A 221,952-nucleotide genomic window follows, 5' to 3' on the forward strand; every position below is an offset into this window, starting at 1 on the left:
CATGACATTGACCCCAAGTATACAGCTGGGGAGGAACCTTGTCCGTTATAAAAAAAGCTGATGAAAAGATTCAAAAAGATCTTGTGGCCTTCACAAAATCCTCGTATGAACATCATCAAGGCCAAAAAGAAATACAAAGGGGTGTTGAGAAAGTTAAATGACAACCTAACTAGAAATAATTGGGAAAAGTGTTGTTTGAAATTACATTCCAAAGCCTTTTATTGTTTAACAGAATGGGACTGTAAAAACAGAATTTAAAGATAATCAGAACAGTAAAAGTTGTGAAAATCTTCCTAAAGAACCATCAGATTTCCAGTTCAGGTATAATTTCAGCAGAGCTCTACATCACCATTGCTGATTTATGATTTAATTGATCTGTTTGTTTTCAATTTTATTTAACTTCTTTCTTTGGTCACTCCCAACTATCACAAATACCCTACTTCAAGGGTACAGTTTCTAATAACTTGAGTACATGCAGAATAGTCACAGCTTCTCCTCCACTTGCTTGGTGTCATTTGTGAGTAAACAGATCTTACTAGTTGATCAATTCAGGATGAACAGACAGAGATGGGAATGACACTCGGACATACACTAATTCAACACATGCCCTGAATGAGGGCCGTTCTGAAACTCAGAAACTGGCACAGGGCTGATACCATTTAGAAATTCTGTTTAAGAATTGAAAACAAAAATACCTCAAACAGAAAACTTAAAATCAATTAGCCCATGATTAAGGGCTTAGCTGCTGCAAGAAACAGAAAACACTGTTGTCCCAGGATTGAGAATCACTGGTATAGATGAATCTAAGAAAACGAAAGAGGTTATTTATATTCATTTTGTATATAGCTGAACTTAGCATCTCTATTTCCAGCAAAATTAGTGAAACACAAGTTGAAAATTCAGCTCATATTCTTCAGTACATTTTCACAGTTAATGAAAAATGTAAAACCCATGCAATGACATTGAAGTGTTAGATACAAATGTGTCAAAGGTACAGCCATTGTTAAGAATTACTGGCAGTGTAGCAGTAATTCAGGACTGATCGGAATAATTATTAAACATAAAGAGCACCTCTTACATCACAGTCTCAGATTCTATAGAGTCTCAGAACTTCATTCCTATAGATCAGCCATATTAAATAGTTCAACGTTGCTGTTTCACAATAAAAACAGAATTTAAAGATAATGATAATAATTGCTTACACTTATATAGAGCTTTTCTGGATACTCCACTCAAAGCACTTTAAAGGTAATGGGGACTCCACTCCACCACCACCAATGTGCAGCTTCCAGATGGATAATGCGACAGCAGCCATAGTGCGCCAGAACGTTCACCTCACATCAGCTATCAGTGGGGAGGAGAGCAGAGTAATGAAGCCAATTCATAGATGGGGATTATTAGGAGGCCAGTTGATAAATTTGGCCAGGACACTGGGGTAACACCCCTTCTCTTTTCAAGAAATGCCCTGAGATTTTTAATGACCACAGAGAGTCAAGACCTCAGTTTTACATGTCATTCAAAGGATGATGCCTTTTTACAGTATAGTGCCCCCATCACTATACTGGGACATTAGGACCCACACAGACTGCAGGGTGAGCGCCTCCTACTGGCCCCACTAACACCTCTTCCAGCACCAACCATAGTTTTTCCCAAGATGATCACAAAAATTGAGGACTTCATAAACTCACTTTACAGGTAACCGAATTATGTCATTCTCTAAAAAGGGCGTGGAGTGAGTAAATAAAACAGCTGTAATACAAAGTAGCTATTATTGAGTTCTTCACCGTCATTAATTTGACCGATAAATAAGCCTCTCTGAAGAACACAGAAAGGAGGAATTCACCTGATTTACTAACTTTATTACATTTACTAAATTCTTTAGATTGGTATAGAGTTAACCGGCTACAATTGTGGCTGAATTTATCCGGGTTCTACAACCTTTGGTAATTTGTTCTCACAATAATAACAATCTGTGAACCTTCTCGGTAACGCAGCTAAATCTCCTCCCGGAGCGGGGGCGCGCCCGGGAGTGAGGGCGCTTTGCCTTCATAGCGCAACACGTGGTCTAGGGCGCGCACGTATTCCACGTTTTTTTGGTGATGGCTTGTGTGAATTTCGCTCAAAGAGAGCGAAAGCGAGCATTTTAAACTTGAGGTAAGAATATTTTTTAAACGACGAGCTATCAGGGTAGGATGAATGGAAATATAAATATCCCAATTAACAATATTTTAGCTTAGGTTGAGCTGATGACGTGGTTGTCTGGAAAGGCTGATAGTTTTGCGGCATTCCGCTGTGATGTGGAAATCTAACAAGAAGTTGAAATTGGGTTAAATGGAGAGAAGGAAACTGCTCTTGAATAATACAATCTGTTCAGTTTCCCTTTGTGTTGTTGGCAGTTTTGTTTAGTGGCAAAGTGGGCTCCTAGTCAGCGGTGTTAAACTTGGTTACAGAATGAAGAAGCTGGAGAGAGAGATGCCGGTGTAGAAAGACAGCTTGAAAAACTGGTGCTGGGCTTGACCTCGCTTTCAGTTACTTACGCGTGACTGCGCTTGGTTTTTATATACAGTATGTATATCATATGAATTCACTGGGTGATTTTGATAGTTGACTTTCATTTTTAGGGTTAGCTATTTACAAGCCATGTCAAACGTAAGGCCCATTATAATATCTAGAAATTCGGTTGCGTCTGCGAAATGTAACTACTTTTGTATTCAAGTCGGGGCATTAAGAACTTTTTGTATATTTATTTTAGTAGTGAAAGTAGTTATACACTAGCAGACTAAAGCCCAAGGTTTGTTTCCGTTGCTTGGGTTTTTCTGGAGTGCCTCTTGAGACAGGAAAAAGGAAATTATTATTGGCATTTTTGCGATTAAAATCTCTGCAACACTTAATTTTTCCACTGTCTAGTCAGACTTTCCGAATGAATGGCGAGTAGACAAAGCTCTGTAGATCTGTAGCCTTACAGATTTCTCTTTCTCTTGGCTGCGCCTGCAGGTGGGGGTCAAATTCGCTTCTTCTGTTTCTTCTACGTGTCTGAGTGTTATAATGAAATTATTCGCCATGGTAATGCTCGAAGCTCATAAACTTGTTGCTGGCACACAGTACTCACAAGCATACACCGCTATCTCCAGGCCTCACCTGTGGTGGCTAGAGCTACCAGGTTGTTTTGGCTGGCGTCCTCATCCAAGACCACATACAAAGGCTGCGATTACACGCTCTCCATCTACAATATAGAAGTAATATGTAGCTACATTATATGTTTAAATTAGCAATTGGGTACTACGGTAGGTCACGGCACATTCAGCCACGTCAGTTTAAATTTCGGGGTGCTTTTTAAATTCATTTGAAATTGCGCTGACCGATATTTTGGACCGCCTTTATTTTCTTGTGGTTGCAAGATGATCACCAGTTTATTCTCGGAAGTGTCGTAAGGCGCATGATTTGGTGTGGTGACAGCAGCATACCGGGATTTTAGCTTTCTGTGAAACAGTAAGTGACGTCAGCCGGGGACAGCGGATTAATGATTTTTCGGTTAAATATGCGGTTTTGTTTTCAGGACACCTGTTCGCGATGAAGATCTGCGGACGAGCGTTTTCCTGAATTTGCATTTAGACACCATGGCTCCCACATTCGTGTTTTCGGATTTGGCCATCTGCCTCTCTCTGTTGAAAGGCTTTTGTCGTGCAGCCTTCGGTCACATCGCAGGCGAGATTCGGGCGGTGTTCGAGCAGCAGCCCGTGTTTGTGTCTTAAGCATGGCTGACATTGTGGAATTCCTGCAGAGCTGTGGGCACCCGAAGTGTGGCAGGGGGCGGACTGTGATCAAAATTAATACTTTCTGACTCCAGATCACAGCGTTATGGTTTCTTTCATTTGACGTAATTCAGTAGGGAATTGTCACCTAGAAATTTAGGTTTGCTCCTGCCTCTTTTTTGTACAGTTGGTTAGAAAAGATATTTATTGTGCATTAGTTCACCTTGCACAATTAACATTTCCTCAAGTTTGATCAGTTCCAGCCAATCAGACACTGACGATGTGTTGATGCGACACTTTCGGAGCACACACTAGGGGGCTGTGTTAACAGCTGGTTTAGCTCATAGCGAAACGAAAGGATGATCTGCTCCTGATCAACGAAGTGGCTATATAGATCACTAATTTTCAGCCCTGGTCCTACTAGACCTCTGTCTGCTGGGTTTTGTTCCGTCTGGGCCCTGAGCACCACTGATAATTGGTGCCTGTAACTGATCTGCTTACTGGTGTAGATTTTTTTCTCAGTCCTTGGCTTCAGCAATGCTCTAGCTACGGTATTATTTCTAACAACTTCAGCACATAGAACTTTATGCAATCTCTTATCGGCTTGATAATTAAGAATTTGCCCTCTCATTTCTGACTAAGCAACTCATAATAGCTGATCAGTTGATGAACATACAGTTGGGAAAGAGACTGTACCGGACTCTCCCACAGTGAGTCAGTGTTTTTCCTTTGGATGAAGTCCAGTTGGTTATATTTCAGTAGGCAGACCTGAGTGAGAGTAGTCCTGAAATATTCAAATTACCTCTGGGTTCATACCAGGTACTAACTTCATTCAGCTTTATGAGAGCTGAAAGCAAGTTTTAAACAAGGCCTCAAAAAGAAAATTGCTTAACATATCAGGAGCAAAACTCAGGAAGAAAAGGTGTCGCCCATAACCAGGAATGAGAGCCAATGTTATTTATTTTGTTTAGATTTTTTTTTTCTTGACTGTAAGAAAAAAATCCTAAACAGGCAGGCAGATGAGTTACAGACACCAGATATCACTGATGATTGAGGGCTCTATTGGAACAAACACAAGCTGGGGTCTCCTAGGACCAGGACTGAACTGGTGTGCCTGCACCTGAGTGGAGCAGGGATCCCCAGTCCCAGTAGTGAACTGGTGTGCCTGCAGGTTTATAGTCCATTTGGGCTAATGACAGAGTCCTGTTACTGGCCCAACTGGACCGGTTCAGCAGCTTTTCTCCAGTTCCCCAATGCTGTTGCATTTAGGAAGAGACCCAGGAAAGAGGCAGTCATGCTAGACCAGGAGCACAGAGGTAAACCACTGTGGGCTTATTGTTGTCTTCTCCAGTGGTGCACACAGATGCCTACACAGACTCTGTGTGCTGGCCAGTGTGTTATGAGGCGCTGGTGGCCTGAGAAGTGATCCCAGGTGAAAGGTCTTATGCAGATGCTGTTGCAGTTGCTTCTCTATTGCTTATCACTGGACTTGATATGGCCTTTATCTGCTCCAGTAGTGCCAGTGTAGTGAGATTGCAGCTGGGGTTTATGGATCCTTGTTAGGAAATTAACTAGGCCAGGCCATGAATCTCTTATCTTTACTGTGAAAGATAAGAACTTACGATTTCTTATCATAACCGTGAACAGCTTGAGGCTGGCGAGCTACTGTCTGTCTGATTGTTTGCAGTAAAATGGCTGTTCTACAGATCCTTCTGAGGAGATGTCTCAGTTGGTCCCTAGGCTTTCCAGAGGAGCAGCCTGAGCTGTAGCAAGCAGAGACTAATAGAAAATGATAAAAATTCATAACATAGCATGTGTAAAAAAGTAATATAACAGAACATTGCCTTTCCTACTTCTGGCCAGTGTTCTTGCTGGCACTGTGTCCTTTAGTCTTCTGGTCTTCAGTGCTAATGTGACGAGGATGAAAGTTGTAGGGCATCCCTACTGAGAGGGTATAGCAATTTAAATGTCACCCAAACACTGGCTTTTTAGTTATTGACATATACAGTCAGTTTTCTGGTTTCTAATGGTTTTTAGGTATGTGGTCTAAATCCTCCCACAATTCTCAGGACAAGCAGAGAAACCAAAGAGGAACGGGAGGTATAGCCAGTGTTCTGTTTTTTCAACCTAATTGCACACAAAATGAATTCCTTTGAAATATTGAGTGGTGTATGCTTACTTGGAGAAAGATAAGTGCTGTAACTGTTTGTGAAATGTTGTGAAATTGAAGAATATGATTCTTTTCACTATGGAGGTCCAGTGTATCTCCTTGGCAGTTCTTTTCAGGGCAACTCAGTGCTTGAAGAGAGGAGTAATAATAATAAAATAATAATAATTCCTTAAACTTAGTGTTTTTCTAGACACTCCACTCAAAGCGCTTTACAGGTAATGGGGACTCCCCTCCACCACCATCAATTTGTAGCCTCACATAGATTTGTAGCCATAGTGCACCAGTACACTCACTACACACCAGCTATCAGTGGGGAGGAGAAGATGAAGCCAGTTCATATGGGGATTATTAGGAGGACTCCTTTCAAGAAACGCCCAAGGTTTTTAATGACTACAGAGAGTTAGGACATAGGTTTTACATCTATTCTGAAGGATGAGTGAAGCTGTGTTGCGTTTCTGCTCAGCAGCAGGTTTGATGTGATGAATTTAGTGGGGGACCGGGAGCCAATCTGGGACAGCCTTTGTTGAGCAGTGTTATTAGGAGGGAGAGCTGTCAACTGTGGCCAAAGGCTATTAGTATCTGTCAGTCAGGATGGGGATCTTCATTGTGTATTGCTTGTGACTTTGAGAAGTGCTGCATTTGGATTCTTCATGAAATTAAATTTTACGACAGTGCTGAAACTTATTGAATTTAGAAAATTCAGCTCGCTTCACCCAAAACCATTCTTAGTTTTTACTTTTGTACACCTCAGCCTGGGCTGGTGCTGCTGCTGTGTATGATCATAAAGAACATTCAGCTGTAGGCTGTTTTCATGTTTTAATTAAATGTCACTTAATTACAGTCGGTGAACTCAGTGAAGATCAGTAACTACATTCAGTGCTGGACATTATGATGGTGTCAGTGAACGTGATTATAAATATTCATACAAATATGTGCATAAAATGCCAAGGGGAATTCCAATTCAGATGCTACTTGATATCACAGATTAGTTCTTAAAAGTGTATGCATTGCAAATAATAAATAAGGAACGTTTTTCTTAAAGTAAAAATCCAGTCTTGATGAGGGCGCTGATGTCTGGGAGGAATGAGACCAAGGCTGACATCATCCTGGAGGCTCATACAGAGCAGGCAACACTTGTCTGCACCATCAGGAATGTGTTTGAGTCTTGCTACTTGCCTCAACAAGACATTTCTTGTTTAACATATTTTCTAAATTTAGAAAATTTATTTTTTTATCATTAGTGCCAGCATTTAGATTGTCCAATTCTCCTGTGATCATCTTTTTCTGCGTTCATTTCATTTCTGTTTAACAGACCTACAGATTGTTTTTTATTGCCAAAGTTGGATTGGGTTTTCTCGCCTGTGCAAGCTGCTATTCCAGCAGCACGTCAACAGCTGGTTCTGTAGAGCTGGTAGGAATATTTATTCAATGGTAAATACTGTAGGTGGGGGGGTGGCTATAATGGTTACTGATCCAGCGGTGGAAGCAGTGTGTAAGTGTGCGTGTTTACAGTCGTGTAACTGATCTGCGCTGTGACTCAGTGTAAAGTCTTGCCGGTCGCCTGCATCTGCGGTTGACTGTAGAACCAAGTCCTGGTTTTCCCTTCTGATGGCTGTGTGACAGGTCTTGAAAGCTCCTGCCCTCCTCTGTCCTGGAGGGAGCAGTCCCCAGGCCCACAGATCAGCAAGGGCTCCCTGCGCAACATGTCCTGCTGGAAGCTTATGCGTAGTTTGTAGGGCTGCAGCCACCAGAAGATGAGATGGAAGAGACTTGTAGCTCATGCATCTGCATTCCTACACCTGTGCCCAGACCTGCAGCTTTTTGAACTGGTGCTGCCAGGTGACCCTGATGCCTGCTAAGACTGTCAGATAATTCCCCCTTCACTGCGGCAAGGGGACTCCAGTGGGCAGGCGCACGGCAGAATGAAATGTAACATTGAGAAGTGCAAAATGATCTGCTTTGGTAATAGGAACATGCACTACATTGTACATATCGCTGGGGTGGTTTGGTTTTCAGTTTCACTTCGCTCTTAAACTACCAAACAAAGGCCTCCTTTCAGCTCATGTCTCATCCTTTCTCATTTTCTTACATTATTACAGGTGTGAATGCTTTGTGTCCAGAAACTACCTACTGTATCCACTTAATTTTGTTCATTCGTGCATCGGTATGTAGAGTAAATTGTACTTGTCTACAATATTTGTTCCTTCAGAGAATTTCCCATATTTATACACATCTGTCAGTACATGACAAGGCAGGATGTTGTCAAGTGTGCTGGTTGACCAGAGCAGCTCTACTGTAGGAGATGAGTCACAGCCTGTTGCTGATGTGGACTGATGGAGGTGAATGGAGCTTCTAGATGATTTCACCACTGTGTGATTAATCCTGTACTAATGAAACCTTTATTTGGAGTTCCCAAGCCTTTTCTGTCACTAGTTCACTGTTCTGACCCCTGCACCTGGCGCTCTCTCGGACAGCACTGCAAAGTCACAGGCAATTGGCAGGACACAGGACATGAGGCTGAGTTACACAGTGGTGCTCAATTTGTGGAAATTAAGAGTGTGAAAGTGGTAAATGAGATTAGGTCATTTGGCTCATCTGCCTAATTATGATTTTATGATCAATTTCTCTGAGCTTTTCATCCAGTTGTTTCTGGAATGATGTGTTGGCATTGACTCATCAGTGTAACGTTGTAGCTTGTTCCATGCTCCCACAACTCTTTCTTCCTCCTTGTTTTCCCCTTTATTCTCTTGTAGGTGTTGCTCTGGTTCTGCAGAATTCTTGTAGTTTGATTTTGTTATCACCTTTCAGGAATTTGATTTCTCGACTAAAATTCCCTTAGTAGTCTTCTCTTTCAAGGGTAATTTTTATTGTAGTTTATCAAAGTTGGATACTCCTTTGAGCCACAACTGCAATGTCTGGACTGTAGAGCAGAAGATGTGCTCTGTATGAGGGTCTGTTTGGGCAACAGAGGTGCTTCATTGACAAAGTTTTTAAAATCATAAGGTCAGGAGTTCTCTAGAATCAGAGCTGGTAATCGTTTCAGCTCCTGTTGGAGGAGTTCTTATTTTTGGAATATGTGTTTTTCACAGAAATGCTTGAAGATGAGTTACCTGTTTCGTGGATCTTTCTGATTTGGTTGTTATGAGTTTATTGGTCTTAGAATCTTGTGCAACTGCTTCTTGAAATTTGCTACAGGATCTGCTTTGCTGACATGGCTGGGTAGCTCTTTTCAGACAAACAGACAGTTCTTCATACAAAGAATTTTCAATCCTGAAAATTGGTGCTTTTTTCACTGATGCATTCCACTGCATTGATTTTGTTAGTAAAACATGTTTGTTTATGAAATAAAGGCGGAGCGGTGGCTCTGTGGCTAAGGATCTGTGCCTGTGACTGGAAGGTATTCGGTTCAAATCCCACCGCGGCAGAGGAATCCTACTCCGTTGGGCCTACTCCAGGAGGGCTGTACAATGGCTGACCCTGCACTCTGACCCCAAGCTTCTCTCCCCGTCTGTGTCTCATGAAGAGCAAGCTAGGGTATGCAAAAAGATGAATTCCTAATGCAAGAAATTGTATAGGGTTAATAAAGTGATGTTATATCATAGGAGTCTTTAATGGAAAAATACCTTCATAGCTTAGATGAGTTTGGAATTTTGCCATATTGGTAGCATTTCAGGGAAGAAAAATCAAATGAACCAGTTTTTATGTGTTTCTCATCTCTTATCGCATTTTCTTCTGTCCAGTTTAATGGGGTGGGACCATGATATCTGTACGAGCAACACCCCTCCACAGGGTTGTTATGTTCACTGAAACAGCATAACAGCAGGCAGTTCATTTGTTGTAAACTCTCAAAAGTAGGCTGTTTGCAGACATCAGTGGTCATCATCGCTCCCTCACACTGCTGGTGTCCTGGGTTCAATTCTGGACCTGGCATGCTATTTCTGTGTGTAATTGGTCCTGTTCTCTCCGTATTCCTCCGGGTGCTCTGGTTTCTTCCTCACACCCACAGTCCAGTAACATACTGCTAGAATAGTGAGCTTCTGGGAGAATTGGCCCAGGTGTGTGTGTGTGCGCCTCATGTCTCTGTTAGTGTCTGCCCTGTAAAGTACAGCCATCCCATCCAGGTGTATCCTACCTTGCACACATCGCTTGCTGGGATAGGCTCCGGCTCCTCTGTGACCCTGAGTTGAATAAGAGGTTAGAAAATGGATGATTATGGATCGTCCTATATTTCACAAATAGGAAATTGGTCAATTTTTACGACCTTGATGTGGCTGCTTGTATAAAATGCTCAGGGTTCACAACCCTGGATCTTCCCTTTGCTTGAACGGTGAGTTAAGAGTTGTCTGTTGTACCAGCCTGGAGACCTTGAGAACAGGGATGTGTATCCTGGGAATCATTTTAAATTGGTATTTAATGAGGCCAATTTAGATGTTTTCAACAATAAGCCTACATTTACTTCTCTTACTACTGGTCAGTGTGAAGGAGATTAATGTCTTCTCTCTGCTCAGGCCGTCTCTCAACCAGGGAGTCTTACTGCTTTGTACTTTACTGGAAGATCAGCCCCCCTGCCCCCAGCCACAGAAAACCGTTAGATGCCAGTGGCAGGAAGGGTGGAGGGAGGATATCGCTCTAACCCTGGAATTGGCGCCAGGAATATGCTGAGCTCTGGGCACAGAAACGGGGCCGATGTCGTGGCTTTGACAGAGATCGCAGCACAGTCAGCCTCCAGCAGCTGGGTAATCCTCTGCCAAGGATCCTGTTTGTGCTGCTTTTAGGATTCCCTTGAAAGCAAGTGGCTTCCTCTGAGGGCCTGCAGTGAGCGCTCTTGTCACAGAAGCAGTGGATCTCCTTTACCACACAGGAGAGAAATAAATCTGTGACAATCCTGAGGCTCTGGCAGTGTTCTAGTACTCTTCGTTCTGATGTTGTCTTTCCCCTCTCACGGCTGGAGTGTTAGTTACATCCTTAGGCTGCCTGATGAACTGATCTGTCAAAACCGTTTGGAAGTATGTGCAGTACTGCTCAATGAATTGTGTAATGCAAACAAAATTAAATTGGATTTTAAGCAATATGCACAAAATGCTTTTGCGTTTTCACTTTTTGCTTGAGCATGACTTGGACCCAACTTTGTGCCCCTTGGAATACAGTTCTTGGGGTTCTGGAGTTCGTCCAAGTGAAGGGGGCAGCAATGGGAGGCTCCAGGTTGCTGGCGGTGACAAGTGGGAACGGGACCGATTGGGGAAACGTGCTTCCACGTGGAGAAACTCCACCGCACTTCCCAGGGCGGCAATTAGCTCCCCACAGGAAAATAACAAACCCTTTAAAAACAAACAGACGCCAGCCAGCACAAAAAAACCTGTGTACTTACTACAAAAAAAACGGTTTTAGTCTGTTATTATAGTTTTATATACATTCTAGAAAGCGGCCCTGTAATTCTGCCAACCAGAGACAATTATTTTGGAGCAGAATGAAAACTGTACTGGTAGAGATGGGCCAACAGTCAACCACACCCTGCACGGGGGGGGGTAGGAGAAGGGCTGCTTATCAACTGCATGATCCCTGGCATCTTTACCACTTAGAGCAGTGACACTTGGTCTCTTGGCCTCTGCCCTGGCTAGAGGATATGCTGCTATAATGCCACTTTGCCTTTCCAGCTTCATTCCATCTTCTGGTCCTTGCTCGAGTAGATGTGTGTTGGGGTTACAGAGAATTAACACTTAAATGTTCTTTCTCAGTTTGTTTAATTGATGCTTGGTGATGCTGTTGTTAGACTGTAATTAGCATTTTTTAATAGTTTCCCCAAAAAGGTGAAGAAAAACCTAATTGATTCTGAATGCAATGAAATGCATTACCGTGGTGTGGGCTTCAGAGCATTTTGCGGCACTTATTAATTTCCCTTGCAATACTGCTTCTCCACTAGCTTCCCAAAAGCGGTTGTGTGGAATTCTTCAGTTCGGTTTGCATGCCAACAGCCCTGAAACAAACTGGGGGATTGGGCAGTGCCTACACATAACAGGATGTGCAGTAAGTCAGAATCCAAAAACAACAAGAAAATACAAAGCATACAAACTGCTCCTTTTTAGATGTCCTTATGGAATGAGAAAGTGGCCTGTTTCACAAAGGCCTGGCTTGGGTTTCTGGGGACAGCCCTGAAAGGCACACTGGGCTCTGGAGTAGCTGGTGCAGGCGGCAGCAGGTTCCTTTTGCTCCAGTAGAGGGGGTGTGTGCTCTCCGTTCTGTGTGGTTTCCAAAATGACATGTTTGTTTTCTTGCTCCATCATTTGTCAGCCCTTGTCACTGGACTGTAATTGCCAGTTTTGCTAATTGCTAGGAAGGGAAAAGAAAGCTTCTGAAATTTGCTGCTGCAGATTCTGGTGCTCTTGTTAAGGGGTTGCACGTCCCTTGTGACACCCATGGGTGCTGTGCAGGAGAGGAGAAGAGGCTTGCGCACATGCACTGGTACCTGTACTTGTTCAGTGCTCAAAAGAAGCTTAAATTAGAAGGGCTTATTGTGATCTGTTTGTTGTAGAGTAATGTAAAATGTGTAAAAAGAAAAAGCTGTTTAATGCGCTGCAGTTTTGTGCATGGACACAACATTTGACTCTTAAGACCGAATTATCCTTTAAAGCTAGATCTAAAGACCTTCTGACTTTACTGTTCACCAAAAATGATTTTCTAACTGCAAGGAATTTTCAAATGGCTTATTTGCAGTCCAGTAGTGTCCTAAGGAAAGGAACCTATACAGATGCAGATCGTTTTCAGTGCTGTCAACATGGGGTTAGTGGTTCCTGGGCACAACAAGGAATGCTAGTGTTCAGCTGTAAATCCCAAGGCACTGGTGTCCTGCTCCAGTCTTTCATAATTGCAGACTGGTGTTTTTTTTTTACCATTTTAAAATCCATTGCTGCCTAGCCAAGGACTGGGCCGAACGGGATGTGTTTTAAAAATGTATTTGTTTTCTTAAACCTCAGTATCCTGTAATCCACCTACTAACGTCTGGCCCTCATTTGCTTTAACATTGCCCAGGCCAATGAAGAAAACTTTTTTTTATTATTATCAGCTTTGTATTTGTGGTTGAGATCCTATGGTTTCAGTGTGTAGATATTTTTGTGTAAAAATACTGTCAGACTTTCTAGAGCTCTTGTGTTCCTGTTAAAGTGGCCTGCTGTGTAAAAATCATCTTCTTATGTAATTTATTTAGTGATTTTTCTATGCCACTCCTGTTCTAAATCCCAGATGTTGCACATGTAATATATTCTGGACGTACAGTAATTGCCATAAAATGCTGTTTGTTCTCAACTTTCACAAATTTAAACACTTTCTATTGGAGAATTTTTATTATGAAAAACCCTTCCCTCCTTTTACTGTACACATTCATGTTACTAAAATTACCAATATTTAATACATTTTTACCACTCCAGTTGTGTGTTAATTGGGGCCGAACAGATATTTGTATTTTAATTGTATTTGTTAAAGGATCAAAGCCATAGAGATTTGCCTGTGGAGAGTGTAGCGTGACTCTTGAGTGCTGCTGTGTGAATCGTGTTATGTTCAGGCTGCATGCTGCTGGTTTATCTTGCGTGACAAACTGCTGACCAGGCCAAAGAGACCCAATCTGCCCCCCCTTCCCTTCACTTGAGAATCAAGTGAACATGGTTCGAAATTGACCTTTCATTCCATTCTGTGGTATGCACTTTGGGGAAATAGGGTTTGTTTTGTTAAACTTTTCTTCATCTAGTACATAAAGTACTTCATCTTAGGGCCCATTTTGAGATGAGTACTTCATCTTAAGGCGCATTTTAAGCTGGGCTTGTGAAAGGATGTTGAGAAGTGTAACAGCACAGGCGTGCTGTGCTCTGGGCCCAACCTGGCCTTGAGCTCCTTCTGCCTGTTTCCTCTGGTAACTCCGCAAGTCCAAACCTTCAGGTAAAGAAACAGCAGAAAGCTCAGTGCGTCAATGTGCACTCGGTTTCCTTCTCCTCGGATTCCAAACCGTTTTACTGAATTCTTCTTTCTTTTGTTATTTCAGATGGAATTCTGATTATCATGCTTTGGAAAATCCACATTTCGGAAATATACAGAGCCTGTAATGAGGCTGGTAAGCCCTCTGCATAAAACACTTTAGGCGGCCATGCTTTTGCTTATTGAATTCCTTCTCTTTAAATGCTGGCTTTGGTTCTCTTTTCTCCTGCCTCAGTCGGGTAGCTTTTCTGTCTGGGCAAGGTGCACATATTCCCTTTTTATTTATCACATACTTGGCTCTACTAAAATAGTGTTTTAATTACCTGAGTTACTGTTCAATCTGATGGAAAAATGCAATGTGTAAGGCAGTCCTGCCAATTCATTAGATTTCCTCAAACCCCTGCAGGTAGGTTGCATACCAAAGAGGATCAGACAGGAGCCAGACTTTATTTACTTTATTTTTATTTATTAGGTTGAGCCATCAGTAGTCATGTTGTGCTTTGCCTTGTTGGGAGCAGTATAGCTGCAACTGCATTCTCTTTCCTTTCTGTTTGAAAGCATCATTCCACTGTGCCCTCTGGTGGGGGACCTGCTGTCTACACGCTGCGCAGTGGTGCCAATCCACAGGGTTTAAATGGGGCTCTTAGACATGGGCAGCAGCACATTGGCACGCTTGATACATAAAAAGGATTAGACTGTTCCTTCCTTCTTGCTGTTTTTAGCTCCTTATGGAAATGGGAGAGAGATCCGCATGATGCTTTAGGAACATTCAGCCCACCTTTTTGGTGGTAACTTATTAACAGCTTAATGGTCCTGGAATCCCATTAAGCCATTTTTTGAAGGAGCAGGCTTTAACAGTGTGGCTGGGGAGGCTGGTCCTCACTCCCACAACTGTGTAAAGAAAGGTGTCCCGGCTTCCCTCCTCAGTGCCCCCAGATATGGTTTTCAGCTCGTGTCCTCAGGCCATAGCATCATTGTTGATCTTGAAGCTGTTCCCAGGTACGAAAGGTATAAGCACTTTAATAGCTTAAAATGATTTGAATCATATCCTAATGCATTCTTCTGCCACCAATTAAAATATAGCTGGCAGTGGCCTGTTGGTTCTGTCTGTCACATTATTTTGGATAACGTTTTTTTTTTAATTCCTAAAATGGGAGAAAAGGCTTTTTGTGTGATCTTGTATCTGTAAAACATTCTCTGCATTCAGTTGAGCTGCTCTCCAGTTTCAAGTGTTAAAGCAGATGTTAAGCCGTGAAGCAGTGATTTCAGGACTGGAAGCAGACTGGGAGATAATGGTGGTATTCTGGGAGAATGTGGAGCAAACATTTCAAGTCTTTGTTCTCTTACTGAGAATTGTTGGATGTAAAAATGGTCCTTTGAGACCTGCTAATCTAAACTGCGTCATGACTTTTTAGCTTCTGTTGTGTCCGGAAGAAGTCGTTATCTTTATCTTGGCTACTTTGCTGGTTACTTTAATTAGGGAGGATTAGACTGCCAGTGATTAAGAGGTGCTTCATTGTGAACTGTACCTCACAGTGCTGCACCAGTGGGAGAAGGATTAGAAATAATATCTGCAAGCTAGTGCTGAGCGCAAGGCAGCAGCAGGGACCAGGCTCATACACAGTGCCAGGCAGGGCTACTCTGCTCCTGCTGCCGGGGAGTTCTTCAAGCGCTGAGTGCAGGAAAGCACCTCCACAGTTGACAGTCAGACGCACAGGAATTCCTTAAACTTATTTAGCGCTTTTCTGGACAGCCCACTCAAAGCACGTTACAGGTAATGGGGACTCCCCTCCACCACCACCAATGTGCAGCCCCACCTGGATGCTGCGCCAGCACAGCCACACTGTGCCAGTACACTCACCACACATTCAGTGGGGAGAAGAACAGAGTGATGAAGCCAATTCATAGATGGGGATTTTTAGGAGGCCATGACTGGTATAGGCCAATGGGAAATTTGGACAGGACACCAGGGTTACACCCCAACTCTTTTTGAGAAACCCCCTGGGATCTTTAATGACCACGGAGTGTCAGGACCTCGGTTTTACATCTCATCCAAAGGACGGTGCCTTTTTATAGTATAGTGTCCCCGTCACTATACTGGGACATTAGGACCCACACAGACTGCAGGGTGATCGCCCCCTGCTGGCCCCATTGACACCTCTTCCAGCAGCAATCATAGCTTTCCCAGTATGTCTCCCATCCAGGTACTGGCCAGGCTCACACCTGCTGAGCTTCATTGGGTTGTCAGTTGTGAATTGTAGGGTGATATGGCTGCTGGCGAATGTCTGTATGTGTTACACAAATGTAATTCTTTGCAACCATGTCTCAGAATGCTCCAGATACTACTTCCTCTACTACTGCTGGAAGTTGCTTATCCTGGTTTTGCAGAAGTTCTGTGAAATTAAATGAGAAGCCCTGATAATTGTATTTTAATAAAATGTCGAGCAGTCTGAAACGTCTATGCCTATTTAATTGGATTTGTATATACTGCAGAGCTTGTGCACACAACTGGAACTCAGGCTGAGTGTTGAGAAGCATCAAGGAGAGATCTGATAGTCCCAGTATTCTTGGATTATGGTATCCCTTATTGCAGAGGTACGGTGTTGGAGGCTAGTTCTGAGCTTTTTCATCAGAGAAGCCTTCTTATCTTGACAGAAATCATCCTTTGTTGTGGGGGTAAAAAGGCCTAGTTCATTCACTAGATTATTTAGATTTGACCAGCCAGTTTATTTTTCCTGAGTTTTTTTAGCCTCTCATTAACATCAATTTACAAAACATGGCACAAGTAATATGTGGGAGTAGAAAGCTTTATAAAGAAACCTTATGTTTTTATTTATTTTTCTTTAAGGATTCAACAGCTGTTCTGCTTTGTCAAAGCTCTTTTTTCTATTTATGGCTTATATTGAAATGTCAAGATGAAATTCAAGCCTCAAGGGCTTTTTGTTTCTCCTGATTTGCTGCTGTTGTTTATTTGCTTAGCTCTTACAATTGCAGAACTCACAATTATTTCCTAGCTGATGGCTTACAGAGAGACATGCTGAGGTTGGTGGATCTAGTCCTGTGGTGCAGCTTACAGGTGGATTAGCACCTGACTGGTAGAGTTAATAAGTTGCTCTGCATGGTGAGGCCTGCTAAATCTGTAGAGTTCTGAAAAAATACATATGGAAATTATTTACTCTGTCCTATTACAAATTTTGAAAGTCTGCTTTAGAAAAAGTTGAATTTGGAGCTAATTCCCCAATTCAAGGTGGGCAGCAGAAAGATTTTTCTTTTATTCATTCTTCAGGTTTTCTCCCATTAACGACCGAAAGAAAGCCTTGATTAAAGCCCAGATAGTTTCAGATATCCCCTTACTTGTATAAAGACATAGCAGTGACATTGGTACAGTCTTTCCAGATTTCTAAGCCTGTTCATTTAATTACGAGCTTCTTAACTTTTTAAAAAGGGTACAGACCTCTATTGAACATGTGAAACTTGATGAAATATTAGTAGTCTGCTGGCAGACAGGCTTTAAATTAGGTGTATCTGAGCCACCGAATTGAAACAAACAGGCTGAGATGTCGCACCAGTGGGGCTGGGTCACCCAGCTGCTGCGGCTGCCCCTGCTTGCAGGCCAATGCTTCACCAGGGAGCCACATCAGCTGTAATCTGGGCTGGCAGGACCGCTGCTGTCGGAGAGCTCCTCCTCTTCTGCTTCCCAGACAGAGGAGCGTGGTGGTTCTCCTAGAGCTCGGAGGCAGGAGGAGGATTTCGCTGGAGTGTTTCTATATTATATTCTGCACATCGCATAGCGTGACTCTTGCAGTTGAGCTGCGGCACTCCACGGCACATGAAGGTTGCAGCTGTACTGTGTCTGATCACAAGCCTCTCCAGGTGCCTTTCGATTGAAACAATCTTTAGATCGTGCTTTAAGGAATCGCAGCAGATAACATTGAAATGGATGCAAGTAACTTTCCTGTCTTACACCATATGTCAGATTCTCTCTCCATTATTTGTGGACTGGTATGGATTTAAAGATTGAATGCGTTGTTCGGTTGATTCCAGGCTATCTGTGGTACTAGTTGATGTGCTGTAGTCTGTGGAAAAGCTACACAGACTTTTGTCTCGGTGCTCAGTCAGTTTCCAGTGTGAGTCTTAGTCACTGTCTTGCGGCAGCAAGACAGAACCGTTTCCAGATTCAGGCATTCAGCAAGGCACAGTTTCCACAGCTTTAACCCCTTTAAAGCCAGTCATTTGTATTCTGTCCTGTCCAATTGCTCATATCTTTAGTAGGTCGTCTTGTCCTTTTCTTCCACAGTTGGCTGATCGCTGAGGTTCACATTGTTTGCGTGGTTCACGGTGTTGCGTTTTCCTTGTCCCCAGTCCAGATCATGCAGGAATTGTAAAGTGGAGGTTGTAAGTTGCTGAAGGTACAAGTTGGCATGTTAAACGAATTCCTAATGCAAGAAATTGTATAGGGCTAATAAAGCAACATTATTGTTATTATTAAGTGGGGTCTGTGAGCTTGGGCTTGCTTAGGTGAGTGTGTCAAATTGATAATTGAGTTTAATAGCCAAACTCCTGTGGTTTACGATTCTAAGAAAGCAAGATGTGTGTAATAAGCCTTCAAATTAGAGAGGGGTGCAAACTGCAAGTACAAAAGTGAAACCATGCACACATGCTTTCACTAAAGGAACTGTGCCAATTTTGTTTGAGGAGATGCTGGGAAAGGTACTACTGTATACATCCAGAACTTAAGAACATACAGAAACCTTGTATGCTTTTACCAAATGGAAAGTAGAATCCTGTGAAGATCCTGTAGATTCTTATTTATTACACCTACGCTTGTTCCAAACATCTTGCAATGAGTGGTTGTCTGTACAAATTTTGGTGCGTGTATAAACAGGGTTAAGTACAGCAGCTGCCATGGCCCTCTGTAATCACTGCTCCACACCTTTGTGCCTGTCAGTTCCTTGCAAGGCCCTGTAGATTACTCTTGTGCTGCAGGGATGCTGCACCAGCAGACCCTGCAATCTGCTCCAGTTCAGTGCTTTGATTTAATTGACAGGGAACAGGTTAATGAAACACAGTGAAGAAGCTGGCTTGAGGTGAAGTATCCCTGATGTATTAGATTCTTTAACACCTCAGAAATCCTATATAACACCTGGAAGAATATGTACTGTAGGAAGCGTTTCCTATACACTAGGGAAAATAAATGTCAGAGTCCTACATAATCCTAGTATCCTGCACTATCCAATTCCTGATCAGGGTTTTATTAAATAATCAGTTCAGGATCCTGTAGGACAGGGGGCACAACTACAGTCCTGGAGGGTCAGAAGCCTTAATTAATTAACTCATTTAGACTAGTTGAAGCCTTTCTTTGCTCTTCCGTACCTGGACAGTGGGAGGTGGTGACTGGAGTACAATCTTCTTCAGAGTCTTGAGAGACTGTGTTGGAAATACTTTTGTGAAAACATTAAGAAAAACAATATTAGAACAGCAGTTGCTTTTTTAAGAGCTGTTAGATTGCTCGAAGTAGCAGTGTTTGAAGAACATCTTAACAAATACAGTTACTTACATGCAGCAACTTTTATTACATTTTCATACTGTACCTTTTCTCAGTATTATGCAACACTCTTGCCACTAGTAATATATATTTAAATATTAAAGCACTGCTATACCAATGCTTAAAAATCAAACAGCGTTTGCAGTGGGATTCATCACTGGCACTTCTGTCCAGCAACAAGGTTGCTGTGCAACATCTGTACAGGTGCAGTCCACTAGGTGAAGTACAGCATGTAGTTCCACATTAGTAGAACAAAAACTGTAAGGCTTATAAGACCGAAAAGCAATCCTTCAAGAGGACACATCTTCCTACTTCTCAAAGACTGTCTTTGCACAAGTCATAGAATTATCAATATGTTCTATAGGATATCAATCATAGCATTGTAAAAGGATCACTGGACAGGTTACTGACTGGGTGTGCCCAGTAAGAAGCCTTCAACAGCTATCAGAAGAGCTGTTTATGGGTTAAAGCAGGGCAGGCAGTTCTTACCAATTTAACAGCTTCTCCCAGTTCTTTAGGTGTTGCTGCACTAAGGAGACCTAGAAAACCTGCAGACGCACCAACCCAACAGAACCAGGACTGGAAACACCTGAACTAAAGCAACTTCAACTCCAGCGTCAGTTCAGACATAGAATTCAAAAGACATCTGTGGTTAGGCTGAAGTTAGGATTAGGGAGGTAGGTGTGCCCTTAGAAAAACATTTCAGTGTTTGACTAGGATTCTTCACCAGCAGTACTTTGTCAAGCCCAGAACTGTGATGTGCCTGCTTTCACGTGTTTGGGGCTGACCACTCAATCTGCTGAGCGGTGTTCCTGTACAGTGTTCACAGCTGGTAGCCGTGAGAAAAATGCACTCTGTGGCTTCTCACCTGGAGTGGCCTCCCTGCACAGCAGAGACAATGGGAGCTGATTTTTGATACAAACAGCTATCCTAATAACAGTTGAGGGAACACTTAGTGTGGAGTTTAATTACCCCAATTACAGTGTACATAGAAGTTCAGGAGCTGCTTTTTAAATTCTGGGAGGTCTTTGGTTGCGTAAATACATATTCTTTCCCATTTTACAGAGATTTCAGCTCAATTAATATAAAGAGTTAAAAACGATTTTTCCTTAAACTGCTGGGGCAGGGCTTATAAAATTTTGTACCATCCAGTCCCTGCAGGTGCAGTGCAGGAGTGGTGTTACAACTGACTCTTGAAACATTATTCTTTTCCAATTAATTTCCTTAGGTAGCTTTAGTTCAAACTTTTGAGCTTTTGTTATTCAAATGCTTTACTTTTCACTTCGCCTGTTGGACAGGAGGCTTTTCTCCGGAGAAGTTCTCTTTAGTCTTTGAGAAAATTGTACATGTACAGTGCGTGATAATGCGGAATCTGTACTTGATATGCATCTATCCCCTATAATCAGCAAGGATCCTGGTTCTCTTGTGATAAAAAATAATGATAATGTGGTAATAAAAAAATCAAAATTATTTGGTTAAAAATTTAATTGTACATGTAATTTTATGTTTTTTTTCCTACCTGCACAAGTTATACTTCATATACTTCATACAGATTCAAACATTACATTTCCACCATCATTGTTTTAGCCATATAGGTGGAAATTATACTGCTTCTTTGCTGCATAATTGGATTTGATAAATGCTGCATTAAAAACGTCTGCTCTCATAGTCATAGTTTTTGTCTACATTTGGTGTATACTCTAATAATTCCTTACACTTATTTAGCGCTTTTCTGGACACTCCACTTAATGCACTTTACAGGTAATGGGGACTCCCCTCCACCACCACCAATGTGCAGCCCCACCGACAGCAGCCACAGTCCACCAGTTCGCTCACTACACATCAGTTATTAGTGGGGAGGAGTGATGAGGCCAATTCGTAGGGGATTATAAGGAGGGCGTGATTGGTAAAGGCCAGGGGAAATTTGGCCGGGACTCCGGGTTAACACCCCTACTATTTTTGAGAAATGCCCTGGGATTTTTAATGATTAGGGAGAGTCAAGACCTCGGTTTTATGTCTCGTATGAAGGACAGTGCCTTTATTACGGTATTATACCCCCATAACTATACTGGGGCATTAGGACCCACACAGACTGCAGGGTGAGTGCCCCCTACTGGTCCCAGTAACATCTTCCAGCAGCAACTTTAGCTTTCCCAGGGGGTCTCCAATCCAGGTACTGACCAGGCTCACACCTGCTTAGTTTCAGTGGGCTGCCAGTTGTGAGTTGCAGAGTGATGTATAGGAGCTGCTGGCAGACTGTAGGGTCTAAGAATAATGCAATATGAACAAAACACTAGAAATACAAACTTGGAAGCTGAAATGCATTCCTGCCTCTACAGTACAGCTGATCTCCAGAGCAGCAAAAACAGCCCTAACCTGCCAAGTCCTTGTAGGTTTGTTTTTACAACAACGTCAGTGTTTGAAATCACAGTGTGTGATAGCACTTGGCATGTGTCTCTTGTGTTGGCAAAATGACTTTGTATTTGCTCAATTTTACTATAACACTTTAAGTGGTAAGTTTCACAAACACCCTTTTTATTTAACAAAACAGCATTTTTCACTCTCTGTAAATCCGTTGCCTGCAGGTAGAAGAGAGGGATCAGATTTTGAAGTGCCATGTACAGCACTGGCTTTGTAGAGCAAGAGGCAGTCTGTTCTGCGGATAAGCCAGCCTGACTGCGTGCTTACCTGACTGTCCTTCAACTACTGGGGTGTTAGCAGTGGTAGGTATAGGAGTCTGTCTAGAGACGAGCAGCCAAGTTTTCCAGGGATTAAGGAAATGCCTCACACTGACAGACTGAAGGAGTGAACCTTCGTGGTCTTGAACAGAAGACTACAAGTTGACCCAATACAGGTATTCAGAATCCAGAAGGACTAATTAGGCACTTTACCTATAACTAGCTTGTCTGCTGGGCACAGCTGCTTGGTAATGCCTCTACACCAAGTCCAACTGCACATTTCTGGTTTCTGTAGCTGATAAGGCTGCTGATATTCACAGGAGATGGGGACTAACTCTCCTGGTTAATTATTTAGACCTCTCAAAACTTTATTTGAAGTGACTTCTAAAATTTCACAGGCACCTTGAGACCTCTAAATATTTTAAGTCCCAAAAGACAATTATGCTGGTATCCCTGGGTCTTTGGCAATTAAAGAATAAGAGTATGAGTAGCAAAAAACAGTTAGCTGAAGGTTTTTCTTTACTTCAGTAACTGCCTTGTTTGTTTTGACTTAGTAGTCGAACCATTCCTCTAGTATTAACGGAGGTCAGATTACTTTACCGTGGGATTCATAGGGTTATGGGGAAAAGGAACAACCAAAGCTGATAGTGGCTTTGTTTTGTGTTTTTTAGGTAATTTTAAATATATCCTTTTGGTCTCTCAAACACATTCGCTAATTCAGGTAGCGAGGTCCCAGGAACCCGGTGATGTGACTTTCCCACTGTCGTCTAGAAAATAGCAGGTGCTGCGGCCCCCTTCACCGCCCCCCAGTGGCTCCGTGTGTGTGGGCTTGTTTTGGAGTAGCATTTGTTTGTTTGTCTGGTGGGTTGTTTTCATCTGCCCAGCTGTTCCCAGGCTGTTCTAATAGCTGTTTACCCGCTGTGAGCTCTCACATGATGAGGGACTCAGGGCTGGGTTTGTGGTCCTCGGGGTGACATGGTTTTCCCAGTCCTGCCCTGGGCCATTGGTTGTCCCTGGGGAGAGCCTTCTCATGAAAGCATGGCTGTGTGTGTGGAGGATCTACTGCTCTTCTCATCAGAGTTTAAAAGTACTGTACATAATTAAGCTAGTGGAGAAAATTAATTTTAACCATTGAAGACGCCCACAAACCCTGAAGGATCTAGGTTTCCCTTACCATTGCTGCTCTCCAGTGATTTTAGGAATTTATTGAAAGGCTCTTTTAAAATTTGAATTCAAGAGAGACTATTGCCAGCAGCCATATCACTCTGAAACTCACAACTGGCAACCCACTGAAGCTAAGCGGGTGTGAGCCTGGTCAGTACCTGGACAGAAGACCTCCTGGGAAAAACTAAGGTTGCTTCTGGAAGAGGTGTTAGTGGAGCCAGCTGGGGGCGCTCACCCTGTGGTCCACGTGGGTCCTAATGCCAAAGTATAGTGATGGGGACACTATACTGTAAACAGGCGCCGTCCTTTAGGATGAGACGTAAAACCGAGGTCCTGACTCTCTGTGGTTAAAAATCCCAGGGCCCTTCTCGAAAAGAGTAGGGGTTTAACCCTGGCGTCCTGGCCAAATTTCCCATTGCCCCTTACCAATCATGGCCTTTTAATAATCCCCATCTATGAATTGGCTTCATTACTCTGCTCTACTCCCCACTGATAGCTGATATGTGGTGAGCGTTCTGGTGCACTATGGCTGCCGTCGCATCATCCAGGTGGATGCTGCACATTAGTGGTGGTGGAGGGGAGTCCCCATTACCTTTAAAGCGCTTTGAGTGGAGTGTCCAGAAAAGCGCTATATAAGTGTAAACAATAATAATAATTAGTAGTAGTAGTAGTATTGAGTTTGAGAATTTTAGCATCCATAAACCTGTAGATTGTTTAATGTTTTATAGTTCAGGGGAGCTCCATTGGTCTCTGCCTGACTCTGTTTAAGACCTTGTACTGTGTGACAAAAATGGGTTTTTAAGAATTTCTTGCACTTTATTTACATTCCATGTCTTTTGTGTTTAAGGAGCGAAAGGGGAGTAAAACACACTGATGTTCCATATATTTGTACCATCAACAGTGCAGATCAAATTAAAAGGATACAGGGTCTTCCACATGGCTTACCTGAGCAAAGGTGGAGCTCTGTCTCGACCGAGACTCAAACCCGTGTCGCCAGCTGAGCTGATGGGGGGGGGGGGTAGGTCAGGGCTGTCTTAGCTCTGAGCTGCACAGTGACCCCTGCTGTGCAACGTGATGAGAAGTGCACTTCTTTCGGTCATTGCTTGTTTAAACACTGAATGAAGATGCGTGGGTTGGAGGAGTCTGCTGTACTTTCTTGTCCTCCCCTGTAGGATTTGTAGCTGCGGGTAGAGACGTGACAACCAGTTCGTCATTACAGAATCTGTTGGGCGAAATGAAAATAAATCAGAGGATCTAAACCTGGAAAAATACCTATAAGCAAATGATTACTTTTTGAGTATGAATTAACTCTTGATTTTGCACAATTTTTTGTTTTTAGGTTGTGTGAGGTGATGACTGATTAATGTTCCGTTATGGACGGCCCAAACAACATCCTGTCCCGTGCCTCTGTGTGCTGTGAGAGTACTGGCAGGCTGCCTGGTGTAAAGAAGGGACTGCCCTGACAGAAGTGACCTTTGTGTGACCTGCAGAGATGCTGAACAGCATATTTATTGGCATTGAAAAAACACTTTCCTGAGGTCTTTGCAGGTCATGCAGCCTGTGGGGGTATAAGAGGGACCAAGGATCACTTGCAGTGGTGGAAAGCTGAAGATCCAGCCATACTGCTGGAGTCTCCTGAGTGGGTCAGATGGTAAAGGAGCTCACCCGAGGGTGGGTCAGCTCTGTGATCAAGGGGGTGAAACCGCAGCATGGTCATGGGTTGTGGGCCTGTGAAGAAGGCTGTGTGCTTATGTTATGTGGCCTAAACACTGGATAAGATTATCTGATCAATTAAGAACTAACTACCAAATTGTCTGGATGGGCCAAAATTGGCAATGCTAATATTTCTTGTCCTTGTGGTGGAATGACTCCTAAAAAGGCTCAGGCAACATAATTAGTGTGATCCGTTTCAGTTTTGTTTGCCATTTAACACACCATTTGCTTTACTGATTGTACATTTACAAATTACTACAGTGCATATTACAAAGAAAAGGTGACATAAGAGTTTTTTTATTGATATAACTTTAAAAGTATAGTAAATATAATAATGATCACCAGTGAATTGACTTAATTGAAATCATTTGATGACAAATTCCCGTTCACACTGCTGATCTGGTTATGGCATTTGTTCCATTCCCGTACGTTACTGTATATGTTTAGTTAGGTTTTGTCTGAAGTTTGAAATGGCTGCTTTGCCAGCTCAGTTTTTGGATCTGCTCCAAATGCAGTTTGGACTGTATCAGTCCTTCTGTGCTGCATGTTGGTGATTATGCAGTAACAGCCAGCGGGGCTGTGTTGAGCCGGCACATCTTCCTGTGAGGGTGTTCATGAGGAACAGTCTCCAGATGACTGCCCTCGCGTCACACTTCCTGACAATTCTCATGCTGTTCGTCTTCCTGTTTCCTAGATTGTCCCTGGTGGAATAAACGGTGGCATGTAACTGTATGGAAAAAGAAAAACCCCATAAAAAATAGACGCGAGCATCATGCTGGGTGCAGCAGATCCTGGATAAACACTGACCAGCTCAGTGAGCAGAGCGCAGTAGGGATTGCCTTGACGCAGCGTGTGAAGAATACAGTACATCCAACAGCCAGCAGGCTGTAAAAGGTGGACATGCTGGGATATTTGTGTATATGAAAAGCTTCCCATTAGTAGAGCACAGGCTGTGCCCGATGTGCCTTTCTTGAGTGCAGGACTCCAGTCTATAGTATTGCATGAAGCAGAACATGGAAGTATTAATCAAGGCTCAGGAACCCTATGAATATGAGGGGCTGACGTTCATTGATTAAGGCCTTGGCTGACTGCGTGAGCGTGCTCTGATGGTGGTGGTTCTGTGCTTGTCCACTCCAGGAGGGAAGATGTACCGGAGCACGGAGGAGCTGTGTCTGGATAAGGCATGTAGCTTTTTCCTGGCACGCTAAACTGGAACAGGAAGTGCAAAGGGGGAATATTTCTGTTGCTGATGCCCTCAGATGACCATGCATTCCTCCTGAAACGGGAAGTGTGGTTGTTGTATTTGTGCAGAGGGTGCTCCCTGTGTTTTCCTAATCATCATGTCTTAGTGCAAACAGGACCTCTCTCTGTCATGGACTTGCTGCCTCTGATGTGGATGCTCCGGGTCCTTGGTTGGTTGTCACTGTTTGCCACTGCAGAGACAAAGCACAGAGTAGGAAAACAGATGCAGTACCGTAGCATGTAGCATTACTTAACATATTCAAACCTTTCTCAAAAACTGAACAGCATGAGCAGAACTAGTGAAATGGGAGATACAAGTGGACTGTGCATTCTTAAACATAAGTAGTGTAATGATGTTCAGTAATACCCAAATGTAATTTTGAGGATTAGGTATGTAAGAAAAGGCAATTGTTTAAAAAATGATTCTAAAATACAAATTCTCTTAATTGTCTGGGTCAGCTGAATTTATGAAGGATACCTGGATGCAAAATTCTTTCTGTAAGTTCTACAGAAAGGTGCAGGATTCATGTAGTATGCTGTATAGTATGCTCTAATAAAGGGGCATTTCAAGGGAATAACTCAAACCCATTATTTTACCTATGTAACACACCTGTTTGGGACATTGGAGAGACGCAGTGAGGACCACAGGCAATGACATGGAGAATAGTACAAGTAACTAATGCATTTCAAACAGTAATGTAATGAGTAAGTAAATATGATATTAATCTTTTCCAGTTTCCCACCGTTGTGATTGTATTTCATTTCACTCATAGACCCTGCTTAATGCTTGTCTTGTTGAATGCTCTTTCAGGCAAATATGTCAGGGAGAATAGTGAAATTCACCTTTTAATATAGACCTAAGGGGACAGAGGAAGGTTAAGAGAGATTGAGAGTCAGGGGACCTGCATTCAAACAGGTCTCTCTAAATCTCCAACTTCTTAAGAACAAGGAAAGGCTTCAAGTTATCCAGTTAAGCAAATAATGACTTCAGTTAATAAATTAAGGTCTTGGGTAGAAGGAAAAAGTGACGTTTTCTGACCCCCCAGGACACAGTTATGCTGTTGGAAATGGTCAGTCTCTGTGTTTGTAGGAGATACATGGTAGATAAGCAGATCAGAGGAAAAGGTCTTTATTACTGTGTGTTAGAAGGGCATGGCAAGCTAAATAACACTTTCAGTACATTTGCAAAGTATTTTTTATCTTTTCAAGAGGGGACGCTGCAAATTGTCTTAGCCACAGGGGATGTAGAATCTGGCTTCTAGCTGGTAGAGTGGAGAAGCCAAAGAGTCACACTGGAGTTTGGTCAAAGACATTGAAGTGTTATGCCAAATAGAGTTAATCAGGGCAAATATACTGTATATTCCATATTTTGGGATAATTTCAGAGGGTCATGCCAAATCCAATTTGATTTCACAAAGAATGTCCCTTGTACTTTTTGCTTGTATACAGTAAGTGAAGTGCATAATGTCCTCAGGATTGTTGTTGATTAGTGTTATGGGTGTCTGAGACTAATGAATCATCCATGTTGAAACCGATTCCTCACAAAATGACCGGGTGATCTTCTTGGATCAGTAAGCTACTGGTATGCTATTATGTTCCCTTTTGTTATTTGGCGACTGACTCTTCCAGTAAAACCAACTTGCAAAAAGGCATTTCTGGTCTGATTTGCCAGGAAGTGTGCGAGGGAAGCTAGTTATTGTCAATCAAAGCTGAGGGCTCCATTACAGGGATCGCGATATTTATCCGGTATAACACTCATCCATTTTTGCACTTCCCTTTGTGTCTTGTGGTCGCAGTTTGGTTTGCTTTTGTTTCCGTTTTATCTGACGCATTTTGTTTTTTTATTACGCATGAGTACTTCCAGGCAAATAAACTTTGAAGACTTTTTTTGGAAGCTGTTGTTTGTGGGTTAGTATTCATGACCAGTAATTTAAGAAGAAATAAAAACAAGAGAATTCCTAAGAAGGAGTAGCTGGATATGCATCATTTAAACCATTAAATAACAGGAAAGTGCAACTGATGTGAACTACACTGACACGATGCTAAACTAACTTTAACTACAGTACTGTACAGTATATACTAAAATGATTAAGTTTTGCTTTGTGAAAATTGCTACCAGCAAATGTTGGCTATCAACATTGTAAATTGCACATTAGAATGGGAAGGCCTAGTAATTTATACTTTAATAAATGTTATTGTCACTGTTTAATTCTAGAGCATTTTAAAACTGTACGCATCTACCAAGTGTGGATATTCTCTTTTCACGCCTCTTCCTGTTACTCAGTGGAAGAGAATCCTGTTCTTCCCTCAGAATGATCAAAGCTGTGGGCATTCCTGAAATACAGTGAGCTATGTTTTAAACGGATTACTGTATGTTTTACTGAGAATTAAGTGTTTGCTATCCATTTATAAATCGTAATTTAAGATCTCATGTCTTGAGTGTTACTGTTGTTTCTTATTCCTTAAAGGCTGATGCTAGCAGTGCAGTATTAGACTCATTGCTTCTTTTTTGTATTTCAAGGCTCGGTGTATTTCTAGTTAAAGGGGAATTGCAGTGGCAATTTCTCAGACTGATTATTCAAATTCAGTAACTAAATCAATTGTCGGTGTAGCAAAATATTAACAAATTTCAAATTAAGTGTAAGATCGCAAACTTCTTGAAAGTATTGTATGGTTGCCATGTTGTCATAGGCATATGATAAACCACTGGTCTCTCGTGAGAATTGATGACATAAAAGCGGCCCTTCCTTTTCACTAGTCGCTGTAAGCAAGTGAGAAATGTTCCTAACAACGTTAATTATGAGTATAATTTAGTTGGTTGGCAGTAGAGCTGGGCGATATGGCCAAAAACATTATCACGATAAAAATTGTCATATCAGTCGATATCGATAATTATCATGATAAATGTCAAATCATTATTTCTTTCAAGTTTGTGAAAGTTGAAGAAACCAGACAGTTAATTGGTAAATTAAACAACTCTTTATTTTAAGAACACAACAAACACTTGCCAAACAGCAGAAACATTCAACAAATCTGAGGTAGAGATTATTCAAGTCTTTATGTCAAAATATGTATGAGTAAAATTTACAAAATAAATATCTTAATAGAAAAATTAAATACTGCAGTGTGATAAAACACACATAGAAGATGGCTCAGACAGACTGCAAAGTTTAAAGTGCTCTGTTTTATGTCTGGTTGTAAAAAGCCAAAATATGTCCAAATTACCGAAGTTGAATGACCTTTTCTGTCAACGATGTCATCGTCCTTTGAGCTGGTCGTTGGCAGCACTACATTTGCTTCAGTGCTGCTCATTTCTCCACTCTTAACTACAATCCTGTCATCCACCACCGTGTGGGTAAACAACACCATGTTAGCTGCCCGGTCTGCAACACACACGCACACTCGCGCAGTATTTTGTGCGCATGCGCATATCATGCGCAAAGCATAAACATATATATCGAACATTTATCGAACTTTTGTTAAAATTATATCAAGGAAAATTATATCGCGATAATTATCGTTATCGAATTATCGCCCAGCACAACGTCTACTCCTCTTTCTGCACATTTCGGAGTGAAAGTGCCTAGGGCCTACAAACACCAAAATCCGGCCCTGGTTCTCAATACTGGATTTCAGGTGTGTGCTGAAATATAACAAATTGGACTTAAGCAGAAGGAAAAAAATTAACTTACTGTGGGAGTGTCTGTGAGATAGTCGCACTGATAACTCACTGTGGGATAGTCATTCCTAACTGTTCATCAATTGATTACCTATGAACTGTTAAGTCAGAAGTAAGAGAATTCTTTTTTACTAGCTTGTTGATGAGATTTCATTAAATTCTGTTGTCAATAGACAAAGCTGATATTGGCAATAATGCTCTTTTAGGGTATTTCGAAAACCAAGGCCTGGGTGCAGAACAGAATTCTGCAGCAGGAGACAGATCAGCTACAGACATCAGTTAGTAAAGCAGAAGGAGAAGGACTGAAAAGCTCTAGCCTGAGGAATGTGTCCTTTGGTCTGTGTCTTTTCACCAGCATATTCTATCCTGTTGGTCAGCAGCACGTTGAAGTGTTGGAAGATATCTCCAGGTATCTTGTGGAAGTGTGGAGGTAGTGTGGAAACCCTGTGTGTGCGAGCATTGCACGAGTAAAGGACATAATAGTTCTTCTTCCTAGAGTTAATGCATAATTTATTGGAAATTAGTAAACAGTTGATTTGGATAAGTTTTTGTTTAGTGGTTGTGAATGTTTTATAACAAAAACATTTTCTGTGTTTAGTTTGTTTTGATACATTGCAGTATTGTTGAATTCCAGTAGCGATTTTCTTTGGACAACTGGATTTTATCCCTGTAGCTAATTTTTAATTCCATACATTTTCAAATCAAATGTTTAAAAATGTTTTTACTTAGTTCATCCTATTTAATTTCATTTCCAGCTCCTTATTTTAATTTTAAATGGCTACTTTATAAAATAGTTCCTGGTAAGCAGGACAACTGCAAACCTTGTTTGGTTTGGATGTGGTTAAAATTGGCCAATTATTATAATAATAATAATAATAATAATAATAATAATAATAATAATAATTGCTCACACTTATATAGTGCTTTTCTGGACACTCCATTTAAAGCGCTTTATAGGTAATGGGGACTCCCCTCCACCACCACCAATGTGCAGCATCCACCTGGATAATTATTGAATTATGTTCAATAATTAGACCTGTCACAACCTTTGAACCTGCTTGTCATTTAAGGAAGTTTACAAATGAGAGTTAAGTCATTTATTGGTCTTGCTTGATTGGTTACTGGTAGATAATTAATGAAGGAAAATCAAGGTGCTTTTTAAGTGTTGTCATGAGTCTGGATTCTGAAACTTTTGATGCTGAGTGGCTCAGTGAGGAATACACCTTGTTTTAAGGGAAAGCTGTTGTAGCGCTTCCTTGATGTCAATTAAATGCTACATTATTGATCTAGAGCAGTGAAAAGTTCAGGATCGTGAACATTGCAGTTGCCCTGAAAATTGCTCAAGATTTGGGCTTTTTATTGTTTTTGTCTACACTTTAATAAATATTAAGACAATATCTTAGGCTCTAATCAAAGTTCAAAGTTGATGGTTAAGCTATGGTCTTATCTCAGTGGTAATACCTTTGACAATCCCAGTTTCATTTTCTATACATTCGTATGTTCAAACCAAGATATATGTCAGGTTTCTCTTCTCTAGTTATTAGTAATATTTTAGTAATATTTTCTGTAATGAAATTGACATACCCTGTGCATTGTACAATTTAAACTCAATATCTCTGGATTTAAATTCTAAACTTTAAACTATATATCCTAATGTTGCCTTTTCTTTTTTCATCTTTTTTCATCTTGTACAGTATAGTTTAACTTTCTGCTACCTAAACACTCTGCCTGTCTACAATGAATTTAATCTGTCAGATGTTTGTCCAGTCTTGTCGTGTCCAAGATATTGAGAGGGTGATGTTGCTTCCAGATTTTCCACTTGTTTAGTTTCTTATGTCTAATCTTCTCAGCCAGGCATTTCAAAGTACTGTACTTAATGGGGAGCTGCAACACTCTTTATATTTCTGGGTCAGAAAGAATCAGCATTGAGTGCATTTCAAATCACAAAAGTAAACTGTGCACAGTAACTTGTAAAACATCCAATTTACATCACAAAATAGATTAACTTTCCAGATAAGTTCAGCACCATATTCTGTGATTCAGAACGAGACAATAAAACTTCTGGTTAGGTGAAGTAGCCCCATTACATTGTGGATGCATCCCTTTTAATCCAACAGAAATGTTGCTCTTGATTCTGAGCAGAAAGGGCTGCTTCACGCCACAATTCATGGGAACTCTCGCTCCTGCCCATGGTGAGACCAGGAGTTTGAGTCAATGTGGCGACTTACAGTACTGTTCACAAAGTGAAAATCTATTTTGTTACTGAGATTTATAAACCGGTCTTAAGAATTGGGACTGCAGTTCCCTTTTAAAAGGGTGTGTGTTTTTGTCTTGGGGCAGACAGTGTTGAGGGTTTTTTCTCTAGATTTACATCTTGTATTGATCAACTTTCTCTCTGGGTCTGGGGTTGCGGGGGATGTCCGTTCTGTGTGCCTCCTTCTGAAGTGCACTGGCAGCCCAGTCCCTCTGAGGGTGTGGGAGTGAGATTTGGTGTGGTTTGCAGAACATGTGATTGTGTTGGAGTGACTTGGTGTCAATGTCAGGTTTACTGTGCATCCTCAGATGAGTCACTGTTTGCCCCAGTGATTTTGGGTGGCTTGAAGAGTGCAGGCTTTGCAGGGCAGCAAACTTGGACACGCACTCATGACAGCAGGACTCCCCAGGGCTCTTATCATTCTTACTGTGGCATTGACTCAACACTCAAAAGCGATATGTAACATAAGGTGCAGTACAAGAGGCAGCTAGTCAGCCATGATCAGTTTGGTTCAGTTGGATATCATTAGTGAGCTCTATAGGAGCTGTTTTGGCCGTATAGTCTGCTTGTAGGTGCGAGTAGAATATATAACCCTGTGACCCCTGGATCACTTTAACAAAGCGCTGTTTTCAGAGCTGATAAGCAGAAGTAAGACATGGTTGCAGGAGGAAATGCTCTCCAAGTTGCTTTTGTTAAAAGTATGGCCTGCTTGGTTAGTGAGCTTTCCTGGAATGGACTTGTAGTTTAAGGTGTTGCTGGTCAACAGCCTGCGAAATATGGTTTGAAAAAGTTTCACAATGTTTTTTCACACTTGCTTATAGTATTGCATGTTTGTTGTAAAAATGACATTTTAGGTATTTTCCAAATATAGCCCAACAGAAAACAGCTAATGGGCCAACTTGAATATTGGACATTCTTGGCAGTTTTTGTTGGGTGTTTGTCCATGAAAAAGCTTACATATTCAACTCATTACTGTGATGTAATCTCAAAGGTATGGTCATATTCTTTTCTTTCCGTGGGCCTGATTGATCACACTCTGCTGTCCCAATACTACAGTAGAGAACTCCACAGCATGGGCAGTGCAAATAATGAACAAAGCAGAGTATCTTGGCAAGAGGAGAGTTCAGGTGAACTCAGGGACATGGGATAAGGTGACCTAAGCTCTTTAGTTTTCTTCTTAAATTATTTGTTTTTTTAACAGGTGGGGTGTTTTTCCATCCTAAAGAAACATGTTGTGTACTTTCCTTATTCTAATACAAATGATACAATTCTAACTAGAAAAATAAAATCAAAGCCAGAAAATCATTACATTGACTGCACAGCAGTGTGACTCTTCATATACAGCTCATGGCTTGATGTACATAAGAAGGTGAGAGGTTATGCTTAAGAGGAGGCATTTTAGTCCATTTGTCATGCTTGTAGTTAATTGATACAAGAATCTCATCCAGCTGTTTCTTGAAAGAAGCCAGGGTATTAGCTTCAACAGCATGGCTGGGTAGTTTGTTCCATATTCCCACAACCCTTTGGGTAAAAAAGTGCCTACTGCTCTTGATTTAAAATGGATTTGACCGTAGTTTCCTCTGGTGTCCTCTGGTTCACATTTCACTCTTCATTCTTTAACTTTGCTTAAATGCTTTAAACCACTGCTTAAACTTTGATTTTGGATACTTGGATCTTGTCCCTTTGTATCAGTATGCTCAGTGCTGTAATTAAATTGTCATGTTGTGAGCTGTGGTTCAATTATGAATGTTCTGCTTGTTTTATAATTTCATCTTAAATTAGAGAAACTGAGGTACTTCAGTTTTCTGGAATTTATTCTTCATGAGCTCTATAGTCTCCCAATCGGAATACCTACCTTGTCTTTTCACTGATGTGGACATGCTGTTCATTTTGATGATGCTGTAGTAAGAAATGTGTGGCTCAATTGAAGGCATTTTCTTGTTCTTCAGCATGTTTACAAACATTGTGAGCAGAGGGTTAGCTCTTTGCTAGGATGTGGCCGAGTAGTGTGTTTGTGTACTTGTACACAAGTGTGCTTGTCCTGTATGTCACTCCAGTGAAGCTCCTACTACAGTATGTTTCAGGGTAACCTGTGCTATTGAACAGTATTTATTACAGTAAACGACAATAAACATGATGCTGCCGGGATTCAGTTGTCCCGTGTTGATTGCTGCAGTGGAAGAGACCCTTTTCTTCTGCAGAAACAGGTCCCTGTTCCTTCTGTCGTTCTTTCATCACACGCTCCTCATCATTTGACGTGTTTAACCAAAACACCAGTGCTAAACGTCCATGTGCTCATCTGCTGTGCAAAGACAGTTTTACTTTGACACAGGGTCTGAAAACATTTCCATTGCTTGTCATTTTTAAGGAAATGTTTTGTCTGATTAACAGTTCCACCAAGTGGGTCATGTAGCTCCAAACTTTACACTGTAAAGTCCCGTCAATTTGCGCATGGAGTCCTCCACAACCTGCTTTTATGCAAAAGGAATGGTTAAGATCAGTCTTACCCTTTCATTACACTCCAATTAAAGATGGAACAATTATTAAAGCGTGAAACTGAAAAACAATGGTAGGACATGCAGAGGCTCAGGTCATGGTGTTGTTCCCAGCTGTCCCTGCCAGTGGTGCAGAACCCCAGCCCAGCGGTCCCACTGGGCACACTGGGGATTTGAGGGTCCCTCAGGCGCTGGAACACGTTTGGCAAGGTTCCCCATCTCAAGTACCACCACTCTAGAACTTAAGATGTACTCATGTGTAATATTTGAGTCTGAGGAATCTTGGTGTAAGTCTAACTAAGGCTTGCAGATGCCTCAGGTTTGTGGACATGTACCACTCTCATTGAGAAAGGCTTTAGGAATAGGCTTGTCCTTTAACACTTCTCCTGGATCAAAGGTGTACAGCCCTGAAGCTGGATAGCAACAGGGTCTTAATTTAGTTTATTTTTTACCAAGCTGTCAATGATACTACTTGGACAATCACTGGCTTTATTAGTCATGATCTTTAGCATTTGTTGGAGCATGGCTGAAGGGTTAGTATTCTTCAGGACCTGGGTTGGAGGTGACTGATTTAGAATAACGAATGATAAAAGGGCTAGCCTGCTAACAGCAGAGCTCCACTATTTTACTGAACGGTGTGTGTGAAGACAGTCAGCTTTTACAGAATGGTAGGATGTGATGAGCGGGTCTTGATGTTAAGGCTTCACAATTTATTCAACTTAAATGTGTCTGCGGTTTGTGCAAAATAGTGAGCCATTACAGAGGGTGGTGCTGTTGAGAGAAAAGCACATAGATTATGAGAGCCTGAAAGAAAAGGTAGGTTTATAGTTGATAGAAATTGTGACTGAGCGACTCCATTGTGCTAGTGAAATGACAAAGTAAAACAGAAGAGTAAACATCCAGAAGAAGAACATGGCCTGGCGGGACGAGACGGAGGTACAGCGAAATGTAACTGACATGGTTGTGATCTCTGTAACTCTCTGGTACCAACTATGCAGAGACAGAGACCAGCAAGTTTTCACAGGGCTTTGGGATTTTATCGAATTTACGGATAGAAGTTAATGGTTATCTTTCCTTTGCAGCAGGGCTATAATTTCACCTGGATTTAATGAGGACAGTGACTGAATAGGTGTTGTGATGAGGGTTTGAGCTGGGATTTGAACTTGTCTCACTGTCCCAGACACTTACTCGCTGCTCTGGGGGAGAATCGTGGAGGTAATTCTCACGTGTCATGTAGTAACTACACACAGTCACAGCTTTACACATCCCCCTGTTAGGGAGAAATATCCTTGTCCTGGTTTCCCCTGGAATGGAGTAGCTCTCAGTGGAAAATACTGTAAACTTACCACACATTGTATTAACCATAATAATGAGGATATTGAGAAAAGGAGATACATACAATGCATTACTTGAAAGCTCACAAAAACTTCACAAAAAACCTTAAATACAATTTGATTCAACCCCGTTGGGCTGCTGCTTCTGCTGGTGTACTGTTTGGTAAAAGAGGTCAGCTCTGGAGGACCATTTTTATGCCCTTTGACACAAGTACAACCAAAGCCAAGAAAGAACCAAGCAGAAGCAGTGTCCCATGATTGAGGGTGTCAGGGGAGAAAGGATTAAACAAGAAGACCAACAAAGTGCGGAGGAGCACACTGTTATTAACCTGGATGATGTGCACATATGTGTTATTGGGATATAAGGGGGTTTAATGGAGCGTGTGAGTGGAAAGGCGCTGATGGTTCCCAGCACTGCTGCTGCACATAAACACGCAACCACCCCCCCCCTCCCCGCTTGAACCCTGATCACACCATGCGTGAGGGGTTAACCCATTGGGCTGAGAGGCAATCAGCCAGGTTGCGTTGTGAGAAAGTGAGTGCAGGCAGGTCAGCTGCCTCCCTGGAATGCTACTTCAGTGCCGTTCCGCCCCCCTGCATCCCAGCTCGCGTTATCCCGAGGTTGCGGATTAAGAGCCGATCTGACTAATTCTGCCCGCCTCCTTCCCTTCTCTATATAGGTACTCCCCTGGCACACTCCTGGCTCATGCACTTGCCCTCAGTAGCTCCTCGCTCACTCTAGGATTTCCTGAAACGCGTGCTTGTCAGATCTCGCTGCTGGGATATCGGATCGCTGCCAGACAGTGGGGCGCGGCGAAGTCGGTGTCCTGTTGGGGATTCTTTCCTGAAGCCAAGCAGCAGCACATCAGTACCAGAAACTCAAGACCCATCCTTATCGCAGCCGCCCAGTGCTGGTTTGGCTGGGAAAGTTGTTTGTTTTTTAAACTTTTTTTTCTTGAATTCAGCTGCCAGGGTGGACTGGGACACCCAGTTTGATTTTTAATAATTTTCCCTCTCCCACACAGAAAAACGTGAAAATGATTGCAAAAAGGTGAGTCCTCAAGATAACCAAACGTGTATTCTCGAACTGCAGAGAAGTGCGGTGCTTATTTTTATGTTCATGGTTTAGAAAAAGGAAATCTTGCCAGTCTTGTGTGGATCATGCTTCTTTGGGAACATGTAATGTATGATGATTCTGTTGAATATCACCCTGCCATTCCCAACGTTTCTAAAGTTTCTTTACCCTATGGAAGCAGTACTCAAGGTGAAACATGTTGGAGACTTCAGTAATGACTGAAAATGAAGCTCATTTTGTAGGTTTCAGACACTTGACTATTGATTAATTTACATGTTTTATAATTTACATAATGTGCTAGCCTGTTAGTTTTAATTTCATGCCAAAAACTTAGTTTGTGAAAAGCCAAAGCTAACCTAGAAATGTATTGGAAATTGAGCTTTTGCAGCAAAATGACCTTTTGAAAGTCTGATGCTTTTAAGTATGAAAAGCATTTAGAAGATGATTCAAAGAAGTTTCTGATCGCTTACAAGTTTCTCTCTCTCCTGTGTCCTCCACTGTGGAAGAGATGCTTCCCTGGCAGTGGAAGAGTGAGGTGAGGAATAAACCCTGCTTTCTGCCTCACCTCGGCAGGACTCCAGCAGCTCATGAGGGCTCTCGCTCTGCTGCTGCACGGTTCTGCTCCAGCAAGGGCTTGGTTCTCCTAGCTGGACCCGAGTCACCTCTATTGCAGATGGACATTACTTCACTTAACATGTGACAAGTATTAGAAACTAGTTCAGTAAGGAGTGGAACTTGAAGGGATGAGTGTTTAGAAGAGGGAAATTTGTGGTCATAGTTTTAAATAAAGGTTAAGAGAGGCAAAAAAGAAGGCTTGAAAACACCCCAGTTTGTAACAGCGAAGTCCTCTGTGGGTCAAATTCTCTCAGGAATTATTTTTTTCAATTCACATGGGAAGAGCTGGAACATCAGTATTTAGCGCACCTTCTGGCTTTCTTTTATCTGTACAATTTTTTGTACCTGTACAAGAACCGCTACCTGTTTCTTATTTTAAAAGAGTACATTCTTTCTTATTTTAAAAGAGCTCTGGAGAATTTGTGTCCTCGACCACAACTGGTATTGTGCTGTCTGTGGGTTTTGAAGATGTCTTAGAGTGATGTGTGAGAAAGTCTAGTGCAGTCTTGGGAGAAGCACCTTCACAGTGTTCTTGACTCCCACTCCCCTATGGGAGACAGATGCACCCTCTGGATCAAGATTCGGAATTTAGTAACTCACTTTGTCCGCAGTCACACCAGTGATATCCCAGAGCTGCACTGCACAACAGGAACACTTTGCAGTGGGCTTGGGCAGACTGGAGAGCAGGCATATCCAGTCCTGGTCCTGGAGGGCCAGTGTGTATGCATGTTTTCAAGGTAAAGCAGCAGCAGCTGTCAAGTTGGTCCAGGTAAACCAGTAAGCAGCTGGTTTGGCTTGTTGAGAGCGGAGCTGAATGAAAACCCACAGACACGCTGGCTTTCGAGGCCTGGATACCCCTGCTGGAGAGTGATTTACCAGGTGCCGACTCTTCCACCTCGGTGAATCTCGTCATGCACACTCACTGCAGTGTGTGTGTGTGGACTGAAAATAGACTTTCGCAGCAGAGTAAAGCACTTGACTGTTGTACCTGAGGTGTAGGAGCACTTGTTTCCTCTGTGTATTTCTGTGATTTCTAGTGGCCCTGTGGTAGTCGAGGCAGGCTGTACGAGAGTATTTCATAATTTACAGTACAAGCAGTTTAAAATTCTGTGTCACACGAGTAGGAGAATATTTAAAATAGCCTGTAGTAGTGAAACCTTCACGTTTTTTATGCATAAGAGGGGGCACTCCCAGTATGAATTCTGGACTCCAAAACAAGACTTGTGTCCTGTTGCGTTTTAGCCTATTTCTGAGTTCACACATCACAGGTTCTTGGTTGTATCTGAACACCCAGGTGCTTCATAATTAACATTTTTTACTTCAAACTGAGTATATTTATAATGAAACTGTTATTTTTTCAGCTCCATTAGGGTGATTCCTGCAGGTAACTGTAGGTTCTAAAGCGAGAAATGGATTGAAATGCTGTGCATTGGGCTTCCGTTTCAATATGTGCTGCTGCATTCTGTACATACATGAGGAAGCGTTTAATCACTAGAATAAAACCTCACACAAAACGTCTTACTGGTCTTTTTTCTCAGAGGTACGCTGCAAGGGGGATTGTTTAATCCTCTTTATTAAAAATGGTGCATAAGTTATTTAGGAGCAATATTAGCTGAATCTGCGGTATTTGCTGTTCTGCATAGCAGTGATCCATGAGCTTGGGACCTGATCTCTCAGGAGCTCAGTGAAGTCTTACCTGTCCTGGACTGGAGACCACCAGGGAGCATGTCAGTGCATTAGGAAAGGGTGTAATGTCTAATGGGCTTAGAACGTCAGTGCATGATTTTTATTAAGGTACATAAGGTACAGTTATTTAAAGCGAAGAGGATTTTTAAAAGCTCATGAAAAAGGTCTGGAAAACTGTGCTGCTGGATTAATACAACATATGACTCCCCCCCAACCCCCCTCCTGGAAGTCTGAGCCCTGCCAGCTAAAGAATCACTGATTCCATTTTGATAAACAAAATCCCTCCAGCATAGGATTTTGGGAAAATGTGGCTGTTATGCTTGTGTGCCATTGACTTTAGCTGCATATTTTTAAACCAGGGATTTTTAACTGCTTTTACTGAGGCACGTAAACATGCAATTAAAATAAAACAATTAAAAGGGAAAAATACAAAACAGCTGCCTGTTCACAGACGGGGATTGTTCATTTACAGGCAGACAGTTGGATAGTTCTGTTTTTTTGTTTGTCTGCTTGACTGTCTTCAGACATACAGTAACAGGTCATTAGAATTACTTCTTTAATTGCCGATTACAAAGCACTTTGCCACAACTCGCAGAGCATTGTGGAATTCAAGTGTGTATAAATGTCTGTAGACAGTCAAGAAAAAGAATCACGTTACAGAGAAATTAAAATTATGTAGCTTTAAATAAAAAATGAAACCATTTTTATGAAGAGTGAAAAGGACTGAAGTCCAGATGTTTTTACTACACTACTGTGCTCAATTCTATTTGTTGTGTTGGAGACTGGGCATTTTAATCCACAGATAAAATGTGTTTAATTCTGCGGATCTGAACTGTCATGCCTAGCGTGATTCTTAGTTGCTAGTCTACAAGCTTTCTGCTGTCTGTGCATGGCGGAGGTTGAGGGACAGCTTTCTAGTATGTTGTATAGAGTCCTATACCACTTCTGTTTTCCTAACACTGCTGCTGGACTAAGTTTAAGGTAGAATTGCAGTACATGGTAGTGTTGATCTATGCCTTTTCTTCGGTATTCCTTGTCCAACAGTGTCAATGTGGAGTGCTTTTGTAATATGGCAACATGTGTGGTTGAAAAGTCCAGTTTTTTTGTTTTTATACTGTAACTATCTTCTATAGGGCTCTAAAGATAATTTTGCTCTTTATGAAGTACAGAACAGTTTGCTTACTATTAGCACCTTAGAACTCGGATGGATAAAAAAACAGAAGACCCAGTAATAGAGACTCCTGGCCTGCTACTCTTTTGCATTAGTGTCATGCTGCATGTGGAGCATGCAGTGTTCTGAGGTCAGGATAATGAAATAGTCCGAGTATATTAAAGGCTGGCTGTGTTGGGATGGTAGGATTTTATTTCTGCTTGTGCACTGTATTTTCCTTTGTCAAATGCTTTATTAATGTTTTTCAGCAAGATTGTTTTGGCGTGGTTTTAGCCAAATGTGGAACTATGGACCCTTGAGGACCACATTGTGGGGAAAACTGAAAAATTGGGAATGTGAATCAGTTGGAACAATCTGAAATCTTTTTGAAAAGGTATTTATACACTTCCAGATGGGAAGGTGAAGACAGAGGTGGTGTGGAAAAAAGACCTTGTGACAGTGTTTCTTTCCTGCGGTTCAGTTTTGTGACTTGGCTGTCAGCTCTTCTGAGCATAGTACGGAGGTGAACGATGAAAAGACATGGTGGAAACAAATGGTTCTATAGGACAAAAGCAGGTTGCAGAAGCTCTGTGAATGTTTCCTGCTGGAGAGTATCCTCTTCTCCCCATATTTTTTTCAGGACTGGGGTAGGAAAACCATGTTTCTGCTAAACCGTGAAGGAAAATCAGGTTACTGCTGTAAGTAATGTTGATGGACCAGTAGGTGGCACTCTTCCTGACCCAATGTTTCCAAATGTATGTACCAGTATAGTGATGGGAGAGACATCTGTAAGGGGCCATCCTTGAGATGGGACATTAAACTACTGATGCAGTTCTGAGGTCATTACTACTTGGTCATGAAGTCCCATGATCCTGTTGATAGGCGAAGGGGTGTTAAAAAAAAATGTCTTGACCCTTAAAATATCTCCCTGTCGAAGTTGCTGTGGCAGAGGAGTGAGTCAGTGTGGAGCTCCCAGCACACTCACCCTCACTCCTCTCCCACAGCTTCACACTCACTCTGCGTGGGTCTGTCATGTGAGCCTGGCCAGTTTCTCGGTGTCCTGGTGCTGCAAGCCTGCTGGAACTTCGCTTGTTAGTCCCTTCAGGTGTATCAGCCGTGGTCACAGCTTTCAGCACTGAAGCTTTACGTGATAGTCGACAAAATGAAAGAAGAAAAAACCTGCTTATAACTCTGATTTCCCATCTACCTTAAAAACAATTAAAAAAAAGTAAAAAGTAATTTTAAATATGTAGCAAATAAAACAAGTAAACCTACAGCATGCAATCTCGCCTTTCTTGATTAATGCAAAGTTAGTATTTAAAAATAAAAAGGGACTTGAGTGTCATAATTTATATAATTGAGTATATAATTTATAATTTATACTTTGATGCTCTGTTTTGAGCGCAGGTTGCATATCAACATGTACACTTGCAACCTCTAACTCGTGTACAGTGGAAGGATACTGGGGAAAAAAGTATTATACTGTATACAGATCTGAACATAAAGTTTCTCAGATGAAAATTGTGTAATACACTTACTGTACTTTCTAGCTAAAATGTAGAATTTATCACCAGTCACCCATACTTAGTCTATCAACCTATCCTACAAAGCACTGACATCAAAGGATGCCAGATTGGCAGCTTCTAGCTGTGACCCCATTATCAGTCTTCTGGCACAGGGGTCAATCCACCACATCACATTTTCCTGGGGAAAAATGAGCATGAAGGCATGAACATGTACAATAAACAGGCAGATGTGCACAATGATATTTGATAGCTTCTTCTTCTCAAAAGACCACATTTACATACATACAAAATTCTAAGGAAAATTGTCAGAGCGTGATGGCTCAGAGGTTAGTGGTTCTGGACTTGGATGTCACTCTGTGTGGAGTTTGTATGTTTTCCCTGTGTTTGCTTGGGCTTACACCTGGTGCTCTGGTTTCATCCTACAGGCCAAAGACAAACGGGTCGGTTAATTGGCCTCTAGGACAATTAGCCTTAGGTGTGTATGTGTGTGTCTGTTTATCTGTCTGTCCTGGAGTGGCATCCTGTCCATGGTGTATCCTGCCTTGCGCCTCTCCGGCTCCCCTGTGACCCTGAATTGGAAGAATCGGCTAGAAAAAGGATGGTTGAACTGGCAGAAATGTGTTACCCAGGCTTGATTAACTGGCTTAAAAAACTACTTTTTTATGTGCGCCTTCTGCTGACTCTCCTGTGTGTAAATGTCTGTCCCAATGGTGTCCGTAACTTATTAGGAGAGGAGAAATGTCCATGGCGGGCAGCTGGGGGAGCACGTTGTTGTACGGTGGAGAGACCAGCAGCAACGAGCCCCTCGAGAAGCACTTACTCCCCTTTCAGCTTGTTTCTTTGAGTTACTGCACGACTCCAGCTGTAGAGCCGCTGAAACTGTGTAACGAGCAGAACGTGACTAGGGAAAGTAGACACACCAGGGAATGTCACAATGAAGTAAGTACCCCCTGTACTTACTGTATGATCATGGGAAGACTGCAGAAAGCCCGCAGATTTACTGTAGTAAACTTCCCTGAGGGGAGGGTGATTCGGCTGTAGGATTCCATGGCCTGTGCGCGGAGGGACTGTTGACAGTTTCTCCCAGAAAGATATTTTTGAGGAGGGATGTGCAGAACAAAGCCAAAAACCTTCTGAACTCTTTGAGATATCATGTTGTCTGACTTGCGGTTTCAACCAAATAAATGACACGGCCGTCTTTCACAGGCCATGACGTCAAGGCGCGCCTCCTGCGCTTTGTCGTCTGGCTGGAAACCGGGTTAAGTTCCACTTTGTGCCTTTCTCTTGAGTGTTTGCCTCTGCGCAGTACGGTAATTTTGCGGATTCCACTTTGCTGTCTGTCCGCAGCAAAAAACCGCATGGTGCAACGTAATGTAAGAATTTGTTACAAAATTATAAACAACTTTTCCATGCCGTTACTTCTGCTGCCTGTTAGTCAGATTCCTCGAAGAGCAAGGAAAAATTGCTGTGGGTTGTATTTATCATGTCTGGAGTTCCTTGGCGTGTGTCTTTTGTATAGCTGTTGACTGCTGTGCAGGCTCTGACACTCTTTATAATCAGCAGTCTCTTCCTAATTATTGGGAATGCAGGCGCCTTTATAACTCCATTACGTTATAACTCCTGTAATCTTCCAGCACGTTCTTGACCAGCCCAGCTCAAAGACCAGTGAGAAAACAAACAGAGACTGGAATTGACCCAGCACCTGCTCAATGGTTTCACCCATGTTCCAGCTGCCATCATTGGGGTTAGGTGTCCAGATGAATTCTTAAGGATTTGTCTCCAGCAGTTTGCTTTTGTTATTTTTTTACCTCTGACACTATTAAAGACAGGGCTTGGTTGCTAGTGGCCTTAGCCCTTCACTACATCGCCCAGCGGCCAGGCCTGGCTGTGCAGATGGTGGTACTCTAGCACCGCATCGTATCAGAGCATTGGTGGCTGATGAGTTGCTGTGTTCTGTTTTCTGACTGATAGGCAGCTATGATATTTGTTGTTTCTAAGTCTGTCTTTTCGTCTGGAGAAGCTGTACATTTGTTGTATTTACAGCATACAGTATTTACTGTTTCTTACATTGGAATAGCCACAGTGGCCAGACTCCTGATACTGTAAGCTGTTTCATTGATACATGGTGAATTACTGAAGCAGGGCTACTTCTAGACATAGTGCAGCTCTTCTAATGTGGGGGGTCTGTGCTGTAATAGGGCTGGAAGCTGCTTTGATGGTGGTGGCTGTGTGCAGTGCTGGCTGTGATGAGGGCACAAAAGAGATCACAGAGTGACAGCAGAGCCCTTGATGTTAGGTCCTGGGCATGTGACCAGACCCACAATTACCCTTTTTGTTCTTCATGCAGCAGGAGCCAGAGTGAAGGTGCATCCTGGTAGTGCGGTTTGAAATGCAGTAGAGTTATGGCTCAGGATGAAGTGATCTTGTGATACTGCCTTAGGCAGGAGATGTTGTTGCAATTCTGTATAGGACATGGTGGAGCTGCCTGCAAAATCACCTCTTTTTTTTTTAAAGTGATTGGATAGGACTTCAGTGTGAAGTTCCCAGTGTGTCTGGTGTTACGTAGCAGGTTGTCTTGTGTCCTGGAAGTGCTTCCTGAGGGGGAGAGAGCAGTCAAATCACTAGAGCAGGAACAGGGCCGGAGAATGAATGAAACTCGATGTATATCCAGATATTGTGTTAGCAAGGCAAATGTGTCCCACCTCACCACAGGTGTGGGTGAGTGCTGTTTCTTTGCTACATGTCTATATCGTCATTGAGCATGGTATTTTGAGAGCCTCCCTACATGAGTCACTGAGGTGATTTTTTTTCTTTTTGTGGGGTTATTTGAGTGCTGTATGCCCGGATCACTTGCTGAAGTGTTAGTTCTTCTGGCATTACCTGATTTGTGTTGGTTAAATGTTACGGTGTTCCAGGAATCCAGAGAACTTAATAGGTGACTTTTTTACTTTCCCCGACTATTCCAGTGTCTTTCCAGAAATTCAGGACTTGCTGAGGTTGCTTTAAATACGAGTTGCATGTGTTTCGAGGGGTAAAAGATTTCTGTAACTGCATCTTCTCGAGTCTGTATTTGCTACTGGGTCGCCCGCCACCCTTGTTCCTTTCTGTAGGAATGTGTGTGTCTTCGACAAGCTGCCTGTGTGTGTGTCAGCCTGAATTCTGCACCTCAGTCCTTTAATGTTGAGTCATCTCTTTGGTCACATGGCTGCTTGTTAGAGGAAGAAATATAATCCAGAAGAGGAAGGCTTGAATTATCAGTTCTTCAAGGCTGCGAGTGCAAGTGTGTGCGTGTGCAGAGCCAGTACAGCACTCTTGTCTAACCAGTCCTTTCTCTCTTTCTCTCTCTCTCTCAATCTTTCTGTTTCTCCTTGTCTTTCTCCCTCACAGTGGTTTTTGGCTTTGCACTACGATGTCAGCTGTAGCTCTTCTGCAGTAAACAGTCAAAGGTAAGCTGTTTTCCCTCTCTCTTTCTCTCTGTTCGTCTTTTGTTGTGAAGTTGTGATATTTGTCTACTGCCTTCTGCTTGGGTCACCTTCCTGAATCAGCTGCTGTTCTGTTGAGACAGCAGCAGGCTGTGAAGAAAGCCTCATTTTAAGTGTTAATTTGGGTTTAATTTAAAGTTTGTGTTTTCTTTCATGTTTGCTGGCTTTGCTTGTTGCATTTGGCAGCATTGTGAAGAAAAGATGTAGTGTATTCATCATACCCTAGAATGTAGTACCTTTCCGGGTAACTAAACTGTTCTGTATTGCAGGTGATTGGCTGTCACTGTTAAACAGTTTATTGTATGTATGGGTTGGTGGGAGGCAGAGCTTTTCAGTAAAAATTCCCATTATCTTTCTTCACTTAATTACCCTTTCCATGGACTTTTATTCTTTGCTATCCTGTTTTACTAAAATGCTGTCTTCCAGACTGAAGCATACTCCCAAGTTTGCTGCTCACACATGCACACAGACTGACACACACCCACCAGCTACTTTCAAAGCTTTGACCTTTGGGGGATTTGCTGTGCACACAAGGCGACATACAGCTCTGATGTCTGAAAAATGAGATAGTCGTTTCTCGGCCCAGATAGTGCTCCCTTTGTGTGCGGCTGAGAGAGACAAGGGCTGCTCTTTCAGTCTTTCCATGACAAGGTACATATTACAAATCAGTGTAGGAGCTGACAAAACAACTCCATGGGGTAGTAATTCCTAGAAGTAAAATGACAGGGTTGGGAAAGTTTCATCTGTCAAAATATTTGACTTTTCTAGCATTTTTAGTTTAATAGTAATAGAAATTAAGATTTGTTTGTGTGTGTTCCTCTGTTTGAGAAGTGAAAACCATGACTCTGCGTAGTTTTAAGGCTTCTGTACACATTTTATGTGACCACCTGGTTGTATGTTCCTATGTGGTAGTCTGTTAATATAATTTTCCATCCTGGGAGTCTTGCTAGCCTTGGAAGACCTGCAGTTTTTGTGGGAAGTAAAGTATGATTACTCCTGTGTTAAAGGTATCTAAAACAAAGGATGATTTGGCATTTGGACAGTACAGTCAAGGGTTTAGAGCCCGTTATTTCTACAGCCACCGTACAGATTTCTACAGCCACTGCACAGATGGTTTATTATCATGATTGGTGCTCAGAAAATATTCTAAAGTTTAAAACAAGTTTATTTTGCAGTTCATGGTCAGTTTTTTTGTAGTACTGGTTAGCTTGCAAATACAGTAGTGTCTGTAATTTGCATGACTAATTACCTAAGTTTGCCTTAAGTGATGATTGAGTCACCCGTATGTTTTCTGTGTAATTTTTTTGCACGAAATTCACTTAGTTTATCATATTTTGAGAAGTAAACTTGAATGTGATTGCCTGGACAGTTACTTGTTTAAAAATGCAGCGTCCATGAACTCCCTTGTACACTCAAAAAACATTTGGTCAATTTCTTGCCTTGTGAGCTAGCAGTTTAGCATTTTTAAAATTTCTTCCAGAACAACTGTTAAAAAAAGACCATGAATACACCATGTAAACATTGTCTTGGGATCATATTAATTACAGTTGTTACAGATGAGTTTTACTAGGAGTGCATACTTGATTTATATAAAGAGGTTTTTCATACAGTCTGTGTAAAATCTGTTTTCCTTGTCTGAATGCCTTTTCTATTCAAAAAGGTTTAACAACTTAAAGCTTTTTGTTAGTGCTTTGGACACAGCACTCAACGGTGTAAAGTTCTCTTGGGATTATTTCTCAGTCAGTAATGGATGCATCGACCAGTTATCTTTACATGTCCCGCTCCATGTCAGAACTCTTTGCAAGGAGTCTTGTAAAGGCTGAATGCCCCTCTTGAGTAATAATTGGAGTAGTTCTTAAGAAGCGAGCAAACAATGGATATAGGGCTCAGCCAATATCTGAGAACCCCTGTCCTATGGGTGTGAGATGAGACGCAGGCGTGAAAGAGGTGGACAGAGGTTGGTTTTATCCCAAGAGGCATACCATTGTGAAGGTACAGTAAATGAAAAGGGCAGGTTGCTTGATTGATTTTACATGGGAATTATTTTAGTAATGTTTGATGTTTTAAAGAGTTGTCTACCGTGCAATCGGCACTAACTCAACATTAAAACATTGGGAGCTCTTTATACCTACAGTAGTTTGTTCCAGACAGTATCACAGAGCAACTAAAAAGAGCCAGGGAGATCCTATACCGTCCATGCAGCTTGTGATTGCCACAACTGAGGGGCCTGGAGCTCAGGAGCTATACTTCCCTGTGTTCTTTTACAAAATGTTGACATCAGACCATTCTTAAATGTGTCATCAAAAATGTCCATTCTAAGCCTGTGCATTTTTGCAGCTGTATGTGTTGGGAGTTCTCTGGAGGGTAAAACGATTGCTGCTATTGTTAGTGTTTGATAATGATTGTGTGTTCCATTTTAAGGCTCTAGGGAAGGAGTATTTGCAGGATGGGTGTTTGTTGTACAGCCTGAGCAGGCTGTTCTCTGCAGTGTCTGTATTAAAGCCTGCAGTCGGTAATAGATGCTCTGTGATATGGGAAAGCAGGCTGTGTTCAGTAGTATGAGCTTCAGATGAAGTTAAAGTTCCAGCACAGTCACTGCTGACTCACTGTGCTGTCACCTTGGAGAAGTCGCATCAGGAAGCAGCGAGGTAAAAAAAAGAATCGCCTTTTCTTCACTGCTTTCTCAGAGCCTGTGCTTTCTGTCACCCTGTAGGCTATGTACCATGGAGGTGCAGGGTGATCTGATGAGGACTGTAGTAGTGTTCTATCCAGTCCTACAATGGACTTTTGCATCTCGTGCCCTGTGTCCCTCAGGGGGGCTGGTGTGTGAGACGCCTGAGGCTGGTCACAAAGACACTGTACCCACCTCTGTCTGGGTGCCCTGGATGGCATTCCAGAACCCACTCCCGTGCCCTTGGGATATGGGCTGGGAAAAATCATTGGAGGGAGTCCTTCCATCTTTGGCTTTGTCCCTTAGGTGAAAACTACTGTAGGTGTCACCTTGTATCTAAGAGTGCCGACTGACTGCCTTCATAAGGTGGTAGAGCAGAGACTGGATCATCTACTCCTACAGATAGCTGAGCCAGATAAAAACAGAGAGCATGCTGGAGGGCCTGTGCAATGTTGTAAAATCAAGAAAATTGCCATTGGAGCCTGATAGTGTCTCAATACCTCACAAGGGGATTTTCACCATCCTTCACAGCTAATTGAAGAAGAGAGACAGGTGAGGTATCTGTGCTTTGGCTTATTAGTTTGATCTTAATTTACTGTGCTCCCTCATACTACAGTGAAAACAAGACTGCATGGTTTTGAAATTGAGGTGTATTTTGAATGCTGTCATAGCAACTGGAACTGTTGATTAACCAAACTGAAAGACATCCGTTCAAAATCAAAATATTTATACTAATAAAAGTTATCTGAAGTCCCATTGCAGCAATCCTTCTAGGTCACCTAAGTCACCTGTTATTTAGTATTAGAAACAGTTGTTTAAGCAATTGTTTAGCAAGTAATGTTTCAATGGAGGGAACACTGGTTTTTAATGACCAAAGGTTATTCTGATTTTCTTCCAAATTATCTTTAAATTCAGTTACTTAAGTGAACACACCACCTTTATAGTTTAAATGATCATTGTTAAATGGTTTCAGGCCTTAAAATCATCACTTAAAACTGATAATTTAAAGGCTACATAGCATATACAGCCTGCTGGACAGGGACTAGGAGATTTCTGAAATGTAAGATATGAAAAAGAAAACGGCAAATAATTTGCACTCAGTAATGAACACTTCTATTCGTAATGGTCTCTTACAATGCTTAAAAATGAGGCTCCTGTACACTATTGCATTTTCTTTGAGAGAGTAATACAGTACTGTGATCAACTACTTTTATTTTTTTACCCAGAAGCTAAGGATGGTAGGATGTGCTGTAAAGGCTTGTTTTATATTGGCTGCTTGTTCCCCTTCAATCCTGGTCTGAGTCTGGTTCATGGCGGAGTTCAGCCCACGCTAGCCGCTGGCCAGTCTGTGTTAGATCAACTTTGCTGTGAAGGAAGTTGAAAATTCCCTTGTGAGGTATTACGACACCATCAGGCTCCATTGCTGATTTTCTTGATTTTACACCATGTAAACGTGCTCAGCTATTTCGCAGATAAATGGTAGTCCAGGTTCTCGATCTCCTGAGTTCCTGTTTTAGCAATTAAAAGAAGAATATTGGGCTCAGTGTCCTCTTATTTAAAATAGAGGACTTCAATTGCAAATTTCTGGAGTATATATTGGGTTAGAAATTTAAGAAAAGCTTATTGTTCTAAGAAATAAGTTGATTATAAAAACAGACATGCAGTGAATAGTCTCACTTAAAGAACATTGTGAAATTGTTATAGGAAAGCAACGTAGAATTGAAGCAGAGATTACAAAGTTTCTAATTCGATAGGCTTGCTAGAGCACCTCGGTAAAACAAGACCTGCACACCCCGTTTCGAAAAAAGACACAACACACACAGACAGAATCTGATTATATTTGTGTAAAATAACATTGTAATACTCCGGTACAATTCCTTCCATCCCTGTGATATTCTCACAAGATAATACCATCTTTAGTAGAAACTGTAAATAAGTGGGTGGAGCGGTGGCACTGTGGCTAAGGATCTGAGCCTGTGGCTGGAAGGTTGCTGGTTCAAATTCTGTGGCCTGCAGAGGAATCCTACTCTGTTGGGCCCCTGAGCAAGGCCCTTTACCCCTACTGCTCTAGGGGATCTGTACAATGGCTGACCCTGCGCTCTGACCCCAAGCTCCTTTCCCTGTCTGTGTGTCTGTCTCTCATGGAGAGCAAGCTGGGGTATGCGGAAAGACAAACTCCTAATGCAAGGAATTGTATATGGCCAATTAAGTGAACTCATCTTAATCCCTGATTTTTATGAGCTGCGGCATCATGGTCATCTTGAACCCAGACTTGGTGTCGGATAATAGTAACTCTTGTACAGGATTATGTAATCAGATCTTATCAGTAAACTAAATAAGCAGACCATTTATATAGGATATAAGACATGTAAATTTTAAAGATTATTGCTGCTTATAAGATGAACTCAGTTCCCTTTTCCATATAGGAATTGAAGGATTCTGAAATTTAACATTTAAATTCCTCCACCCTTCCCGTGGGGAAGAGCACAGTTAAGCGGTGATCTGCTCTGTTCTCCACACAGAGGACTGACCTGCCTGAGCTGCTCTGGGCCTGTTGCTTATACATGTACCGATGTGTTCGTTATAGGAAGTGTTGCGACTTGCCTTCAACGCAAAGCTCGGCGTGAGAAGAAACGCAACGCACAATTTCAGTGCTTTTTGGCTCCAGCGCTTAACTGATCTATCTGAAATACCCAACAATTGTTTTTGAAAAAACACCTGCTGTGTCATGTCTGTCTTCATATTCCCAGTCGGCATGTTAGGTGTGTTTCACATGTGTCTGACAGTAGGTTCCAGCAGTAGGGAGTTGGGCTGCCAGGCCATGTGTCAGGCTTGTGCCTTCGAGCTTTGTACTGCAGAGGAGCACTGCCAGCTGGCAGCGGGTGCAGTGTCGGGATGCATGTTTTTCAGAGCCCTGCAGCCACAGCTAGGGAAGAGCAGTGTCAGTTTCCTGTTTTTTTGTGCAAAGACGATTCCTCCCAGGCAGTCGCATGATCTGGAGAGCCACAGATGCACATACGAGTCTTGGTACCTTCTGAGAAGGACACATGAGAGGAGGCCGTTTGGCCCATCTAGCTTGTTTGAAGGTTTGCTCTTTATCTGTTGTCGCTTACTCCATACCCCCACAACCCTTTGGGTAAAGAAATGCCTCCTATCTTCGGTTTAAAATGCACTTCATCATATTTTTCAATTCTGCCTTCTAATGAGAACATAGGAAAGAGTACAGATGTTTCCAGAAGTGGTGTTTAGTAGTTTGTCCAGTGCACATTTGTCATAGCAGCTGGCGGTTAAAATATGAATTTAGGTAATTTAAAACACAGTGTGTTTACATAGAATGCATAGAATTCTCAGTTGCATAAAATTATTCATATTTATCTTCAGATTAATTCACTAGAAAATATCACCTTCTAGCATGAATGGGCAATCAACACCACAGAAGAGCGATACCCATCAAATGTCTATACTGTAGTTTACTATTAGTAGAGGTGGTGGGTTTTGGTGCTTATGACTTGATCATAAGCCCCTTTTACATGAATATAGATGACTAATATTCTGATGCTTGGCTTTTATTCCATTAGCATAACATTCATATTCCTTCTCATGGGCTTTCTTCAGTTTGACATATTACAGTAACATGGTGGGGAAGGTGGGGATACTTTTAGATTTTCAAGAAAAACAGTTTATTTTTTATTTAAAAGTGTTTAATCCAGAGAGAGGTTTTTATGGACAGATTATCCTCACAAGATTTCATGTGGTATGTTGTAAAGTGTGGGAAGCCTTCTGTACTGTAGTCTGAGGAGAGGTTAAAACTTCACAGCCATTGTAGGCTTTCTCTGCTTTGTGTGCAGCTGTTTAATGTGAGGAGAGACCGTTTCCTCCATGTGCCACTACAGGGGGATTGTTTGAGCTGAATTCATCTATGTAGATAATGATCTGCTTCTCCAAACATAACTTTCCACACACTCATTTGCCTGTGCTGGGGAGTCCCAGATCTAACTTTGTATGTAGGCCTTCATATTTAAACTCATCCCACTACTGGTGAATTAGACAAATAAGATTTTAGGCCTCTGAAACCTTCACACTTCTGAGAACAGACAGCACTTCTTTATACAAAGGGATATGGTAGTGTGGAGGACCATACCCTACCTAGCTGCCAAGAAGAAGCTGGATGAGATTCTCTGATAAATTAACTGCTAACTACCAAATAATTCCTTATACTTATAGGTCTTTTCTGGGCCCTCCTCTCAAATTGCTTTACAGGTAATGGGACTCCCCTCCACCACCACCAACGTGCAGCCCCACCTGGATGATGTGATGGCAGCTATAGTGCGCCAGAACGCTCACTGCCCATCAGCTATCAGTGGGGAGGAGAGCAGAGTAACAAAGCCAATTCATAGATGGGGATTATTAGGAGACCATGATTGGTAAAAGTCAATGGAAAATTTGGCCAGGATGCTGGGTGACACCCCTACTCTTTTCAAGAAACGCTCTATGATTTTAAATGACCACAGAGAGTCAGAACCTCGGTTTTACATCTCTTCCAATGGACGGAGCCTTTTTACAGTATTGTGTTCCTGTCAGTATAGTGGGGCATTAGGACCCACACAGACTGCAGGGTGAGCGCCCCCCTATTGGCCCTACCAACGCCACTTCCAGCAGCAACCTTGGTTTTCCCAAGAGGTCTCTCATCCAGGTACTGACCAGGCTCATGCCTACCTAGCTTCTGTGGGTTGCCATTTGTGAGATGCAGGGTGATATGGCTGCTGGCCAAATCGAATAGAGAAGCAGAATAGCTTCTTGTTTTGTTATCTTTCTTCTGTTCATACAGTACCTACTGAGTGCTTCATGGCCCAGCAATCTAACTCATTACCTGAGAACACAGTGCAACCTTGCATTCTTATCCCTGACCTACAGTACTAAACACACTGCAGCCCCACACTCTGCCAAACACAGCAAGGCCTCACACTTCAAAACTGCGCCCCTAACCTTCTGCATTACAGGCCAGCACCTTTTCTGTATCCACTGAGCTCATTCATGTTTCCTCCTGGTATGTAAGTAAATATTAGTGTAACAGTCAGCAGGTCTTTTGTGGTTGAAGTGCTAGTCTTCAGATCAGGTTCATTTGCAGTGGTTCATTATATAATGAGGTCTCAGAATTTGTTTGGCATGTAGTCTCAAAACTGAGAGATCACAATGCTCACAATAAAACAGAACATTAACCTGTGATAATTTTAGTACTTGAGAAGTTTGCTTCGTAGTCGTTCTTGACAGATAACTCTTAATAACTTCTACACTTAGCTCATTCATTTCCCTCCCACTGGGTTCTGTTAGGCTCTCTCTTCTGTTACTCATGGGGCTGCAGGGTTCAGTGCTTTTCATTTCACTCTCAATATCTTTAAAACATTTATCACAATCTCTGCAGAATGCTAAAAGCCCCAGGAGATGCGTAGTCAGGACTGTAATGTGGTTAATGGTTTTGCAAGGGAGGTGGAAATCATATGAACATTGAAATTGGTCTGAACAAACCACCTGACATTTGTATACAGTAGCTGTTGCTGATTTGGTGCTTTGATTTCATATCTGTATATTCCCCGCTTGTCTCCCATTTTCAGAACTGGATAAGGATGTCTAGACTGTTTCAGTGGGTCTGACAGCACCACTTTCTGACCCTTGGCTGGTGATGGGTGTCTATATACAGCCTCCTGAGTGCACTGTCTCTTCTCTTTCAACCTTTATCTCTGTAGCATGAGAACAACAGTGATTTTCGGAGACATCTTCCTCAATGTAGGTATCTGTCACAGTATAGAAGAAAATACAGGTCATTCTCTCCAGCTTTTCTGAGTAGCCAGGTCTACCTGTCACTTAGTTCCTTATGGTCAGACTGTAACCACCTACCCTGTATTTCCTTAGGGTCTGTCTCTGCTTGCTGTCTCTCACCCTGGACAGATGCTTTTCCAGGAAGTAGTGCATTTTAGGGCTGAGTAGCACCCTGGTTTCCTCAAATGGTCCGTTCTAGTTTGAAGCTTACCTGTAATATTTCCTTAGACACGAGCAAACAAAGGAGCAAGATTGTCATCTCATCCAGCCATTGAAAGAATCCAGAGGAATAGGTTCAACAGCATAATTGAGTACCTTGTTCCAGACTCCAATATCCTGTTTTATAAAACATGCCTCCTGTTCTCCATTTTAAATAAAAGTTTGCTTTGTGTCCTTTGGTATTAAATCTGATCAAGATTTTGCATATGAAGAATGTCTTATGTCCTTTTGGCCCCGAGTTGCTACTTGTCATGCTGACTTGTCTGGAACTCATAATCTAAAGGGTTCTTTCCATTGCTACAGTATGTGGAATAAGTACTCTACCCCCTGTGCCAGCCCGTTATCAGCATGTCTTATCACATATGCAGGTTTCTTTATCATGAACCAGCTGTTAATGACCTTCCAGGTTTTGAAAAATCACTGCAGTTCTTGCTGAAGAATCTTTCCCCCCTGCAGTAAAAACTGTAGGTGTTGTTCATACCTGTGAACCCTACAGTACATACAGTAATAGATTACCCATCTAGCACTTCTATCACATTAGGAAAGACAGGGCTGTCAAATTATTTGCTCTTCCATTTAGCTTTTAATGTCCACATTAACATCTACAACGGGACCTTTAAGACCTTGGTTGATGTGAGCACAAAATTAAAAGCTTTTAGGCTGACTGTTTTTTGCTGGGTGGCCATCAGCCACAAAATGAAGGTATTCTGATGTCATCTCTGAAAAGGGCACAACTGAGTGGAGTTTGCATCTTCACCATTTATTTTCCTTTGTAGGAGTTGTGTGGCTATATTATAGATGAGATGTAAGAGTCCTTCACTTGCCTGCAGCATTAGCTCAAGGACTTTGCATTGTGCCACATATTCTGTGCATTAATAGAAAGTTATTACTCCTGTCTGTAACACATTCTCAGTATTACCATTTTTATGATCTTTTTCACAGCCGGAACACCAACTGTTCAGTATGATGTGATTTCACAAGATAGTAGTGTTGTTCTGCACGATACTTGATGTCCATCAGGATGGTCACTTAAGAGGACAGCACTCTCACTTTATTTTCTCGCTCTTTTGACACAGGTTATGCTGCCCAAAAGCTCCCCGCTTAGTCTGAGTGAGAAAGAAAAGGGTTAAAGTTTGACTGGTGAGATTCCATTCGCCGACACAGAGCTGAAGCAGAAGCACAGCCATGAGCGACGCCCAGGTTTCTACCGAGATCCACGACATCGTGGCCTCTGTGATTCACACTGTGAGTACACCTGCTCATGTCCTTCCAGAAGAGCCACGTCTGATGTATCCTCTGCTTCATCACAGATCAGAGCAGTGCTACACCTGTCCTAGCTCTAAAGGGAACTGCTGTGAAACGGACTAACTGCTGCAATAAACACTTAGTACATCACAGAGTTGGCACAACAATGGCTTCAAAGATGGAAAAAATGTGGAATCTAGCAGAGACAGAGAAGTAAATGACTCTGTTCTCTGGTTATCAACTATTTAATTTATCTGAAGGTAGTTCTTTAGGGTTTTATCTCTTTTGCGACCTTTCTGAGCATATGATGATGTGAGGGAGGTACCCATTTGTGCCGTGCAGTGTGGGTCCGTGTCTGCGTCTGCGAGCGTTAAGGTGTTTTAAAGAGGAGAGGAAAGATCAGATAGGCCACCTGCTGATAGATTATGTGCCTGACCACTTGCACCATGCTGATCAGACCATAATTATAGTTCCTATTGCTCTTAGTTAAATTTAGTTACATTTATTTCACCGTTCCGTACAAAAGTGTAGGTAAAACACAGAAGACAAAGATTCTATTTTCACATGAAACATGGAAAAGTTTATTGTATTCCATATAAATGTGTTTTCCTCCAGAGAGGTCTGGTGCTGGGCCTGGCAGCACTGTAAATGAGGGATCTTTTGCTTGATTGGGGTCATATTTTGTGATGACAAATGCCATCTGAAAGACTGCTTTTACTGCAGTAATTCATTTTTTCATGCTTATTGCGGTAGGCAAATATTTTTCTAAACAAAATTTTGTTTTAAAAACTGTTTTTATTGTTAACAGTTAATATATACATAACGCGCATCAAAAGAAAGGAAAGGCAGAAAGCTGCCCTATTAGTGGCTTGCTCTTGGAGCTTAGAGAAGATTAGACCGAGAACTCCATTATATACAGTATGTAAATATAAATATATATTCCTAGATTGGCTAGACTCTTCCACTAAATACAATGTATTTGAGAGACAGACCTACTATTTGATTTAGAATGCAAGGTTCCTTAATACCTTACTAAAGACCAACAACAAAAATCGTGTCCCTTCTGTTTTGACCATAAAGTCTCCTTTATTTTTGCACGTCTCTTGTAAAACAGAAGTGGACTTTGTGTTATTTAGTCATGGTAAGTAGGAAGGATTATGTAACTGAAAAATGATTGTCGTTTTAACTGTATCTGCGTGGCTCTGCATTACATCATTCAAGCTAAGTTTTCCTTCTAGCAGTATGTGGAAAACAATGTGGTTCAAATCCACTTAAACCTCAGCATCTGCAATGGTTGCAGTTAATAGCAAATGTGCATTGTGAGTATAATGCAACATTGTTTGAAAGAAAATGGAAGTTTATGCTCAGTATTTTTCATCAACACTGTTGAGTCCTGACACTACATGTCTGTTTGCGATGTTATGTTGTGGGATTTTAAAATACCCTGATGGCTATTATAACTGCTTCTTTTTTGTTGAAGTCCATGTAATTAATTCATAGAGTAAAAATTGTGAGACATTCCTCTTCAGCAGAGAAATCACGTGTCTGTCTCCTCTAAAATAACAGCGTTGCTTCTCTATAAGATACTGAAACATTCTTGCACGATGGTTTGGATTGGTGTGGATATCCAGTCCTGACTAAGGAGGACTGTGGTGTTTGCAGTTTTACACCCAAAGTTTACTTTTAACTACTTTATTTAAGCCTAGAGTTAGTTAGTGTTAGTTAGTTTAAGCCTAGAGTTGTCAGTGCTGACAATTTCAGGAGGTCTATGAAACCTGCTGGACAGGACCCTCCAGGAACAGCACTGGATAGCCCTCCTCTAGTTATTTGTGCTGCTCACATTCAATAATCGTATTACTGTTGTACAGTATTCTGTTATCTTAGTTTCTTAGAGTTATCTTTACAGTCTCCTTTGTTTCTTAGGGGAATGTGTATGGTTGAGTGAAAGTTAACCCAGAGTGTAGTAAATACAGAGTTACTGTAGTTTCATTTTTTGTTCTTATTGTTCTTGAAGGGATCAACAGTCATCATGCTCGTATATGAATAATAAATCAAGTTTTGCTGAATTATATCCTTCTGTATTTGTGCTTGTGCTTAAGATATTTACACACTTGATCACAGCAGGTAGGGGATTTGCTTTGTCACTCTTTGGTGGCTCTTCACCACTGTGATTAAAGATTTATCAGAGTTTTTTTGTACTAAATTAAGAAATATGATGAAGACTATGACAATAGTAAGTACTTATAAACTGTTTGATTTCAGTTTTTTTCATATCTCAATACCTATCATCCCATCACTAACAGCTGATAGAAAGTACAGGAACCGTTTCATCTCCCCTATGAGGAAAGGAATTCTTTTTAAATACTCTTCTTGTCTGTGTGCTTTTAGATACTGATCAAATAACAAAATTGGGTAAAATTGAAATAGTATGCCTTGGAGCACATGACTGCAGCTGTTGTGCAACAGAGCTGGGAGTGAATGTGCAAAGACTGGGCGCACTTCCTATATTCCTCTTTTACAGACCCCTCTGTGGGGCTGTGCGCTGTGTTTTTTACTTGTTGACAATTAAAGGCGGGAGGTTTGGGTTTCGCTTAGCTATGTATATTTTATAATGTTATCAGCATCCTTTTTGTGGTCTGCTCCTATATTATCTAGATATAAGACAGGCTTTGTTTCTGCTCCCTTCAATAGGCCTTCCTATTGATCTTATTTTCAATTGTTTATTGAATAAAGGTTTCTACTCTATAAAAAGTGACTTTTTAGTCTGCTCAGTGTCTTTTGAATTCAGGAAGATTTTCTGATTCATGTAATTTGTTTTTGTCTTTAATTTTGCAGAATATCAAATGTGCTACTAGCTATGTGCCTCAGTGTACCAATTGACAACCAAAATTAAGAATAATTGTTTAACCTCAAAGGAGTTTCATTCTAAAAAAAACTAATCTAAATTGTACATCAGAATAATTTCTCCTAATATTTAACTAATGATAGTGGCCAGTTTTATTTCCCAATTAAGCCCAGGAAAACGTGCTGAACTGTTGGACTGGACCTGTTGTTTAAACAGTTCTTTTAGTGTAGAGTTACACACAATTATCCAAGGAGTTAGTGTCCCCTTTTCCTCATGACTTATTCATGCACAGCTTATTACCAGTAGGTCTGTATCTGTCTTTCTAATTTTGTGAGCCTCAGTTGTTCCTCGCCCAGCTAGGGCACAGTCTCAGAGGCTAGTCTAGCCGTGTCTTCTCTGCTCAGGTACCCTGAGGCGACGCCAAGCTCTTGCAGTTGGCACGGTCACAGGAAGCTCATTGCTTTGCGCCAGTGGTCTCCCGCCACATTCTGCGCCGCAGGTTACGCGAAGTGGTCTGGACACAGGGTGCTGTTCATTCTGAATTCGGTGTTGGCTGGGGTCTGTAGCTGCTGCGGAGGGTGGATCAGGGCTTCACCTGTGTACTCTCTTTCCTGTCAGTGTCAGACCAAGGCTAAGCCTACATGCCAATGGCTCTCTCCCTGCATCTAGGACTGGTGTTGCTCAGTGTGTTTCTCTTTCTTCGTGGCGTCTGCACCACCATACTGTATCTCCAGTTATTGCAATTCAGAATTTCCTTTAACGCCTTTTTGATTCATCTGTTGATTTACAGTACCAAGACTAGGCTATATTGTCTTCTGTGGCTGAGACTTTAGGAAAAGGTGGCATTTCTTTCTGTAAGCTAGGGGCGATGCAGATCCTGTTGTCTCAGTGTTTTTTGTCCCAGAAACATTGAGATTCTGGACTTGATCACGCTGTGAATCTAGCCTCTGGCCAGCTTTAGGATATCTTTCAGAAGTTTCCATCTTCCCCTTCAGGGCTGTGTTGCAAAGCAGACATTCCTGCTCTAGAAGGCACCTAAAGAAATGATCTCAGAGCTGAAAAGACAGACTAAATTAAATCTCATCAGAGTAAACAAATGGTTTCATTTTAGATTTGATTTAGTTAAAGCTGTGTAAATGCAGAATGGTCAGTTGATGTTTGCGCAGGTTATAAGAGCTCAATTGACCTACTCTTGGTAATCACAGTGCCTAGCCAGGAAATTATTAAAAAACAGCAGAGTTTACCATAGCTTAAAAGGAAATATACTCAAATTAAATATGAGTGTGCTGACTGTGTTGTAATATTTTAACTAAGCATGATAACCATTTAACTGTATTTTACACAGGCATTTGTTCCAGTATAACTAATTATATTTTGAGAGTAGAAATTCATTATTTTTCTAAAGAGGGCAGGTTTGTGCCCACTTAATGTTGCTGTTGCCTCTCACTCTCATTCCTAGTGAATACTTTCAGAAGTGTTGAAAAAACAAATGCCAATGTTTGTTGTTCGCAATGATGGCTGTTCATATTTGTATAGTAGTATGTTCGATTTTGAAGGATTTTTTTAAGACTCTTGTATTAGGAGAGGGACAGATAAAGCAGGGGTTTTACGTGATTAAAGCCAGTTATCTTTTGGAAACACTGTGAAATGTTGCTGCTTGCTTTCCGAGAAGGTCAATTCTTGATAAAGCTGTTGAGTTTGACTTTGCTGGGGTTTTCTGATATCGATGCGATGACAACCAGCGAGTGACTTATTTGGATATGTGGGACTGCAGGACTGTGAAAAAACAAGCTCTTCAAGGTGTTGCTGTACTTGGAAATTCCATATAAAGAGAGAGCTCCAAGAGATGTGCATTTTTAAAAAGAGTACTGTATAAACATTTTGGACATTAAAAGTTTTGAAATTATTTTGAATGATCATTTGAAGTTGAATGATGGGCTGGCCCTAGATTTAGTGGGCCCAAGGCAAGATCTTGAAAAGGGGACCATCCAGATCACAATTTGCACCCAAAACTTATTTTACCAGAAAAATTAAATTAATTATACACTGTAACAAAAAACTTATTAACCAGATTTGAAGAACACATAATAAATAACATACAGACAAGAACAGGAAGCATACATTTAACAAAGATAACATTCTAGTAAAACTGTTAACTTCTAGTTAAACACTTCAAGTGGCCTACAGGTACGTGCTAGTTTGCCAGTTACGGGCTCAAAACCAAATGTGCAAATAGAAATGCTTCGTTTGGCATACCTCTGTTTTGAGATCGCTTATCCTGCTCCTTTCTGCGCATCCTTTTCTCCATGCCCAGTGAGTACGTCCTTTTGGAGGTCATAGTGCATTTACTAGTTGCAACTACATGATTATAATTTTTAACCATTACAATATATACATCGTTTGCAACACAAGTAAAAGGTTACTTGTAACGTTTCATTAAATGTTACATGTACTGGTTTAATCCAACCAGATTAATAAAATTGATCATACTACCTTCTGAAATTAAACCAACAGTATTCGGTGTAGCAGGAGCTGAAACAACACTGATGTTGTCATCTTATGGTCATTGCATTTAATAAACTACTACACTTACTTTCACAACTAATAATATTATAATTTAAACTAACTTTAGCAACTTATATTAGCATAGCAGACATAGAAATTGCCAATCGAGGGAATATTAGGCTCACATTTGAATGTGCTGATTAAATAAAAGTTGAATTGCACGCTGAAGGGACCCCCTGGTGGCCTCACGGCCTGTGACAGTTGCGTAGTTTATCTAAACCCAGGGCTAGCCCTGGCTGAATGTCAAGAGTGGTGAAAGTCTAGAACAAATAGCATACAGAAAGGATCTGGTATACACCCTCATCAGGAGAAAAACACCAGTGTGCCATCGGTATGCTGGAGGCTTGAACTGTTACTGTTCTTTTAAGTGATGAATCAAAATTGTGAATGCTGGTGAGTGTAGGACAATATTCCTATTTTGTAGGAATGTGCATATACAGACCAATTGGCTGTCCGGACAGGAGTTTGTAGTGGATACAGAACTCCACTTGTAGTCATTGATCGAGGTCAGGGACCTCAGCTGCCACTCTTTCTGTAGACACATCCTGTCATTGCATCATTCCAGCAGAATAGCGGAGCCTCATGGTGCTTGTGTAATGACTGCAGAGAATGGGACATTCCCTGGATGCTCTGTGCGCTGAATCTGCCAGACCTGAGCCCCATTGAACATCAGGGGGATGAGTTGGGATTATGTGCGGCTTCAAGGTCTCAGAGACCTGTTGAAAGGTGAATCATTCTCCAGGCTGTGTGAGGGAAATGGGACAGAAGTACAAGGTTCCAGATGCTCTCTTGGGGAAACACTTTGCTTCCCGCCGTGCCCATTAAGCCTACTAGCCTGTGCTAGTGGTCTTACAGTACACCCACTGTTGCACTTATTAGTCAGCTTATTAGAAAAAAACTTTTGTCATTCTCCTGATAACTTTGTGAATTCTATGCAGTTATGAATATTAAAAATGGAAGTACATGGATGTTAAGGGATTTCAATAATTGTTTGATTGTTTTTTTTGTGCCAGGACACCAAGGTTGACACCCCTACTCTTACTAAGAGTGCCATGGGCCCTTAATTACAGTATAGTGCAATGTCCTTTGGCTGCTGTACTGGCACGTAAGTTTGGTCTTGAAGGAAGAGTGTCATCTACTTGTCCAGAAACAGTACTTACAGAACCAACCTGGTCTTCTTCTCTCCCAGTAGAGAGAGGAGTTCAGATCTGCCAAGGTCAGGCAGCTAGGTGGTTAACAAGAAATGGGATAAGTAGTTGGAAGATTATTCAATCACCCGATTATTGGGCATTTCTCCACGTGCTCATATGCTTGCTTTTCATTTCTTCTCTTGAGGCTGAGGGTTTTGAAAGTTTAGATTTATCAATGGATCTAGTTCACCTTATAATTATAAGCAATAGTTAAGTGAAGTACTGAATAAGCTTGGGATCCAAATGCTCTTCATGGAAAGCAGTAAATAGCCCAGCAGATAGTGACTGCTGAATTTCCCCAGTTCGAGATTAGTGAGCAGTGACAGTAGAGGTGTAATATCAAGGGAAATCCTCACCCCGCACACCACCTTTCCCACTACTACAGCTTGCTTTTATTGCCTGCAGCCATCCATATTTCTGCATGTCAGCCATGCAGTGAACCAGTGAAAAATGCTCTGTGGTTAATGATAATGTAAAGGAATTATGATAATGGCTGTGGTTTTGCCTTCCGTGTGCTGCTAGTGGTGAGGGCCTCTGCATTCAGATGGACCTGTGATAAGCAGTGCTGTCTGTGAGCAGGACTGGATGCACAGTCAAGTGAGGTTGGAAAGTTACAGGGACTGCATTTTGATATGATGTATTGAAATACTGCTGGAAGATTCATCTGTGTTTTGTGGTCTTAAAATTAATAGACACAGCACAAGCAACAGGGAGTGTCTGGATACTGAAAACGGGTGCAAGGAGAGCTCCTGTCTATCTTGACGATTGGTTTGTATACAGCACCATATTTACTGATTGAAGTGTTGTCAATGTGACAATGCATCAATCTCAATATAACGCTTATCGTCATACAGTATCCTATTCCTGTTAATACTAAGGAACAAGTAATAGGTTTATTCCATGCTGAAAAAAAGAAGAAAGAGAACACAAGGTTTCGGCCGTGGAGCCTTCTTCAGGTGTGCTACAGGTGTCCCACACCTGAAGAAGGCTCCACGGCCGAAACCTTGTGTTCTTTCTTCTTTTTTTCAGCGTGGAATAAACCTATTACTTGTTCCTTTGCAGCCTACGCGTGCTGACACAGCTACCCACCTGTTAATACTAATGCAAGCTTGATCTTGAAAAAAGTTAAGCTTATAACTCAATTTGGATATTTAACTTCAGGTATTTATTACGACTCAATAGTGTAAATAGATGTGTCTCAGAATTCATTACGCCGTGTTCAAGATGTCTATCTCTTAAGTATTTATTTTTAAACACTGACATAATGCACAGGTGCTTTAAATGCATTTGGCAAGAACAGTCAACGCGCTTGACGGACTGGCACGTTCTGAAAAGGGGAATGCTGTTGGGAGATCAGCAGGAACGGAGGCCTTTTGTGCTGAAACTTTTAATTTTTTTCGAGGATTAGCAAAGACTTCCTGACTGAGAGTTAGAGAACACCCCTGAGGAATTAATGCCCTGCTGACGGGCTGAAAGCTATAGTAAGAACAGTAGCAAGTTGCACATGGTGGTACATTTGTGGGTCCCCACATTCCTCAGCAGATTTATTAAAACCAGCTTTGACTTAACCTGGTTTTGTGGGCTTTTTTTGTTGTTGTGTAGTAGCAGCTTAGGAACCAGACTTACCAATGTGCTGTGAAACAATGGCCATAGATGTCCTGCCAAGCTGGGCAGTCAGCCTGCCTGTACTGTGCCAGATACCCCTGCCTTTAACTCTGGCTCTGCAGAGGCCCTGTTAATCAAACCATTTTGAAAAGAATAGTTCAGACTTGGACTGCGCCTCCTCCCTCTGGACCAAGGGCAGTTTGAAGGTCAGAAGAAGGTCTTTATTGGACAATGCTGTGGGCCTATGTTTCCCTTCTGTTACTAGAAGTGTCCCCACTGGAGGCTGTGTCTTTAGTCACTGTTTCTTCTCTGTTGACAGATATTTAACTTTTTGTCTGTTAAAATGTGTTTAACCTGGAGCCAGAATCTGCAAACTAATTCTTGTAATTTGGTCATTTTCTGGATATGATGGAGTGAGTGAGGCACGAGGATTTTCTGCGTACCACACAGTGCCACGCACTGAACTAAGCAACAGAACTAATACTTTGACCCGAGACACAACTACAGATTCAGACATTTGGTGTCTGTGCTTGGTGGAGGATCCACGCTGCCATCTGAGGGATTATAATCAAATGCCTCAAAATCATAATCCGAAGGTTTGATAACACTGCCTTGTACCACTTCAAATAGCACCATAGTGGTCAGACACTCTCACCATCCACATTTTCATCATGACACTGGGAAAGCAACACATCAGGTGTGAAAGCACAATTTTGTGTTCAGCAGTATGATGTTGTGGTAGGCAGTTTAAGAAGGGGCTGCAGTTATAGCCTATCTGCCTCTAGAGACCGCTATATAACACTCGACTTCATTATTGGAAAACTGGGGTTGAGAATTTCATTTTCTCGTGTACCTTGTGTTTGGTGATTGAAGGTTACGTGGGTTGCAAGTAGTGATTGGGGTTTCCAAGTACTGACTGTCCTGAATAGGCCTGAGATGAACCCTGCTGGACATTGAGGGTTTTAGTGTCCTTGGGATCGTCCTGGTTAAGGGTAGGGTCTGTCACAGACGTGTTTTGATGAACTGAATGGTATGTTCACATCTTCTGTTTGTACGCAGTTATGCTGTATGTGTGTAAGGTCTCCAGAATTGCACCTCATTAAAGAGACATTAAATTGAGATCTACTGTAGAGATACTTTTTTGGGCTCTTTTCTGTGGTTTGCCCATTTTGCATTATGTTTTATTATATAATAGCTAGCATTATGTCATGATACAGGCAGGTAATGCAGGCAAATAAAATCCAGTAAAGATTAAAAAATAATGATAACTTTATTTATGGCTGCCCTGGAGCAGTCATTAGTCTCCCTACCTTATTCACTGGGTGCACCCTGGAGTTAATAATTACCCACTGAGCAAGTGTGCTGGGGCATTAGGGTGTGTGAGGGAGTTTTGCTTGCTGGCAATCAGTAATGAGATTTGTATGGGGGCAGCCGTTGTGAAAGAGGACAATATCCTCTTCCTGTCGCATGGAGTGATATGGTCATGTGACAGAGGACAGGGCAAAGATATGGTGCTTTGTTTCCCAAGTTTGATAGGACTGGAAAAAAAATCCAAGTAATTTCCTTTTAAAGTAAGCAAACTAACTGCAGCAGCAGTGTCCTGCCTCTGTTTACGGCGCTGAGCGGCTGACCGGGGCTCGATGGACTTCCTGTTAGACGTCAAGGTGAGTGACTATAGCCAGGATGTGGATTCAGTGAGAGCAGCCCAGAACTTGTCTGTCTCGCAGCATGAAAAGCTCAACAAACTGTTAACCCACTCCAATATAAAACGTTCAGATTAGCTGGAAGAAAAGTGATAGTTTCAGCAGCAGCTTGGAAGTTATGCAGACACAGTGCAAAAGAGATGAATGCTGGATCTGTACTTGAGATTGAGTTTTGGGGTTACTAGAAGTAGCTTTTATGCTTAATAGAGAGTGGCTATCCTGGCAGTTTCCAGACTGCAGTGACGAGCTGAGCAGATGGCAGGAAAATGGAGGTGTGGAGGATAAGGAGGGCGGTAGATCATAAGATACTAGGATAGACTTATGAAGGTGACAGGTAGTCGGGGAGACGCTGTGTGCAAGTATTATACAGAGGTCTCCTCTTCCTATTATCAAACAAGGCAAAGTGGCACTTTGAAGTTCTGCTGAAGTTCTTGTATGATACTTCTGCATTTTTATCCCTATGCAAGTTTTTTAGGGAGGTAGACACTATGACCCTGACCTAGAGAAACACATGCTTGAAGGTACTGTAGTCACATTTTTGTATTTAAATAGCATTTGACTATTTAAAGTGTCAATTAAACTGAGACCTGAGGAACAGGTTAACTTGTACTTATCATCTGTCCAAGAGCATGACAGTGACTCTGAAAGTGCCGCAACCCTGCAGGCACCTGGGAAGTCACAGGGAGGTCTGTGTCATTGGGAGTCAAAAGAGCTGACTAGCCCCACTGCCTTCAGCAATGATAATGTTATGAAAATAATTAGACAAATGAGAGGAAGTTTGCTATTAGAGGATTGGTTGAGCATTTCGTCCAGCCATTTCTTGAAAGAAGCCAGCATATCAATTGCACCAATGTGTGTAAAAAAGTGGCTCCTGTTCTCTGATTAAATACACTTTCCACAGTTTCCTCCTGTGTCCTCTGGTATGTATTTCACTGTTTCACCGTTGAATTTGAATAAGTTCTTTGAGTTGACTTTTCTTGTTTCTCTAAATATTTAACTTGGGTCCCCTCACATTCTTTTCTGCTCAAGTCGAAAAACTATTTGGTTCTCTTAGCATGGCAGTGGTGTACATCTGTGGATGTGAATCTGGTCATCTATTCTCTGAATTGATTTAGTGAAGCAATGTTTTTTGTAATGCATTGACTGGGAATCTGCACAATATTCTAAATGAATTCTTACCAGTACATTGCATAATTTGAACATCTCTTCAACTTCTGTGCTTTTAACTATACATCCTATCATTTTATTTGCCGGGGGGGACTCCAGCAAGTTATAGCTGACCTCTATTAGGATGTGGGCTTTTAAACACTGTTACGAATTGCAGTAAATGAATTGAGATATTTCTTGTACTTGGCCTTAATAAATTATACACTATCCGTTGTGTGCAGGTAATTCACGAAGGGAACAGCAGATAAGGTTATTGTTGACTTTCATTTCTCAGAGAATTGATTGCACTTCCAGGTCCCATACCCCTCACTCCCCCTTTCATCATGGGATCTGGCTGACAGTGTTCAGGCATGTGCTGTAGTATTATGAGGACTAGCTCCGTCAAGCTCTGTGTATTTACAGTGAAGGGTGAGAAGACAGAATGCTTCTGGCTTTGGACCATCTTGACTGTTTACCTACATCAAGGAAACTGCCCTCTAAATTCTGGACTTACGTTACGTACCTTTTTATGGGTGGGGGGTGTTTTCATAGCAAGAATTAGGAAGCTTCTTAACATATCTGTCCTTGGGCTGTTTACATGAAAAGAGGAAAAGAGCCCTTATTTTCAAGAGACTTTTGTGTGAATGCTGCAGTTGAACTGTGGCCAGAGCTCATATACTGACTACAGGGAATAGGGGATGCAATAAAACTGCTTCATACAGTAATTCACACTGATCTGTAGCTATTGTGAAGAATAGAGATATGTGAATTCATATATCGATGAATATACATCCTGTGAAAGATTTAGCAACCAATAGCAGTGTCCTGATCCAAGCTTTAAGCTAGCTGGACTCTTGAGTCCCTGAATTCCTCATCAGCTGCCACCTCTGTGTGCTAGAGTAATAAGTGCAGCTTGAGGGGCTTGGGGACACAGTCCAGCCCCTGCCGAAGCCACATGTTAACAGTTGAGTTGCCTGTTCAGTGTGATCCGGGCCTGAAGGGAGGAGGATTGCACTGTGGAGGTCGTGCTGTACCTGTAAAATCTGCCCATGCAGCTTGGCTGGATGAATGAGGACTCCGTGCTTTCTGAAATCTCTTTTGCAGAAATTGAAAAATTAGGTAACAAAGATCTGAAAAATACAAACATTGAGCCGGCTGACCGCTTTAGTGCACTGTAGCATCTGATTGCAATTTGAATATCACCCTTTTGAATGAAAACCTGTAATTAATTCTTTCCTGTTTGCTTAGTTGAACAGTACACATACTTGAACAATAAACCTGTCTTCTGATATCATAATTTACTCTATGAACAAGGGCAGTGTGGTGACTACACCCTGCTGACAGTGAAGAAAAAGTAGCTGTTTGGTTTTTATGAATGTATAGATGGGAGCCATCATTTCTGTGATTAAATGGCAAAAGTGGATTAACTATGGAAATGACAGCTTTAAAGGCAGGTAGAGAAGACCCTTAACAGTTTATTGTGGAGCATTTCTGGTATCCATAGTTGTAGTTCATTCTTGTTTGCCCCTAAAGGTTGAAGACTGCGAAACCGCCTTCCTTGATTAATTTATAGTGGGTCACCTCTGGGGTCTTATGCTCTTGTTGTCTTTACTTAACTAAACATTCTGGTGCTTTACAACCCGTCAGCAGACGACTTTCAACCTTCCCCAGCTTGGCACACCTCCCAGATGCTGTGCCAGCCCCAGTGCTGAGGTGGAAGAGAGGGAGCAGGAGGGAAGGAGGGCTGGAGATGAGAAGACATTACATTTCAGTTTCTGTAGTGTAATAAAGCCATAAAGAGAGCTATAAAAAACTTAATGGTAAATATTGACTCAGAGAATGCTGCTGAAATTTAACAAGATTCTCCCGTAGTTCCTGGTTTCATATTCATTTTTTCTGCTGCATGACTCACTGTGAAGAAATGAGAGGCTATGTGTATTAACGCACCACTGTTCCAGCCCTGCAGTCTGCTCACGAACTCTGATGAGATGTCTATGCCTCAAACTACAATTCCAACAACACCTTAGCCACTGTTCTTCGTGAGATATTAGCAAGTTGAGCAGTCTTCGTTACTGGGGCTTCTGCCGAACATGTCCCAATAATGACCTTCTCTCTTCTTTTGGTAGCCAAAATAATGGGCAAGTGGGCTTGCCCAGCATTTTTATCTATGACCCTAAGCATGATGGGATGTTAATTGCTTAATTAACTCAGGAGTCACACCTCTGCAGAAGCACTTTGAATCCTTTATTTACTCAAGTGTTTCCTTTGTTTTGGCAGTTACCTGTATATAAATACAAAAAAACATAATGTTTATTTAGAAATGTTTAAAGTGTTAACTTATGCTACTGTTTGAAATGTCAAGTAGTTTTTTTTATTGCTAAACCTTTCAGGTGAAAGAGCTAAAACACAGTATCACACAGTGGTGAGATGAGCCTCAGCGCAACACTGAACAAGAGGGCGAATTCATGCTCGGTGTTTGAGCTGGATTTTAAAAGCTGATGCAGACCCTGCGATGTAATTTCGAAGGAGGATCTATAAGGATGGAATGTCTTAACTATTCTGCTTCTGTGATTTGTGTTGAGCGTTTGGCAGTGTTCAGAAGTTCAGAGTACTTAGGTGTGTGGTACACATTCTGATATTTGTCAAAATGGGTTTCTTTACACCAAGGCTGAGGAACAAGAACATGCACTGATTTCTGATGGAACAAAACATTTACTGTACCTATACACAGCCATACTGCGTCTGCCAGAGGCAGTAACCTGAATGGAGGAGATTTAGAAAGGAGGAGCCCCCAGAAATATTTCCTTTCCCCGTCTCATTTTTTAACTTGGTCCTTTATTCTCTGTACATGGGAATTCTGTTCCCTGATGTGCACATACCTACAAACACAGTTCCTTGCACAGGCCTGTTCATGTTTTTCCATTGTCAAGCGTTTCCATAATGTCGAGGGTTAATGATGATGACTTCAGTCTGATCACGCACAGCACTTGTCTAGCTGGGAGGAGTGTAACTCTCTACAGTAGTTTTTACTTACTAGTGACAGTAATGTGAGGATGTTAGGAGTTTCAGTTGCATCCTTTCCCATCAATTTTATTCCACGATCCTGAAGGACACACCTCCGTACTGGCTCGATTGGTGTATTTGCTACTTATTCATCTGTTCTGGACACTCAAGTTTTGGCAAGAGGGACCTTGTGGGAAGAATAAGTAATTAGTGAAATTATTTCAATCCTTGTTGCTTTGAGGAATTTTTTTTTCTGTAATCACAGCCTAGAAGGGGCTGTGATCTACATTAGCTGATTTAGCTATTCATAATATTTAGTTTAAAATGTGATATTAAATCTCCTGAACTTACACACAAGAACTTTCAAAAGTCACCGTTCAGAACTCAGGAATAATTTTCTTTTACAACTGATGTTACAAATGATGGGTGAAGTTTTCAGGCTAGTCACCAAATGCCCTAGGAACCTGAAATGTAGCTGAAATATTGTACATTCACAGAAAAAGTAGTAGATGGTGCCAGTTCTTTTTGGTATTTTGATTGAAATAATGGCACTGTTGTACAGTAGGTGAAAAATGTGGGTTTTTCATGAGAGTTTTTAGTTTCTATTGATTAAAACCAAACACATAGCGATCTGTAACGGTGTTTGTCCTTTCTCTGTCTTTGGGTTTAATGGAAAAATAAAGCTTTCCTTTTTTTTGATACAGGTGTATTACTAGCACTGCTCTCATATTATGTTGGCCATGATTAAGGTTGTTATGCGGTCCCTGAATCAGAACAAATGCACAGTACTCTCACTCAGAAGACCACGAATAAGCATCTGAATAGTGCATACTGTGTGTAGTATGTAGTACACTGTATTGCTATACGATCAAAATCTTAGTTATGTAGCTTTCTGCAGTGTTCAGAACTCGGGGACCATCTGTACCCTTGTTTATTTGTTCTTTGGATTCATATTTCTTGCCACTGCTTTTGCCTGATGTACTGTATGACTTTGTTTTGGCAAACCGTAAAAAAACCTTTGGCCACCAATATTTTTGTGGCCAATAGAGATATGGTATGGAGACAGACAGAGAGATTTTTCCTCTAGAAACCCCTGCCTGAATTTTTCACTGGGTAGAGGGTGAAGTACAGTTGAAAAGTGATGAAGGAGACCTGTGGTGAAAAGATAAGAGACACTGCAGACATTGTTAGCGACGTTGCAGTCCTGAAGCGGAGCTTTCAGTGTTTTATTTGTCCCTTTCTGTGTGTTGTATGAGGTGGTACTTTCTCTGTAGGCCTGCACTGTCCTGCTCTGTGTGCCTGTGTGAGTCGGTGGGTTTCTCTTCCGGGTGTAGGTCGAACCGGTCATCTTCTGCGAGTGTGTGTTGGCTTGTCTCCCAGAAGAGCGTGACCCTCTGGGGTGAGGAGAGAAAGCAGGTCACTCTGCCAGCGAAGACGTGCTCTCGCTCCACGTTTCCTTTGGCTTGGGAGACCGAACACTCGCTCCTCACTTTCTGACCTTGGGGGCAGACGGCACACGCAGCACTTTGCATCATCCCCGGAGACTTCCTCCGCTCTCAATACTATTTATAGGCCAGGCGTTTGCCACAGCAAAGACCTGAACAAGGTGGTTTTCAAAAGGTTTTGAACAAGATTGTTTTCAGGCTTTCTTTCTCAAAACCTTGGTTGGGGGAAAAAGTATCCATTGCATTGCTGATTTCTATGCTTGCTTTCATTACAGAGATTGAGATTTCAAGCAGTTCCTGTTTGTACTTTTACTTTGGAATGAACAGCATTTCACTTTTGATTTATAAAACGGGTATGATTTAAGCCTTCTTGTGTTTAAGGGAATGGCCTTCACTTTCACTGACTGTCTGAAAAAAGGAGATTGCTTTACTTAAAATGATTACAAAGGGACTTGATTCAAGACTGAATAATCTTTGTCGACCCCACAGTCCTCTTCAGAATCGATAGTGTAACGTGAACAGGAACATGGGAAAGTGCATTCGACCAGGTGGCACTTCCTTACGCAAAGTGTTGTAGGAGTCTGGCACAAGTGTACCCAGCCAAGATGTAGAGAGTGACATTCTTATTTACTTCCTGAAAGAACTGGTGAGATCTGCGGCTCAATCTGCTGCCACTGAAGTTGTTTTGCTCTTGAAATACATCACTGAGTCCCAGTTGGACTGGGCTACTACTGTGCCCGTAGGTCTGTGGCTGGAGAGTACTGAGCACCATCTTGATCCTGATCCCGGAGGTCCAATTTATCTTCAGGTTTTCATTCCCACTGGACTCTTAGCCTGGATCAGTTTGTCACGGGCTTGAAGGTCTTTGAAGAGGTCAGGATCACCTGCAGATACTCTTTATCTACTGTAGGTCCAGAGTGTGGAGCCAAGGTTCATGCATTGTGTTTCATTTAAAGGGTTTTTACATCCACCTTCCTCACCCCTTAAAGACATGCAGTATAGGTTCAGTTGGTTACTTTACAGTGTCCGGTGTGGGCGTTTTTAGAGGTATTAATAATTGGTGTGGGGGGGGGCATACATCTGTTGCTCCCGAGTACTCAAATTAATCAGACCCCTAATAGACTTAATAACAGGTTTCATTTGAATTGTGTATTTGTTTCCAGTTCCAAAACATGTTGGTGCCTGCCTTTTAAATATTGGATTTCATAAGTAACTTAAGATCTCTAGTCTTTAAGTAGGAAAAAGGGTTTGCAAAGGTGTTCCAGCCAAGGAGCTTGTTGGGTCAGTTATGGATTCACTTAAGTAAAGAGTTCAGTTGCTATGAAAACCATCCGGTGTGTGGGTCCTCAGCACCAGGATTGGGAAGCCCTGTTCTAGAAGACTGCTTGGGTCAAAGCCCTGTAGCACCGCAGGATGTGTTGGAGATGCTTCGCTGAGTTTCTGTGCTTTGTAAATGCTTTAGGAATAGTGTATTAATCCACCCTGTTGTGCCATAATGCTTAAATCTGCTCTTTATCAGAGGTTTGCAGTCCTGACTCTGAAGGCTACAGAGCCTTCTGGTTTTTCTCTCCAGCTGAGCTCTGGATGACTTAATTGGATAAATTGTTTTCTTAATGAGCACACGTTAACATATTCTTCAGATCTCTGCTCATTGACTATTTATGCAAGAGCTAGATGAGTGTGAGGGGGGTATGGGGATGTGTGAGGTAGAAGGGCCAAGTTCAAAATGTTTTTCAAATCGAAAAGACTCAGATTTCCTTTTGCTCCAGACCCGTAATTATTTTGTCTGCAGAGAAGCTACGGTGGTCAGTAAAGGACAAACAAAAGGGCATCACAACCAGGACAGTTTTTGTCTGAATTAATTAAAGTATTGGGCTTCATTGGTCACTACGATGACCATGGATTGCCCTCCTCTGGGACGTATTCCTAACTATAGCAACAGCCAGCTGGATTGGTTAATACCTTAGAAGCGATTGAAATTTCTGGGTGTGAAGACTGCAAAAAAAAGATCACTTTTTTTTCCCCATTATCCAAGCTATCTTGGACCGAGAAGAGCAGCAATTTTTATTTAATTTTTATCTAATTACACTTTGTAAACATTCAGTTACTACTGACTTTTTAAACATTAGACTCACTAGCAAGGTTTAAGACTCTTCCTCCCTTGTTTGGTCCCATAGCCAGGGAGAACATGTTGTGTTTCAGTGGGAGTGCTGGCTGTAGGGCACTGGCAGGGAGAGTGAGGAGAGAAAAATCACTTCAGTCAATATTCACAAGGGGAAGTCAAAGTGCTGTGATGAATGGGATCTATTGTTAGTCAGGTTAAATACGTTTGTCCTTAACGTTTACAAAAAGAGGGACCTGGAGATCGCAAGAAAAAAATGGAGTTTATCTGAGTTTGTAATCAGTGCTGAGGTCCATGAACACGCAGGGCCCGGAGATAGTGAGCTGATTAAAGCATCACGGGACTCACTGCAGGTCTGCTGTCAAGGAGAGCTGTGTGTTTGGTGTTGAAAAGCCCCAGGTAGGGCACTGGGAGACACACAGGCACTGTGCTAACTACAGTGGCAGCACTGTTCAATCCACTTGACTGCTGTCCATTTGCAATGAGCCAGGTAAGTTGCTCTCCATTTAAATCTTGAAATCAGAAGTTGGAAAGGAAGTGCGTTGCTCCAAGGATCTGGTTCAAGAGTCTTGTTATTGCCCTTCAAAAAATCCTCTGTTCAGGAATTAACTGTACTGAATTGTTGCTGTGGGTACTGGCTCACCAGGATCATTCAGGAAAAAGCTGAGGTTACTAGGATCAGCAGCACTAGCTGCCCGAAGAGCAAGATGTTCTGTCTTCACTCCTTTGGGTCCTTTATACTGGATTTCTGGTTGATGAGCCCCTGAGTCGGGGTTTCGGATCCTGGGGAGGAAGCTCTGGACTCTCTCGGGACGCTACTGGTGCCAGGCCATTGTCGTCTTCTTCTCTTCCCATCTGCAGATGTTTCCTTCTGGCGAAGCCCTGGTACTATAGCTGGAGTCTGTTTTGGGTCTTGCCTGCTGACAGAACTTTTTATCGTGAAGAACAGCTCCCTCCACACAATGTTAACTCTCCTGATTTTAGCTGTACTGCCTTTTGGGCTGTCAAGCTTTAACAGTGCACCCCTGACTTTTACAGCATCGAAAGAATTCATCCTTGTGAACTGCTGGCTCTTACACTTAATGTGAAAAAGTACTCAAACAGTTTCTTACCAAAGATTTGTAGTTTTGACTTTGACCTCACTTGGGGCATTTCCATTTTTGGTAAGAGAACTGTGCAAGGGACTTCAAATTGAATCAAGTTGATGGCAGTTGGTTTCCAGCATCGTCTCATGCCCAGTTGCAGCAGGTACAGCATAAGAGATCAGAGGAATTTTTAACGCATTGGTGTGCATCAACTTTAAGATCTGATTCCTGGGGCTCCTGCGTGGCTTGGAAACTGAGATTTTTTTTTTAATCTATAGAAACTGAGTAAAATTGCAAAGAAAACCCGAAACTGACCATGGGTCTTTTTGCAGTAAAACATTATGGAGTGATAATACACCTGAAAAGGAAAGAAATAAAAAAATAGAGGTCTCATTGCCAAAAAAAAGAAAACCATTTATGAATAAATGAAGGTTCTGTCTTTTGTCCTCCCTTTGAAATCAGGTCTTGGATGTTTGTAAGAGGAGCTCTTGAGCTCTTGATTGCATGAGGATTAGGACACTATTAACTGTTTGTCGATATCAGAAGGCTGCGAGATGGGAAGGCAGCAGTTTCATCTGGGGTCAATATTTAATCAACAATTTCATATTGCTGTGTAAATCTCTTAAGCTGCTGATTTGTTTCCATGTAGACCAGGTGTATGCAGGGTAATAGAGAGCTCTCTTTAGATAATGTAAAGTGGTATCTTTTAAGAAAAGATATTGACCAGATTACTTTCAGCTGCAGTGTTTCTTCTGGCGATGCTTGTTCTGGTCACAAGCAGCTTGGGCCTGGGTAACCTTTCTTTTGTGCTGTAGACCACAAGAGCTGACATATTTATACTGTAGGTCACCTTGAAAATCACCAGTTTCTAAAGACCTGCAACAACTTACTGTACCTGTGATCAGGTGCACTGGTTATTTTTTAAGAAAAGATCATTCGGAATCTAAATCTGAAGACGCTTCAGACCTCAAGGACTGGAGTTCTCTTAATTGAGTTAATGAGGGAGTGTCTTAGTTAATAAAAATTTAACAACCTATTCTACAAAGAAAGAATATTATTGTGACCCATGAGCTCTCCAGTGACGGGGCTGGACACTCTTGCTGCAGAATGTCCACAGGTTACTTTAATATTGCATTTTTTTTCGTAGTCTTTCATAGCTATCTGGGTTGGTGATATATTTTCTCCCAGTGGGATTTAGCTTTTAGTGGGTTTACAGTTACTGTGCCGACGGCAGCAAGCAAACACGTTGCTGTCATTACCTGCTGCCCTTCAGATGCAGTGTCTGTGCCAGTATGGACCCACAGTCCTGCCTGGGGGTGGAGGGATCCCCAGCTGATCTCCCCAAGATCTCGGGAGCTGGGATACAGTAGACAGAGTTTAGTGTAGGACTCAAAATGCTTCACTGGAGAGTTTTCAGCTCTTAAGCAAGTTGGAGGGTGCCCTTTAACTCTCGCAATTCATAAGTAACAATATCACAAACTCCTGAGTTGTAAAATATACGTGCACATATTCCAGTCGAGCAGTTTCTTAGTTTAATTAAGGCTTTGAATAAAGATAACCTATAAGCTGCAATGAAAACCAGCAGGTGTGCTCACCTCCAGGACCAGGATGAGAGTCCCTGGTGTAAATGACCTCAAGCCGCATGCCTTGTGCAACGTCAGGGCTTGTACAAAGAATCTAGAAGAGCTGGATTCAACTCATCGGAATTTAGTGGGCAGTGAACAGGTTGTCATTGGGATCTAGGTCATTCAGTTCCTCCCTTTGCTGTAGAGATGGATTTGCTGTAGAAATGTTTCTATTAAAAAATGTACAGCAGTGATATTCTGTAATATGGTTAGCCTTATATCCTTATACTCCTGAAATGAATCATGTCTCCTCTCCTTTTGTGGACCTGTAAGAAAGTGCAAGTAATGCATCAAGAGAAAGCATTACAAATTTAGTTTTATTCCAATTTGTGTAAATGCCAGAATGCAAAGAGTTAAGGAAGTATCCTTACAGACAACAGTGTGCTACTTGTTGGCAGGCTTGCACTTGAGCAGCTGCTACAATAAGGGGGAAAGTGTCAGTGCTGAGGACTCACTGTAGCTTGGCCTATGTAGAATTCATTACTTTCTAGAAGTCCTTTCTGTCTGTGCAAGGGACAGAAGGGCCTGACCATTCTACCCACCACTTATTAGTTTAATTATTTGAAATGGCTTTAGAAAATGAAGTGATATTCTTTTGGTCTTTTAATCTGTCTGGAGCGTTAGGTAGACTGTATGGGTAACTGAGATCACTTGTGCTCATCTTCATTATCTGTAAAGAGAACAAGTACTACTCTTGAGTAGACTATATGACTTTGACAGCATTTCATCCTGGTTCTTTATTTTTTATTTTTTTAACCCCAATTGAATTCCCCTAAGCTTCTATCCAAGACCTGCTGAAATAATCATACAACTAGAATGATTCCTACAGCCCCACCTTCATATAAACAGGAGAGGGTTCTCTTTGCTATCTAACAGGTGCTTCCAGTCTTCATTTCTGATTTTTTTTTTTATTCCCCTGATTTCTCCTTACAAAGTTCCTTTTAAAAGTGGTATTAAAATCCTCTTACACGGGACTTGTGCTCTCTCTGAGAGAAGTGAAACAACAGGTATCTTTTCTGGAATTTCCCTCTGAATTGAAGCATAACAATTGTCCTGAAAATGAAGAATCTAAACATCTTTTCCTTGCTGCTGTTCACCCTTATCACAGCTTCTTAGGAAGAAACATGAATGACTAAATAAGCTCCATTTAAGAAATCTTGACTGGTGTGCACAGCTCACAGCTGCCCTTGTCGGCTTGAAATAGTGGACCTCTTCAATGCAGTGATAAGCGTTACAAACACAGAAGTGACTTTGTTACAGAGCTGCCATTGCAGACACTGCAAAGGTGGTAATACATTTTATCAGTGCGTTTTTTCTCAAAACATCAAGGAGCTATGTAATAGTACTTTCATTCAGCATAGATAAAACAAAAGCACTAAAATGACTAAAACCAAGAGTAAAACAAATTTGTCTATTGGAAGGTGCAGCAAGAAGATCTTTTTGCAAATGCTGTCTCTAATGAAATGGGACAGTTAGTTCTGCAAAGATGAAGCTGTAACACAGGAGGCTCTATTACTCATCATTCTACACATGATGAAAATCTTATTATAGAGTCCACAGATTGATTAGAAACTACATAATCTCACTCTGAAGTAGAGAACAGATTTTCATTGCAGCATCTGGCTCCTATTTCAAAGAGTAACACAGCATTTACAAATGTCAGGGTTGCCCCCTTGTGTTCATGCACAGCATCATCTTTTACTTCGAGCTTCTTTTACATTTGCAGCTCCAGAAGAGCGTTTTCGCTTTCTCACATAATGCCAACCAAGTAGAGAAAAGGCTGGCTTCTGTCATCTTAGTCGCATCATCTAGGCGCCCTTCATTTTCACATGGGGAGCCTGGAGAGAGCAGTCTGTCTTGGGGTTCAGAGAAGCCGTGGTGATGAAGGCCCAGGCTTGGCACAGACGGGACCCGTGTCCCCTCCTCCCTGGCCTGGGGTTGCCGTCCTGCAGGGCTCTGTGCTGCTGTGAGCAGAGCCTTGTGTCCTGCGTGCTGGGGGTTCGGCTCTCTCCTTCTGTGCGCCAGTCAGTGGTCCTGCTCACTGTCCCCCTCCTCTTTCCTGCCCAGCCGGAGCCGGATGCAGCGTCCCCGCGGAGTCCCCGGCCGGAGGAGGAGGAGGCTGACCTGAACAAGGCCCTGGGAGTGGAGCGATTTGAGGAGATCCTGCACCTCGCCCCCCGCGCCCCCGAAGACCTGCACCGCAGCTACAACGAGGAGGACTTTGAGTGTGAGTCTGCTCTCTGACAGGCCTGCAGGGGCACATTGGCCACAGTGTGGATTTTCACTGTTCCCAAAAATAGTCTGCGCTGGCTGAGTGCGCCGGAAGTGCTTTTTCACGTTTGAACTGTAGGTGGCAGCAACGCATCTATTTCAGGTGCCACTCTGACAGGTCGGCTCTTGTTGATATATGACCCCATACAACCATGTGCTCAGACACGGATCACAAGTGTGGCATTTTATAAAGTATATAAATTATATGTAATAGAATATGACATTGAGTTGGCATGACCCTTGTGGGCCAAATTCCTACCAGTTTTTTTCCTACTATTTTTGTAACTGGTAAACTGGTAAAAGGTGAAGTAATACAGCTGAATACAAATGCTTTATTTTATCAGTTACAAAAATAGTTGGTTCATTTGTATAACTAGGATTAGTGGTAAACTCCCATTCCAGAAGGCTTGTTCTGGATTCCATAATTCCTGCAAGGGGTGAGGAGAGGGCTGATCTTGTTAAATCTGAAGTCTCTCTTGTCTGCTGAGACACTCTCCCCCTGTCCCGCACTCCAGACCACCGCCATTCCTCTCACCACATCCACCACCCCCTGTCCACACACCTGTCCTCCGACGGGCGGAAGAAGAAGAGTGGGAAGAGGAGGAAGGGTGGTAGCCGGAAGCGGCCGGCTGCAGGGGGCAGCGCTCCCACCATCGAGGAGGGAGAGGAGGAGGAGGAGGACGACGACGAGGAGGAGCCCAGCAGCCCCGTGGATGGAGAGAAACCCACTCCTGACACAGATACTGAGCCTCAGCCACTGGAGGAGGCAGTTCAGGTGCATACAGACGCTCTGCCCTTAACGCTCAGCCAGCCTGGCTCCTGTAGCTCCTTGTCCGGCAGTCGCAGGTGTTTACCACTGTCCAGACATGTATCCAGCAGCCACACAATACAGCTCTGAACTCAGCTTGCCAGTCAGCCTGCAGGGGAGTCTGGTACGGTAATGCCTTGTGAGTCTGCTAGAGGATCCACAGTGACGGAGTCGAGGAGCTTAGGTATTGTACAGTGCACTGACGCACACCTGCTTAGCCCTGGCCAGTCCAGTCCAGCATCCTGCAGTACAGTGTCTCACAAAAGTGTTCACCCTGTGATTCCAATAATGCCCTGCTTTGTAGAATTACAAAAGAAAAGAATTATTTTAATCAAAATTCAAACAGAATACTTTTAAGGGCTGAAAGGATATTCAGCAGTCTAACAGGTACAGATGTATTTTTCTAAAATCATGAGAGCCACAATTTTTATTAAATACTGGTCAGCTAATTGTGTGACTTGACAAAGTTTGTGTGCACTTAAAGTGATTTAAACTTCCAAAACTGAAGAGGGTGAATACTTATTTAATTAACATATTTAAGGTTTTTTTATCTGCACTTCATACTGACATTCAATATATTTCACTTATAAAGGTGTTTGTTTGGAGAATTCAACATTTGCTTACAGCTAGTCAGATATTCAGTTTTTAAAATAATCCATTCAAGTATCCATCCATCCGTTTTCTAACCTGCTTATCAAGTAGAGGATGACGGGTGGGTAGCTGGAGGCTATTCCAGCAAACACTGGGTGTTAGGCAAGTTACACACTGGATGGGACACCAGTCCATTGCAGGGAACATACAGAAACACACACAGTCACATCAGGGCCAATTTTACAGAAGCCATTTAATCTACTAAAATGTTTTTAGGACTATGGGAGGAAATCCATGTGATCACAGGGAGAAAACAGACTCCATACAGATAGCACCCCAGGAGTTGAGCCCAGGGCTCCAGAGCTACTAGGAATCAAAATATTTGATTCTTAAAATAGCAAGCAGTTTAGAAGTGCTTTTAAGTATGTGCAGTAAAAACAGGTTGCGGGTGCTTATGCAATTTGGTATTTAAAACAAAAGTGTGATAAGGATCATGCATTGGTGTCAATTGCCACCATCCACAGTAAGTGGAGTGCAGTGAGTCTTATTCTTGGTGTCCTTTCTGAACTCAGGCATCTTTAAACGCACCCAGACACTGTCTGCTTCTCGGCCTGCGCACACACGTAATGTGGCTTTGCCGTGTCCTTCACTGATGTGCGGGTTCCTCTTTAGTTCTTTCTTTCAGAGGATGACACCCTCCAATCTGACTCCACGCCCAGGAAGATGGGCCTGGCACCCCCCCGGAAGCTGGAGATTGTACCCATCTCTGCCTTGGACGAGACGGGCACTCACCCTGAGGATGCCACATCAACAGAGTGAGCACTGCTCCCCACACTTTATTCCTCAAAATTCTCTACCCACGCCTTGTCTGTCTCCATACTGATCCCTGTGCTCAAAGTCAACAAGCTTTATTGGCGTGACCGATGAAACGATGAATTACAGGGTTACCAAAGCAATAACTATTATCTGACAGGCTGACTCCCTGTTGCTCTGGCTGTGACAGGAGATCATGTACTGGTTTCCTCTCTCCTCATGCGGTAGGATTGGAAGCTGTTCTGATTCTGGCAGGTGTGACAGTTCTAAGAGTGGATTTATTTTAAGGACGAATGTTTGACTAATCCCTGATAATGTCTTGCAGCAGGAAGTGCATCTGCCTTTGCTTATTCTTGATGGCAGTAGGAGCACAGCCTGTTCTCTCTGGGCAGCAAAGTCTTCTTGTATTGCCCTGTTTCTATGGCCATACTGTGGTCACTGAGCCTGGGCAGATACTTAGTCGATACTTTAGTCTTTTTCTAGTTTGTATTTGGTTTGAGTTTGGTTGGTGCTGTAATTTACTCTTTCTCAGCTCAGTTCCGACACCACGCACTCACTCTCTCTCGGCACAATACTGAAATCACATCTCTGTCCTTGGAAGAGTGGGGAGGGTTAAAGGGTTACAGGATTGCTGGTTAGCTTCTTACGTTTTGCAGAAAGGCAGCAATTAAACGGAGCCAAATCATGAAGTCATCCGTGAGTGGTTGTGTTTGTGCTGTGCTCTGAAAGTTCTGATTTGGGAAAGACTGGAAAAGTTTAAACTTTATACTCTGTTTAGATTTGTGTTTTATTTCCCTTTTCTGAAACTTGGTTTCTGAATCAATTATGCAGCTCGTTGTTTCATTTAGACAATCGCATACCTGGAATTCAAGAACTTGGGATTTGTTCTTTGTTCTTTCTGCTGAGGCATTGTCAGATTTTGCACTGGGCTTCACAGGGGTTAGCAACTATCTTGTTTCGTGACCCTGCCTGTTCCTAGTCCTGACTTTCCATCACAAGATGTCCACATGTTGGCATTTCCCCAAAGGGAGCACGTAACCTTTCTGTATAACATAAGAGTCTTTTTTTATGATGATGTAGGATCATAGATGTGTCCTTGGTAAGATTTAGAAAAAATGTCTGAAAAAGGAGCACATATTCATCCAGAGGTAAAAGTATCAAAAGCACTCTTGACTAAATGGAGGAATGTAAACTGGAGCTGAAGAGTTATAGTAATAGAATCAGCCAAATCAGTTCAGTTATTCAGTTCCACCCATCCATCCATTTTCATCCCGTTCGAGGTCGCAGGGGAGCCGGGGCCTGTCCAGGCAAGCAGTGGCCACAAGGCAAGGTACAGCCTGGACAGGGGGGCCAGTCTGTCTCAAGGCAGACACACACACTCACACCAGGGCCGGTTTTCCCAAGTGCCAGTTACCCTACCAGTATGTCTTTGGACTGAGGGTGTAATGCAAACCGGAGCACATGGAGGGAACCCATGTGAACATACAAACTTCACGCAGAAAGTACTGCAGCTCTGGAAGTAAACCTTGGGCCCCAGCACTGCGAGACAGCAATAATAACCACTGTGCTATTGAGCTCCTCTTATTCAGTTCCTTGGAGTAAAGCAGTAACAGACGATAGAAACATGACAAACAGTTCACGCAAGAGATGTTACAATACTGTAGGTACCACATTGTAGCCTGATATTGTCAGATGTCAGAAGCTAAACAAGGCTGGAGCTGGCCAGTACTGGGATAGCAGCAGGAAAGCCAAGGTGCTACTCTAATTAGGGATTGGTGGACCAGCTGATGATATTCTTCCCTTTGGACTGGAATTTCCAAAACCAGCGAGATGATGTGCTATGTAGTGGTGCTGCACATCAGTGGCGGATGAAGTGGGGACCCATCTTGTACATGCAGAGCTTTGGGATCCTTTGGAAGGTGTAATGTATTAATATACTGGTGTATTATTAAGTGTAGATGCTTGCCCTGCATGCTTGACAGCAGACTTTCTCTTCAGACAGTGGGTGGGCAGTGCTGGTCCTGCAGAAAAAATGTATGTGCAGGCTACTGTAAGAGTCTGGTGTACGTGAAAAGGACTTTTATCAGTGTCAGAACACCCATAATGAAACAATTATGGTATATGCAGTTTTGCATGTTTTTGTGTTGTGCAGATAAGAGGCTGTTAATTAAGCCTGCGAATAAGTGTTGTTTTTTTTAGCATTGCTCGGTTAATCATTGGAATTATCTGCAGCTTGATTGGGCTTGTGACTGATCTGGAGAGTATTGTCAAGTTTAGTGATTTTTCAGTGAATAGTCAACACTGCTTTCTCTGGGAAAGCCTTCCAGAAGCGAGTGCATTCCAGTGGGGGAGTTAAAGATAGCTGGATAAAGACTTTGGGTGATGAGGCACCTGCCGTCGCCACATGATTACAGAGCGGAGCTCTCTTGCTGTGACTGCGGCCAGCTGACCTCACTCCTCGGTTCTGATTGTCAGTCTTTCTGTGACCACACGCCTACCCTCTCCTCTCTGCCTCCCCCTCCTTTTATATGCACAAAGCAAGCTAAGAAAAATAAAGTCAAGAGTGAAGTGAAAGTGAAGTTCTTTCATAAAAAAAGAACTTTTTAAAGACTGGTTTCTGGTTCTAGAATGGACTTCAGCATTTAATCTGTTTGTTTTGGAGAGTGTCTTCCAGTATCCTAGCTTGATGGCACGGCAGTTAGTGCTCACAGCTGCAAGATCCTGTGTTTGATGTTGGGTTGTGTGTGGAGTTTGCATGTTCTCCCAGCGTTTGTATGGGTTTTCTCCTGGTACTCCGTTTTCCTCCCACCTCCGAAAGACATGCTGGTAGGTTGCTCATTCCATTTGGATCACGAGTTGGACCCTTTCCTCATACTACGTAATGAGGGCAGATAATCCATGACCTGTCTATGTAGTAGCTCTGCTACAACACCCACTGCCATGTAGCTGACCTGAGGTTCAGGTTTTGTGCCCTGCTATTACAGAAACCAGTCTTCTATTCAGAACATATATTCTCCGCAATGTTCAAATGAAAGATGTAGTAGTTAAATTGTGTCCTCTAAACCAAGGGGACCTCTTAGATTTGCTTAGGTATATTTGCTTCTCTGGTTTTTGTCTTCAGGTATACACAGTTAAGTCTATTGCTAGGTTTTACTGCCTTTTCAGTTATTTTCCTTGCTGATGTTCAGCACCTGCTATAGATTAAAGTAGCAAGGGGGAATGTCTTTTACCTAGGCATCTTGCAGGTTTAAACACCTTTCTCCCTTTTTACTGAATGAGAGTGGGGCTGTCTCCCTGTGGCATTGTTTTGAAACTGGAAAGAATGAAAGTTCTCATGGAAGAATGAGAAGTTTCTCTTCTGTTAGTATTACATTTTTTTAGAGCTTTACAAATCTAAGAATAGTGGGATTTCAGAAAGTGCAAAGCACAAATAATACTGGTGGTATTCCAAGCTTGAAAAAATCTTGAGTAAAACAATAGATTGTGGTAAGAAAACATTGACCAAGTTTAGTAAAGAAGAAGTTTGACTTCAGTGAGAGACAGGTGGAGATTTGGTCTCTCACAGTGTCTGAGTCAAGGCAGGCAGTTCTATGGCATTTGTGGACCTGCTGAACTGGCTGGCAGGCTGGCAGAGGGCTGCTTAAAGGCTGTCTCGGGCCAGACATTGACAGTGTGGCGGCGGTGGGCAGCGTGGCTGTAATTGCTGGTTAGCGCTGAGGGCTGCGTATTTATTCCCACACAGGGATCCAGCGGACGCCTGCAGAGGAGTGGAGGACAGGAGGGGCAGTGGCACCAGCAGTACGAGTCCACCACAGACGCGTTCCCCCCGCACCTCTACCTCCAAACCCCAGCCCAACGCCCGCAGCTACGACCTGCAGGAGAGGAGGCGCATCGGCAGCATGACCGGCATGGAGGAGGCCAAGTACCAGCGGATCCCCACAGATGAGAGCGAGGCGCAGATGCTCGCCACTGCCGACCTGGATGGCATCAAGAGTGAGTTTTATGCAGCCCTGCTGTCTTGTACAAGAGACACCTGGAGGGAGAGACTCAGATTTTAAATTGGGATAAGGGGGACAGTTTTACAATGTGTTTGACAATTGTACAATTGTACAAAAAACAATTTTATGTGTTTGACTTTAGCTACTACACTGGGGTAAAACCCCTGCACCTGCAAAGTGTGCTGGGATCTGTAACTTCCCGTTTGGACAGGGTTTCAGACTCACAAGATGGTTGCAGAATGAGGAACAAGAAGGTCTCTTTTGTAGTGTGCATCCATTGTTAACATACTGTATCTTTCGTATGTCTCGTGAAGCAGGGGGGTGATTCATAGGTACTGTTGCATACAATGAACATAGATTGGTGCACATTTGATTACATATAGAAGACACAATGTTCAAAATAGCCTCAAGTGGCTTCAAAACGCTCTTCCAGCACCTTGTGTTATTGAAAGTAACATTTACACAGTGACATTCATATGAGATTTATCCTATAGTATTTCACTATCAATATCGCTACGGTGGAGCAGCCTGTGAAATGAAAGAAGCTTCAGGCAGATACATTTACTTTGTTTCATGGCTGTTTGATATTCTGTACAATACCAGATGAGTCTGACTGAAACTAAAAACACAATCCTGTTAAGAATAGGGTAAATTACTTTTAAAATACAATTCTAAACAGTTGATACAGAATATACTGTAGGTAAAGCAATATAATTGTCAACTTCCAGTTCAAGTTATTGTCTCTAAGCTTTTAAATACAAATAAAATCTAAAGACCCTTGAGAAGTGAACCTTAAGAAGTGGAGATTGACGATTCTGGTTTTTGACCTCTGATCTAGTCTGAGCACTTTGACTGTCTTTGAAAAGTGAACATGTTCTTAATGGTAGGAGGAGTGTGTCTTATCCTATGTAGCATTCAGTGTTTCGTGCTGGTGAGTCAGACTGTAAGAAATCAGCGTCTTTGTGCATTCCATGAGTCAAATCTGCTCGCAGATTTTCTTGGCGTGGATTTAGAATCACCTTATAAAGGCCAAACAGGGTAGGGAAGTGTAATTCAATTACGCCTTGCTAGACGAATGTGACCTGAAGGCTCTGGCCACTCTCCCAGTGTGATGGAGGACCTGTGCTTCAGGTGGCGCCATGGCTTGGCAGAGTTGTGGCTGTAGCACAGCCTTATCTTCTGGGACAAACATTGTCCTTTCTGCTCTCCGTCTTGGTACTAAATTTGGGGCTTCCTGGGTATTTGCATAGGTAAGCCGGACACACCTCGGCACTTAATACACACATGATTTCTAACACCTCCACACTCAATGGGACAATACTGCGTCTTATCCTTTTTAGGGCATCTGTTCCTGTAGGGATATGACCTCGAGTGTGCTCATAAGTATAAAAGTTATAGAAAGCATTTAAATACTTTTTTTTAGTCATTTTGAAAACTGTTTAAACCATTTTTAACCATTGCCATGTGAGACTGTTCATGCATTGCAACATAAAGGAATGTTCTCAATTGCTTAGTTTAATGGGGGAATAGTGCCTTCTCCTTCACCGTGTAAAGTAATCAATTTATTTTACCTGCAAAGCCATTCTGATCTACTGAGCCTTGGAGGGATAGGGCTTGACCTCAGCAGTCTCTACACAGAATGGCTTCCTGTCTTCCTAGTAGCAGCAGGTGAAGTGGCAAGAGCCAGAGTGGACTTTCTCAGCCCTCAGCACTGTGCTGCTTCAGCCAGGGTCCGCCACTTGTTGGAGATGGTATTATTAGAGATGGTCTCCCAAGACATCATTCATCAAAACACCACCTGATCACAAGCAAATGTATTGCAGATTACTGCGTTAGTGCTGTGGTATGTTGTAGTCATGGGAAGCAGTTCCTTGATAAATACACTGTTTTTTCGTGACTATTAAGTTAAGTGTTTGGCAGGGGTCGGAGTAGTGTCAGAAGCATTTAATTTTTTTTGTCTTTGTTCCTATTAATTTGCGCAAGAAGAACAGCCTGGGAAAATAGCAGTGCAGCTGGCTCCTGCTCAACAACAGGAATTAATAGGTTTCTCTTGCTTTTAGCTCTTGGTGCGATCACAAACGCCTCCTCTCTGATCTAGCGTGAGCTCGGAAACAAGCGAAGGTGGGCTGGGTCCGCTCTGCGGCTGGAGACCAGCAGCTGCTCTCATTACCCTTCAGAGCTGATCGTGGTGGAATAGAAGACAGACACACCGGCAGCTTCCTGCTTGGCGTTCAGTGAATCGCCTCTCAAGATTTGGGGAGCTTTTTGAGCCTGTCCTTGGTCAGTGCATGGATGGCACCTACTACATCTAAAGGATATGGCTTATGAAATGTTATTCTGCCAGTGCCGGGCCTGGGCTTCCCTAGGATTGGAGGAGACAGATGGGCTGTGGAAGTACTTTCTAGTTCCTTAAGGATTTCTATCTCCTTGGAAGAGCGCTGAGGTTGTGAACAAGGCCACAGACCCCAGAGGCGCTGATTGGGTACGGCTTAGTGGATTGGTCTACACTCTATCTGAAACCTGCTCATTTTTACCATCCTAGTGAATCAGTGACATGATGGCATGGTTCATTTTTTCCTTTCGCCCACGGGTATTTGTACAAAGAGACAATGTCTATTTTAAGTCTTAAGTGTCTTGTTGCTTAATTTCCAGCTACGTCACCTCTGATCTTTGTGTTCAGGAGGAAGGTGTGTCTGGAGTTGCCTGTGTCATCCCTCCCCACTGCTCTGTTTGAAATGTTAAACTCAATACAGGTAGCAGGGAGCTTGCTGCTGACTTCTGGGTCTGTTGCAGCCAAAGCACTGCGTCCTGTATTATAAAGTCACAATTTTTGTGGTGCATCCACATGCTGGAGTCAATAAGAGATGTTTAAGTTGATACTAGAAGGGTACCTCACTATTCCTGCATGTTGGCACTCCACACTGAAAGGATTTGTCAATCCACGTTTGGAGGAAAGTGTTACATTGCTATTAAAGAGCTACAACTAGCCCCCTTGGGTGCTTCCCTATTCTCTCCAGCCAGCCGGTCACCCATCACACATGGACTAATTGTGGCTTCAGTCCTTGGAACATCATGAAAGCCTGTAACCACCACCACAACCTGGCAGGGAAAAGGCAGCATTCAAATGACAGAGGTAGGCAGGTTGAGAGGGGGACCTGGAAGGCAAGGATCACTCTGTGCATAGCTGAAACCTCACATGCAGCAGTACATCATTGCGGATTACTTGTTGGCTATGGATTTAACCCGTGTGCAAGGACTTCTGTTTTTGTCTTTTTTGTGAAATGTTTCATATACTGTTTTTTTCCTGTTTATAAGGAAGAAACCATGCTTGGTTGTTTTTATTTGGGGTATTAGTGGACCAATTCTAGAGTCTCACTGATAACACCAAGGCGGCTTCCAGAGTACAACCTATGCTGCAGCTGACAAGTCACTGTGCCTCCTGCAATTCTTGCCTTCAGCCTGCTTGGGTGTTTTACAATTCTCGGTGGCTGTCTCCCACAGTAGGGCTTTGAATCTCACAGGCGGCAGCTGGCAGAGGTGTGGTATAAATAAGGGAAAATGTGGGCCTACAGGAGGCGAGAGACAAGTTCTTGTGAAAGACAGAAGTGAGTTTTGTTAAGTTAGTCTTAGTTTTGCTGTCCATGACCGGGCTGCATGCTTGATCCTGGGTGAGGAAAACCTGCCTGTGTCTCATCGTCTGGAGGCTGGCAGCAAGAGGGGTGTCTATCCTCAGTGCAGCAACCCCCCTTAGTCTGGTGTCCTGCCAAATTTGCTACTCAGTTCTACAGATGTAGACCAGAAGAGCAATCACTTGCCGAAAGGTTTTTTTTTTACTCCCAAACACTGAGATTTAATCAGTCAGGTGAAGTCCCCAGTTGCAGGTACTTTGCATTCATGGATGTTAAAGCCAAGTGGCCCACTGAAAGACTTTTCCACATCATGAGGTATAAAAGCTTTGTGTTTTTTATATATATATATGTGCAGTATGATTTTTTGTACTTTTTTGTTACAGTAGCCTAGAATGAGGAGAAACTGGAGACATAAAAGTTGCATCTGGTTGTTGTACTGACGGTTGTTCTTTCTTTCTCCCGTCTCTCAGGTCACCGGTTCGAGGATGTTCCAGGGGTGCGGAGACACTTGGTCAGGAAGAGCACCAAAGGTCAGGTGGTCCACATCAGCAAAGACCATAAGGAGCCCAGCACACGCATCCGGAAACTTGACCGCACACCCCATGAGGTGAGCAAACAGCACAGAGGCCAGAGGTTACCATAGTGGGCGGTGTCTGCCTAAAAGGGAGCTTCCTGTCATGAGCAACATGAACTTGACTTAAACCCACACTCTGATTGCACAGTTAATGTTCAAGTGTTTTTAAAACGGTGATTCAAGAGCACAGGAAGCCGGTCGGTGTTTTCCACTATAACACGATTTTCTCACAGGACACCTTTAAAAACTAGCAGGGCACAACAATGATCTTTTGACAATATTAATAGGAAGCATGACGTTATCAGTTTTGGATTTCTGTGTGTATTCAGAAATTAAACATCAGTGAACAGATGCCCATATTGGAAAGACCAGATATTTGTTGTGGAACCACCCCAGGCACGAGGCTGATCCAGTGTGACATGGCCCCTTTGCCTGCATCATGCTGCCCCTGTTGCTGGCCCTGGATTCTCTGTCCTTTAACAAAGGCTCTGCTTCCAGATGCTATCCTGGTGAAAAGTGCTGAGTTGTCTGCCGTGGAAGCGCTAATTTTCAGGTGGTATTCTGTAGGCCACTGCCCCCTGCCAGTATGCTCAATATCCTGGAGTGCATGACGTTAGCGCCAGGGGGAGCTTGGTGCCAGTGGTCTTCTGTCCCCAAGATTTTCTTTATTTTTTGTTTACGCTGTGGTTTGGGGGAATTGTTCTTCATGAAGAAGCCCCTCTTCTGTTAAGGCACCCCCCCCCCCCCCCGACACACACACCCTCTTTGGTGTCTGAGCTCAATGATTTCTTTTTCTGTTGTCTCCTTCTCCAAAATAAAGAAATAAACTGCTTGTTCGCTGCATCTGTTGGCGCCCCTCTGCCTGCCCCTGTGCTGTGCAGAGTGCAATTAATAATGAATGAATGTGTTCTTTCCTTTCACAAGAGGGGGAAAAAAGAAATAAATAGGTAACAGGACACCTAGTCTGCTGAAAGTCTCAATCAGGTGCTGATGTTTTATTAACATGCTCAGCCCATTACAGGCTAGGGCTATCTGGCAGTGAGGGGTACAGTGGGGGGGGTGAGATTGGTCTCATAGCACAACTCACAGCTGCCAGCTGCATAAACTCCCACCTCCCATCTGCCTCTGTCTGTCCTCCTGTGCGTCCGTCTGTCCATCATGGTTTTGCTGGACTTCACCGGGCGCATCGCTAAGCACCAGAAGGTGAGCCCATCATGGTGCATCATCGTCGGGGAGTGCATCATGAGAGCGCGCGGAGTAGGCACTGCTTTGGCAATAGTTCTGTACCTGCGGGTATTGCTAGATCTATTAAATGTATGATGCGTGCCATGAATACAAGAGGCATTAATACAGCAAGGTGTAGACGGTCTGTGCATGCTGGTGTGCATAGTGTGCATGGACATTTGTTATTCTGGTTAATATCTAAAGAAACATGTTGGGTTTCAGAAGAAACTTTGTAGTTTTAAAGCAAGGCCATGTCAACTCAACCGATTAAGGTTGTAATGAAGGTCATTTTAGATATGATGTTGTATGAAGAGTTATTGAGGTGCTAAAGATGAATTAGCTGAAAAAGCAGGATTTATTTTATTCAGATTTCATATACTGCCCTTTCCTTACAAAAATTGACCCTTCATCTCCCTAGATTACCCAACTTTACTTAACTCTCCTCTCCTCATTCCTGCTTATTCCCACTCCCCCAGGCTAAGTAGAGTGGCAATCAATTGAGCTGTTCAGTTGAGCCCCACACCAGCATTAATCTGACATTGTACAACATTGTCATCAGGTCCACACTGCCTGTAGACTAAGCTCATGTGGCTTTGTGCGTCTGTGTGTTCCTGGAACAGGTGTTTGTAGAGCTGAATGAGCTCATCATGGATAAAAACCAGGAGCTGCAGTGGCGGGAGACTGCTCGCTGGATCAAGTTTGAGGAGGACGTGGAAGAGGAGACGGAACGCTGGGGGAAACCACACGTGGCCTCCCTCAGCTTCCGCAGCCTGCTTGAGCTGCGCAAGACCATTGCACAGGGTGAGGGACGAGGACAGAGGTGTGGGGGTGCAGTGTGGGATGAGACAGAGCTGTCTTGTGGATGCCCTGTCGGCAATTTTCATTGTATTTGGGAGAGTGCTCAGTGTGGCTGCAACAGGCCTGCAGAGAGGAACATGATGCTATATACGGTATACAGTATGTGTTTGTATATATTGTACGTCCTGCATATATAGTAAAGTCTTCTTCGGGTGTCAGGCTCCACAGCTGAAACGTTGTGTTTTCTTTCCTCTCTTTTCAGCATGGAATAAACCTATTGTTCCTTTGCATTCTACGCATGCTGGCGCAGCTATCCACCTGTATATATAGTTGTTGATATGTGGGCCCCACTTAAACTATGTAATTCCAAGTGTTCAAAATTTATAGTTGGTGCTTCTAAATTGGGCAGTTAATTTCAGGAGATTTCAGTATTGCATTTATGGAGATGTTACCTGCTGTTCTACTTACTACACTATCATGCCTGAATTTTTGAATCCTTGCAATAGCTGCATTCTCCTGCATTGGAGGCTCCACAGTGTACAGTTGTCTGCTGGGCGTTACTAACCGTGGTGTTCTCTGCAGGGGCTGTGCTGCTGGACCTGGACCAAAAGACCCTGCCTGGAATCGCTCACCAGGTAGTGGAGCAGATGATCATCTCTGACCAGATCAAGGCCGAGGACCGAGCTAACGTGCTTCGAGCCCTGCTGCTCAAACACAGGTGAAGGTCTCCCGAGGTGTCAGAATTTGAAATGCAATGAATTTAAGGAAAGTTGCGTTGAAGTTTTTTAATGGAATGTGGTTGCTCTTGATCAAAAAGTACTTAATGTCATCCCACGCCTCATTTCTCTTTTCTCCTTCTAATGTTCCCCTCTTTAGATCTGCCTCTCTGTGTTCGTGTATCACACTTTGCATCTCTCCAATTGTTTTGCACTGTTAATGTCCCTGGCTGTCTCCGTTATTCACTCCATTCATTCGCTTTCGGCCTCAAGCTCCGTTTCTCTCCCTCTCACTTTCTCTCCCTTTTTTTTCTCTCTCCTTCAGTCATCCGAGTGATGAGAAAGAGCACACCTTTCCTAGGAATATCTCGGCAGCCAGCCTTGGCTCTCTGCTGGTCCACCACCACAGTTCCAACCACATCGCCCAGCCTGCAGAGCCCTCCATCACAGACCCCCTCATGGGAGGCAGCGCAGGCTCCGAGTCGGACACTCGCATCGACATCGAGAAGATGGAGGTCAGGATGGCTAAATTGTTGCTTTTGTGTTTTTCTTTTTCAGGAGCTGTACTTTAATCTTGAGTGAACAGCCTTCTCTAACTAATCGTGGGAGTTACATTCCAGAAAACATTGTGGTTGGATGGTAAAAACCTGTGTACGAGCAAAATAGGGGCTTAGTTTCCCACAGTTTCTGTTACACTAACAAAACATGGCTAACAAAACTTGCAGATTTCTTTTAAAAATTCCAGATACCATAATGTGACTTAGATTAAATTTATCAAAGTAATAAAACATTGTAATTAAATTGTTATGAATAATAAATAATAGCAAAAGAATGGCATTCCACCTGGAGAACCGTGTAAGAGCAAGGTTTTCCCATGGTCGGCATGGAGTATTCTGCTATCGGCGAGGGAAGGCTGTATTTCATATTTCTTATGTTTTGTAATGCAGCCCTGTGGATATCATAGACCTAGCGAAACGTGGTGAAGGCTATGTGCTTTCTTTGCTGTTGCAGAAAGAGGCCCCCCCGTCAGTGGGCATGCACCGGTCAAAGTCGAAACATGAGCTGAAGCTGTTGGAGAAGATCCCTGAGAACGCAGAGGCTACAGTGGTACTTGTGGGTGAGTCCATCTACTACAGGGGAGTCAAAATAATCTCCCGAGACAAGTCTGCAGAAACTTGTACAGTACTTAGGTCATGTGCACAACATAATGGAGTGCTTCTTTCTATATGGGTGTGTACGCTACATGCAGAGATAATTATAACGAGAGTCCTGCTCAGAAATTGTCAGTGCAGACATACTCAGTATAAGCCATTTGATACAACTATATCATTCATTTGATTGTTACCTTTTATGCATACTTGGTGTCCGTTCCAGTCTTAAGGGGGAGAAATGTGAGAAGTGAGATTCAAGTGAAGAGCTGTGTCATCTCTTTGATGGAGTAACAGCAGTAGTGGGCTCACTCAGGGTGTACAATGTGGTGTAATTAGATTTTCAGAATGATATTTGGTAAAGTTCTTCGTGAGAGATTAATTCTGAGATAACTGGCAGTAGGTATTCATGGAAATGTATGTGGATTGAGAGCTTAATGGACAGTACAGATAAAGGGTGAAGGCTCCCTTGGTGTCAATAATTTAGATTGTGGTATAGCTTTTAAACTAGTCAAGTTTGAAGATGCCTCCAAAGTAAGAGGACTGGCAAAGATTGTAGAAGCAGTGTAGAAATTTTAAAAATATTCAGATAAAATTCAAGACAAGGTAAATGCCACGCAGGTGATGTTTAATGTAGACAAGTGTAGGTGTTTGCGTTAACTCATCTTCCAGGTAATGTAGGGAAGGAAAGGGTATAACAGAAATTTAGGATATATTGTTAAAAGTGTAGGATTTAAATCAGTTGATGTGTAAGGCACTAGTTAAGCCTCATTTAAAATATGTAAGTTTTGGGAACTATGTTGTAGAAAATCTTGCTTCTCCAGAATCTGTCCAGAGAAGAGCAACCAGATACAGTTCAGGGTTTAAGGGAATGACCTACACTGACAAGCTAAAGGAACTCAGAATGATAAGACTAAAAGAGGAGATTATCCAGGTATTCAAAAAGAAAAGTTACATTTATGACTTAACAGTTTGCTTTGTTTAGTGAGCTCTCTCTTTTTTTAAGAGAAAGAAGAGTGTCTCTCGCTCTGCTGCCAGAGCGACGTAGCAAACACTGACGTACTGACCATGAATCATCGCCCCCTGTAGGCAGTGTGGACTTCCTGGAGCAGCCCACCATGGCATTTGTACGCCTGCAGGAGGCAGTACAGTTGGAATCGGTCCTGGAGGTACCCGTTCCAGTTCGATTCCTCTTCATTCTGCTGGGACCAGACTGCACCAACATGGACTACCACCAGATTGGCCGCTCCATCTCCACACTGATGTCCGACAAGGTGAGCAGAGAGGTAGCAGAGGCAGTGGGATGAGAGAGGGAGATCTACAGGCTGCAAGATACGGTTCCCACCCTTATGGATGTACAATAAAATGGCAGTGCCAGTGCCACTTAATAAGGCAATCACGTGCGGACAGCATGCTTTATTTATGATATGGCATAGTCTCTAAGCATCAACTCAATCACCTCAAAACTGTGATGTGGGAGGAAAACTGTCTCGGGCACTGTTACAGACAATCCCATAAGAGCTCTGTTGAGTTTTTTGTCATTCTGAAAGACACTCCTGCAGGCAGGAACGAAATGCTACAACATGGGTAAAGTTCATATCTAAATGCCATTATGTGATGATTGGAATTGACCTAGCCTTCGAAAGAAATGTGTCCACTCAACCCATGGGAAATGTACTTGCAACAAGTTCATCCATTGCACCCTTTACTGTTGGAATCAAACATTCAGGGCTATAAAATTCTTAACTTTGGTGCCACTAGCACTTGTTCTTTCTTCAAGAATATGAATTATGAGTCCTCTGAACATACTGCGTGGAGATGTACTGCCACTCACTGCTGCTCTTTGCTGGTGATGTCAGTATACAGCTCGGAGAAAGATGTATCCCCTGAGACATTGTTGCTTCTCAAACATCAGCACATTGAGCTGTCCTGGTCACTGAAGTTCTTGCCAAAAGAGCCCCAGTAATTACCCCTCTTTCAAAGTCACTGAGGTCTCCTCTTGCAGTCATGCCAACCATAATTATAGGCAACCAGGGGTTCAGCATTTTCATACATCACCCTGAATATACTGGACTATTGTTTTCTTAACGCAAACATCCGTGTGGAAAATTTTAATATACTTGAAAACCTTAATTTAACCTGGTTAAATGAATTTTATATCCACTACACATTTTCACATTGGTTACTGATTCCATAACCAATACGTTTGTGTGGAACTGAGGAGAATATTAGGATGGGTTTGCCCTGTGGAGCAGGTGTGTGGGTGGGGGAAAATAGGCTTATGGGTGTTTAAGGAGTAAATTGGCTTGGCCTCTGAGTTTTTGACTGGAATTGTCTGTGTTGCTCCCCTGTTCAGCACTTCCACGAAGCCGCCTATCTGGCAGATGACCGCCAGGACCTGCTGAATGCCATCAACGAGTTCCTGGACTGCAGCATCGTGCTGCCGCCCTCGGAGGTGGGCGGCGATGAGCTGCTGCGCTCCGTGGCTCGCTTCCAGAGGGAGATGCTGCGCAAGAGGGAGGAGCAAGAGGTCAAACTGTTAGCCAAAGAGCCCAAGACCCCTGAGGAGAAAGGTATGGCATGTCATCTTCTCCAGAACCTGTTCTCACTCTTTTCAGTCGATTTGCCAAGTTGGGAGCATCTGTTTTCTAACTATTGTGGAAAAAATGTGAAAAAATATAACCAATATGAAAGTGATTTTAAAGATCTTGAAATAAAAAATTGATAATTTGACTGAGATGCCCATAGGCAAGTAGATTTTTCTGTTTGCTTTATTCCTGCGAGGGAACGATTATGATACTATGTTTTAGTGATATTTGTTTTAGGTTCTCTTGGCTGATGTAGTAGTGCTAATCCCCTTGGTTCCTGATTCCTGTTATTCAGTGACAGTCAGTTAAGAACACTTTCAGTGCTGGCCCTGCTATTTAAAACCTCACCTTGTCCTGGCCAGGAAGGGCTGCCCAGGCTCTTGTTGAAAAACAAGTGCCACGTTTCTTTGTCTAACTTTCCTCTTCTTCTTTATACCTCACTCCCCTCCTCTACTCTCCACCCCTCTTTCAATCTCCTCTTCCCCCTCTTTGTCAATCCTGCTCTCCCTCGGTCTTCCTCCCACTGTCCATCACACAGAGGCGCTTCTTACCCCCTTCAAGCCGGGCGATGACCCCCTGCAGCGGACCGGGCGCCCCTTCGGCGGACTGATCCGGGATGCCTGCCGCCGTTACCCGAAATATGCCAGCGACTTCAAGGACGCGCTAAACGCCCAGTGCATGGCGGCCATCGTCTTCATTTACTTCGCTGCGCTCTCCCCCGCCATCACTTTTGGGGGCCTGCTGGGTGAGGAGGAAGATAAGGTGTTGGAGTGAAAGCATGAAAGAGGACCGGGTTGTTGGGATGGTGAAGGGGAGGGCAGCAGAGGAAGTCTGGTCAGCATAGGGAGCCCTGTGTGTGCACAGATGAGAATGGTTGGACTTGGGGGATGAACAAGATGGGAGAGACTATTTGAGGAGAATGTTGAGTAAGGAAGTGTGAGATATGATAGTGGAAAGCTGGGGATGAGAGGGTGTTGGACGTTTAGTGACCGCCCTTAATTCTGATTTCTTCCAGATTATAATAACTCTGTTTTGCTAGTCCCCGAGAATGTTAGTGGCATGAGGATGGCAGGTTCAGGCAAGATGGCAGCTAGCTTGATGTTGACGTAGACAGCTGTGGGCAATGTCCTGTTGTCCTCACAGTTGTTAGGGTGGAATCCCAGAATGTTAGCTGGGAAACACTAACTATAGAGCTGCCAAAGGGTGTGTATGGGCAGGTGAGTGACTGTCTCTGTGTTCCTCTGTGCAGGAGAGAAGACAGATGGGCTGATTGGTGTGTCGGAGCTCATTGTGGCCACAGCCCTGCAGGGCTTGCTGTTCTGTCTGCTGGGGGCTCAACCGCTGCTGGTGGTGGGCTTCTCTGGCCCCCTGCTGGTCTTTGAGGAGGCCTTCTATTCTGTGAGTCCCTCTTCCACCCCAGCGGCCCTCACTGCTGGACCTGAAAAGCCGCTAGCTTTCATCTGAACAGCACCCAGCATTGACTCAATAATAATCCCAGCAGTTTCCTTGTTCTTCACTTACTGAGATCCAGGACCAGGAGTGAACACACACAGGTGGCAATCTGCTGCTCTGCTAGTTGTCTGAGAATTAAAGAGATTTTCTGTGTACTTTTTCCTCCAGTTTGTCACAAAAGGCCCCTCTTTGGGTATGTAATTTAAGAAATTATGTATGGAATAAAAAGCACCTGCACAAGTGAGATTAGGAGTGTGAAATACACAATACTAACCTGTGTTTACATACAATAGGTAATTAAATGAACTGAACATTTTATTAAAGCAAAGCTCTGCGTGACTAATGTTTTACTGAGACATTTTTGTGTAGTAGCAACAGAAGCACTATTATGTCAGCAGTACTAATTCCCTTGACTGGCATTATCCCAAGGGTTCTACAGGGTTTACAAATGTTAAAATATAAGTGAATTATACTATTTGTTTAATAAGCACTGAATGTTTCATAGTGATACCAGACCTCTGTAAATCCTTCCTTTCTCTGCCTTGAATTGTGCGCACAGCTCTTTCTGACTGTGTGGTTTGGCTGTGTGCCTGTCCCCTCTAGTTCTGCAGCGCAAATGAGATGGAGTACCTCACGGGCCGGGTGTGGATCGGGTTCTGGCTGATCCTGATTGTGCTCATCATTGTGGCCTTTGAGGGCAGCTTCCTGGTGCGTTTTGTGTCGCGCTTCACCCAGGAGATCTTCGCCTTCCTCATCTCCCTCATCTTCATCTACGAAACCTTCTCCAAGTTGGCCAAGGTCAGGGCGGGAGCCGTGGGGAAGGGAAAGAGGGGGGAAAATGGCCCATTTGGACTGTGTTGGGAGGTGTTTTGGTGTGAATGTTTGACTCAGAATAAGTAATGTATAGGAATAAGATGGGGAGACAGTGTCTTGTGGGTTTGGTTTGAGGGAGGAAACTGTGGGGAAGCCCTTTACAGAGATACCGAACCAGTCCAGAACAGCCTACCGGAGCCTATAAGTCTGAACCCTCTTCTACCAGCTGATCCTGTTTGGTTAGGGACAGCAAGCTGTTTTAACACCCCTGACACAACAGCAGCTGTGGTGATTCTTTCTCTCCAGAAGACTTTAACCTTTTCCACTACAGTTGCCTGTCGAGTGTTGGAACTTCATTAAGAAATCATATTGCAGTCAGCTGGAGTTGATTCCTCTCATGACCTGGTGCAAATATTTAGCTCTCTCTCACCATCTCTGGATTGTCCCTCTAGTGGCCTAAATTAGTATAAACACAATCTTTTAAAGGTCCTTTGTTTTATTTGTGGCGTTAATCTCAAACCATTGTCTTCTTGTCTGCAGATATTCCAGGAGCACCCACTGCGGCGCTGCTCCCTGGAGAACAGCACAGCAGACAACAGGACAGAAGGGCTGTGGTCAGAGCTCTCCAGCAGCGGGATGGGGAACAGCTCTGCCGCTTCTACAAAGAGATTCAAGATGACAGGGGAGCCCAACACGGCGTTGCTGTCCCTGGTGCTGATGTCCGGGACCTTCTTCATCGCCTTCTACCTGCGGAAGTTCAAGAACAGCGCCTTCTTCCCTGGCAGGGTAAGACTTATACTACGATATTTATAGTACATTTTCCCCCAATATGTTCAGCTCTAAAAAATCCACATTTTTGAAAAATTAAGTGAAGTAGGATTCTTGACTGTCCTCATGTACACTGCTGGTGTGTTTATATCTTATGAACAGACTGGTTGTAAGTGAGATATACTGTATGTACTAATTCTACTGCTCCATCAATCAGCACATGGCTCCTGGGTTTAATACCAGACCAGGCTGCTTCCTGTACAGGTTCTGCACATTCTTCCTAGATTTCTTTGGGTTGTCTGCATGCTCAGGTTCCCTTCTACCTTGCTAAGACATGTTAACTAGGTTAGATGGTGTCTCACATTGTCCCTGTGAGTGAATTTGAATACCTTGCAGTGCAGGAGCATCACTTCCTTGGTGTGGTCCTGCCTTACCCCTACACTTCCTGGATCATCTCCAGGTTTCCACAGCCTTAACCGGGAATAAGATGCTACCTATTGTATGGAGGAATGTGATTCATAGATTAATTCTATTCCAGGTTTAATGAAACATGTTTTGTAAAAACAATGTCCTCATTGGCTTATTCTGCCCATCCCACAGATCCGAAGGGTGATTGGTGATTTTGGGGTTCCAATTGCCATATTAATCATGGTCCTGGTGGATTACAGCATCCGGGATACTTACACTCAGGTAACACACCTACACACAGGACCCCTGACTAAGCCTGTGCACCCGAACACACACTGTCATTTTTGTAATACTGACTCCAACAACAGTTGGTAGCACTGGTTTTACAGTCTGTGATTTTGTGTTGGTAGACTGCTCCAGTATTGCCTCAGATATCCTGAAACTTGGTGGTGGTGTTTTTGCACAGAAACTGAGTGTGCCCAGTGGCTTCTCGGTGACGAGCCCGGAGAAGCGTGGCTGGTTCATCGACCCCCTGGGCTCCAATGGGCAGTTCCCCATCTGGATGATGGTGGCCAGTATCCTTCCCGCTATCTTGGTCTTCATCCTCATCTTCATGGAGACCCAGATCACCGCGTGAGTTGCTGCCCATCTTTCTGTCTCCCTCTGTTGTTGCTCCCCTTGAACTTGTTGCTTCACTATAAGGGTAATGGTTACACAAGTGTTGCCACTATAAGTGGGTGCAAGTAAATTAGTAGGATAAGGAAGAGCTGCATCAAAATAAAAGGGTATGTAAAGCAAATATGAACAATTTACAGACCTTTACATAACTTCTTCCAAAAAGTATTGGTGGGGTACTCAACATCGCCCTCTGCCCTGTGCTCCCTCTCTCAGGCTGATCATCAGTAAGAAGGAGCGAATGCTGGTGAAGGGCTCGGGTTTCCATCTGGACCTGCTAATCATCGTCGCGGTGGGGGGCTTTTCAGCACTATTCGGCCTACCCTGGCTGGCCGCTACCACGGTGCGCTCTGTCACCCACGCCAACGCCCTTACCGTTATGAGCAAGGCCGTGGCACCCGGTGACAAGCCCCGCATCCAAGAGGTCAAGGAGCAGAGAGTCACAGGGCTGCTGGTGGCCATTCTTGTGGGTAAGTCATAGCACAGTATGTGGATGGGCACAGGCCCCTGGGTTCAGGATGGTTAAATGTGGTTTGAGTATTCAGTAGGCCACTATTTGAGGAGGAGCATATATTGTTCGGAAAGAGGAATAAATACCATGAAAACTAGATTTTGCCACTAGACAAGGAACAATTAGAAATGAGAGGAGGTCACTTGGTCCATTTGGTAGTTAGTAGCTTATTGATTCAAGTGTCTCACCCAGCCACCTCTTGACAGGTATCAGCTTCAACCACATGGCAATGTAGCTTCTATACTCCACTTACTCGCTGAGTAAAGAAGTGCCTTCCATCCTTGGTTTTAAATGCATTTCGTCAAGGGTCCACTTGTGTGTTGTGGTTTGCTTTGTCTAGAAGAAACAGTAATTCAGTCTGGGTAGCAACTATTTACCTTCTGTCAAAATGTTTTGTGGAGGAAGACCAGGAGGATTTTTCACATGAGGACACCTGGTGGCGTTCTCACTTATTACATGATTGTTTCCATGTGATCTTGAACCAAAGTGAAGTGAGTAATAGTAAACCAGATAAGAAATCCTTCTGGATTGCTTATTTCTGGGAGCCAGCTTTAATATTCCAAATTTGTCCTACTGGGTTAATAGCAACAGTTAAGGAGTAGGAGACAATATGTCTTTCATAATGTTTCTTTTATTGCATGCAATGTCCTGCATGAGTGAAAAATTATTTAGAGATACGAAGTCCTCCAATCTGGGAAATCAATGGAAAAGCTCTTTGCTTGCCAAACTTTATGATAAAGTTACTGCACATTGAGTTAGAATTAATCCTTATTCCTTGTTTCTGCTAAGAATCAGGTGGAATTTTTACATATTAGCATTTTTAGTTTAGCCACAGTGTGGCTTGGCAGCTTATTCCATACCTTTAAGATTATTTCTGTTGGAACAGTGTTCCAGTCCTAGCACAGAATCTGTTGTAGTTAAGTGTCTCCTGAGTTGTTCTGCTGCTCCTCTCCTGCCAGGTCTGTCCATTGTGATCGGAGATCTCCTGCGCCAGATCCCCATCGCTGTGCTGTTTGGGATCTTCCTCTACATGGGAGTCATGTCGCTCAATGGCATCCAGCTCTACGACCGCATCCTGCTGCTGCTCATGCCCCCCAAGTACCACCCCGACCAAATCTTTGTCCGAAAGGTCAGAGGGCACCCTAGGGTCAGGGATACAGGGGGCTGGTCTCTTATTACAAGGAGCAGTGTTTCCCAGCTCTGGGCTGTTATAAGTCTGTTTGTGAGCCAAAATTTGTTTAAAATAATGGATCCTATTCCACTTCTTTCCAGACTGCACACGATTTTAAAATATGGGTCAAAAACACAGACTGGCACAGTTGGATAAGTACAACGCTGAAGGGACAGAGCTAGTGGATTGTATTGGCCCTTGAGGAATCCTGCTGGTTCAGACCCCAGTTTAAACCAGTTACAAATATAAATAGTGGAGTTAACTTCCCTGGTGGGAAGAAAAGCAAAGGGCTCTTCAGCTCTGGAGAATCTCAGCCCTGTGTGATGGATGAAGCTGTGTGGTTTTGTGAGTGTGGTCTGTAGATCAACACCTACACAAATGAAGAAGACTTGATTTGAACCCAAGTTCATTTGAGTGTCATTTCCACCCAGTTGGACATTCAAATGTGAAACTAACTGGGACGTTTGTGTAAAAGAGATGAGGCAAATGATCCACTCGGGTGCTGAGTTCCTGCTGTGTTGTTTTCCGGTATGTCTGTTCTGATGTTCTTGTCATGCCATGTGCTGTTCAGCTGACTTGTGTGTCTCCACCTGCCAGGTCCGCACTCTGCGAATGCACCTGTTCACAGGAATCCAGGTGGTGTGCCTGGCTGTGCTGTGGGCAGTGATGTCCACTGTGGCCTCACTGGCCTTCCCGTTCGTCCTCATCCTCACAGTGCCCGTCAAGATGTTCCTGCTGTCCCGGATTTTCACCGAAAGGGAGATGCAATGTGTAAGTGACATGTGGAACAGTGCAGCAGGGTTGTCTTCAGACAGCATCTGCTTATTTGTTTCTCAAGGATATATATACGTCCTACTTCTACTTGTGTTACAGAGGACTTGGTCACAATTCAAAGCTCTTTCTCTGTTTTTGGCTTTACTGCAATAAGCAAGCTGAGACAGAAAATCTGAATGTTTTTTTTCAGGCTTGTTTACCTTCTACATGTGTCTGCAACATATTCCACCTATTCTTGGTGAGGTATTGGCAATGATTTGAAGACAACTAAGGTCTCAGCATGGTGTGCAGTTGGTTTTTGAGGTCAAGTTATTCAGGCTTTGTGAATTCATCCTGGACTGACAGCACTGCATGACCGCTAGTTCCCCTGGAAGCTGCAGGGAGTGCCAAGAGCCAACCAGTTCCACTCTGATCTCCCAGTCGTGTGTCACCGCTTGGGAAGTCCTGATCACAGTCAGCTAGTGAAGTGATGGGCTTGAATCTGCAACCGTGGAACTGAATGTGCACTCGAGTAGCTTTGCCTGTTGAGCTAGTCGGGGGCCCTGATTTGTGTTTTGTATGAGAAATGTGAAGATTCCCATATGATTAAAGCAAATATGAAAATTGATGTAGACAGTTACACAAGTGGCTTTTGAACAGGAATGGTTTAGGTTGTGAACTTCTTTCCTGTTACATAGAACTATCATTACTAAATAAAGCTCATACAGGCAGCAGAGTGAAAACAATTGGATGTGGCAATAAGTAGCAGCCTTTTCTTCATTTTATTAAACAAATTACAGAATCTGAAAATCTGTAGAGTCAGATTGCTGAACAGAACCAGATACCTGAAACAAAGGGCCTTGAACACTGTCAGTCTCATACTCTGAATGTATTTTCAGCTGGATGCAGATGAGGCAGAGCCTACGTTTGATGAAAAGGAGGGACAGGATGAGTACAACGAGATGCCCATGCCAGTGTGAGCAGCCACATCCCACAGCCCTTTCCTGGGTGAGCTAGCCTGCCAATCACCCAGCCTGCCAATCTGGACGCCAGGGATCTGCCTTCCAGGGAACAACCCCACCTGTACATTTGTATATGTGTATTATTGTTGTTACTGTTCTTTGACTTTTTGTTTTGCAGGCAATGTGTTTTACAATCATTTGGTTACACTAATTGACTTATGGTTGCTTATTAGCTGAATGAGAGATAGTCTTTGACTGGTGGTGGGGGATCAAGTGTGGGGCAAGAATGGGGTGACTGTGGGCACAGGGGTTAATGATCCCAGCAGTCCAAGCAATAGGAATGGCCTCTCCAGCACTACATAATTCTACTGGCTCTACAGGACCCGTTCAAGTCTGTCTTTCTTGGTACTGCTCGATTGCAAGTCGCAGTGTCATCAGGAACAACAGCTATAGAGTCCTGCTATATTAATCTGAGGATCTTGGAAGCAGTGTGTGTGACCGTGCTGAGCAAGAAACAAAGGTGGGGCCCTGCTTTGGCATTGTATATTGTACAGGGCCCTGCACAAATGCTCGTGAAGAAGGGCTTAACTGTTTGAGATAATTGGACAGTTCTCCTCTGCTTGAGAGGTGCTCATTTTAAAGTGGAAGGACTCTAAACCTAAGCACTAATGGTCTGTGGTGAGCCTGAAACATAAATCCCAGTCAGACTGGAGGACCTTGAGCGCAGCCCGCTCCTCCTGGCGTTGATTGGTCTCTAATCAGTGATGTGTGTTTTTCGGTGCTGGGTGGAAGCTGTACACTGGTAAATCCAGCTGCTAAGATGTGCTGCTCTCAGATGGACCACCCTGCGGCCTACACCTCACAGCAATAAGAGGAGCAGAAGCACTTTATTCTATAGGGGTGACGAAAGGCTACAGAGCTCAGCCCTCTCTCTGAAATTTAAAAGAAATCTGTAAAAGTAGCTTGATTTATTTTCCCTGGTGTTCCTTCATATAGAGCTGCATTTTGTAAAAATCCGATCAGTGGGCTCAGATTATTAGCTTTGTTGCTGTACTCTCCTATACAAATGGATTTATTGTTGTTATAATCTTAATATTCCCTGTGAGAGAGATGTTATAAGGTGTTAAGTGTAAGTGCATTGCACATGTTGTTCCAATTGTCTGTACTTCTAACATGCGTGTTTCCAGACATGCTAAATCGTGATCTTTAAAGCAGTTGAACTTGCAATTTGATTTTGTTACAAATATTTTAAGAAATTTTTGGACAAATGTGCAAAATCATCCCTCAGAGGTTGATTTTGAATTTTCCATTCAGCTCAGCTACAGTAGCTATCTGGGTCCTCAGTTAGATTTGAAACCTATAAAGTCTGGGAACAAGCATTAGAATATCTGTGTTTATTGGTACCAGATGTCCCAAATATTGCAATAATAATAATAATAATAATTGCTTACACTTATATAGCGCTTTTCTGGACACTCCACTCAAAGCGCTTTACAGGTAATGGGGACTCCCCTCCACCACCACCAATGTGCAGCATCCACCTGGATGATGCGACGGCAGCCATAGTGCGCCAGAACGCTCACCACACATCAGCTATCAGTGGGGAGGAGAGCAGAGTAATGTAGCCAATTCATAGAGGGGGATTATTAGGAGGCCATGATTAGTAAGGGCCAATTGGAAATTTGGCCAGGACACCGGGGTACACCCCTACTCTTTTCGAGAAGAGCCCTGGGATTTTTAATGACCACAGAGAGTCAGGACCTCGGTTTTACGTCTCATCCGAAGGACGGCGCCTGTTTACAGTATAGTGTCCCCATCACTATACTGGGGCATTAGGACCCACATGGACCACAGGGTGAGCGCCCCCTGCTGGCCCCACTAACACCTCTTCCAGCAGCAACCTTAGTTTTTCCCAGGAGGTCTCCCATCCAGGTACTGACCAGGCTCACACCTGCTTAGCTTCAGTGGGTTGCCAGTTGTGAGTTGCAGGGTGATATGGCTGCTGGCCGTATGGCTGCTGGCCAATATATATATAACAGTGGTTGAACTTGTCACAATTTAATGATTGATTGCTTGGAAAACATCAAAGGAGTTACAAAAGAGGGTATAGTGTTTAGGAGAAAGGGTTTCTTCAATATTTTTTAATTTTATCTTAAGACCCATATATCTCTCCAGCATCAATCACCCTTCCCTGTAGCCGTGCAATGTTTTGTTTGTAGTGCACTGCATGCTTGTCTTTGTTGGTGTGCGAGGTGGGAGTGTGGGTAAACACTGTGGTGGGGTCGTATTCAGGCAAACAGCAATAGGAAACTGTAGCTGGCTAGCGCACAATGTAGTTCTTAGTAGTTCTGGTGCCTGCTTTCCATTTTGGGATCTGAAAGGACTACAGGCCAGAGGCCTCCGAATCATGTACCACTGCACAGAGAGTAATGCGCACAAGGAGAATTGTTTTCACATTTGTTTTTAGAATCAGCACATTATGTTGACTTCAGGTTTTAAGTGATTCTCTTGGGGTTTTGTGACTCACCTGGAGTTGTAAGTGACCAATGTTTGTAAACAGTTGTGTGTTGAAGGCTGTCTATGCTGCAGACATGCTGTAATCTTCAGTCTTCTTGCAGGAGCTCTCCTTGAGGGCAGGGCTGCTCCAGGGTACCTCTGGTTCAGGACAGCAGGGCCCTGGTCCTGGAGAGCCCTAGTCCAGCAGGTTTTAAAGGTCACTCGATCACACATTTCTAAAGACTGGGAACACGTGGAAGTTACTGATCGATTAAGCAAGTCCTCTTCAATTAAAAGAACTCTAGTCCTTGAGGGGTTAAGTTTTTTTATCTGTAAGTTCATTTAAAAATAAATTGCAATTGATTATTGCAGGCCTTTAGAAATAGGTGATTTAACTGTGACCTTTAAAACTTACTGGGCAATGAGTTCCCAGGAGCAGGAGTGGGGTTGCCCTATTTACAGTATATAGGAATCTATTGTTGCAAAGAAAGTTGCAAATCTGCATCTGCCTTAAAGAGAGGAGAAAGACTCTGGCAATCGTGCCTGGACGGAGGGCTCTGTTCACGCTGTTTCTGTTGGTCTTGGAAAATTGAGCTCTGAGTTCATCAGCGTGGTGCTCCTTGAGTGACCTGGTGTCATACACTCTTGGCTTTCCTTGGATTTTGATTTCTGAGTTTGAAATGTAGACGCTTGCTTACAAATCTGCTTGGCTTTTTCATGTGGTAAGGGGGCCCTGGCCACAGTCATTTAATCTCATTCATTGTGGTTCTTCAATAGTAATGAATTACAGTGATGGCTTGGTGTCATTTGCTTTTTATTTGTTGTTGTATTTATCATGTGACGGTATAGAATTGTTTTGGCTTATGTTATGTTGCAGCACTTATATATATATTCCAAAGAAAGTTAGCTTTCACATTTATTGCTAGAAAGGGTACAGGGGATGAAATGTGTATTACCTATTGGTAAAACACTACAGGTGTACATTTATCTCTGATACAGATCCTCTTACCTGTGTTGTTGTTTCTTGTCACTCAGGTTTGAGAAGCAAGACAATTAGCAACCTAAGCAGAAACCACATCAGAAAATAATGTGTAACAGAAATGAGACAGAACAAGTAAGAAACTTAAAGCTCTTTGAAGGAGAGTGGTTTATGGCTGCTGTCGTGTCGGTGGTGGATGTTAGTGGCTTGCTGGTCTACCTCCTCCAGAGGTGTGAACAGAGCCCTTTCTTTCCAGGAGTGTTCTGAGGGAATGTGTGAAGTTCTGGAATCCTGTGGCGAAGTGGAACAGCAATTTTTAATTCCATTTGCCAATATATTTCCCTCCTCCAATTCTCCCCTGGGATTTTACATCTTTCTGTAGAGATGGCACAGCAGTGGAGTTTCCCATTCCAGGTTCAACAGAGTTAGGAAGGTACTGAAGTGATCTCTTCACTTCTTCTGCTTCTCACTATCTGAACTGCATTGCTGGCTGGACTCCAGCGCTTACCAGAGCGCAGCTCTTTGAAGTCATGGAGATGTGCTGCAGGGCAGAAGCATGCGTCTGTTCCCCTTTTACACTGCTTTAGAAAGCCTGGCTATCAGCTGATCATCAATTCCCCCTCCCCACCCCGATTTTAGCTTGCAGAAAAACAGACTGTACCACAGGGGTCCCCCGTTGTGTCCCTGCTGGACAGGTCCTAGTCAGGCCTGAAAGACGGGCCCTCTCCTCGTGTGGTTCTGGAACGATGGAGCTGCCAGTTGCGTTTGTCTAGTGGCAGGGGCTTCAGAGAATCTGGACAAACATCAACAGGAATAATTGGTACCAAAAACTTGAAGATAATTTTAAATATAAAAACTATTGTTTTAAGCCATAGTCCATATACAATGTTGAATTTTAAAGCAATACATTATTTTAATGCTAAGCTCTGGACAGGAGAGTCAGAAATATTTTCAGTAGCTCCCTACTACAATAGCCATATTGGTTTGTTTGTTCCATAGGACTGGGTGTTCTGCAGTACAGCAGTCTATTAGCACTACTGTGTGATTACTATTGATGTCAAGATATCATTCTTCTAAAACACTTGTAGAGTTGGATATCATACTGCTGTATTTTATTATATGCACTTAATCAAAGTACCAAAAGAGAACACTAACTCTCGTCTGCCCTTACTACAGATACCAGAGATACAGTAAGAGACCTCACTTTGTAGAAAGTACAGTATAAGACTTTCCACAGGTGAAGTCTGTAGTTCTCTCTTTGAGTCAGTACCATGTACTGCAGACTGGTTCAGTTGGTAATGCTACGGAGTAAAAAAGGCCATGTCATTCTTAACCATTGTGTGGGATATCTTTATTTATTCAACAGTTAGTACATTTTATCATGATCAAAGTGGAGGATTGATTTCATATGGTCTAGTGTACCTGTGAATACCTAGACCCTTTTTAGATTTTTTGGACGTCTTATGCTCTTTGAATGTAATAAATGGGCTGTGTGGTCTTGGGATTAACATATAGTGTTAGAAATACATGTAGTGTTTTTGTTTAAGGGGAGAGAAGACAGTCGTGCATAGGAATTAAGGGGGCATATGCTAATGTCAGTATCTTGTCATCATCCAGAACTTCTAACACTCACTCAGACAGTCTACATTGTATTATCAAGGAAATTGGCTTAGTGAACACACTGAAAGTGTTAAAAGGTTTAATACAAAGCCAATTGTTTTTTTTTGTAGAAAATGCTTGAATGCACTATATTTGCACCAACCATAAAAAGTATATTTCATAGGTATTTTCTTCTGTGCCTTGAGATGTTAAACAAGTTTGCCTATATTTTCTCTTTGTAGTTTTTCACCTGTTACATAACACTTACCCGGTGGTCAAGTAAATGCTTTGTACATTCCTCCTGTGACCTTCTTTTTTAAGAATTGTACTTTTATTTTTAGTATTTGAAGCAAATCAAATGAGTTATTTTTAGATAGAAATTGGCAAAACAAAATGGCCTAAATAAAATAATTATATAAATTTAACTAATTTTTTTAGGAATAAAACTTGATGTGAAACAAATGGTGAGGCTGACCTCACCTTCTTAATGAGAGTCTCACCGATACCGTGGGTGTAGGCAATGGTTCATTTTTTGCTTATTTTTTATAAACACGTAGAACTTCCCTTTTTTAAAATACATAATTTAAAGATCTAGGACAAGCTGCCGCTGGAGACGTGGCCTCTAAGTGTGCGCTGTGCAGGGCAGCTTCAGTGAAGGCCTCTTCTCAGGCATTGAGGGCTGTTGCAGCTGTCTGAGCTGAAGGTCCAGAATCCACAGTCCAGCTGAGCTCAGTCTCAAGGGCTCCTGCTAGGAGGGAACACTGTCTTTTCTCTGGTTTTGACCTGCCTTGCTCCAGTCTCCAGGCAAGTTTGGACCAGTCTTTTACCAGTCTGTTACATTTCATCTTGCATTTTAAGTGTCTGACAAGAGACTTCTTTTTCTAGGCTTCTGTGAGTTTTTGTTTCTAATGCTGAGATTTTTCCATGTGTCATTAACAATGATTACGTTGTGGTGAGAGAGAGCTTCATAGAGCGAAGTAGACAGCTGCTCTGGTGTGACATGCCTGAACTAGCGACAGCAGATGCATCTTCACTGCAGAGGTATAAAAATGTCATCTCTTCACCCCTGGTGGCAGTCTGGTTCTCGTTCCCTTCTGTTACATTGGGAATAAATATGAAATGTGTGCCATATATCTGCTCTTGAGACGTTGCTGACTCGGATAACTGGCCATGTACTGTACAAAGCTTCAACGCCTTCCTCTCTGACCCACTGTAGCACAACAGAAGGCCAGAGCTCTGGCAGGGCCTTCATTGCCATCAGATGTCAGCCACTGCAGAGACAATACACTGCAACAGTGCAAAATCACAATAATCCTGGGCTCGATGTACCTTTTTAAATGTCTAATAGTTGCTCCAGCTGAACTCTCTACTACTTAGTTGTTGATAGCTGAGCATGATGTTTAGCCCCTTTATTTAATAAATATGTATAAGCTGAAGGCTTGGGGTTCTCCAGGACCAGGGTTGGAGACCACTGCCTTGAAACTAGGGTGGTTTTTAACTCTGGTTCTAGAGCAAACCTGTGTCTGCTGATTTTAACTTTGATTTTAATTCTTTGAACAAATTTTCTTAGACCTTTTTTTGTAGTTCTCAGCTCCTTAAAACATTTGATTTAACATTTTCTGTGCATTTCACATTTCAATATGGTTAAAAAATAAAAAAATACTATGTAATTCTGCTTGTGTGGTTAATTTTCCTGACTGCTCAAAAGAAATGAGTGTGGTATTCAGCTTTCACTGATGACCATGACACCTTTGTCCTAACCCTACAGACTTTGTCCTCTGTCAGTGGAATTCTGTGAGTTTCCACACCTAGACTCGATTAATGTATTAATACATTAATATTTATAATATAATAATGTATAAATACATGAATACGCTTCATTCAATTCAGGGTCGCAGAGGGACCGGAGAATATCCTGAAATGAAATGGGTGGAAGGTGTGGATACACCCAGGACAGGACACCAGCCCATTGCTGAGCAGAGAGAGACATATAGACACACACTATGTACAAAATACATTACAGAAGCATTAACAGCACTACGTGTTAAGAGACTGTGTTAAGACATCTGAAGCTCTCAATACCTTAACAAAAAGAACACTTGAAATGGACTGATTGACCTCTCTTATTTGGCAGTTCAGAATATTCACACTCTCGATGCAGTTTGACAGAAATGGATGCAGACACATTCTTTTACAAGATAACCTACTATGCTTGTTTGGTTAATAGCAGCTAATTGGATCCCAAGATCTCATTCAACAGTTTTTTTAAAGCCTGTTTTAACATCATGGCTGGGAGGCTTGTTCCATGCTCTTACAACCCTTTGCATAAAGGAGTGCCTCATGTTAACTGGCTTAAAATGAACCTCACTAGTTTCCACTTGTCCTCTGGTTAATGTTTCACCTTTGATTCTGAAGAGGTCCACTGGCTTGCCGTTGAACATTTGAATTGGCTTCCTTGAATGAATGAGGTGTATTTCAGTCTTTTTCATTGTAGGCCACAACCTTGATGCCTACATGCCAGGCTAAATCTTGAAAGAACAGAAATGTATGCACCTCATTTTCTCAGGACATATTTCAAAGCAACTCATTTTTATAAAGTGATTACCAAAATTGTACACTATTCTAAAGCACAACATCTGATCACAGAGCACATCTTAAAGCATGTTACTCCGACAGCAACATATCAATGTGAAATGTATTGAGGGTGCATGCATCTGCATACTAATATGTCTATTCACTATATGCATCACAGACCATATTCTTTATCAAACTATGTTGGTCATCTTTCATGCTTTTGTTATATTTTAACAGTACTGTATAGAAATGGAGTTGCAAAGAAGGAAATGTCCACTTTCCTTGTATCAATGGACGAATTTATTCACAGTATAAAAATAATCTTGTAATTTACAACATTTCCTCCAGGTGGCAGAATGACACTAATAATTTGAAATCAATTTAAACGTTAGTGTGAACAATTTATATCGGGAAACTGACAACTTTGCAACCTTGTCATATAATTCGTATAAATATCACATTGTACTATCTTATCATTTGCAATTTATAAAACATCTCAGATATTCTAAATTAATTTGTAAGATTGTAATTCATTATTTGAGGTTATATTGTATTACAATGTACAAGATGGAACTGTAAATAAGAAAAAATATGAAAGGCTGCAAACACAATGATGCCTTTCAGCCCATGTAGCCTATTTGGTAATTAGTAGTTATTTGACCCAAGAATCTCATCCAGCCATTTCCTGAAAGAAGCCAGGACATCAGTTTCAACAACATGGCTGTGTAGCTTGTTCCACACTCCCACCTGCCTTTGGATAAAGACGCGTCTCCTCTTCTCAGTTTTAAATGCACTTCCAGGTAGTTCCACTTGTGCCTCCTGGTTCGTGTTTCACTGTTTATTCTGAAAGAACAGTAAATCAGTCAGGGTAAAAAATAACCATTGACCCTCAATCACAATATAATACCTTAGCTATTTTAGAGGAGAGGATAGTAAAATTGATAACCTTATCCTGTGTCAAAATCATCTTAAGCTCAACATTGTAAATAAATTGTATAGGCCTATTACACAACACTTTACTCACCCTACCTTGTAAGAAGGCTTTCCTGTTGTACACAGGCATTGTTTATCATAATAATTATAAGTTATCAAGACCCAACAGTTTTCCTGTAGAAGAGCAATTCAGCTTCCAGGAGAATTCTGAAAAAAAAACTCTGATGGGACTGGAAAAAATGGAAAGACAAGACTTCAAGGAAAACTGTTGAGGTTGTGAACTGTATCATTTTAACCAAAAACACACCTCACTGCAGAAAAGTTTTGTGTGCTGCACTGTTGACTGAAGTTTGGTTCTGTAAAAAATAAAAATGTCCAGATTTAAACATCCAGACTCTCTGTATTATTTTTACAATATCTGAGTGCAGGAAAATCCCAATTTGTGTATTGCATTGTTTATCCATCTATTCATTTTCTAACAGCTTCGTATGATACAGGGTTGTGGGGGAGTCAGAGCCTATCCCAGCAAGCAAACAGGCACAATGCAGGATACACCCTGATTGGAATGCCAGTCCACTCAGAGCACACCAGCGCCAGTTTTACCAGACACCAATTAACCTACTAATGTGTCTTTGGACTGTGGAAACTGGAAGCACATTAGTTATCATTTTTTCGAATTTCTTTGCAATTCCTTTGTTTTCACCCATTCCCTGTTTTCAGTTGTAGTTTTTCCAGGTCTTGTTATGCTGGGGACAACCTATGAAGGGTGTTTGAAACTGTGCTATGGTTTGTACTTTAAGAAGCAAACAGTCAGCAATAGCACTGCATCCTTCTTCAGTACTAAAGAGTCATGCACTTAAAGAGGTTTCAAAGCAATGAGTAGAGAGGTTATGTCCATTGCTGAAAAGTAATGCTCCTATTCATATTCCTGGTCCCTCCCTCAGCCTCTCATACATGAAGAAAGATCCACAGCTGAAATATTTTCTTTCTACTCTCCACTATAGACGTCACCCCTGCTTATTCAGATGCACTTTTAATTTGTGAAATGCTGTGGTCCCTGTGTCATTTCCCTTCAGCTCTGACAAGTCGTCTTGGACAATACGTCTTGTTCTGCTTTAGTGTATCAGATAAACTCAGAGAAAGCAGGAAACACCAGATATGCACACAGTTACAATGCACAGGACTGGCAGAGAAAAGTCCTGTTGCAGAAATGCTTTTGCAGAAACACCGGCCTGGCAAGATAAAACACTCCAGCGGGGGAAGGACAGTGGCAGCTTGGGAATGTGTAGCCCAAGAGGCAAGCATGAAGCATCACTCTCAAGTCAACAGCTTCATTTACATGCAAAGCCAGTGTACATCTAACCACCTCATGCTCCAGGCCAAAGAAAGTCATGACAGAACTCTAAACAGGCCAGTCACTGGAAATGAATCCTATAGCGTACTTTTTGATAAAGCCCTCAGCAGTGTGTCCATGTGCCCAGGTAAAAAAACTACCCATACAGCTAAGAGCTGGAAGGCCAACAAAACAATCTTCCTAGCAATGTGAAAGCTCATTGCTATTAACTCAGATGTTGAGATGTCCCCTAGGGCTCCCAAGACAAAAAATAAGTGTATTTCATACAAGAGTGTCTATTCACTTTTTTCAAATCCTATGCACAGCATAATCATTTCTGGTCTTTCATTTTACTTGAGAACCTTTCCAGCTCGGTCTCCTTCTAAATCACGCACGTTACACTTGCAGCAGGTAGGAGGGGTGAAAACAATCCCGTCTCTTCCCTTCCTCATCCCATTGGTCAATTTTCCCTAAAGAAAACTCCATAGCAACGCGATAAGACCTGCGTATCACTCCGGCGCTCCCGTATCCAGACATGCGTCTCGCCCTGGAAGTTGCACAAACTAGACAGCGCTGCAACGTGTTCAGTAGCGCCAAAAACAAAATATTCGCGTGTGAAACGCGAAGACTGGGGGTGATGATGACTGCGTTTTGGGCTACATTTTTCTCGTCATGGCACTGTGACCTACAGCACTGCAAATATTTATAACTGAAAAAATTAAATCATTTGTACAGACTTGTTCTGGTCTGAAAAACACGTTTAGCTATACGTTTGCGCTCTGCAAAAAACTGTGTACAATGTATTATTACCCAAGAAAATAACGTCTCGTTGGCAGTCCTTCTGCAGACATTGTGCACCCCCGTGTTTTTTTCTACGGCTTAATGGATGTCTGACAGCGGGTCGATCAGCAGTTATGGGACGCGGACGAGTGGCGGAGGCTGACCGGGAAGGCGCTGTAGGTTTTGACTATGAGGGCGCTCGATGCCCGGGTACCGATACAGGCTCCCAGAGCGAGGGACCGCTGACAGGTATCTCATTCGTGCAAATCCAAGAAGGAAAAACAGAAAAAAGCAGGTTTTAAGCAAAATTAAACGCAACAACTGTTATACTTTACAATCTAAATAATAAATCGTGTCTCCTTCAAAATATTTAAACAATTTAGCCCGCGATGATGAGTGAGCACTAAATGCCCATTTCGGTGATTTTATAGCTGTTTGTTATTACCGTCTTTTAAAAAATAAAATTAGTTAAGAGAGAAATCCTCTACATTTTTCGCCTCCAGCCTCCGCCTTTGTCTCAGTTTTTTTCTCGCATGTTTTCCGTCGGAGTTCCTCCCCCTGCGGCGCTGGGCGGAGTTTCATACCGGACCAGACGCTCCTTTTGTCGGATCTGTTTCGTCCTGACTCCCCGGGGTTTACTGTTGAGAAAAAGAACTGAAAAAAGCCGAAAATACACTAACACGACATTATTTTAAATCAGAGGATTCGCCCATTCCAATCTGCCACGAAAGGTAAGCGACCTGTCGTTTTTTGGCGACGTTTTCAAGCATTTTCTGTGGTTTTCTCCCCGAGTCTTTGTAGCATTCATGGCGGCGCTGCAGTGAGAGATTTGGGGCGAAGGCAGGCAGCGGCGCCCGCTCTCGTCTTCCTTTCCTCAAAACCATTCGGATCGTCTTAATTAAAAAATGCCTTCATTTTAAGCAAACGTAATCTAAAATTAGTTTTGAAATTATAGTTTTATGCATGTTATGCTAATCGAGATTTAAATTATTTTAGAAGAAAAATACTTCTGCCATGTAAAGGATATACACATGTAAAAACGCGTTTTATTTTTGCACGGAGCTTGAAAACGACCAGTTAATAGTAAAGAAATGCTTATTTTAGCGTCTAAAAAATGGGAGAAAAACGCCCCTTTTTTCTGCCCTCAACCAGGCTTCCATTCCAGCGGAAGCTGCGTGCTGACTCCTGCCGGAATCTACACGCCATTGCGGGGGCAGCAGGCAGACACCGAGTCGGTGTCCAAGCGCAAACGGGCTGAAAGGCTCCAGCTTTAACGCGGCTTTACAGACAAACCTGCTGTGCTTTGAGGCTGTAACTTTCGGCTGGTACCCGTCACAAGTTCGCTGTCACGTTCGTTTTCCCATTCGATTTTAATCTTCAATATAGGAAAGTGTGTTATACTTCAATATTTGGTGTAATATTTACGTTAGGCCTATACCTTTTATTTATTGTTTTTTGAAAGGATTTCTGATTGTTTCAGCGGGGGATGGGGAGGCTAAGCAGCTGTTTTTCCAAGTTGACCTTGCGAACGGGAGGAGGGTGACGCTGTAACCGGGAAAGCGGCGCCTCGCTCGGGTGCGCAGCTGCGCCACCGCTCGGGGGAGGCTAGCTGAGAGAGGCACAGCTGCTGGCAAGCGAAGACGGGGGTGTGCGCCGTCCGTGCCGCCGTCGCTGCAGAGAGACCGCAGTTAACTCCAGGCACCCTAGGTTCCTGCTCAGTAGCCCGAGTCTGAGTAGCCGATAATACATTACAGGGTTACGTTTCTGGAGGTTCTCATTTAAAATGCGTTAAATAAATAGCATAATGCGACATAAAATAAGGTTGGTAGGAATGTTAAAGCTAAAGTTCGAGCTGAATGCGACTACGTGCTTGAGTTACTATAACTTTATTCATGTATGTCGTCTTAAACAGTCCTGATAACCTAAAATGCTCAAAATATGGATTGCATTCCAAGAAACACAAGAGAGGCACAAATTACTTTTCGTTTTACCTTTGAAAATGTTCCGATAAGTTTATAATCTTTTTGTTATGAATCTGTGCTCCGGACCTCCCCGGAGATAAAACTCGCAGCTCCAGGCGGGACAGCTAGTGAGCTCACGTTTTCAGTACCTTGCACATCCAATGCACACATGCCCTCGGCACACTAAAGTCAGTAGCCTGGGAGCACAACACAAGGAACGCTTCAATATAATTTCCATTTTGATTAGTTTCATATAATTGTAATAACTGCCAAATAAAATCCTGTCGAAATCAAATTTGTTTTTGCCTTTCATGATTTTGGTGTGGTCTCTTTTGTACGCAAAACTGATCCGTAGAAAAAAATCCGTACATGTTTTAAAAGTCACCCTTTCAAGCATTTTATTGTTGCTGTTTAAATTGAACCCGATTTATGTGAACCCAGTGATGGCACTGGCACAGGCACACGCGAGCTTCTCTGCGTCTGAAGGCTCGCTCAGTGGGTGTCGTGCCAGCGAGCGAGTACGCTCGGGAGAGCAGGGAGCTGCGAGCTGACGCGCGGGAGCCAAGAGGCTGGACGCGGCCGTGCCGCGCTGGCGCTGCAGACAGCAGCGAATCCGCGGCCCGTACGAGTGGCGTCTGTGTGACCAGACGGCCCCCCTCAGCAACTCCCAGAGCGGAGAACCGAAGCAGCTACACGCTTCCTGCGGCGACGAAAATAGGTCGTTTGGCGAGTGTAAAAGAAACACCGACACTAGGCAGACCAGTTCTCTTATTTTGTTTTACCTTGTGCAGCTGCCAGGCTACTACTAGCCTACTCCAAGAGTAATCAAGGTGCAGAAATATACTTGCTTATAGATGTTTCACAGGTACATTAACTAGATATCGATTAATTTCTTATTCATTTTCTCCATTTCTAACAATCACATGGCACAATCATTACAGTAAGCAGAAAACATAGTACAAGCATTGTTAAAATGAAACGGGACCAAAATACAGTGCCTTGCAAAGCAGCTTTAGCAACAATTATAGCTGCAAGAATTTCCTGGCTTGTTATTTTCCCCATTTGTCTTGGTAGATTTGCTCAGGCTCTCTCAAGTTGCTTGGAGATCACTTCTAGAGAGCAGTGTTCAGTGTTTCTGGAAATGAATAATCCACTCTTCTTCATAATCCACTCCAGTATATCTCTCGCCTCGTGCTTTGAGTCATTGTCCTTATGAATGGGGAATATTTTTCCCAGTTCTAAGCCTTTAGAGGACTAGAACAGTTTTTTCCTCTAGTATTTGCCTCTACTTTGTCCATTTTACTTCAATCCTTGCAAGATTTCCATGACCACAGCATGATCCTGCCACCACCATGCTCGACTGTACTAATGGCGTTCACCAAGAGATGTGCTGTGTCGGGTCTGACCCAAATTAATCCGAAGTTATCCAATTTGGTCTCATGTGACCATAACTCCTTTTGCCATATTTGTACAGGATAACTCAGGAACTATGTTGCAGACTCCATGTGGGATATGAGATGGGTTTTCCACTCTGCCATACATGCCAGTTTTATAGAGCGACTGGGATAATGCCCGTTAGTCATCAAACCCTGAAGCTCTTTTAGAGATATCGCTGGCCTGGTGGTAACATCCCTCACCAGCTCCCACCCCCTTGCCTCACTGTTCAGTTTGGAAGGTTGGCCTGATCAAGGCAGTGTCTGGGTGGTATGACGCACCCAAGGACTGAGTAGACTGTACTCACTAGATATTCAGAGACGGAGCATATTTTTGTACCCTTCTCCTGATCTGTGCTGTTCAACGTCTTGGTCCCTGACTCTATGAAAGCTCTTTTAGTCCTCATGGTTGAGTCTATGCTTGAAATTCACTGACCAAGGAACCTCACAAAGACAGGTGTTCCTAATCTGAAATCATGATCACCACTTTAATTGCACTGAGGCCATTCATCTTATCATATAACTCATTAAGATAATTTTGTGCACCTAAATTAATTTAGGTTTGCCACAGCAAAACGTCTGGATATTTATGCAGTCTTGACTTTTCCGTTTCTTTCTTTCATATTTATTCATTTAATTCAAATTATAGGTTTTTTTCTTTGAATATGTGGAGTAGGCCACTGGTACTAGGTTTAAAGTAACATAATATGAAAACTATACAAGTGTGATTATCTTTTGCTAGAGGTGTGTAAAGGTTACCTTTAGCTTTAAACCCGCTAGATTTATTTAAACTTGCTGCTATTTAAACGGTACTGCTAAATGGAGTATCTAATCAAAAGGAAGGGAAGTTCATATGTACAAAATACCAGTTTTGCAACCTATTTTGGATAGGTAATAACGATAGAATACGTTTAAGAAATCCCAAAACGATCCTGCAGAGATGAAAAGGGTAATTATAATAATGTAACTATAATTTTTGGTCATAAACGCTTTGAAAAGGTCTCACACAAAGTTGCGGCCCCGTTGTGTATGCCGTGAGGCACGGGTATTTATTTTCCCAGCTTCTGCATCGACTGACTGGTTTGTCAGTGCAAATATAGGTGACCTCCACATATTGATTGAGCTCGCGAGGATAAGGTACTCCGACATAGCTTGACCCCTCCTCGCTCTTCTCTCAGGCCTCTTTCCACAGATTTATAATCCATCTCGTGGGATCCTGTGGGGGCAATCAGTCGCCTCGATAAAAGTCATCTTTCAGGGGGAAAACATTAAAAAACGCGCTTGGACAGAATATTTTAAAGCAAAAATAAACCGATTTGTTCCTAATCTGTTATTTCAACCATCAGCTGAATCTTTACATCGCTGTGACTGAATTTTTCAACAGTGAAGGTAGTTCTTGCTTGTACGATCAATAACTCCCCTAGTTGTGCCTTCAAAACCCCGAACCAAAGAGCGCAGGCCCGGCCGGAGAACGCGAAGAGAGACGGAGGCGTCTGTGTGCCGACAACTTCGGTTTCCAACCTCAAAACAACTGAAAACAGACAACCTTTGTTTCAAGTGCTAACATTAACATTATCTAACCGAGGAAAACAGTAAATGTATTAACAATCATGGAAAAAAGGAGGCTTTGCCCTCTGCCTACCCTCTTCACCGAAGCCCGGCAGAGAGCCACTCCCGCCGGGTTGGCTTGGATTCGCTTCGCTTGGCTGGTCACTTTAGGAAGGCTTCCAGCAGGCTGAATCCTGAATGCATTATCAGCTATCCGGTTTCCAGGCTTTAAGGAGCAAATAAAAACTAGATCCGTTATGAATATCGCTAATCACACTCGATCTGTTCCTTCCTCGCTCTACGGACTGAATGCGGAGCGCTTGAAAAGCAAGGGACAGCGGGGAGTTGTTACCTGTGTGGCCGGAGGCGGGGCCGGTCGTGTGGTATACACGGTGTCGTTTTACATAGCTTAATGAAGCATTTCTTAACTCTTACCGCAGCCTGCACCCCTTATAAAAATAAAAAAAATAACTGTGTCAGTTCTTTAATCCCAAGGTGTATCATAACTATAGCATGAAAGAGACAGAATTACATTTTTTTTCACAGTAAAATTATTATTAATAATAATAATAATAATGGCCATATCACTCTGCAGCACAACTGGCAGCCTGCTGAAGATAAGCAGGTGTGAGCCTGGTCAGTACCTGGATAGGAGACCTCCTGGGAAAAACTAAGGTTGCTGCCGGAAGAGGTGTTAGTGGGGCCAGCAGGGGGCGCTCATCCTGTGGTCCATGTGGATCCTAATGGTCCAGTATAGTGATGGGGACACTATACTGTAAACAGGCGCTATCCTTCGGATGAGACGTAAAACCGAGGTCCTGACTCTCTGTGGTCATTAAAAATCACAGGGCGTTTCTCGAAAAGAGTAGGGGTGTAACCCCCGCGTCCTGGCCAAATTTCCCATTGGCCCTTACCAATCATGGCCTCCTAATAATCCCCCTCTATGAATTGGCTACAGTAGTCTGCTCTCCTCCCCACTGATAGCTGATGTGTGGTGAGCGCTCTGGCGCACTATGGCTTTCATTGCATCATCCAGGTGGATGCTGCACATTTGTGGTGGTGGAGGGGAGTCCCCGTTACCTGTAAAGCGCTTTGAGTGGAGTGTCCAGAAAAGCGCTATATAAGAGTAAGCAATTATTATTATTAAAATAAAGAATACATGAACAATTACACCTTTTTAAAATTTAAGTTAAAATACCTTGGTTTGATGAAACAAAGTAGTTGCACTAACATGCCTGTGCTTAATTTGTGTTTTCAATCTGTGGATTTGGAATTTGTGTTTTTGATGACTTGCCTTCTCAAAAAGTCTGGCATGTCTCACACCCCAGAAAGGGGTGTGTGTACAGAGGGTGTGTGCACCCCAGGTTAAGAACGGCTGGCTTAATGTAAGGCCGTTAATATCTTGCTTTTGGATGTCACAGATGTTCTGTGTGAATGTTGTACTCTTTCCACTGAAAATGGCATTAATTTTTATTTTGTATAAAAAAGTAGAAAGGTGAAGGAAATGTTAAGTCACTGTACTTCATGTGACACGTCCAATGAGAAACAAATATTTTGACTTTAACACCTGCCAAAATAATAAGATCATACGTGTTAAATGAACTCTAGTTATGCTGTGTAAGACAGGCCTTTACATAAGTCTGGTATTCCGTAGTTAGATTCTGTAGATAATATGGATGCTCAGTTGAGTTAGAGAAGTTTTAATTCTGTTCATGCTACATTTTTAATACATCCCATTTTGTATAAAGTTGAGGCCAAATTAGAAATGTGGCACCAAGTGCTAATCTCTATGGTGATCAGAAAATGACTCCAGGAACTGGAATGAAATAATGAAAATGTAAACAAATAAGAAAAAATGCAGCTCTGGCCTAAAGGTTAGTTTTTTCTGCAGTTGTGGTCAGGTGCAAGAGGTGTTCAAAACAGCACTACAGTGTTGTGTGTGTGTGTGTGTCTGATCTGTGGTGGTGACCTACAGCGTTGCTGTGTAGTCTGTGTCTGATCTGTTGTTTTTACCCACAGTGTGGTTGTGTAGTGTGTGTTTGTCTAACCTGTTGTTTTAACCAACTGCGTGTGTGTGTGTCTGACCTGTTGTTTTAACCCACAGTGTGGTTGTGTCATGTGTGTGTCTGACCTTTAGTGCTGACCCACAGTGTGGTTAGTTAGTGTGTGTGTGTCTGACCTGTTGTTTTTACCTACACTGTGGTTGTGTAGTGTGTGTGCGTGTCTGACCTGTTGTTTTTACCCACAGTGTGGTTGTGTAGTGTGTGTGTTTGACCTGTAGTGCTGACCCACTGTGTGGTTGTGTAGTGTGTGTGTCTGACCTGTAGTGCTGACCAACAGTGTGCTCTGTATTTCAGAGCTGTGAGAGTCGCAGTGACACAAGGAGGAGGTGCCCACACATCTCTCCACCATGAACGGGAGCAGCAGCCTCTCCAGTCCATCTCAAGTCGAGTGCCTCAAGTCAGATCAAGGTACCTGCCTGCCTGCATTTTTCCCCACTCTTCTGCCTCACTGGTCTCTCATCTGTCAGGGCTCATGGCCTGCAAACCCCACAGCTATTGTCTCTCTGCCAGGGTTGTGTGGCCAATCCTGCATCGTATCTGAAGTGAACTTGGGACAAATTAATGCAACGATTAAAATAAACAAAGAATTTCTTAAATACATTCAGTTTCATGATTGGTACTTCAAAACTTTTAATTTATTGTTTATTGAAATATTTAGTTGTTATGAAAAGTTAAAGATTTTAATTCTGGAACAAGAGATTTCTCAGGCCTGGTGTAGAGCTGAGTACATTGTCTCTATCAGCTTGCTTTGTGTAGTAGTGCATGGGAATCCCTCGTGTTTTGATTTTGTTTTTTTTGCTGGTGACAGTGGTGTGAACAGAACTGTCAGTGTTTAACTGTGGAGTAGTGGAGGTTCCTCTCTTTGTGCGGGTTCACACCTGGCCATCTGGTCAGTATAAGGATGAAAGAACAGACTCGAAGTGTATGCTGTGTGTCCTACTGCCAGAGTTACAGTGTGATGTGTGCGTGGCAGACGGGGATGAGTGGAGCCAGGAAGACTGCCTGACTCTGCTGGAGCGGATCCGCAGCCTGTTGCCCGAGGGCGACTCCCTGAAGTACAAGACCACAGAGTCACACATTGACTGGGACAAGGTGTGCTTCGGGGCCTACAGCAGCGACATGTGCAAGCAGAAGTGGCTGAAAGTCTCCACGGTGGTGAGTAGCAGGATGGACTGCTCAGGGCTGATGATCTTCACCACTCACAGACACACACAGAAGACTTCATTGAGCAGCACTGCAAACCATTTCTGGAGCAGAGGGCTCGGGTCCCGAGCAGGTGTAGATGCCAAGCTGGCTGCCCAGCTGGAGGGCTGATAGGCAGGAGAAGGGCATGAACATGAACAGTCCCACTCAGCATGGAGAAACGAGCAAGACATTGCAGCTCCATCTGTCTTGGACTCTTTAAATTGCAAGTGCATGCAGAAACAGAGTAGCAGGTACTATGTGTATGAAATGTATTTTGAGAGAAGCCACACAGGCAGCTATGGAGGTGTAAATATAAGACATGGCATACCTGCTTTCTCCGAAAAGTCTGTACAAGAGCCCAAAGCATACAAAACTTGAAAATCCTCGAAGTACAGTACATGTAGTGGTATTCCTAACTGCTTCTGTGTTTGCACAATGTCCAGCAGTCCCTGGTAACCTAAGATCTCAATATTTCTGGATGTGGTGCCTTATGGTAAGGTAAATGTTTGGCAGCACCTTAGAGCCTTAAAACCCATACACTATATTTATGAAATACAAGTACAATAGGGAAAGGTCACTGAAGTCCTTGAAAACTCTGGTAATGTACAATAAGCACCCCTCTCTCAGAGGTAATCAAATAATGTTGTTATTTGCTTTTGAAGCACCCTTATCTAGGTGATGCACAAAATATACAAATATGCATCAACTATAAGTGCAAGGACCAGTCATGTAGGTACTATTAGGTAAAAATAAATTTTAAAAAGATAATGAGGCTTTGTACGCATTGGAAGAGCAACACTAGCGCAGAACGAACAAAATGAAACAGAATAATCTAATAAAGTGTACAGCTGCCTCAGTCAGGTGTCAATGGTCCAATTAATTGAGCATATGTATAATATATATGTAACATAATTATGCATTATATATTATATGATTTACATGTGGTATGTCTGTAGTATTTATATATGGATACAGAGCAGGAATGTACATGCCCTGTTGGTATGTTTTCCAAATTTACAGTGAATAGGTACAACTGGCAAGAAGTGAGGCAGCAGAAACATCAGCAGGTGAGAACTAAGGATATACATGTGGTGGTAGGGAGCTAATGGAGGGACTGGAGCAATAGAGTCACATGAGAAAAGCTATGTCTAGCAGGAGAGTGCCAGGGATTTGACTAGATTGGGAATGATTAGTTTGACCTATCAAAAATCGCAACAGGTCCTGGCTCAAAAGCTTGTGCAGCAAGTTGATATTTACACAGTGGGCCCAAACAAAGTTCCCACTCTTGCAGCATAAAATACACAGAGAATTTAAACTTAGTTCCTTTATACAGTATATTTGTACCCCACATTTGGCTTGATTAAATGTGAGTTTTCCTTTCCCTTCACCATGCACTTTGTGTGTGGTCTAGTCAGGGTGTTTAGTTTTCCACTAATCATTCTGAAAAGATCTCTTTGGAGGGCTGCGGAAAAGGCTTGCAATGGAGACCAATTACTTCAACGCGCCTGTTGCGGTTTCATGTGTCTTCAGGTGAGGAAGTTCCGGACCATGACAGAGCTTATCATCGAGGCCATGGAGAAGGTGAAAAATCCTTACAAAGGCAAGAAGCTCAAGGTACAGAAAGCAGCCAGCACTCTTAAGTACTAAGAAACACTATTTGTTCATCGAGTATTTTAATGACAATTTAAAAATGAATTACAAATGAACAATTTTAATGAATTTAGATCAGGGATGGTGGCAGCTTCAGTCCTCTGGAATTCATTAAAGTTTTTAGATGAATTGAGTCAAGTATTTGGATAAATCACAAATTTGTTAAATTATGGGGTCTGCTGAGTGACTCATCAAGTAAAGGAGCTTGTTTTAGCACAGGATGAACTCTGTGATCTCAGGTTTGAGCAAGTGTAGGTCAAAGGGTCACATCACTAGCTGACTGTGACTGGGACTCCCCAAGCAGTGGGTCATAGGGTAACGTCACTAGCCGACTGAGACTGGGACTCCCCAGGCAGAGGCACACAGGATCAAGGCACTAGCTAATGGTGACTGGGAATCCACCAGGGGAAGGCCCACAGGTTCATAGCACTAACAGTGACTGGGACTCCCCAAGCGGAGGCACAGAGAATCGCGTCAGTAACAGACTGTGACTGGAATTCCTCAGGTGGAGGTGCACAGTTATTTACTGGCTGATTAAATTAGTCAGTCAAGAGTCCCTCGGGCCTTAGCGACTCAGCAACCGCTGTGGCCGTCCAGTGTGGTGCCTGCAGGCCATATTGCTGTTGGTGAATGACTCACCTCTCCCCCCATCCAAGCTGAGCTTCTAATAAGAGGCTATATTGCCTGTGATATTTAATTTATAATTTATATTGCCTGCGATATACAGGTTCAAAGGTGGGTTAGTCAGAGCAGTCCACATCCACTTCCCTGTTTTTCCCTGTGTGTGGTTGCAGGGATGGTAGCTGCAGCCTGAAACATGAAAAATCCACACAGTATCTTTCAGAAGAATTCAGAGCCTTTTCTTGTTTTGTGGCTTTAAAGCTTGAAATCATGACACATGAAGGAACATTAATATTTGTTATATACACCACCTAATCCACACATTCTAAGCAAAAAACAAAAAGAAGTAAACAGACCTTTTACTAGGAAGGAAAAATGTAAAAGTCATCATTGCGTTAGTGTTCAAACACTGTGCTGTGGTAAATCTAATTTAATTTAGGAACACAAAATTCACCTTAGTGAGCCACACATGGTGATGTCTGTGTGCAGTAATAGTATTTTACATGTTTAAGACTAAATAACCCCACCTGTGAAGGTTCCTCAGTCAGGTAGTGTATTTCCAACACAGATTCACCTGTGAAGACAAGGATCTATATTTCATAACAGTGTAGGTATACCTTTATATTAAGGTATATACAAGACAATATTGGACCTTTTTCATCTAAATGCAAAACTTTACATCTGGTGCAAACCCAACATAATTCATCACTTAGATGACACCTCCACTACCTTCGAGCAAGATGGTGGCAGTACTATGTCATAGTTTGCCTTTCATCAGCGGCAACTGGGAACCTGGAGCAAAGTACAATACTGGAAAATCTTAGAGGAAACTCCTGCTTGAAACCAAAAACAGCAACCTTTCAGTAGGACACTAATCCAAAACACAAGCCAAACCTCCACTTGAATGGCTTAAGAATAAGAAAGTCAATGCCTGTGAGAATTTTGATGTAAAGCCTACAGAATCTGTTAGAAAGTTTATGAAAATAATTGAAGACTGTGGTCCATAAACTCTCTCCAAGTAACAGGAGAGAACTTGGGCACCTCTGCGGGGAAGAACAAGCAAAAATGTCCTCATGTCGTTGTACAATGTTGGTAAAGACATACCCAAAAAGAGCTGTGACTGTAATTGCTGCCAAAGATGCTTCTACCAAATATTCAGTTCATGGGTCTGAATACTTATGCAATTGACATAATTCAATTTTCTCCTTATTCTTGTGCTGATTTTTACTGTAACTTATTTTACCCTTAGAACTCTTCAGTTTGAGCATTGAAGTTATGAGTAAAAGATTACATTTAAAAATGTGTATATGTAATTTTTTAATTTCCTTAAATAAGACATCATAGGAAGGGTCTTGATACTTTTGGAAGGCACTGTAATTCCTATTTAATTTGAAAACAGATCAGCTAGGTATAACAAAAATAATAGATAATAGGAGATTCTAAATAAAAAAATTAAATCATATGATTTTGATTCTGATTTAGTATCAATTGATTGCTTATTCTAAATTACATTTGAAACCTGTCAGAATGAATTTCTCAAGGACTGGAGTTGCCCGTGTCTGATATAGGTGAATTCTTCCCAGGCTTGCTGTGGACACTCAGAACTGCATCTGAGTATCTGCACTCCAGCCTTTGATTTTTGTATGCATAATTAAATGGGTGTGATTTACGATGCAATTTACTCCACGACTAAAAACTGTAATAAATAATCACAAACATATAACTTCAGCTTGAAATTATAGGATATTTAATTTTCACTTCTGCAGTTTTATTTTTTAGTCATAGAAGGATTTATTTTTGAGCATCTCCATTCAAAAAGCTGCCTGTGTCTTTGTGTAGACTGTTACGGACAATGCTGAAGATCCATCCCCTTGATTACTGAAACAATGGAATTCGCCTCTACAAGTAATATAAGTTTGCTGTGTTGATACACTAGCCACATAATTAAAACTAGAACTCAAATATAAAGTGGTGGTCTTGGGTTTCTATCAAATATCGAAAATATTTTCTATACTAAATGCAATTTGAAGTAGACCCTTTTTGGCTTGAAATTAGTCAGATTTAGTTATTTTATTAGCTTGGCATTTAGTAGTCTCGCGATACACAAGATGAGAATAATGACCTTGAGCAACATGGTCTCTTAAAAGAAATTGGTTGCAGGGGGTTTTAAAATTAGATAAAAGGTTTTGCATTTGCATTCAGCATAGTAAAATGATCATTTCTTGTCATTTCAATTACTTTGATGAAATTTTTATTGAGCCTTTAGCTGTTCCACAATTTTAAACTCTTAATCAGGCAATCTGCTGTAGTCTTCCTGAAGCTAAGAGCTCCAAACCATTTGAATCGGCTATTGCTGTTTCCTGTATTGTACCTCATGCTACCAGCTAGCACTTTGCTATTTTCTGAATGTTGTTTCCTCCCCCCAGACGCATCCTGACTTCCCCAAGAAGCCCCTGACACCTTACTTCCGCTTCTTCATGGAGAAACGGGCCAAATATGCCAAGATTCACCCCGAGATGAGCAACCTGGACCTCACAAAAATCCTGTCGAAGAAGTACAAGGAGCTGCCCGAGAAGAAGAAGGTGACCCTGAGACCCCCGAGCCTCTCCCAGTAACCTGGCTTGGGGCTGTAGCTGTGTGGAGGGGGCCTGCATGCTGTTGCTCTAGTCCTTTCCACAGTCTGCCATGGTTAGCCTGGTTCAGGGCATTTGATTTATCACTTCATGTCTTAGACCTTGAACATCGTTCCTCGTGGTGATGACGTGTGTTTTATAGTGTGGTGCCTGTGCACTGTGCTACATCTCACCTCTTTGTGTGTAGAAGGCAATGTGTACCCCAATGTACCCCAATGGTCTTCAATGTACCTTAGAGTATTTCACATTGACCATGTCATTTCACATTGACACCCTTCTGTTTAACACCTAAACTCCTAAAATATGTCATTACCTGGACGTCCCGTAGAATACTCTGTGCTTGAGCGTATAATGTTCTGCTGTTCCAGAAATATTCAACCTTGCAGTAGATCTGCAGGCAGTGTTGTGTTGTTGCCCAAACGCAGGGGCCCCACCTGTTTTTACCTGTTTCCTTGTGACAGGGGAAGGTACAACCGAATTAGGTTTGTTTTATCCAGTCTGACATCCCCAGTAATATACTCTTTAATCCCATTAACATCACGCCATATGGCTTTTAAATAACCACTAATTGAATCCAGGGTCATAGTGACCCAGAGCCTTTCCTGGGAGGCATTGAGAGCAAGGCGGAATACACCATGGAGAGGATGCCAGTCCATCACAGACACAAACACACACACCCACAACCATGACCAATTTTCCCAGAATCCAGTTAACCCAGCTGTATATCTCTGGATAATGTAAGGAAACCGTAGCACTGGAGAAAATCCATGCAAACACGGGAATAACGCAAACGCTGCATAGATAGCATCCCAGGTAATGAACCCAGGGCTCCATAGCTGCTAGGGAGCAATGCTAACACCTGCTCTGCCCTGCCTCTCACCCCCATTAAGGTAAGGTCACTTTATTAGCCACATACAATTTCTTGCATTAGGAATTTGTCTTTTAACATACCCCAGCTTGCTCTCCATGAGACACACAGGCACACAGACGGGGAAAAAGAAGCCTGGGGTCAGAGCGCAGGGTCAGCCATTTATATGGTGCCCCTGGAGCGGTTGGGGTTAAGGGCCTTGCTCAGGGGCCCAACGGAGTAGGATTCCTCTGCCGGCTGTGGGATTTGAACCGGCAGCCTTCCAGCCACAGGTGTAGATCCTTAGCCACAGTGCCACTGCTCTGCCCCATTGTTTTAATTTTCCTGTTGGCCTATAAACAGCATCATAAATCGCAATTCCTGCACATGGACTAATTGTTTGTCCTTGCTCACAGCTGAAGTACATGCAGGACTTCCAGGAGGAGAAGGAATCATTTAAGAAGAACATGGCTCGGTTCAAGTAAGTGGCTTTGTTTTGTTAGTGGTCTTTCTGCTCTTGAAATGTCAAACAGACAACAGTTCAGATTAGCAGGCGTCATCTGAGTTTCCCCTTATTGCCTCTGCCTGTAAGTCACAGCTGTTAGATGGGGCCATACTGTTCATTTACCGAAAGTTTATATTTTTGTGTTATCCAAGTTGATATTGTAGAATTTCCAGTTTAATGTCTGAATGTTTTTAGCTTAAATCATGTTTCATAATAATGCAGACACAACCTTGGATTCTTCTCAAAAGTAATGTAATGTGTGTGTTTCTTGGACAGTTTGTAGTGTATAAGCACCTACTGTCCGTACTTTATCACCATACTTCTGTCACCAGTTTCAGATATACACAGGCACAATTCAGTGTAGGCTTTAATCCCCTTTCTCTTACGTGTGAGAGTCATGTTAAGATGTAAAGTTCTTACAAAGTCGAGTAAGTAAAGTAGATTTGTTGAATTATATACATTCTTTGTAATCAAAACCTTCAGGATGACATTGCCACACTCAGTTTTTTGGTGCGTGTTAATTCGAGTCAGTTACCTCTGTGTGGCTTTGTTAAAATTTTGAACACCTGGGCTCTATGTCTGTTTTCCAAGGAAGAACATTAAACAATCACACAGGTCTTTGTTCATGTTTCTGTTTCATGTGACCGCGTCCTTTCCAGGGAGGAGCATCCTGACCTCATCCAGGAGAGGAAGAAGTCGGACATCCCGGAAAAGCCCAAGACCCCCCAGCAGCTCTGGTACAACCATGAGAAGAAGACGTACATGAAGCTACACCCAGATGTGAGTGGCACTGTTTATGGGGAGGAGGTTGCGTTTGGCCACAGGGTGATGCAAGCACTTTGCTAGTAAGATCCTTACAAGGAAAAGTAGACTAAAAATGGGCTACGTGTGGAACCTTAAACGATGCATCACAGTACACAGCAAAATTAAAAGCTATGGAAAGAAATTGGAGTGCTTATTTTCTTGAGAACAGCAGGGATGGAGACATGATCCTTTACACAGCAGTTTGAGTCATGACGCCCAGTCGTTTAGAGCACAGCTCAGGAAGCTGATGTGGAGTTCGGCGTGAATGGAGGGGTAAACTGCTCTGAGTGTGGCCCCTTCTTCACTTCCTCCTCTTGCCTGTCGTCCTCTTCCAGGTGAGTCAGAAGGAGCTGAAGGAGGCCCTGCGCAGACAGTGGTCTCAGCTGTCTGACAAAAAGCGCCTCAAGTGGATCAGCAAGGCCCTGGAGTTACAGAAGGACTATGAGGTGAGGGGTCCAGGTGTTGAGAACGAGGAGACCAGGACATGGAGGAACGTCTGAGTACACTGGTTGTTCAGCAATCTGTGCTCTCTGGGGTTGACTGTTACAAATCATATTTGATTGCTTGTTTGTTGAGGTAAAATTATTCAAATTTAAAACGTCGTTACAGGTTTTAGCACACTCTCTATTTAACACAATTCTGCCCAAGACAGTCTGGTCCAGCTGCATTTGAGAGGCAGAACTGTGCTGTCTGACCTGCCCTGGTCAGTGGTCTGTAAACCCTGGTCCTGGAGGCCTCTCCATTCCAGTTTGTTTTAATCAATTAAGCAAGTAGTGTTTCAGTGAAGGGAAAACTAGTACTGAAGGATATTCTGATTTTTGTTCTACATGTTTATGTGCGTAAGTAAATTAACCAAGATCCACGCCCTAATCTATTAAGTAATCTATCACCCCTATAATCAATTAAGTAATCTAAATAACTTAACTGAACACACTATCTGTTTAACGTATCATAGGCAAATTGTTCTAGGCCTTGAGAAAATGAAGGCTGTTTATTGTAGCTGCTGGACTGCATCTCTCCAGGTCTCTACATTACAGTTCTGCCTCAGCCAGACTGCCCTGCTCAGCTACAGCTGGAAGAGGCCAATGGGAAACATGGTATAATTAGAACCTTGGTTTGGCAACAATAGAATTAACTATTATCAAACACGTATTGCAAACTGTTGCAGACAGGAAAATAATATTTTGCCTTGAGCATCTGTGGGGCCTGGTACAGAGGTGGAATGGGGAAATATCAGATCAGTGGTAGCTGTGTGACTGTGCTGGCTCTCTCCGTGCAGGACAGAATGAAGGCCTACCTTGAGGCACACCCTGAATGTAACGCGGAGGAGCATGTCAAGTCAGTCCTTACAAAGGCAGAGCGCCAACTCAAGGACAAGTTTGATGGTCGGCCCACTAAACCGCCCCCGTACGTACACTGTCTCCTTGACCTCAGTCGTCCCAGCTCGCTGTGATGTTTTACAGAAGCAAAATTGAAGTCTGTAAAAGACTGAAGACTGAAGTTGTTTCTTGTTGTATTTCACTACCAACCAATTTCACTGTATTATTTGAAGTTCTGTTTTTAACAAGCCCGGTCGGTGTATTTATGAATTTTCATCAAGACATATTCCATTTATTTATTTCAAGAACAATAGAAACGGTTACAACCAAGGGGTGACCATTCAGTCAATCTAGTCTGTTTGGCATGATGTTCTCCTGCTGTTTCTTGTAATAATCCAGAAAAGCAGCTTCAAAAACATACTTTCTGTTTTTTGTGCTTTTATTTACATTTCTCAGCTTCTTTTTGATTCTTCTCTGTGTGTCCGAATTTTCAGTTTGACTCCTGCAGGTTCTAGGTTAATAACGCTATTATTTACGGCATTTCATTCCATAAAAGTAAAATGTTTTTCCAATTCTGTTATTATTTTGCTGTTGTGGATGTGTTTCTGTTTTAGTATCACTCCTGCTCCTGCTTTACTCTTTCACCCATTTGCTGTTCTTCACTGTCATCATTGCCTGTCTCACTGTTCACAAACACCAGCAAGCCCTTTAGTGTGGTCGTATAAAAGCTACAAACCCCCCCCCAAAAAACAAAAAGTGAGCACTGATGTTTTTTTATTTTTTTAGTTTGGTGGTGTTGTTTAAAATTATGGATAAATTGAAAAACACTTTGTGATTCCTCCCTTCTAGGTTTGCTGATTCCTTATGTCATGAACTTCTTTAGACCTGAGGTGGAAGTCAATCAGGTGTCTGGTTCAGATTACTTGATAAAACAAGACTCCAAGACGGGAGCTTTGAGGCTCAGGTCTCAGAAGTTGTATTGAAACAGTGTGTTACTTTCTGAATTGCTTGTCTCTTGTGAATTGCTTTTGTAGTTCATGTATATCCCTCTTCCATGGTAAGATGGATAGCAATCCAAAACATGGTTCATGTTTAAAGAGTAAATTGATGGTTTTGTCCATATTGTCTGGCAATGTGCCCTTCACGGTTACTGCACACTCCCAGTGTGTTTCGGCAGAAAGCAGGAAGGACTGATTCTACCTGCTACCTGCAGGAATGGCTACTCCCTGTACTGCGCGGAGCTGATGGTCAATATGAAGGATGTCCCCAGCACAGAGCGCATGGTGTTGTGCAGCAAGCGGTGGAAAACGATGAGCCAGAGGGAGAAGGACATGTTCCAGAAGCGCTGCGAGCAGGTCAGCGGTTGCGGGCAGGGTGCTCTTGAAGTGGGATCTAGAAGATTGTAGAGTCTAGATCAACAGGTCTGGAGGTAGAACTGTTCTGATGGGTCTGTCCTGAACAGATCTTCTGTTATTTCAAGAGGCAGCATCAGGAATACATATATTACAGGTGTCATAGCTGCCCCTGTGAGTGACAGTTAAAATGGTGATTCCAGTTTATCTCAACAAAAATATTGCTTGTCATTTTGTTAATCTTGTGTTGTTCTTTTGTTACATTTCAGAAAAAGAAGCAGTATGAGATCGACCTTCAGAGGTTTTTAGAGGTGTGTGATTTCTGATGGCACACTGCGTTCCCTGCATGTGTATCAGTAGTGTCTGGTTTCTTTACTGCTGGGCTACACAACTCCAGAGCTGGAGGGCTACAGTATCTTCAATTCTACGTCAGCTCTAATTCACTTAATTATTGGCTTAACATGACTAATTCAACACCTATCCCAGGTCTTCAGCTACTAAAGGTCTTAAGGCACTCCAGGACTGCAGTTGTGTAACCCTGGTCTGCAAGGTGGATGCTTTTCTAGTTAATTGCAGTGTGTATGTTGTTAAGCCATTGTTTCACATTCATGGTCTATGTGTGATGTGTGCTGTGTAAGCAGACATGTTTTCCTCATCTGTTTACAAATTGCACTGTGTTTAAGTACCAGGTTATCTTAAAAGAATATGGATAATTTTTGGGAAGGTGTTATAAAGCTTTAAAGGAGTAGATAGTAGAAGAAACAGCATTGGTGTTGTCCCAGCTGCTCACAGTGCTGGATGTAGTGTGGTGTGTGTCTGCGCAGTTGTGTTGTCTCAGCTGCTCACAGTGCTGGGTGTATTGTTTGTCTGCGCAGTCATGTTGTCCCAGAGGATCACAGTGCTGGCTGTAGTGTTGTGTGTTTCTGCACAGTTGTGTTGTCCCAGCTGCTCAAAGTGCTGGGTGTAGTGTGGTGTGTGTCTGCGCAGTCATGTTGTCCCAGCTGCTCAAAGTGCTGGGTGTAGTGTGGTGTGTGTCGGCGCAGTCATGTTGTCCCAGCTGCTCAAAGTGCTGGCTGTAGTGTGATGTGTGTCTGCGCAGTCATGTTGTCCCATTGGATCATAGTGGTGGCTGTAGTATTGTGTGTGTCTGCGCAGTCATGTTGTCCCAGCTGCTCACAGTGCTCGGTGTAGTGTGGTGTCTGTGCAGTCGTATTGTTACAGCTGCTCACAGTGCTGGTTGCAGTGTGGTGTGTATCTGTGCAGTCGTGTTGTCTCAGCTGCTCACAGTGCTGTATTTTCAGAGCCTGCCAGAAGAGGAGCGAGACAGGGTTCTCACAGAGGAGAAGCTGGGAGGGAGCCGACTAGGGGTGGGGAATGCCGGGAGCCCTCACCGGGCCAAATCCCCTTCAGGCAAGGTGAGATACTGCGAATGTCAAACTGAGTGTTTACTGTATTTCAGTGGCTTTGGAAATATTAGATCAGTCTTAATCTGTGTCTAATAGTCATTCTTCTTTTCCACCTTTAACTTAGATGGTCTAAAGGTTAGAAGGAGAGAGCCATTAATGTCTAGTTCTTACTCTTGTTTACTGAAATAATTGTGATTTTTTTAAATAATATTTTATAATAATAATTGCTTACACTTATATAGCGCTTTTCTGGACACTCCACTGAAAGCGCTTTACAGGTAATGGGGATTCCCCTCCACCACCACCACCAATGTGCAGCCCCACCTGGATGATGTGATGGCAGCCATAGTGCGCCAGAACGCTCACCATACATCAGTGGGGAGGAGAGCAGAGTAAGGAAGCCAATTCATAGATGGGGATTATTAGGAGGCCATGATTGGTAAGGGCCAATGGGAAATTTGGCCAGAACACCAGGGTTACACCCCTACTCTTTTCGAAAAACTGATTTTTCATGACCACAGTCCTCAGGACCTTGGTTTTATGTCTCATCCGAAGGACAGCGCCTGTTTACAGTATAGTGTCCCCGTCACTATACTGGAGCATTAGGACCCACATGGGCTGCAGGGTGAGCGCCCCTACTGGGCCCACTAATAGCTCTTCCGGCAGCAACCTTAGTTTTTCCCAGGAGGTCTCCCATCCAGGTACTGAAAAGGCTCACACCTGCTTAGCTTCAGTGGGTTGCCAGTTCTGAGTTGCAGAGTGATATGGCTGCTGACCGTATAATTTGGTCTTTTATGGTGTCTGTTATGATTTGGTGTTTGGTGTAATTCATTTAAACTGTTACGTTCAACACCAATAGTCTGGAGCACAGAACTTCATAGATCATGTATTTTGTTGTCATGTTAGGGCACTTGGCAAATGACTGGGTTTGAATTAAGTGCAGAAATTGTTGTCATTGTGCTTTACACTTCACAATGAGCTGCATTAGCTGCACCCAGTTATTGTAGTATGCTCACGCCTCACAGAATTAATTTTCAATGCTCCATTTAAGAAACAAAAGTAAAAAGAATATTAAGAAATTCCTCATTATGAAATATACATTAGTAAAATGTGTCATGATTTTTATTTCCAGGTTAAAAGCACTCTGCTAATGAGAGGTAACTCTGCTAACTGCTAGTAGGATTGTAAAATTGCTAATTGTTTTCAGTGCTACTACCCCTTTTGCATTTTTAGCTCTTTTGACCCATAATGTCTGAAACTAAAGCTGCAATTCAAAGTGTCAAAAATGTCAAGGCAAGGTGCCCTCATGGATTAAGATTAGAAGGGGAGTGGAGGCCACTGAGCTACCTGTGGCTGATATTGGTCACAGCCTGAGCATGTTGTCCACTGAGCATTCTTGCAAGACAAAGATAAGATTAGAGCGTCTGCACAGTCCAATTTTAGAGACCACCACATTATTCTGTTTCTTTATATAAGTGTTTTAGTGGCTATTGTGTGTATTGGAGCTTTTACAGATAATACAGGAACACACCTCTCGTGACATTGACACCATTTCTCTGGTGAGCAGCCCTGGCATTATAAGATAATAATATACTAAAAAAAAACAGATATTGCCTTCCTTAGAAGAACCTTCCCTGCTCAGACAGAAGTTCAGAAAATGTGAAGAAAGGTTCCAGATCCTTCCCAGGGAGTTGACCTGCATGCTGTGTGTTCTGTGCCAGGAGAGGTACCGTGAGGCGGACAATGTGCCAGACCAGCGGGTACAGAGCCTGGTGAAGGACAAACATGATGGCAAGAAAAGGGTGCGGTTACCAGAGACGCCAAAGACGGCCGAGGAGATGTGGCAGCAGAGTGTCATCGGAGACTATCTCGCCAAGTACAGGGTGAGACTATGGGAGTGAAATACAGTGGTGTGTAATGTAGTCTTTATACAACCAATTTATTTAACCAGAGTATATTGGCTTCACCAACATGATTGGGTAGCCTGTTCCACACTCCCACAACCCTTTGTGTAAAGACGTTTCTTGTAGTTTCAAGATGCACATGTCTGTATTGACTCCGCACATCCCATTGATGCTGATCTTCCCACCATGCCTTCTCCTGCGCAGTTATACTGAAGGGATGTTGATTGATCACTCTGTGTTGATCCACCTTTTAGACCAATAGCTTTGTCCATTAACGTGGCTCCTAAGCATCAACTCATTTCTGTGGCTGAAAGTGCAAACAGGGCAAGAAATCTTATGGAATTGGAAAGGAAATTAGATGTGCTTGTTGGGTGTTTTCATGGTGAAACTTGTGGCTTTGGTGGTGAGACTCATTGGTGTTAATGAGTCCACAATTAGGACAATACAAAAGAGCAGAGCTGTAATGATGGCTAGTTTTGCTGATGGTTGGTGGGTTTGTGCTAGAAAATCATATTTTTGTTCAAATACATCACAGGATCTGCGGTTCCCTGTGTCCCCCAGGGTTTTTCAAAAACCTTATAGTTGGTTAGAGATCCCAGGTCCTGTGCTGTGGCAGTCTGATTTGCATTCATGTTCCTCCTGCAGAATGACAGGAAGAAGGCACAGAATGCCATGGAATCTACCTGGAAAGCCATGGAGAAGAAGGAGAAGATCCCTTGGATTAAGAAGGCAGCTGAAGACCAGAAGAGATACGAGGTATATCAGTATGTTGGGGGTCTACGTCACCCCATGACACAGGTTCCGGTTCCTGTTCCTACTTTGTTCAGTGTGACATAGAAGATAGGTTGAATAGCTTGTTTCTTAATAGTGTTTTCATCTTGTGTGTGTGTCTGACAACTGTGTCTCATCCCTGCAGAGAGAGCTGGTGGAGATGAGGACGCCACAGTCTGCTCAGGCCCAGAGAAAACCGAAATTTGATGGAGAGCCCAAGAAACCACCTGTGTGAGTGAGAATTTCCAGAAATGTACACACACACAAAGGCACTCAAGTATACACTGTTACAACTTTAAAAAGACAAGCTGGTTCATCATCGACGACAAAGGTTTTTCCTTTTCTGTTTATCATCTTTACGGTTTACCGTGGGTCATTATTGTCAATAAGACTGTCTGGATTGTAACACAGATCATGGAAGCAATTCTAGTTTTCTCTCTGAGTGTCGAAGACTGAAGAGGTCCAGCTGTGTTATAATCTGTGATACTCTGCAGCATTTTATTTAAATATTCCTTTGTTTCTCTGTACTCCACAACTTTTCCCTTCCTCTTCTCTTGTCCTGGCTTTTTTTCTGCACCTTTTTTCACTTTTGACTCCTGTTTTTCCCTCTCTGTCTCTCAGGAGTGGGTATCAGATGTTCTCACAGGAGCTCCTGACCAATGGAGAGCTGAACCACTTCAGCCTCAAGGAGCGGATGGTGGAGATTGGGAAGCGCTGGCAGAAGCTAAGCCAGAGCCAGAAAGACAAGTATAAGAAACTGGTGGAGAGTCAGCAAGCGGAGTACAAGGCTGAGCTGGAGGCCTGGGTCAAGGTAAAGGGGGGTGGAAGAAATGGAGCAGGGGAAGAGGCTCAAAGGGGGAGAGACTTGAGAAAAAAAGAAGGAACATGGTGGGAATGGAGAGGGAAGAGGAGATACAAGAATAGAAAGAGATGGAGTTAGAGGGGGAGCAGGGAGAATGAGGGAGGAAGCAGAAAACAATAGTTGGCTACTTATGGGTAGCGTTTTGCAGGGTTTGCCATTTTTTTTTCAAAAATAGCTTAATTCTGATAATGCCATTTTAACAATGTGAATTCCTCTCATTTTAAAAACTAGAAAAATGTGGGGTGTTTTTGAGGTTGGTATTTCATGAGCTGCAGTAATGAAACCCAGAGAATGCCATTCATGAGACTTTTTCATTGGTGCATCATTTCTCTTTGTTCATGATGTAATTTCCTGGTCACAGTCACCCAAAGGGCTGGTTTTCAGTGGTGTGGGTGCACCACTGGAGCTGCTCTAACTTTGGAGGGAACAACTGCCTCTAAAGTGCTGTCTTGCTCTGTTCTGTTTCAGTCTCTCACGCCTCAGGAACGAGCGGTTTATAAGGAGTTCACTTCCACGGTGAGTACTGATTCATTGACTGCACGTCTGTGCATTTTATTCTTATATGCGCACAAGCATGTTTGCGAGTATTGTGTTGTTCTTAATTTCATCATGGTTCTTCCTGCATTTCTCAGTGACACAGTGCTGGGTAAATTGATCGAGAGGTTATGTGGGGAAACAGAAAAGGTAAATGATGGAATAATGTCTTGTGGTGGCATGAGCAATGCATTATCTACTATTTGTAAATGCATTTAAATTAATATTGTAAACATAATAATGATGACCATGACCTGTAGTACAAAATATATTTTCCTATATAGGTGGGCTAAATTAAATTTCATCCCTCACTCTGGAGAGCAACAGTCAATTCCATCCGAGTTTTTAATTAAACTGAACCAGTTATTGCTTAGTGACATAACTTTGTAACATAGTGTATAGGTCTCTGGGCTCAGATCTGCTGTAGACAGTACAGTTGTACCTTGAGTGAGGTACTGTATCACAGTTGTTCCACCAAGCTATGGGGACTAGCAATCCTGGGAGATAATCCCTGGACCGGCGTCCTGTCCAGGAGGGCAGTCACATTCTTTCTCATCTGTTTCCCACCACAGAAACCAGGAAAGGCTCCGGCCCAGTGAGCAGATATAGATACAGATACAGATATAGATACTTCCTAAAACTTGCTGTTGAACCACCATCGCTAGTTTTATCTGGCATCCTAAATGACTCCAATGCAAGAGAGGCTGTGAAATTGCAGAATGAATACTTGTTCTATTGGTTTACATTTTGCTTTGCTAATTGTAAAAGAGGTTAAACACTTGTGAAAGATGCTTCACTGTAAATATATTTACCTTTGCTTTCTGTATTTCGAAGTCATCAGACAAAGAGCTGAAGGACTTAAACCCGATAGCTTTACTTTGTGTATTTTTGCACAGGATGCTACTCTGAATATTTATTATATAAAAATTGAGGAAATGTGTTAAATTTGAAACGCAGGTTTAAACTCATTTAAAAACATGTTTTGGGAAAATGAAACATTAGTTTTTTAATGCGGTTACCTTGTAATATTTTAAAGAACAGCGACATCTGTTGGTGAATTGAAGAATTTCTGGTTTCTTGCTGTTGGAATCAAATCTCTAAACAGGATTATGTTCAGGGATTTGTTAGGTGATGTCTTACATGAATAGAGTCATGTTCTACAGGTACCTCATGGGTACTGTTTTATCTGTCTGTGGTAATATTTAGCAGTGTTCGTTATATTTATAGCATGTGTTCATTTGTTTAATGATGTTTTCCCTTTAAGTTCGTACTATGTCGAGTGAAATGCATGGATCTGTCTGTAGAAGAAGAAGCCATGAAACAGTTGTAGGTGTGGTGGCAGTTCCTGGTTTTGCCCAGACTTTTAACATACTGCTGGACTTTCAGGAAGCATAGAGTTGTTCAATTAGCTTTTTTACATTATTTTGATGCAAAAGAGTGTAATGAAGGTACTTGAATGCTGAAGCCTGCGGGCTTGTTTGCGTCGCAACACCCCGCTAACCCGAAGGGCTGGGGGGGCTCGCCGGGACCAGGTTCTCTTCTCTAACTCTGCCCCCTCTTCCCTCGGTTTCCCTGCAGAAACGGCGCAGCTCATCCAAAGCGGGAGGCCCGGGGGCGAAGGTGCGCGTGCCGGGGAAGGGGAAGGCGGTAGGTGCCAGTGCCAGAGGACTGGGGGCCGGGGGGGGCAGGAGAGCGCTGGCGTACAGGTCACAGGTAACGCCCGCTCGCGTCGCCGGGGGGGACTTGGGAATGTGTGTGTGTGGGGGTGAGTGAGGGGGGGGGGGTTTCCAGCTCTCCCCCAGAGCTTTGTTCCTGTATAATTTTGGAGAGAACAGGTTTCTCACACAATAGCAGTCTTATCTATTTTACATGTCTTACGTGATTTAAGTATTCCCTTTTATACTTTGTGTACCTAATAAAGAGGAACAGGCTGGTGTGTTTGCCCGGGCGTTCTGGGTGAATAGAACTAGGCTCGGACTGTCTGGCGCTGAAGTGGGACTTTCGGTGCTTAATGACGGCCTCGTGTCACTTAGACGGACGCTTCTCATCAGTGTATCTAAAGCCCTTTGGGATCCTTTGGGCTGAAAAGTGCTATGTAAATGGAAGGATTTATTTTCTAAGTTGAAGTGTACACCCTGCCAACGCCTCCTGAGCATTACAAGATAAAAATACCATTGCTGAGCATTGTGGGTCCTATTCTTATTCCTGCATCTCTGCATTGTGTGGACAACATGAGAAAATATGCCCACAAAGAGGGTAACCCCACAAAGTGGGATACCCCACAATTCTAATAAAAGTCTTTTTTATCAAACATTTTTTAATTTAAATCTGCCACATCCATTTTCACATAATGTCAAACTTCTTTTCAGTGGAATATGGAATAAAAGTCAAAGAGAAAGACAGGAATATGTGAGCATGTATGAGAGTGTGTTCTGAATGTGTCATGTATAAATACGTACAGTAATACCCCCTATATGTTGATTCTTTATCTTTTGATTTGCAAATGTATCGCTTCTGTAGTATACTGAACCAAGATTTGGTTTCCACCACCCAAAGATTTGCAAATTCTTCTGACCAAATCGTAAGGCAGAATTTGGCACAGATGACAAACACATGGAAGTGCTTTTACCTGTTTTTAGTGCATTAAGAGTTTTGCATGAAGCAATGGTGGAAAGCGTCAGTTTGCACCTGCACTGCACAGATAACTCTGTGAACGTGTAGACTGTATTCGGGTCGCAGAAACCCCCCTTTTTACATCAGTCTTGGAGGGGAAAATTGATTTGTTATGTGGTGTTTACATGTTGCACTTCTCTAGAAGGTACACCAGGATACAATTGTATACGAGTAAGATGTCTGAATCCATAGCCAGTGACTTGTCTGCGTGTGAGAGCATGGGGGAGATAACCAAGGCTGTCTCCACCAGGAAACTTCAGACTCGGAGGAAGAGGAGAAGACGGACTCCTCTGACTCAGAAGAGGAGGAGGAAACGTCCGGCAGCTCAGAGAGCGAAGAGGATGAAGAGGAGGTAAGAGAGTGGTGATGCTGTGACTTGAGAATCACTTTCAGATTGTAGCATAGTAAGCGACAGAAGAAAGCAGTTCTACATTCTTTGTATCAAATCCTTAAAATCACATAGTCGTATGTTACTAGTGTTGTTTTAAAAGGAGTTGTCATATGTATGTCGTGATCAGACATCCATTGCTGTAAAAAAATAATACTTATAAAACATTGAGCTAAGTCAAAACTGTAACATCAGTGCTACAGGCTTTAAGTTTCGTTTAAAAATTTATTGTTTTCCCTAATTACCCCTTAAAGATACAGATCGATTTAAAACCTAAGAGCAGCTATTCAATCGCAGTGTTGTAGCTTTTTAACATTTGTCATTTCAATGAATGTAGTGTGCCCCAGATGAAACGTTAAGGATAACGGGTCAATGCCACTGATATGGCAGGAGCAGAGAGATTAGGAAATGAGAGCATTCTGTGAAACTGGAAGTGACACTAGCCAGTCATGTGCTGTGTACATTACAAATACAATCCAGTCCACAGGAAGTCTTAGAAACACCAGGAGAAAAGGACTCACTCCTGCTGTTTTCAACATGTAACAGAACTCACATGTCCTAAGTCCTAAGTCTTCGTGGTGCACAGATGACTTAGATCAAGCTGTACCAAAGGCCGGGTTTCATTTATAATTTTGAATGTTAGAAATTTTAACTTGGTGCATAAGAGGTCCATTAGACGTCCAGGATTTCAGACCAGCTAGCATCGTATTGTTACATTTAAAATCACCACTGTATTTACAACTCATATGAGTCCTAGATTAACAATGTTTCATTAAGGACCAATAACCAACAATTTACTGTATAATTTCTTTTAAAAAATGAAATTGGTGTCCTCCTGGCTTAGGAATCCTGTTTAGCAGCGTGGTCCTGGGTGGGTCACATTTGCTTAACCACTTCCTCTCCCGGTTCCAGAATGAAGAAGATGAGGATGACGATGAGGATGAGGACGATGATGAAGATGAAGATGATCAATCAGAGGCAACCAGCAGCTCTTCCACAGAAGAGAGCAGCGATTCGGACTCTGACTAGTTCCACCCACAGTGGAGGGAGGCTGTGCAGGACACGCCCAAACCCCTCCTCTCCGTGGAGACAGCGCAAGCCTGATGGGAGGTGGCGGCACTGCCCACTGGACTGGCTACAGACTGAGGATTGGGGTCATGACCCCAGGGACTTTTGTTCTGGATTGACTCCCTTTACGGAGCTGTGTTACATGTGTTTTTTTAATTACCTTTCTTATAGGTGTTTCTGAATTGTTGCGCGTTCCCTTTTTTATTACAAAAACATAAAGAGATGAAGCGTTCTAGTTTCCTGTTCTCGCATTTTTGTTTTAGCCATATGTATTTGTTGGAGGGGGGAGGGGGGGGGGGCTTACAGAATAAACCTCTCAATTCCCTTTTCAGGGCTGTTCTTATTAACATTACAGAGCTATTTCTATGTACTTGTAACATTGTTAGCAAAATGACTGCAGGAGTGACTAGAAGAGAAATCTCACCATTTTCAAAACAGCGCTATCTGATTTTGAAGTAAGGTTCCCCAGTGAGGGGCATGATAAGATGCTCATTTCTCAGTGTGTTCCAAAACCATACCTGTAAGTGGACACATGATGAACACTTGACAAATGATAGAGGAATGTATGCGGATTGTTTTTGTTCTGTACACATTTAAAAGGTATTTATGTGGCATCTGCATCCATTTACTTTTCACCTGTTTTCTAGTGTCCATTTTACTGTTTTCTGAAGTACTCCCCTGGGCTAACTTAGTCCTCGTAAGCCTAGATTCAGTTCTTTTGTGAGAGAAGGGCCATGAAGGTTACTGATCAGTCTTCAGGCACAACTTGAGATGTGTTCCATTTATTTAATCTCTTTGAAATGGGAAGGTACTCATGAAATAAGCAGAACCTGTGCTAAGAGTAAGTTTTACAGGAGAGACCAGGTTTTCTTCATTTCATCAGTTTATATAGCACTTTACATGTACATTTAAGAGACTGCTTCCAAGATAGGTAAAATTTAGTAAATTAGTTTACCCTTTAAGAGAACACAAGGTGAGCTCATCAGTGGAAGGCCTTCGAAACTTCAGGGGTTCAGAGAGGTTCATATACTGTACTAGACCCTCCTAAAACCATACCTCTGTGTTCCTGCTGAGCTCAGTTCTGTTTAGTTCTCAGTTCTAACTGTGCCAGGCTATAAAGCAGTATTTAACTTTTTATTTGGCTGAATTAGCAGCTTTTTAATAATGGAGACAATTTTGAAAAGCTCTAAGGCAAATCAACCGTGGCAGCAAGATAAGAGTGCTTTGGCCTCAGTCACAAGTTTGTGTGCCCTTGCAAATGCTATTGCTGTTGCAGAAGTCAGAAAGTTAGATTTTATTACTTTCTCATAAATTGTTCAAACAGTTAATGTTTTTGAGTTTAATAATAAATATAATGCTTCATAGAGATCTGAAAATGATCAAACTAGATGCACAAAAATGTTTGGATGAATTGTTGAGCTCATTAAGTACAATTAGTTATTAACAAAACCAAGCTAAACTACAGCATTTGCTTGAGGATAATTTATAAATGGTGAATTTGTTACAGTGACAGCTGACAGTAACTGGAAAGATGTCACCTGTACTGGTACCATGTCTGCTGCTGGGTATAGTGTTCACCCGGGTCTCTTCCTTTTTTGATTCCACCTGAGTGCTGTGATCTAAATGCCTTCAAGTGATACATGTTACAGTTTGTGAATTTTCATCATTTACAACTGTTTGATGAAAATTTAAAACCTGTAAAAAAACCACTGTAGGACTGAATGTGTGCTCTACAAGATCTGGAACAGGGACAACAAGAAAGATATGTCTTTTAAGAATCCATCCTAGAGTACTGATACTTCTGGAGGCCTTCAGGCCAGTGGGGCTGCAGAGAACAGAAATTTCTCAGTGGGAAACAGGCCGCTAAGAGCCCAGGTATAAAAAAAGCCAGAAGACCTGTAGGAAAAACACTGTCGCTGCTTAAGAAGTTACAAATGAGAATTGCTATAATGATGAAAATGCTTAGGCAAAAATCATACAGCTTTCCTCATTTCTGCCCATAAGAACATTGTAAGATTACTGCAGTTTGGGATATATGACATGTAGAGACAGGGAAATGGGAAATAAGGTACAGTAGGACATATAGACTAGGGGCCTGTCCTGGATCCAAGGAATGTAGCTGCCCTTCATTTCCAAACAGGGTTGGGTAACACTGGAGACATACCTGCCAATTCAGCTTAACCAATGACATTAGATTTTTCGCACTCTATCTGGTAATTTTTTAGTTTTATGTATTATGAAGTAGCTCAAGACGGTACCTGCGTCAATTTGCATAGGCTGCAAAGGAACAAGTTAAGGTTTATTCCATGCCGAAAAGTGAAGAAAGTGTTTTTATTTTCTTCTCTTTTCAGAGTGGAATAAACCTTTACTTGTTCCTTATTATGTGTTGAAGAAAGCAAATAAAAAGCTAAAATGAAGTGGCCAAAACAACTTACTTAAACAAGAAACATATAGGGAGAAGGCAAGTACCGTAGCTTAAAAAAGGAATGGTAATGAAAACCTATTGTGAAGGAAACATCTTATTACATTGGAGACTTTTTTTTTCAGTAAAGCATTAAAGGATGAAATGTCTCTCAAGATAATGGGAAACTTACGCAGATACTTTAGATATTTAAAAAAGAAACCATTTGCTCAACCTGAAACATGTCATCAAAGTTCTATATAAAATAAAAGCATAGAAGAGTCAGGCATTTAAAATAAAAGCTCTTAAGCCTCAAGGCCCGATTCTAGCAGTCATATTTAAGGAAGAAAGAGTGGTTATTCATAGGTCTTCTCACAGTATTTGGCAAATTTCTTCCATGCCACAGGAATCTGTATTAAGATTACTGCCTTCTAATTCCCTCCTATTGCTTTACATTTCATCTTTTAGCTTTTAGTACATTGTAAATCAAGTTGAAAATTTTATTATAAGTTAGGAGTAATTTTTATTTTATAAAAAATGCCAGCAGCCCTACAGTATCACCCTGCAACTCACAACTGACGTTGGTGGTGGTGGAGGAGAGAGCCCATTACCTGTAAAGCATTTGTGTCCAGAAAAGTACTATATAAGTATAAAAACTATTTTATAAACTAAATTTTCTCCTTTGTATGGGGATTGTAATTGGTATTGGCTCTGTGCTGGTTCCTTTATTTCAGAACTCCCCTCACTCAGTTGTGATAGTTTAAATATGACCAATTTGATACTTGGGAGTGGTTCATACATTGTCATTCCCACCATCAAAAATCTATTCCCTATTAAAAAAATAGTCAGAAATTACATAAATGTCAAATACATTTCTGTACGTTTAATTTATTGGAAATAAGATACTTGATGCTATTTTTTAAACCAAGGAGTGCAGAAAAATGGCTATCCCAGCAAGCAGATCAATTATGGCGATTACAAGCCCAGCCAGAATAAAACAGGAAATAACATGTCATCAAGACCAGGACTAGGGCAACTATCTAGATTCTTGTAAAGTAGTAAAGATTGCAGATGACAGGAGGAAACACTGTAGATGTAGTAAAGGAAAATCAAAACTAGACAATATAAAAGACTGGGTAAATACCTGGCAGATATTTAATGCAGACATGGGCAAAGCAGTTTATGCATGAAGCAAAAACAAATGATAAAAATAAGGTGTAAAACACTGAGCTTGAAATAGCTACTAATGAAAAGATTTAAGTGCTCATGTTCACATATTTCTAGAAATGATAGAGAAGAAATGAAAAAGTATAGTGTAAAAGGTGGATTTTGGCAAAACATTGTACAGTATATTGCATATAATTTTCAGCATGTTACCAAATATATTCCTGTAGTTAAATCATGTCAGAGAAGAGCCACCAGTTGTACTCTCAGACTTAAAGATGTTGTACTCTGAATAGCAAAATGAATTGAATATTTATAGTCGAGCAGAGTTGATCCGTAACAAGTATTCAAAATACGTAAAGGCACTGACCAGGTTAACTCTACCAGGACTTATTCAGAATCAACAGCAAAGCAAAAAGAGGACAAAAGAGGAAACTAAGGGGCACTAATAACACTAGGCACTTTTACACAAATGGTTGCGGGAGTCGGGAACAAAATGCCCAGCTATGTTGTTGAACTGAATCTCATTATTTCTTTTGAGAAATTGCTGGATGAGTGGCTGTGATTCTCAGATTATTCAACTACTAACATCCAAACAAGACTGGCAGGACCCAATTACTTCCTCTCATTTCCAACCTTATGTTCATAACATTGGGTTTTATGGGAGGGAACATTTAAAGGGGGAGTTAAATTAAGGTAGAGAACAGATACAAAGATATGTGCTAAATGTATATATAAACGGGGTCATCATCAGTCCCCTCTCGCAATTCAATGCATTTCTCTGCAAACGACAAAACAGTGAAAAATGAATCTGAACATCCTGCACGATCTAGATATACCGTGTAACATGGGGAACCACTGGCATTTCCAGCTATTAATTCTGCACTGTACCACACTACACAAGTCAAAATTCAGGATTTATAGACTGTAGAATCATGTATAAAAACCTTGTTCAAACAATTTTCATGTGTTAGTGACCGACATGGATCTCAAACTTTCCTAACAGCTTTCTCATCTACTGGCTGGTGCTTGGTAGCAACTCTACAAATTTCCAGACTTAACACCTTTCTCAAAATGTACAATACACACAAACGTCACCCCTGTTTAGCAAACTAGCACACACATGGTGAACAAAAGAAACAATCAGGGCTCTGATGTGTCAGGGCTGGTCTTCCTCCAAGAACACTATAATGGTGATCCTCTATTGTCAAACACCCATGACGACTCACAGACTTCACGTCAAGTGCAAAGTAACCCAATCCAAACCAGAACCAAATCATGAAGTATGAATTGCCTGAGGCAGGAAATTTTAAAGTTCAGTACTCCAATGTCTTTCAAAAGGCATAGGTCACACAGATCAAAACCCAACAGGAAAGACCACAGGCCATAGGTTTTTAAACATTCTTCCTTCACAACATATTCAATACTAAAAAGGGTAACACAAAAGTACTGTATGTGCAGCAATGCCATATCAGATCAACAGATGCCTGCGGGCCCTCTTACGTTCCCATTCACAGTTGTCTTAAAAACCCAACCTGAGGTGTCATTACAAAGAGCAACAGGTAGTGTGCAGTGCCATCCAGGAATTCTCCATTATTCTCTTTTTTAATTCATAGCCTGTTTTCGCAATTGCAAAAAAACAATTCAAACTCCTCTCTCCCAAGGTGCATTCCACAATTTCCCCATGTTAAAAAAGGCATTGATCTAAAGTTACTATTATCAATGATAAGCCACACATAAAGCAGGTCAAAACTACTACCATCACACCTTTGACGACAGCCTTAAAACTTGAAAAATCTAGGACAGCTAACGGCAATAATCATAAAGTAGCCCATAATATAGATTGCGTTTTATTTAACAAGTGTACAAGGACAACATGGAAACTAGTTCTTTCTCATTTACATCCTTCAGCTTCAGAAGGCAAAAGCAGAAACTGCAAATGTAAAAGTATGATTTTTTGTGTGTTGTACTGTTTCTCCATACCCACTCTAGGATCAGCACTTCCCCATGCAACTCAAGGATACACTCCACTGCTCTTGCAGAAGGCCTGGGATCTGCTGCATCACACAACCAGGAAGGACACTCTACACTTTCTCTTTTTTATTTTTTAATAATCTTTCATATATATATTTTTATATGTATATATAAACAAACAGACCACTCCCATTTCCCTCACCCACCCTGACAGCCCCCCCACCCAACACACACCCTCCCCACGCATCTCCCAACAGCAACAATAATTAGAATAAATTATTTCTTCCTCCACAAGTAACTACATATGAAGGTTTACTTACAGTGCAAAGCCAACGCACACAGCAAGCAGCAAAGAACCACTGTGAACGCTGTTTACAGAAACCAGAGAGTGAGTGACACTGGTACAATGAGGGTAAACCCAAAAGCAACAGCATGGCTCCTGGCGCACACCTTTCTGCTCTTTCAACTCTCCGCAACTGACCACCTCCTGCTTGCCCTTGACAGAAGCAGGGAAAATCAGGCTGAATTCACACTCAGCAGCCTTGGTAAAGCTGACAAAAACACTGAAGGATTTCAGGTTGGTCTTAAACCAAGTGCATCTGGCAAAGTTATTGTACTCCACAACTCTGAAACAGAGACAGGAGCCTTGTAGTGAAGACTCACTCCAGTGACATTAAGTAAAATTTAGTTGACTTCCATTTTGTGCATAATTTGGTCTTGAAGTACTGTGATGCAATTAAAGAACTCCATTAAGAATGTAAAGTGCAATGATAAAAAAAACATGATATAATTACAGGCCCATACAGTTGTGACCTTTAGTGGATCTGTAGTCATATTTAAAAAATACAGCAAGAAAGGTTAACTTGCTTTCACTGTATATTTTTATCAGCTTGACCAAGAAGGAAACAGAAATGAACCGAATGTAGGTTTCAGTAACACTGATCAGTGGGATGTCACTGAGATGCAAACACGTCTCAGTGTTCACTGCCACAGTCCTCTTATCTTTATTGCGCGTTTAATAACAGAATGTGTTTAAAAAAAGTAGACATAAAAACTAAAACATTCATAATGATAAATAACAGTAGAATTGAAAAATAATAAAATCCCAGAATTGGCTGTTGGGGTATGCTGCTTTTTACCACCAATCATGAGGAGGGCAGGAGTCATAACGGTATGAAGAAAATAAAAAATCAAAAACAAAAGGTCTCTTACGGGTCACAATACCCTTTACCTTTTCAACCTTGTCCCACTACTTCCCATGCAGGTACACCAATCATATAAAATATTAAGAAGGCGCACTTTCATGCCCATTGTCCCTCACCCACAAAGACACGTTTGATTACTGACAGTATAATTAACAGTCTTGAGGACTCTCTACACACATGCCCCAGCTGCTGTGGCCAGCGTGTCAGTATGAGCAGCGCAACTCTCAGATCTGTCAAGCACACTTCCTCCCTCTGCACCTTCAAGACCTGATTCCCCCAGCATGCTTTGCAACTGTAGCAAATACAGAATATAAAAAGGGACTTTTTACTTTAACAACCAGAAAAAAAAATCTCTAGAGAGGCAATCCAAATAAACCTCTCATCCCCTCCCACCCCACCACATTTAAAAAGTTTTTCTGTCATCCACCATAACCATCCCCCCTACCACCACCCTCTCAAATTTCTGTACTCTACACCAACACTGCTGGTTCTGTGACTTGACAGTCTGTCAGATTGCTGTTCTTACTACTGGTGTAGTTACTGGTGAAATCAGGGTCAGGATACCCAACTCTGGATATGCGCCACAGGCCGCCTGTGTCACAAGGGAACCTCCAGGAGCTTTTTATGCAGGTACTGTTTGACTTCCTCGATGCCATTCAGTTTCTCCAGCTCATGGTACGGCAGCTGCAGGAGACAAACAGTGCCATCAGACCAGAGTCATTGCTACCCAGAGCCACACAAAACAATTATGATAACTGCATTTACCTGGAGGGAGTCAGAATGACACTCACTGAGCTGACTAAAACAGAACATTTAAAGGGGAGGAGGAATGGGTCACACACCTGTAGAATGATGTAGCCCAGCAGCTGGAGGTGCCGGTCCCTCATTGCTCGTGAGCCCACTAGCACGTCTGAGTTGTGACAGTAATGCCACTTGTCATTGACTGACATAATCACCCTAACCAGAAAGAGAAAGCAACAGAGTGAGCTGCTTTGGAGACGCACACATTTCTCCTCTCCATCCTATGAGGGGGAAAATAAGATCAATTAGATACTTGGCAATATTGCAATCAAACCACTTATTAATGTTTCTGATCTTGTAAGTTTTGTAAGAACATGCTACTTAGCAAATGGAAACAGTTCATATCCTACCTTACCTGGAATTGACAGGGCTAAATCAAAAATCATATTTCTGCCCCCAGGGTGTGGTAGTAAATGTATCCATTTAATAATATATACATCCAAGAAGGCTCCACAGCCGAAACGTTGTTTCCTTTCTCCTCTTTTCAACATGGAATAAAACTTTACTTGTTCCTTGCCTACGCATACTGACGCAGCAACCTAACTGAACTATTTAATTATATTGTAGATTTCTCAGCGTCTTGTATAGAAAATACTGAAATCTGCCGATTTTGTTTTTTGGTCAAGCCAGACATTGCAAACTTGTAAATTTAACCATTTGCTCATAATTTAAATGGCCTAGAATCAATTTTGTCAAACTTGGACAGATAGGCATCTTTGTTCCTTTCTGATGTGCTTTTATCCATTAATTAAAAATACTTAAATTCAGCTGCTTTCCCTCCCTTGTGCATATACATTTCTAAATCTGAATACATTTCTAGTTTTTAGATTTAACAGGTGTAAACTGTGGGGCACTCACATACTTTGGCCTCTTAACAGGTTAATTAAGAGATTCATGTTTTAAATTAAAAAGATATATTTATAGATAAGGTGTAAGATAACCTCTCATTTGTTGTATTTTCTTATTCTGTGTGCAGCAAAAACAAATGGCAGTGAGAAGGGTTTTTTGTAAATAGTAAAAACGTTCTAATAGATATCTTTTGACAGAACTCATTCCAAAAGACACCTGCATGAATACTAGTCTAGGTCAGAAGCAAACAGCACTGTTAAAAACAGAAAAGGAATGCAATGGAAAGCATTCAATCCACTAAGTCAGATATGCAAGACAGTGTGGATAAGCCAGGAGCTGTCAAGTGGCAGACCCAGAGGACAAGATCAAATGGCATCATCTCATTGATATACTTCATTGACCAACATCTTCACCAGGAGACCAGTACTAGGGATCACAGCAGGAACATCTCAGAGTTGTCATAAAGGAAGTGTCAACACTTGAGTTCAAGGGCTTGCTCACCTCTTGAACTGATGTGGGTGAGGGTCCCCGGAGCCCCTCTCTGCCTCCTGTCTTCCATGCAGTTGCAGAGGAGAGGATGGCACAACAGCCCCCTCACCACCCTCAGGGTATGAGACTCCCTCGTAGAAAGTAGGAAGATCACAGTCAGGACCTGGAGCCACTCCCCCTACTGTCCCCTCATCGTCCAGGATCTTCCCGATTGGGAACTGGAAGAGGGAAGTGGAAGACAGGACTGAGGAGCACTCAGTACCTCCTGTACCACCAGCCCCAGGGGCTCCAGCCTGGGCCAGGCAGTCCGAGGGGCTGCTGAGGGTGGAGCTGTCCTGACTCTCCAGGGACTGCTCCTTGGCCAAACTGGCATAGTAATCAGAAGTGGGGTAGTAGGGGTTGTAGTCCAGCGGGTTCCCCCCATTGGGCCCTCCTCTCTGGGCAGCAGGGGCAGGGGGGGGCTGGGGGCGCATGCGGTGTGAAAGGAAAGCCGCTTCTGTTGACACCAGGTCCTCAGCCCCTCTCTTCTCTGTGCCATCTTCCAAAGGGGAGAAGGGCGAGAACTTCTGGAAGTCAGAGGTCAGGGTTGCCACTGATGACTGGCCCTCAGGTGGCTTTGGGGCCACAGAAACTGTAGGGGTGCATGACGTGCCCATGCCCACTGCACCCCCTCCCCCAGACTTGATTGGAAGCACACTGCCCGTGCTGTCAATCCACAGGAGGAAATCTGTGGAAAAAATGCAGGAACTTTTCAGAAATTAGGCAGTATGTCTGAAAGGGAAATTTATAGTCTTGGCAGAATTCAGATTCACAGAGCAAAAGAGGCAAAAACAGTTTGCTTTTAGTTAATGTGATTGTCTTAATTCACTTCAATAAAAATCAAGTTTATTAAAGTTTTTTGCCAATCTCCTGAATTTACTTTTCTCTGTACAGCAAATAATCTGCATAAAAAATGTTAAATTTGTCAATACAGCTTATAGCTAAAATTGCCTGGAACCCACTGTGAAACTTTTACAGAATACATTATGCAGTACACAGAAAACGTAACTTGCAAAGCCTACAAAGGAAAGTCTTAATGAAATTCACTTAAGATATTCAAATCTTAAAATTAAATAATGCTAAAAGACTTTACTCACTGACTCACTGGGCAGCTGGTTCCAAAAAAGAAATTAAGCTTTGAAATACAATGGTTTACCATGTACTAGCTCTTTTCAGTTTGTATTTAATTACTGATTTTTGAGGTGTTGGGTGATCCCCTCCCTCAAACGCAAGCTCACAAATGCGAGGGGAGGAGCAGCCTCAGCCTGGAGCCTCTACCTGTGTAGTACCCTGGGGCCAGCACCTCATCCTGCTTGTAGCTCTGCTCCCCGAGCAGCTGCCTGAGAGCCTCTGCCACCAGGCCCTTGTAGCTGAAAGAGAGAGCACAAGCCAGTCAGCTGAACGCAGCTTTCATGGACTTGAAAAACATTAGTACTTTCCCTTGTGTCTTGTTCATTATTCATTTACCATCACATTCATTTTAAATCTGCTACAAACATTGCAGAGTGGAAAACACTTCTTGAACATTGCTATTAACCTCCATTTTCTTGTTAGTTATCAAACATCCATGCAAAAACAAGCTGAAAATTCCAGGGAATGCCAATGACTCCCTCTTTGTTCCTCAAGTTCTTCCCTAAAGAGCCATGACAGGAATGACATTAATTAACAAACCACCGCACTGCAGGCAACCCAAAGGTAAGCATACACTGAAATTCAACCCACTGTCAGCAACCCAGCTAACAACTACTGACTGAGTACTAACAGGCCAGTTTCTTCAAAGACTGGAGAGCAGTGCAACAATCAGTAAATAGCAGCCACAGTACAGCTATGGGGTGGATCAACACAACCAAGCAATGTAGATGAACTGTGCAAACTGTTAACAGGAGATCTCTCTACTGCCTGGCACTGATTAACTGTATGGGAGCATGAGCTCAAGATGCCAACATCTGTATAAACAAAGGTCCCCTATATCAAATACTATTTTACTCAACTATAAAGTAATCTTTATACACTTTCTGTAACACAGTACTGTTTGTATGACATATTATACAAATTTAAACTTTATTATACTATTGTACTCTCAATTTTTTTCTTTCAATAATTTCAATACCATATACTGTAAAGATACATGAAAATAACACATGGGTGTTCTATTTTTTCATTCCTTGAAGTTAACTGAGAACAAATTATAACACACTTATTAAAATGAGAACAATCAAGACCTGGAGATGACCCATTTATACAGCAAAGCATTTACAAGGGCAATTTGAGAGGACCAACTTGCTAGAGGGTATAATAGCAACATCCCAACAGGAATTAGAGCCTTTGACCCTCCAATTCAGAGTCCAGAGCCCTAATCACTAGTCTTCACTGCTGCCTAATCCTCTCTCACAACATGAGACCAACCAGTGGTGGTTCAATACATTGCTTGCTCCAGGTTGCAATAAAATGGGCTCACTGTTGTAGCGGCAATGCTTGTTAATAAGACAGAATAAAGTGTTGCTGTGCTTTCCCAAATGAGACCCCATCTCCTTCTTCATCTCTGTGGTGCAGCCACAGAGAAGCTATTATGCAGACTGATTTAAAGAAGTTTTCTTTTGATAAGGGACAGCTCCCAAATGGGGATGCAATTAGCTAAGCCTGGCTATCATGATCAATGGTCATCCATTTGCGCCTATCTGTCTAGAGAGTGCCAGATGGACATCTGGACTGCATTCCTAGGTGTCAGGAGTAAGTGACTCATATCTCACCTTGATCAACCAATTAGTGACTGGTAGGGGCGAGTAACCCACGTGGAATTCTGATGCCCATGAAACTTTCGGCCAATGAACGAGCTGAAGTTCCTCCAGGTGAAAACAGGCAACACAGAGAGCCTGTAGGACTATTTTGGACAATTCTAAAGGGAATTCAAAGGAGAATTCCAGGGCAGGACGGCCCAGGAGCAGAAGGCTCCCAGGGGCAGGACATTCTCGCAGCGCACCTCCTGACCATCCTGAGACTCAGCCCGGACCACCAGGGAACGGCCAGGATGCCCGAGTGCCAGAACTTTCCTTTGTTCTAAGAGTCGAGAACAGAGGTTGCCAGAGAGTAACCAGAGGATCCAGCCGAGGTTAGCATCAGCAGCAAGCCTTGTGAACAGCTTGGAACTGTGGACAGCTGAATCACTATTCAGAACTAGCTCTTCACCAGGAACGAACCGGTCCTCTTCCTGACTTGCTGGGACCCACAGTCATCTTTTCTCCTGTGCAACTGTTTCTTTGTGCCCACAGGAGATCTGAATCCCCAGAGATTGGATGAGTATTCAACTTCACTGCATTACTGCTCGAAAATTCAATTGTTATCCCAACCAGTTGATATGAATAAGAGTTGTGTACTTGTTTTGAGTATCTAATGTAGAAGTTATAACCAAGTTCATTTACGAAACGGTCTAAATGAATGATATACTGAACGTATGTCCTCTTGATATATGTAACTCTTCGTAACTGACTTAATATATACCTTTTGTATTCTGATAACCCTCTCGATAAGATCTGTTAGGTTTACATGCATATTCTATGTATTAATAAATGTATCCTCGTGTATTAGTACCTGTGTGTGTGCGATGTTTGAGTTATATCGCATGGTTGGATTCTAAAGCCATTAAAAGAATCATTTTGTGATTTACTGCTACAATTAATAATTGTCCCAGTAAATGCCCAAACCCCACAGAACTGGTGCCTTCAAAGAGCACACTACACTGTGAATTATGGATACGTCACCATAGTCAATACTGTAATATTTTTGACGAAAGTAGTTTACTTTGAATTACTGTGCTGTTTGGGATTTTAATCTACTCCACTTTGAACTACAAACCCAACCCCGACAACATCCCCGATTCATTTCCGTGAAGGACTGGGACCTTGCCGTAGCTCCTTGTAGTGTTGCAAGCAGGGACAGCAAACACTGACCTGTACTTGCGGTTGACTTCATCTGCAGTCAGTGCATGGTCGAACATGAGCACCTTGTGCGTCTCCTGCAGTCGGGGTCCAGAGTATTCTCGGTACTCCAGCTCCACAGCGGCATCTAGCAGAGATAGGTACCGCCGCACAATCAGGGCGTAAGGGCTGTCTGTGGAGATGCCAGGAGAAGAAGAATGAACGTCTTTTGAGTCAGATACAAAGATCCAATCAGACTTTCAAAAGCCTGAAAGAAGGGAAATATGCCCAGTGAACACAAATGAGTTAAGATAATGTATCTGTAAAAGAAAACAGCAGACACCTCTTTACTGAAAAGTGTGTAGGCAACATTAAATGTCAACATACTAAGGTTAAAACAATCATTTTCTACCTGCTTACTCCTGCTGAGGGTCACAGTGGTAACAGGCTGAGCAGAGTAAACCACACTTCCCTTTCCACAGGAAGTCACCAGCTACTGAGAGACTCTGTGGTGTCCCCAGTCCAGCCGACAGATTTAATTCCTCCAGCGTGTCTTGGGTCTGCCTAAACTGCCTCTCTCCTCACACTGTCACAGAGAGCCTAGTAACCCTAGGGAGAAACCTCATTTCCACCACTTGTACCCGCAATCTCATTGAGTCCCTACCCAAAGCTCTGGGGCTTTGTTGTACTCACTGGTGACATTGCTGATGAAAGAGTTTGAGAAGACGCGGTGCAGCACCAGGCCAGGGAAGTGACCCAGCTGGAACAGAGACATGAGGATGTTCACGGTAGCCAGTGGCGAGCTCATGGCCTTCAGCTCCAGTACAGCCTCCAGCTTGGCAAAGAACTGCGTCTCGTTTGAGGGCCGGTAACTCATGCGGCTAAAGGGGAATACCAGCTTCTGGATAACCTGCAGAAAGGAAACAGAGGTCAGTCATTCAAACACAACCAACTTTGACATCTACAAAGGCAGAACAAACATATGTGACACTTTATCTTTATATTAGTATTTCTGAGGAAAAGAAACGTGTGATAACACCACACTTCTTTATACAGCTTTTTGAACAATTAGGTGTTCAAATTCCATTTATGTTTTCAGCAAATAAACTATAAACCAATGTTTTCAGATAACACTCAGAATTCATTTCTTTCTCCTTATTTTACAGTCTAATTTCTGTTTTTCTCAAGGTTTTGTTTTTGCTTAGCTAAGAATTTCCATTGTTTGTCTGGCCTATTGACTAAAGAAAACATGGTACCTTTGAAAAAGCTGCAAAACAGAGACCTTTTAGCTTGAATGTTTTTATTCAGAGTATTTTTTTCCTGAAATGAAAGGTTTAAAGGAAATTTTGCAATTCTCTCCTAACATAAAACTGGGAATACAGTTCAAAACAAAACTTGTGTACACTTAACAACAACTTAATACTAATGCACGGTTTTCAGAAGGACAGAAAGATGTGCTCGACAGGCTGTACCTTACTGTCCAAATACTCTCCCTTCTTGACCAGGAACTCTGCAATGGTGTCCAGCAGCTTGGTCTCCCTCAGTCTGTGCCGGGCAATGTACTTTGCAATCAGGGCCATGGTGTAGGGTGTGATACTTTCCACCTTCTTTGGGAGCTCCTCTGCCAAAGACAGGGATGGGGCAGGCATCTGTACACAGGCCTCAGGTTTACAAGAGCAATTTTGTATAAAAGGGTTTCTTTGAAACACTTAAAAGATCACAATTTTTAAAAATATTTTTTTAACTCAGCTTCACAATAGCTTCTCAGTAAAAATGCTAAAATGTATGATGTACTGACTAATCCATGTGTGTGGTGTATACGTATTTGAATTCAGTGTGTGCCCAACCTCAGGTTAGCTCGCGCCTTGGCTGGAGGTCAAGGTGAACATCCGTGAAGCTATGGGGAATTATCACTTTCTAATTTCTTTGTCTGTACAGTAATGTTAAAGAAAAAAACAAACTCAGAAGCCAATAGTTATCAGGAATTAAAAAGAACCTAGTAAGAACAGGTTCTTGCCAGAATGTCAGAAAAACAACAGTACACAAGAAACTTAAGATTACAACAAATCAAACAAAACTAATATATACCAGCTAAGCTGCTGACAAATTTCTCCTGACGGTTCTGGTAGAAGAGGTGAGAGCTGAAGATGAGCTCCAGGGACTTGTTGCTGGCCTCGCGGGCGCAGGCTGACAACATCTCGTCCAGCAGCGCCATCTCGTGGTCACGCACGCTGCTCACACTGGCCAGGGTATGTTTCACCAGCCGCAGGATCTTGCGGTTGGCTAGCAGCTGCTCTGGCGTGTAGCCATCGGCCTGTAGGGCACGCCACTTCAGCCGGTAGTAGGAGAGCAGCAGGAAGAGTGTCTGAGGGTGGCGCTCACGCTCAATGTTCTTCTCCAGCCCTGACAGGCAGGACTCAATAAGGGGGTGCTGGCTGGAGGGGTGGAGTTTCATGCTGCTGCTGAACACCATGGAGATGTCCTTCTGGTTGAACTGGGAGAGTCGCCCACGAGACTCCTCCTCCAGCACTTGCACAATCTGAGAGTCACTGGGTAGACCTGTAGAAAGACAGGAAGGGAAAATAAGTAAATGACGCATAGACAGAGAGGCCACAAGGGAGAAGAAATAGATAAATCAAGCAAGTGAGACGGACAACTATCATAACTTTTAGGCTAAATTTCAGATGAACCTTCATTAAAAAATGACAGATGACTTCGAAGGGGTTTTGTAAAGATTTTGAGTTTCATTTGATTATCATATAGAACACAGTATTGAAAAAATCAAAGTCAAGTAAAATCTCTATCTGTATTCACATGGGTTACTTTGGGGTAATCTGAAGTCCTCAAAAACAGCAAATTTGCAAATGCAGGACTAAATACCTTATAGGGAAAAACTGAGCTCCACAGCTCATGAAAACAAATAGTTTTATTATAAATGATAACTATTTCAGAAATAGTGTATTTATTTTTAGTATTTTCTAATGAAAATGGATACTGTAAACTTAAAACAAAGCATTGTTTTCCCTCTATATAATACAGGCTACAGCATGAGCAAACAAAAAAATAGATTATAGCTTACCCTGTATTAGTTTGTTTTTGCATTCTTATTAGAGTGCACACTTTATATTATACTTCTTGTTTTTACTATTATAAATGCAGCACTACTGCCCTGTAATAAAGTCTATTGCAGCAAAGTAATAAAAAAAGTGGTCAAAGAATTTTGTTCGAACAGGCAAAGAAGTGAATGTTAATGTTCACAAATATCAAGGTTCAAGGTGTACAGGTACAAATTTGTATATAAGACTATGGTGGGACTCTATTCAAATATTTAAAAAATCCTCAAAACTAGTCAACCTAACAACTCAATCAACAGTGCAACAAACCAGGGGACAAAATGGGAACTGTAAGAATATAAGGCACATTTTAACAAAGGGTTGAGAGAGGCTGGACCACTTGTTCCAAATACCCTGCCTTCTCTCAAGAGACAGCTGGATGAGATTCTCAGATAGGTTGGATACTTCAGCTAGTGGACAAAAAATTGAAAAGAGGGACACTGAAAACAAGGGCTAACACAGATGTTGCTCGTGTGTTAAGAAAATAGTCCAGTATATCTATGTATGAAAATGCTGGACAGACCTGGTTTCTAATAATTATGGTTGGCATGGCTGCAAGAAGAGACTTCAGTGACTTTGAAAGAAGGGTGATTATTGGAGGGAGTCTAGTAGGCACTTCAGTTGCTGATGTTTCATGAGCAACAGTGTGTAAGGCGATGTCAGCATTGAATCTGGGAGAAAAGACCAAGGACTAAGGACACCTGGGGGTCAACATGCAGACTCCAATATCATGATGTCTCTGCATTCATTCAAAGCGCAAGGCTAAACAGTTGAACAACTGCAGATCAATTCACTGCAAATTTAAACCTGGGCCTCAATCAGCCAGTTTCATAAAAAATGTTCTGCCGAAAACTCCACAAAGCAGGACAACAAAGTCTGCAGCAGTGCACAAACCAGTCATCACGTTGTAATGCACATTTACAGCTGGAGAAATGTGATATGGACAGATGAATTGTCTTTGACAAAGTACTTGGCTCCAACAGTGAAGGGTTTTGGGGTTCTGTAATATTATGGGGCACATTTTCTTGTCATGGTATGAGTACTCATTCCCTCAGAAAGCAATATCAATGCCAATCACTGAATGACAACCTTCGTCCCATGAAGAATGTAGCATTTCTTTCCTACCAGGAAGGGTGTCCTCTAGGATGATAATACATCCATCCACACGGCACATATGGTCACCCAACGGTTTAATGAGCATGACAGCCATGTTACCCATATGTCACCGCCATTCTTAAGTCACTAGATCTGAACCCAGTCGAGCATTTATGACATTCTCGAAGACTCTATATCACAGCACCTACAGGCCATACTGGATACACTACATGTGATAGCACAACACCCTGTTAAGGGACTTAAATTAGCATTTCCATTTTTTTGTCCACTCCCTGAAGATGGGCCAAATGGCTTCCTCTCATTTTTTACATTCACACTGCAAAACTCTTTCACTGATGTTTAGCCATGGTTGCAATGGCTATGCTGGCTTTTAAATTAAAATGATTTAAACATAAATTGCTCATTTGTCACTCAAAAAAACAATCTGGCTTGTATTCCCCTCCACACCAGTGAGCTCTTACTCACCCAGTGCAGCAACAGCATACAGGCAGTTGACAATGCTGAAGTTGTCAAACTTGGCACAGTCGCTCACAATGGCATCACAGAGCGTCTGGAAGTCCTGGTGCTCGGAGATCTGCCTGTAGTGGCTTTCCCCAACAGCAGTCCCTGAAGGTGGGGCCAGGGCACCCCCACCGCCTCCTGTCGCCATCGCCGTGGTCTGCTGCTGCTGCTGCAGGAGTTGCCCAATCTTCTGCAGAGCGATGGGATAGTGGTTGTAGGATATTTTGCCAGGGTTCTGCGTGACCCAGCGCAGCACCTCATCTACGCTGCGCGAGCGATCAATGAGCCGCTTCATGGTGAAGAAAGTGTCGTAGCTCATCTTCTCGTGGATGAAGTTCCAGGTCTTCTTCTTGCTGTGGTGTGGGTGATGGTGAAGTGGAAGGGGATGGGCATGAGAGTGATAGTGATGGTGATTCTGGTAGTGAGCCCGGAGCCCATCAAGTCTGCCCTGATAGACGGCAGGCTGGAAGTTTTGTGGGTGAGGGAGGGTGTGGTGATGGTTGTCTAAAACTGGCAGCCCTCCCCCGACTAGACCCGCCCGCCGACCCGGCTTGCCTCCCCCGCTGCTGTTGTAGTAGCGGGCGGCGTACATGCTGGCAGGCGTGACAAGGGCACTAGTGCCCAGGAGGCCCTGAGGGCCGGAGCGCACAAGGCTGGCTGTCCCGCACGTTAGGGGGCCGAGCTGAGAAGGCAGCCGCAGCATGGTACACAGAGCACGCCGAGAGAGCAAGAGTAAAGCGCGCTGAACCTGGAGAGAGAGGGGGGAGACAATAAAACAAAGAAAAACAATAAGATAAGATAAATAAGGTAATAGAAATACGCACCTGAGAGCTTTGTCAAAACAAGGACTGAGAGAAGAAAAATGGGTAAACCACCAAGCAGATTAGTTACAGACCACAATTAGCATTTGTGATTAAGGGCCAATTGGAATAAGAAAAAAAAAACAGAAGAAACACAGGTTTCCCAGGACCAAGACTGAGAAACACTGGTTTACAGAATCTCCACATGCTCCTGTGTACATGACAAGACAAGCACACGAACACATCCAAACGCACTCAAACTTAACCTCCCATAGACAGACCTAGATACAGGCACTCCCATCAACACCACCTCGCTGCCTCTCTAGCTCACAGGAACAGACTGCCACTTGTGTACCTCAGCTATAACCAGACTCCAAAAACAAGCCCTGAGCAATTTTCTTCTTACCACAATTATTAGCCCTGTTTTATATTCCCATTTTTATGCATCCATATGCTTTTAACTCAATTCATTTAGCATCTTCTCTAAAATCCCTTAAATGACAGTTAATTGTCAGCTGTAGTGCAGTTAATCATAAAGTCATAAAAAATAAAGGTCACCAGTTTACACACAACTGCAATTTTTAAGGAATTTAAAATGATTTCTCTGTTTGAACAGAAATAAAAAAACATTTAATACTGAACTTTATCCTCCAACAACAGTTTATTACAATACTATACACCCCCACCACAATACAGTTTTAGCTATTAAACATTATGCTTGACCTTGATTTGTATTTTATTTTATATTAAACATTTACAGTGAACTGTTAAGCAGTGTAGCAAACATTTACTTGGTGCTCACACTGGACAGCTATTAGACTATGGATAACTTAAGTTGATTGTGTTCGGTATCTTAGCCCAGAGAACAGAAGTGGTTTGAACCAAGGCACAGCAATAAGTAATGAGATCCTGGAAACAATCAGCGCAGTACAATGCTTTCAGGGAGCAAGCTAGGGCAGATGTGCAATTGGAGAGCAGAAAAATAAGTCACGGGGCCTACTGCCAACACCTCACATCTGAGCCAGGACCATGAAGAGAAACCCATCCACGCAATAATGAGCGAACAAAGGACAGCTCTCCAACAAGCACCGCTTACACTATTTACACTCTCTTTTTCCCGGGGCACTTGGAACTGTGCTCCTTTGGCACAGTCTTGCCTGCCTGTACTTCAACCTCATGTTCAGAATTATGTAACAATCAAAAACAAGGAAAAAACGTTCTGGCCAAATTAGTCCATATCCAGAAAGTTCACACTGCTGACACCCTTCCCAGCAGGCACACTGCTGTGGACAAACAGGCAGCTAAAAGCTGTAGAGGAACACCTGTAAAGCACAGTGGATTTCTAGTACACTAATTTTGCTTTAGGTGGGAAAAGAGGGAAAAATGGAGTTCGAGCTGATTTGCCTTCCTGCATCGTGGAAACCCCTCTCGGACTAGGGGGACACAATCGAGTCTGAACCTGGCCCTCCAGACATGGAGTTATTAGACATGGCAAGACAGGGAGCATGCCTGCCTTAAGTCACTGAAGCAATGAGGCAAAAAGGGAATTTAGCATTCCATTCTGCAACAATGTCAAAAGAACAAAAAAATAATCTGTATTTTTAATTTTTTTGACAACATTATCTAGTTCAATTCAGAGGTCCAGACACGTGAGCAAGTTTCCCCTTCATACAGCACAACCAGCCCTGGGTGGGACAAACAAGACCCCTGGATCAGTTACAAGGCTATTTCAGGAAGCTCAACCCTGAAAGACACATAGCCGCTCTAGACGGCACTGCAGCTCAACAAGAGCGCCAGCTGCTGAGCAATACCTCCAGTATCAGAGTAGACTGCAAGAAGAGAAGGAAAGCGCCTTTTCTTTAGAAAAAACTTGAGCCCTTGCTGAAGTGAGTGACACAGAAGTCAGTATCTATTACTCTCATAGAACAAACAGCTTCTTCAACTCTTTCATACTTGCTATACATACTACTACTTCAATTACTACTGCTAGTGAAAGGGAAAGAAATAATTCTAGAAAATGTAGAGGACTGCAACCACTAATTACCAAAAAGCAATGTCATTTTGGACATGTGGCTATTTAAATACAGTCAAATTGCTTTTATTGTAAATTATATATTAATTCTAAATTAATTCTAACTGAACTTAATATTCACCTAAAATATGCTTGTTGCATTATATTTCAAACCCTTTGCTAATACTGGCAACCCACTGAAGTTTAAGCAGGTGTGAGCCTGGCCAGTACCTAGTTGTGAGATCTCCTGGGAAAGCTAAGGTTGCTGCTGGAAGAGGTATTAGTGGGAAAGTAAAGGGATGCTTACCCTGTGTTCTGTGTGGGACTGAACACCCCAGTATACTGATGGTGACACTATACTGTAAAAAAGGTGCTCTCCTTCAGATGAGATGAGGTCCTGACTCTCCATGGTCATTAAAAATCCCAGGGCATTTCTTGAAAAGAGTAGGGGTGTTACCCCAGTGTCCTGGCCAAATTGTTCCTGGCCTTTACCAGTCATGTCCTCCTAATAATCACCATCTATGAATTGGCTTTATCACTCTGTTTTCCTCCCCCACTGATAGCTGGTGTGTGGGGAGTGTACTAGCGCACTATGGATGCTGAAAATTGGTGATGGTGGTGGAGGGGAGTCCCAATTGTAAAGCGCTTTGAGTCAAGTGTCCAAAAAGTGTTATATAAGTGAGGAATTATTATTAGTGCATTTTAACTACCATTCCACTAGAACAGTGGTGCTCAAACTTTTTGGACCAAGTACCACCCCTAATCCAACCTAAGCATCCAAATACCACCTACAAGTCATCTTCTCATAGGAACCCCAGAAACTCTCAATGACCAACATGAGCGCGTGTGCACACACTCACACATACATATAATAAATATTATAATAATAAACTTTATTTGATATAGCGCCTTTAAAGGTGGCTTCTCAAAGTGTTTTACAGGAAAAAAAACATTAACAACAACTAATAAAAAAGCACCATTTCAGTGAGAGGGGTGAGCCTGTTTAGTTGAGCAAAGCAGATGTGAATTAATTTTTCGAGCCTTGATACAATTTACAACAGAGTCTAACAGATATTAAATCGTCAGGCATTTTCTTGACGGCAAAGGTCTCGCAGTGGATGTTGTAATGTGTACATTAATTTCTGGAGCAACCTATCTAATTTGTGCAACTACACCGTTATGTCGGCTTGTCATTGCTCTAGCACTGTCTGTACAAACTCAGACGCATTTTATCCAGTCGAGGCCATTCTCTTCGATAAATTCATTTAGAAGCTGAAATATGTGCTCTCCTGTAGTTCCTGTTGGTAGCGGTTTACAGAACAGAAAGTCTTCATGGGACATGCCCTCAAACTCGTATCTAACGTAAACGAGCAAATTGGCCAAATCGACTACAGACTCATCTAATTGCAGTGAAAAATATCTGCTCGTCTTAACGCGCTCTATCAGTGTACTTTTGATATAATCCTTCATTTCAATAATTCTATGAATGACTGCGTCTTTCAGGGGGAGGGGGGCAGCAGGTCGAGCTGTTTAGCAGCCTTTTCTCTACACATAATACGTGTCAGCTCTTTTGCCAACGGTAAATAAGGTTCTTCAAAAATAGTGTAGCTTACCTGCTTTAGCAATCAGCAAGCTTGCATTTTTCCGCGTTTCCGTTTTTATTTCCATATTTATTTAAAGTTTTTATTTAATGCGCATGGGAGCGAAACACAGAGACGCTCGGTGTATTTTTCTCAAATTAGAACAGTTCTTAAATATTTTTCTGTTATCACGCTTTCGTGTGCTCACAAGATTACCTGCGTTCGTAGCACGTATTTCTATGCATTCCTGTGTTTACAACGTTGGCATTCTTCCAAAATCACGCACATTCTCCTTTCTCCTTTGCTGGAGATACAGTAGCTTTTTTTAAATACAATTGGTCACTTGCACGCATTCCTATAGAGTGGTATAGAATTACAGAGTATCTCTTGTGTCCACTGAAGTATTAGCACGCACTGTATAGTAGTACGTAGGCTGCGTATTCGACACGTATTAAAATACAAAATATGAAAACCCGTCCCGATTTTTTCGGCGCACACGACACAGTTCCAGGGTCATTTGGCGTACCACTTGGCGTCACTCCACGTACCACTGCCGGTACGCGTACCATAGTTTGAGAACCACTGCACTAGAAGATCCTACTGTTGGCACTGTAAGATGAATAAGCATTCAGTATTGTTGTGGATTATCTTTGTTTACACATAATCTATTGGTGAATAAGTCTGCTGGAGTGCAAGGCCTGGTGTAAGACCACCCAAGTCAGTTCTGCCTGGTTTAGAACCCCATGGCAATTTTAAGAATATATGCAACTGTCAATATCTCAGATGGAGGAATTGGTGTACCTGCCAACTTTGCAGATTCAATCACAAATCTAGACCTTGACTAGTGCTACTGAGGCAGGACATATAACTTGCACTCTTGGGTCAGGTACATCCAAGAAACCCTTTAAGAGTCAGTGTTTAGTTGGTAAAGTTGAAATTTTTAATTGCCAAAAAAGTTAACTCTGTAAGTGACAAACTGGTTCACAGAGATGAACTGCCTGGTCAAAATGCAGCATCTTACCGACAAAGGCTGGGGAAGCAGAAAAGCTCACTGTGCTCGAGGGCTCTGAGAACAGAAGGTTTCAACACTCTAGAGACTCCTGGGGACTGATGTCACCATCACAGCCTCACCCATTACCATGAGACCAGTTCACAGAGAGTAATGCACACTCAGTAACAGCAAGGCCCTCCACATGCACAATAAAAACAGGAAAGAAATGTGGAAGTCACAATGAATAAATTAAACAAAATACTTCAGCCACCCTTTTCACAGAAATGATCGCCTACTTACTTACCACTCCATACATCAGCTTTCCTTCTAAATTTCAGTCTTTTCCTTTTCTTAGAATTAGGAATAGCCCTGCTCAGAACTGAATCCCTTCAGCAATCTGGGAACCAATGTCTAAAAAACGTTTTCAGATAAAAAAAAAAGCACCAAGTTACTGAAGACACCAGGCAACAGGCTCTCGCTACCAGAAGAAAATGTCTTGGCAACAGACAACTCAGAAACCAGGTGACAGAAAAAGAAACACTGGCTGCTGCCCAGTTTCAATTAGTGAGCCTAATAATATTTTATAACTTGACACCATTCCACAAGGTATCCTCTAACACACAGTCATCCCCAGAGATACCTGTGTTAAGCCAAAGGGCTTTGATGACATAACACTAATACAGTCTTAACTAATTAAGCTAAAGATGTCAGAAATAGAGGACACTATTAAACAGAGAACTCAGTCTCTCAGAAGGGCACCTGGGCTCTCACTAGGCCCCGCAGCAATGCTGTGCAGTGTGCTTTGTGGAGGCCTGAGAAGACGAATCAATGCAACTCGACTTTCCCTCCTTAGCAAATGGGAAGACCGGATGATCAACATGTTGTCACGAGTGACTAATGTTATGTTAAACATTAGTCACTGGAAACTCTAAAATGAAATGCACTACTAACTAGCTAAGCTCAAGAGCACACTTCAGTGAATACAGAACACTTTTCGACATTGAGAATGGAACTCATTCATTACTATAACAAAGATGTCATCTACTCATAGAATTCATGCTGGAGTCTCAACTAAGTGCTGAGAGAAGACAAACCAACATTCTAACTGTACAACAGTACTCGCCTTGTCTATAAAATACATCTTAAATCTTCTAAAAAGAAAACAAAGTGTGTGAACTGGCTCACGGGTTTACACTTACAATACAAAGTATTCTGCACTGGGAGATATTGCGGCATTTCTTTCACAACCACTTGGCCTTTGTACTGATCTCTGGCAATGCAAACAAGTCTAAAAACACTTGAGCAGGGGTTTCTCATCAATTTTTCCATTCATGTAAATTATTACTTTATGATTGGCCAATTAAGCATTTCATTCATGAAACCTATTTTTCTTTTAATAAGTACAGAAGAGCCCCATGCACCACCAGCCCTCAGACCTAATTCAGAAACAAAGGTACTGCCCATAGCACTGAGAAGCACATAATATTATGCCAGAGATAAGGTGTAAAACAAGTTTTGAATAGAACAGTGATCCTCAGCTCCATGCTCAGCAGATGCTCATTTGTTATAGGCAAGAGTCAGTGCTGCAACACTGTGACATCTGATGACATTCAGAGCCAATGCATCACAAACACTGCCATTCCTATGAATCATGAAAAGTGAAGATCAGGGGCTGGGAGGATGAAGGGAACATAACACAGGCTATAGTGATTTCTCATCAAAGCCACACCTTACTGTCCAAGAGCTTGCAGTTGATAACACTAAATAAGGTTAATAATCCGGCCCTAAATCGCCAGTGATTCAAAACAGTAGCTGAACACAAGATCAGCAGGACGGGAGGTGACACTGCAATGGGTAAGAGGCTTCCTTTGATCACAGAGATGGGCCTGTAACAAACTGGGACAGTCAATATTGGAAAAAAGAGTGAGGAGTGCAAATGGGAGATTCTACATTCCAAAAAGAGTTTGGCATTAATAGGTATATCTACCATCACACTTTAAAATACATTGAATTTATTTCAGAGGTTGATATTTAATTAAATATGTTTTAATAGACATTGTGAAACATTAAATAAATGCTGAACAGACCTAAAATCAAAGATGGAAATGTTTAGGTATAAACACAGTATTTTTTGTAATTAGAAAATAAAATCTACTCACATTTAACTTTTTTTCTCTCAAACAGACCGGTTCTTTTAAATTAATTAAGACAGTAACCTAGAGCTGCCATGTCTGACTAAGCCACAACAGAACGGTGTTTACTACTTACTTGATTTATCTACTTCTCTCACTTGGTAAGGGATTCGTCTGCAACTGGGGCACTGCTGTAACTACTTGCCACTCCTTTTCGGTCAGCTATTTTCTTGCGTCATCTCTTTCTTAAGTAGGCCCCCCTAACTTGTTTATGATTTAATGATGCCATACAGTTCTACATCCTTAATATCATTCATCTGATGGCCTATTCAAACACTATGGTCCTTTGAACAGATTTCATGACTCAAGACTAGAGATTAGAGATTAGATAACCACAGCCCAGCAGGGTTAAGGGATCACCCTTAAAACCCCCAAATCAAAATGATGTGTTCAATTACAGAGTTTAAAGATGCACTGAAATGAATCTGCTATCACCCTGTAGCTCTCAAGAAACACAGCTAGCCATTCCTGCTTTAAATAAATTAAGGTCCAAGCCTTCACAAATTGATAATTTAAGGGTGATGTGTTAGACCAGGGTTGGCCACCCATTGACTACAGGATCAATAATAAGGCAGATTAACATTTAAGGCTATAACAGACTTGGATCAAACATCTCCCAGCCTACAGGCTCTTCCTGATGACAGAAGACTGTGAAACTGGTATATACTTCCAATGCACAGCATCTGGATCCTTTTTAGGTTTTACGAGCTGCAGACTCCTGGAGCCAAACAACAGGTTCTGGCTCTATTCAACTTTTCACCTTATTTTGAGTAAACTGGGCTAGGCTTATGTTTTCAGTTATAGTGCAGCTTTGCTGCTTTATAAGCACTGTAGGTCAAAAGCGTGCAGCTCATAAAACATTGAACAGATCAAACGGTAATGGAGTTTGGGGGCTTATTTATTTAGAGTATAGGGTCTAACTGCATTCTATTCTCAGCTCTGTGTTCTAAGTTTTATCTTCATGTGCTTCACCTAGGTAACTATGTCAGGAGTGGAACAGCAAATCATGACACCCCAATATACCATCCTCTACTCAACATGAAGGTGCACCACTTTCTTCTTTTAATGACTGGTCTAAACATTATTTAAAGGAATAAATTATTGGCTTAACTAGCACAAACTTAACGTGGTCTACAGACACTGGCTGAAAATGCCTACAAAATCCAGGTGCTGTTAGAGAGCCCTCCAGCCTCATTCTCAGGATGTCCAATCCTGAACTGGAAACAGCTGTTCTCTCTGGCTTTCCAAGACCACAGTAAGATTACCTTTACTGAACTGATAAACAGTGCGTAGTTGTTGCCATGAAGAAGGGCATTCATGTTCTTTTTTGGGTTGTAAACTTAAAAACATTATAGTTGCATGAATTTAGGCTATGCCGTTCATATATATGCTTGAATTTGTGCTTGGAACAAAGTTCCAAGAACGAAGTAAAATTTCATTAAGTTAATGGCCATTTTTGAAAACTTTTGATTACTTCATTTAGTGCTATAAGTTAACTCTGCTCTTACCCCACTGCCCACAGATAAAAGAAAAGCACACAAAAATGGTCCTTAATATGAAGAAAGGCTATCAATAAAACACCGAAAAGGTTAACTAGAAACATGCTACTTCCAATGTTCTTCAGAGCCATCAAGTCACCCGTATTCAGCCGCGGGTAAAAGGCTATTCTTTCAGCGTTGCCTTAATTCGTACTGCTTAGCTAGATAGTAATTTGTCTCTAAAACAAGTAATGTTCTAAAAATATCCCAAAAGAGCAACACCATGCTTTAAAAGTTGCTGCTTTTAACGTTTAACGCTGTGGTGGTGTCCAGCAGTAAGCGCTGACACTTGAAGGCTTAAAGCTATTTACAAAAAACAAAACTTCACATGAAACACATCGAGCCCCGCAGTCACTATGGTCGCACGTGTCTAGGGAGAATGCGAAAGACGTCTTGTACTTTACGATTTTGTTTGGTTTTCGATTGCACACAACAAAAGCCGAACCCACTCCACCTCCTAGAGCATACAAGTTTGCACAACACTTCTTTTGTCAGAACGGACAACGAGATGAACACACCATCACACTCTTGGGCCTCGGTGTGATTAAATAACACTACATTAATCCAAATTATTTGTTGGTGGTAAAGATATACATTTGAAATATCAGGCCCTAAAATACCTTAAACAGTTATTTAAAATAAAAACACAAGCTTTAAATTTCACTGATGTGGAGTTGCTTTTTCAGACACTGCAGCTTTTAGTTTTATCTTATATCAAACCAGAACCTACGACACCCCAGTTCTCTAAACCACCTTTACAAGCCTTCTAGAGAACGCACTGGAACCTAAAGGCATGAACATCCTAAAGGAAGAACACGGGAAAAGCATCTAATGTGATTCACACATCGAGATCCTAGGTGTTATTGTGCAGTCTGAAAGCGTGTCGTGAGATAGCACCGGTCGTGGAGCTACAGCTTCTCCGATACAACCCGCAATGCATGGCTGGGAATCAAGGGGTGTACTTACATATTGGCCGGAACGCGGTCTGCTGCCTGGCGTTGGGGGTGTTTCAATCAGTCCATTTCCAGAAGTCGCAGCACACCGCACTTTCTCCTTACAGAGTAAAAAACTACCACTTTTAAAATACCTTGACACTCCCCTTAGACAAATTATCTCCTTACAGGTTGCAACTCAGTTCTATCAACCTTTTTCCAACCGTAATAAATTAAAAAGGCAACCTACAATGGGCGTCTGAATTGTTATTATTATGTTATGCTATAATCTCTGAACACTGAAAACATCAAAAAAGCGCCGCACACAGAACTGAAGTCCCAAACAGAAAATATGTCTGGGTAAGATATATATGCTTGCTCTGTTAAGGTCAATGACTATTATCAAATGCAACGCGTATATGAAATATAATAACAACACCCCCCCAAATATTATTCATATGAGTTATTTTACACCCTCCTAACCCCCTATTTCGGTCTCGGTTTCTTCCCTCCCCTGGTCTCAATCCTCCACCGCTAACCCGGTGACCGCCATCTTCCCGGCAGCCATCAGGACCCCCCCCACAAACCACGCCTCTTCCGCACCAATAGCCAATAGTCGACGGAAGGTCTTCTCAGCAGCCAATCACCCCTCACTGTTGGGGTCCGACCGTACAGACCGTCTCACCATGCTGCCAATCGGGGCTGGGTTAGTGCTGCTGCACAACTAATAGCAAAAAAGCGACACTGAAAAATGCGAAGCAGAACCAAGCTGAATAACTTGGCTGAACCAATCAAACTAGATGAAAACCTTAACAGGTAACCAATGCCTGTTGCGACAGAAAGAGTGTTGCCTTTTAATCATGGTTAGGGGGCCGTAATTGATAGTGGGACGAGAGGAGTAATTCCGTGTGCATTTAATTTTTTCACGCTGCTTCCATAAAACGTGTTCGATCCCACTGACATAACCGAAGAATTAGGAAATAAGGTAAAGATGATAAATTATCTGTTAATCTTTGGGAGAGTATGCTCATTAATTGCTTTTTAACTGTTGTCAAAATACCTAACAAATAAATCAAATTTAACACAGGACCTTGCTTGGCTTAAAGTCCAGTAAACTTTTACACACGTTCAGAAGCGTACAACCAGAGGATGAAGTATATTAATGGAAAGAGGCATGTGCACATGACACAGTGTCTAAGATTATAGATAATGGATTACGGTACCTAAATCATGGGCTACTCTTCTCAGTACAAACAAGCATTATTGTCGTGCCCGTTACTTGGTCCCTGTCACTAAACTTGACAACAGACAGGTTAACAACAGAACAAGGTCATCAGTATGGAGTTAAAGCATTTAACGTCTGTGTCCAGCAGGGTGATGCCAGGAGCTGCAGACTGCTCTATCAGTGTGGCCAGTGCTTTTACAGTATATGAAGAGTGTTGAGTTGAGACTGTAGTCCTGTCTCACTCCTCTGCCTGGAGTGAAAATCCTTGCTGTTACTGCCAGTCTTTGCACTGCATTTATTGACAGTGTACATTGACTTAATAATGTTGTAACTTTATCTTTCATGCAACTTGAGCTGTAGACATTTGCAGAAGGGTGCATCATTACATACTGAATTGTTGTACTCTACAAAGCATGTAAATGTTTTGTTGTCCTTTGTTGGGCTCACGTTTTTCACGAGAGTAAGCAAAGTGTAAATTTAGTTGCAGGTGTGATGTTAAATGTTTGGGCATTAAGAATACCGCAGAGCATCTTTCCCAGATTACTGCCTACAAAAGTCCCCCCTTATTTATTAGAGTGAAATTTGTCACCACTTTTGTATATTGGGGTTATAATTCCAGATTTAGCAGAAATTATCAGATCTCTGGACTAAGATGAGCAGTTTTTGCAAGACATCATACGGCTTAGGGCTGTTGTGTTTCAGCATCTTGTAATTGATGCTTTCAGGCCCACAGGCTTTCCTGGAATTGAGTGTCTCATGTTTGTCCTGAATTTCTTCTGGGGTATTTAGTACATCTACTATAGATGGGATTGGCAGTTTTTGATAACTCTTTCCAGTACACAAAGCTTTTTGAGGATGATCTTTTGCGGCTAGCTTCAGGTCATTGTTTTACAATTCTGTGATAAAGGTTTTTGAAATAAATTACCCAGATGTTACTAGATTGCATAGCCAATTCTTTCTGCTTAGAGGAAGCTGTTTCCAATATTCCCATATGATGTTTTCTTCAGTAGGTTTGTGAGTCTGGGTGACCTGTACACACATGACACCTATTAATTTCTCTCTGAGGAGCTATTTGTACTACATTAGCTGGAACAGGAGCTCAGACAGCATTTCACAACACACTTTCCCTGTAGGGTTTCTCTGTACTGTACCGCTGTACCCCAGCAATGATTTACAATGTTGAAATAATACAAATTATTCCTTTTTTGAATCTTACAGTAATTTCTTACCTTATGATTTCATGCATTAGAACTTAAATTGAGTGTTTTTGATTTTCTGTGATATGAATAAAATCACACAGCTTAGCAGACAAACATGATAAAAAAATAATTCACTATACAAATGCAGAAAATAAACTGACATTTGTTCAAAACTGCCAATAGGGGGACTCAGAGTAAAAGCTACGAGTTGTCTACAGTACAGTTGCAATGAAAGAAACTTCAAACACACATAAAACAATTCAAGTTTAAAGGAAGCTTTGGTACACAGGTATTGCCAAATCATCTGTATAAAGTGGATTGGTGTTACTGCATATTTGCAGTACATGGAATATTTTAATGGACAATACAATACAGCACATGCCAAACAATTTAGCCCAATATCATACAGAATTTCTATTATGTCCTCCTTCCTGTAGGACATAATATCCTTTTCTCTTGCTAATACATTGATTTATTGATTGATTGATAAAATGCAAAGTCTCTTAGCTAAGAGATGGCTTCTGGATGAGCTGTGTTGAGGGTGTGGGTTGGGCAGTCCTCTAGAATGTGCTGTGTAGTCTGTTTTATCCCACACCAACAAAAAACAAAGTCCCTGAGGTCTTTGATGATCTTATTTGTGATTTTGATTATTTTTCTGATCTTTCTTCTTACACCAAGACAAACTCACTAATTAAACCTGTATGATAATTTACTTTTCTATTTCTTTTTTGTTTCAAATTCATTTTTTTCAATCAATAAAGCAATTATTGCATAGGGTTGGCACACTGGCCTCAGTGGTTAGCATTGCTGTCTCTCAGCACTGCAGCCCTGTGTTCATTCCCTGGGCTGCTTTCTGCATGGAACGTGCATTTTCTTCCTGTGTTCATGTGGGTTTTTTTCTGGGTGCTCTAGTTTCCTCCCACTGTCATCAAAGACATGCTTGTACTGTAGGTCTGATAAAAAGATTTAAACTTGCTACCAATTTCCTATTGAGAGATACAGTATAAGAGCAATAAAAATACACCTTTTGTGATCTCATTCTAACAGAGAAGTGTGTTTTATTGGTATATGATTTGATCGATTAATTTGAAACAGTGGTATTTCATTTTAAATTGTGGACTGTACATTATGTGGTTGAAGTTTTTAATATACAGTTAGAAATTTGCAGTGAGAAAAGTGCTCATTCCTTCACTTATTTGATTAGTTTTATTTATAATTCTTAATATTAATAATACAATGCAGTTTACAAAAGGAGGTGGCTAGTGAAAAAGCGGGCACTCAGGAGATTGCATTGTCAACTGTTGAACACATTTTTAAACTGGCAGACATCCTTAAAAGGAGGTCAGACTGGTCAATAATTTCAAAAGAAGATTCACCACATTCTCCCTTAATTTAGCACACTGTTCAGTTTCACTAATAGGCTAATCGTTGCAAGACTGTGGTATGCACTATTAAAAAATCTGAAATATAGATCTTCTCTACAAATTATAAGTAGGCTAAAGAATTACAAAGGCTACAGTTTGTATACTCTGTATGAGAGGTGATAATGTATTGATCAAATTGATTGTGATAAAAATAATCCACACCCATTTCACCTTTCTTACCACAACAGACATTTCATCCTGTTTCTTGTGGTATTACTGAAAGCACCATATAGACTGAAAATAAAGCAAATGCTGATTATTAATATTTAGTGATTACTGCATGATTGACTTTTCAAAGAGTCCAAGTGTTGGCATGGAGCAGTCAGTGCACTTCAGAGTTTATATGTTGTAAACTGTATTGGATGCAAAACAACTCCAGAAACTATTTCTACAGAGAGTTACTTGCAGTTACATTGACAGGTGATCATGCATTCAGTACATATCTGTAGTATATTTGTTTGTTTCCTTAAGGTTTTTTGCTTTTGTATTTGAAAGTTGAATATTTTATCTTCAAGAGAAGCCCTTCAGCAGCAGGCTGTTACAGGCCTCTTTAAAACATGCGACCACTAAGAAATGAACAAGAAAAGCTGCTAAATTAAGTAAATTAAGCAAATATTTCAACAGCATAGTTAAGTGTTTAGAGAATCAGAAGCAGGTCCTTGTTGTCTTGAGGACTTATTCCTCCTTCATTGATTGGCCGAATTGTTGGTGCCCAGGCCGATGATCAGCCTTGTTTAAGCGCTGGTCAATAGCATCCTTCGCAGCCCTTGCTAGCAAGGATTATTGATGATCCGGGTAAGTGTATACTACATCCCCTTACTCGCTTTTCTTTTTCCTGAAACAGAGGCAAAATGTTATTCACAGTTAAAAGGGAGATGTCTGCACTAGGACAATTGTAATTAATTTGATTGAGTAAGTAGAACAGAGGGCTTATCTGAAGTTTTTATGTTTATTTTTCACAATGTTCAAGATTTGAACTTAGAATCACACCAGAGCTCCAGTAACTCCATGTTAATATGAACAACTAAAAACTAAAATGTTCAGTAAAGACTGTGTGTGACAAAAGAAATTGGGAAGCACTGGTAGGCTTTGAAGCATCACATGTCTGGTACTGCTTTCCTAATTCACCCATTAATAGTCAATTTTAAGATATTTTCTAAAAGCTTATTTAGGACAGAATAGGGAGGAAGACAGAGAGGGAGGATCTTTTCATGCCCGTTGTGATGCATGAGTTATGTGATGTGTAGTTATGTGATAATACAAAGTGCTTTTCAATAGTGTCCTTCACACAGAGTGCCGATTCACAGGTTTATATTTGTCTTCACATGGTGCAGACAGGACCCTGTGAAATCACTGTTTGTTCCAAGGCTTAGGCCTGTGCTATCTGTTGCCCTCGCTAAGTGTCTGTCTACTCTTTGTATGATGTTAGCATCTTTGGGAGACAGCTAACTGTTCTTGACTGAAAGGGGTCTCTTCTGCGTATTTCACTTCCTCATGAGTAGCAGAATCTACAGCACTTTCTGTTGTGTTTTGGGGGTCATTGGCACTGATAGACATTTTAGATGCTGGTGTTTGAACTGCAGTATCTGAGAAGATGGGGATTTTCAGAGCTGCTGCCTTGAATGTCTAAGTTGCAGTTGTCTGTTTCCAGGTCCTTGAGAGGAGAAGGTATTTCCATTGATGTGATATTAGATTTTGAACAAAAATATTGTATTCTTTCTCCTTTGATAGCCTGGGTCTAGCTGTGTTGATTAGGGATACATACTTCCATTAATTTTTGGATCTATTATTCTTCCACATCACAGTGTCATCTGGGTTCCTGCAGCTCCAACTCTGGTGTTTCCATGTTATTCAGGATAAACTAATATACTGTAATATTGTAATGGTATATACTTCCTATTCAATACTCATGCAATCAAGACAAATAGATGCCAATAGCTAAGTATTAGCACATTATTAAATCAACAGATTCATTCATCAAATCAGAACAATTTCCTAAGAACAAACCTTTCATAATGCTTAGGCAATAGTAAAAATATATAAGTTTTGATGTTGTTTGATGAGTTTTGTTGTTTTGAAACACCCTTGTATATGTCCTGCTAAATCCTTTTCATTGTATTTTATTGGATTCAGAGCAGGGGCCAGGAGTCATGGAGCTTCACAGGTTAGTCCTGCTGCTTCACATATTTGCTTTTGCTTTTGGGTCTTGAGTTCAGATCTAGAATGGGGCACATTCTGTGAGGTGTTCTCACTTTCTATCTGTGTTTTCATTGTTTTTCTAAGACTGCCTTGGGTTCTCTTACGTTTCAGAAGTAAGCTGGCTAGGCTACTTGTTGGCTCTAACTTGTTTATGTGTGCTATATGGATATACGCTGTCCCAGTGTGGAGTTTGCATAGTTGTGGACAGAAGTCTGAAAAGCAGTCTCAGTACCTCCCCAGAGTTAATTGGAGAGCTAGGAAAGTGTTCTGTGTAGGGTTTTACATATACATATATTACGTATATATAAAAAGAGATATAGAAATATCCACAGCTGGTTTACATAGGGATATAGAAATCTGCACAGTGAAGAGCAGCTACTCCATATGCGAACATTTCCTACTTTCATTTACTTTTAGCAAAGATAATTGGTTCACATTGGATTCATTGCTTCTTAAAGGGATAATATGAGATGTTATGTCTGTACCATCTACTATTCCTTATTTACACCTGAATGTCTTTTACAGAAAGTATCGGATTCAATTTTTAAAAAGTAATTTATCCCCAGCCTGGTGTGTGAATTCTGTCCTCCTGACTGACACTTTATGCATGTTTTGGGGCATACAAATGTTTGTGCCTTCTGTGAATAAATAACTGTCATGGTTTTGAGGATGCTCTGCAGGAAAGTTTTCATTTCTGTTCTGATTCCAACCTCTAGCTGAAAAGGATTTCATTAGCTGATCTTACTGGCTTCTCCTTGCATTACTGACTTGTTTCTGCATTATCTCTAGTACCATTTCCATTGTTTTTTGTCTGGATCATTACCCAGTGTAATAACTATGGGGCTCCTAGCAGTTTATCAAACAGTATGTAGAGGTTCAGTGTATAGAACAATGGAATTATTAAATTATTAAATTATTACAATTATACAAAATAAACGTTTGCTTTGAAGTAAAGTATTTTGACAGAAATACAATGTCTTCTATCTGAAAATCTGTTAAGTGTTTATTCTGTTTTTGCATGACAAAACAAGCTGCACTTTAGCCCGATGTAGCACTTCCTCCCCTGAACTTACATGTTAAGGATCTGATTGCCAGAAGTTCAGATCCACCCTGTGAGAGCTCCATCAGTCCATGGCCTTGTGTGTTTCTCACAATGGTCTCTAGTCTGAAGAATTCCTTCAGTATTCCACATGTGTTAGTCTATAGCCACAGTTCCAGCTGTAGTTAAATAATGCTGTGAAAACTGTAAGCTCTAGTGGTGTAAGCTGTAAACTGCATCAGTGTGTGTTTACTGCCAAGGAACAAAAACTTTAAAAGTAGAACGAAGAAACACAACACTACTGTTGCACCACCTTTAGAGGAAGATCTATGACCTGATCTTTGACTAGGCAATATTCTTTAATTGTTTTAGGTGTAAATTGTTTGACCAAAATACCTCTGATACTTTCCGTTTCAAAACACAGTGAATGAAGGGCGAATCAAGGGTTTCAAAAAATCTTCTACCACACAGCACACAGTCTATCAGGGGCTATGAGAAAAAGATATAAAAAGATATAAAGCATTGTAAGACTTTGCTCATGATAATTTGTTTTCATTTTGTATAGTTTCTTCAGACATGCAAAACCACCAGATTTATTTTTTGCATTTACATTTTTGTCACTTAAATTTCGAAAGACACTGTAGCTTACATATCTGTTTCCCTTAAAAATCTTTTTTAAGGTTTCATAATGTTGTTGCCACACATTGCTGGTGCCCTGGGCTCAGTTTCTCAGGTGCTGTCTGCATGGACTTTGTATGTTCACCCCGTGTTTGCTTGGGTTTGGATGCAACCTTTGGGTGCTACAGTTTCCTCCCACAGTCCTAATAGTCCTAGTAAACTGGCTCTGGTGTGAGTATGTATTTGTTTGTGCCTTTGTGTGCCTTGTGATGTACTGGCATCCCATCCAGGCTGTGCCTTGATTTGTGTCATTGCTTGCCAGGATAGGCTCTGGCTCCTCTGCGACCCTCTGGCCGCCCTGGATAAAAATTGTTAGAAAATGGATGGGTGGGTGTCAGTGCTTCAGTCTTATGGTGAATGGAGTAGATGATCCAAAAACAGGAGCAATAATCAATCATATGGACTTGTCACCTGATAAAACTTAGCAACAGAAGGTACTGAAAGAAAATCTATCCATTTCAAGTCCCCCTATCTGTCTCACTCTTCATAACATTATGATATGAGCACAAGAGCTTTAGCTACTGTGCATCTGGTACTTTATCAGAATACATCAAACTGCAAAGGTATTCACACCCTTCCCATGAGGTTCCTTTTTGTTAAATTACAAATGATGTAGAGATACAGAGATTTTATAATGTGGATATAATTAAGCAAAAATTGAATGCTGAAACTGATCAAGTAGGGGTGAAAGAAGATAAATATCTGCAAAAACTGCAAATAATGGAAAAAAAATTATTGATCATGTCATCGTCATTGGAAGCAGGGAATACTTTTGCACTGAACTTTATTGAATAAATTAGACAAATGTGTATATATTTGCATGCATTTTGGGTCTATCCATTGTAGGAGTCTGCACTAGTATTTCACGTTCATGTCCTGTGAGTGTGTAATCAGTGATTTATGAGAGACCACATTGGTCTACAGTCCTGTAGTCTGGATCATGAGTACTTACTCTGTCAGAACGAAAGTGGCAGTGTGGTTGATGGTGATTCTTATACTCATTTATGCAGTGTGTTGCTTTCAAATAAAAGTTGAAGTAGACATTTTCCTGTTCAATCTAAAACAAAAAGTAAGTACTTTGTGAGTCTGAAGTTTGATAGTAGTAAAAAACAGAATGCTCAGATTTGCAGTAAGCAGAATTGGAGTTTGCATTCTGTACTGTTACACAATAGTGTTAGCAGAACTTATTTGCACAGATTGGACCATTTCTTAATGTATATATACCTAGTGACTAATAACCTCAGGAGACTCTAAAAACACAACAAATTTCAGTCATGCACACAAACTAAATTGGCCCAGCTATTTGAATTTTGTTTTAATAAATGCAGAGCACACTGTTACAGAAAAACTATAGTGGTGATCTCGATATGAAAAAAGGCAAACAATAAAGGCAGGAATTCAAACTATTAATGAATTTCGTCTTATATATATTATTTATTTATTTTTAGCAAAGAACATAATTCTATGTTTGTTTGGCAGACCACTTTGGATATTGGATAATGTATGTACAGTAGATCAGGAGTGTCCAATCCTGGTCAGTGTGTCTGCAAGTTTTCTAAGTCTTCAATTTATCAGCAGCACTGCCCATCCCTAATGTTAATAATAATAATAATAATAATTGCTTACACTTATATAGCGCTTTTCTGGACACTCCACTCAAAGCGCTTTACAGGTAATGGGGACTCCCCTCCACCACCACCAATGTGCAGCATCCACCTGGATGATGCGACGGCAGCCATAGTGCGCCAGAACGCTCACCACACATCAGCTATCAGTGGGGATGAGAGCAGAGTAATGAAGCCAATTCATAGAGGGGGATTATTAGGAGGCCATGATTAGTAAGGGCCAATTGGAAATTTGGCCAGGACACCGGGGTACACCCCTACTCTTTTCGAGAAGAGCCCTGGGATTTTTAATGACCACAGAGAGTCAGGACCTCGGTTTTACGTCTCATCCGAAGGACGGCGCCTGTTTACAGTATAGTGTCCCCATCACTATACTGGGGCATTAGGACCCACATGGACCACAGGGTGAGCGCCCCCTGCTGGCCCCACTAACACCTCTTCCAGCAGCAACCTTAGTTTTTCCCAGGAGGTCTCCCATCCAGGTACTGACCAGGCTCACACCTGCTTAGCTTCAGTGGGTTGCCAGTTGTGAGTTGCAGGGTGATATGGCTGCTGGCCATATGTTGGAAGTAGTTCAGTTTCTCTGCATTCTACTAATTACTACTAATTACTTACTCTACTAATTTTGTTGTTGGAATGAAACAACAAAAACAATAGTTTAAGTACAAATTATCTCCATGAATACTCAAGCAAATCATCTGCAACATAAGCATAATGGTGGCACAATGGTTGGCATTGCTGCCTCTCAGCTCTGGAGCCCTGGGTGCATTCTGTGTGGAGTTCATTCTCCCTGTGTTCATGTACTGTAAGTTTTGTATTGCAGTCAAAAGACAGAGTGATAGGTTAATTGCCTTCTGTAAAAATTGCCATTGGATGTGTGTGTGTCTGTGCGCCCTGTGATGGACTGGATTCCTGTCCAAGTTGTATCATGCCTTTTGTCCATTGCTAGTTTGTCTCTGGCCCTGTCCCCGACTGCATACTGTACTGAATAAAACAGTTAAAAAATGCATGGATAGATTATCTAAAATACAACAGAAAAATCTGAATCAGTTTCAGGGCAGAGCATATTAAAGATCAAAATCCATCTCAGCTGGGTTTGACCTGTTTAACAATTTTTAGAGCAGAGGACCTGTGACGTGAATTCCTGACCAGATTAGAATTCTTGGTAAATAATAAAAATGACCTTTAACTCAAACATCTGTAAACAAAAAATAACAAGTGAACGAAGTACAGACAAAAAAAATGTGTTCTATCCAGAAAGTTTGTTTTGGAAACCAAAAGCAAAAAGAAAAACAGGTCAAGTTGATTGTGGTGGAAAATCCCACTCATACAGTCAAACCCATCATGCTTTTATGCTGGCTGGCCAAACCAATTCTATCAGTCACACACAGAGGAACTGCCAGCAGCTTTTCTGAAATGTATTACTGCATATTTAGATTGGACACTCACAATTTAAATATATACTTTTAAATATCAAGACACATATGCATATGCATTTAAAGACAATATAAATGTGTTGAAGGTTCTTACTTCACATGTGAAGACACATTGAGATGGTGAAAATCAGTTTAAAGCTTAGGTTAGCAGATCAGCCACTCACAGCTGATAAAAAGAAAATGAAGACCCAGTGCCATGACACTTGGCAAGTTGTATAAAATGTTTTTCAAGACAGATGCATTGTTAGGAAGAGATTTGCAAAAAGGAACAAATAGACCTCAATGACACACATGTAAGTACAACTGAACAATGAATTTAAAGATAAAAAGAAAGGATTGACAGGAAAAAAAGTAGATACATCTCACTCTTGGGAATGTAACTCATACCTTTGGATCCTCTATGTTGCTGAAGAAATTCACATGGTTTATACTTAAGCGTTTATTATTAAAATGCTGGATTGCCAGGTCAATTCCTTTCTTGTAGAGATCAGGGAGTTGGTTGTAGTCCTGTCCCCCAGCTGGAGCCAGCAGGGCTCCTACAGTGATCAGCAGCACTGATAGCAGGCGGCTCATGTTCCTCTCCGCACTGGTGCAGCAGCAGGACTGAGGACTGAGGACTGAGGACTGTGGCCCCTCAGGTCCCCACAGCCTGCAGAACATTAACTCACCCTCAGGCACTGATCTCCCTGGACATGATTCCTGGCTCATAGGACTGAGCAGCTAGTCCTAAGAGCAGAGTCTTAGCACATTGTAGATGAGTAGTTTTAACAGCAAAGACTATTCTATAAAAATGTGTTCCCTGTTCATCATTTTGCTGCCAACTTTGATAGTAAAAAAATTATGTTGTTTGCATAAAGCCTTATCTAGTAACAACACAACAATATTTTGGATGCATGTACAGTACACTGAATGTTTTCAAAGCAAGATGTTAAAAAGTTAATGTTGTGTAATATTATGGAGGAATTTTACAATTCTTGCCATTCTTAAAATCACCATTGAAATTAAACTTTTTAAAGATTATACAGACACACCGTGTATTAAGGGTTCAGTCAGAGGACAAGAGGCCTCAACAGACAGTTTGTAATTTCCAGAATATCTTGTCTCTGATTTTCCTATAACTACTGTTGCGAGTGTTTTAAAACCTCTGCAACATAAACCTAATATAAACATAAACGTAAAACATAATATAAACATCTGGACAAGAGTATGTAATATCAACAAATAAGTTGTCAGTGTTTAATAATAATAATAACAACAACAACATTACTTTATTAACCCTTTACAATTTCTTGTATAAGGAATTATCTTTTCGCATACCCCAGCTTGCTCTCCATGAGACATATAGACAGGGAGAGAGCCTGGGGTCAGAGCGCAGGGTCTGCCATTGAACAGCGCCCCTGGAGCCATTGGGGTTAAGGGCCTTGCTCAGGAGCCCAATGGAGTAGGATTCCTCTGCCGGCTGCAGGATTTGAACCGGCAACCTTCCAGCCATAGGCGCAGATCCTTAGCCACAAAGCCACCGCTCCGCCCAGAATTAACTTAGTTCTAAATAGAAAAGGGAGCAAGTTTTAGTCTGACTGCTGGAAAAGAGAGGATCAGAAGCCTGATTTATTATGTTTTACATCAGAAAGAAAACCCATTCATCCATTTTCTAACCTCTTTATCTGATATAGGATCTCAGGAGAGCTGCAGCCTAACCGGCAAACAATGGGTGCAAAGCAGGGCACACACAGATACAGACAGACACACTCACACGATGGCCAGTTTTTCCAAAAGCCAATTAACCTACCAGTATGTGAATATAACATGGAAAGCAGGTAACATTTTACATGGAATTTAACTTTGTTCCTAATGAAATTATAAAGTTTATTTTGAAACATAGCAAAGATTTGTAATGTGATCTACAGTTAAGAGCTTTGGTTACTGTTCCTCTCAGGTTTAAGCCTAAAGCTCATGTTGGTCCCTCAATATATCAATAAAGGATTGAAAAGAATGCTTTTATTTTTTTATACAGCTGATGGCAAAGCAAAAAGGATGATTGTGTAATATATTTGGGATAGAGGAATGCTCATGAAATTAAGATTTCGGAACACATTGATTATGTTAAAAAAACTATTTATTAGAAGCTTGAAATTCTCTATTCTAAAGAGTCTAGAGGGTCTAAAGAGTGATGTGTTGATGTTATTTATGGGAATGCATCCAAGAATCAGTTCTCCACCCTGGACTTACAACAACCTATATAGATTTGTTTTAGGATGTCCTTATAAGACCCACTATTGCCTGTGTATTTGTATGAAAAACTTTAATGGTTATCACTTTTCAATGGGCGACAGCTGGACTGGTATCAGTTTATTTTAAATGAATTCAACTAAATGGTACTATTTATTTAAAACCATTTATATCAATAAAAATATAGGGTATTCTTTAAGACAATCTAAGTAAACATATAGTATTTTAATGTTCCACAAGGTTGGAATGAAAGGTTTTAACTATAAGACCAAATTATTAATTTAAACAGAGCTTATTTAGTTTATTTAGAAATGCACTAATTTTGCATTTAAAAACAGAATGTCATTGTAATTAAATTAATGATTAATTTTCATTTTTTATTCTAGATATATTTCATGGTAGTTATTTAGTTTGCAATTTTACTTTTGTTTTTTCTTCTTTTTTGTTCTTTCTTTTACAGTATGTGTTGTGATATTTGTGTTGTACTTGACCTTTTTTTGAATAAGTGTTGTATTCCAACTGTATATGTATTCCAACAGGATCACTTCATAATGAGATGGTGCATTTCAGGGGCTTATATACTGTCAATAAACTTTAAAAGAAAAAAAAACATAATTTTGTCAATTCTAGTTCAACTCATGATATACAGGTTAAATACCCTTGTGGACTGGCTTTTATCAGACAAACGCAAAGACAGTTATCAAATGTAGTATTGTATTTATTAGTTCAGGTGGGTAGCTGCGTCAGCATGCGTAGGCTGCAAAGGAACAAGTAATAGGTTTATTCCATGCTGAAAAAAAGAAGAAAGAGAACACAACGTTTCGGCCGTGGAGCCTTCTTCAGGTGTGAGAGAGACAGGGCAGTAGGCAAAGGTAAAGTAGCGGGAGAACAAAGGTTGAGAGGGAGGAGGAGTGAGAGGCGGGAGCAGGGGACAGAAAGAGAGGCCAATCAAGAGGTGTGAAGTCAGAATGGGTGCAGAGAGGTGTGAAATGAAACTTCCAATGAATGGAGAAAATTTAAAAGAACAGTAATCTGTCGTTAAGGGAAGGGAGAATGTGTGATCCTAGCTGCAGAATAATTTTAGTTTCGGTGGTCTTTCTGATGTATGAGTTCGGAAAACCGTCTTTGAGAACACAGACGGAGAGATAAGAGTGGTCGTGGCCGTCAGAGGTGAAATGAGAAACAATGGGCTTGGAGAGATCTTTAATCTTCACAGCCCTGATGTGTTCTCTGAAGCGGTCTCCGAGTCTCCTTCCTGTTTCCCCAATGTAGATGGCTGGGCATTTACTGCAAGAGATACAGTAAATAAGGTTGCTGGAGGTACAAGATGCTGTCTGGGTGATCCAGAATTGTCCTGAGGGGCCTTGAATGAGTGTGGTGGTGGCTGTGTACTTGCAGGTATTTATTGTACAAATACATGTACAATTTATTGTACAATAAATACAATACATCTATTGTATTTATTAGCCCCTTTTCAATGACTATTAAAGAAATAAAAAAGGAAATCTGTGTCTTGCATCTGAGATTGTGCCTTAATTTCACTGCTTAAACTCTTTTACATGGATGGGAAGGCCATTGTGTCAGAAAAGTAAATTCTGGTTTCTCATAGTGGTCGGCAGTTTATTTCTTAGTGTTGAAAGACTTCCTTTAATATAAGAGAGTGTCAAACCTATTTTGCAATACAACATCTTTAAATACAATTACATTGTACTTAGATATAAAATAACTTCGTGAAGCTACAGATGTGCAGGCAATCTGACTAGTGTACATTTTTCTTCAAATGCTTCTCTGCATCTTTCACTTCATACTGTAGGTGTTGAAGTAAATAAAAAAAAAACTTTTCATATTGAAATCCAAACATCTTTGCATCTCTTTTATTGTGGATTGACATCCAATTAGAAAATAGTAATAGAGGAAAAAATCAAGTTAAATTGTTTTCTGAGAGTTTTTCTCAGAATCCCTCTCACTTTTTTACCATCACACCTTGTCTCCGTCAGATCAGTACATAACCAAGTAGGGGTCTCAGTGTGCACTCATTTGTGTTTCCTTATTCCCTGTTTTATCTCAGTAGCTCCATCAGCTCAGCAGGATCCATTACAGCCAGTTGATGAGAGCAGTGTAATTCCCCCAGGACTGTAGTGGTGCTTCAGAGTTTCACAGTCCTGTACTCGATTTGCCTTCATCTCCTGTAATGGAAGCAACAGTGCTTGGAAATAAACAACTACCAGGTGATTTGATGCCAGGTTTCAAGGTAGATGGTTGAATACACAGTTAAAAGAAGAGGCAAAATGAGTTTATGAAAAGAGGGGAATCTTTCATCTTTACGTATCCTGAGTTTTAGAAAACAGGTTGATTTTATGGCCACAGAGGAATACCGAATTTTGAAAGTTGTTGTGCTATTAGATATGAATTTGTCCATTACATTCCTCTTATACTATACTAATGTATTAATACAGGCTATGAAGTCCATGCAGAAAATAAAGAATGTGACACCTGTTTCCTTCTACAGTTTACCTGTAGAGAGGTGTCTCCAGGTGACACCTACTGTTACCGTAGCCTTATTATACTGTCCAGTTTGTTCACAAATACTTTCAACTGATTAATGGTTCAAAATAGGTGACAGATTTGTATGGTCAATCAGGGCATTGTATGACAGTAATTTGTAAAAATGTAAGGAAGGTGGCCCATTCAGACCACCTAGCTGAACAATTCCTATCACTTGATCCGAGTTTCTCCTCCAATTTTTCTGCCCATTGCACTTCCAAGCAGTCAGAACTTTGAGAAATGATAGGGAAGATATTCTTATATTCTCAAACACAAAAAGAGAACATGGTACAAAAACCTTTGGGAAACACGACACGGTATAAAACAAAGAAAAGAAAATAACAATAAAATGGCAGAAGCTGTTTTTTAAGCAGTAATCACACTTTCAACAGTGCTTTCAAAATATGCATTGTATTGTATCTAAATAATGAAACATTAAGACATAATGTCTTTAAATCTTTAAATGGATTTAACTACCTTTAAATGGTAGTTAAATCTTAATTCCATCCCTAGGTGAAGGATAGGTTTAACAGGTTTAAGTTACCTCTGTGAGCTGAGGCTTGCGAGTACAGTACAGCTTTGGCCTGGGTTCATATTCAATGCTGCCCTGATAGCTTCTGTAGCACATCACACAGTCTACCACTGGCTGTGCAGGGAGGAAGAAATAGATATCAGTCACACACTCATGAGAACTGCAGCTCCATCTCCATGCCTCAGATCGGCTGATGGAGTTCAGGACCATGTACAGTACCACAGTAGGTACTGCCGGAATGACACCAATGTGTGCTGCCACTGCTCATCTTACTTAGGCATCTACAATTTCTACTGCTCCTCTGAGTTTCGACAACCTGAACAATGTAGTATTCCTAAATCTTCCCACTGGCGAGACTTCATTTGGCCAATTTTCTCTCATCCAGAGCAGATCTGTCTAGATCTAAGTCTAGGCTTTTTTAAAGTGTCTTACAAGAGCCCAGTCCAGTTTGCCTCCAAATCAGTATCCCTCCCTAAAGGTACATCATCCGATATTCAGTGACTGATTATCCGTCTTAGAACATTATCTGGTGGTTTATGCACCAATACATGTAGTATTTACAAACAATATTTTATTTCTCATTATACAGTTAAGTAATGTGTATTGTACAGCTCTGTTTCTGAAATACTGTACTAAAAACATGTATGACATTGCTTTATTTTTAGCTCTATTTTTTATAAAGTACAATAAACATGTAGCAACCAAGAGATTTGAGCCTGAGGTGTCTGTTATAGTAGTTATAGAAGCTCAAAGGGGATAAGGCTCTACAAAGCTTAAATATACTTTTTTCTACACCCTCCCCCTCCTGTCTTTGAGGTAAAGCACTTAAAACATTCCTTTCTTATCAGGAGTTTAGTAAAAGCATTCCCCATTAGGGAGTTTAGTAGGGGGGGGGGAGCATCTGTGCTAAAGCTAGCATGACGGTTAGCAGGAGTTCACAGCTCCTACCACTATATGGGTAAAGAGTAACATACAGATTCTGCTAGAAGGCTCCATCACACACAACACAGAAAAACACAGAAGTGGGGCTAAGAGCACAAGAATCTAGAATCAATGTATTTTGTTCATGCTCTTACACTTTTAAATGGTTATAATGCAATCATGCCTTCAGTATTTCACTCCCATTGTAATTAGCAGAAGTGTGGACTTGAGGTTAGGGTTTTGGTAACTAGAAAGTACTGTACTACTCATGATCAAAGATATTTATGAAGATTTCTTTAGTGAAATGAAATTGTTATTTACTTTGAATTAAAGTGTTTACAAAAATATATTGTCTTACTCTATCACACATATACATCAATACATTTTTGGTATAAATTCATAACTATTTTTTTATTTTCTGAAAATGTTTTAACTAAACTTGTATTGTATTAGTGTATCTTAAATATGGAAGCAATAGAAGTGGATGAAAGACACTTCAGACACTTTTGAGTTGAGCAGATATACAGTGTCAGAGCATGCAGTGAGGCAGGAGTGATACTCACTCTGTCATTCTGGAATGGGCAGCTGTTCGCACTGGCATCTGTTTTGTCCTGCAAACACTTTGTTGCCTTCAGGAGAAAGTTGTGGTAAACATAGGACACGTCGAACTCAAGCTAAAAGATAAGAGGTAGTATTTCATTCCATTAGAATAGATTAAATCAAAGAGCCATGGCACCTTTATCATGTTGGGTCAGCATTGTCTTCTGTTCTTCATTTATAGGGGTAGAATCCTGATCTATCTCTCTGGGATTACTTTGGACCAATGTAATTGATCTATTATTGTTAACATTACTTACTTCAACAACAGAGATACACCGCATTAAACTTCAGACTACAGAACTGACATTGTGGGACAAGAGGTGATGTTTGCATTGCATCAAGCGCAAGTTCACATTTAAACATCTTAAACAAAACCTTGTTAGAATACGGTGATGTTTATACGATTGTAATACAATCAGTGGATAAACTCTGAACCCTAAAATCAAAAATTGAAATCAAAGTTCAGAATTATCCAAACCAGATACATGACACCATGTACCTTTTAGTTAATGTTTTACAATATAGAGAAACACCAATGATGTCTCTGATGGCTCCTGCTTGCTTGGCTCAAACCAGGAGCTGATTGAGCATATTTGGTAAGAATAAATAAAGCTAGGTCATTCTAGCAGAATACTTGTCAAACCTGGATGATAGCTATGAACTTGCTGCAGACGGCACAGTGGATTACGAATGTTAATTTGATCTTTGAGATTTTAGAAGCCAGTCACAAAGTCCAGTTTACATGAGACTGTTTACTCTTTGTCATGTAATCAAGTGTAGTAATTATTGATTAAAGGTGAATTCCAGGAAAGAGATTTCCAGAAAGAAAAAAAATGCACATGATTCAAAATTCACAGAACTGTGAGACAAAGTAAAGACATTTAATATACATTTAGATATTGAGAAGTCCAAAACACTTTTTGGTTCTAGATCCCCAATGCTGGGGATACCAGAGCAGAAAGCTGTCCTACAGGCTGATCAGGGACAAGAGGGCTGCTTGTTTCTGTGTTTTTTGCCACATGTGCTCCCTTATTAAGACACTTATTAAGTGTGAGTGCGTTAAGAGATGGCTAAAGTAGATAAGCGCTGTGAAAAGATGTGATCCTAGCATTACAGGCATAGTAGCAGCTCCAATGTGGACAACTAGACAGATAATGAAAAATAATCTTTGAAAAATAAAATTGTACATTAGGCTTTGCTCCCACTGTTTATTCCACTTAATGGATGTCTTGTACAATCTATCAAATTCAGATAACTACATACAGTATATCCTTTTCAGTTCTAAGTAAAAAATATTTGTAAACAACATGTAAGTGAGTAACAGAGGCAGGTAAAATTTGCGCTACCTCAGTTTCCGAGACGTCCATGCTTTTAAAGAAGAGAAAAAGTTGTTTGTTTTTTTTTTGGGAATTAAACTGTTTAACAGCCAGGTTAACTCCTTCCTTGTAGAGATCAGGGAGTTTGTCGTATTCCTCAGCTGAAGCCAGCAGGGCTCCTACAGTGATCAGCAGCACTGATAGCAGGCGGCTCATGTTCCTCTCAGCACTGTTGCAGCAGCAGGACTGAGGACTGAGGACTGAGTACTGTGGCCCCTCAGGTCTCCACAGGCTGCAAAACATTAACTCACCCTCTGCCACTGACCTCCCTGTTGTTTACTTTCCCAATTAGTAAGAGCTCTCACTAATTTCACTGTTTTAATACTTTGTTACAGGAGACCTGGATAGCAACTGTCCTCTAACTGTTAACTCCATTCATCCCGGGATTTAACTTGTATACTGAAAGCTATCCATAATGTGAAAGTTCGAAAAATTAAAAATATAATTCCCATGGGAACATAGGATTCCATATTAAATTTTCTAACCCAGACCGCTCCCCAGTGCTATCTGTATATTAGAATAAGATACCAGACAAAATTATCAAACATTGTTTTAACCTCAAAATTACAATTAAAATACTAACAAATCTAAATCAGGTCTTCTACAACCAGTAAATAACCAGCCTTCCAATCACTTTTGTTTATGATTTTATAAAAGAAAGGACAATTGTCTCACTTTTCAAGCTTCAATTTCATCATTGCAATGTGGAAATAGAGAATAAATCTCTTGCCAACCTAATACAATGCAGTTTCACTGAACCAGTGCTAGATTAAACCATTCCTTATATCTTGTCCTTTTACAAAAAGATTGTACGGGCTGTTGAAGCTGCCAAATTCATAGCAACACAAATGTCTTTTGATCTCTGACACTCATCCAGTCCATTTAATTATTTCCATTTACTGGTCCATGTTTATTGCTTTTCATGCTTTCTTGTTTTCTGAGCACCCCTCTCAACCAGAGGATGGCTGTGTATAAAATCATGTTAACTCCATTGTACTCTTAAACAGGAAATGGAAATTAATTTTCACTTTTAGACTATATTATTTTGCAATAATTGGTAATTAGGGGAGCATCTATGAAGACAGCAGAAACCTGGGCTGTGAATGTGAGCAGTGTCTTTCTCAACCTCTATCCTTACACTTGTTTGTCTAAAGATTCATTTTACTATATAGTAGGACACCCCACATTTCCCTGTCTGGCCTGTACATTTCACTTTTATTGATATACTTTCAATTATTTGTTCAAAGATCATTTCATTCTGATTTCCTGCAGTAAAGAGGGCTACAGTTTCCTCCAGTAAACTTTTTTTATTAACATCTTTCATTGGATGATGGATGCATAACTATGACAGACCAGACTGTAATGGGACTGTAGTAGCAGCTAACCTGCCAATAAAATCCACCAAAAGCTCTCTCACAATTGTAAATAAATATAAATATTAATATCTAAATATTAGATTGGTTGGTGCCAATATTCTCACATGGCCTTAATTAGGAAAGTCATTAAAATGGGCTTGTGTGGTGTTTTAGTTGATTTAATTTATAGAAAGCAGTAAAGGCACACTGTGACTGGTACTGAGTGCCCTTTTCTGGAGTCATTTAAATTGAATATCAGAAAACTCTGCAGTAAAGCCTGCACCTTACTTATGTTTGTCAATGTGGGTTTTTAGGTACATTCCTGGGACCACAATAACTTAGGACTGGCCACAATTTTGCGGAAGTAAGTTATTGTTATCACTGCAGATAAAGAACTGTGTGTCTGAACAGGTCGTGAGTAACACAGGGGCACCTCAAGGGACAGTTCTTTCTCCATTCCTCTTCACCCTCTATACTTCGGACTTTAAGTACAACTCAAAGTCATGCCACCTGCAGAAGTTCTCAGATGACTCTGCAATTGTGGGATGTGTCAAGGGTGGGCAGGAGGAGGAGTACAGGGGACTGGTCAGCAGCTTTGTGGAGTGGTGTGGGGTGAACCACTTGGAACTGAATGTAACAAAGACAAAGGAACTGGTGGTAGATTTCAGGAGGAAAAAGGTCAAACCTACTCCTGTCTACATCCATGGGAGTTGCGTGGAGATGGTGGACTCGTACAAGTACCTGGGAGTGCACATCGACAATAGATTGGAATGGTCTAAGAACATCGAGGCCATCTATAAGAAGGGACAGAGCCGACTTTACTTCTTGAGGAGGCTCAGGTCCTTCAATGTATGTAGTAAGATGCTACATATGTTCTATCAGTCGGTGGTAGTGAGTGCCATTTTCTACGGAGTGGTGTGCTGGGGCTCTGGGATTAGAGTAGTGGATTCTAAAAGGCTGAACAAGCTCATCAGGAGAGCAAGCTCTGTCATTGGGTCTGACCTGGACCCCTTGGAGGTAGTGGCTGAGAGGAGAATGATGTCCAAACTAGAGGCCATCATGGACAACTTCTCTGTCATCCCCTCTATGACAGGCTTGCAGAAATGAAGAGCACGTTCAGCAATAGACTGATTAATCCACGGTCCGACAGGGAGCGCTACAGGAGGTCATTCTTGCCTTCTGCCATAAGACTGTACAATGCATCCACCTTGCGTCTTGGCAGAGGCAACATCGACAGTGACCTGTTTCTGGACTGAACGCATCTACACATCTACTGCTACATCTGTTCTCTTTCTTTTTCTTTTTCTTTTTCCCGTTTACAACCTTTTTTGTGCAATATATGCCAGGCACCTGTGCAATACATTATATCTATATTTACATCCATATCTATATTTACATCTATATTTATATTCATATGTGTGATACGATTTTTCTGTGTACTGTTCTGTTCTAGTTTGTTCTTTGTGTGTCCGGACTGTGAGTAACTCTTGTATTGTGTTGTATGTATTGTACTATTATTATATAATTCGTTACACTGTGGCTGTGTTGTGTGTGTTAAGCTGCTGTTGCGCTGCAATTTCCCTCACGGGATCAATAAAGTATCTATCTATCTAAAGGTGGCATAGCATTTAGCTAAGTCCCCTTAATTGTGGGATTACCTTCAAAACACTGAAGGGATACCACTATAGTCTAAGCCTTTAAATCAAGTCTCAAGACCGGTTCCTTTAGTCTCTGTATTTTCTTACTCTTTAGTCTTACACTATAGGCTTCTTAGTTCAGATTGTTTTACATCATTTTATTATCTAAGTCATAGTCTTCCTCCCAGCAACCTGGACACAGTTTTGCAACTGCTACAGTATATTCCTACTACCTGGATCCTGGTGATGAGTCCTGATTTGGAGCTTGCATTTCCAGATGGCCTGTGGCATCTGAATCTAGAACACAAACTGTTGGACCCAGAAAACCTCGGCCCCTTAACTCAGACAATCTTGACAACAGACCCCGTTCAGCAAGATTTCATCCACTGACTTATCAGAGATTGTACATGATTTCTTACAGTTAATGTATCACAAAGCTTTTCCCAGAATAGGGGACAACCATGGGCCTGGGACCCTAGAGATGTTATTTACTCCCAATAAGATTTTATTTTCTTCCTCCTCCATACCCACGTGGCCAACTACTGTTGTACAATCTAGTCAACTACATAATTCTGTAAAGCACCACTGTATGTGACCACCTGTTAAGATGAGCTCTATTGCAAATTTAATACAATGTAATAGTCTTGAATTCTCAATCAGTCTTACATCTCATATGTATATATAATATATATATAAAATCTCTCTATATATAAAATCAATACAGCATATTGTAACCGAGTATAACTGGAATAAGCATGGATATATGTAAAACACATACTAGCAGGATGATTATAGTTATTGGCAAGTGTCAATGTGTGTCTTTTCTTTCCTTTCTTATTTGTACATTTCTGTCCCTTTGTCACAGGCCTGGTTCACATCCCATTCTTCTGACTGTATGTTAATTAATTAGCATTAAGGCAAACAGTGTTTGATTCAGCTCTGTGAAGTTGCCCCCCTACAAAACAGCACAATGAAACCCCCCTCATTCATTAGTACTGCGTTTCTGTCGGTTTGTTCCATTGAAAGTAACTTCCCAGCTGCTTTCGTTTCTGAGATATAGCGCCGTGTTTTTCGGGTGATCACGTGACCTTAAGTGACCCCGTCTGGCGAGTTCAAGCACTCTGTTACTGGTGCGAGAGTAACAATTCTGCAACTTGGTTTCTCTGTTTGCCTGAGTAAGGGGGAAGCAGCGGTGGATTTTGCATTTCATATCAGTGTCTTCTGTGAACAGGAAAATTAAAATTGTCACCAATATCATACCCTAATCAGAAAAGTTGCAGATGAAGCCTTAAAAAGCGAGCATTAGCAAACAATTGTATGTTTCGACAAAGAGGCTTTAAACTAGCATGTCTTAATACTTCTTAGCGGTTTCCTTTTTTAAAAATCTGAAGAAGTAATCAGTTACTCATTGTATCGCACCAAGATTCGACCCCTCTGTCGAGCCACGTATTTAAAAAGGTTTGAATTCACAACTTTATGTACAACAAGACCATTGTTGCTCTTTTATGCAAAGAACATTTTGCACACCAAGATGTTTTTCTAAGGGGCACTGTGTACAAAGTTGACACAGGTAGTTCATAACACATCAGAGAAACAACATTGGAAAGTCTACCGTCTCACATACGCAGACTGCGGGAAAACAAATATTGTAATGCTTTGGGTTCACGTAGGCACCCTCGCCGCTGCAGCATCAGGTCGGTCCCCCACCATCGGGGACTCGAATCTGGGTCTCCAGCGTCACTTAACAGGGACCCAGCCTCTTGAGCCAAAGGGAAATCTCCCGTCAGCCCGGCGGTGACGCACCACTCTGGTAAGCCGGCTTTCACAAACAACGGAGGCCGTATGCGTTACAATATTTTCACATAACATGAACATACGGTATATCTAAGTTCTTTAATAAAATGTAATTATACATGTGTTTGTGTTTACAGGGTTCTTATGCGCAAACATAAAATGATTTGCTCATGGTTCTTTTATCTTTGTGTCAATCCTTCGTGTAGAATACAGCGGAGCGTGAGGGCACACCATGACCTCTGAATACATAGGTATAAGTGTTTTTGTTAGGTCGTCATATTTCTCCCAGGTGAAGATGTGTCTTCTGCAATATGCAATGTAATGACCCAGAACATGTTTGCTTGTCCAGCTCCATGACGTTGCCCCCCCACCAAACAAACAGCACAAATGATGAAACCCACTGCAATCGTTAGTGCTGTGTTTGTGCCATTGTAAGTAGCATTTGTGTTGCGTTCGTTTCCGAGATACAGTATAGCGCCTTGGTTTTCTGGTAATCACGTGACTATCTATAAGGAAGTTTACAGGTACCAACAAATTTGGTACTTTAATTACTGGATGTGATGAAAACAATGGGTGCAATTTGAGTCTGTCTGGTCGGGTGGGGTGGATGTTTTAGATTTCAGTATAGCTCAGGTGGGAAGCTGCGTCAGCATGTGTAGTCATTGAAAGAAGGAGGATGGTGTGAACCTAGTTTCAAGATGAGTTTTGTTTCTGTTGTTTTTCTGCTATGGGAGTTGAGAAACCCTTTGAGAACAGAGACAGAGAGATCAGTGTGATCATGTACGTCTGAGGTGAAATGAGAAACTATGGGTTTGGAGAAATCTTTAATCTTCACAACCCGAACGTACTCTGAAGCACGCTCCTAGTCTCCTTCCGGTTTCCCCAAAGTAGATAGCTGGCCATGTTTTTCAGGAGATACAGTAAATAAGGTTCCTGGAGGTACAGGATGTTGTCTGGGTGACCCGGAACTGACCTGAGGGGCCCTGAATGAGCATGTTGTTAGATATGTATTTGCAGGTGATACAGCGACTTTTGTTGCAGGAGAAGTTGCCTGATGGGGATGATGCCGAGCGCGATGAAGGGAGCTGTGAATCAGAAGTTTACGTAGATTGGGTGGTCGGCGGTATGAGATGATTTGGTGGTTAGAAAAAAGGGTACTGATGGAGGGATCACCCTGTAAAATTGAGTAGTTGTTTATGATGGGGATAGAAAGTCTGTTAGAGTGGAGGCAAACCGTCTCATTGTCGAACATCCCCGGTATCCCAATTCTATCTCCTTCCCAAAATTCACATACCCGACACCCCTGGACGCCCCATTGTCTCAGCATGCAATTGTCCGACCACACTCATCTCTGCTTTTCTGGACAGCCTTATGAGACCTCTGGTTGAAATGCTTACCTCATATATCAAGGAAACTAACCATGCCCTCCAACTTTTCAATGATTTCCAATTTCAGGGTCCAAAATGCTACATTTTTACCACGGATATCACGTCTCTCTACACAATCATTCCCCTCAATGATGGTCTTAAAGCCCTCAAGCATATGCTAGACAAACTCACAGTGCTTGATCTACCCACCCACACTCTAGTGCGTCTTGCAGAATTGGTTCTCACAATCAATGCCTTCTCATTTATTCATCTTTTTTATCAGCAGGTTAGTGGAGTCACCATGGGCACCAGGATGGGACCTAGCTATGCCAATATTTTTGTTGGCTGGGTAGAAGAATGCTTCTTTGCTTCCTATACTGGCTTTGTCCCTGACCTCTACAAGCAATACATCGATGACTGCGTTGGTGCTGCTACATGCTCTAATGACCAGCTAAAGCACTTCCTGCATCAATTCACTAACTCACACCCATCCCTCGAATATACAGTTAACGTATCTTCCACCACTCTTCCCTTTCTAGTCATAAATTTATCTGTTAACCATTCACAACTGTCATCCTCGGTCTATTACAAACCCATAGATTAACACAGCTATCTCCTGTACAGCTCTTTTAATCTCTCCCTTTTTCAAAGTTCCTCAGGCTACGTTGACTGCAGATGACGACATGGATTTCCAGTTCCAAGCACTTAAAATGTATTATTATTTCATCAACAGAGGATACCCCACCCATGTTATCGATAGGGCCCCTCACCCGGGCCAAAAACATCCCTCAGCTCATCAACTCAACCAGGAACCCCCGGTCTCACAACCACATTCCTTTGGTGCTTCTACCACTCTAACATACTTTCTATCCCCAGGACCAATATTAACAACTACTCAATTTTACAGGGCAATTCTTCCTTCAGTACCCTTTTTTCTAACCGCCCAATCATTTCATACCGCTGACCACCCAATCTACGTAACCTTCTGGTTCACAGCTCCCTTGATCTTACTCAGCAATCATCCTCACCAGGCAACAGAACTCGCTGAATCACCTGCAAATACATATTTAACAACACGCTCATTCGGGGCCCCTCAGGTCAATTCTGGATCACCCAGATGACATCCTGTTCCTTCCAAGAACCTAATTTACTGTATCTCCCAGTTATCTATGTTGGAGACTAGGAGACCACTTCAGAGTACATGTTCGGGCAGTAAAGATTATACATTTCTCCAAGCCCATAGTTTCTCATTATAGCTCAGATGGCAATGATCACAATGATCTCTCTGTCCCCTTCTCTCAATAACACTTGTTTTTGTGTAATCTTCTCTATTCTCATGCAGGTTTTGACTTCACACCTTTCTTCACCCCTCTCCACTTTGCACTTCCTGAGTGGCCTCTCTGCCTCTCTGCCACTCCTACCTCCTCCCCTCTCCCAGCTTTTGTTCTTCTGTGCTATTTAATCTTTGCTGTCCGCCCTGTCTTTCTCACACCTGAAAAAGGCTTCAAATCTGAAATGTTGTGTTTTATCTTTTCTTTTTTTTTTTAGCATGGAATAAACCTATTACTTGTTCTATTTCAATATAGCGCCTTTGTTTTCTGGCTGTGACGTAAGGTCAAATTTGAGGATAAGAAGTTGTTTTAAAACAAAATCATGTAAAAAATGGGAATTTAAAATACAAATAAAATAACAGGGATTTCATTATTTCAATTCACGTGTGCTACAGAGAGAATATGAATTCTAATTAATTTCTGAAAATGTAATAATGTGACAAATATACTAACAGATTGGTGATAAAATTGAAATTAACATTTGAATGCAAATTTGATCTGCAATTGGACTGAAATATCATCTAGCTGTTGTGTATCTATTCTGAAAATGTTGTGACTATTTTCGTTGATATCAGAAACATTGGTTGGGCAAATGGATGAAAAAACAAAATAATGAACTCATAAAATAATTGCTTAAAAATTAAAATGAAAATGATTTTTTCCAGTTTACCAAAAACATCAGCGTTGATCTGCCCTTGGGATTTGTGGAGGGAAGGGTGTCAGCTGCTAGCAGCTACAGTATGTGCTATTCTAGGGCTGCAGCTGGGCAGCAGAGAGATTCATTTGTATGCCCGTAGGTTTTCTCCATTCTTAGCAAAATTCTCTGTAAAAATATTTTACTGTTTAAAATAAACCTAGTGGGTCAATTGCGACGAACTAGTTAGTATGCATCTGCGAACTAAGTTGCGGTTTAGTTAGTACGGTACTTTCTGTAGATCATCTGATGTTCAATTGCAGCGAATAAACGTCCGAAACAAAGTTGGAGTTCAGTTGAATCCGGTTCCCATGGCTCGGCGTTGTTGTAGTACGAAGTAGCCCGAACTGCAGGGGACTGTGCATCAGAAAATTTCAATTAATTTGATTAGTTCCTGACAAATATATGTTAGTTTTTATCTTGAGAACTGCATTTAGGCTACAATTTACCGGACGAGGGTACGTAGTTATTAAAGAGATACTTATGCTATGGAAGTCCGTTTCCGCCAGGGAGTAAAAAAAAAACGCGCATAGGATGCTCAATTGTTATTAGTCACGAAACAAATGAGAACCGTATCTGCGCGTTTGAAACAGAATGCTACTGTACTATTGCGGCTTTCATTTCCTTTGTTTAACATGACACTCCGCACGAAGAAGCGAACACATCGCTATTGCTACAAAAGACAATAGCACCAACTAACGTTACAAAAGACACCAACTAATGACCAGTACAGTTAACAGTTTTATTTTTAACAGAACTGGAAATTAAACTTATAAAATAACTTGAGCAAAAAAAGAAACGTGTATTGTTCCTCTGACCTTCTAAACATTTATATTTTTTAAGTTAATTAATTTCTTTACCACGATGTGCCTTTTTGCTTACTTTTGAGAACTTTCATTTTCTCTTGAAATAAACTTTTCTCTCTCTCTCCTCCTGTGTCAGTAGGAGCTTACATTACGTTTCAGATTAAGTTCTTTTGTAGTCAGTTCCAACATCTTCCTTTCAAAGTGGGGAAGAGCTCGCTGGTGTGTTGCTCTGCTAAATCGTGTAGGCTGATCATCTCCCTCTGCTTGGTTATTCTGCAGCACACTCCTCCACATCAGCACTCTCCACTCCACCACACCGGCTTACATGAGTGTCCAGGCCAGAGGGACCTTCGCTGTCAGAGTCAGTCTCGTCTTGTGGCTTCAGAGAATGTCCTTTCTGTTGGGATGTTATATCTGAAATGTGTTTGAGACAGTTTGAGACAGTCGATGATCTTGCAATATTTACAGAGAAGGGACAGTGTTCCGAAGCACTATCATAAATAATCACTTTCAAGTTGACGAGTTTTAACGTTTTAACGTATGCTTGTATTTGCCTACAGATATTACTCTCTGTACCAATTATTTCCTCATTATCCCTGCTTTCCTCTGATAACCACAATTACAGTGCCTTGCGAAAGTATTCGGCCCCCTTGAACTTTTCAACCTTTTGCCACATTTCAGGCTTCAAACATAAAGATATAAATTTTTTATTTTATGTGAAGAATCACCAACAAGTGGGACACAATTGTGAAGTGGAACGGAATCTATTGGATTTTTGAAACTTTTTTAACTAATAAAAAAATGAAAAGTGGGGCGTGCAAAATTATTCGGCCCCTTTACTTTCAGTGCAGCAAACTCACTCCAGAAGTTCAGCGAGGATCTCTGAATGATCCAATGTTGTCCTAAATGACTGATGGTGATAAATAGAATCCACCTGTGTGTAATCAAGTCTCTGTATAAATGCACCTGCTCTGTGATAGTCTCAAGGTTCTGTTGAAAGCGCAGAGAGCATCATGAAGACCAAGGAACACACCAGGCAGGTCCGTAATACTGTTGTGGAGAAGTTTAAAGCCGGATTTGGATACAAAAAGATTTCCCAAGCTTCAAACATCCCAAGGAGCACTGTGCAAGCGATCATCTTGAAATGGAAGGAGTATCAGACCACTGCAAATCTACCAAGACCTGGCCGTCCCTCTAAACTTTCAGCTCAGACAAGGAGAAGACTGATCAGAGATGCAGCCAAGAGGCCCATGATCACTCTGGATGAACTGCAGAGAACTACAGCTGAGGTGGGAGAGTCTGTCCATAGGACAACAATCAGTCTTACACTGCACAAATCTGGCCTTTATGGAAGAGTGGCAAGAAGAAAGCCATTTCTCAAAGATATCCATAAAAAGTCTCGTCTAAAGTTTGCCACAAGCCACCTGGGAGACACCCCAAACATGTGGAAGATGAAACCAAAATCGAACTTTTTGGCCACAATGCAAAACGATATGTTTGGCGTAAAAGCAACACAGCTCATCACCCTCAACACACCATCCCCACTGTCAAACATGGTGGTGGCAGCATCATGGTTTGGGCCTGCTTTTCTTCAGCAGGGACAGGGAAGATGGTTAAAATTGAGGGGAAGATGGATGCAGCCAAATACAGGACCATTCTGGATGAAAACCTGTTGGAGTCTGCAAAAGACCTGAAACTGGGACGGAGATTTATCTTCCAACAAGACAATGATCCCAAACATACAGCAAAATCTACAAAGGAATGGTTCACAAATAAACGTATCCAGGTGTTTGAATGGCCAAGTCAAAGTCCAGACCTGAATCCAATCAGGAATCTGTGGAAAGAGCTGAAAACTGCTGTTCACAAACGCTCTCCATCCAACCTCACTGAGCTCGAGCTGTTTTGCAAGGAAGAATGGGCAAGAATTTCAGTCTCTCGATGTGCAAAACTGATAGAGACATACCCCAAGCGACTTGCAGCTGTAATCGCAGCAAAAGGTGGCTCTACAAAGTATTAACGCAAGGGGGCCGAATAATTTTGCACGCCCCACTTTTCATTTTTTTATTAGTTAAAAAAGTTTCAAAAATCCAATAGATTTCATTCCACTTCACAATTGTGTCCCACTTGTTGGTGATTCTTCACATAAAATAAAAAATTTATATCTTTATGTTTGAAGCCTGAAATGTGGCAAAAGGTTGAAAAGTTCAAGGGGGCCGAATACTTTCGCAAGGCACTGTACATATTTAACAAATCTATTCAGTTGACTCCTATATTTTAAAGAACACAATAAAGGCTCACGCTCAATTTTTATAACTATTTGCTTAAGTTCGGTTCTCTTTACTTCCTAGGATATCTTAAAATTCACAACTAGTAATAATGATTGACATTAAATGTAATTATTAGTAAATTACACTTTTGTTAATACACACGTATTAATGAACTTCATTATTAATAAATGTGGTATGAGTGTTAAGCAATTTGAGTTAAATATTGCAATAATTTTCCAATGGACGGATGCATAAATTCAGTACGTAGTGACGATATTATTTCCACTAGATTCAGGAGCCCCTTCTGGGGCGGAGCGGTGGCTCTGTGGCTAAGGATCTGCGCCTGTGACTGGAAGGTTGCCAGTTCAAATCCCGTGGCCGGCTCAGGAATCCTACTCCGTTGGGCCCCTGAGCAAGGCCCTTAACCCTAACTGCTCCAGGGGCGCCATACAATGGCAGACCCTGCGCTCTGACCCCAAGCTTCTCTCCCTGTCTCTGTCTGTGTCTCCATGGAGAAAAGCTGGGGTATGCGAAACGATGCTAATGCAAGAAATTGTATAGGGCTAATAAAGAAACATTATTATTATCAAAGCGATCTAGCGTTACGGTGGATGCTGCACATTGGTGGTGGTGGAAGGGAGTCCCCATTACCTGTAAAGCGCTTTGAGTGGAGTGTCCAGAAAAGCGCTATATAAGTGTAAACAACAACAACAACAACAATTATTATTATTATTATTATTATTATTATAAGTTGCTTAAACCATATGAAGAGGTGATTTAAAGTTAGTCTGCTACTTAAGTCACCTCTAGAGGGCAGCAGCTGTTACTTTGTGTTCGTTGCAATTGAGAACAGGTTTAGTACGGTGCTGCGGACTAAGCACAGAGCAAAATCGTTACAATTGGTCTTAATGTGGAGCACAAGTTTAAACCGCAGCTGCATACTAAGCTTGAACTCCTGTTAGTTCGCTGCTTTCAGTTCGTTGCAATTGACCCAGTGTGTCTTAATACTTTATCCCTTCTCTGATGGTGGTACTTTAATTGCTCATCCGGTTGACAAATCCTGCGTCATTTATAGAAGATTACAAGATATAGAAGAGAAGATAGATTTTTTGGCCTCAGAAAAACTACTCCCATTGGCTCTTTTAAGTTCCCATTCGGAAATGGAAACAATTTTTGTGTTCAGTTTTTCCCACCAAGGCACTTTGTTGTCAGGTGTTTCTACATAGTTATTCTAGTGTGTATATGTCTGACTCCCCACAGAGTGAGGCTCAGTCCACATCAGTACGTGTTAGTACAATATGAACTGCATTCGTAGGACGTGTCTATAAGCTGTACTGATAATGCTTGATTGGGAGTGTGTCTTTTAAACAGGTATCAAGATGCATATTAAAAACACCAGGAAGCTTTTATTAACTCTGAAACATAAAAGAGAAAGCAAATCTTCAAACTCACCTAAAAATCAATGTGCTTGGGGAGTCTGCAAACTGCAACAGACATAGTAAACATTATTTCTTCAAAGTAATTTCAGTCATCTTGTCCTGGTCAGGACTGAAGCAGCAAATGATCACGTCTTGTAACATTTTTATTATTTTGATTGTATAAATCTAAGGGATTGGTGGATTGATATACAATATAGCTTCAAGCAATGTATAAGACAAATGATGATTAGGCAGCATTAGGTATTTATATGACTTCCATATTGAAGGCAAAAACGATTCACATGGCATTTCTCGACCTGGAAAAGGCATTCGACAGGGTACCACACGATCTCATCTGGCTGGCGCTGCGACAGCACCACGTCCCTGAAGCCTATGTCAGCTGGACAAAGCTCCTGTACCAAAAGGCCACTAGCTCAGTACGTTGCGCAGCTGGAACCTCAGACACCTTCCCGATCAATGTTGGCGTCCACCAAGGCTCAGCCTTGTCTCCTCTGCTATTCATACTTTGCATGGATACAATGACCAAAGAAATCCAAACGAGGCATCCATGGACGCTATTATATGCCGACGATGTTATGATAGCAAGTGAAACGCGACACGGCCTCGAACAGCAAGTAAAGGAGTGGAAGACGTGCCTTGAACGATTCGGGATGAAATTGAACATCAAGAAGACGGAGTACCTGGAATACAGTGATCAAACCGATGGCACAATCACAGCTGGTGGGGTCCAACTGAACAAAGTGACACAGTTCAAGTACCTAGGCTCATGTGTCAACTCCGACTGCACTACCCTCCAAGACGCCAAGACGCGAGTCAGCGCAGCTTGGATGAAACGGCAGCAGGTCACTGGAGTACTGTGTGACAAGAAGATCCCCTTTGCGCCTAAAATCCAAAGTCTACCGCTCAGTGGTCAGACCAGTGGCCCTATACGGAACTGAATGCTGGCCAACGACAAAGAAACATGAACAGGCACTCCATACGATGGAAATTAAGATGCTGCGATGGACCCTCGGCTTGACAAGACTAGACCATGTCATGAATGAAGAGGTACGTAAAACACTCAAAGTCGCCCCAATCACTGAGAAAATTAGGGAATCGCGCCTACAATGGTATGGACACGTGCTTCGCAGCAATGACACATCAATGGCAAAGATCGCCCTTGAATTGAATGTGGAAGGCCGCCGACCCCGTGGACGACCATTAACGCACTGGCTGGATCGGCTGAAAGACGACATGCACCTCGTAAAGTCACCTGCCGAGACGCCGTAGACCGCACGAAGTGGAAAAATCGGTGCAAACAAGCAGACCCCACATTAGTGGGAAAATGCGAAGAAGAAGAAGATTGAAGGCAAATGGATGAGGGTACCTCTCCTCAGGAAACTTTATTTCAGCTGAAGTTAAGGCACAATAGCATGAGAGGAAGAAAACGTTTCTCTCTCTTTTTCTTTCATTTTCCTCTGGCTGATTTCTCTTTAAAGTCAGATAACAGAAGTTACAATTTTCACAGCCCCCCTGATCCAGCAGCTGGATGATTTCCATTCTTGCTTTATTGTTTTCTTTAATAATTTGTCACTGCCTGCAGTTTGCAGATGTTCCTTTGAATGTCACATAGAATTGTGTTATATGAAAGGAGAGAAGGTTAGCACTCCCCTTGACAAGGATGGAAGAGGTTCTAGTGGCCTACAACACACATGTGGTTAAGGCATTGTGTACTTAGTACATTATGTACACTAAGATGAGAAATAATATTTGCATTAACAATGTAAGTTAAGATGGCTGTGATTATTCTTATTAGCAAATGTACTACTATTAACAGATGTAGTGTTGATAGTACTAGTAGTATAAATTGATAATTTATTTCATTTTCTGCTTTTTAAGAATCATTGTAGTCATGCAGATAGTGTTACAGAGAGAGGCACGCCTTTGTCAGGGGAAGGGATTGCTAGGCAAACATCAAACTACAGGTGGGGAGACACAAGTAAACTGGGGAATGAGTTGTGAACATAGCCCTGGCAGAGGCTGAGCAGATCACACATGGTGGCTTCAGTGCAGCGGGACACTGGGGGTTGGGCTGCATGGCCTGCAGACTGACAGGAGAGGCTGAGGCTGTGAAGAGCAAACAGGCATAGTCAAGGTCATGCAAGTGGAGGTCAAAGAGAAAGAAATCAGACAACACTGTCCAAAGCACTGGGGGAATCAGTGAGAATAGTTAGGTTACAGCAAAGTGAGGATCAGATCCAGAGAATCTTAGTAACACAGCACAAAAATAAATCCCAAAAGTGATAAGATCAGATCACTTTATTGGCCATTCAGGAATTTGTCTCTTCACATACCCCAGCTTGCTCTCCATGAGAGACACATGACAGGGAGAGAAGCTTGGGGTCAGAGCGCAGGGTCAGCCTTTATACCGCACCCCTGGAGCAGTTAGGGTTAAGGGCTTTGCTCAGGGGCCCAACGGAGTAGGATTCCTCTGCCGGCAGCGGAATACAAACGTGCAAACTTCCAGCCACAGGCGCAGATCCTTAGCCACAGAGCCACCGCACCACCCAGGGGTTTAGCCATGGGAATAGGCAGGGTTCGAACCAAGGAAACATCGAGATCAAGGAAGCCACATATATGGGAGGAATCCGGAGGCAGATCTAGACAGGGCAGGTCGGGAATCCAGGAAGAGGAGACAGCTACATGGGAACACAGGAACTGGGAGAACAAGGCTCAGAAATAATCTCCATACAACTAACTCTATGCCAGAGTGCCGAGTGCAGTCTGACCTGACCTTAAGTAACCTGCAGCTTCTAAGCCTGGGGTGCTTATAACAGTGCACAGGTGATCATGCTTTCTGTCGGATCATGCATCTGCGGTAATCGACATTGACAGGAGAGTGGACTTGTGGCCGGTTACTATGGCAACATTAGCCCACCCATGGTGCTGTAGCTAGGGTGGACTTGACAGACAGAGCAGGTGAAACGTTTCAGTGTGGTATGACAACTGATTTTCCTGAATTGGTTTTCCTTTTGCAAGGGTTTGGGTAATTTATCAACAGTGATGACATAGTCACAGCTCTCAGCCAGCACACTACTACCAGTGATATAAACCTCTGCTGCTCATCCTGAGAGTCTGCTGCTTCAGTGTCAGTGTATGCCTGATACCATTAGTTGTTTCATGAGTGATTAAACAAGCAATTATGTTGTCTGCTGCATGAACAGTGATTTTAACTTTCAATGTAACACATCCATGAATATGAAGTATTCTATACTAAAAGTTTAGATATAATCTTTTATTATACCTGATTTACTTGATTGACTTTTTTGATTATATGAAATACTGTCATTATTTGCATTATTTTCCAGCCGTCTGAAGCACACATTGATATTGTTACAGTAATAGGTGACTATAGAAGTGTCTTTAAGAATCTACTTACAGTGGGTAACTATGTCTTACTAGTCAATATTTCTAGCTTCAAGTGGATGTCTGGCTGACGTGCAGGGGGTCCAAATTTCAGTGATCAAAGCAATAATAAAGTTTACCTTAATTAACTATAATTAAGATCTGGTTAAATGTTGAAATGTCAATCAACAGTCCAGAAAGACACTGCATAAGAGGATGGTGAAGCAGAGTAAAGGAGGGGAGGGGGGGCTCCTTGTTCCTGATCACCTGGAAAGACCAGATTGAAGCTAAGTGTTTGAACCTTGTTAAGAGAGCTTGCTATTCTGTGGTTTTTAGGGAGCTCTGATTTCCTGTGTAAAGAATCCCTCAGTTAAAAACAGCCTCTCCTGGTTAGTAGGTGTATTTTTAAAATGGGGAGATAGGTTTGCATTCATTTGGTGGCATCTGACTTTGCGGAGAGAGTTAACTGCAGATTGTATTCTATTTAGTTTTAGAAGCCAACTTATCTCTTTTTCAGGCCTCTGTAGGCATTACATAAGAGTCGAGTACTTGGTAGCAGTCTGGGATTTTGTTCTGGGTTAGAACATAGAACCTTAGTTGGAAATTTGTAAATAGCATAACTTGTATGTTTTATGTTTATGTTGTGTGTAATTTAGTGTGTATTGTCATTTAAAATAAATATTTATTTAACCAAGTGTGCCTGAATTATCAAAGCTGTACCAGAGAACAAAGGACTCACGTCCCTCTGATTATACCAACCACTGGGGTATATTTGTGGCAGAAATCTTTACAGGTTGGGGGTTATGATTATTTAATGTACGTATTGATTAATCAGTTCTGTCATTTTCTGATTTTTTTAAGGATACCTTAAAGAGGAGATATGGATTCTGTGCAGCCGCAGGAGTAGGTGGGAAGCACGGCAACAAACAATCCAAATCAAGAGGTGAGTTCGTAGTTAGTGGGAGAAAGGAAGGTGGAAATCCAGGTCAAACACAGGTGGCAAATAATCCAAGTCGAGAGGCGAGATCATGGTCGAAGGGAGAAAGGTAGGTATAAATCCAGCAAAGACACGGGTGGCAAACAATCCGAGTCGAGAGGCGAGGTCCGAAGTCCGAAGGCAAAAGAGGTAGTTGAAAATCCAGAGTGACACAGGGTTTAGGAGTCGCCAGGTAGAGCTCTCAAGGAGTTAACTCAATACAGAGCAGCAAGAAGCGGGTTGGAGAGGCTTAAATACTGCAGCCTGCCGCACGGTAGGGCGTCTGATGTGAGTTAACATGTGTGGCGGCACTTGTAATTGCTGCTGGTACTGATTAGTTCTCTTGGGGGCTGGTCTGGGCAGGTTGGTGGTCCTGACATGTTCTCCATTTTTGTAACCCCCTACTTGTAACAATATGAAATGCTGTATTCTACACTCCAATATCTATTGTATCCAATAATAAAATGTGTCAGAGTTGAAAATAAATGTCATGACATTGTATAATAGCAGCATAATGCATTTTCACCAAATAAACTGTGGCACTACACACTCTTCTTAAATGCATGGAGAGGTTTTTCTGCTACACATTTTCAGAAAACATTTCTGAAAAAAAGTCACACACTCCTTTGTCATTTGGAGTGAGCTGCTGGAGAGGGAGCTGGCCTACTGTGGAAGATCCCTCTGGGCTACAAAGTGTCACAGCTGAAACATGCTGAGTTATTTCTTTTCATAGGCAACTCTATGTGATCCTCAGAAACCCCACTGAGGACTTTAATGTAGAATTGGAATTTAAGATGATGTGTTTTTCGTGACCTGAAAATCAATTAAGTGCTTCAGGTGTGTGAGTTTGGGCCATGTAGTGAGTGTCTTCCCAGAAGTGGGGAGAGCAGGCGGTCTGTAGGTGCGCTGTAGGGGAAGGGTGGGCCTGAGCCCAAGCCACAGGGGAGAGTGAGCAGCTGAGGCAGTACCTGTGCAGAGGGGAGTAGTGAAGTAAACACCAGGGTGAGAGAAAAGATCTCACATCAGAGGGGAGAGGTTACCTTACTACTGAAAAAATGTGCCAGATATTGCCCTCTGTCATTATTACATTTAGATGTTTTGCTGCACACCAATGTATTGCCATGGAGACTTGAGGATTTTATGAATTAATGAAGACATCAAAAGCAGATAGGATTTCTCAGGAGCAGGATAGCTATAGTTAATGTTCACTGCCTTCTTTACAGTATATAATATATACTCCCAAAACAGACAACTCAATTGGTATTTGACCTATTGCTATTGCAACTCCTAAAGGCCACTGCTTGTAAATACCATGCATTTTGTTATCGGCACTTTGATTACTTTGATGGCAATCTAAGATAGCACATTGGTGCAGTGGTTGGTGTCTCTGCCTCACAGCACTGGGTTCAACCCTGGGCTCAATTCCTGACCCACAGCACTAGCTACTGTATGTGGAGTAATTGTGTGCAAGATTAGGATGATGGAGTGTTTAAGAGAGTGAACATTATTGCTTTAATGTCCTTTTAGCTGTGCCAGTTCTTGTCTTGGTAAGTTGCCCTCAATGTCAGTGGCAGGGAGGTCAGTGCCAGAAGGTGAGTTAATGTTCTGCAGGCTGTGGAGACCTGAGGGGCCACAGTACTCAGTCCTGTCCTGCTGCTGCACCAGTGCTGAGAGGAACATGAGCCATTTGCTGACAGTGCTGCTGATCACTGTAGGAGCCCTGCTGGCTCTAGCTGAGGGAGAGACAGTCAGTCTCAGTCTTGACCAGCTGGATCCCAGAACTGTGAACATTGTTTTAAATTACTTCAATGGAAGGAACCGACTGAAAAAAGCCTTTTGCCTGGATACCCAAAGATCAGGATCTGGAGACAAAATTACTGAGGTAAAAAAAGAAGGGGATGGAAGGCACTTTTTCAGGACACATCTAAAAGCATTTTGCTTGTAAAAGCCATTAAGCTTTGTGTCTATTTAAAAAGAAACCTTGGACCTTCCATATAAAAAAATATTTCACACCAGGAGCAAAAGTCAGCACTCCTGCAGAACTCCAGTCCACCTGTTATTTAAAAATCAGCAACACTTCTTTAAGCAATTAATTAAATAAGTAATGTTTCAATGTAAAGAACACTAGTCCTTGAGGACTGAGAGATGCTGTGATTTTAGTTCCAATTGATATCTAAATTACTTAATTGAACACCCTACATATTTCATTCCTTGGCTCTGTGGCTATTAGAATTTATTTCTATAAAGCCTACCTCTATAACTTCCAGAACTTCAGCTGTCCAGGACCAGGGTTGGACCAGGGTAATTGATAATACGTAGACTGATTCTCAGAACTTCTCTTTGTTGTTTAAGTTTGAATTTGCTGGTACCCTCCACACCTTTGAGTTCCAAATAAAGGAAACGGATAGTCCTCATACAGCCCTATTAACACAGCAGTGGGATGCTGGGGTGAGTAGAACAGCCTTCATAGCTGATTCCACCAGTTAAACCCATTATATCTAGCATCAACAGCATATACTCATACTACACACTTCATAGATCCCAGATTGAACAACAGAAACCAACTGCATCACCCACTGTACAGCAACCTGCTTTCCCAGACTATGAATATGGTAATAATGACAGAGTAGTTTGCAAAATGTTACCGAGGAATCTGAAAGGGCGATTTGAGATAATCCAAGCATTCCACAGGCCACACAAGCTATTTTCTGTAATTGGGGGCAAGAAGGCTATAGATGGAATTGTAAATAGTATTTGTGTCTAGAATATGTGACACCCTGATGAGCTCCAGTGCTCCTGCATCAGTACCCTCAATCACCACGGCTCATTCCACATGTGCAAGGAGCTCATCAGGGCCATCTCCAACGAGATCAGGCCGGGCTTATCAACCTTTTTAAGAACCTCGCACATTATTTATAATAATAATCATAAACTTTATTTTATATAGCGCCTTTAAAGGTGGCTTCCCAAAGCGCTTTACAGGACGACAATAACAATAAATAAGAAGACTACAACAATAAATAAGAAGATTTCACAAGATAAGACACAATTACAATTACAACAATAACAATAGAGGAGACCGTGGAAGTGGTACTAAGAAGAGCAGAGGGGTGAAGAATGGAACCAGTTAAGTAAAGGCTTTTCTGAAGAAGAAGGTTTTGAGTCTGGATTTGAAGGAGTTTAGAGAAGGTGATTCTCGGATATCCTTGGGCAAAGAGTTCCAGAGCTTGGGGGCATAGCAGGAGAAGGCCCTGTCACCCATAAAATGTAGATGGGCTTGGGGGACAGTAAGGAGGGCAGAATTTGAAGAGCGGAGGTTGCGAGGTGGGGAGTAGGGAGATAAAAGTTCAGTCAGGGAATTGAGGTGCCAAGCCATGTAAAGCCTTATAGGTGAGCATGAGGATTTTAAAGTCTACGTGGAATTTGACCGGAAGTTCTGAGGAGCCATTCCACAGGGCTCTGACATTGAGTTGACTCACAAGAGGGTGTTTGGTGTTTGGTGTTTGGTGTTTGGTGTTTGGTGTTTGGAATGCTACCAACTATCTATCATTCCCTTCTGTCTCCAGCCCAAAGTTGACTGCTTCCCCTGTGGATCTCAGCTACCTGCTGTTTTCCTTTCTTCTTCCCATTACTGTGTTGTTACCACTTAATCACATAATAACATCTGTAATCTTCACTGCTAATTGGACTCTGAGGACAATTACTTTGCTGTACCCTTTTTTCTTTCCCCCTATGGGCCTGGTGTAACAGAATACCCTGAAGAGGATCAATTGGTATTACTTCTAAAGCAGTAACAGTGTAGTTTTCATGAGCCTGAAATTTTGCCCTCCCACTTTTATCTCAGGGAGATAATGAGTTGAACAGAAAGAGGATGGCGATACAGAAGAAATTGAGAGTGAAGAATGAGAATGAGGGAGACAGAGCTTTGTGCAGGGCTACGAGGTGTGGAACACTTGTGTGTAATTCCTTATGTCTCTTATCTTTAAGAGAAGGGGGCCAGGTTAAAGCTGAGAAAGGGAGAAGGATAGGGATAGGGGGTAGACAAAGACCTGCTAAATGAAGGCTGATATCAGAACAACTGGACAGGGGGGATTGGTCATGGGCGGAGAGTAAAAAAAACTGGAGACTTGTACTGGCTGAATTACAAAGGGGGAGGCAGGGAACTCACACTACAGTATGTTGTGTTGGATGGAAGGGAACAGAAGGGGAGGAATCTTGCTGACTTCACCAAGGATAGAAAACCACACAGAGACAAGGAAAACCTTCAAGGGCGGGGAATTGTGTCAGGGAATTAAGCCATGTGACTGAAGCCAGAGTATGTCATAGGATCCTTGCTGAATATGAGAGTAGGACACTGAATAGAGGTAGTACTCCAAGGAGACAGCATCAGGAGCAGCATTGGCTGAAAAGATGTAAATGGTTTCTGGAGACACAGAAGTTATTGATTTAGATCCAGAAGTGATGTAGGAGAGAGAGAGAAAACAGAAACAGGTGTATGAGGTGGACATCATATGACAAAGGGCCTGGCTGGCAGAAACATGAGCAGCGCAGGGGTTGAAATAGCAGACTGGAATCCAGCACCATCGATTATATCATTGCAAAACCTGGAAGAGTGCTGCTCAGCTAGGGCTATTTTTAGAGTTCACAGTCTCTGAACCTAAAAAGATACTTAAAATAATTATTTCTTTCTTACATTTCTCTTACATGTAGTTTTGTCCTAGACACTACAGTTGTATAGACTGCCTATAGTTCAGTAATTAATTGTTGGAAATGTTGTAATGGAGGGTGCAGAGGAGGTGACATGAACAGACATGTAGGATATTGGTGAGAGCCATGGTCTGAAGGCAACTGTTAAGAAATTGTTCAAGCAGGCTGTCCTGGTGGGCTGAGTGAAAATCACAATGGCTGCTGAGTAGGACAGTCAAATGGCTGATTAAGAGAATGAGGTAGAACGTTGGCCTTGTTGAGTTGAAAATTGTTCCCTTGATCAAAGGAATTCATCATCTGGGCAATTTATCTAAAAATGCTTAGCAAAGTGGTTGAGAGAGTGTAAAAGAAAGAAAGCCAATTGCAATCAAGAGAAGGCCTTACTATGTTATTCATTTAGGAACTGACACATTAGAAGCATTTTTTAAGCTTAATGCTATGCGCGTCTGAAGTTGTTTTATTTTTTTGTTTCAGTGGTTGACAACAAAAACAGATATAGCAAACAAGTTGAGATGCTCATATTATGCACAATACACTGCAGAATAGGTTGCACTTTGGAGATGGAACAATGATTAGATTAACAGATGATTAAAAAACACAAAGTGAACGGGAAACCTAAATGCCTATTCTAAAAGTGAATGCAATAACTAGGAGATTCTGTTTTTAGCCTATGGATTCTCTATACATGAAATCCAAGTTTACCAAACACAACAGAATGACAAGTTCTCTTAACAAACTTTACTTAGCTAGAATCTGGTCTTAATGGATGATCTGGAAAAGTATCTCTTGTCTGACATATGCTTTCTCTTCTCTCTGTGTCTTCTGTGTTGAGTTCAGGTAAGTCTCTGAACTCAACTGGTGGGTTGTACTGTAGGTTCATGTGTCTGCTATAGACACTGCTGTTGAGGGAGGTACTGTATAAATGGGAACCAGCATTACTGGGTGTAGGACCTGTGATGGACTGACATCCCCTCCAAGGGGGACACTCTGATTGTTTCACACCTAGAATCTAAGACAAGCTCTGAACTGATAACCCATTGTGTATAATTGAGGTCAAATGGCTTAACAACCTTAGTGGAGTGGACACCAGTTCAACATCTTGTCTGGTCTCAGCATATTCAAATTTTAGAATAGATTTTTATGCAGAATATGTCTCCTGTCACTTCAACTGCATCTCAACACACACAACCACACACACCTCCTTTTCCTGTAGAATATTAAGCCCCCCTGTGAACACATTCACCTTAGGACCTTCTCTGTCCTTAATTATTGCAGAGTGAAGTTTTGGTTTCATATTGACAAACAACATTTGTGCCATTCTCCTTAACCTCTAACACACAGCCACACTGTGCTCTAACACACAGTCAAGTCTACACTAACATTGCCAAAGGGCTATCTGAACCACTGACCACTTCTCAATTAGAGCCAGAAGATGGACCACAGATGACAATATTGGTGTCTTGGTGCTGCTTTTCTGAATGAGTCTGAGCATATTCTGATATTGTCATCCACCTTTCACTGTTATTAGCCATACTTCTACAACAGCAAACACAACCTGCGTCTTTTACATTAATTACACAGGTGTGTGCCTAGGAATTCAGTTAACAGTAGGATCTGAATTAAAACTCCTCTACATAATTGTGATGCATGTGGGATATGGGATGGCATCCCCAACAGTAATGTTTCTCTTGGAATATGTTAGTCTTTTAATTCACACACATTTGCCAAAGATTTGATACATTTTGTGTGGAAAAACATTAATTTAACTTACAGTGAATTAAAGTTAAACAATAAACATGGAACAAGAGGACTCCTAAAACAAAGAGCATTAAAAACCTAGATTAGAATGTATGATTGGAGATAAATGATTATATATATAGATATAATCTATTGGAGATTAGAAAGTATGATTGGAGTATTGAACAAGCTTCTATCATGAAATACCTAGAAGAGAATCTTTCTGTAGATCAATACAAGGTTAAATTGCCTCCAAATTTGTAGCCACTCTTATATTCTTAATTGTTTTCCTTTGGAATTCAGACAATAAATGATAAACCTGATTAAAGCATACAGCACCCCTTAAGATTTCCTGTTATCAGTCATTAAAATGTAAAACACTTTAAAACACTATAAGAATTCATCCTAGGTCCTTTTTATTTTCTCTGATTATGCATTGATGTCGGTAGGTTGATCTGACCTTGTGTGTGTGCGCAATAGTTAGAATCAACAGCACCTCTCACCTTAATTCTTATCTTGGTGAATAAAGTTTATGAAGTCTTACAAAGTTACATTATTAAAAAAACAGAAATATAAAAGAGGTTGGACTCTCAGATAATAAAGGAAATTCGCATTCTTAATCTGTAAATTGCATTCTTCACAAAAGATGCGGTGCTTGATGTTGTACAATAGTATTAGATAATCTCGATGATTATGACTATGTTGTGTAAATGCACATTAGAACAGTATAGCAGTGTTTCTGTCTTTTAGCTGTGCCAGTTCTTGTCTTGGTAAATTGCCCTCAATGTTCTGCAGACTTTGGGCCACAATACTCAGTCCTCAGTCCTGCTGGTGCACCAATGCTGAGAAGAACATGAGCCGCCTGCTGTCAGTTCTGCTGATCACTGTAGGAGCCCTGCTGGCTCCAGCTGAGGGAGAGACAGTCATTGTCAGTCACAGTCTTGACCAGCTGGATCCCAGAGCTGTGGACATCTTCAGGACACATCTAAAAGCATTTTGCTTGTAAAAGCCATTAGGCATTAGGGCACTAGGCACTAGGGCTCAGGACAAACATCATGAACACGAAATGCATTAGGCATTGTGAATGCCCCTAAAAACAGTTGTTTCACAGTGGAGCAAAAGTAAGCACTCAAGCAAAACCCCAGTCCTACCTGTTATAAGATCAGGTACAAATTCTTTAAGCTATCGCTCTATTAAGTAATGTTACAATGTAAGGAACACTAGTCCTTTAGGGCTGGAGAATGCTGTGATTTTAGTTCCAATTGATGTTTAAATTACTTAATTGAGCACCCCAAATTTTTAATTAATGTGTTGAATTGTTCCTGGACATTAGATTATAGTTTCATTATTAATTGCTTACACTTATATAGCGCTTTTCTGGTGTAGTGTGCTCTCACGAGGCACCAGTTCTGTAGGGTTTGGGCATTTACTGGGACAATTATTAATTCTCCTTAACTGCTCTCAAAAGCAAAGTCTCACACACACTGCTCTCTTGTTTCGGACCCACTCTCTCACTGCTGAGCCTCCAAATATGGGAGACCTGATCTAACATCTCTCAACTGCAGCTCTCTCAAGACTAAGATCTTGGCTGAACCTCCTCTATAGGAAGGATGGTCAGAGTGCTCTTAAAGTGCTCCCACAGCTGAGGCTCATTAGCACTAAGTTCCCTCAGCTGTGGTTGCCGCTGCAATGTCTCTCTATAAAAAGCTCCGCCTCACCAACAAAAAAGCCCCATGTGATACCACTGTAGGGGTTTTGTGAATTTACTAGTATAATGTTTAGTTGTAACCGTAAACTCCATGAGTTTGCTTTGGCTATTAGGAATCAATTGGCAAAACAACATGGAGTCTTCACAAAGATTCACAAAACATGGAATACATTTTGTGTACATAGATGTATTCAGGGTATATAGTAGAGTCTGCCTGGATAGAGACAGCAGCTCATCACATGAGAATTATCAGGCTATAGTAAGTATAAAAAAGTGATACATAAAACAAGGATGTGTTTAGTATAACATCAGTTACTCAAATATGCTTATCACTCTACTTAACATAATTATTTTCAGGTTCAGTTACTTTCATAAGTAACTAGTGCAATTAAAATAAATTTAATTGATATCAACATGTATTAAAACAACTGAATTCTCAAGGGCAGTAATGTTGAATATTGAATTATGCTCGTTCACAACCATGGATTGGTAACTCCTGCACAGAAGGATGGGGGAACATCTCACTGGGTCCATCGCAGCTCTGTCCAATCCGTGCTCTGCTGGCTTAAAGAATCGGGGAGAGAGAGGTGCTGTTGTAGCCTCATGCTGATAGTCTGCTCTCAAGAAAGCTGTCAGGGTTAGTGTTGAGCTGAACGCAGACCAAATCTGTGCACAAGGTGGTGACTGCTCAGTTGGGGCGAGTCACACAAAAAGGGGAGAAACTCAGTTTGCTCCTAGTGTAGCGACTACTGCTAAATAATACTGTATTCAGACATGTAGACAAAAGTTCAACTGTATTGCTTCTGGTGATCAAGCAGGTGCACGGTGGTAGCTAGCTGGTCGCAAGGTCCTGTTGCAGGCTTGATCTTGGATAGTTTTCTGCGTTTATGTACAGTATAGGCTCACTCTCTAACTTGATGCTGTGGGAAAAAGTTTAAGTCTCAATGTTTTGACAACAATTGTGGCAGATATGTAGCTCTGTTGTCAGTCAGTCAAGTTGGTTTTGTGGAGAAATGGCAAAGTTAGAGGTGATTCACTCTGCTTTTTTATCTGTGGAAAATATGGTTGGTGATTGGTCAAGAGGTCATTAGGGTTCCCACATCCTGCAGGTCCCTGACTGGTTGGTCATCTTGTTGGATGATTGACTATGCCCTGTGACTTTTAAGGTTGTTTCCAGACGTGCCTACAGTATGTCCATCTGCCAGACGTCCAGGTGCCAGCAGTGGAGATCAATCTTAAAGGAGTATTGGCACTGGATCTGGACTGTCCTGGGAAAGATCCTTATCCAAAAAATAAGCTAATCTCCCTCATTTGCTCACACATAAAAACCACTAGGTCTTCCTGTGGCTGAGATCACAGAGAGGAGGCTATTTAGCTACATTCTGGGACAGGCAACAGACTGTTTGGTCCAGTTAAGAAAGAAATCTCCAATAACATTCAATTTTAAGTGAAAAAGTAGGCTTTGCCCCTACACTACACTGGAATATGAGCAGCACAAATCGGGAATTGTTTGCAAAAGGTACCTAGGTGAAGTCTCTGTTGTCAGTCAACCACAACATGTATATTTAGAGAGCTCTTTATTATTATTATTATTATTATTATTATTAATAATAATAATAATAATAATAATAATAATAATAATAATTGCTTACACTTATATAGCGCTTTTCTGGACACTCCACTCAAAGCACTTTACAGGTAATGGGGACTCCTCTCCACCACCACCAGTGTGCAACATCCACCTGGATGATGCGACGGCAGCCATAGTGCGCCAGAACCCTCACCACACATCAGCTTTCAGTGGGGAAGAGAGCAGAGTAATGAAACCAATTCATAGATGGGGATTATTAGGAAGCCATGACTGGTAAAGGCCAATGGGAAATTGGGCCAGGATGCCGGGGTTACACCCCTACTAATAATGCGGATAGGAACTGATTTTAGCACTGAGTGGAACCTCAATTAGGGCAATAATGATGACATGGACGTTTGCAAAATGCTACCAAAGACATTGAAAGAGTTATTTGAGATAATCCAAGTGTTCCACAGGCCACATGGTATTCTCTACAACAGGGGGAAAGAAGGGTATAGATGGATTGCTAATTAGTATGTGTTTATTGAAAGCAGTGATGATGTAGGTTTTTATGAACCAGAAAATTTGGCCTCCCACTCAGAGAGAAATTCAGAGATTAGTCACTCACGAGCTGACTGCCTTGAACCATACAGTAAATCAAGTGCTTCCTTCTTCATTCAATGTAGTTGAACTGTTACACATTTGATGCCTTCCTGCAAAGATGATGTGTTGAAAGAGGACAGGAATGGAGAAGAAATTGGGAGTGAAGAATGAGCCCATGAAAAAAAAGAAATCGCAAAGATTCCTGTGCTGGGAGCTGTGAGAAAAGGAGTAACAAATAATAAAGATACTAGTGAGCAAGCCAGAGAACGGACAGAAATAATGTTTGATATCTAAGGTGGTTCAGCAGAAGACTGTATTATTTGGTAGTGTAAAGTAGGTGCATAGCAAAATGGTGGAGAGAATGTTGAAGAGAAGAAAAGCTAGGAAGTTGATTCTATTAACACAATTTAGCATGCATTCGGTCTATGCAGAAAGCCAGTTGAAATCAAGAGAAGGGCTTGTTATGTTATTCATAGTATTTAGGAACATTAAATGAACATTTTACATTAGAAGCATTATTGAAGCACTTTGTTATTTAGTTTCAATGGTTGACAATGTTGACAACAAAGACAGATATAGCAAAGAAGTAACGGTGCTAATATTATGCATAATACACTGCAGAACAGGTTACACTTTGGAGATGGAGCAATGATTATATTACCAGATGATGAAAAAACACTTTATAAGCAAAACACTCCAGTGTTGGAAGAAATATAAATCCCTACTGGATTGAAGACCTCCTGGGAAAGCTAGGGGTACTGCTGGAAGTGGTGTTAGTGAGACCAGTAATGAGTTGTCTGTGTGGATTCCAATGCCCCAGTATAGTGACACAAGGACACTATACTATAGAAATGGTTCTGTACTTTGGATTAAATGTAAAACCAAGGTCCTGACTCTCTGTGGTCATTAAAAATCCTAGGGCATTTCTCGAAAACAGTGTTACCCCTGTGGCCTGACCAAACTTTCTCCTGGTCTTTACCAGTCATGGCCTCCTAATAATCACCTTCTATAAAATTGGGTTCTTTACTTTGTTCTTCTCCCCACTGACAGCTGTTGTGTGGTGAGTTTACTGTTTGCAATTTTGCTGCTATTGCAACATACAGGTTGGTGCTCCACTTTGGTGTTGATGGTGGAAAGGAATCCCCATTACCTATTGAACACTTGAGTGGCATGTCCAGAAAAGCTCCATATAAATGTGAGGAATAATTAATTATTATTATGGCTTTAATGAAACTGTGTGGAGATCTCACTTCTGACTGGTTTGCATGAAGCAGGAATTAAGAGAACAGCTAAACAGATCTAGTGTCATCTACTTAGAAAAAGACATCATGTTCAACATCATTTCTGAAATGTCATATATACTGTCATATTTGTAGACAGTATATTTGATTTATTCAGAATCTGTCTCCTGTCATTTTAATCTGAAACTCAACACACACAGCAACACACACCTCCTTTTCCTGTAGTATGTTAACTCCCCATGTGAGCACATCCACCTCAGGACCTTCTCTGTCCTTTATTATTGCAGAGGCACATGAACATTTGGCTCTCAGTGAGTCTCCAACACCCAGTGTCTCAGAGTCTTACTGTACTGGACAATCAGAGGATTTCCTGGTTATTTATTGTTGTTACAGCAGTTTGCCATGATTAATAGATTAATTGATTTGTGTTTATGTTTTAAGAACGTGAGGATATGTAAGGGATGCTTCACAGTCCTCCATGCCGGCAGCTTCGATGATGCACTGAAGTAATTGACTGCACCTGTTTAAGCTCCATGCAAAAGGTAAGAAATCAGGTGAAATATGTACACTGGCAAGTGTAATAAAAACCTGTCAAAACACATAGAAGTAAAGTAATATGTAAGTAAAGATGGTTTTAAATAAAAAGGTGTTTTATTTTAATTAGAAAAAGTATTAAAATTAACGGAGCCGTGGTAGCTCAGATGGCATGGGCATCTGGCTCCTGACTGGAAGGTCCCAGGTTCAATCCCATATAGGGGCAAGCAATGTAGCTTCCTCTAATTCCTTCCCAAGGGCTTCCAGGTCCACTCAGCCTCCTTTCCAAATGAGTACCAGCAGTTAATCCTTCCAGGGGTAATAGGCCAGCTGGAGTGTGATGCTGACCACATCACCTCCACATCCAGTGTTGGGTGGTTGAGAAAAATGGTGGCCCTTGCCCCCCATGGGCCTTTATCGCCTGAAAAGAAGACCTAACCTTATCATTATTACTTGGAATTGTAGTGCTGACAGTATTAGTAGATGGATAATCTACATATTTTTTGGCTTTTATAGGCTCGTTGATTTCGTGTACAGGAAGCTTGTCAACAACTTCGTATAAGGTCTCCGTATTTTACTGGAATTGCTATGTCTCTGACGTCAAAAGATTAACTTGGTTACGCAGTGAAAAGCACAGTTCAAAGTCAGCTACATCTCTTTGACATCCTGAGAAGCTGCTAATTCAGTACTATCAACTGACAAATATGGAGCATTCCTACAAGAGTTATATGATGTCTTTGATCAGACTTGATTAATTTGTCTATGTCTGATCACATGATATGTTGCCATTATGAATTTGCATCAGACTAGAGCAGAGATTGTTCATAGTCTTATACATTTCCCGGTTGAAAGGTGAAAATATGTACTGACACTATTTAATTGAATGTAACTTACATCTTAATGCATTTTCAACAAATAAGCTACAGTATTGACTGTGCATCAAATAATTCATATTTCTTAAATGGCAGAGTGAAGTTTTGGTTTCATATTGACAGACAATAATAATAATAAACTTTATTTTATATAGCACCATTTAAGGTGGCTTCTCAAAGCACTTTATAGAATGACAACAACCACAAATTAAAAAAATACACAAGATAAAACACAATTACGATATACAGAAGAGACCGTGGATGGTAGTACTAAGAAAAGCAGAGGGGTGAAGAATGGAACCAGTTAAGTAAAGGCTTTTCTAAAGAAGAGGGTTTTGAGTCTGGATTTGAAGGAGTTTAGAGAAGGTGACTCTCTGATATCCTTGGGGAGAGAGTTCTAGAGCTTGGGGGCATACAGGAGAAGGCCCTGTCTCCCATACAATGTAAATGGGCTTGGGGGACAGTAAGGAGACCAGAATTAGAAAAGCGAAGGTTGAGAGGTGGGGAGTAGGGCGATAATAGTTCAGACAGGTACTGAGGTGCCAAGCCTTATAGGTGAGGATGAGTATTTTAAAGTCTACATGGAATTTGACCAGAAGCCAGTGCAAGGACTCAAGGAGTAATGTGATCATTTGCACTAGATCTGGTCAGGATTCTGGCTGCTGAATTTTGGACATACTGCAGTTTTTTCAAAGTAGATTTAGATACCCCAGCGAGTAGAGCATTACAGTAGTCAATTCGAGAGAACACAAATGTGTTGATCAGCTTTTCAGCCACAGTTAGTGATAGCATAGGGCGTAGTCTAGCGATATTTCTGAGGTGAAAAAAAGATGTTTTGACAATATGCTGCACATGTGGGTTGAATGTTAAGCCAGAATCAAATATAATCCCAAGGTTTTCCAATTTAGATTGAAGCTCAAGTACAGACCCATCTACAGATAGGGTTATAGGACTGGCTTTACGAAGTTGATGGGGGGTGCCAATAAGCATGACTTCAGTCTTGTCGCAGTTAAGATGAAGGAAATTTTGTGTCAGAGGTGCAATTTTTGTCAGAGATGCAATCTCTGCATCTCTGCAATCTTTAAGAATTAAGGCCAAAACGTTCAACCTTTGTCTCATCAGACCATAAAACATTTTCCCACATGTTTTAGGGTGATTGAATGTATTCTTTTTGCAAAATTTAGACAGGCTTGGATGTTCTTTTTTGTGAGAAATGGCTTCCATCTTGCCACCCTGCCCCATAGCACAGACATGTGCAGAATATGGGAGATTGTTGTCACATGCAAGGAGTGACCAGTACCTGCCAGAAATTCCTGCAGCTCCTTTAATGTTGCTGTAGGCCTCTTGGTATCCTCCCTGATAAGTTTTCTCCTTGTCTTGTCATCAACTTTGGAGGTTCATCCTGATCTTCTCAATGTCCCTGTGGTGCCACATTTTTTCCACCTATTGATGATAGTCTTCATAGTGCTCCATGGTACATCCAACGCTTTTGATATTCTTTTATACACCTCTCCTGATACCTTTCAACAATAAGATCCCATAGATTTTTTGTCAGCTCCTTGTGGACCATGGCTATCCCAATAGGATGCAACCACAAAAGTTTCAAGGAAATCCTACATGAACAGTTGATTTTTTAATTGGGGTTAATCAGAATCAATGTCATTGATGGCAGGTGTATGCTACTTACTTTTGGACATGATTTTGAATGTGATTGGTTAACTCTGAACACAGTTACAGCCCCCATTATAAAAGGGTATGCACACTTATGCAACCAGGGTGTTGATTTCTGGCTTTACATCACAAAAACCTGCAATTTCTATAAGAGTGTATAGACTTTTTATATCCACAGTAGTGACTTATAGTACTTTTACAAAGTTCACAATTTTGTGCTTTATTCAAAATTTGTCAATTGTTTCTATACAATCAATTAATTTATTTTGTGACAAGATTTAATAACCAGTCTGACAAACTGGGAGTGCAGTTCCCCTTTAATTGTCTCAATAATACAGTAACACCTAAACTTTCCTGCTATGAATTATTAAAATGTACCATAATACACTATTATAATATAGTGTTATAGCTGTAGGTGACTAGGAAGTGTCTCTATGAGTTTAGATAAGTGTAAACATTATCAACTTCAAAGTGGAGGTGATGTTTGCTGACACGTGGAGGTCTTCTAAAAACCAATTTTGAAGTTTACCTTGGTGTACCTAATTAATTAAGTTGTGGGTAAATGATTGTCAGTGAACAGTCCAGAAACATATTTTATAAGATTACATTAAGACCACAGAGAGAAAAAAGAAGAGGAGAGGAAAAGAGGAGAGAGGAGCAGGAGGAGTTGGAAACCTGAAGCTTGCGCCAGGTGAGAACTCCTACTTCATCCAAACAAAACCTGACTGGAGCTAAGTATTTGAACCTTACTAGACAGAGATTGCTATTCTGTGTTTTGGGGAAACTTGGGTTTCCTGACTAAAAGATACATCGGTTATAGGCGTCTTTCCTGCTTTGGGTGCATTTTTAGACTAGGCAGATAGGCTTCCATTTATTTTCTGGCATCTGAGCTTGCAGAGAGAGACATTTAACTGCAGGTTGCATTGCATTTATTTAGAAGGCAACGTATCTCTTATTTCTCCCTCTGTAGGCATTATTTAAGATTTTAATACATAGCAGCAGTCTGGGGTTTCTGGGTGATTGGGATATTAGGTCTCAGAAATGCCTGTAAATATTGTAACTTGTGCTTTGCATGTTTTATTCTGTGTAGCATAGTGTTTGTATTGTCATTTATTTAACATTTGTTTAATCAAGTGTGCCTGGATTATTACTCTTTCACGAAAGCTGTGCCAGAGAACAAATAATTAAATTTCTCTAATTATTCCCACTGCTCAGCTATATTCTGGAGTAATCACTTACAAGATGGAAGTTATAAATATTTATTTTCCTTTTTGACTAAACTGCTTGGTCAATTATTGATATTCACCGTTTTCGTAACCCCCCATTTGTAACAATATCTTATGTCCTTTTTATTTTCTCTGATTATGCACTGAGATCAGCAGGTACTGAACTGACCTTGTGTGTGTACAATGATAAGAGTCAAAGGCCCTATCCACCGTAATTTTTGTCTTGGAAATTAAAGTTTTTTGAAGTCTTACAAAGTTACTTAATAAAATGACTGTTGTAAAATAGAAGTTTGACTTTGTATTTCTCAAAAGACTGCAAAGAAAGATTGGATTGCATTTCACCCCAGACAATATTAAGGACATTAACATTCTTAATTTGTAAATTGCATTCCTCACAGAAGGTGTACTGTTTGATGTTGTAGTACAAAATTATATCAGTGATTATGACGATGTTGTGTAAATGCACTTAGCAACGTAGGGGTGTTTCTATCTTTAAGCTGTGCCAGTTTGTGTCTTAGTAAGTTGTACTCAATGTCAGTGGCAGGGAGGTCAGTGACAGAGGGTGAGTTAATGTGAGTTAATAATGCAAGAAATTGGTTTGTGGGTGTCACGAACACGGACTGAAATCCGTGTCAGATCTTGTAGAAGACCCTATGCAATGCGGTAAGAGCTGGAGAAAACAGGAGGCGTGGTAAAAAGGAACACACAGGGGTTTAATAGTGCACAAAATAATTGTGACAGTCCGTGAGACAGTGTACGGGGAAGACAAAACGGCATCCAAATCCAAATCCAAACGGGTCAAAGCACAGTCCGAGAGTCCATCAGCTAGAAATCCATCCTGGGACGCGACAAAGTTAAAATCCCCGGGAGGGGGGAGCACACGGACAAACGAAAAATGGAGGTCCAAGGGTGACGGGGCGAGATCCTCCAGACCCCAGGCTCAGGAAGCGGGAGGTGTCGGGGATGAGGCCTATGCCCTCAGGAGAAGGACGTAGGGTTTCCTGGTGCTAGGCGGTCCTCGCGACATCTTACCCTAATGATGAGCCCCTAGGACTGGAGGAGCTGGTCTTTAAATAATAACACTAAAAGGGTACACCTGGAGAGCTTAATCACACGAACAATAATGGGAGCGGTGGAGCACCCACTAGGGAGGGATGTCGGGCGTGACAGTGGGTGGCTCTGTGGCTAAGGATCTGTACCTGTGGCTGGAAGGTTACTGGTTCAAATCCTGCAGCTGGCAGAGAAATCCTACTCTACTGGGCCCTTGAGCAAGATCCTTAACCCCATCTGCTCCAGGGGCATCGTATAAATGGCTGACCCTGTGCTCCAACCCCAAACTTCTCTCTCCCTGCCTGTGTGTCTCATGGAGAGCTCGCTGGAGGATGCAAGAAGACAAATTCCTAATGCGAGAAATTGTATATGGCTAATAAAGTGATCTTATCTTATTTTTTAAAAAGATGTTGTTATTATTTTAATTAGAAAAATAATAATTATTAACAGTTGTAGTGTTGACAGTACTAGTGTTTGGATCATTTTTCTTTTTAAGATTTGTTGAAGAATTATAGAAGAAGCCTGTCAACGACTTCGTATAAGGTCTCAGTATTTTTCTGGGATTGGTTTACAAGGAATGGCTTAGCATTGCTCATCAGTTGTGATAACCTACACAAAGCTCAGAGTCAGCTACTGTACCTGTCTG

The 221,952-nt window shown here is 41.8% G+C and overlaps 3 protein-coding genes, 1 long non-coding RNA gene and 1 other non-coding gene across 17 annotated transcripts; 4 read left to right on the forward strand and 1 right to left on the reverse strand.

The window, feature by feature from the left end:
* The first annotated feature begins 2,076 nt into the window (after positions 1 to 2,076).
* On the forward strand, positions 2,077 to 109,228 carry slc4a2a (solute carrier family 4 member 2a). 9 transcript variants are annotated; one of them, XM_069191113.1, is made up of 25 exons: positions 2,079 to 2,154; positions 13,952 to 14,020; positions 45,428 to 45,486; positions 55,306 to 55,474; positions 77,876 to 78,035; positions 78,595 to 78,854; positions 80,151 to 80,293; positions 84,034 to 84,284; positions 88,389 to 88,525; positions 90,337 to 90,517; positions 91,097 to 91,232; positions 91,556 to 91,745; positions 92,242 to 92,347; positions 93,468 to 93,652; positions 94,735 to 94,951; positions 95,505 to 95,711; positions 96,216 to 96,364; positions 97,022 to 97,216; positions 97,772 to 98,017; positions 98,600 to 98,689; positions 98,874 to 99,040; positions 99,299 to 99,552; positions 100,553 to 100,722; positions 101,362 to 101,535; positions 102,417 to 109,228. In XM_069191113.1, the coding sequence occupies exons 4-25, from the start codon at positions 55,415 to 55,417 to the stop codon at positions 102,495 to 102,497; spliced, it is 3,759 nt and encodes a 1,252-aa protein (XP_069047214.1). In that variant the 5' UTR covers positions 2,079 to 2,154; positions 13,952 to 14,020; positions 45,428 to 45,486; positions 55,306 to 55,414; the 3' UTR covers positions 102,498 to 109,228. The 9 variants fall into 9 exon arrangements, with proteins under 9 accessions (XP_015210014.2, XP_069047214.1, XP_015210015.2 ...); XM_015354529.2 differs by lacking the exon at positions 45,428 to 45,486; XM_015354525.2 differs by lacking the exon at positions 13,952 to 14,020 and having other exon boundaries at positions 2,080 to 2,154.
* A 3,706-nt stretch (positions 109,229 to 112,934) lies between these two features.
* Positions 112,935 to 140,935, forward strand: ubtfl (upstream binding transcription factor, like). Of its 5 annotated transcripts, XM_069191117.1 has the most exons (21): positions 112,936 to 113,422; positions 113,695 to 113,904; positions 120,473 to 120,586; positions 121,125 to 121,333; positions 122,894 to 122,977; positions 126,061 to 126,216; positions 127,531 to 127,595; positions 128,279 to 128,399; positions 128,759 to 128,869; positions 129,703 to 129,830; positions 130,956 to 131,097; positions 131,364 to 131,405; positions 132,396 to 132,509; positions 134,222 to 134,383; positions 135,050 to 135,160; positions 135,321 to 135,406; positions 135,797 to 135,986; positions 136,506 to 136,553; positions 138,150 to 138,284; positions 139,495 to 139,596; positions 140,545 to 140,935. In XM_069191117.1, the coding sequence occupies exons 3-21, from the start codon at positions 120,526 to 120,528 to the stop codon at positions 140,659 to 140,661; spliced, it is 2,184 nt and encodes a 727-aa protein (XP_069047218.1). In that variant the 5' UTR covers positions 112,936 to 113,422; positions 113,695 to 113,904; positions 120,473 to 120,525; the 3' UTR covers positions 140,662 to 140,935. The 5 variants fall into 5 exon arrangements, with proteins under 5 accessions (XP_069047220.1, XP_069047218.1, XP_069047217.1 ...); XM_069191119.1 differs by having other exon boundaries at positions 112,935 to 113,904; positions 138,150 to 138,218; XM_069191116.1 differs by having other exon boundaries at positions 112,936 to 113,904.
* Positions 140,936 to 143,964: 3,029 nt separating this feature from the next.
* fastk (Fas-activated serine/threonine kinase) lies at positions 143,965 to 168,883 on the reverse strand. Its single transcript, XM_069191115.1, has 10 exons — positions 168,345 to 168,883; positions 158,231 to 159,014; positions 155,625 to 156,095; positions 155,009 to 155,157; positions 154,230 to 154,446; positions 153,570 to 153,729; positions 150,901 to 150,992; positions 149,596 to 150,310; positions 148,287 to 148,401; positions 143,965 to 148,128 (listed from the first exon to the last, which is right to left on the reverse strand). The coding sequence occupies exons 2-10, from the start codon at positions 158,967 to 158,969 to the stop codon at positions 148,042 to 148,044; spliced, it is 2,745 nt and encodes a 914-aa protein (XP_069047216.1). The 5' UTR covers positions 158,970 to 159,014; positions 168,345 to 168,883; the 3' UTR covers positions 143,965 to 148,041.
* Positions 168,884 to 169,168: 285 nt separating this feature from the next.
* LOC107078232 (uncharacterized) lies at positions 169,169 to 217,267 on the forward strand. Its single transcript, XR_001479186.2, has 4 exons — positions 169,169 to 169,295; positions 204,273 to 204,354; positions 216,395 to 216,495; positions 217,004 to 217,267. It is a non-coding gene; the product is annotated as an uncharacterized lncRNA (long non-coding RNA).
* On the forward strand, positions 201,644 to 201,766 carry LOC138239478 (U6atac minor spliceosomal RNA). Its single transcript, XR_011189969.1, has one exon. It is a non-coding gene; the product is annotated as a U6atac minor spliceosomal RNA (small nuclear RNA).
* Positions 217,268 to 221,952: the final 4,685 nt, after the last annotated feature.

This window comes from Lepisosteus oculatus, chromosome 6 (assembly GCF_040954835.1).
Source record: "Lepisosteus oculatus isolate fLepOcu1 chromosome 6, fLepOcu1.hap2, whole genome shotgun sequence".
Lineage (NCBI taxonomy): Eukaryota > Metazoa > Chordata > Actinopteri > Semionotiformes > Lepisosteidae > Lepisosteus > Lepisosteus oculatus.

What these genes read in the sequence shown, in the direction of transcription:
- fastk (XM_069191115.1), bottom strand. Translation starts at nt 158,969, where the DNA reads ATGCTGCGGCTGCCTTCTCAGCTCGGCCCCCTAACGTGCGGGACAGCC. An exon ending in ATTTGTCAGCAGCTTAGCTG is followed by an intron (nt 155,158 to 155,624) that starts GTATATATTAGT and finishes TGTCTTTGGCAG; the next exon opens with AGGAGCTCCCAAAGAAGGTG. An exon ending in TGGGCTACATCATTCTACAG is followed by an intron (nt 148,129 to 148,286) that starts GTGTGTGACCCA and finishes TGTCTCCTGCAG; the next exon opens with CTGCCGTACCATGAGCTGGA.
- slc4a2a (XM_015354528.2), top strand. Translation starts at nt 55,415, where the DNA reads ATGAGCGACGCCCAGGTTTCTACCGAGATCCACGACATCGTGGCCTCT. An exon ending in CAACGAGGAGGACTTTGAGT is followed by an intron (nt 78,036 to 78,594) that starts GTGAGTCTGCTC and finishes CCCGCACTCCAG; the next exon opens with ACCACCGCCATTCCTCTCAC. An exon ending in CCACACTGATGTCCGACAAG is followed by an intron (nt 93,653 to 94,734) that starts GTGAGCAGAGAG and finishes TCCCCTGTTCAG; the next exon opens with CACTTCCACGAAGCCGCCTA.
- ubtfl (XM_069191116.1), top strand. Translation starts at nt 120,526, where the DNA reads ATGAACGGGAGCAGCAGCCTCTCCAGTCCATCTCAAGTCGAGTGCCTC. An exon ending in AGCTGCCCGAGAAGAAGAAG is followed by an intron (nt 126,217 to 127,530) that starts GTGACCCTGAGA and finishes CCTTGCTCACAG; the next exon opens with CTGAAGTACATGCAGGACTT. An exon ending in AAGAACATGGCTCGGTTCAA is followed by an intron (nt 127,596 to 128,278) that starts GTAAGTGGCTTT and finishes CGTCCTTTCCAG; the next exon opens with GGAGGAGCATCCTGACCTCA.